The sequence below is a fragment of the Lontra canadensis genome, unplaced genomic scaffold (genome assembly GCF_010015895.1).
Source record: "Lontra canadensis isolate GAN:19392208 unplaced genomic scaffold, GSC_riverotter_1.0 scaffold10, whole genome shotgun sequence".
Lineage (NCBI taxonomy): Eukaryota > Metazoa > Chordata > Mammalia > Carnivora > Mustelidae > Lontra > Lontra canadensis.
The window spans coordinates 2,990,442-3,258,359 of record NW_022631004.1 but is presented as its reverse complement, the minus strand read 5'-3'; the positions used below and the strand labels follow the sequence as shown (position 1 = coordinate 3,258,359).

The window sequence follows — 267,918 nt, the reverse complement described above, 5'->3', positions numbered from 1 at the left end:
TCCACCCCCCCCCCCCCCCCCCCCCCCCCCCCCCCCCCCCCCCCCCCCCCCCGCCAGGCGAGTTGTGGGATGGACTTGGTGGAAGCAGACTTACAGGGGAGTCAGTTGAGTCTGGGAGGGAGGTTTCCTGGTTGTTTTAGATGCCCGTCTGGGAAGAATCAGAAAGAAGGAAATTCTCTGTGTGCATGAGGCGGTAAGGAGCAGTCCGGGGAAGGGAGGGCCAAGTAGGAGGGAAACGCGCGGTGGGGAGAGAGGTGAGGAAGGCCAGAGTCCCAGGCGATTTTGGAGGACCCTCTGGTCGCTCCAGTGTGGACTGGAAGGGATTCATTTACCTGGGGAGAGTAAAGAAGTGTTTTTTTGCATCGTTTTTTGAACTCTATACAGCTAATAGATTATTTTGGTTTTGGCAACAGCGTGTGCCTTGCAGACCCACCAGATGCCTTAGGCGATGGAAAGGTCTCCCCCGCTCACCTGTCTGCATTTCCCACTAGCCCATAAACAACCTGAGCGCAGGAGCGGAGTCTTATCCAAGTGTCTCTGTGATGGAGTGCTACTCCAGGAGCCCTGTGGCCCTCAATACTTCACTGAACGAATTAGTTTATATCTAGCTCTTAAGCTCTGATTCATTGTTTTACTTAATACACTCACTGAAAACTTTTAATTGCTGAACAAGAAGAGTAGTAAGTACTTAGAATATTGTGAACATCAATCTTGAGAGTGATTTTCATATATTGCACAAAGGTCAAGTAACAATTAAGGTAATACATTAATAATTCTGTTACTTTTTAAATTATTTTAAGTAATACTGTTAACATGACCTGAATGCCTTCTGCATCATAATATATAGGATATTTTTCTTTTCTTTTTTTAAAAGATTTTATTTATTTTATTTGACATTTTTATTTGACAGAGATCACATATTTTATTTGACAGGCAGAGATCACAAGTAGGCAGAGTCAGGCAGAGAGAGAGGAGGAAGCAGGCTCCCTGATGAGCGGAGAGCCCGATGCGGGGGCTGGATCCCAGGACCCTGAGATCATGACCTGAACTGAAGGCAGAGGCTTTAACCCACTGAGCCACCCAGGCGCCCCTAGGACATTTTTCTTATATCATGTTTATCACGTGTCGAAATTCCCTTTCCTTCTGAGAAATATATGGGGCATTTTACACCAATAACATATGGAAATGGCCAGTAATTCTCGAACTTCACTGAGCATTAGAATCCCAGGGATGTTGGTGTAAAATGTAAACCCTGGAGTCCCACTTTGAGAGAGTCTGATTAACATGTCTGTGGAAGGGGCCGGGAATGAGCGTTTTTAACAAACACCTACAGTGATTCTCATGTAGGGGTGACTTTGAGAAACATTGCAATAGAAACCCCAAACTGAAAATCAGGATCAAAGAGAAAAAAGCATATAAAAATGGTAGCTGAAAGGGTCAATGCAGTGTTTCTAATGCAGCTTAACTTTATTTGAGGTCTTCGGCAACTCTTGCAAAAAAAGAGAAAAATGATAATTTACGTGGTTCTCATTACTGGAAAGGTGAAAGTGTACTCCTCCTTAGGAGAAAAGTGTTTTTCAAATACTAGATGCTGAAAAATATTTTTTAGATGTGGTCTTGACAGAAGAGATGCCCAGGCTTAGTCGCAGGCTGCTTGCAGGGCTGGGGACAGAGGGGTTATCTGCTGCAGGGAGGCTGTTACCAGTAGCTCCACTCTCAGGAATGCTGCAGCAGGCGCAGCAATAAAGCCACACGCAGACAAGTTCTGTTCAGTAAATATTTATTTGCCATTTACCAGGTGCCAGATACTGTATGAAATGTTGGTGAAACAGAGTAAGATAGCCCTGCTCCTGAGAGGCTGATGGCCAAGTAGCGCCAGAGGCTGTGAGCTGAGCCCACAGCTCAGTGACAGGCGGGCAGAGTTCAAGTTGAGGGGTTGAGCTCGAGACTGTATGGGAGACTTGCCTGACTGTGAGCAGGAAGTGCCCAGTGGCTTGGACACTTGGACAGACGCAGGAAACTCTGCCTTTCAGGAGGGTGAGCTTTTCCAGTGGGTCCTAGCTCAGCTCACAGAGTCAGGGCCCTGGCTTGGCAGCAGTGCCACCAGGTCAGAGAGGGCACCCCAAGAGATGATGTCTCGTGTGACTGGTCCTCCACATGAATTAGTTTCCAGATTAGGGGTTAGGAAAAAATCACATTTAATCAAATTCTCTTCAAAATTCCTTATATTGTTCATTAAATAAAGCACACATATACACAACAGATACGGATGTATGCAGTATGTGGTAAATAGAACATGTGCAAAATACCATTTTTGCTTATTTTAAGTTACCATTTAAATAATTTCCCTTTTCCTACTCACTATTGAAGCCTATATGGTTGCTTCACATAAGTTAAAATCATGTGTGATGTGAAATGGATGATATCTTTAACAGGATTTTTCCCTTCTGGCAACAAATATAAAAAAAAACACAACATTGCATGTGAATGATACTTTCAGCTGACTTCGATAAAATCTGTGTGCTCAAACTGAAAGTAAGGTAACTGTAGCATTGAGTTCATGGGGTTTACAATACAGTGCTCTGTGGGCTAACTTACGGTGGAATTTAGAGCGCCTAGAATTGCTGAATTTTAGATTCTTCATCCCTATGACATTCTCCAAATACAGCCCTTGTATAGGGCTCTTCGTGAGAGTTTCTGGCAAACAGTTTAACCATTTGCTGCCTGATGTCTGCTGGGCTGGTCTTCTCCATTTCTGATCCAGGTCAGTTCCCTGAGGAAAACAAAGGAGGAGATGGTAGAGATGATGTTCAAGTATGAACGTCGTGGCGCCTAGTCTATATTTTTGCTGGAGGAGAAAGATATCCCATGTTCACAAAGAAGGTGGCCACACAAATATAGATTTTTGCAATAATTCCAGGCCCACCTTAGTACTTAAATACATTTTATCCTGAGATTCTGCGTTCTCCCCCCATAAACAGGCAGAAAGAGTTTTGGTCTAGAAAACATTTCAAAATTGATGCTACTGGTTTCCGCAATATAGAGAGAAGACCTTCAGGAGTGGCTTCTCTGATGGTGAGCAGCATGACCGACCTCATATAGCCATAAGAATAAAGCAGTCATAAAATGTATTGGGTTTCTGACCCTCTTTGGTCTCCTGTGTGTCTGCATTCCCTGGCTGGGTTCTGGCCTCATGGGCACACCCTCACTGCCACCTGAACCTCAGCGGTTCTTGCGTTCGGGCCCTCCCTCTCAGTGCTGAGGGCTCATAGTGACCTCAGTTTGCTCAACAGCAGATCCGGCCAGTACCTCTGAAGGAGATCAGCTATGAATGGAATTCCAAGAAAGCATTGCCCCAGCGAGCTTGAATGACAGAAAGTAAGTCTCAAAGATACTTTAGGCCATAATAAAACAATTCTGTTACTTCATACTTCTTAATACAAAATTTCCATGTGCAACGTTATCTTATTCTGACAATAAAGAGTAGCTTTTAACTGTGATTTGGCTTATAGAAGGAACTGATTTTATCATGTAATTTGAGGAGATTGTGGTATCAATTTGCTTTCACGCTTGCACATTTTTACTGGCTTAAAATATACATTCAGATTTGAAATTAGTCTGCTGGCCTGTGGTTTGTATTTCTATGGCACCTGCTTTGAGGTACTCCTGTGTCTTTACTGATAAGGCTCTTGAGGCAGTTATTTCTTTATTTACTTATTTAATATACTTCTTTATATAAAAATAATTATATATAATCATATATAGAATGATTATATATTATATTTAAGTAATTATAATATATAACCATATATTATATAATACATAATAAACATAATTATATATTATATATTATGCATATAATTATATATTATATATTATGTATAAATATATTTTTTATATTTATATTATATATTATCATATATTTAAAATATATAACATATATTGTATATATAATTTTATATTTGATTTTTAAAAAAATTTATATATATAAAATATAAAATATATATCATATAAATATTATATATTATATATACTTATTCATATATAAATACTTATTTATATATATAAATTTTATTTATTTATATATAAATATATAAATATATATATATATATATATATATATAGGTGCAGGGCTTGAACTTGCAACCCTGAGATCAAGACCCGAGCTGAGATCAAGAATTAGACACCCAAGTATCTGAGCTACCCAGGCCCCCCAAGTCTACTGAGGAGTTTTAAGGCAGAATCTTTCTTGGCATATAATCCAATACATATATGAGACTAGTCATCCTGACGGGTAGGTCTTGGCAGAAGTGATACTGGATGGGTCTAAAGCTATAAGCATTTTCCTAGGTTACCATCACTATCTCAAACACTTTTTTTTTTTAATACTTTATTTATTTGACAGAGGTCACAAGTAGGCAGAAAGGCAGGCAGAGAGAGAGGAGGAAGCAGGCTCCCTGCAGAGCCGAGAGCCCATTGTGGGACTCGATCCCAGGACCCTGGGATCATGACCTGAGCTGAAGGCAGAGGCTTTTACCCACTGAGCCACCCAGGCGCCCCTCAAACACTTTTTAAATAGGGCACAATTCTGGCCTTTTTACAAAATAGTGAGCCCACAATGTGTATGGATTGATTTTTGATAAGCTTGGAAATACCAAATTGTACTGCGTTCATTATGGAACAGACAGAGCTCCTGAAAGCTGCTGGAAGGTGGCACAGTGTCCTCACAGATGGGGATTGCCTGTAGACCTATCAGGTTTGCATCTCAAAGGGGAAATGTTGATGTGAATTAAAAATACTTGGGCACTTTTTTTTTTCCCCATATCTGCCACTAGGTCCTTTACATATCAGTTCATTGAACCTGATGATAAGATCAGATCATGGGTTAGATCAGTTGATAGAACCTCTGACTGATCAGGAAACTGAGGTCCAAGAAGGTTGGCAACTTTCCTGAGGCCGTATACCCATGACGTGGTAGAAATAGAATTCAGATCTGGGACTGTCTCCACATTACCACATCAGCCTGTCTTGCTGGGAGTAGTATGCAAAAATTATGATCACCTTAATAATTCCGATACAAAAATTGTGTTTTCATGTATGTGGATACACAGATGCTTAGTGCTCACTCAACAAATGTTTTCTGTAAGAGTTTACTCAAATGAGGTGTTAGGCATGTAAAGGGGTTCAGGCCTGAATTCTCTCCTTTGTTTCCCTCTCCCTCCAGGGCTATCACAAATAGAAAGGGTAGAAGTAAGAATCAGCAGTTGAATGTGGAGCATAATGTTTATATTAATTGATGGCTTTAATATAATAAATGGTTTTCTATGAATAAATGGCTGAGTAAGGTTTCCAGAAAACCATGTTGGAGAATGGGGCACTGAAGCCTGTTGGGGTATTCTGCTTCCTTCCTAAATCTAGACCTTTGGGACTCACTCTGTCCACTTACAGAGCAGCTGCTAAGAACCTCAAGCTGGCCTCATCCTCCCAATGGACAGAAAGGAATGGAAGGAGGGGAGGAGGAGCACTTCACCAGCTGGGAACTGGAAGTGAGAGGGAGCTTATAGGCCGCTTAATGGCCAGCAGGCCCAAGAGGGCCACAGGCTGGGCACCTGAGGCCTGGGACACATAATCCTATCTTCTAGTAAGGTAGGGCCCAGGAATGCCAGGCACTTGCTAACCATATGAGCCGTCCCCTCCCCAGCAGGGGAAGGACAGCAGGTGTCCTTGTTCCATGCTCCCCTCTCAGGAAGGGAACAGCAAATCACGTCCTCTTTGGAAACTTGAACAGGGATGATAAATGTTCTTGAGCATTTGAGCTATGTCCAGAGCATAACTGAAAACCAGAAATAAACAAGCAGCTTTGAGCCAAGATGAGGACACAGTGACAATCTTGTTATCCAAGCAAACTTTTCAGACTCAGAGTGTTTGGGGGCCTTGTTAGTATCTACCTAGAAGCAGGGGACATCACAGAATTCTCTCAGGATCAAGTTTTCGTTAGTATTTATTTGCTATAAATTTATACTCAACTTGGTCATAAATTTCCTTAGTTTGGGCAGTGAGACACAGTGCTATATTGGAAAGTAGTGTCCTATTTTGTATGAAATGACTCCAAATATGTTATTTTACTGCTTAGTTTTACTCATGTGGTGATATAATTTTCCTTCTTTTTTTTTTTTTAGGATGTGTTTATTTATTTTTAGAGACAAGAGAGAGGGTGTGAGCAGAGGGAGGGGCAGAGAGAGAGAGAGAGAATCCTCAAGCAGACACCATTCTGAGTGTAGAGCCCAGTGAAGAGCTCAATCCCAAGACCCTGAGATCATGACCTGAGCTGAAATCAAGAGTTGGTCATCTAATCTACTGAGCCACCCAGGTGCCCCATCATGTGGTGGTATAATTTCCTAGAGTAATTGCAAATTTACATCGTTCTTCTTGCCAATTTAATTCTTGAGCTCACTTTTCCAATAATACAAAACACCGTTGTCACTCATTAATTGTGTTAGCTGCCATGTACATGGTGCTCACCATGGACCAGGCACTGTTTTCAATGTGCTGAACTCATTCAGTCCTCCCCACAATCCTTTCAAGTACTTGATATTATTAGCTTCACTTTACAGATGAGGAAATCAAGGCAAGTAAAATTTAAAAAATCATTATGTGTTTATATCAAGAGGTGGGGTTATAGTCTATATTACACACACACACACACACACACACACAGTCTACTTTTCCTCACTAGCCAAAGTGTGTGTGTGTGTGTGTGTGTGTGTGTGTATGAGATTTTATTTCCCAGATATCCCCGACCCCATGCGTGCATAGACTCCCTCCCCATTATCAGCCTCCCCCTGCAGCACCAGAGTGGTACATTTGCTGTAATTGAGGGACCGACTTTAACACATTGTAACCCAAAGGTCATAATTTACATTAGGGCTCATCTTGGTGTTGTAATTTTTATGGGTCTGGACAGTGTATAATGCCATGTAGCCACTACTGTAGTATCATAAAAAAGAGTTTCACTGCCTTAAACCCCCTCCATGCTCTGCCTATTCACTGTTCCCCTCCAACCCCTGGCAACCACTGATCTGTTTTATTGTCTCCACAGTTTTGCCTTTTCTAGAATATCACATAGCTGGAATCATACAGTAGATAACCTTTTTGGATGAGCTGCTTTCACCTGGTGGTATTCACTTAAGGTTCTTCATGCCTTCCTAACTCATCTGTTTTTTAGTGCTGAAAAATATTATCTGGATGTACTTACCTGTCGAAGGACATTTTGGTTGCTTCCAAATTTTGGCAGTTATGAGCAAAGCTGCTATAAATCCCAGGTGCAGGTTTTTGCGTGGACAAGAGTTTTCAGTCCCTGTGGGTAAATACCAAGGAGTGTACTTGCTGGATCATGTGGAAAGGGCGTGTGTAGTGTTGTAAGAAACCACCAAACTGTCTTCTGAGGTGGCTGGACTGTTTTGGGTTCCCACAAGTAATGACTGACAGGCCCTGTTGTTCCACATCCACCACAGCATTTGGTATTTTCAGTGTTCTGGTTTTTGGCTATTCTAATAGGTGCATAGTGCTATCTCATTGTTGTTTTAATTTGCATTTCCCTGATGACACATGTTGTAAAGCATCTTTTCATATGCTTATTTGCCATCTGTATATCTTCTTCAGTGAAGTGTGTGCTAAAGTGTTTGGCTCATTTTTTAATTGAGTTGTTTGTTTTCTTATTGTTGAGCTAAAAAAGTTCCTTGTATAGTTTTCATAACAGTCCCTTATCAGATATGTCTTTTGCAAATATTTTCTCCCAGTCTGTAGCTTGTCTGTCATTCTCTCAACAACATCTTTCACAGAAAAGAACTGTTTATTTTAATGAGGTCCATCTTATCAAGACTCTCTCTCTCTCTCATGGATCATGCTTGGTGGTGTTGTAGCTAAAAATCCTCACCAAACCCAAGGACATTTGAATATTCTCCTGTGTTATCTTTTAGAACTTTTGTAGTTTTGCATTATACAGTTAAGTCTATGATTCATTTTCAGTTAATTTTTGTGACAAGTGTAAAGTCTGAGTCTAGAGAAAAGATTTAATTTTTTTGTTTCAACATCATTTATTGGAAAGACTACTGTGCTCTGCTGTAATGCCTTTGCTTCTTTGTCAAAGATCAGTTTACTAGGGGCAACTAGGTTGCTCAGTGAGTTAAGTATCTGCCTTCAGCTCAGGTCATGATCTCGGGGTCCTGGGATCGATCCCCACATTGGGCTCCCTGCTCAGTGGGGATTCTGTTTCTCTCCCTCCCTCTGTACCTCCCCCTGCTTGTGCTTTCTCTCTCTCAAATGAATAAATAAAAATATCTTTTTAAGAAAAGGTCAGTTAACTATATTTAGGGAGGTCCATTTCTGGGCTCTTTATTCTGTTCCATTGTTCTGTTGGAATCTATTCTCACACCAATACTTCACTGTCTTGATTACTATAGCTTTAACATTAAGTCTTGAGGTTGGATGGGGTCAGTACTCTGACTTTGTTCTTTTCCTTCATGTTGTATCAACTATTCTGGGTCTTTTGCTTCTCTGTACAAACTTCAGAATCAGTTTTTCAATAGTCACAAAATAATTTGCTGGGATTTTGATTGGCATGGTGATGTATCTATGGATCAAGTTGGGAAGAACGACACCTTGACAATATTGAGTCTTCCTATCCATGAACATGGAATCTCTCTCCATTTGTTTAGTTCTTTGATTTCTTTCATCTTCTTTGATTTCTTTGAAGTTTTCCTCATATAGATCTGGACATGTTTTGGTACTAAGGTAAAGCTAGCCTCATAGAATGAGTTAGAAAATATTCCCTCTGGTTCTGTGCTCAGAAGGATTTTGCAGAGAATTGATATTTCTTCCTTAAGTGGTTGTCTTTTGTAAGTCTTTTAATTTTTTTGATAGGTGGGCATGATATAATGGGAAAAAGAAGCTGCTGTAAATGGGCTTTTAGTAATGCAGTGGTGAGGTGTGGGAGTAGGGGAAGCATTCTATAGTACTATTATTAGGTTTCAGTCTTTCCTGAGCTTGTGCCTCTAGCTGTGAACTTCCTGTGCTTCTTGGTTGCCCCTCCCCCACCCCCACCTTAGGTGGGACAGGATGGCTAAGAGTGGGACGGAGTTGATCATTTCCCTTCCTGCAGGTCAGTAAGCCTCTGATAAAACTTAGCAGATTAGGCTGTGTTTAAATAGTTTTCCTTGAGGGCAGACCTTGTTAAGAAGAGCAGAATGCTCTAGCATATTTCAAAAGGCTTCCTCTTCCCCCTTTTTCTACCAGAAGCAGAGAGGATTTTCTCTATTTCATGAGAACTTATTAGAACTCCAGGAAGTGAGGCTGACAAAATTTTGACACCTCATCCCACCTTGTCCACACTGAGCCTTCAGCAATTTGTCAATTATAGGCATACCACAGAGATGTTGCAGGTTTGGTTCCAGCCCATCAAAATAAAGCAAATATTGTAATAAAGCAAGTCACATGAATTTTTTGGTTTCCCAGTACATATAAAAGTTATGCTCACCCTATACCATAGTCTATTAAGTGTGCAATAGCATTCTATTTAAAAAACAATGTAATGTCTTAATTTAAAAAAATACTTTATTGCTAAAGAAGTGCTAATCATCATCTGAGCTTTAAGCAAGTCATAAGCTCTTTGCTGGTGGAGGGTCTCGCCTCAGTGTTTATGGCTGCTGCTAATCAGGGTGGTGGTTGTTGAAGACTGGGATGACTGTGGCAATTTCTTAAAATAAGACACTAATGAAGTTTGCTGCATTGATTGACTCTTCCTTTCATGAATGATTTTGCTGTAGGAAGTGATGCTGTTTGACATTTTACCCACAGAAGAACTTTCAAAGTTGGAGTCAATCCTCTTGAACCCTACTGCTGCTTTATCAGCTAAGTTAATGTAATATTCTAAATTCTTTGTTGTCATTTCAACAATCTTCACAGCATCTTCACCAGGAGTAGTTACCATCTCAATGAAACACTTTCTTTGCTCATCCATAAGAAGCAACTCCTTGTGTGTTTTTCCAGAAGGCTTTCAATTGACTTTCCCAGATCCATCAGAGAAATCACTATCCATGGCAGCTGTAGCCTTACAAAACTTTCTTAAAATTTCTTAAATTTCTTAAAATAAAATAGCCTTACAAAAATTTCTTAAATAATGAGATTTAAAAGTCAATATAGCTCCTTGATCTACAAAACAGATGTTGTGTTAGTTGGTATGAAAGCAACATTAATCTTGTTGTCCATCTCCATCAGAGCTCTTGGGTGACCAGGTACATTGCCAATGAGGAGTCATATTTTTAAAGGAAACTTTTTTTTTTTTTTTTTTTGAGCAGTAGGTTTCAACAGTGGGCTTGTAATATTCAGTAAACCACGTTATAAACAGATGTGCTGTCATCCAGGTTTTGTTGGTCAATCTACAGAGCATAGAGTAGATTTCCCATAATTCTTAAGGACTCTAGGATTTTCAGAATGGTAAATGAGCATTGGCTTTAACTTAAAAGTCATCAGCTTTATTAGCCTCTAGAAAGAGAGTTAGCCTCTGCTTTGAAGCTTTGAAGGCAAGCATTGACCTCTCTCTAGTTTTAAAAGTTCTAGATAGCATCTTCTTCCAATAGAGGACTGTTTCATCTACATCAAAAATCTGGTTTAGTGCAGCCATCTTCATGAAGTATCTGAGTTGGATCTTCTGGAAAACTTGCCTCTGCCTCAGCACTTGCTGCTTCACATTGCATTTTGATGTTACGGAGCCGGCCTCTTTCCTTAAACCTCACCAACCAACATCTGCAGGCTTCCAAATTTTCTTCTGCAGCTTCCTCACCTCTCTCAGCCTTCCTAGAATTGAAGAGAGTAGGACTTTGCTCTGGATCAGGCTTTGGCTTAAGAGAATATTCTGGCTGGTTTCATCTTCTATCCAGATCCCTCAAACTTTCTCCATATCAGCAGTAAGAATGTGTTCACCAGAGTAGCACATTTAATTTCCTTCAAGAACTTTTCCTTTGCATTTATAATTTGGCTAACTATTTGGTCAGAAGCCCTACCTGTCAGCCTACCTGTCAGCTTTCCACGTGGCTTCCTCACTAAGCTTAATCATTTCTATCTTTTAATCTAAAGTGAGGGACCTATGACTCTTCTTTTCACTTGAACACTTGGAGGCCATTGTAGGGTTATTAACTGGCCTAATTTCAGTACTTTTGTGTCTTAGAGCATAGGGAAGCCTAAGAAGTGGGAGAATGATGGGGGAAAGGCTGGTCAGTGGAGCCATCAGAGCACGCACACATTTACTGATTAAGTATCTTATACTTAATTAGTGGTTCATGGAACCCCAAAAGAATTACAATAGTAATGTGAGAGATCCCTGATCACAGATCACTGTAACAAATATAGTAATAATGAAAAAGTTTGAAAGATTGTAGGAAATACCAAAATGTGACAAAGAGACATGAAGTGAACAAATGTGTTGGAAAAATGGTGCTGATAGACTTGCTCAATACCGGGTTGCTACAAACCTTCCATTTATTTAAAAAAAAAATTAAATACAGTTATCTGTGAAGCACAATAAAGTGAGGTCTGCCTGTACAGTTCAGGTTTTTCTACTTTGGTGCTTGTTTCTGTGGACATTTTCGTTGTGATTCTCTGTCAGTCTCTCCAGTTTCGGAGGCAGCAATGTGGCTGTTCCTTTCTCTTACAGAGCTAAGGAGAGTTGTTCACTTTTCAGTTTTTCAGCTTTTTACTTGTTGTTAGAACGAAGTGGAAACTTCCAAGTTCCTTCCATGCCAGACCAGAATCCAAAGTAGATTTTTTAGTTTGGTTTCTGTCAGCCGGAATGAGTAGAGACAGAATTAAAGTAGGAACTCAAGTTTTGAGATGAATTCTTTTGAAATCTCAGAGGTCTGAATCTGAGCAGAAGTTATTTCATTTTTTAGCCTCTAACATATAGTCTATCTTATCTCCAGGGATTGTTGTGATTACAGTCTGCCCCTAGGGGTATGAATCTGAATAAGACCAACTCTCAGTAAGATCCCTGATGCGAGCAGCTCTGAATGGTGATCCCATCTCAAATAAAATTAACTGGAAGAAAAAAAATGGACTGGAAAGACCTAGATTGTCTGTCTTTTATCAAGTCCTTACATTCTTAGATTATCTTCCACGCAATATTTAATGTGTGAGTATCTCCCTTCTGCATTCTGTCTTTCCACTCCAATTTGGCCTAATTCCTCTCCAGGCCAGCTGCCAACTAGTACTCTGGAACTTCCCTTCCTCACACTCCTCGGTTGGACCCACCCCTTTTCAGATCCCACATCTTCTTGTTCCTTATTTTATTCCCTTGTTTACTTGAGCACATCTTCCCATTACTTCTTTAGAAAAATACTTGAGAGGGGTGCCTGGGTGGCTCAGTTAATTAAACGTCTGCCTTTGGCTCAGGTCATGATCCTGGAGTGTCAGGATCCAGCCCTGCATCAGGCTCTCTGCCGCCCATCCACCTGCCCACCATGTTCTCTCGTTCACTCTCTCTTTCTCAAATAAATAAAATATTTTTAAAAAGTAGAAAGAAAAGAAAAGAAAAATCTTGAGAGATAGGCTTTCTGAGCACTTGTAGTTATGAAAATATTTTTGCCTGTATTCTATGTAATTGATAAATTGGTTGGCTGCAGAGCTCTAGGATAAAAATTATTTCCCTCATACATTCTATGAGAGCTACTTTGCTCTTGCAACTAAGTGTAACTGTGAACAACTTCTCGAGTGGAGCCCTTGAGGTGGGAAGGGACATGCAGGGCTGTAGGGATCCAATGTGGAGAGAGCCTGTACTGGACCTTGACATCCTCCAGGCCAGAGAGAGTCTGGGGCCTCAGAAGGTACCTGAAAGCAAGGGTCAGATTTCCAAAGTTATCGGAGAGAGCTTGCCTTATGAGATCCATAGATAAATGGAAAGATGGGAGGGAAAGCAACTTAGCTGACTGGGGTGGCCAGGTTGAGCCAAAAAGAGAGACAGAGAGAGAGAGTGAAGGAGAGAGGGAGATACAGGACACCAAGTTAAATTTAAATTTGATATAAACAATGAATAAATATTTTCGTGTAAGTATGTCCCATGTAATATATTTTATCTGGCAACACTACAGCTGACACAGCTGCCCTTGGAAGGACCTGCTAGTCTTTCTGGCCCTCAAGTGTGGCTGGTGACTTAATGGATGAGCTAAAGCCTTTGTGTCTTTGAGGTGGGATGAACACTGACCTTCGTAGCTGAGGAAACTAGGATGCAGGAAAGCCTGGATGAGAAACAGAGGATTTTCCAGCTGATACTTTGTCTGTCCACAGGGGCAGAGAGCACTGAGCCTTCAGTAACCCATGGGATTGCTTAAGACTTGGCCCAGGGCAAATAATCCTGCAAGTAGGCAAAGTCACAACCAAGCCAAAGAGGGAAAGAATGTGCCCAGCACCCTGGATGGGCAGCTGCCAGCAAAATCAAATGGCTGGAGGCGTACATGGCAACTTGAACCAAGAAAAGCAATTAATGCAATCAAGGGGCTCCAATTACAGCATTAAACTGCTATAACTGGAACTCAAGAACATGATTTTTGAGTTTAAAAATACAGCAGATGTATTGAAAAAGAGGATGGCAACTACTGAGAAGTGAACATGGGCCTGGAAGAACAAGTGGAAAAATCTCTCCAAACAGCAAAAATTTAAAGACAGAAACCTTCAGAGCAAATCTGAGAGCCAGAAGACAGACCCAGAAGTTGCAATGTATAAATAAATAGGGATTTCAGAGTGAGGAATAGTAATAGACAGAGAAGAGGTGATATTTAAACAAATAGGTGAAGAAAATCATGCAGAGCTAAGGAAACCGTTTGGATAGAAAGGAATCTTTGAGTTCCAAGGGAAAGAGCTATAAAAATGGGAACAAACACAACAGATTCCAGTAAAATGGGCTAGTTCCAAGGATAATGACAAAGCTCTACAGTCTTTCAGATGGGAAGGACAAGTCATTGACACGAGAAAGAACCAGACCGACTTCAGATTTCTATCTGCAACTCTGAAATCAGAAGACAGTAGGATAATATCCACTGACAACTGTCTGTGCGGATTAAAAAACAAAACCCAACCACATATTTCTAAAGAAACCCACTTTAAACAAAGTGGTAGAGGTTGAAATTCAGATGATGTACAGAGATATCATCAGATAAATATAAATCAAAAGAAGCCAAGTCTAGCAATAGTAATGTTGGAATAAGCAGGACGAATATTGATATTATGTAATGATAAAAGGCAAATTTATAGCTAGATATAACAACCATAAACCATGTTCACCAATCAGTATAGAAACTAAATATATAAAGCAAAAACTATTAAGAGTATCTAGTAAAAATACAATTTTAATAGGGATTTTATTATACCTTTTTCAGAATCAGTCAAATCTAGCAGACCAAAAAAAAAGGGCGGGGGAGGAGGAAATAGAATAAAACAACCAACAAATTTGACCTAAAAGATGTATGGAACATTACATCTCATAACTATGTTTCTTTTGTATATTAATGGAAATTCATAAACATTAATCTTGTCTTTGGTCCAGAATAATATCTAGGTTATCTAATAATCTGATTCACAAAAGTAGAGATTTTATAGGCCACATTCCCTGACCTGTAATCCCTAAAAAGGGGGAGGGAATAAATAATGAAAAGGGAATAATAGCCCCCCAAAAAAGCCCCTCTAATGACTTGGAAATTGAGAACCAACATCCCAAATAACACTTCAAAATACAAGTACTACTTAAAATACAAATAAATATAAATAAAATATACTAAAATGATATTAAGCATATAAATATACAGTTTTATATAAATATAAATAATATGTAAATAAAACCCAAGTTACCCAAACTATCTAGAAAGCAATCAAGGAGAAAACTTCATACCAAAACATATATGACACAGCTCAAACTATTCCTATTGGGAAGGAATTTATAGTCTTAAGTGCTTTATTATTAAAGAAAACAGGAAAAACAAATTTAGAACTCAGTCTAAGAAAATGGAACAAGAACTGCAAAATAAACCAAAGAAAAACTTGAAAGAGTGAATAAAGATAGAAAATAATAAATAAAAAACAAATAAGGTAGAGGGTGTGTGGGTGGCTCAATCGGTTAAGTGTGGGACTCTTGATTTCTGCTCAGGTCATGACCTCAGTGTCCTGGGATGGGCCCCCCAGTCCAGTAGGAAGGTGGCTTGAGGATTCTCTTCCTCTTCTACTGCCACTCCCCCTGCTCACATGGGCCCGCGCATGCACGCGCGCGCGCACACACACACACACACACTCTCTCTCTCAAATAAATAGATCTTAAAAAAAAAATGAAAACAAATAAAGTAGAAAAGATAAGTACACCTCAAAGTGAATTCTTTTTTTTTTCCATTTTTTTTTCAAAGTGGATTCTTATGACCGACTCCCTAAGTAGATCAAGTCCCAGGCTGCAGAAGGAAAAATGCAAAGAGAGCTAACGAGCGTCAGAGTGACAACAGGCTTATTGAATTGGCCTGGCTGATGAAGGTGCAGTCAGGAAACAGCTTTGTTTTCTCCCACCGCTGCCTCACACAACGTTTCCCCAGAAATATTCCCTTGCTCTTGGTCACATTTCTGGTGGACCCAATGCCTTCTTACGTACTTTGGAGTCTGAAAACAGTCCCACATGGGAAACCTGGGTGGCTCAGTGGGTTAAAGCTTCTGCCTTTGGCTCAGGTCACAATCTCAAGGTCCTGGGATCAAGCCCCGAAATGGGCTGTCTGCTCAGCGGGGAGCCTGCTTCCTCCTCTCTCTCTGCCTGCCTCCCTGCCTGCTTGTGATCTCTCTCTGTCAAATAAATATATAGTCTTTCAAAAAAATAGAAATAAAAACAGTCCCACATTCAGATATTTTGTAGTTGGATCCAGCCTAACTGAAAACCTCCATATCTCTTTCCATTCAGTGGTTTTCAGTCTTCCCAGTTCAGGTCTGATTCACTGCTTTGTAGAGGACGGAGAGGATGAGGTGTGAGTGCCCGTTTTATCTATGCCCGCTCCACAGGTGCCTCCTCCAGCGTTGGGACCAGGAGTGAGTGGAGTGGAACGATGAGCCCACACTATCTATAATATTTGTTTTGTTGGTCATAAGCCCTCCCTCATGACACATTTTCAAATTCTGCTTCTTCCATGTGCAGCACATGGCCTTGGGAGATTTCCCTTGGAGACCTCTGCACCTGCACTGGTTTTCCCTGGAGCCAGCTGATGCACTTGCTGGCTGACCTCTGCAGCACTCCAGGCGTCCCTAATCCCTGTCTTCTGCCCTCTGCCTTCTGTTTTCATGTTTTGTTTTTTTTTTTAATTTTTTTAATTCACCCTGGCAAGCAGCCCTTTTCCTAGGATTCAGTTCAAGATGACCCAAGCCCTGCTACCTAATGGTGCTATGAAAAGAACCTAAGCACGCTTTTGCTGTCAGATGGTGGAAATACCATTTCAGCCTGTCTCCCTGCCCTGTTGTGGGGACTCTTCTAGACTACCTGCCTCCTCCAGACCCTCCAAGGAGAAAGCTCTAGTGTTATATTCACAGGCAAGCCTCACACTTCAGGAGACATAAGTCAAGCTCTCCTGACACTCCTCCTGGGCTCTGCCCTCACCTCCACAGACAGAGAGAGAAATGCCAGCCTCCTTTCCATCAAACTTCCGTTCCTACAAATATATTTCTTTTTTTAAAAGACTTTATTTATTTATTTGACAGAGGGTAAGAGAGAGACAGCACAAGCAAGGGCAGAGGGAGAGGGAGAAGCTGACTCCCCACTGAGCAGGGAGTCCAACGTGGGGCTCGATCCCAGAACCCTGAGCCGAAGGCAGATGCTTAACCAACTGAGCCACCCAGGCACTCCCCACTACAAATATATTTCTTAAAGCCTGATTCACTTAGTTTGTGGTGGGAAATGAAGGAAACAAGCTTCCTTGGCATTCCCATCTAGGCTAGCATACTTCTGCCCAGCAGATTCTCTTCAATCCCACTTTTGAGTTTCTAGTTTTCTCTCTTATCATCTGGAGGAGTTTGTTGAAAATAATGACTTGGAAATTGTTGAAGTAAGCGGTACTGCACAACTGGCCACAGGGAATAAAATGGTTGATCTCATGCCATAACAGAACAGATCGAATGGGGTAAGGAGGACTGCTGTTCGGGAAAACAGTCCAGAAAGGAATATCAGAATCTGGGCAGGGTGAAGAAGGTGTCTCGGTGGAGGGGTGGCTGGGTGTGAATTGTCAGAGTCCAAGAAGGGTAAGGAGTGTCTGAATGGAAGGATTCAGAGGATATATCCCAGTGTAGGATGTCAAGGCATGAGCAAGGTGAGGGGGGCCTCTGCACAGATGGACATCATGGTGCAGGGTATCAGAACATTTGGGTGAGGAAGTGGCCCTCACAGGGGGATGGCCTGGCCCTACAGAACCTAGGCTAGGTAGGGGGGTATCCTGTGTGGGCAGCAGGATGGCAGAGCCCAGGTGGAGGAAGTGCAGCATAGGGTTATAGGAGATGGATTATATACAGGAGGCTTGACCAAAGAAGTAAACAAACAGAGGGAAATGGGGATCGGGAAAAGGGAGTTATAAATAAGGAAAGGGAGAAAATAGAATCAGCCCTGCAGTAGTGATGGAAATTGGAAGTATCTTGAGATCATGGATTTCAATATATATATAGCTATGGAAATAAAGATGGATGCAAATGTGTGTGTATATTCCTTTTCGGTCCACTGAGAAGGTCTAAGGCAGAGATACTCCACAAGTGATGAGCACAGCAGTGCTAGGATCTTAATTTCTGAGAACCATTCTCCACAGAAAGGAGCCAGAGTTCCTTGGAGAAATGAGATTCTAGGACCAAGCAGAGTAAGTTCAAAAGGAACCTGGAACATTTTATAGTGCCAAAATCAAGGAGATACTCAAAGAATTTGAGGATATAGCAAAAAGGTACAGAAGTCAGTTTGAAGAGATGTCCACAAATCTGGGGCAAAGTAAGCACCCAAAGAACTAATGATGGAAATGCAAGTAATTCTTTTTATGAAACTGCAAACCATATATAATATTCTCTTATTAAACATAATATATATATTATACATATGTATATATATACATAGAGTACATTGAAAGTTTAATAAGAGAATATTAACTTAATCTCAAAACACTCCCTACAAAAATACTACAGAGAGAATATGTAACTTTACAGTGCAGAAGACTGGAAGACACTATCTTTTTTTTATATATAAATTTTTTCTTTTTTTATTAACATATAATGTATTGTTAGCCCCAGGGGTACAGGTCTGTGAATCATCAGGCTTACACACTTCACAGCACTCACCATAGCACATACCTTCTTCTCCAATGTCCATAACCCCACCACCCTCTCCCTACCCGCCCCCCGCAACCCTCAGTTTGTTTTGTGAGATTAAGAGTCTCTTGTGGTTTGTCTCCCTCCCAATCCCATTCTTGTTTCATTTGTTCTTTTCCTACCCCCCAAACCCCCCACATTGCCTCTCAACCGGAAGACACTATCTTAAACAAGTTATCAAATTGGACAAGAGCAGAAGCAAATCATGTGCCACATGATAGGATGCCTTGAGAAGAACACAGCATCCCTTCTGTAGATTTTTTTCCCCAGAGGTGCATAACCTGAATCTAATAATAAGGAATAGTTTCAAACCCACATTATACAAAATAGCCTATAATCCTCAAAAGAATCCAGGAATGAGAAGTTATTTCCAAGTTGAAGGAGATTAAAGAGGTATGATAGTTAGATGCAATGCAGGATTCTGAACTAGATGGATTTTTGCTTCAAAGGAAACTATTGGGAATTGCTATTATTGTTGTTATTATTGACAGAACTTACCGGTGGTACTGTATGATTGTCAATGTTCCCATTTTGATGGTTGTGCTGTGGTTATGCAGGAAAATGTCGGTGAGGGGATGGGGGCATCATGTTGGTAACTTACTCTCAGATCATTCAGGAAAATGGAAGTTCTTGGTATGTTTACTTGCAAATTTTCTGTAAATTTGAGATAGTTTCAAAAAATTTTTAAAGATTTATTTATTTATTTGAGGGCAGAGGGGCAAAGGGGGAGGGAGAGAATTTTCAAGCAGACTCCCTGCTGAGCATGGAGCTGATGCGGATCTCAATTTCACGACCCATGAGATCATGACCTGAGCTGGAACCAAGAGCTGACGCTCAACTGACTAAGCCACCCAGGTGACCTAAGATTGTTTCCAAAAAAAATTTTTTTTAAGATTTTATTTATTTATTTGACAGGGAGAGAGAGAGCACACACACCAACAAGGGGAGCAGCAGGCAGAGGGAGAAGCAGGCTCCCTGCTGAGCAAGGAGCCTGATGCAGTACTCTATCCCAGTACCCTGCCAAAGGCAGACGCTTAACTAACTGAGCCACACAGGTGCCCCTCAAAAAAAAAAAAAAAAAAAAAAAAATTTTTTTTTTTAATTTAAAGTTATGGAGAAGTGAAAAGACTACCAATTGGGAAAAATACTAGCAATGCCAATGTCAGAGAAATAACTAATGTTTTTAACATACAAAGGGCTCTTACTAAACTGATAAAATAAAGACTAACAAACTCAATAAGAAAAAATCGAAATGTGAATGATAAATAAAAGGAGGTTTCCTCAGTTGTTGTCAGGGACATGCAACTTAAAGTATTTATCAAATAACATAAAGCATCTATCAAAATGGTTACAGTTCTAAAAAGTGGAAGTCAGAAAGGGTGATTTGAGGATGTGGAGTGAGTATTTTCATACCTTGATGGTAGAAATCTAAATTGTTAAATGTTCATGGAATGAATCTGGCAATATCTGTTAAAAACAGGCATTCTATTGCAACTAGTAGATAAATAAATTCTGCAGATTTAATGCACAGCATAGTGATTATAGTAAGAAATACTGTATTATAAACTTCAAAGTTACCAAGAGACTAGATCTTAACTGTTCTTTACACAAAAAGAAATGATAATTATGTGACATGATAAAGGTGTTAGCTAATGCTACTCTAGTAATCATATTGCAGTAGATAAATGTGTCAAGCCAACACCTCAAACTTACACAGTGTTATATGGTGAGTCTATCTCAATAAAAACATTTTTTATAGTACATTCCCTGTAACCCAGAAATTCCATCCTAGGGAATCCATTCTCTACATAAGACACAGAAACAAGAATGTTTATTGCAGCTCTGTTTCTAATTACGGAAGACAAAAGAGTGAATTAATAGGCAACTATTAATAGGAAAATGATTGGGACACAACCTTTTTCAAGGAAAACAATGCAATATAAAGAATGTTAATGTTAGTTCTATGCTTGTTGACTAAAAGGGAGTCCTACATTATATGTTTTAGAGACAAAAAGCAAGATGCAGAGAAATACATAAGCTATAACTCTATTTTTTAAACAGAGTTAACTTCCCAGTATAGGTATATATATTTTATATATGGTTATTTGAACTTGTAGAAAGATAAGAAGCATACCTACATATATACCATATATATTGGTTTGGGAGAAGGGGTGGATACAGATAAGGAGAAGATGAACTTTGATGGTATTGCTGCATTTTTACCAATTTGTCTTGCTCTACAGATAAGTCTTACCATTTGGGTTAATTGATTACTGAGATGTTAGCAGTTTGATAAATTAATTGAGAAAGATGGATACTGTGAAAATAGTAAGAAGTCATAGTCTGTAGATCTATTGCTGGGCCCAACTGAGAAGGCTGGAATCTGAAAAAATCAGCCGTTGGAGGTAGGCCAAGTGACTTACATGCTCAGAAGAAAATCTCTAAGAACTGAGGGCCAAGAGAAGTTTAAGCTAAAACCCACAGCTGATGATTACTTACCAAAAGTGGTAGGGAGGTGGTGAGGGGGAGAGGATGACTCCCAACATGAGAGTCAAACACCAGAGCATATCGCAAGCCAAGAATATGTAAAGACTTCAGATTCCTTCTAATGGTTAGAATCACAAGTGGAAGATGAAGATGGGTCGGGAGCTTAGCGATAGCTCAGAAAAGTGAAGTTGCTGACAGCCAGGGCATTTGGTTTGGCCCCCTGATCTGCTCTTCCTCCCACCTGGCACTTCCAAACCCTCACCAGTAAAAGATCTGGGCTGCTCCTAGGGATGCCTGGGTGGCTGATATGGTTGTGTCTGACTTCGGCTCAGGTCATGATCTTGGGGTCCTGGGATGGGGCCATATTGGGCTCTCCACTCAGTGGTGGGGGAGGTCTGCTTGTCCCTCTGCCCCTCCCCTCCTCCTGCTTCTCTCTCTCTCTCTCTACCTCCCCCTGCTCTTAAGATTCAAGAGTTCCAGAAGTATTTGTAGGCTTTATGTTCACTGAGAATTAGGATAGAGAAACCAAGGAGGGACAATCATTTAAAAATTGCTTTTGATTAGAACATGTTCTTTTTTTCTTTTTTTTAAAGATTTTATTTATTTGATAAAGAGAAAGAGAGAGAACAAGCATGTGGAGTGGCAGTCAAAGAGGGAGAAGCAGGCTCTCCACCAAGCAGGGAGCCTGATGTGGGGCTGAATCCCAGGACCCTGGGATCATGACCTGAGAGCCAAAGGCAGCCACTCAACCAACTGAGCCACCCAGGTGCCCCTAAATAAAATCTAAAAAAAAAAAAAAAATTTGGGCAGCTCCTGGTGCCAATAGAAAGAGAAGAAAGATGAAAACAAAACAACAACAAAAAAATGATAAACACAAGGATTTAAAAATATAGAATTTTGCTGTTAGAAAAATGCTTTTAAATACCTCAATGTAAAATAATCCTGTCAATACTAACACTAATATTAAAACCAAGACTAGTTAAACTTTACTGAGGTCTTACTAAGTGCCATGTAAATACACTAAGTATTTCAAATGTATTCTCTCTCTCTTTTTAAAAAAGATTTTATTTATTTGTCAGAGAGAGAACACATGCATAAGTAGGGAGAGCAACAGGCAGAGGGGGAAACAGGCTCCCCACTGAGCAAGGACCCCCCCCCCCAATGCGGGACTCGATCCCAGGACCCTAGGATCATGACCTGAGCCAAAGATGCTTAACCAACTGAGCCACCCAGGGGTCCTTTTATTTTCTCTTTTAATCAAGCTTCACAACAACCAAAGAGATAGGTACCGTTATCTCCCTTCTACAGATGATGAAACTAAGGCTGACGACATTAAATAACTTTCTTAAAGTCACGTAAGTAAAAATTTCCAGAGTCAGAACTTAAACCCAAGCCAATCAGACACCACAGTTAATTATTCTGTTTGTACAAATCCAATATTTATAATGATGGCCTGGAGTCATCCTGAAATGTTAATTTCCAGTGCCTTTTATTTCAAAACCCAGGGAAACTTAAACTATATTTCAAATATTTTTAGTCAAATAAAACTGAGTTTTTCGGAGTGACCCGTTCTTCAAGGATTCTGGATAGCTGAAGCTTTAACTGTACTTTGCAGCTTCTTACTAGATTTCAGTAATTATAGCTCTACAAATTGATTGAAATTGAGTTGCAAATAAAATTTTTATGAAATGCTATAAAATATACTGGTTGTAAATTTTGAGTACTACATACATTTTATCTATTGCATTTCCCTGCAAACTTCATTTTTTTTTAAAGCCTTCTAAATGTTTTTGGCAGGATTTTTTTTTTCTGAAAGATACTTCAATATGGACTTTTTCTTGGCAATCCATACGATTTCCTGAAGTTCCTGCTGAGTATAAACTTACTATGTAAACATAAAACTTGATTCCCCAGTAAAAGCATCAACCATTTGGAAATGCCAACAGGCTTTATATGCAATTTGCAGCTTGTGAGTAAGGTCATCTTCTTTTTTTCATATTTTCTCTAATGCTTGTAGCATCGACCACAGAACCCTTAGTAAGAGTATTTGTGAATTCTTCTTTGCTTCAAGGCTTCCTAACCTTTTGACTAAACATTCCTTTATTTTCATTCTAGTTTCCAAGAATCTCATTTTAAAAACTCCAGCCAGCTTACCTGATCACATTTCCTCCAATATGTCAATTTAGCCATAACTGCTTTGAACATCTAACCTTTCCTTAACCCCCATCACATTCATACAACTACACATAACAATATATACAGTTCCTTTTCATTTATCAAAAGAAAGAATCCTTGAAGAATAAAGATTTGACAGCTCCTGTTACAAGATAATTGTAATACTTAAAAAAAGAGAGAGGGAGAGATGAGACAGATGGTGTACACTGGAGACATGTGGAAGTTTGCTTGAAAAATAGCTTCAGAAATTCAATTGAGACTGAAGAAATTATGCAAATTATCATTTTTGCATAAAAGCATCATAGAAAACAAGGAAATTATCTTCATCTGTAGTCTTCACAATTTTGCAGAAGAGAATAATGTCAACTGGACTGATACCATCTTGGTTTCCTATTTTTTAAAAACCCTATCAGAGCTCATTTTAAATTACAGAGAAAAAAGATTGTTTTGAGTAAGACGATTAAAAACATTATCTTCTATATTGCTATACTTAGGTCTAATTCATTAACATCAACCATTAATTCATTTTTTGATGAGTTATTTGATACTTTTATTGTATCATGTGTAATCTACATGGGGAATGGTTTGTAATAAATTTATTGTATTTCATCAAATTAAATTCAGTGGCATAAACTGATCATGGAAATTTAACTTTAAAGATTTTGTTTATTACTTTAAGAAATTTTTCTTTTTCTTCTTTTTTTAAGAATTAGGATTTATTTATTTATTTTACAGAGGTGGGGGTGGGAGGGGAAAGGGAGGGTGTCTCCAGAAGACTGTGCCCTGAGCATGGAGCCTGACACTGGGCTTGATGCTGGGCTCAATCTCACAACCTTGAGATCAAGACCCTGAGATCACTACCTGAGGTGAAACTCACTACCTGAATTGGATTCTTAACTGATTTCCACCCAGGTGCCCCACTTTATCAAAGTTTCCAAATTGCTCCTTTAAACTTTATGTTTGCCTGATTCACATAAGACACAAAATTTTAAGGAAAGAAAACAGGTACAAAAAGCTATAAGAATAGAAATTCTAAGGATCAAGGTGAAGGTTGGAGTGAACATTTTGGAGGATTGGGGTTGGGGGAATAGGGGCAGAAAACCAGTAAGGAAATTGATGTCAACAAAAGGAGGAAAATCACTTATTGCATTCAGGCAAATTTTCGGAAAAATGAGTTGAAGCATAATATGATCAGTACCTAGTGTGATGATAATTATGCTTTTAAAAATATGAATAAACACATTTTATTTGGGAACAAGGAAGAGAGAAGGGGAGGCAGTAGCTACAAAAGAAAATGTTATGATGGGATCATTTCTACTCATTTTGAAATCACAGAATATAGGCTGGTGTTTGAGTACACATGTGAATTAGGGTGGATAAATTGAGAAAGACCCACATCTTCTGCTCAGCATTATGATGAAGAAAGAAACCTGGGTCATATGTTATGAGTCTCTAGTGAATTCAAGCACATGTCCCTGTGTGTGTGTGTGTGTGTGTGTGTGTGTGTGTGTGCGCGCGCGTGCGCATATTTAAACTGGCCTATTTAAATGCATTAGGAAAGTCAACCTTTATCTTTAAATTTGATCAGAAAAAAGTCTGAAAATTGATAAATAATCTTTAATATATAAAGATAGATTACCAGGAAAGATTATGGAATTTCATTTCCCAGAGACGGTTAGATAAAGTGATGGATATTTATCTCCTCTTTCTCTAATAGTTATGTTAGGTGAAGTTTGCTTAGAAGCAAAAAAGACCACTTGAAGGCTTAAACTTTGAGAGTGATAATGGAATTTGACAAGAGAAAGTATTTTTTAATAGAAAAGAAGAAAGAAATCCTATTATATTTTCCTCATGTAGGTTAAGTTTTTCTTTATCCTTGGGTCAGAAAATATCAGGGACACCTAGTTTTCAGGCATGTTTTCACTGGAGTTTAACAGCACTGAGCTGTTAAACTTCTGAGGCTTGATATGGGTGACTCTGGTCATGTTTGGGGTCTTAAGGCAGCTTGGAGCCAGCCACGTGTGTGTTACTTTGGGCAGACTAATATTTTAGCTGCACTTTAAACTCATATTCTTTAAAAATCTGTCTAGTATGGGGTACCTGGGTGGCTCAGTTGGTTAAGCATCTGCCTTAGGCTCAGGTCATGATCCCAGAGTCCTGGGATTGAGCCCCTTTTTGGGCTCCCTGCTTAGCAGGGAGTCTGCTTCTCTCTCTGCCCCTTTCCCTCGCTCTTTCTTTCTCTCTCTCCCAAAGAAATAAATAAAATCTTTAAAAAATAAAAGAAAACTAAAAAAAAAAAAATCTGTCCAGTGCTTTTTTTAGATGAGAGACAGCACTGCATGGTGAAGTGGGCAGTGAAGAGGGGGACAGACTGGAGTGAATGGAGATGGAAATACACAATGACTCTTCTGTTGTCCCCAGAAAACCAGGAACGGCTTCAAGCTCCCATATCCTTCTCAATAACACCAGAGTTCTAGAGCGCCCTTTAGAGATGAATTTCCTTGGTCAATGCCCAGGACACCTCTCTTTTAATGTGCCTCTGGGTGACTATATGTTAGCATTTCTCAAACTGTTGTCTCAGCATCACCTGCGTTAGAATCACCTGTTTCTTGAACCCCTGAAAGACCCACTAAGTGAGAGTCTGAGCAACAAGACTAGGATGACCATATTTTTAATGAGTGTTGTAGGTGATTCTGACTTCGCTAAACCTCAAGACACACTCCCTGAAGATGAGGTTTAGAATTAGAGTCGGCCTAGAGCACTGAAGGCCTCCCCAGGTATTCTGCTGTCAAACTGTTCCTCAAATATTCAGACCTGTTTCAAGAAGGCTGGAAGAAGATTCAGTTCAGTTACCTCCCACTCATCAGTCTTTCTCCCTAGCATCCATCCGATTGAACTGAAATCTTTGGGGAGTGTCTATAAATACTCCATCTGCTCAGATTTTCTGCCAGACAGTGGAGTTTGCACCACCTTCCCACTACTGTAGACCAAAATAACTTCTTTGGGTTTGCCTGACTCTAACTGATCAGAGCCCCTTTTCCTGACAACTAAGGTGCTTCAGGACCACTTGGCTCTTCACAAGAGGAATCCATTGCCCTGAGATGTCCTTTATGCAGTTAGGATGGAGATACACTTTTAATGCTGGAAAGAACCTTAGAGATAATCCAGTTATGTGGAAAAACGTGCAGATGTACATAGAAAAGGAGACTGGAAGCAAACATTTTATTGAGCCCCACTATGTGCCATAAAAACGCTGAGCTAGATTTTGCAATGAGTTTTGTCATTAAGTTTTTATGATAAGCTTTCAAAGCAGATAGCATTATATGCATTGGTATAGATGAGGAAGTTGAAACTCAGAAAATTAGGGAAATTTGCAAAGTCGTTTAGTTAACAAGTAGTGGATTCAGGATTGAATCTAGATGTTAATATATATATGTATATACATACATATATATATATATATATATATATACTATGTATTAATATATACTATATATTAAAATATTTTTTTTTTGGAGAGAGAGAGAGAGAGAGTGGGTATGCGCTGCATGAGTTGGGGGAGATAGAATCTTAAGAAGGTTCTATGTCCAGAACAGAGCCCTCTGTGGGGCTCAATCTCACGACCCCCAGATCATGACCTGAGCCGAAATCAAGGATACTTAATTGACTGAGCCACCCCAGTGCCCCTTTAATAAAAATAACCATAATTTATTAAGCACTTACCATGTGTTGGGCATAATTCCAAACATTCTGTTTTTATTGACTTATGTAAAATCTCCACAAGACCCCTGGGGCAGGTGGTAGTTTTAGGCCCATTTTACAGGAGGAACTTAGGCACAGAAGACTAGAAACTTGCCATCAGGTCACCCAGTTAGTAGATGGAGAAGACTTTGATTCTAAAGCTCTCTCCAGAATCAAGTACTCTGAAGAGACTGAAAGCAGAGAGAGTATTTACTGTTCAAGTAGAAGATCAACATTCCTGAAATAAGGATTGGGAGAAGAGGCAGATTTAAAAAGCACTTCTGATGATGTCTGGATCATTTATCTGTGGGGGAGGGGAAAGGGGGGACTGGAGATAACTCTGACTTTTCCTGCTTGCTTGGAGAACGAAGTAGATGGTGACTGAGGCTTAGAATGCAGACAAACTGGCATTGCGTTTATGTTCTGTATTACAAAGCTGGTATGTGTTATGTAGCTTTTTCTGCAGCTTAACTGAGAAGAGAATCATGTCCTCATCTTCTACATAAAAACTTATTGACTGATAGATTATAAGAAAGGCTGTCAATGGAATTCGGAACATTGACTGATTTCCTATCTGTGGGCCAGTGAAGCACTAAGTATGTATGTAGCTTTAAGATTGCAATACATGTAATTCTATACTTGATTAATTCTTTATTTGAGAATTAGTCACTGGTATCCACCATGGGTTGGCTGTCCAGGCTACAATGGTAAAGAAGACAGACCCGGTCCATGTTTTCAGGGAGCTTATATTCAGGTAAGGGAGATAGGCAATAAATTAGGAATCAAAATATGAGATGCTGGACAGTACTATGAAGAAGACAAACAAAATGCTGTGGTAGAACAGGATGATGTAGGGGCCAAGTGACACACGAGCTCATAAGATGGGAAAGGTGCCTAATTTTTATTCCCACTATGATAGAAAGAAATTGATGAGGTTTGAGAAAGGGTATAATTTGATCTCTTATGCATTTTTTGTATTTTGCTCTGGGTATCACTATATTCAGGGTAAGACTGTGGGGACAGGAGTGGAAGAAGAGAAGCTGGTTAGGAGTGCCGGAGGAAAAGAGTGATGGTGGCTTGAATAAAAGTGTAATAGAGATATTTTGGGGATAGCTGGCAGACTTCTTGATGGAGAGGATGGAGAGGATGGAGAGGAAAGGGAGAAATCGAAGACAACCCCTAGGTTTCTAGTTTAAACAACTGGGTAAATAGTGGTTGCATTTTCCAATGTCGCAGCAGCTGGGCGCCAGATAAGTTTTGAAGGAAAATGATGATCAGACACGTGTATGTATATGCATGTGTAAGCATGACCCCAAAGCTTACAAAAGAGTGCTCTGGTCTGGGAATTTAAAAGCCCGATTTGTGTCATAACATTATCACTAAAAGCAATAAATGCTTTACACCTCATTTTTTCCCATCTGCAAATGGGGACGATTATATCTATCTTTACTGCTTCAGAGGGATGCCTAGAAGATAAATGAGATAACTCATATGAAAGTACTTTGAAGTCTTGGGAGGATCAGAATTGTATTAAGCCAAGCTATCATTACTGTGTACAGGGTGTGTTTATATTTTTCTTGGATCTACTCAAAGTCATAGGGGCCATAAGTATACTTAAATTCTTTATGTTCAATTCCCACAAATGATAAGATGAACATGCTTCTCTTTCCCCAACTGTTCCTTCCCCTATAGTATTCTCTTGAGAGGATTTTGCAAGTATTAGTGTTTTCTCACACTTTTCAAAGACCATGGGAAGGATTTTGCCCAGTATAACTCTGCCAGGGTAATTTTTGGCAGATAACGATAATGAGATCTTTCTTTAATAGAGAGGTGCAGATTACAAAGAACCAGCACATTATTTCATTGACTCTTCCAAGAACACTCTAAGAAAGGTATTATTTTTTCACCATTTGACAGCAGAAAGATGGCTCAATTTAATTTTAATTTGCCTAAAACTTGTTTTTACAGCTAGAGTAATTAAGGCTAATAGAAGAGTTGTGTTCTACAAAACATAGTGAACTAGCACCAGGGATGTTCAAAGAACGGCAGCCATGTGCCAGTTACTATTCATGGGATGTGTTGGGGGGCTCCCTTGTTCGCTTCAGTCTTGGACACACTGTCTTCAGTTCTTTGATAATGGGTGTGACTTACTGATTTTCTTGCCTAGTTTCATGAGCTGCACCATTCCACCCATGACCTTATATACTGTTCTCCATAAAAACAAACCAAAAGAACCCAAAATAAGAACAAAACAAACAAAAATTGTCCCTTGCTCTCCAGAGTAATTACATGACTAACAGTGTCCTCTTTCCCCTGGGAGCAGATATAGCACCCTTAGTTTTGCCTGAGGTGTTTTGTAAGAAAGGGTACTTGGAATCCAGAGATCTGAGGTTGAGTCTTGGTTCAGCACAATAGACTGAGTGACCTGGGGAAGAAATGAACCTCTGAACTTTGGTTTTAAGAACTATACGCTGCATATACTCATATTTATCTGTTTACTTACTATAATCTTCCAGTCAGCCCCACTTTGATCTGCACAGGTCCAGATGCAGAAGTATACAGGCTAAGTAGTAACTTTCAGAGTGCCTTATTTTTAGATTATTGGATTAAAAATTCTCCATGCTGTTCATTCCTTCCCTTGCTTTCTCAGCCCGAATGCACATGTATTCGCTCACTTCTAATGGAGGGGGAAGTGGCTGTTATTTCTGGTATTCACACAGTATGACTCTCAGCATATTAATCTATTCAGAACAAAGCTAAGGAGGCATAAGGTCTGAGACTACAGTAAGGATTGAATTAGTGGTTGCAGAATGTTTAGCACATACAATGAATGATAATTATTAACTGTTAACTTTTCGTTTTTCTTTCTTAGGTGATCTCATTGGTCTCTAATAGTTCAGCAGCGGCCTGGGTGGCGACTAGAAAATAATCTGGCTCCTCTTCAGAATGTCACCCTGCTCGCTGGCTAGGCAGGGATTTCTTGCATAGTATCTTTAAGTCCTCTTATTTTCAGTTTCTGCACACCTTTGAGGAAGGGTATTTGGGATACCTTTTTTTGTAAGTTGATGGGAAATGCAAATAAAACTAGGACAACGTTGAGATAATGACAAAATTTTAATTTGTTTCCCCCTCTGAATCGAGTCTGAAAAACAAATCTCAAAACCTGTGGACATGTTTTTCAAAACTACATTTCAGAGTTTACAGGTGTGCGCCTGCGGCAACCGAAACAAAGATTACAGTGATGGTTATGGCTGCCTCCCAGGCTCAGATAAAAGAGGCGCCTCTCAGCTAGCTCCCCGGTGCCAGCTCACCTGGGGTCAGACTGAGTTTTCCCCATTTAGGGCGGGTACAACAGTAAATCCCCGCATCTGTTTTCCTCGTCTCTGTCCCCTCCCATTTTGAGTTTCTGGGTCAGCAACCCTCCCAGCGGGCTCGGGTTTGTGCCCCGGGGAGGCAGCGTGATTCCTGGACGCAGGAGGCCGGGGGAGCAATGTCGGGCAGCGGCGGCCAGAGCACGGACGGGTGGACAGCTGCCCTGGGACTGTTTCCACGCTGATCCACCGTGCCTCTCTCGGACCTCGGGGTAACAACACTTAACTCTCGCTCTACCAAGTGTCTCCGCAGGCCTGGGCATATAGATGCAAGGGAAAGTGGGATCCGTTCCCGCCAGGGCTGCTCCCGCCCTTTCCCCGGACCCCGCCCCTCCCGCGCCGCAGCCGGTCCCTCCCCGAGTCGTCCGTCCCGGGCCTCCGGGCACTACTGGGCCTGAGTAGGACGCGGCCGGTCCCCGCCCCATGGCGCCGTCCTTCTTCACTCTGCCGCCTCTCTCAACCCTCTCCCCCTCCGGTTGCTTCATTTTTCAGGCGCGTTTCCCTCAGGGGGAGGCGTGTGCCCCCAAACCATCTACCTCCGTCGCTCCTGGGGACCCCGCTTCCTGGACTCTCAGCTCTCCAGCGCCCCCTCAGGCCCCCGCCCCCACTCGCCCTCGGCGGGGGAGGGGGCGGGAACCGCGCGCAGGTACCTCAGCGCCAGGAGGAAGGCGCGCCGGGGCCGCAATTCCCGGAGGTGCCGCGCCCGCTCCGGGGGGAGGCGCTGTGGTGGGGGGCCGCCCCCTCGCGCCCCGGGCGCCCGCAGTGGCTCGGCGTCCTCCTCCTCCTCCTCCTCCTCCTCCTCCTCTTCCTCCGCCCTCCTCCGCTGGGAAAGTGGGAGGCGGCGGCGGCGGCGGCGGCGGCGGACTGTGTGTGTGCGCGCGCGAGGGGGGCAGCAGAGAGGAGTCTCCGGGTGCCGCCGCGGCGTCAGAGACGCTGCGAGAGGCGGGCGCGGCGGGGCCGCATCTGCAGCGGGCTCCGCCGCCGCTGCGGGCCGCGAACAAAGAGGAGGAGCCGAGGCGCGAGGTAGGGCGCGGGGCTGCGCGGGGAGCCGACGCGGGCAGACACCCGCGGCCATGGAGGAGGTGGTCGGGGCGCCCGCACCGCTCCGCGCTAGTCGGTCCCTCGAGTCCCTCCGCCCTCGGGTCTCCGTGGGCCCGGAGCCGGGACGGTGCGGGCTGCCGACTCCCGGCAGGAAGCTGCCTGGGCTCGGTGCCGCGGTCTCCCCGGGCACAGCCCGGCACTCCCTTCTCTCCGGTGGTTCGCTCTCTCTGGGGACTCCCGCCTCATCTCTGCGGCGTCACAGATGTTTCCCGAAAGGTGGCACTTTGTGTGGCTGACTTTCGCAACTTAAGGCTGCGGATTTATTTTTAAGTCCTTGAAAACTTCCAGCAGTCGTTTGGAGGGGATTTTTGTGCCCCGCCTGACCCCAAGGGTGGTGGAGAGGAGGCTGTTGAATGAGATCCCGGTTCCGGCACCGGCCAGGCTGCAGTGCCAGCCCGGCACCTTCCCTGTCCCTGGTCGCCAACACCTGCCTCCGGGGTGTGTCTGCGGCGAGTTGCCGCCGCGCCTCCCTGCGGGTCTGGGAGTACCTGTGCTTGGCAGCGTGGGAGAGGGGCGCAGCCCTGGGGCTCGCCGCTTCTCGGCTCTGTCCAGAACAGCTGTTATTGCTTCCATCACAGTCTTCTTACCCTTTTTCTCTTAGGTATTCCCCTTTACATTTATTTTGGTGGTAGGGGAGAGCGTCGCAGTCACGGCTTTAAATGCTTTTTCCTGAATGGTCCCATTTTCATATTATGCTCACAGTTTTCATTCCAGCATTCCATTGTCAAATTCTTTTGGTGATAATTTTGCCAGATTTTCTGAATGGGATTAGTACAGGCCGTTCAGAAATCAGTTTCAGAGTTTTGTCAACCACTGCCCTGAAGGGTGCTTTTATATTTCAGCTGCTTTCAAACAAATCTTTAGTTGTGTCCTTTAGAATTGTCAACCTTCCGCTCATTTTGGTTGGGCAAGATTAAACAGTTCTATTTTTAAGGGCAGCGAAGAAACATATGTATTTAATATTGGGATCATTTACCACAAGTGATCACATGAGGCATGGTTTCTTAAACACTAAAGTAGCTTAAAGATTGGGTAGTTTGTTGGGTTTAAAAGTAATTTCAGGTAGAGGAAACTTTCGGTTGCTTCTGTTCAGCTTCTCATATGAGTTGAGGACTTGATTAAGGCAGCCAATATCACTTTGAGGGCTGAAGAAATAATGTTCTTTATTGCATTTCATAAATCCCATTTTATTGCAGTAGTACTTGATAGGTATTTCTGCACAGTGAACTCCTAGATATCTCTAGGGAATGATTTTGAATTGTTTAAAAAGCCCATTTTGTTTTTAATTGTTGACTTTGGAGTTCAGGAACCACATTCCAAAGCAAAGCTGCACTATTCAGAGGAAGCACTTTTGTGTACTCTTTGGTTCTTGGCTCCTCTGTGAACCTTTCCCCCCAAATAACAGTACTAATTTTCTGTCTTCTCTCCTCCCCCATTACTCCAGAGCAAAGTCTGAAATGGATGTTACATGAATCACTTTAAGGGATGCACACAACTATGAACATTTCTGAAGCTTTTTTCTCAGTAAACTAGATAAAGATGGATGAATCTGCCTTGTTGGATCTTCTGGAGTGTCCTGTGTGTCTAGAGCGGCTTGACGCTTCGGCAAAGGTCTTGCCTTGCCAGCATACGTTTTGCAAACGATGTTTGCTGGGGATTGTAGGTTCCCGAAATGAACTCCGATGTCCCGAGTGCAGGACTCTTGTTGGCTCGGGTGTTGAGGAGCTTCCAAGTAACATCCTGCTGGTCAGACTTCTGGATGGCATCAAGCAGAGGCCTTGGAAACCTGGCCCTGGTGGGGGCAGTGGGACGAACTGCACAAATGCATTAAGGGCTCAGAGTAGCACTGTGGCTAATTGTAGCTCAAAAGATTTGCAGAGCTCCCAGGGTGGACAGCAGCCACGGGTGCAAGCCTGGAGCCCCCCGGTGAGGGTGAGTAGCCTGCAGAAGCAGTTTGGTGAATGAAGGTGGTGACAACTCCATTTTTTTCTCTGTGCTTTTGCTTGATACTTTGTAAATCAGTTCATTGCTGAAGAAGCTATACTTACTGGAACAGACAGGAAATTATGCCTCAGGATTTTTTTTTTTCTTTTGGAATGTGAGTGGATATAAATAACAAATTTGTGTTTTTAAAAATTCTCTCCAGATAGTCTCTATTACCGTTTAAGATAAATTTTGGGGAAGAGGTAGCCATTATTCACTGAAATCTAAAACAAAGCAGCTTTTTGGTGCCCATTTTAAAATGGAAATTTGGCATGATTTTTCCCTTTTTCATGGAGTTGGGAGAACCATAGTTATGTATATATGTGTACATATATGATACAAGTTACACATACGTATGTGGGTGAATCATAAGCTGGAAATTAAACCTTAATTTTTATGTTGCATTGAGGTATTCTAGCCATTCTCTTGGTTTTATGAATGCACGGCACAGAATTTACTGGTTGGAGGAATTCTTAACAAATCATGGCCACAGGTAGCTGAGTTTCGTTGCTGTAGCAACGAAATGTCTTTTAGGACTACGTGTAACAGAAAACCTAGCTTTATGTTGGGTTTTGTAGGGAGTGAAATGAAATGTTTCCATCAACATGATTTTTCTGGGGTTTTGGGTTTGGGCTGAAATAATTTTAAATGAACCTAAATATTTGGACAGTTACCATATTTTAAATTCCTAGAAGGTAAGTTATTTTGAGTAAATCTATATTATGTTGTGGGTGATGGTATTCTAGTAAGACACATTTTTCTCATTTTTGTAAAAATAAGAAGTAGTCATGAGTATCAGATAATTAAAACAATTTCATTTTTGTTGGAAGAAATAATTTTGATAATTGGCCAAACTGACAAAATATATTTTTGAAGAACAGTTAATTTGCATAAGAATTTTTTTTCAAATATTCATGGGGGAACACTCATAACTGACTTCTTTCATTTAGTGTTACAATAGCCATTGGGATAGGCATTATATAGTATAAATTCACAGATGTGAGTATCAGAAGCTATACCATTCTCTCACTTCCTTCTGAAGTTCATCCTTTAAAATGACAGAAAGTATTTATATCACTAGATGTAAAATAGGAAAGAGTTTTATTACTAGGAAACAATTCCTTAGTAGGATATCAGGTTTCTTTGATTTGTATTCTTTTTTTTTTTTTTTTTTTTTTTTAAAGATAGAACTTTGGGCTAGGGTAGTTTTCTTTGCGTATTTGAAGCCCATGTATTGTGAAGTTGGTCTGCTTATAGCACTTTCCTAGGATTTCCTTTATTTTATGGAGTTTACTGGTGCATTGACTATTTATAGAATCATTAATATTTTAACCTCACAACCATTGATCAATTTGGTCATTTCTGAGACATGTGACCCAGGTCTGCTTAGCTTAATGAGGGAGTAGATTTGCTTCTTTGGTGATTTTATTTCCTTGTTAATTAGACTAGAGACTTGTTGCTTCTGGCTATGAATGGAAGTGTCTTAGTTGTTGACACATTGCTTTACCTGTTGTGAGCAATGCATTGAATGTTTGATTACTGATAAAAAGGAATTTAAGAAAAGGGTTTCAAGCATTCAACTTAATGTCTTTTGAATTTTAAGTTTTCTTTCAAACATAAAAATTGACTGTATAATGCTGTAATGTTCATTTATTTCAATTGCTAAGCTCTCAAAATTGAGCTTCACTTTTCTTGGGTAAATTATTTTGAGATTTTGATGATGTTACTGTTATTTTTCTGGCTTATATGAGTTCCTGTTGCTGCATGTTTTTTCTTTAGCATGAGGAAAATTACTCACTGAGAAGCCCTGGTGAACTTGAACCTTGAGGAAAATTACTCACTGAGAAGCCCTGGTGAACTTGGATAAAATAGTTGAGGTTAATAAAACAGAAGATGGTGTCTGTTACTTTAAGGGGTGGGGAGGCACAGAGAGCAGAGGACAAAACAAGAAACAAAATTACTCAGTAATCTGAGTTCATGCAAATGCTGCAATACTTATAAAAAGACCAGTTTTGTTTTCTAAAATAATTTCTCATTAGTAGTTACTGGTACCTTCTGCTTTCAAGCATTTGAAAGAACCAGGGTTGCACAAATAGTCCAAGTACCTGAAGGATAAGTATTTCCCAGAAAATACTCCTTTTAAAAAAGAAATCTGTAACATACAGACATGTGGAGGTTGTAATGCACTCCTTTGGCCACTTTCCTGAGGTGAGTGACCATAATAAATCCCATACATGCATTCTCCTCTCTTAGATGTTCTGACACAACCAAGTGGTGCAGGAGCCTGTTTCCACATGTTGCGTAAAGCTGAAAGTGATAACATATGGAATGTTGCTTCAGTGTATTAGTTATGTTCTGTGTTCCGTTAGATTGTGACCATGTGGCTTCCTCATGCACTTAGCCGAGGTAGATTGTTATCAGCAGATATGAACATTTCCAATGTGTGACACAGATCTTGTTCCCAGAATTTGAGTGTTTCCTGCCTTATATGAAGGAGAGAATGAAAAAGTGTTGAATTGGAGTCACTATGGGGATCTGTCAGTTCTTTACCCCATGTAAAGAATTCTGTTGGTTTTAGGCCAAAGCTGAGCAGTGGAATGAGCCACAGGGAGAGGGGGACTGCAGATAACCTATTAAAAGGACTAAAAATACCTACAGAAGATAGATAATATATATAAAAAAAATACACATGCAAAATTCCATATAGAAAACATGTTTAAGTAATTTTGACAGAATTGTGACATAGAACAGTTAAAAATTTCTGCTTTCTGTGAATGGTTCCATTGGTTCAAGATCTCTTCATATCTGTGCATCTATGTGTCGTCTAGGAATCATTAATGATTTCACACTGCCTCTATCTCAAAGTGAGTTTATTCAGCAAAAATAAATCCACATAATCACTGATTTACACTAATTCACACTTCATTTATTCTTTCCTTTAGCTAACAAATATTTACTGAGCACTTACTGGGTGCCAGACACTGCTCTAGCGGCCCAGTAGGTAATGATGGATAAACCAGATACGGATTCCACTTATGTACTTATGAGTATATGCCAGTCTTGTGGGAGAGACACATGTTAATAGCATAATAACAATGCAAGTATGTAATTAAACTTGGTAGTGTTATGACAGAAAGCTAGGAGAGAGGATAGGAGAAGGCCTGTGTTTAGGGTAGATGTGTGTTTGTGTGTGGGGGGTATCTTCAAAAGCTTTCTTGAGAAAGAGGCATTTGAGCTGAGATCTTAAGGATAAGATGCTATTAATTAGTTGAGAGAGGGCTGGGCAGGCGAGGAGCAGGGGAAGAGTATTTCCAGTGGCCTTGATCTGTAGTGGGACAGGTATGAATCCTGTGAAGAACCAGTGTAAGGTGAATGTGGATTGAGCGTGGGGTGGGATAGTGACCTGAGAGGAAACCTCAAGTGAGTCATGTACAAGGTATCAAGAGCCACCACAGGCCACATGGGGTTAAGGGCCAGATGAGTGGTAGAGCTAGTAAGGGCTCTGCATTTGGGATTAGAAAGATGAATCATTAGGAATCAGCAGTCATCAGGGCTCAGAATGGAAATGGGAGTTTTGTGTCAAAGGACTGAGAAAGAAAGGGAATTCTAGATTTGGGGGAACAGGTGAAATTTCCTTCTCCAAATGTAGAGTATGCTTTCATCTCTCCATAGCTGCACTCGCAGCTCCTTTCTCTCCCTTTCCCTGTTGCTGACTGTTACGGGCTGAATTGTGCCCCTGCCCTCCCCACCCCCCCATCATAAGATGAGGTGGTTTCCCCTAGTACCTCAGAATGCAACTGTGTTTGGGGAATAGCAACTTTAAAGAGGTGATTAAGGTCAAATGAGGTCATATGGTAGGCCCTAATCCATGGTATGAGTGGTATTTGTTTTGTTTTGTGTTTTCGAGTGAGCAAGAACGGGGGGCGGGGGTGGGTACAGACGGAGAGAGAATCCTAAGCAAGCTTCATGCCCAGCCTGGAGTCCAACATGAGATTTGATCTCACAACCCTGAGATCATGACCTGAACCAAAACCAACAGTCGGACAGTGAACCCACTAAACCACTCAGGTGCCCCATGATTGGTGTTCTTATAAGAGGGTATTAGGACACAGAGAGACATAGAAGGAAGAGCATGTGAAGACACACAAAGATGGATATCTGCAAACTAAGGAGAGAGGCTTCCAGAAGAATACAACTCTGCTGACATCTTGATCTTAGACTTCTAGCCTCCAGAACTAATAAGATAAGTATCTGTTGTTAAAGCCAGTCGATCTGTATTACTTTGTTATGGCAGCCCTAGCAAACTAAACACTAACTGTGGATGTACTCCCGAATGTCATCCTCTTGAATGGCCTTGGTCCACCGCCAGTCCCTTCCATCCTGGTTCCCCCTAAGACCTGCAGTAGTCCAAAAGTTCTGTGTTCTTTACTCCCAATGTACAATAACTTCGAGCAGTTCTTTGGTCTCCTCTACCCCCTCAACTGCCCAAGTGACCTGGCATAGTTTCACAAAATAGACAAGGTTTATGATCAGAAACAGAAAATTTTAGGTTGAAAGAAGGAAGGGTCAGGAGGAGAGAACTGTTACCACTTGTTTATCTCTCAGGTTCTTCTGTAAGTGGAGTTTGGAGAGGGTGCTTTACTGGACATTGTGGGTCTGAGGCGTTGCCCAAAGGAGAGGTGGCAGAAAGAGAATTGAAGGAAGGGTAGGGGAGAAAGTCAGGTCTGCAGTTTGGCTCTGGGTAGGGTGTGGGAAACTACTGCTATGAATTGCCCCATTGGCCATCTTTAACCTCCAATCAGTGAACAGGTACCTGTGGAGAAATTTTTTCTGGTTCAGTTCTGTGCTATGATCTATCCTAGAACGGAGGTGGCTTTAATGCATGTTTCTGTTGAAAAATAGTTTACATTATGGGGAGGTAGAACAAAAGAAACAACAAAGAAGTTAGCATATAGTGAAGCATCAAGCTATGGGATAAGAAATGGAATAAGTCTCTATAGTGAAGTTCATGTATTGTGGCCCCTGGACTAAGTGTCTGGTCAAAGCGTGGAGAGAGTGTGGATTAGGAGGAATGGGACATGCTTCCCTTCAGTGGAAGACAGTCCAGCACCGACACAGGAATTGATGTCTTCATTTGGTGGTTTGGATGAGGGAGGCATCTGGCTGTTTCTGAATGGCTGAGTTAAAATAGAAAACTCTTTGTTTTTGCCAAAGGATGTCTGTTGCAGAAATTATTGACTTCTTTTATTTATCATTTCATTTCTGACCCTTGCTTTAGTCCCTGTGTTCATCCTATCCCTGACTTGACTTTATTCCTGAGTCACGATTCCTGGCTAGTGCTCAAGGCTCAGGTTTGGGACTGGGATAGAAGGCAGGGATGGAGAGGAGTCTGTGGTACGTACTGATTAGTAATGAAAAAAAGAAATGCCTCTTGACTCTTTTTTATATTATACAAAGTATGTGACCATTATCCTGTAAAGCTCACAACAACCCTTAGGTTAAGTACTATTATTTAAAAAGTTAAAAAGAATGTGAATTTCAAAATGAGTTCCTAAAAATGTTCTGGTGGTAAAAAAATTCAACAATATCGATGTATAATATTATGAAGTGTGTATGTCATTCTACCATACTTCATCTCTTCATATACATTTGTATACCTTGTTTTTTTTTAATGTAAGTGGAATTTCATGCTCTGTGTGTCTGATGATGTGACAATTCATTTAAAATATCTGGGAAACCTTTTTGTGTCTGAGCACATGTATCTGTCTCATTAAAAACATCACACCTGTTTATTGAGGTATAATACACATGGGGAGATATGCACCTAGTTTAAGTGAACAATTCATTGAATTATCATGCTTCATTTTAAATGACTAGGATTTTTCTCCCTGTTTTAGAAATTAAGGTAATATATGCTCATAGTAAGAAACTGAATGGTGGAAAAGGATGTAAAGGAGAAAATCAAGACTTCTAATCTCTCCATTCTTGATCTCCAGGAGTGACTACTATGAAGAGGTTTTTGAGTGTGTGTGTGTGTTTTTTCCCAGAAAAAAAATTAATAGAAATAGGGTGACATTATATGTGCTCTTCTGCAATTTGAGGTTTTCTGTTTAATGATATATCTTCGTAGCTTTCACTATCTGCTCTCACCGGTGTATAAGAGGGCATTCTGTTGTATCATTCTCATTTTAGGGTTGTGGAAAGGATGACCAAAAGAGGTTGAATAACTTGTTCTAGGTCTCCTAGCTAGAAAGTAATGGAGATAGGGTTTCACTCCAGCCTGTCCAATTCCAGGAGCTTCCTCCCCTTACCCACGCTCTGCTTAAGTGACAGACATTCTTCCTGGGTTCTCATGCTACTTAAAAATAGGACAGGTTTTAAGTGGAGGTTCTGGTGTCTTTACTGCCCTTACTGTGTTCACTGTTGTTGTTTTAAAGGGACAAATGAAGCTGTAGTGATAGTAGACCAGGAAACCAGACCTTCTTTAGCTTGGTACATGGCCAGAGTGTGGTTTGGAGGTGAGAGGTTATGGCCTTGGGTTCCATTGCTGTCATCAACTGGCTGTTTGGCTTTTCCAGACTTTATTTCGTCAGCACGAAACTGTAGAACCTTAGGTCCCCCAGCTCCATGCGGGGAGTAGAGGGTACAAGGATTGCTGAGTTTGGTTCATCTTGCACTTTTAAGAACCCTTTGTGGTATCTGGCACATATTACACACTCAAAAAGAGATTTGTTGAATGAATGTTTTATTAGTTTCCTGGAGCTGCTATAGCAAAGTACCACAAACTGGGTGGCTTAGAACAACAGAAGTTTATTTTCTCACAATTCTGGAGTCTGAAATCAGGGTATTGGCAGAGCCATGCTCTTTCTGAAACTCTCTGGGGAGAATCCTTCCTTGCTTCTTCCTAGCTTCTGGTGGTTCTGGCAGTCCTTGAGGTTCGCTGGCTTGTAGACACATCACTCCAGTCTCTGCCTCCATCTTCACATTCCTTCCCAGTGTGTCTGTGTCCAAATTTTCCTTATCTTATGAGATACCAGGCTTTGGATTAGGGCCTACGCTAAAGTAATATGACCTCATCTTAACTTGATTACATCACTTTGACTCTATTTCCAAATAAAGTTGCATTCACAGGTATTGAGGGTTAGAACTTGAACATATTTTTTTAGGGACACAATTCAACCCCTAACAGATTTAATGAGTGCAGGAATGAATGATTGAGCGATGTGATTTCTAATCACCTTCTAAGGATCCTTAGCTGTATATTCTCTGAACAGTTTATCTGTCCTTAACCCCTTTGTTCTATTTCCTAGGATTTAGAGGTAGGGCAAGGGGTTGTGGGGGAAGGGAGGGAGAAATGAAACAAGATGGGACCTGGGAGGGAGACAAACCATAAGAGACTCTTAATCTCAGGAAACAAACTGAGGGTTGCTGGAGGGGCAGTGGTGGGAGGGATGGGGTGGCTGGGTGATGGACATTGGGGAGGATGTGTGCTATGGTGAGTGCTGTGAATTGTGTAAGACTGAAGAATCATAGACCTGTACCCCTGAAACAAATAATACATTAAATGTTAATAAAAAAAAGTTGGTTAACATTTTCTGTACTGATTAATAGGTTACCTTATGGATAAATGCAAGAATTGATGTGCAAACATTCTGAAAATTATAAAGTCCCTGTAAATGGATATATTATTATGAGTGTCATTACTATAAAAATGATCAGTCTTCCTCACAAGGAATATAATATCATTTCTAATTGGGTGACAAGAACCAAATACTAGAGAAGAAATTCAAAAGATCACTAAAGGAAAGTAAAGCTATGCAAGATGAGGACATCAGCTCAGTTGTTTTGGTCCCTTTCCTGTGAGAAACAACCTGATGAATGTTCATTCTCTCTGGCTACCCTTGCGGGGTTCTTTCCCCATTTCCCCTATTTTGATTACCATTCCCTCGGCCCTTATTTTTCCTGTGGCTGACTGAAAGAGAGGAAAGGAAGGGGAGATCATTCTGTTATTGCTGGCTGGACAGAGGAATACTTTTGCTTTTATCATCAGCCCTTGCTGCTGTTCTTCCTGCTCTCTGAAAAGCCCCACCTCTGCCACGGGTTCTTCAGCCCCTCACCCTGAGCTCCAGCCTCTGCTAGTGTGGAACCTCTGTAGTCTGTCACTTTTCTGCCTTCTAGCCACCTTGCATTGTTCTGTCTGCAGCCATGGTCTGCGTTTTCCAAGTGGCTAAGATGGGGGAAATGGAAGAAATGTTGGAACAGAAAGGGGGAGAAGGAGAGCAGGACTCCCATGCCATTCCATTTCCTTCCTTCAGTTGTTTTTCCAGGTTGCATTCACAGATGGCTCATTTTGCCCCATAGTCTCTGGCTTGGGGAAAAGAAAGATTAAAAATAGATACAAAAAAGATAGGGCAGTCTGTTAATACCTACCTCCACTTCACCATTCCAAGAGTCCCTGGCTCCTCTTTGTGTACCTCCATTCCTTAACTCTCCTCCTCTGCTGAGAAGAATGCCTGCTTTCCCCCACCACAGTCAGGTACTTGCTCTTTTTATTAATCCATACCCTCTCCAGTCTGTTGGCGTTAATATGGTTTAAGTAAACCTGAGACAATACATGAAGAGCCTTTTTCATTTTAAGGCCAAAAGACAAATAACTTTGTAATTCATTTTCTAGCAAGATTCTTGATGAGGATCCACGATAGTAGAGCAACATAGTATATGTAGTACAGTATAGTAAGAATACTTGTGATAGAAATTATGTATGGCAACATAGCGTAGTGAGGAACTCAGGTATCAAATCAGATGTCAAGTCAGGCAAGCCTCTTTTACATAGCAACATAGCATAGTGAGGTGTACTTGTGACCGAAATATTACACTTGGAAACAGCTTTGCAGTAAGGCTCCCTCACTGTGGAACTTAAGACTCCTCACCCTCCCAAAGCTTTTATCAGAAAGAATGTGTCTGTCTCTCTACTTTTTTTTTTTTTAATTTCAAAGACCTTGAAAGTAATAACCTTAACAAGAAAAATTCTGAGCCCCAATCACCCTTCCTGTGGTCCTGCAGTCCTTCACAGTATGTGTTCCTGCCAGTGCTTAGTCAGGATGGTAGCAGTTGCTTCATGAATGGTGACATATGGGTATCTGTAAACACAGCCATGTTACAGATAAATGTGTAAGTGGGCTCTTCCGGGGTAGCAGAGAAGGGAGTGGAGGTGCCATTTCAAATGGTTGACGGTAGCAGTTAAGTAGTAGACTATTTGAGTTGTGAAATGTGGATAAAAGGGAGCAGTATGAGGATGTTCCAATGAATTTTTAAGTTATATTAAATATAGTGCAGAAAGGCAAGGACTGTCAAGATTTTTTCTATTAGCCTAAGGAAATAAAAAATTCCTTGTTTTTTGCAAGAAAAAAATCCTTTTGAAACAGTGTATGTTTATTGTTTATAATGTTGCAGTGAATAAACAGGAGTGGATTTTCATTATTTTAAGATGTAGTGAGTGGTCCTAAGCCATGAGGAATTATACAGAAATAAAATCGAAGGTTATTATAGGGTGCTCCATATCTAGTTTTAATATATGTAAGGGATGTCCCTCCCCCCACCCCCATAAAACAATAGCAAGTAGAGTAAGAATGTCTTGTGGGCTACCCTGGCATCTGTATAAAATTCTTGGAAGTGTGTTTGAGCACTAATGTTTAAAAATTGAACATTCATTTTTTATAAGGAGATAGAGTTCCTCTAGAGCTAAAGACATATGTACACTCCAAATTACATAACTGTTCAGTTTTTAAAGAATTTTAAATGTTCTTTAACATATAGATTAAATATTACGTGTAAAAAATTAAATTTCAAACAAATTTTTATTTACTTAGCTTATTCAAAGTGACATGTAGTTAGCAAATCTCAGTTTTTCCTGTTAAGAGTGTGTTTTAAGCACACTTTTGATGAATTGTTTCTAGTATTTCATATGTTTTTACTTTTTTCCTCCACAGTTGAACACAGCTGAAGAGCTTCAGTCTATAGGCTAAATATTTTTGCTGTTTTCGGTGGGCCTAATTATTTTCATTCAGCATTATGTATTTCACATGATACTATGTGCTGGAATTAACACTTCCATTTTTCTCTCTTCTGTTCATTTTTATAAAACAAGTCCAGAACATTAGATGATATTAAAAACCTGAATTCTGTTATACAAAGACAGTGACGCAGCTGTAACTAGTGTGTTAATTGAAAGGTATCATTATGTGACCCCTCGAAATGTGTGTGTGTGTGTGTGTATATATACACACACATATATAATATATATTCCAAGAAAGTCCTACTCCAATGTCAAAAAAGTATTGGGTGTCAGTGTAGGAGTATGAAAATGTATGCTGTGTAAAAGTTGGGGATCACCTATTTGGTGGCAAGAATGATGGAGACCTGGTTTCTACACCTGGCTGTATAACTTTATGTGGGTGATTTCTCTTTTATAGGCTCTGGTTTTGTTTTGTAAAATAAGGGCTTGTCTGATATTCAAGTTCTTTTGCTTCTCTGACTTTTTCGAAGTAATTATGCTAGCAAGGCCACTTTGACATTGAACATGAAGAATAAACTGAGGTTGATGTCTTGATATGGTCTTGGTCTGATGAAGTGAAAGGTGCCTCTCAGAGTCACCCATGGACACCAGACTCTAATATCCCAGAAGAAGCCCATGCTTCTGACTGCCACAGGAACCTTCAGAGGAATGTTGGATAGTCTGGAAGTTGAGATTTGAGGCAGAACAGAGAGGCACAGACAGTGTGGGGAGCCTGATCTGCTCCAGGGAGGGCTCGTTTGTCTGATGGGCCTCTTCTCCCTGGAATGATCTACCTCTGTTATGCCTGAATTTTCCTTCATGTAGTCATCACACCACCTAAAATTCTGACAGTTGGAGGTTGTCCATGTATTAAAATGTCCTGCTCTTTGGAAGGGTATGCAATCATAGAAATACGTTGCCTTTTCCATCCTCACCAACTTGAGAACGCCTGCTCTGATGGACACGATTCTTTATGCTGAAAGGGAGAGATGGAAGTAACTGAGCTTCTCTGAGGTCAGACAAGCCTGGATATAGGGAATGCAGTGAGGAGCTTAAGTGGGGTGACCATGTGATTTATCCTCTATACTTCTGAGCATGAAAGGATGCTTTTGATAATTTTGCAGAGTCAACGGGGTAAACTGGGTCTGTCTGGGGCAAACAAGGCCATATGGTCATCCTAGCTGAGGGCAGTGTGAGCGAGCCCAGGAATAGAAGAAAGTTTCATCAAGTATGGGGAAGATGCCAAAGAATACAGAAGCTCTTTCAAACATTTTCAGGCGAAATGCAAGAGAATTGATCTCTTCCTCTGAATGGATCTTTCTGTGGGCTGTGTGGTTTTTGCTGGAGAGAAAATGTGATGTAGTAGGAAAGGCAGGGGATTTAGCATTAGGCAGACCTTCCTCTGTTCTTTGTTATCTGTGTGGCTCTTGGGCATATTACTTCATTAGCTTAATTTCTTCATCGGTAAAATGATGAAGATCTGCTTTCCAGGGTTGTGAGGATTGTATGAGGTAAAGAATGTTAAGTGCCTAGGCTCTAGTTAGACATTCAATAAATGTTAGTATTTTCTGTTTTTTCTCTTTTCAGAAATTAGAACTTTTAGTACTGTGTATCAGTTATATTGTAAAATAGCCTGGATGCGCGCGCATGCGCGCGTGTGTGTATATGTGTGTGCACGTGCATGTGGGCGTGTGTAGTCTGGTCACTTAATTAATCCACATTTACAATGTTAAAGCCATGGGAGATTTTGTTCTTTTTTCAACAGACAGACTTTAGGTACACAAGATGTTCATCAGTTAGTGCCTGCACATGATGCTAAATATCTGATTTAAGTCCTGCTTCTGCCACTAACTGTGGTGTGACACTGGGTGTTCTCAGGGCCTCAACTGTGAAAGGAGATGGTGAGCAACATTATCTCTCATACTTCTTCTGTTCTCTCATCCTATAAGAGACACAGCCAGCAGAATTCATTGTATGTCAGACCATCTGTGACTGTTTTCATTGCCTGCCTGCCTGCCTTCCTTCCTGCCTTCATTCTTGCTGTGGGGAAAATAATAGTTCAAATAATTTAAAATACCGGTCCTTGATTTTGTTCTTTGCTGTGGTATTAAAAAACATAGATCTCTAAAACTTCTGTGAGGGAAACTAGATGTGCTTTGTAATGCAGCTTTTGTGCAGTGCACTAATTTTTAAAAATTATTTTAGGAAGGATTAGGAGGGATTTTTATGCCTCACATGGGACTTTTAATGCCACTATTGGATATAGAATGTGTGTGTGTTTTATTCCTTTGTGCTGATTTTTGTTTACTAATCCTACCATTTCCTGCCCCTTTTTCCATAAAACATCAAGATTATGTTCCTTAAATATATAGTACTGGTCAGTTTAACCATGTTTTCATTATTTTTATATCTCCTATCTAGAGCAACTTATTGCTATTTTTATGTGATTAGAGCCATCTCTGACTAAATAAATGCATTTACGTAACTGATAATTTTCTGATGAATTTTTAAAATGCTACAACAGTGAAGAGCCTTGCTATGCTTCAACTTTAAGCAAGTTTGTATGTGTTGTTTTTTTTTTAATGGAGCTTCTATTTATAGTTAAAATATTCACTTCCTGCGTTCGAAGGGTAAAAAAGGGCACTGAGTGAACATATTAAGAAGATGGTCATCTACTGCATTTAAAAAGCCTCTTGGAAAGGGCATTTCAAAAGCTGGTTGGTAACTTATTCCTGTGACTTACATTGGCAGGAAGTTCCTTCTTTTATCAAATACAAATCCCTGTCCCTGCAATTTAATCACATTCCTCTAGTCTTGTCCTTAATGGAAGAGAAGTGCTCCCTTGTATACTCCCCTTCATAACCTTGCAGGCAGTTGTGCAGCCAGACCTCCTCCCTTAGCCATCTTTTATCTGGCCTAAATAACTGCTTTTCCTTTCCATGTCCTCTTAGGACTCATTTCCTAACATTTTAATCATTTTAGTCATTCTCCTTTGGATGCTTTCCAACTTCTGCTCGTCCTGCTTGGGTTCAGGTCCAGAATAGCTCTTAGAGTGGTAATAAAGTTCTGAATAGATCATCGAGCTATGTGAGGCTATCACATGGTCCTCCTGAGCACGCTGCTTGTTTTTACTTCCCGATGCAGTGTATCTTTAAAAAAATAACTCACTGTATTGCTGATTTATACTTGGCCTAGACCCTCAGAGTGTCTTTTATGTGAATTTGCTTCCCCCCATCTCTTACATGAGCGGTTAGTTTTTACTACCTTTCTAATTAAACTGCCTCCTGTTGTTTCTGTAATCCTTATGGTAGCATCAGCAATTTGTAGCTATCAGATGGGAACAGAAAATGTCAATCCAAAATGCTCTCTCTTTAATAGATACTTTTAATTATATGGATGCTTGATCTTAAACACATATATAACCTGTTTATCATATTTATTTTTAGTATCCTCTGTCCCCATTTGGTATTGGATTGTTCTCTAATTAATTGTGTTTTAGTTTTGTCTCCTGAACCAAGTTGTAAGTAACTTGAGAGCAGGAACTCTTGTGTTTTAGATCTCTTTTCTTTTCTTTACTGTTGAAAAGTAGGTGTTCAGTTCAGTAAGTACATCTTGATGGGATTGATAGATTCTTTGCATTCCAGAATCCCAAAGTCCATTTGAACACATTCACATCTTCATAAGGGAGAGTGTCTAACCACATGTATATTTTTGGTGCACTTAATCATATTCAGTTTCCATTATTTAAGTCAGCAATGAAAGTATTACCCAAAGGCTGGGTAAACCCTCATGAAACTTGGCTGTAATTAGATCCTGAATAACCTTTCACTTGAGGGTGGCCCTCGAAACATTTGTGTTACACCCACCATGGTGGTCTGGAAATCATGTTTTCCTAGTTTATTAGAAAGAATGTTCTGCTGAATTGAATCAGAGGCCTTACAAAAGTTAAAATATGTGATCTGTTATCTCCTTTCCCCCAGGCACCTCATCGTTCTGACATAGAGGAAAATGAAATCGATCTAATAGGAATTAGCTATCCAACAGTCATGTTGATCTTTACCAAACACCTTGTCATTTCTCTGCTTGCATATCTACTTTTGGAATGCAAACCTCACATGCCATAAAGGCCTCTGTTTTGATGTGGATTATCTATATACTAAGTAATTCCTGTGGTGGGTAATCCTATGCATGGTAGGAAGCACAGGTAATGATGTGGTTTGTAATAGTTCTAATTCCCATAAGAGGCAACATGCACATTCAAAATAAAAGTAGAATTCTTGAGAACAAAGTGGAAAGGGCTAGGGGGAGGCATGGGGAAAGGCAGTTGGAAGAATAAATTAGCCCCAGGTGACTCTTTCCTATTCTCAAATTATAAGCCAGCCAGCTATGATGTGAAACATGACAAGGACCCCAGGCTCTCTAGGTCAGATACCTGCAAGGCTGATACTCTGTGATTGCTAATGTATCAAATATTTAACTATCATGCATGGAAATGCCTCAGGTTATTATTACTTCTCTCAGGAGACTGTGTGATACCTACAAATAACTAACACTAGATGCACCTAACATTCCATTACAGAAGAAAGAATGGCATGTCTTGAGGAAGGGGATGTTAGGAAGGCTTGGTAACTTAAGAAATGTGTCCCGCTGTGGTTTTTAGGTATGCAGTGAATGAAGAGCTTTGTGTGGAAGGGGTAAAAATGCTCTCTGAATACTTACTATGTAAATTTGTGTGTGTTGCTAGGTTTATGTACATTTCTTCTCTGTGATCCCAGCTTTCTTTATTTCCTGGACTGAAAGGCAAGTTTATTTTTCACATTAACCTGATATGTAAAGTTTATTTTTCACACTAACCTGATATGTAAAATATGTAAATCAGCCCCTGCTGGTGGGTTTTTTCTCCTTCCAGTTTAGGTCAGTATCTGGGCAGGGCATACCCATCCTTAGCAATTAGCCCGTGTCTTGTCTGTAAATGCAGGCATGCTCTAAGTCACCCAGCCCTTATGTAACTGGGGACCAGCTTGGAATTTATTTAAAGTGGCTTAATTTAGTGATTTATGTTGTAATTGAGAATGTATAAAAACATTGTGTTTAATGCATACATGATATCAGTCATTTGGTGCACATTTCTTCTCTGTGTCTGGAGTGAAAGGTCACCATTTCTTGGCATTCTTATCAGACATCCTGGGATATTCAGCCAAAGAATAGAATAGGTGGGTTAAAGGTAGATTGAGGCCAAAGTTGATTTATAGTTTGATACATAATATCAATTTCCCTAGTCAGTTGAGTGTCATCTGATAGGTATGTGGAATTGCTAATTATTGGCAGCCACGTACTGGGTAATATGGTCTGCATAGGTGGGGAGTAATTAGATTGCAATGATGTATCTGTAGCTTTAGGATGAAGATAGTGGCAATTTTAGTTTGACCCCAAAGTCACTTTTACATGGTCGTGAAATCATTTTAAGAGCTGATCTGGGACACCTGGATGGCTCATTATGTTAAGCATCTGCCTGCCTTCAGCTCAGGTTATGATCCTAGTGTCCTGGGATAGAGTCCTGCTTCTGGCTTCTTGCTCTGCAGGGAGCCTGCTTCTCCTTTGCCGGCTGCTCTCCCTGTTTGTGCTTGCTCTCTCTCTCTCTCTTCTCTGACAAATAAATAAATCTTAAAAAAAAAAAAAAAAGAAGGAACTGAACTTATGGCACAATGTGTATCTGGATTCAAGAAAACAAATTCTTGACTACCTGACCTTAAGGGAAAATATGTAACAAGATGTTTTGTGATCTTGAGTGAACTAATCAGTTGAGCAAACTAATGAACTTGAACAAACTAATATTTTTTAGTAACTCTTTTCTGTTTGTTACATCTAGGTTAGCAGTGAATGAATTCATTCTGTACTCAAATAACTTGTTTTGCATTGATACCAGTGTTTGAAAAAGTAAGCTGTAATAAATTTCATAAGCTGGAAAGTTCAGCATGGCTTAAAATGTGAAAATGCCAGGCTTCCTTTTATATAATGAAAAATGGGAGTTAATTGCCTTTATTTTCCACATCTTACAAGGTCTCTGGACAGCATATCAGAGTCCTTATTTCTATAGATATACAACCTATCATTTATAGTCTCCAATTGATAAATACCCTTATTTGGCACAAACACATGATCAAAGGTGACCTGAATAGTATACAGGCTTGATTAATGAATACATTAGGCTTTTCCTTAAGGCTTGAACAAAGAATGGTATCACAAACAGTTTTGTTAATAAAATAAATAGAGGTTGAAGATTGGAACTGTTTCTAGTAGACTGTGCAGCCCTAAATCATTCAAAAGTAATGAAGCAATTTTCTGAAACAGATTGTGTTTCCTTACGAAGGAAGCAACCTTTGTTCCATGTCACTGATGCATTCTTTATAGGTGAGGTCACTCTGCATTGCTGATATCTTTTTCCTTTCATAAAAGGGAGATGTGGACTGCTCCCAGTGCATTCCATTTCTCACAGTCCATAAAATAAGGCTTAAATGTACCTGTCCATTAAAAGCTTTTGAAGGACGAAAGCCAACCTCAGAGGCTTCGTGAACCATGAATTAACAATAAAAGACAGTATGCTTCTGTTTTTCAAATAGCCTGTTTAAGGACAAAAGAACTATTCACTCCTACATGACTTTCATGTAGTTATAATAAAAGGAGGATGGTCATCTTGTTTTGTGCATGAGTTTAAAGCTGCTTGACTCAGATTATTTGAAAAAATAGTTTTCAATTATTCAAAGTAATAAAGTCACTGGGGGATGTGTGGTATAAAGTATATAAACATCTTTATGTCTGTTTCTTTAGACAGAATTGAGTTTAAGAAGTTAGCTCAACACCCACAAAATCTAAAGGGTTAAAGCATTTACAGAGTATCAGGTTAAGCTTTAACTCTTGAAATAGTCTAACTGATCTTTCTCTTCCACCTGTGTCTCCTAGATTTCCCTTCCATCTCAGTGGGAGGGGACACCCTCTTGTTCAAAACTGTAATGGCCCATTAGACTGAAACAGTGTAATGGAGCCATGCCTTTTTCTCCACCTTACCTTATAAGCTTATATATTTTGCTTCAGCCATACAAGTTTTCTGGCTATTCATCAAATCACCAAGACCTGGGGCCATTTGTAGCTGTTCTCCATGGAACCTGGAAGGAAGATGTGCTTTTATTCAGATTTTAGGATGGCTTACTTCTTTACTTCAGTTTGATTTCTTCTCAGATGCCACTTCTTTGGAAGGTTCTTCTCTGATCACCATATCCAATCTTCTAGTCTGAGAGATTTATGTTTCCTTACAGCACTTATGTCCGCTTAAAATTATATATTTATTTGTTTACTTTGTCCTCCGCCACCCTCTGCTACCCCTGATAGACAGTAAGCTCTATGAGGGCCAGAACTTTGCTTCAGTTTACCACTGTCAGTATGCCCAGCACCTAGAACACTGCCTGGTACAGAGTAGGCTCCCGGTAGGAATTTATTTAATTAACAAATCAGTGAATGAGTTTTCCTTGATGTATGTTGGCCTTAATAACTCTGCAAACTTCATGTCGAAAAAATAATGGCAGATGGGAATATGATTGTTGGTCATTTAGATGTTTAAGTTAGAACTGAAAATTTTTATGGATGAGTGTCATATTGGCTTATTTGGTAATTCATTTTGTATTGTTTTATGAAGGTAAATGTGGAATGATTTAAAAAATAATCTTGCTATGAGCCTCCCCCCCCCATCCAAGAGATAAGCCACATGATTTCAAACTATAGCACTATCTCTGTTTTTAGCTTGTGGGAATGAATACACACCCTTTATAACTGAAGTGTCAGTGTACTTTAGTACTTGTACTTTTAAAGCTACACAGAACATCAGATAATGAGAGCATGGAAAGGAGCACTGGCTTTTTCATATATTTCTGCAAACTCCTATGCTTAACATATTCTTTAGAAGAGAAGTGACATTGTTTTCTGTACCTAAAACTGTTTAAGGAGTGGGTGGAAACACCTATTAATCTTGGCTGTGTCGTGACTTGAGAATATTTCCTCATAGGATGTTGTGTAGATTCAAATTCGCCTACAGGTATCTGCTTTTTTCCTTTGCAAGATAATACTATGGAATTGTGGGTTGATTCTGTTCAGTGTTCTGAGCCTGTTGATTAGTATCAGAAATGGAGTTCTTTTTTCTAATCTAATCATGGCTTTGTGCATTATATGTAAAATTCACATAAGTGTCTCTGGCAGACACTTACAAACATGATCGCAGTCACCTGTTTCACCAGTTACTGTCCTTAAATCTGCATGTGTTTCTTTCTAGCTTATTGACACAGAGTCAGAGTTTGTTGAAAATTTATTTTTCCCATTGTTGCCCTATGTGCATCCGATAGAGGAATGGATCTTTGTATTTTTTTTCACTAATAGGTAATTCTGTGTTTTACCATCTATTGATAATCGGTCTGCTTTCCATGTAGAATTAGAGGTTGTCCCCTCTCCCCGCTAATGATTCTGGGGTGGTTCTGCAAGTTCACTGTCCATGGGCCCATTCTCCAGGCTCTAGCTTGCACCTGCAGTCTTGCCTCACATGCCCAGGCTGTATCCTGTGTTAATTGCTATCCCCTGAACCAGGCCCACACGCCTAATGTTGCTGTGGATTGTCCACCATTCACTCACTCAGTAAATATTTACTTGGGAGAAGATCCTTGAGCTAGTTTGACCACCTTTCCTTCACCCACTGCAGTCTCTGTCTAAACTATTAAGCTTGCTTTTTTTCTCTTCGCTTTTTTTGTTTGCTTCTTTTTGTCTCCAATTTGAGTATCTGAGTCTTTGTTTTAAAAAAGTCATCCCTGTTTTCCCAGTGAGCACATCATGTCTTAATATCCTTTTTAAAATTCCTTAACTACATTTGAGTTATGGTAGGAAAACCAGTGAAGAATAAAAGCACATGGGAAAAAAGAGGCATTAATAGTATATGTCTCAATTTTTCTGCAAACTGTAACTTTATCTTCTTCTACCTTTCCTTATTAGAGGAAGAGCTGTGAAATTATTCAAGTTTTTCTACAGCAGTCTTATAGGATTGTTGTATTTACCAGGGATTATTTTATAGATGAAAAAATTTGAATTGGATTTTAGTTTCAGAGTGAAATAATTGCTAGTTTAAATGACTTACATTAGTCGATCAGACCTAGTTAACATAAATTTGTGTCTCTCTTAAAATGAACGTTGAAAAATTAAATTTGTTCTTTGGTAATTTGATTTGTAGGAAGTGGGGAACAAAGGATTCCAAACAGGGCTTTTAAAATCAGTTCTAATTAATCGTGTGTGCAGATGCATCGGCTAAGATTGGGAGGCAATTAGTCTAATTATGTTTAAAATACAGTTGCATGCTTAAATAGATAATCACACCCTCAGGCCTGCCTATCTTTTTCTACTTTCTCCTGTAGGCACGTAGCGAATTTTTTGGCCATTAAGCATGACCTCAGCAGTGTCTTTGGAGCAGAACAGAGTGACAGAATGCAGATGAGCGTGATTGCACATTCTTCTGGCTCAGAGTTTGATACTTCAGTGATAATACCTGCACAACACACTTAGATAGAAAGATTAAACCATCGGAGGGAAAATTTATGTTCTCTAGCTAACTGCTCCCCTTCACCACCACCAAATCTTACTTTTGGAAAGCTCTCTTTATGAAATCTCTTTTTCTTATTCCAATTTGGAGTAAACTATAGCTGATGCCTCTTCAGAGTGTTATGAAGTAATTTGAGTTTCAGTGTAAAACTTGAATAAGTAACATCTTGCCTAACTGCATACTACTTGCATGATTCATTTATTGGCAAGTCAGAGGGGCAGGTAGGGTTTCTGAAGTCCCTCTCAGGTCTTCAATTGCTGCCGCTTACAATGGATGTGACACCCTGACAAATCTGTTTTTCTTTTCAACTTGAGCAGTTGGTATCTGTACAGGTTGAACAGAGATGTTTTTTTTCCTGCCTTTCATTACAAACTGATGTGACCATTTTTCTCTTCAGTAGATTCAGTTTTATTGGAAGAATCTTTTGAAGGTGGTCTTGTATAAGTACTCCCCTATTGCCCTCCCTTTGGTTTCTGGTAGCATTAAACATGATTTATAAATTGCATTTTCATTTTATAGGCTGTCCTGCAGTTACAAGACTACAGTCTTTATTATGAACCTACCACAGCGATTTTGCTATTTCTTTCAGCTGCATTTGCTGTATTTCTGACCATATTATCTGTAGCAGAAACTGAGTTCTGCTATCATTGCTATATTTATAACTAGATTGTGTGGTTTTTCTCTACATAGGCAAAAACAGGATCTTGAGGATAGATAGCTAGTGTTGTTAGGCCGGTTGGAACTTTGCCTCCTGGACTGTTTTTGCTAAGCCTGTTAATGAGAACACAATTTACTTCATCTATGGCAATCAAAGTATAATGCAGTTAGGTGAATGATAGACAAACTTAGATGGAAATTTGAAGCATGGACATTTGAATATGTAGATTATTATTATTATTTTTAATCTGTTAGGATAGCTTTTATTTATTTTTATTTATTTATTATTATGTTCAGTTAGCCAGCATATAGTATATCATAAGTTTTTGTTGTAGTGTTTAGTGATTCATTAGTTGTGTATAACATCCAGTGCTCATCCCAACACGTGCCCTTCTTAATACCCACTACCCTGTTACCCAATCCCCCCATCCTCTCCCCTGCCCAACCCTCAGTTTGTTTCCCAGAGTCCAGAGGCTCTCATGGTTTGTCTCCTTCTCTGATTTAGATTATTGGTTAATATGGCTTGTGATCTGACTCGAGTATGAGCCATCATTAGGGCCTTCTCTTGACATTTCATGCATAGACACAGGGTTAAACCTAAGTCGATTTGTTCAGAGAGGACTGTGCCATTTTACTTCTTCCCTTGAGGTTACCCTGTGAGATTTGGTAGTTAAAATTGTGTTTGAGAAGTTTATTCTTCCTTTAATCTTTGAAACAAACTACTCTTCTTCTTATGGTAAACATTAACAAGTTGTTTTAAAATTTAGATCAATTTAGGAAATTTGGTTTAAAATAGATAAATGTATTATTTTAGTGGATATTTGATGCTAAACATGCTATCATTATGATGGAACAGCTGCTTATAGACTATGGGTATGTTTTCTGTAGTCTATTTACCTCTGTGCCTTAAGTGATTTATGTAAGTATGTAACCTGTGTTTTTGCATAACTTTTACTAAACACTGGGTGACTCACATTTTTGGTTTGTTACAGTTTCAGTATTTCTTTTCATGCTGAGTCTTATGTACCACCCTCTTTGTTTCTTACTAACAAGATGTTAAATAATAGTATATTTTAAGGATATTACAGGGATTAGGAGGTTATAACAACAGAACTGAAAACCACTGACTAAGTTTAGAAAAGCTTAGTGCTGCAGGTTGTCCTTGTCTCTTGGTTAAATTTATGCAACTCAAAAAACATTCTTCCTTTATATTATTTTATTCAGTATCCTTCACGTATATATCAGTTTATCTTAAATATTTCCAGATGCATTTGGGTAGTTAGAACACTGGATTCATGTGTCTTTCGCCTTCAAGTAATGCTGGTTATAGTTAGATGAATTTAAAGTTATTAACTTATGGTCTCAGAAAATTAAGATTGATTGACATTCTGGCATTAGCAGTATAATGTATTCTTGAGCTCACAAAAAAGATGTATTGTGAAACTCTAGAATTGGGCAGAAAGAGATCATCTGTGTAGTGGCTTCAAAAAAAACTGGGAAGAGCTTTTACAAAAGCAGCAGGAAGTACTTACTGAATCAGCACTGGTCCATTGTATGAAGGGGGTTTGCAGATTTCCAATTAAGCCACTGAATACTTACAGTCCTCAATTCACATGGAAGAATTTTAAAATGGTGGTGAGGCGCATGTATGTTCATGTGTATGTATAGGGCAGCTGCTTGCCATGATTTGATAGTGAAAATTAGAAAAAAATAATGTTAAACGTGGAAACAGCAAGCAAAATTGAAATAGAGTGTCTTAAAAAAAAAAAAAAAAGGTAGAAACAACAACCGAAAAGTCCCTCCATGTAATTTCAAGATCAGACAAAGGGATGGCCAGAGCATAATAGGAGCATGTAGAAGCCTGTTGCTAAATCAGAAATGAACAGGAATGCAGTTCAAAACCTCATTTACTACTCTTTAGTCTGTTGCCCTAGAGACAGACTTAACATATTGACTTTGGCAACTCCAGGGTAGCCTGCCATGTCTGTAGTTATTTAAGTGAAAATCTGAAATTGTGACTTAAAAATATAAGTTTACTGTAGTCAGTGCAACCAATTACATTTGTGGTTGGGTGGGAATTTCCCAGAGGTTCTAAGTCATCTTATGGGAAATAATGAAATAGATCAAATAAAGAATTCTGATTCTAAAAAGTTCAAATAGGAAAACACAGCAAATGAAAGCAAGACTTACTGAAAATCCAGTGCAAGAGCTGTTGAGACTGATTTAAATTTCAGGCACCATCTCACTTTGTAGCATGAATGAGGTAACTGGAGAACATAGATAACAAAATTAATAGTCAGGGGAGTGCTTAAAATATTGTTTAAAGATTAAAATGAGAATGTTAGCCTAGAATGATCAAGATCCCATCCAGTTCTAATTTTAAACGATTCCTTAGAGCAAGTGAGCTTTTCAGCTTTCTCTTACACCAACTCTGCTATTACTTGCCTTCTGGCATTATTACTATTCTGTAGTTGCAGTGAAAAATGACATTTCAGAGATTTTCCTTGAAAAACACTAATCCAACTAGGGATTGTTTAAAAAGTGTCAAATGAAAAAAAAGTCATGGAGTTGGGAGAAAGGACTTGGAGAATGGACAGCTGTAATGGAAATGAATTCTCTTCCCTGCAGTGCTATTTTTCAAGACCACCTGCATCAGAAACACCAGGGTGCTTATTTAAAATGCAGGTTCCTAGTCCCAACCCAGAACCACTGGTTTTTATTTCCTGGGCCTGGGACATAGGAATCTGTATTTTGAACAAGTTCTTGTGCACACTTAAGTTTGAGGGAAACCACTTCCAAAATGTAAATGCAAATCTTAGCTATTAAGCTACATAGATTTAATGTTTCAAATCTCTCTTTCCTCTGAGTATGATTTTAGAGGTGATATTTCATCCTAAAAATGTTGCCTAATAGGAGAAGATTACACAGATGCTAGAATTTGGGCCACTGCATAAGTGAGTTGCTTATGTGGGGAGAAAAATTTTCATGAAAAGCAGTTTTATGTTTATGATTAAATTACACATCAGATTAATGATTGAAATGGTTTTAGGCAGAATATTTTCCCTTTGGGGAGAGTGACAGAAATTATAGAAAACTCTAATTTTTACTCTTCTGTTTAAAAAAAGGTTCTCTAATTGAAATAGAAAAATATTTGATGAAGGATCAAATCCCTCCTTTTCTACCAAAGGGTCCTGTTTTTATATATATAGATATATATATATATATAGGCATTTAAGCATTATTGCTCATATATATATAATCTCAGATTTTATTGTTTTTTTTTTTTTAAGATTTTATTCATTTATTTGAGAGAGAGAGTGAGCACGAGCTGGAGGGGAAGAGGGAGAGAGAGAAATAGACTCCCACCTGAGCAGGAAGCCGGATGAGGGACTTGATCCCAGGACCCTGGGGTCATGACTTGAGCTGAAGGCAGACTCTTAACCGATTGAGCCACCCAGGCACCCCTTCAGATTTTATTCAAATTATGAATGACTGAAACTCAAATGACACATAATACTTTATCTCGTTTTTTTTTTTTTTTAAGATTTTATTTATTTATTTGACAGAGAGAGAGATCACAAGCAGGCAGAGAGGCAGGCAGAGAGAGGGGGAAGCAGGCTCCCTGATGAGCAGAGAGCCCGATGCGGGCCTCAATCCCAGAACCCTGAGATCATGACCTGAGCTGAAGGCAGAGGCTTTAACCCACTGAGCCACCCAGGTGCCCTATCTAGTATTTTTTAAAAACAGTTTTTGATGCTATGCTCTCTGCTGTTTAACAACGTGGTTAGCAGACTTACGGACTTCAGCCATAATGGCAGAGAAGCCCACATTGACTTTACCGGTTAGTCAGAGGGCCTTGTAGGAGGAAATGAGCTCCTATATCCGTGGAAGTGCAATAAACCATTCAGTAACTACACTACCTGGTCACGTTCCCCAAATGACATTTCAACAGGATCTCCCCCTGTGCCTTTGGTTTTTAATTTTGGAAAGATAGCCACCTTCTCCTTTTGGAGAATTGAACTTGGACCCTACTCCAGGACGTGCTGGTTTTCTTAGGATCTGCCCAGGTGGAGCTCAGGTATGCCCCTATTGGCAATGAGTCTGTGCCAAAACACAGCTCATTTGCTTAGATGCATTCCAACCCTTCTCTATACCCAAGGCTTTTACTGTAGTGGGTAATTTAAAACACAAAGAGAACCCCCCCAAATCAGGTCAACATTTCTATATAGATTGGGGGTAGGGTTCACTACCTCCTTGCTGAAGGGCGAATTTGTTGTAGAAAATTTATTCAACCCTTTTCTGAACAGGATTTAGCATGTATCTCCTGTGTTAATTTGAATATTTAAACTTGGTCCATCTCACAGACTTGAGCAGTGGCACTAATTTAAATTTTTTAGCCCCTAGGAAACCTTTAAAGAGAAGGCTTCACTTCTTTCAAGAAGGCCTCCCTGCAATGAGAAGGATCCTTAGATGAAGTTCAGTTAGGTCTTGTTTAAGCACATGGATCATTGTACTGAATGAGAGGCTGGTGTACAGAGAGTTGGGTAGTGAATAAAGCAGGTTAATATCCTAAGTTGAACAGTTTCTTAAACTGCTTTTTTAAGTGGGTTATTTTAAAACACCTTGAGAATTTTTTTTAATAAAGATTTCATTTATTCATTTGAGAGAGACAAACAGAAAGAGAGAGAGAACAGTCAGGGGGTGAGGGGCAGAGGGAGAAGCAGACCCCCCCCGCCCCCCCGCCAACGAACAGGGAGCCCGATGTGGCGCTCCATCCCAGGACCCCGAGATCATGACCTTAGCCAAAGGCATCTGCTTCACTGACTGAGCCACTCAGGCACCCACCTTGAGAAATTATAATTGACTTTGAAAAGTTGCTTGTCTTAGGATGCCACTCTTGGATATTCCAATGTCTACTTTGGGTGTGTGCTTTGTAAATTTTACTGTAGCTCTCAGTGGTTTTTAAAGAAAAGGTTTTCATTGATAGGTTTTGTGTTATAATTTGCAGTTAAATAATGGCAGTTATTCTGAGTACTTCTCTCAAGTGATGTGCTCATTTCATTCATATAGGAATGTTTGATAATGAGGTGGACATTGCTTAAAACTTGAATGGTTAAAAGTTTTAAAACATAGACTGCCTTTTAGTTTATTTAGAAGTCTCTGAACAGTTACTTAATAAAAACACATATATACACGTTGATTGAGGAGCAGTGACTAGTTCCAAGGTTGATCCTTACAGATGTCTGTTTTGTTTTCTGAACAACACTTGTGACTCAGAGTTTACTTCATTAACCTCTCATTATTTCCCTCTATGCTTGACTTCTTGAACATCAGCTTTTTTTCTGCCTGCTGCTTGTATGCTTGGCCTGCATTATGTCCTTCATGGTTTAACAGAGATATGTGATGGTAACAAAAACACTCCCTTTATACAAAGTGGGTAGTTATAAAAACTTTCTTATTGGTGCAATCTTGGCTGAAACAGTGACCCCACATATGGTTGTGAAAAGACCAAAATTCCACATGGAAGAAGGAGGTAAATAAGAATAAAGATCAATGAAGTATCACTTAAGTTAGCAAATGTATCTGGTATAGTCTGGTATAAGAATTCACCAAGGTTAGTGCTGAGCAATTAAGCTGTCTTTTGTGAGAGTGCATGCAAGACCCATATGGTATCTTGAAACTGGAAAAGGGCAAGGGAGGAAAAGAAAGAAAGATTAAGATTGGAAATTATTGACCTGTCAATATTTATGCCTGAAATAGTTAAATAGCTTAAAAAACTTAAAAGCAATAGGGAGCTGTAAATGCTGGGGGGCAGAACTAAATGTGAGGCAAGGGGGAATAGAAGGAAGATGGTATCGAAAAAAGAAGCTCTTTACAGCACTCTATTACCACAGCCAAAATGTTTTTCGGAATGGAAGTGAATATTCCCTAAACTAACAAACCTATAGGAATTTTTATTTAGCAGTCAGATATTTAGGCAGCATTGTTGGCTGACTTGTGCCAGAATAAAGTACGCAATGACTTGTTTCTTGCAAAAGGAGCACAGAGCTGATTCTCAAACTGTTGTCAGATCTGATCTTGAGAATGTCATTTCACCCTGATAGACAACAGTCCATCTCATTCTCAACTTCTTCTACCTCACAGGTAGCTAAAGGACAGAGGTATGTTAGGAACCCAGTGTCCCAGAGATTCTTGGTGTTGGTAAAATGGGGAGGCAACAGAGAATCTATGGCAGCTTAATAATCTTTTTCTCAGTGGTGAGGGTGAATTATGGGCTGCACCATTTGGCCTGGGCCAGAGTTCCCCACGGCCTTCCGCACCAGGAGCGTCCTCGGGCTCCCTTCCCCCTGCTGTGATGAGTTTACTTGTGCAGGCTGGATTTGGGCTGCTGTCCCAATTCTGGACAAGCTTGGAGATAATCCTCCAGCCTCAACTTTTTTTTTTTTTTAAACTTTTCATTTCTTACCATTCACATTGTTGAAAAAATTGCAGTGTCTAAGCATTTTCCTAGAGGCACCCTGGAATGACCACCAAAAGCTTACAGAGGTTGTGTTGTCCTGTTGGCTTATCTTCATGCCCTTATCTTCAGTCTCTTGTCACACTGCTATTTTAGCTTCCCATCTTCTAGTTACCAGAAGAGGAAGTTTCTACTACTTCTGCATTTCTTCTCCTTGACCTTTGACATAAGTGTAGAGTATCCAGAAGCCTCTGGCACTTTTCTGTTTTCTTTCTTCTGACTTTGTGAGAAGAATAATTCTGTGTGTACATGAATTTTCTTTTCTTTCTTTTTTTTTTTTTCTGGAAAGAGGCTACATACACTTTCCTCAGACTTTCCTAGGGCTCCATAACCCCAAATGTTAAGAACCACAGATCTCAAATAAGCTTATTTCTTATTTTCTGACTAATGCCATAGGGTTTTCTCTCTCTGCAGTCTTATTACTAATTCCTTATCAGTAATATACATCCATCTGACTATTTTGTATCCTCTTGCTGGCCTTTCTGGTCTCAGGGCATTCTTCCTTAATTTTTAAAATTTTATTATTTTTTAAAATAATTATTATTTTTTTCTTAGAGAAGGAGAGAGAGGGGTGGGGCAAAGGGAGAAGGAGAGGGAGAGAGGGAATCTTAAGCAGACCACTTGCCCAGCCTGGAGTCCAATGCAGGGATTGATCTCACCACCCTGAGATCATGACCTGAGCCAAAATCAGGAGTCAGACACTTAACTGACTGAACTACCCAGGTGCCCCACTCTTCCTTAATTTTTTAAAAGCTCTGTAATTTGCCACAGCCAAACTTCCTGGATTTCATCACTCTACCTGTACTTAGCTAGATGTATCATTCCCTTCCATTAGCCACATTCAGGGCTTTCTAATTCATATTTGCATTAAAAAATATGTAAAACTCCACATACACATTTTATTATAACAGCCCCCTGACTAGATTTTTTTTTTTTTTTGGTAGAGTGGGATATTTTTTCAGTATGTAAATATGGTTCTTCTCTACCTTTAAGAAAGTCTTCCTCTCAGTAAACAAGTGTTGGAGAGGATGTGGAGAAAGGGGAACCCTCTTACACTGTTGGTGGGAATACAAGTTGGTGCAGCCACTTTGGAAAACAGTGTGGAGATTCCTTAAGTTAAAAATAGAGCTACCTTATGACCCTGCCATTGCACTACTGGGTATTTACCCCAAAGATACAGATGTAGTGAAAAGAAGGGCCATATGTACCCCAGTGTTCGTAGCAGCAATGGTCACAGTTGCCAAACTGTGGAAGGAGCCAAGATGCCCTTCAACAGACAAATGGAAAAGGAAGGTATGGTCCATTTATACAATGGAATATTATGCCTCCATCAGAAATGATGAATACCCAACTTTTATATCAACATGGATGGGACTGGAGGAGATCATGCTGAGTGAAATAAATCTAGCAGAGAAGAGTCAAGTATCATATGGTTTCATTTACTTGTGGAGCACAAGGAATAACACGGAGGACATTAGGAGAAGGAAAGGAAAAGTGAATTGGGGGAAATTGGAGGGGGAGATGAACCATGAGAGACTTGAGGACTCTGAGAAACAAACTGAGGGTTTTGGAGCGGAGAGGTTGGGGGGTTAGGTGAGCCTGGTGGTGGGTATTAAGGAGGGCACGTATTGCATGGACCACTGGCTGTGGTGCATAAACAATGAATCTTGGAACACTGAAAAAATAAAATTAAATTTAAAAAATAAAAAAGAAAATCTTCCTCTGTTTCCTTAACCAAAATCATGTCTAATAAATATGTCAGTATCTTGTAGTTTTAGCATGCGAGTTGTTGATATGGGCAACCATCTTATGGGCAGGTACAACCATTTCCCCTCTTGAAATCAGTTTTAATTATCTCCTGAGTAAATAAAAAAGTACCTGGTGAAAATTATCTTTGAATGATTATGCTCTTTAAAATATTTCATAATTCTAATTGTGACCCTCTTCCTAATCAGATCACCTTTACTGTGTGTCTAGGAACATTCCAAGTTGCTTTTCCACATCAGTTCTTTTCTATCTACTTTTTCTATCCTAGCTACTTGACATCAGGTGCTGGTTCATTAGTAGACATTACTGTGCATGTCACACAGCCAGTTGGCACTGCATTTTTGGCTTCTTCTAATGAATCTCTTTCTAGTTGGCTGGCAAATTAAATCTGTTCATTGAGACGGGTCTCTCTCTTTCTCTCTTTTTCTGTGTGTGTGTGTGTGTGTGTGTGTGTGTGTGTGTGTGTTTGTTTATATGTGTATTCTGGCAGAAGATGGGGCAGAAGCAAAAGTTGGGCCGGTTAATACAATCATCTCTCCTCTATTTTCCTAATTTTTCTTTTTTCGTCATTTTGGAGGAAGCAGTTCATGGGCTTTATTACTCAGTTTTTATGCCTGTCAGTCAGATATTTGTTAGCTTTTGGGTCTGTATGTTTAGCATTTTATTATTGGAATAATAAGAAACAGTATTTATATTTGCATATACATTCCTCATATTGTCAAGACCTGTGACCATAGTGACAATATAAGTAAGCTTGCATGAGAGTATCTAGGGTAAATAGTGGGTACTTCTATATGCCAGGCAATGTTCTGAGCTTTTTTTTTTTTTTTTTAATTCCTACAACAACACTATAAGGTATTTGCTATTATTATCTCTGTCTTACCGATGAGGTGATAGACACAGCGAGGTTAAGTTGTTTAAGATCACATATCTGAAAGTAACTATTATTAACTTTAGACAAGGTTAAGCTTTGGGGCACTTGGGTGGCTCAGTCAGTTAAACATCTGACTCTTGGTTTTGGCTCGGGTCATGATCTGGGGGTTGTGTGATGGAGCCCTGCATCAGGCCTTGTGCTCAGCAGGGAGTCTCTCTCTGCCCCTCCCCACTTTGCTCCCTGCATTCCCTCACTCTGTTTCTCAAATAATCCCCAAAAAACACAATAGATTAAGCTTCGGTACAATAATAGACACCCCTCAAATTTGAGAGGCTCAACACAGCAAAGACTTATTATTCACTCATGATGCATGGCCAGTGTGGGGTCCCAGGGGCTTCTCCTCATTGTAGTTACTGGGAGACCCAAGCTGACAAAGGCTCTGTCTAAAATCATACCTTTAGGAAAGAAATGGGGAGTCAAGCTCTGGCTCTTAAAGTTACCTGAACTGACACATTTTTCTTCTGCTCACATTTCATTGTCCGAACCAAGTCACTCGGCCATGACTCCATTTAAAGGAGGTAGGGAAGTGCAGTCCTGCCATGTGCCCAGAGGGAGAAAAGAATTGGAGTGTTTGTGAACAGCCCTAACACACAGTGGTGGAACAAGGACTGGAAACCACGCAGTCAGGCTATAGAGGCTGTTACATTATTATAGCACAGTAGCTATAACTATAAGGCAATACATGACAGTTATCCTGAGGCATATATTGTCTACAGTAGTTTTGTCACTTAGGATGCAGAGGAAATGTCATTTAAGATATTAAGTAAAATTTCCCTATAATATGCTCATTATTATATTATTTATAATTATTAATATGACATGTTAGTATATGAGAAGCAGGATAGCATAATACATGAGAATGTGAATTTTGAGTTAGGCTGCTTGGATTACAGTGACAGCTCTGTCAGATTACACAGACAGCTCTGCAACGTTGGGCAAGTTACTTAACCTTTCTGTTTAACTGCTTCATATTTATTTATTTATTAAAAGCTTTTTTTTTTTTTTTTAAAGATTTTATTTATTTATTTGACTCAGAGAGAGATCACAAGTAGGCAGAGCAGCAGGCAGAAAGAGAGGGGGAAGCAGGCTCCCTGCTGAGCAGAGAGCCTGATGCGGGGCTCCATCCCAGGATCCTGGGATCATGACCTGAGCTGAAGGCAAAGGCTTTAACCCACTGAGCCACCCAGGTGCCCCAAAAGATTTTATTTCTTTATTTGACAGAGAGAGACAGCGAGAGAGGATACAAGCAGAGAGAGGGGGAGAGGAGAAACAGGCTCTCTGCTGAGCAGGGAGCCAGATGCGGAGCTCTATCCTAGGACTCTGAGATCATGACCTGAGCCAAAGGTAGATGCTTAATAACTGAGCCACCCAGGTGCCCCTAATTGCTTCATATTTAAATGGAAAAAGTAGTAGCACCTATCATACATAGTTATTGTATCATTGAAAGGGATTTTTAAAATTTTGTGTGTGTGGTGCTATTAGAATAATAAGTACGAAATACATAATAAATGTTGAATAGATGCTACCTACAGTTTTTTATTATGATTTTTGTCATGCTACAGAATAAGTGGCATCTCTAAAAACTTAACTATAAGCAAAATAGTTTAATGACTAGGTTCGTCTCTAAGGATATCACAGTGTTATGTAAGCCAGATTATCATAGTGCTTGGGTACCGTTTAATGTTTATATATTTTCATTTGTATTCATTAAGAATTAGAGCAGTGTTGTACTGAGTCTTATTTCCACAGTAGGATTATAGATATGGAGTCCTGTTTTAAGAATATCAACATAAGGAACCTGTTGATTTGATTATTAAGAATATCCTTGCTCAGCAAACCTAATCTATTTGGCAATATCTGGAGACATTCGTCATATTGGACTGGGGGAGATGTCAATCTAGTGCCTCAAGACCAGAGATCCTGATAAATATCCTGCAGTGCACAGGATGGCCATCCTCTCCAGCCAAGAATTACCAGGCCCAGATGTCGAAAGTGGCGAGGTTGAAAAACCCTGACCTGAAAACAGAAATCGATATACCATAGATTGCTCTAAGTAGGAAGAATCCTGAGAGTGCAGGTAGAGTCCTGTTGTGGTGCATACCATTGTAATGGCCTGCTGGAAATATTATAAGGCTATTTCCAAACATTGCCAAGTAGCTCATTCTAGCAAAGGTGTGGTGATGTATAGCAATGTCTATTAAATGAGAAGTCTAGCTTCAGAAATGTGTTAATTTATCCCCATGACACAAGCTATCAGGATATCTCTGTATAGGTGTAAAAAGTGTTCTTCACCAGAAGTGATATTCTTTAACCACCATGGCAGTAGTTTTGAAGAGTTTTTTTTTTTTTTTTTTTTTTTGTTAATTTGCTTCCTGGGAGAACGGGAAGATGGTAGTATTGATCTGAGATCATGAGCATCTCCACTGTGAACCATGGACATTTTGGGATCCAGAGTCCTTTTTCGTGAGGGTTTGTTTGCAGGATATTTAGCAGCATCCCTGAAATCTACCCACTAGATGCCAGGATCAAAGTCCTCCCTGTATCCTCCATCTAGCCAGTGGGGACAGTAAAAAATTTGGCATTACCAAATAGTCCCTGGTGGCGTGGACTTAATGAGGAACCTCTGTTCTAGAGTAATTGGGATGAGGACACTGCCTTCTCAGAAGTGTTCAGGGCGACTAGAGGGACAGGTTTAGCAGAGTCAGGTAGGAATGGGGGAAAAAAAACCCCAAAAAACAAAACCCCAGCAAACCAGGAATACTTTTCAGCTTTAGGAATCTGTAGAGAATCAGAATGAAAGTTGGAGAAGATTTCAGAGTACAGGGTGGGGAAGTAGATGGTAACTAGCAGGGACAGAGGATATTTTATAGTGGCTCTGAGGCAGGGGTCAAAATAGAGAAATCAAAGGGGAAGGAAGACCCTCAGACTTACCTGAAAGCTAGATTTTCAATTATGTCCCTTAATGAAATGTCTGCTTGTAAGGGCAGAGCTGACAAGTAAGAAAGAATGATGGTTCTGTGAAATAATGGGATAGAGGGAGGTTGTTTGCTGATTAAGTTGCTCATTATCTGGAGGCTGTGAAGAAGATCAGTCTGTGAATTATGGTGGTGAAATACAACTTTTGTTTCTCCAGAAGACAAAGTATTCACCCCCACAAAAGAACCTGAAGTAACCAGGTATGTTTTTCATGACTTACAGTGACTGTTCTTGTTTATCAACAAGTTGATGAGGTAAAATATAATGCAGTGAGTTAATAGATATAAAGCACTGGGAAGATGCCCTGTCCCATGGTAACTTTTCTGTACCGTTAGTTATCATCAGCTGTTCAGATGAAGACCATGAATCATTGTATTCAATATGGTTTTAATTTTAAATTATTTTATTATAATAATGCTTTGAAGATGGGTAATTCTTCTGTGATATATAGCCTGTGTGTTACCTTCCAGAAAATCAGAATAGTAAATTAACCAGAACATCCCATTTATCAGCTATTCTGAGGAAACTATTCTGAGGAAACCAGTACATAATGAAGTTTTAAATCTGCTGCCTTTTAAGACTTCATATGTACAACCAGGCAGTTTCTGCCTTTGATCAGAGTTATAGATTATATTTCAGAGTTCAGGACTTTAGTCCTGCCTAATTGTTTGATGGGCGTGAACCTTATTTGGGGGTTTGTGCACATGACTGAAAAAGGTTAAAAAAGTATCTAGTAGCAGCCAATTTTCAGGATGAAAGTGCAGCTTATAAAAATTTACTGAATCAACTTCATTTTGTACTGCTCTGGTGTGTCTACTATGCTGTTTCATTCAAAAAGTATCAGATTAGTTAAGTCCACTTCATTTGCCCAGCTAACCAGGTTGACCACAACTGTGATTTGACCAAAGTTTGCCTTTTATTTTAATTTCACGGGGTTGAGGAGAGAGGTTCAATGGAATGAGAAGATCTGGATTCAAGGAGCCTCTTACCATTATTTTATCATCATGTGACCTTGGGCAAGCCTTTTGATCTTCATGAAGCTGTTTCCAACATTAAATACGGGAGTAATAAAGCTCACTCCACACAAAGTTTTTGTAAGAGTGTTCTAATTTGGAAGGCACTGGAAAATCAGGAAGCCTGTTGACTTGGTCTACCTATTTTTTTTTTTCTAGTTTTTACTTCTCTTGTTTTATTTTCCACATTGCTACAGTGATCTTTCCCAAATGTGGATCTGAACCCCTGTTTAGCTGTTTAAATTGCTTCAGAGCCCTCCGTTGAACAGAGAATACAGTCCAGAACCGCTAGCACAGTCTAGATGAGCCTGTTGAGTTTCCTATCCACTTACTCTCACCTCATAAGCCCTCAGTAGTGCCTTCACTGATTCTCTGGGATATAGACCACTCTAAGCTGTTCTTGCATGTCTGCCCTTGTGCAAGCCATCTCTCTACCTGCAATACCTTTCCTCCCTTTCTTCCCCCGACTAGCTCCCTGGCTTGGCACTCTCTCCCCTCAGCAAGGATATGAGGCTTTTCTTTTTGCCAGTACTATGCTGTAGATATATTTCCATTCTGGAATTTTTTAAGCTGTTGAAAACTTTTTGTTGATTTTTCTTCTAGACTAACAAGTTTTTAAAGATAGGACCTGATACTAATATACTTTTATATTTCTGATGCTCAACATGTAGTAGATATTTGAATATACTTGAAAGAATCGGGGCGTCTGGGTGGCTCAGTGGGTTAAGCCTCTGCCTTCAGCTTAGGTCATGATCTCAGGGTCCTGGGATTGAGTCCCATGTGGGGCTCTCTGCTTGACGGGGAGCCTGCTTCTCTCTCTCTGCCTGTCTCTCTGCCTACTTGTGATCTCTCTCTCTGTGTCAAATAAATAAATAAAATCCTAAAAAAAAAAAAGTTAATAATTGAAGAGAGGTGGTTCAGGCAGAAGTATAAAACGGCACTGGTTGTTCAGGACTCTGATTGGAATAGTAATGGGTAGTTAGTTGGTGGTTACATATAGTTGGCAGAGGTGTAAGTATCTTGCACAGCTTTGGGCAAAAACTAATGTTGGCAATTTGGATAGAATCTTGAGAAATTTATTTTCCTTTTTATTTATGAATAACAAATTCGGGGCAACAAACATGGTCAGGTAGAGTATAGGAAAAACAACGATAGAGTGATAGAGTAATAAGACACATGTGTTGAATGCTATGTGCCAGTACTGTTCTCACTGCTTGGCATGTTTTAACTCAGTTAATTCTCACAACAACCCCACGAAGTAGTTGTTGTTACCCTCTCCCTTATATAAATGAAGCAGGGTGGGCACCGAGAAAGTAAGAAAGCCTAGGGATTAGCTGCTACAAGGCAGAGCCAGAGCCCACCCCCAAGCCCCAGAGCCTGTGGTCTTTATGCTGTATCTTATCATCTCACAGGTGCAGAACACTCAATAATCAAAGACATTGTTTTTTAACCTACTGAGCCTCGTGTATTGTAGATCCCGTTTTTATAGGATTTTTTAAAAAGGAGATCCCGTTTTTATAGGATTTTTTTAAAAAGTAGTATATGAACAGTTAACACAACATTTTAAGATCATAGTTGAAATTTTATTTTAGATTGAAATAATTCTAAAATTTTATTGAAAAACGTGAAAACCGTTTGAAGGAAATTTCCTATCCCTTTAAGATTAACCTCAATTTATTTTAATTAAATATTAGTTTTTATTAACTCCATGAATAAAGGGGAAAAAAAAACCTTTGAAATGCCTTTTTTGAATCTGTTGTGTATATGTAGTGGGTGGGACATCCATGGCTCTGTTTGAGGGCTGGCATTTTGAAGGAGATATATTTTGACTATTTATAAACATGGAATGGTCTGTTTAGACTTGGGTCATTTAAAGTCATGTTGAGTTAAACATGATTTCTTTTAAATGGCCCATCCACATAAATACAACTAGAGGCTGCAGTACATTCTCATATTTGTGTTGTTCCAAGTAGATCTTGATCATAGTTGCAATTTGGCACTGACTCTACATTTGACATTTGTACATATATTTCATCAACTCTCCTGAGGTAAACTGGGGTTGGTTTTGTTCCCAGTTGTGTTGAGAATGCTCGGAGTGCTCAATAAGTAATATTCTGTGGAGATATTCTCTATGTCAGTATTCTCTTCTCACTTTCCTGCCTCAGTCCAGGATATTTATAGCAGTGTTAGGAAAACTTTCTGAAAGCAGGTTGAACAAAATTAGAGGTTTCAGTGTTTTGGGACTTAAGAGTTTTAAAAAGTTAATGTGAATTGTGTGACCCTCCCTGAGGGGGCCATGGCATACATCATTTTCTAAATGTATATGACCACAGAAAAGGGTTTTTGGCCAACAGAAGTATTAGAGAGTTGATTGAATATGACAAAAGAACCATTCTTAATTAAATTCAAACACTTTAACCATTCTATTTAAGTCTCTTCACTTAATTAAAAAAGGAGAATTGTAAAGATGAGTTCATTTTCCCACAACTAAAGTTGGAATTAAAATGTCATGATTTATTTTTATTGGGAAGGACTGACGGTTGAGACAGAGTTAGGTATCTTTGGTTAACTGAATGGAGACCTTGAGAATTTCTGGAAAAACTCACTATTTTGAGATAAAGTAAAATTAACCTAAGTGTAGCTATAGATCAACCTGCCTATATCACAATGAATTACAACTATGGACCTAAGGAACTTTTCTAGAGTAAGCCTAAAATGAGATCATAGATCTTAAACTTCGTGAACCTGAAAGAGTTTTTTGTTGGGGCTATTGTGCTTTTGCTATCCTATTTTTTAATCAAAATAAGATATTTTCTGGTTTACACTCTTTAAACCATCTGTTATTTCTTTCAAGAACAGACTTTTTTTTTTTAAATAAAATTTTAACACTACAAAGCTATAGATGGTTATGGAAATGTTTGGCAGATTAGTCTAGAATTCCTAAAGTAGAACAGAGAGATCTAAAGAATTTTGTGTGTGTTTGGATATAGTGTATGTCTGTGTGTCTGTATAAGAAGATAAAATGGTATGTGTACTGATAGATGATTATAAATTGCGGCAGGCAGGATAATACCTTTCTCCCCCAAAGATGTCCATTGTCCAAATCCTTGGAACCTGTGAATATGTTGTTACACAGCAAAGGGGAATTGAGATTGTTAATCAGCTGACTTTGAGATGAGAAAATCCTCGATTATCCAGATGGGTCCAGTGTAATCTCGAGGGCCTTTAGAAGTGGGGAAGGGAAGTAGAGTTAATGCTCGGTGAGAAAGACTCAGTGCTTTGCTACTCGCTTTAGAAGATGGAAGACCTACGGGCTGAAGAATGTGGGCAACCTCTATAAGCTGGGAAAGGCAAGAACATTGATTCTTCCCTGAGGCCTCTGGAAAGGAATGGAGTCCTGCCAACACCTTGATTTTAGCCTAATGAGACCCATTTTACACTTTGGACCTCCAGAACTGTAACTTAATACATTTGTGTTATTTTAGTCTATGAAGTTTGCAATAATTTGTTACAGCAAACATAGGAAACTAATGCATATGTATACTGTAATCTGTTTTGGTGGCTCCCTGTGTTTAAAGACCACTTGATTTTATAGCCTGTATTTTCTAGGGCAGATTTTTAGAAGATGCACATTTAGAGTGTATGTATATTCCACAATGATGTGCTTACTGACCAGGGAAACAGTTTGAAAAGTAGAACAGTGAAACAACTTATTGAATATTAAAATTGGAAGTATTATGTTACTTTTATAGGAAATAAAATCCTTAGTAAAGTTCAGATCAGGCATTTGGGATTTAGAATCACTTTATGACTGTAGAATTTATGGAGGTCCCTTCATTCACTCTTGTGGCATTATTTTTTCAAAGTTTTCCTTAAGAATTTTCTGAGATGTAGGTATTTGGGGATGCAATTAGATTCTGCTCAAGTATCCAGCAATGGTACGTTTCTGGTGGGAGTTGGTATTGTGGCTATCCCATTGCCCTTTGACATACTTCTTAAAAGTGGCTGGGTTTATCTCGGTGGCACTGTTCCGCATCCTGGGGATATGGTCTCTCTGCTCTCAGGTTGTTTCCGGGACACTGGTGGAGAAAGGCACACAGAGAGAGCAATTATAGATTAATACATGGGAGTATAGTAAAATAAATAATGCATGGATGTTAATGGAACACCCAAGGATCCCAGCTACCCTTGCCAAATGTTGTTTTGGAATATAAAATGCTAATTCAGATTTAGAAAGAAACATTATGCTGCTCTGGGCTCCATTACAAGTTGTAGAGCCTGAATTCCAACTTGACACCTGACACCTGTTAAGAAAACCACATACTTTTGTAGCCATGGATGGTCTCCATGAATCATTTTGCCATGTACCTATCAGTGAAAGATGAAATATTTGGTGACAGATACATTTTTTTCAGCAGTAACATTTTAAAAATATGTGAAATAGAGAGTAGTTTGTTTATCATATGCCATGTCAGGTCTTCTTAGTGTTTAATAAATTAAGAATTCTTTGAAAATAGGTTATTGATTGATGATACAGTCTAGTGAATCTTTAATTTTTTCCTATTGTTTTCGGTAATTGGAATTAACTATTCTTTTTCATGTGTTTTTAAAACTAGTTTGGTAAATGAGATAGGACAACTTAGGTTTAGAACTAATGCTGTTTTAACTCATTCAGGATGTCATCCATTTATAGTTATTATAAGACTTAAGCTTCACTGGTAATTTTGGCAAAAAGCATAAAATATATTTACAAAGATACGTTTTCATTATCTCCAGAAGTTCCCTATAAAATTGATGGTACATCATGGCCAGTTACTTAAAAAGCTCCTGATGTAAAGATGATTGCTTCTGGCTTGTGCTTCTTTTGTACTTTCCTGGCTGGGAAGAGGGGTAGTTAAATGAGGTTAGTATGCACTATGATTGATTATCTCATTTAATTACTTAGTTTATCTTTGTATCCTGTTCTTTCCTGATCTTTTTTAAATCAAGCTCCACCAGATTTTTTCTCATTGTAGCACTCTGTATATTTTGCTTTTCAATGCTATGGAATGGTGATATTATGGTGACTAGGAGAAAACTTGATGTATAGACCAACTACAATAAAAAGCAGAATTTTCTTGATTTATGAATCTGAAACTGAATTGTAAATGTCAAGTGATTGAGAAAGATAAACCAAGTAGGAGTTTAAATGAATTTCAGAAACAAAGTATCCTGTTTTATATATAGCGCACTAAGTGTTGTCTGGAAGGTTATTCTTCATTCATTTACCAAAGATACTTAACCACCCACTGCTTTCATTCACGTCAAGTACACTAAACAGAAGAGACAAACTGTGAGTCACAACATCTGGTTGTTCTGATGTCACGATATTAACTAGAATAATGGCATTGGTCAGAATATTGATTCCTCTAGAGTGAGTATTGGAAGTGTGTTGCTATCTGTAGCTTTATTGTCTCATCAGTCACCTCAGAGTTTCACATACTGTTGACTCCAGTCTGTTACGTGCAGAGGGGCTGTCAGCAACATGGCAGCCACCATGGGTCATAGGCCTGACTGTTGTCCCTTGTTTGTCAAGGAAGAACTGTTCCTTCTCCTCTCCAAGGTTGCCTCTCTGCCTACATCTTTTGTTCTCTTGTTTCTTAGTAGATGGTGTCATCCTGCAATTTTAGTCTCCCTTTGCACTGGAATTCTTCCCTTTAAGCTCCTTAACTTACTTCTCCTAAGACATGTATACACACTTGCACTCACACAGTCTCCTTTCAACTCTGCTCAAGCTTCACCCCTCTTATGTCCTTCATTTTATAACCACACCTTGACAAATAGTGTACTCTCATGTATGTTTTCCAGACTGATTCACTTCCGTTAGCACTTTGCAGTCACTTTCTCTCTCGACGAAACTGCCCTCTTGGCATTCCCTGACTCTTCTTAGTCACAAAACCCTTTGGCTTTTTCTCAGTCTTTATCTGCCCTTTACCCACGCATTTGACTTTGTTGCACACAGCTGCGTTCTTGAAACTGCATCTTCCTTTTCTTTCATTGCTACATTCTGTATCCACAGTTTTCTCAGCCGACCTTTCTGGTGGTGGTGCTGTTTCACACTTGTGACTTTAGTGGTCACCATCATGCTGATGACTCCCAAATAGTGATCTCCAGTCCTAAGTGGTGCTTGAGCTCTGGTCCCACATATTCACCTGACTTTCCTACTTGTGAGGTTGGCCAGCACTCAAACCCAAAATATCTGAAGCTGATCCTGGACATACTCTTTCTTCTGAAACCCGCTCCTCTCTCTCCATGATGCCCAGCTTTGTTCAAGGTCCTGTCATCCATCCCTCTGTCACCCAGAGTGGAATCTCAGGGTCAGCCAGTCATTAACTGTCACTGCCTTTGTCTCTGTGATGTCTTTTGGATTCACCAGTGCAGAGCCTGCTCCCTTTACCCCTAAGGATGCTGAAACTGGCCTTACTCTTTGATTGGTCTCCCTCTTTTCAGCTTTTCCTTTTCCCATTTTAGTCTTACACTGCTATTGGATTACTCTGTGGAAAGCATGGAGCACTTCTTTGGCACCCTGTTGCCTACAGAATGAGACTATGTATCTTGGGCTAGTTCTCTAGGTCCTCAGCGATCTCATCTCAGTTTTCCACTCCAACCTCATCTTTGACTTTTGCTCTTCAGTATTCTGCTTCAACTGGATGTAGCCACATCAGGCAGATTCTGATGGCTCTGTCAACAAAATGCCCTTGATCTTGCTACTTCAGCATCTCCATTATAATGATCCCAGTCCAAGCTGTCATAATCTCCTGCATAACTGCAGTAGCCTTGTACCTGGTTACCGTGGGGCTACTTTGGTCTCCTAGACTTGCTTTTTTCATACAGTAGAGAAAGACATCTTTTTAAGTTGAAATTCAGATCATAGCTCTTAGGAAGATAAAACATGCAATTTCTTATGTTCCCAGCTCTCTAGTGGCTTCTCACTTAACATTTAACAAAATCATATCAACTATTTATGACAACAAAGCCACACAGAATCTGGCTCAGTGGTTCTCAGTGGGAGATACTGTTCCCTTTTTGTCACCTATAGGAGTGTTTAGAAGTAAGTGATGGTTTCGTCTATCATTATAAAGATGGTGCTATTGGCATTCGGTGCCTCAAGGACCATGATCCTGAATGGAAACAAGACTGTATAATCCTTTCCCAAATGACAATAGTGCTCTTATTGAGGAATAGTCATTCTTACCTCACTTAGCTTTCCAGAAGTATTTCCAACCTTTTTTCTGCTTCACTTACTCTACTTTAGACACACAGGTCTTCTTGCTAGTCTTAGGTAACGTCAAAGTGTTTTGCCTCGGGGCCTTTGCACATGCTTTCCCATCATCTTTCCTCTCTTTGAATTGTTTATTTTCTCACTTGATTCAGGTCTTTGCTCACATACCACCTCATTGATCACCCTTACAGAAATCCCTGTAAGTCACTGTGCCCTTACCCTGATTTATTTTTCTTCTTTGTACTTATCACTATCTGACATTAACTTTTATATTATTTGTGGATCTGTTTGTTCATCTTCTCCACTGGAAAGTAAGGTCCATGAGAGCAGTCTTATTTACAGTGCATCTGCAACACCTGGAACAGTGCCTGTTACTGTGTAGTGTTCAGTAAGCATTTATGGACAAAGTGATTTTTAGATATTTAGATAGAATATAGAAATAGATTTTTAGATAGAATCCCTTTAGGAGATGATGTAGAGTAAGTTTGAGATACAGACTGACAGAATGAACAGATATTACACAGTTGCCAGCTTCATGCTGTGGTGTCTTTTTAGAGTGTATAGTATTTGTATCTCTGATTCCTACCCCTCCTTGGAGGATCTTTTTCAGTTGTCACCTCTTTCAAAATCCCTTCTCTGCTCTTGCCAGTTCCTCAGAACTCTTTTAGAACCTTATAGCTCTTATTATGTGTGCTGACTTCTGTTATTTATGTTTCTGTGTCCCTTGCTTGTCCACACTCAGTGCCATTTCAACCTACACTCCCTGTGTGCTGAGCACAGCATCTTGCAGTGGGTGTCTTTTACCCATCAGTTGAATAGGTATCCTTTTGTGTCTGCCTGGGAGAAAGGGCCCCTCTTAATATTTTATGCCTGCATAGCCCTGGAGCAGTGCCATAAGGGAGTCTGCCTGTTGGAGGACTGACACCACTTGGGAAGAAAAGTGGAGGCGGTACTGTGTGTGCTTCATCTTTGTGAAGAGCTGCAGCTGGGCAAACCGCGTCAGGCATGACACGGCACCTCTCAGAAACTCAACAGGAGTACAGGGATGCTGTCCACACAGGCTTCATAGTCCGCTCAGAGCTTTCCATTTGAGGCAGAATTTCCTCTGCTGAACTCCTGTAGTAGAGGTCTGGTAGGGAGCAGGACAGAGTGTTGGGAATAAATATGTCCTATAAAAGTTAAGTGTCACAAAGTAGAGAGTTGTTAATGTGAGTTCTTTTTCACTTTTAGTTGTAAAATACATTTTAGAAGGTGAAAGATTAACAAGGGAAGCCCTAAACTGACTGAAATGTGACCTTACATTACTATTCCACTTTTATTGAGGCAGAGTTTGTTATTATTTTGTTATGGCATTTATTTAGCAATGTGGTTAATTTGGAATTAAAGTCTATTACCTTAAATCCCTGTTAGGAAGGAGTCAAAATGTATGGGACAGCCGATGATTTATAATTTATTATTTGCAACATTGCTGATTTTGCAGTGTATTATGTTTTGCTGTGGGAAGAAGGTAAGTCAACCTTGAAAAAAACAAGCAAATGGATTGAATAGATATTATTATCACATAGTGGACCTCTACACTTGATAATACTATAAGGAAAAATCAGTAGTATTTTTTCAGTGGGTGAGGGGAGAAGGCTTACTTTATTTTATTTATTTATTTTTTTTAAAGATTTACTTGAGAGTGAGAATGGGGGTGGGGTGGAGGGAGAAGGAGAGAAGCAGACTTCCCACTGAGTGTGGAGCCCGACAAGGCCCTTGTTCCCACCCTGATCATGACCTGAGCCAAAAATCAAGAGTTGGATGCTCAACTGACTGTGCCACCCAGGCACTCCCGAAGGCTTACTTTTAGAAGGATGAGTTACGTAGCTCCATTGCTGAACTCCATTCACCCACTAGCACTAGGGCTATGCTTTCACTTAGTAGTTTACTGTCTGAGACAGAGGATCCCTCTCAAAAGGTTATCGGAATTGTAGAACGCAGATATTATGTGAAAGAAGAATTTTAAAATTCATGGGGAATTTTAGGGAATAATAGATGAAGTAGGGGCGCCTGAGTGGCTCAGTGGGTTAAAGCCTTTGCCTTCGGCTCAGGTCATGATCCCAGGGTCTTGGGATCAATCCCCTCATCAGGCTCTCTGCTCGGCAGGGAGCCTGCTTCCTCGTCTCTGCCTGCCTCTCTGCCTACTTGTGATCTCTGTCTGTCGGATAAATAAATAAAATCTTTAGGAAAAAAAAAAAGATGAAGTGTTGTGTCATCTTGAATCTAACAGCTTCATTCTTTTATTATAAACCGTAAAAGATACTGCCTTGAATTGTAGATTATAAGGTATGTGACCCGGAGTAAAGTGTTTATGTGTTAAAATGACATGCTATGGGGCGCCTGGGTGGCTCAGTAGGTTAAAGCCTCTGCCTTTGGCTCGGGTCATGATCTCAGGGTCCTGGGATCGAGCCCCGCATCGGACTCTCTGCTCCGCAGGGAGCCTGCTTCCTCCCCTCTCTCTCTCTGCCTGCCTCTCTGCCTACTTGTGATCTCTCTCTCTCTGTCAAATAAATAAAATTAAAAAAAAAAATGACATGCTACCATGGCAAAGGTTGTAGCCTAATGCGTGTATCCAATTGAACCCTGTTTTCAGTGTTCATGTTTTCTCAGTTTTCCCAGAATGGAGTTGTTAGTATAGCTGATTACAGTAAATCTTAAGTTATACATTGTTTTTCTTTGATGGAGATCAAAGTAGTAATTTGGGCAGTTTTTGAGTTTTGTTTTTGTGGACACTAGTTCTTAAAATTGCTTCCAAATCTGTGTCTGCAGGATGGAGACTCAGCTGGCTGACTGTCTGTCACACTTTGTAGGAAAGACCTTTTTTTTGTGTGTTCAGATGCTTCTCAGAGTTCTGTTGATAAACATTGTCAGAAGCAGAGAGTGTTAGGAATCTTCCACTTGAAAGAAGAATGACAAAGAGAGTAAAATCATTACTTGCCTTGCCTGTGGTTTCATGCTCAGCTTCTCATCTTAATGCCATTGAGGATTACTCTTGCTCACTAGAGAGCACGGAATCATGTTGTGTCAGCAAACTGAAAACGGTATAAAATGTAGTGTGTGCGCCTCTCATTTCTGATTAACCACTTGAGACCTTCTGGTATTAAAGTTGTGTTCCAACTATTCTGACACATGATGTTCAAAGTACTTTTAACAGAACCAGAATTATTTGCCAAACTTCTGCCTTTAAGGCCAGTTTTACCTGTGACCCACCTTTAGGATTGTTAATTTTAACAGTGATCAGAACCTCTGCAATGGCTTTGTTCTTGAATATTGTATATACTAACCTCATAATATGTATGGATTGGTGGATTCTTACTCCAGATTGCATTTTCATGTAATTTTAAGTTTCTCTGTGCATTACTTACCAATAAATAATAGGAGGTTGTTAGTGTATTCAAGCTTTGTGTTTAAAGATGGTGAGCTCTAGGACGTTGTGGGTCAGTTCTTTGAGGAGTCCAGTGTAGTGAAGGCTAATCCCACTGGAGCTGGGTTCCCAATGCCCAGGCTTCCGGAAGGTGGGCAGGACTGCAGATTGCTAAAATTGTCAAAGGCCAGAAGATGGCTGCTCTTGGAACAAAGCAAGTGTTCTCCATCCCCAACACCTGCCCCACTCCTCAACCCACCCTTGCCAAAATATGCACTCTAAAAGTGCTAGAAAAAGGGAACTTTATCCTGTGGAAGAGAGGATCAAACAGAAGTTCATTCGTTTCATTTATTTTTGACTGAGGAAAGCTAATCTAAATATTTAATCATAGAACTTGTGAAATGACATATGTTTAAAATGAAATATTTTCTTCATCCATCTTCATGTGAAGAGTCAGCTAGCTGTGGACACCACTTGATTTTTTCTTCCAGTTATAATTATAAAAGTTTCATAGAAAAGCAAATTATGTCAATTCTTATTTTAATTATTAAAACAGTAAAATTATGTAGTTTATAACACAAAACTACTTCCTGCATTAGTTACTTTTCTCTTAGTTATAAATAGGCCGTGTAATATGAGGCATGCTGGTTGACAGATGATTCACTTTGGCTGATTTGAAGTAATTTTAGTACTTCTTTGAAGCATAAACCAAAGTTTCTCCTCTCTCTTTTCTTTTTTCTTCAGTCTTTCCCCTAAGTTAGGTTACACAGGCTAACTTGAATTGATTGCATGGATGTTGATTGTTAATAACAAACTTTCTATTCAAGGATCATTTTAGACAGACAAAATACAAATCAGGGAATAAGAAGCATAACATATACATGAATAAAATGATTTTATACAGGATGACAAGTAAATAATTGATTCTGTTGATTGCTTGATAAGGAAAAATGGTAGAGGGGTGCAAATGAAGAAATAGTCTCACCTTTAAAGTTTGTAGACCCCTGGATCCACCAGCAGGAATGCCTGAGCAGTGTTCTTGAGTTTGGGCTCTTTTGAGTAATCAGAGCAGCTGTCTCCCGGCCCTTTGCCTGCAAATAGGCCTAAAGGAAACAGAAAACAGTAGACAAAGAAGAACAAACACAAGCTGCCGCTTATACACATCTTTCAAATATTTGGTAAGGGATTTCAGAGGAGAGTGCATTAGTTTTTTAGCAGACAATCTTTAGTAACATTGAAGTAGTTTCTTTTAGGAAGAAAAACTTGAAAATAAAGCAGTGGCTCCTTTATTTGACATTGGTTAGGAAATACAGTGTTCTCAGGGACGAATATTTAATCTGACTGGAGTTTATTATGTGAGATGCCAGAACCCTTTTTCTATTCTTATAATTTTTATTAAATCTTTCCTTTCATACATCAAGGGCTCCCTACATCAGCTGAACAAAGGCTGCATAGTTTAGATTAACCCTTTCCTTAGGGTTTAGGGTTACCCTTACACTTACTGTTGAACTGTGACTCAACGCAGTCCGGTGTATGTCTATCTTTCGGGGAGGTCAGGCTGTCAGTTACCACCTCTTCCATGTTGTTATGCTTCCCATCCGTCAGCTACTCCTTCTAATTTTTTCTGAGCTGAGAAATCAGATAACTGAATTTACTGTGAAGTCTCTGTTGCATAAGGAAGGGGGTTATTAAGGAGTTTGAGTAAAGAGGCTTTGTGTGTGATAAGTTGTATTTGGTTGGGGTAACCATGCTTCTGTGTTCAGTGACTATATTTTAGAGGGTAGATCTGGCAAAAGTCTGACTTCCAAATAGTATAAATTACAATGTTTTTAAAGTACCTTGAAAGAACTCCTAATTATCTGAAGCAATATTTTACTTCTAGATGACCTTTACCTAACATGTTTTTTTCATAGAAGCTTCCTTCCATAAATTAATTAATTCATTCAGTTTTTAGGCACCAACACTACCTACTTAGCAGACCTACAAATGCCTTTCAGTGTTACCTCCAGCCAGCTATAGCTAGGTGGTGAACGTGGCTCTGATTCTTAAATTCACAACAAATGACTGACTTTATCAGCATTTTGTGTCATGGGTGGTAGTGTTCCCTTTTGGTGCTTGCTCTGCAGCCTTTTCTCCCTGCTAATCCTCCATACCCAGGCACCTGAGCTCAGCTCCAAGGAAATGGGTCAAAGGAGTTTCAGTTCAGGCCAGAGATTTTTATGGGGGAGGGTCAAATATATTACTTAAATATTTTAAGTAATAAAATATTTGCCCCCCCAAATGTGTGTGTGTATGTAGATATGTATATTTATGTATTTACACAGTTAAACATGGCTTTATCGAACTTGATTCTGATGCAAAGCCTGGCTCCTGCTTATTTCTCTGTGGATGAATGCATTCATGTTTGAATTACAGTTGATCTTTAAACAGTGTGTGTTTGAACTGTGCAGGTCCACTTACATGTGAATTAAAAAAAAAATACAGTACAGCACTGTAAATGTATTTTGTCTTCCTTATGATTTTCTTAATAGCATTTTTTTCTCTAACTTACTTGATTGTAAAAATGCAGTATTTAATATGTATAACATACAAAATATGTGTCAGTTGACCATTTACATTATTGGTAAGGAATCTGGTTAAGAGTAGGCTATTAATAGTTAAGTTTTCAGGGAGTCAAAAGGTATATGCAGATTTTCAACTGTATGGGCTCACTTCCTCATTTCCCATGTTGTTCAAGGATCAGTTGTAATTTCTTATTAGAAGTTCAATCTACAGACTACTCTTTGTATAGTGGTGATTTAGAGGATCATAGGAAGTTTTTTAGGAAAGTGAAGAGACCCAATATTTTTGATCAGTGTTGCTAGAAAACATTTTTCCCCGCATTTTTTAAAAAAGATTTTATTTATTTATTTGACAGAGAGAGAGAGATCACAAGTAGACAGAGAGGCTGGTAGAGCGGGGCCGGGGTGGGGTGGGAAGCAGGCTCCCTGCTAAGCAGAGGGCCCGACGCAGGGCTCGATCCCAAGACCTTGAGATCATGACCTGAGCCAAAGGCAGAAGCTTAACCCCCTGAGCCACTCAGGCACCCTTTTCCCTGCATTTCTGAAAATTTTCTTTTTATTGTAGTAAAATATGTATAATGTAAGATTTACTATTTTAAAGTATATAGTTTTATGGCATTAAATACATTTACACTGTTGTGTATCTGTCTTTATAACTTTTATCTTCCCCAACTGAAACTCTGTACATATGAAATAGTAACTCCCTATACCCTGTTCCCATGACCAGGCTGGTGTTTTATTCCTCACCATCAAGTTGTACCTAATGTTCATCTCATTGAGACCTTGTGGCTTTATACTTTGTCTGGAACCCCTGGTTTAGTAAGCCCTCCAGGTTTGGGCTTTGCCTTTCTGTCTTCTAGTACTTATTTCCCTTCCGACTACCACTGAGCTCCAGACTAGTATCTTGGGCCTTTTTGCTGACTGACTTTGTTTGATTCTGTTAGCCATTACCTATGCTGATTTTCTGTTTCTCTGATTCACCGCTGGGTAATAAACATTCTTAATGGAGTGCCTGGGTGGCTCATTTGGTTAAGCGACTGGCTCTTGATTTCAGCTGAGGTCATGATCTGAGAGTCCTGGGGTTGAGCCCTGCATCTGGCTCTAAGCTCAGCAGGGAGTCTGCTTGAGGATTCTCTCCCTCTCACCCTCCCTGGCTCACATGTTGTGTGCACTCTCTCTCTCAAACAAATGAATCTTATAAAAAAATTCCTAATAGCAGTAGTTTTGTTGGATCATTTCTCTGTTGCCCAGCTGTTGGCTTTGGTGTTTTGCCTGCTAGCTTCTAGCTAGACTTCCTCCCAGGTTGTTCTGTTCTTCCTACAACTACCTTTACTAGCTTTGGTCCTGTCCAGCCTGCCCAACTCATAGTGGTGAACCAAGCCTTGCCTGACCTTGTGAGAAAGAATACAGGCAGATTTTAAATTCTAAAGTAGCCTTTTTTTTTTTTTTAAATTAAGGACCATTGGAAGTCTACAATACAGAGTACTAAATGGTATTTTACTTTATCATACTGTAACATTGAAAAATGAAACACCAAATGAATTTTGTTTACTGAAAATGTAAATAGCAGGAAAATCCTGAAGACTGTTAGCTATCATTCTAGAAATAACTTATGAGTTAGCAATTAATGGATAATACAAAAAGGATGGAAGAAGAATTCTCATTAATAAATTTGACTACATGTTTAGGAAATCTGTATTAAATCAAATTATGAAGATATTTTCCTATGTTTTGTGTCACTTTTTATTGCTGTATAACAAACTGTCACTAAATCTGATGTCTTAAAACAACAATTTATTATTTCTTATAATTCTTAGATTGCTTAGGCTTAACCATGCATTTGTTCTGTTCTATGTGCTATCTGCTAGGGTTACCTCGCTGGACCTCGAACATCCAAGATGGCTTCACCCTCAGCTGTTGCTGCTTTGGCCTTTCTCTATGTAGTCTCTCAGGCTAGTCTAGCTTCCTTTCATAGTGACAGTATCCCAGCATGTTTTTTTTTTTTTTTTTTTACTTTTTATTCTAATGTTTTTAAAACTTTATTCCTAACTTGACTTAATTAGTTTACTGTTAACTCCTTTAAATAAATAGTTAAATACACCTAAGTAATTAATTGTTATATAGTTTGTGTGTGTGTGTATCTAGAAAACTAGGGAATAGAATTTTTGCTTGGAATAAGTAAGCAGGTATACTGTTTTGCACATGTAGATATAATTTTCAAATGAATTTCCCTCATGAGTTATTTTTAAATACTAGAGTGTACCATGGGCCTGTTTGTTTTAAAGAGTTATCCATTTATTTTAGGGAGAGAGAGAGTGTGTGAGCTGGGGAGGGGTAGAAGGAGAGGAAGATAAGCAGACTCCCCACTCAACGCAGAACCCAGTCTGGGACTGGATCTCACAACTTCAAGACCATGACCAGAGCCTAAACCAAGAGTTGGACACCCAACTGACTGAGCCACCCAGGTGCCCCTAACATGAGTTTTTGATAAAAACATGAGGAGAAAGCATTTCTTGTTTCTGAACAGACATTTTTATACTTCATAGTAGTCATTGCATAGATCTTATTTATACTCACAATAGCAGCAGACTATCTAAGGACAGTTGTAGGAAATTTTACCCCCAAAATAAAATATTTCAAATATTGGTAGGAAACAATGAGAAATACTTGCATATTTTAAAATCAGAAATCATGAAGATAAATGCTAAATTAATTTTTAAATGATTAAATGTCAATTTTAAACATATAATTTCAAATTGTCCTAAACCTTTTGTGGAATATGGACTTTTAAAGATTCTTTATTATTTGTCTGCCTTAGAAATAATGAGTTAGACATATAGTTAATATATACCACATATACTACATTACTTGACTGCTAGAAAACAAGTAAGTATGCCACATATTGATAGATATTAAATCTGTGAATTCCATGTTTCTGAGAGAAAATGCAACTTTCATAATAGACAAATGATGTAATCAAATAGGAAATCTAAAAGGCTAAATCTATTAAACAAATTGAGTCAATAATTAATAACCTTTTAAAACAGAAAGCATCAGGCTCAAGTGGGTTCACTGATAAATTCTGCCAACCATTTAGGAAAAATTATATCAATTCTCCACATTCTCTTTAAGAAGAGAAATAGAGGAGATCCTTTCTAAACTCATTCTAGGAGTTGAGGATTACCCTAATACCAAGATCAAATAAAGATATTATAAGAAAATAAAACTACAGACTAATATCTCTCATGAACATAGATGCACACATCCTCAACAGAGTATTAGCAAGCTGAATCCAACAGTGTATAAAAAGAATTGTGTGCCATTACCAAGGTGGGATTTTTTTTCCCTAGGTATTCAAGTCTGTCTGGTTCAGCATTCAAAAATGAATGTAATCCATCACATCAACAAGCTTAAGGAGAAAAGTAACAGGACTATTAATATAGGCAGAAAAAAACCTTTGACAAAATCCAGTTACCATTCATTATAAAACTCTCATTAAACTAGGAATAGAGGGAACTTCGTCAACTTGTTAAGTAACATCTACGAAAAACTTATGGCTAACATTATACTTAATGGTGAGAAACTGGAGGCCTTCCCAGTAAGATCAAGTACAAGGCAAGGATATTTCCTCTCCCAACTCCTTTTCAACATCATACTGGAAGTCCTAGCTAATGCAGTAAGACAAGAAAAGGAAGTAGAATATATACAGATTAGGAAGGAAGGAATGAAAGCATCTTTGTTCACTAGATGACATGATTGTCTATTTAGAAAATCCTAAAGAATTGACCAAGAACTCCTAGAACTAGTAAGAGGGTATAGCAAGGTTGCAGGCTATAAGCTTAATATACAAAAGTCAGTTGCTTTTCTATATACCAGCAATGCACAAGTGGAATTCAAAATTAAAAACACAATACTATTTACATTAGGGCCTCCGAAAATTAAATACTTACATATAAATCTAATGAAATATGCACAGGTTGTACATGGTGTTAGGATATAAAACAGATCACGAGTTAGTATCACTTTGAGAAGTCTTCTCTATGAGAGTGGACTCAGGAGTGGTGGCCATCTAGATGGCGACTTGGGATGGCAGCCATATGATTTTGTGCCAGTTTCATGGACATCTGACAATTCCCTGATACACATGGACATAAAACCCATGAATTCTTTCATTCACCAACACACATACATTTGTTATCTAGGCCTTAATTGTTTGTGGAGCTTTCCTCCTTTAATTATGAAAAATACTGTACTAAGTGCACAAGACCTTCATTCAAATTGAAAGAACGCACTAAGAACAGTTTGACCTAGTTCCTCACTTACAATAGGCAGTGCTGATGAGATAATCGGCTTTTTCTGAGTTCTCCAGTGAATGGTTACAGAATGGTGATCTTGGATTTAGTTCCTTAGAGAGAGGGTCAAAATACCAAAACCTGTTCACTAACGGACGATACATTACAGACTTTTTATAGGACTTTTGATTTTAGAGTATAAGCATTTTGTCTTTTGTTCTTTTTTACATTGTCCCGTGAAAATAAATAATTCTGTTTTAATGAAAGTAGGGTTTTTTTGAGCACATAATTTTGAAGCAGTATCACCAAAAAAATAATTATGCAAAGTTGTACATGCTATTATGAAAAGAGATAGTTTTTATAAACTAGGTAAATGCAATTTCATTTCAGTGGCATTTTAAAAATTACTATTTTGTACACCCCATTAGGCTTAGGCCTCTTTTGGAAGTAACAAACTAAAGCATATTGTTTCATTATTTGTGAAATTAACATTTGCTTCAATTTTTGCATCATGCTATAAATAATCATAGGTTAAAACATATCTAGAGCATGAGTCGAATAGTCACATAAAATGTTTAGTCTTGGTGTGAATTAGAAGGTAGAGTTTACAATTTTCTTTTTTTTTTTTTTTAAGATTTTATTTATTTATTTGACAGAGAGATCACAAGTGGGCAGAGAGGTAGGCCAGGTGGGGGTTGGGGGGGTTGATGGGGAAGCAGGCTCCCTGCTGAGGAGGGAGCCCAATGCAGGGCTCCAACCCAGGACCCTGAGACCATGACCTGAGCTGAAGGCAGAGGGTTAACTCAGTGAGCCACCCAGGCACCCAGAGTTTACAATTTTCAAGTACAAATGATTCTTTGTGGTTTGGAGATGGAAATATACAGCAAGGCAAATACGGAAAGAGGAGGAAGAGGGGAAAGCAAGAGGGAAGTAAAGGATGCAATGGCAGAAAGACTCCTACAAGATGACGATGCGAGGGATAGGTATTAGTGAGGGAGGAAGGCAGGACGGGACTGATCAGAATGTAGAGATCTGAGGACTAATGAAAAGGCATGAAAAAAGGTAAACATTTAATGTCTGTTGAGCGCATTGAATTATGCTAGCATTTACTGCTATAGTACAGTATTATCTATCTTTTATGTCCATTTTGCAGGTAAGAAAACTTGAGTATCTTATGTTACAGTGTGAGTTAATGGTAGAACCAGCATTTGAACTCATATTATGTAATTTTTCTAGTAATATTTACTGACCCTCAGTATAGACCAAGCTTGATATTAAGAATACTGCAGTTATGAGGTAAATATGATCCCTGTCCTCAGTTTAAATTCCAGTGGGACAGGCAGACAAGTAACTCTACAGGTTCAATGAAGGTGATAAATGCTGTAGGTAGGGGAATGAATACAGTAGGAGAATTCAGGGTGAGAACACCTCACACTGACTTGGCCTCAGGGAAGGCTTCCTGGATGAAGTGGATTCTTATTTGAGAACTGAAGGATGAATTGACAATGACCACTCTCTCCCATAACAAACTGCCACTTTTTATTTTGTTTGGTATGTTTTTCATCCTTTTACTTATTTCTGTTTTTTCCCCCCAACCCCTTGCTTATTTTTTCAGCCATAGAAACTCAAGTTTTAAGAAAAAATTTCGTATCTTTATTTACATCTGGGGATTTATGCATGGTTGAGGCTCCCAGCCTACTTCTTGGCTTTGTCCCTTGGGTTACAAAGGACTTGGAGTGAATGTTGGGCAACTTTCTAGGAGTGGAACCTGAATGAGGGAGGTAGAGAAGCTTGATACAGCTTCAGGGTAGATGTATGATGCTTGATTCAGAACTCTGTATCATCTCCTTTTGTCCTTGGGGTGCGAGGACAGTGTGAAATTGATATAACTAAAATGGCCATAATCATTCACTGGTCTTCTAGGTTATGTGTATTTCATTTAATAGGGATGAAAATAGTCATTTACTAAATCATTAGGAAACAAACATTTGACTTGAGAGCAATTGTTCAAGTTTAAAAAAAAAAAAACTAATGTAAAAGAGATTGTGTGTGTACCCGTGCGGGCGCGTGCATGTGTGTGTGTGTGTGTGTGTGTTTGTTTGTTTGTTTTTAGAGACTTTGGTGTCTTACTAAAAAGAAGTATGGCTAGGCGTGCCTGGGTGGCTCAGTGGGTTAAAGCCTCCACCTTCTGCTTAGGTCATGATCTCGGGGTCCTGGGATGGAGCCCCGCATCGGGCTCTCTGCTCAGCAGTGAGCCTGCTTCCCCCTCTCTCTGCCTGCCTCTCTGCCTACTTGTGATCTCTCTCTCTCTCAAATAAATAAATAAAATCTTTAAAAAAATGAAAATAAAAAATAAAAAGAAGTATGGCTATATGGTATTAAAATTTATTTTTCATCTTTTTCTTTTGCCTGCCTAGTTATAACTATTTCCTTTATTAAGAGTTTCTGTAGGAATATAAGTAAAAGCGAGAGGGAAAATGAGAGCACAATGGATTTCAGTGGGTAACAAAAGGATGAATGGAATTCCTATAGAAGATAAAGTGGGTAGAAGGGCAAAGGTCATTTAAACTCTGGGCAGAAACTGCTAATACTTGGGGTCAGGCAGCAGGGATGTGGATGGAGGGTTAGTGAAGGAATGTAGTTTCCTTTTAGGAAAAACAAAACAAAACTGGAGGCCTTAAGTAAGTCTGAGCTAAATCTTTACATTTTTAAATAAAATTTAGTATGTTTCGTTTTATCTGTTACATACCAGCAGACAGGAAAACTTGGCAAAGCAGACTAGAGGCTCTACTTACTTACCCAGTTTTGTTTGGGTTTCTGCCCAGACCCTGCTCCTCTCTTTGTGCAGAATCTACTCACCCCCACTGACACCCCCATGGTGTTGTCATTAGGCCTGTGATCAGACTCTAGCCCTGTAGGGAGGGCTGCTCCTGTGAGTGCCCTTTGGAAAGTGGCACCTGTATAAACAACCCCACCTCCTGTTGTCCTCTGTTGCATCTTGTGGTTTTTGACCCAGTATACAAGCAGTTAAAGAAAAGGGAGATTTCTAAACAAGTGTCCTCCATAGAGGTAGATCTGTTGGAACTGGAACTGGCCGAGCCACCACAGTCTCCCTGTTGGGTTTATCTTCCCAGCCGAGCTCACAGCAGCCAGAAGCTGGAGTGCTGAGCTTCAAGAGTGCAAAACACCACTGTGGAGCTGACCACATATATGGACAGAGCTCTGAGCTTTTGAAAATTTCTTTCTGGGGTAGTATTGATTCAGAGGCTAGAATCTAATCCTAGAAGACTTGAGTATGCTGTGGTGAGTTATTTTATTTTAATTAATTTTTAAAAAAGATTTTATTTATTTATTTGACAGAGATCACAAGTAGGCAGAGAGGCAGGTAGGTGGCAGGGGTGGGGGGGAAGCAGGTTCCCCGCTGAGCAGAGAGCCTGATGTGGGGCTCCTTCCCAGGATCCGGAGATCATGATCTGAGCCCAAGGCAGAGACTTAACCCACTGAACCACCCAGGAGCCCTGGTGAGTTATTTATTTATTTATTTATTTAAAAAAGATTTTATTTATTTATTTGACAGAGAGAGAGATCACAAGTAGGCAGAGAGAGAGGGAGAGAGGAAAGCAGGCTCCCTGCTGAGCAGAGAGCTTGATGCTGGACTCCATCCCAGGAAACTGGGATCATGACCTGAGCCGAAGGCAGACGCTTTAACCCACTGAGCCACCCAGGCACCCCCCTGGTGAGTTATTTTTAAAATGTAAGAATTTTGTTTTAGCAGATGGCCTAGTATCCAGAAGTTAGCAGATCTCATTTCTTTTTAGATTGCTGCCCCATTTACTTTGTCCCTAACTTGTTTATTCATTTCCCATTGGTAAAATGACAACAGTACTAAATGTAATTTTCTTTTATCTTCTGTGGCACTTGAGCCAGAGATTCTCAGTACAAGTTTCCTTCACTATCCAAAAGTAGAGTGTTCCTGTGAAACTGTTTGTAGGCCGGAATGGTGCAACGTGAAGATGCAAATATTGTTAATTTATGTGGGAAGGTTTTTGAGCATTCCCAGGTCCCAGAAATAACCTCTCTCAGACTTTTCTGATACCTTAGGACACATCTTGCTAATGGATGTACAGAATAAATGGAGATAAAGCACAGTTGCTCACAGACACGTTCAAAGCTGTGGAGTGTGGTGCTGAGATGCTGAGCGTAGTTCCAGGGGAAGGAGCCTGGGGATGACCCTCTGGCTTCACGAGGTGCATGCTGCCTTTGTAACTACTGGTTGCAAAACAAATGATGAAGAATGCTGTTTTTGCTTTTTGCCTTTTCTCGTAAGAGCAAAATTCCTTTTAGGATTTCTTTCACGTTCCCTGGGACAGGTGCAGGTTTCCCCTGCTGTCCAAAGGTAGAAAGTTCTTATGAAACCTTTCATAAGTCAAAGTGGCTTATTGTGAAGAAGCAATTACCATTTTGTAAAAGTGAATCTTCCTCGGATTTTTTTCGGTTAGCAAAAACAGGTGGTAATGTAGGTCCTTTGTAAAAGCGAAGGTGGTGTAAGATGAACTTTCAGAATGTAGGGGATACCTGTATAACCTGGCTTTATAAGGACTTTGTGGAGTTTGCATGTGGCATGTTCTCTTGAAGTGTTCTGATATTTTCAAGAATGTTCTTTAGAACCAGTATTCTTAGTTCCTTGAAATCACTCATCTGATAGACTACTGTAGGTGCTGTGTATGCTTCTTAGGTTGCTGTGTGTGCTGCATTCCAGAATTCCATTACTGTTTATTCCACTTAAAGACATTAATTAAGGGGCACCAGGCTGGCTGAGCTGGAGGAGCATAAGGCTCTTGATCATGGGGTCAGGAGTTCTAGCCCCACGTTGGGTGTAGAGATTACTTAAATAAATTAAAAAAAAATAAAGACATTAATTAAAAAATGTATATATTCCTCTTGTGTTGGTTGATAGGGGAAGAACCAATTATAAAAGGCTCCAGATTCTAAGCCTAGTTAAAATGTAAATGTCCCTAGTGAGCTGGAATGAGGCAGTTTTGCCAAAGGGGATCTGAGAACATCTTTGGACATGGTTTGCTTGTTTTCTTAAGTCAGGATATGAGTTTCTCCTCTGAGTGTGCCTGTGTGTGTGTGTTGTTAAGAAATATTTTAAATATCCTTGGTGTTCTATTTCCTTTCCTTGAGTCAGAAAAATTTCACTCAGTGTCAGTATGGTATTTTGGCAAATTTAAAGAAAGGGAAAGATAGAAATTTATTAGTCTAGTTAAGGAGATCATTATGTCTGGTTAAGTGCTCCTCTTAGAGTTACTACCTGTATTACTAAGTAAAAAAATATGCTGGAAGAGTTTTCTGACAGGCGAGTATTTGTCAACACTTGAATGAGATCAAATGGCTTAAAAATACCCCAAAAAGGTTATGCTCAGGGCTGCACTATGCCCCTCAGTTTAGAGCATTATATTTGTCATGCCTGGAAGTTGGCCTGCATTTTTAGGTGATTTGATCTTATTTTTACAAAATCATGATTATTAATATAAAGATAATGCATGGGAAACTTTGCCATGCTTATTCTTGCCTTATCAATGGTATTACAAAAATAAAACTTAGTTTTCATCAAGAAATCTGACAAGTCATGTCTGTTTCTCCAAAGCCCTACATGTGGTGTTAATTTTGACCTGATTCATAGGTCCTCTGATAACCTAACACACAAAAAGTGTGTGTGAAATAGCTAGACTTATTGGCATTAACTTTCTTGTAGCTCTTTGCCAACAAAGAAATACTATGTACTAAATTTGAATCTGGTTTCAAAAGAAATGTCAGATTCTAAAACACTGGATTTACTGGAACATAAATAGCATATTTAATGAAGCTGTTTCTCTTGACTTCCTTGTTACTCTGTCAGCGTATGTGGCAACTCCATGTGGCTAGTAAATTTCCATTTTAATATATGATTCCTATCTTTCCTTCATTCACTAATGACTGATTGAGACAGAGAATGGAAATTCAGCCTTCTTATAAAATCTTTACATTAGCAGAACAACTTTTTAACATTATAAGTTGCCTCAAATTCCAGAAACAAGATAAACATGAACCCGAACTCTTCAAGGGGAGAAGTTGCTATCTGTGATAACTAGGCAAGATTCAGTATTATTTGTGTCAATTAGGTGTATATTAAATACCCAACTTCATACTCTTGTTTTTAGCATTGTAGAATCTTTTTTTTTTTTAAAGATTTTATTTATTTATTTGACAGACAGAGATTGCAAGTAGGCAGAGAGGCAGACAGAGAGCGGGGAGGAAGCAGGCTCCCTGCTGAGCAGAGAGCCCGATGTGGGGCTCGATCCCAGAACCCTGGGATCATGACCTGAGCCGAAGGCAGAGGCTTTAACCCACTGAGCCACCCAGGCGCCCCAGCATTGTAGAATCTTAAACTTCGTATACTCTGGGAAATTTTTATCTTTGAGGGTTGTTGGAGGATAGAGAAAATGTATGAACCTAAGAATATGCTGTTCTGATTTTGAGGATGTTAAAGCCTTTGACAGGGAATGAGGTAATTTAATGAAATTATGGGTGGGAAGTTTTGTTGAATTAGTTTGATTAAAAGAAGCTGTATGGGGCAGGGGGCGCGTGGGTAGCTCAGTGGGTTAAAGCCTCTGCCTTCGGCTCAGGTCATGGCTCAGGTCATGATCCCAGAGTCCTGGGATCAGCACTGCATCAGGCTCTCTGCTCAGCAGGGGGCCTGCTTCCCTTCCCCCCCCCCCCTGCCTGCTGCTCTGCCTACCTGTGATCTCTGTCAAATAAATAAATAAAATCTTAAAAAAAAAAGCTTGTACACCTCAAAATTGAAAGAAACTACAGTATTCAGCACCTTTAGTAAAACAGATGGAGAATAGTATTACAATCGTAAGAAACTAATTCTCTATTTTATCATATTCAGTGTGGGGTTTGGTTTGCCTTACTTCATCTTATTTAATAGTCTACCATGAAGTTTCACTTACCCTTGAGTTTCTTTTTTTCTCAGGGTTTCAATAGGGAAGAGAAGTTAGAATGAGGGAGAGAGAGATTACTGGTAACTTTTGAATCCGAGTGCCAAGATTATGCCAGGCACTTTCTTCACAGTAGTCTTTTGGGATAAAAACAGTTTTAATTCCTGTTTTGCAGAAAGTAGCTGTTCAAGATCACATAGCTAGTTAGTGGTGCAACTAGACTTTAAACCCTGTCAGTTTATTACCAAGCTCTGTGTTCTTTCTTCTGTAATGTGCTTCTAAACAAATGAATCACAGGTTGCTGGTACCTCTCACGGAGTCTTAAGAACAGATCAGAAGAGTTATCTCTTGACTAGAATTTGGGGGGCAGGAGGATGCAGATTATTCAGTCATTCACTTAACAAATACTTTTATTTGCCAGATACTGTTCTAGGTGTATCCTCAACCAAACAGGCAAAATAGCTTACATTTTTTAAATGTCATTTAGCTATAATTTATACATCAATAGCTATAATTTATACATCAGTTATACATTAAAATATACATCTTATTTCTGGTAAGACTTGTTGAATAATTAAAACAACTCCAGGATATTTTCATATTGAAGGGACTGCAAACTAAATGTTTTGAGTTATGAGTTAATAATCTCTGGTGCACTTTATATATATAGCACCTATGTTAATATGTGACATAATTGGAAAGTACTAAATACATTTCTTTAGATGTGTTCTGTGGGGTATTTGGTTAAATCATTTTAACTTGGTTAAATATAATGCTTGGTTAAATATAATGAGATTTCTTACTGCAAAACTTCTTAGAGTCCTTAATATGCTAATGTGCATTGTCAGTCTTAAATAGTATTTCCCCAAACTTACAGACGTTTTTTTCTAAGAGCTGTCTAGCCCAAACAGTGTTCAGGAGAATTTATCATACTGTCGAGATATAGAATGCTATGTCTTCCTCCTTTACTCTTTTTTCCTTCCTGCTCAAAAAGCATCTAATTGTGTCTTTCAAGGTTCCTTTTATTGGAGACCACCTCAACATTTTTAATGGTAAATATATTAATCTTTAGGTGCAAAGATTAAATATCTGATGACAACAATGTATGTAAGGAACTCATTTGTCATAAACTGCTTCTCTGCTTGTCATGAAGTTGCTAGGTAAAATTATTATGTTATTTCTTTAGAAATAGGCACACAGGCCTGAAATTAACTGATACTTTGGTTTTTGAAGGTAGGTATTTACTACCATTGTGTTTTCAGAGGTTCAGACAATTGTCACTATACTTCTAACTGAAATAATAATTATAAGCTGGCTGTAAGATGAAGACTTTTATTCATTTTTAAATTACCCTTTAAAAAGAACCACCTCCCTCCTTCAGATGAGTTGGTAAATTGAAATAGTGCTTCCCACTCTGGACTCCCCCATTTTTCATCTACACAGAGACTCACTGTTTGAGGTTGTTAAATGTGTACTCTATTTGCCTAGATGTGTGGGCATGAGAGAAAATAGAGGGCTGAGCTTCAAGGTTGATCTCATACCAGGAACCAGCCTCCTGGAGAGGGAGGTAAGCATTAAACTGAAGAAGCAGGGTAAAGAAACAGTTTTTGTTAGGGACATAGTACAAACACTGTTCTTTATGGTCCAGCACTCAAGCACTGTGTGGCACAAAGTAGGCACTTAGTAAATATTTGCCAAATGACTAAAGCAGTAACTTCCTCTTTAATTCTGTATCCTGAGGTTATGGTTCTGGGAAACTCAAGATCTTTTCTTTTTTAGGTTGACATTTACTTGATTTTATGCTCAAGTGTTTTGTATACATTGTCTCATTTAATTCTTAACAACAACTGAATTGAGGTACTTTCCCATGTTACAGATGTATAAACTGAAGTTAGAGAACTAATAATACTGTGCCCAAAGACCTTTATTTCATAACTAGAAGAGGCTAGATGAATCCAAGTAGGTGGAAGCTGATTCTTGTAGTTTTAACCAGTATCCTGTGCTACTAGGTTTCTCTGCTTGCCTCTGTGATGATGATAGATGGGATTTCAGTTCTTATTCCCAGAACTTTTAATTGTCAAGTCTTTTATTTACATTGGAATGAAGAAAAATCAGTTTATGATTCTGACTGGGAAAGAAGAACTGCAGGGGAAGCCAGTAGTGTTTTCTCTGTGACATCACAGGAAGTTACCATGGAAATGATTATGGTATTATGAATACAGAATTATAACCTTGAGTGGGAAATAAGCTGCCTAAGGAGATGAACGCTGAGAAATAGCAAAGTTGTTGTCATGACAGTGCCTTTCAGGTTTTAGATGAACAAATTTAGCAACATGAGATCTAAATGCCTGGTCCTTCTCAGCATTCCCAAAACATCAGTGTTAAATTATTCTTTTAACTCTCCCTGGTTTTGTTACTACTCTTGGAACTTGTTAAAAGTAAAATAATTCCCATGTGTACATATGTGTTTTTAGTTTAGCAAATATTGTTGGTTTTTTTTTTTTTTTTTTCCTGACTCCTCCCTGCCTAGCTTCCTCTAATTCCTTCTTCAAGATATTCCCAGTGGAGATAAACTGTTTCCTGCTTTTTGCATCAACACATTCCCTGTAGAATATGTTAGCGCTGGTATTTGTTAATTGTTAAAGCCAACTCTGGCAGTTTGATGGAGGGGGTGTAGTAAAAAACTGTTATTTTTCCAATAGCAAGTTTAATTTCAAATTTCATTGTTTCTATATCTGTTCAAGAAATGTAATCCTTTCCAAAAAATGCTTGTTTAAAAAATATTGGTCCTGTCCTTTAAACTTGGTCAAAGAAAATTGGAAGTGGTGACAGTGCTTTATAATATTGCTCATCATCTTAATTTCTTTATATTTCGAATCCTTTAGTGGTTTTATTTATTTAACTAATATTGTGTCTGACTAGCTGCTCAGGGCACCCTGAAGACTATTGTTCTCTTATTGCCATCATTTTGCTTTGAAAGAATTTCATAGTTGCTCTGTCCCCTTAAGCTCTAGAAATTTGCCAATTTACTTACTTCAGTTAGTACCACAGATTATTTTGGGGTCCAAAACCTCTTTCTTTCCAGTCTATTCTAGGATTTGAAGTATTTTCCTAATCTATGATTAGGAAGAGAGTACTGAATAGCAGTGGAGCTTTCTTTATAATGAAAGAGAATTTAAAAATGGTGAAAGGGGGGCGCCTGAGTGACTCAGCGGGTTAAGCCTCTGCCTTCGGCTCAGGTCATGATCCCAGGTTTCTGGGATCGAGCCCTGCATGGGGCTCTCTGCTCAGCGGGAGGCCAGCTTCCTCCTCTCTCTCTGCCTGCCTCTCTGCCTACTTGTGATCTCTGTCAAATAAATAAATAAAATCTTAAAAAAAAATGGTGAAAGGAACACAGAGTTGACTTGGTTACAGGTTACTTGCTAGTGTATCAGGTGACAATCAAGCTTGACACATGTGAAAAACTGTGTAAGGTATGTGTGTTTTAAAGCTTACATGTGAAGTGGTGAACCTACAACCCAATTGACAAGTTAGAGCATTACCAATACCAGTGAGGTTATTTGTGTGTTCATTCACTGTCCCATTCCTCTTCCAATTTGTGTTTAACAGTCACTTTTCTTGTAAAAAGAGAGTTTTGTAGTTTATCACATAAGGACAAGTAGTTTTGAAGAAGTAGTAACGTACAAGCTGTAGCAATTTGGTTTTTTCATTCAATATTGTGCTTCTTATTCATCCATGTTGTGAGCTGTGGTTCATTCTTACTGACAGTCAAGCTTGACACATGAATTTCTTTTCCAGTCTTTACTTTGACTTATGGCTTTTAAAGAAATGTTTAAAAGTTTTCCCAACATATGGAGATTTTAAATTGAATTTTATATTATTGATTCTGACTTAATTGCTTTGTGATTTTGGAACATGGTCTATATAACACTATTCTTAAAAATCCACTGACACTTCTGTTGTGGCTTAGCAAATACAAAATTTTTGAAAGTGGGTATGTGAAAATAGTACATACTCTAATTCTTTGGTGCACTGCATGTGTTCACTACATTGAACATTTTTGGGTCTCTTACTACATGAAATGCTTATTAATTTCTCCTGTGTTTATTTAATTTTGCTTCATACATATGTAAGGCTAGTTTAATAGTTGTAGAGGTAGAATTGTTATACCTTCCTCTTAAGTTAAATTTTTATCATTATGTAGATGCTCTCTTTAATTTTTTTGTTTTGTTTTAAAGCTCAATTAAAAAATGATATTAATATATGTTAAGATCATTTTTGTAGGTTAATATTTGCCTGGTATATTTTTCAGTCTTTCATGTCTTTATGTTTTAGGTATGTCTCTGGTATTGCTGGATTTTATTACTGTATTAAAATGCATTACAACAGGGGCATTCGACTTTAGATTTTGGGTTGTGTCATGATCTCAGGGTCTTGGGATTGAGCCTTGTGTGGGGCTTTGCACTTAGCATGGAGTCTGCTTGGGATTCTCTCTCCTCCTCTGCTCTGACCCCCAAGTCAATCAATCAATCAATCTTTAAAAAAATAAAATGCATTGTAGCAATCTCTAATGTTTAACGGGCAGATTAATTTATATTTATGATTGAGATACATTTGATGTTACCACCATCTTACCTTATACTTTCTGTTTGTCTTACTTTTTAGTCTTTCTCTTCTCTGTTTTATTGTCCTTCTTTAATTGGTTGAATTTTGTTTTCTTATTCCACTATGCTATATCTCTGGTTTGGAAGCTATAACAAGACTTCCAGCTGAGATCTTAAACTTATATCCTTTTCTTGTTCTTTAGCATACAACTTAACTACATTTCTCATCTTTCCTTGCTATTAAATATTACCTTGTGATTGAGGACTAGCCAATGGAATTTGAACAGAAGTGATGTGTGCCATTTTGGGGCCAAGGCTTTTAAGAACCTCATTCCTATACTTTTTCACCTCTGGTTTCTGGGTACAGAAGATGATGATACTCCAAGGATTGCTGGAGTCCATAAGATGGAAAGAGCTGAGACTTTGAATCTCTGTGTGGAGGAAAACCACTTGCCAACCAAACATTAGACTGTTTTGAGAAATACTGTGTTAAGCCAGTGAGATCTGGGTGGTTTATTATGGTAGCTGGTATGTTCTTAAGTAATGTAGAAGTTGTACACTGTTTTTATTCTTTTAGTGATTCCCTTGTCCATATGTAACTAGAAGAGTTTAAAGTTAAGCCTGATTTTAAACCCCTCCCCCATAACACAAGGATCTTAGGACACAACTCCAGTTGCCTCCCTCCTCCTATCATACACGTTCTTCTTCTTCTTCTTTTTTTTTGGAAGTAAAATAAATCCATTTTGTTTATTTTTTTTCCTCTAAAATTACATATTTTTTAACATCTTAATTTAATTTAATTTTTTTCATGTTCCAAGATTCATTGTTTATGCACCACACCCAGTGCTCCATGCAATACATGCCCTCCTTAATACCCACCACCAGGCTCACCTAACCCCCCAAACTCTCCGCTCCAAAACCCTCAGTTTGTTTCTCAGAGTCCTCAAGTCTCTCATGGTTCGTCTCCCCCTCCAATTTCCCACAATTCACTTTTCCTTTCCTTCTCCTAATGTCCTCCATATTATTCCTTATGTTCCACAAGTAAGTGAAACCATATGATAATTGACTTTCTCTCCTTGACTTATTTCACTCAGCATGATCTCCTCCAGTCCCGTCCATGTTGATACAAAAGTTGGGTATTCATTCTTTCTGATGGTTGCGTGATACTCCATTGTATATATGGACCATATCTTCTTTATCCATTCATCTGTTGAAGGGCATATCGGCTCTTAACATGGTTTAACAATTGTGGACATTGCTGCTATAACATGTTCTTCTTTTTTAACCCTAGACATTATTATTGTTTTGCTTTGCCTTCATTTTGCCATTTTATTTCCTTGCTTTCTTGTCACTCAGAGTCATTTTCTTTCTAGAGTCATTTTCTAGAGTCATTTTCCTTCTTAAACTATGTTCTTTAGAAGTTCTAGTGGATAAAACTCTACTGGTAATAAATCCTCTTAGTTTTTACCAGTTAGAATATGTCTTTATTTTTCTTTTGTTCTTTTAAGTGTAGATTGATGGCTATTTTATGTAAACACTTCAAAGATACTTTTGTAAACTTGGGCCTTTACTGCTTTTGAAATCTGTTTACAGCCTAATTGTCATCCTCTGTTAGATGTTCTACCTTTTTTCTCTTTTATTTTATTTATTACTTTTTTTTAAAAAGATTTTTAAATTTTATTTATTTGACAGAGAGATCACAAGTAGGCAGAGAGGCAGGCAGAGAGAAAGGAGGAAGCAGGCTCCCCGCTGAGGAGAGAGCCCGATTCGGGGCTCGATCCCAGGACACTGGGATCATGACCTGAGCCGAAGGCAGAGGTTTTAACCTACTGAGCCACCCAGGTGCCCCTAATTTCTGATTTTAATACAGAATGTCAGTAATCTTATATTGAAAGGATTATTCCCATTCCCACCATTCCAGATGTAGTTTGCTTTATAAAATGTAATACAGCAAGCATAGCTATTCCAGGGTGGGAGCCTTTGTATAGTTAAAAATAGAAGTGATAGGGGTGCCTGGGTGGCTCAGTGGGTTAGGCCTCTGCCTTCGGCTCAGGTCATGGTCCCAGGGTCCTGGGATCGAGCCCCACATTGGGCTCTCTGCTCAGCAGGGAGCCTGCTTTCCCCTCCCTCTCTGCTTGCCTCTCTGCCTACTTGTGCTCTCTGTCAAATGAATAAATAAAAAAATCTAAAAAAAAAAAATAGAAATGATAGAATTATAGATCGATTTTATTTTACTTTTTTTCCCCTTAACAATGGAAACTGAGTTCCACACAGTGTGGAAACTAGATGTACAAGACCAAGTCTTAATAGGGTTGGTCTCTTATGAGGATCTCTCTCCTTGGCTTATATCTGGCTGTCTTTGGGCATCTTCACTTGGTCTTCCCTCTGTGTCATCTTTTACTTGAGTGTTGTTTTGTTGTACTTTGAGTGTTTCTTTCTCAGTATTTTTAAAGTAAAACAGTCAAAACTATTTAGAGGACTTAAAAAGTAGAGAATAACATATCTTGTTGGATAAAACTAAAGCAATAGTAGACAAATTCATGGGTTAGTATATGGTTAGGCTTTGAGGAGATACAGTAAAGGAACAGCTTGTTAAAATAAAACACATGGCCAGGGTAGTGGACTAGGTAATTTAGGTTAACCCTCCTGCTGAGGAAGATTGGAAAAGCAAGTTAAAATATAAAAAAAAATTCTTCTTGGAACAACTAAGATGTCTTTCAGTAGGTAAATGGATAAATGGTAATGGATAAAAGGTAAATGGATAAAAATAAACACTGGTACATCCAAGCATTATTCAGTGCTAAAAACAAACAGGCTCTCAACCCATGAAAAGACATGGAGGAATCTTAAATGTATATTGCTGAGTGAAAGACTCCAGTCTTAAAAGGCTACTTGCTACATGATTACAACTATATGACATTCTAGAGAAGGCAAAACTATGGAGACAGTAAGATGTTATTGGTTGTCAGAGTGAAGGGTGGGGGAGGATGAATGGGCAGAGCATTAAGGATATTTAAGGCCATAAAAATACTCTGTATCATACTGTAATGGTAGATGCATGTCATTGTATATTTATCCAAACCTGTGGAATGCACAACACCAAGAGTGAACCATAATATAAGCTGTGGACTCTGGGTGATTTTGATATGCAAATGTAGGTTCTCAGTTGTAATAAATACACCACTCTGGTGGGGGATGTTCATAATGGGGGAAGCAGTGCATGTGTTGGGGGTAGGAGGGCTTATGGGAAATTGCTGTACCTTCCTCTCAGTTATGTTGTGAACTTAAAACTGCTCTAATTAAGTCTTTAAATTTCAAAAAAAAATCTGCTTGGAGGCATTGGGGAGGTTATTAGATAGTGAAGATTATGGGGCCAGATCAGGGAGAATCAAGGTCCAGCTTTTAATCATCTCATTTCCTAAAATTAGATTAAGCTGATTCCAGAGTACTAGTTCCACAAGTATCTGGTGGAAACAAGTTTTAAATCCCCTCTACAAGAATATAACATCCTAGTCCTCAAGTTATTTTTATTAACAATTTTCCAAAAGCAGTGTCTGATAATCAAAAATGAACACTTGAGAAAGAAGGACAAACATTAGAAAACCTAGAAAAACAAGAGCATTAGAAAAATGCATGGAAGTTTTATATATTGGTGTTACTAGAATCATATTTTAAAATTATCATGTCTATTATTTTCAAGAAAAGAATTCAAGAGAACTGGAAAGTATAAATAAGAACCAAATGGAAATTCTAGAACTGGAATTTACAGTAACTAAAATGAATAACTCAGTGGATAGATTTAATAATAAGTTAGATATAACCAAAGACAGAATTAGCTGAATAGGTTAAAGAAAATGTGCAAAATAAAAACACAGAGCAAAGGGATGAAAATAGAGAAGAGAGGTTAAGAGACATAAAGGATGTGGTGAGCAGTTTTGACACACTTGGAATCTTAGAAGATTGGAGAGAACTAAAACAGTGATTATTTGAATAGATAATGGTTCAGAACTTTCTAACTGATAAATAACCCCTATCTGCAAATTAAGGAAATCCTATGAACTTCAAGGATAAATGAAAACTCATACCTAGACATATGGTTGTAAAATTGATAATAAAGAAAAGATGTTAAAAGCAACCAGAGAAAAAAAGACATATTACTTCCCAAGGAGCTACACTTACACCAATAGCTGATTTCTTAGCAGAGACAGTGGGAGTCAGAAGGCAGTGGGATGGTATCTTTATTATTATTATTTAAATTCTAGTTAATTAAATACAATGCAGCATTGGTTTCATCATAACAAGTGTCCCACCCATTACCTATCAGCCATCCAGCTCGCCTTCCACCCACTTCCCTCTATCAACCCTCAGTTTGTTCTCTGTCAGTAAGAGTCTTATGTGGTTTGTTTCCTTCTCTTTTTTTCTTTCCCTTCCCTATGTTCATCTGTTTTGTTTCTTAAATTCTACATATGAGTGAAATCATAAGGTATTTGTCTTTCTCTGACTGACATATTTCATTTAGCATAATACACTCTAGATCCAACCATGTCGTTGCAAATAGCAAGATTTCAGTCTTTTTGATGGATGAATAATATACCGTTGTGTATATATATATCTCTACACATCTATTTCTATATCTATATCTATATCTATATCTATATCTATATCTATATCTACTACATCTTCTTTATCCATTCATCACTTGATGGACGCTTGGTCTCTTGCCATAATTTGGCTATTGTTGATAATGCTGCTGTCAACATTTGGGTACATGTATCCTTTTGAATCAGTATTTTTGTATCCTTTGGGTAAGTACTAGTAGTGAAATTGCTAGGTCATAGAGTAGCTCTATTTTTAACTTTCTGAGGAACCTCCATACTGTTTTCCAGAGTGGCTGCACTGGTTTGCATTGGGATGATATCTTCAAGCTGTGGGAAGAAATTAACTGCCATCTTAGAGTTCTCAGCACAACAAAACTATTCCTTGAGTATGAGGGTGAAATAAAGACATTTTCAGACAAAACTTGACTTTGTTACCAACAGATTTTAGCCCAAGAGAATAATAAAGGGTGTTATTTAGGAAGGAGAAAAATTCTCCCAGATGATCAGAAATTCAACTTTAAACCTCTATGATTAGATTAGAAAGGGTAGAGAAATCTAATAACTTGTACTGCATAAAATAGTAATAATGTCTTTTTGGGTTTAAAATGTACAGAGTTAAAACACAATAAGTAGGTTTTTGACAAAAAACAAAATTTGCTACAGGGAAGTGGGAGATAGAACTACATTGAGATACCACTACACTCTGCAAGTGTGGCAAGGATATGGGCTAACTGACGCTTTCGGAAACTACTGGTGGAGAACATGCATTGGTCCACCCACTTTAGGAAAGTGGGATAATGTGCAGACATTTATGACACACATGGCCTATGATCCAACTTAACAGAAATGCATATAAAAGATATATTAAATAATGTTCGTAACAGAGCCATTCGTAATAACTAAAACCTGGGAAGAACTCCAGTGTTCACCAAGATTAGATGGACAAATTGTATATTTGTACAGTAGAATATACATCAGTGAAAAGGAATGAACTGACAACCATGTGTAACCACCTGGGTAAGTTTCACAAACTATGGAGCAAAAGAAGCTAGGCATAAAATAATATAAGACCGCACAGTTCACTTAAATGTCATCTAAAAAAGACAAAATGGAACCATGGTGTCAAGGGATGCATACTTAGGGAAAAGGATGGTGGTTGCCTTTTGGGAAAGGGAGGGGCTGGTTATTAGTAGGATCATGAGGGAGGCTTCTAGGTTCTGGCAAGTTCTGTATCTTCACTCTGGTAATGGTTGCGTGAGTGTTTTTCCTTTGTGATAAATCTTTGAACTGCATATCTTGTTTTGTGCATGTTTCTGTGACTATTTCACAACAAAAGCTGTTAAAATGTGTACTCAGGCTATTTTCAAGCCATATAGAAGAAATTTTAGATGAAGAACTGTTTTAACTTCCTATTACCTTGGCGTGTGTCTGTCACTGTTTGTCTCTCTTTAAAAAAATAGTTTGGAGGTCCTCTGGGTACAATTTTTTAGCAGCTCTCGTGCTAGCCATCAGGAGCATGCTAGTCCCCTTTTACAACTCTGGCCCGAATATGAACAAAATCCTTCTTGGTGTTAGCACCGCTGAAAAAAAGATTTTACCAAATAGCCAAAGACAAAAAGGCAGAGAAAATATGAGTAACAACAAAGGAATATAAACCTGAAAATCAGTCTCTCTTGTTCAGATTTTGAATCTAACAACAGCTAATTTATTCCCGAAGCTCATAGACTCAGCGCTTTTCCATCCTTGGGAGAGAGTCTGTTAACTTCTAAATAGAGACCTCATACTCCATTCCAGTTCCTAGGTCAAGGGACCAGTTCTTCAGGTGACTGGCAGGGCTACGTGGGGAGACCTTCCATCCTTATTGTATCGATGGAGTGATGCATTTCCTGACAGGGTTTACACTGAAATAATTACTCAACCATGCTATGAGCCAAGCATCCTTAGTAATAGGGCAGAGTCTTTTTATTTGTCCCAGAAAGAACAATTTTGGAATGACAGTTTTTACTTGCAGACTTAATATCTGTATATATTGAAGTAGAACATAACAGCCCTGGAATAGTACAGGCATTTATTTATGTTTAAAAGAAAAAAAATATACCCCAAATAACTCTCTGGGGGTGGAGTCCTTGCGCTTTGTCTGTTGGAGGCTGGTAACGTCTGCCCCGTTCTGCTGAAACTTAAAACTTAAACCTAGACTTAGTTGGGGGAAGGGGAGGAAGGGAGAAGGGGGTGACATTCACTGCGTGTAGCCAACTTACATAACCTTGGTGCTTTGCGTGCTCCCACCACCCCTGTCAGCCCTACAGCAATCAGATGAAGAATGTGAACATCAGGGAAGTCAAGCAGCTTGCCCAAGAGCAAACAGCTACTGAGCGTGGTGGAGCAGGCCTCACAGCTTGTTCTCTTCCTGTGCACCCTGCTTTCTTTAACAGTGTAGGGAAATACTGATTTTCTTTTTAACCTAGGGTATTGCACTAATGACCCTGGATACAGAAAATTTGAAAATCTGTAAAAGAAGCTTTGGAAGGCGATAGCGGTAATGCACTTTGCTTTCACACCCAGTTCTTTCCCTGCCCTAATGCCAAACTTTCTTGGATTTTCATGTCCAGAGCTGTGATGAGGAGTAAGAAAAAAATTTATGCTAACTCACCATGCCTTCTGCTCCATGTGACCCCACATGGCACCCATTGAGATGTATTACTAGATCTTTAAAAGAGAGTGTTTTAATGGTACTAAAATAGCACCAAAATATTAACACTAGGGGCTGATGACTTTACTGCTTTATGTCTGACTTATTTGACTAATTGCAGAGAGTCCTTTTTGAATTGATATAAATAGTTTGGGAAGGGTACTGGTACATGTTTGCTTTGTTCTGAGGGCACTTGAAGGTAGCATCAATGAAAATAGAATGGTAAAAACCACAACATGTTCATCTTAGAGGGTTAGAAAAGCTTCTACTTGAACTGGTAAGAGTCTCTTCACAGCAACTGTATAAGCCAAAGCTGTCTTTACTAGAATGAGACCGTTATTTGTATCCCAAGAAATTTTCATATTCTGTGTGTGTGTGTGTGTGTGTGTGTGTGTGTGTGTATTTTTTCTTTTCTACTGTAGCTAACTCCTTGAAAATATCAAGGTGATTACATAATTTCATTGAAAAAGTTAGTTACAACTGGTACATTGATAAACTATTTCCTTAGTGATATAGCCACCAAAATATTGGAGAAGAAAAGAGCATGTGTTTAACACCCCCTGCTGAAAGCTTGAAGCACATACACAAAATTGAGATAGGGAGTATGGAAGAAATTATTTTGCCAATTTTGTCCACTTCTGCACAAAGCTTTTCATTTAAAATTTATTGAACGGTGGCAGGCAGGTTGAAATTATTAAATAAGCCAGAAAAGCTTTAAAGATTTTGAATATGTTGATGTTTTTAGATGTGGGCTTTCTTTCTGTCAGATTTTCAGTGAATTATAATGATTACAACTACATTTTCATTATTTTTTGTACCGTAAATAAGGGAAGGGTTTTCAGAAATGATTAGAGTAAAACAGTGTATCATTCTTCAGTGGTCATACTGTTAGAATAACAAGTTTCTACACTGCCTTTCATTTTTGTAGTTGGGTTTTGCTCTTACCTTTGCAGTCATCTAAGGGCAAAGAACTGCCTAAAGGTATGAACACTGGCGTTTACAATGAGAGTGATGAAGAAAGTGTAGATTGTGTTGTCAATACTAACTAGGAATTTGCCCCAGTGTTATATATCTTTGCTGCGTTAATATTTCACTTGAAGAATGAATGGTTGTGGAAAAGCAACTTTCTCTAAGAATGCCTTTCAGCCAAAGATATTATATCTTTTCCTTAGGCTACTGGAACAAGTTACCACAAACTGGGTAGCTTAAAACAATAGAAATTTATTTTCTCACAGTTCTATAGGTAAGAAGTCTGAAATCAAGGTTTTGGCAGGGCCATGCTCCCTCAGAAGGTTCTTGGGGAGAATCTTTTTTTCTGTCTTCCTAGCTTCTGATGATTGGCAGCAATCTGTGGTGTTTTTTAGCCTGCATGTTCAGCACTCCCAAGTCAGCCCATATCACACAGCCTCCTTCTGTCTGTCCATGTCTCACTGTGTCTTCGCACGGCTTTCATAGAAGTAGCAATTGGAGCCCACAAGAATCCAGGATGACCTCATTTTAACAAATTACATCTGCAAAGACCCTATTTCCAAATAAGGTCATTTCTGAGGTTCCAGGTGGGCCTTAAATTTTGGACTGTTTAACCCAATTATAGGCATACCTCATTTTGCATTTCATCTTATTGCACTTCATGGATACTGTATTTTTTATAAATGGAAAATATGTGACAACCCTGTGTTGAGCAAGCCTGTTGGCATCATTTTTCCAACAGCATTTGCTCACTTTGCACCTGTGTATCACATTTTAGTAATTCTCACAATATTTCAGACTTTTTTCATTATTATATTTGAATTGCTTCAAGTTCATGGTAAAACTTTAAATGATAAGGAGTTGCTTCATATGGATGAGCAAACAAAAGTGTTTTCTTGAGATGGAAACTTCTCCTGGTGAAGATGCTGTGAAGATTGTTGCTGTGACAGTGAAGGATTTAGACTCTTACATAAATTTACTTGATAAAGCAGTTGCAGGGTTTGAGAGGATTGACTCCAATTTGGAAAGTTCTCTGGGTTAAATGCCATCAAATAGTGTTGCATGAAACAGAGAAATCATTCATGAAAGGAGGAGTCAGTTGTTGCAGCAAAACTTGAGTGTCGTCTTATTTTACAAAATTGCCACAGCCATCCAGCCTTCAGCAACCACCAGTCTGATCAATCTGCAGCCAAAGGCAAAACCCTCTAGCAGCAGAAGGATTAGACTTGCTGAAAACTCAGATGACAGTTAGCAATAAAGTATTTTTTAAAGACTTTATTTATTTAGAAATGAAAAAAAAATAAAGACTTTATTTATTTAGAGAGTGAGACAGAGAAAGCACTAGAAGGGGTGGGGAGGGAGGAGCAGAGGGAGAGGGAGAAGCAGACTCCCTGATGAACCAAAGGCAGATGCTTAACACACTGAACCACCCAGGCGCCCCACAATAAAGTATTTCTTAATTAACATATGTTCATTGTTTTTTAGATACAATGATATTACTTGATTAATAGACTACAGTATATTGTAACATAACTTTAATATGCACTAAAACCAGGAAGTTCATTTGACTGGCTTTATTGCAGTACTCACTTTGTTGTGGTGAGCTGGACCCAAACCTGTAGTGCCTGTAGGTATCCTTCCTTATTTGTTCCAAAACATATTTACTTCATTATACCTTATTTACCTTATTTATATCTAGTATTAACTTGCTTAAAAATTTAAAGTATAAGCTACAGATGCCTGATTAGATAACTAGTACCTTTTTTTTTTAATGTGTTTTTTTTTTAAGATTTTATTTATTTTATTTGACAGACAGAGATCACAAGTAGGCAGAGAGGCAGGCAGAGAGAGAGAGAAGAGGAAGCAGGCTCCCCGCCGAGCAGAGAGCCCGATGGGGGGCTCGATCCCAGGACCCTAGGATCATGACCGGAGCCGAAGGCAGAGGCTTTAACCCACTGAGTCACCCAGGCGTCCCATAACTAGTACCTTTTTTTAAAGATTTATTTATTTGAGAGAGAGAGCATGAGTGGGAGGGGTGGAGAGACAGGGAGAAAGAGAATCCCAAGCAGACTTGGGCTCTGTGGGGAGCCGCATGCAGAGTTCCATATCACAACCCTGAGTTCATGACCTGAGCTGAAACCAAGAATTGGATACTCAACTGACTGTACCACCCAGTTGCCCCTAGATAATTACTGTTTTTAATAAGCTTTGACTACTGTGTTATATCTAAACACTGCTCTTGTGAAAAAGGGAAAAAACTTAAGCTGCTTATCAAGTAGGAGAGAGATTGAGAGATTTGTTGTAGTAGAACTATATGAAATCAACTCATTTAAAGCTCTTAACCATAGACTAGAGAAATAGTTGCTAGTAGCCCTAATAGTTTAAAAAATATCAAAAAGAATCCTTTTCTGTAAGACAGAGATTTTGAGGTTTTATGGAAAACCTTAATTTATCCTGGAATGGAGATGGTACTGGAAACTGAATTTAAAGGACAGATTCTCTTTTTTTTTCTTAAAACATTTTTTTAAATTCCGGATAGTTAACATATAGTGATAGGTTAGTTTCTGGTATACAATATAGTGATTCAGCAGTTGTGTACATTACTCAGTGCTCATTGTGATAAGTGTACTCTTAATCCCCTTCACCTGTTTCACCCATCACTCCATGAACCTCCCCTCTAGTAGCCATCAGTTTGTTCTCTGTAGATAAGAGTCTGGTTTTTGGTTTGTGTGTTTTTTTCTTTTTTATCTGTTTCTTAAATTCCATGTGAATCATACAGTTTTTCTGACTGATTGACTTTATTAGTATTAGACCCTCTGGACCTATCCACATTGTTGAAAATGGCAAGATGGCTTCTTTTTTATGGCTGAATAATATTCCTTTGTGTGTCTGTGTTTATCACATGTTCTTTATCCATTTGTCCATCAGTGGACATTTGGGCAGCCTCACATAATTTGCTATTATAAATAATGCTGCAGTAAACATAGGGGTGCATAAATTTTTTTGAGTTAGTGTTTTCGTATTCTGTGGGCAAATAAAAATAACCCAGTAGCAGGATTACTGGATCATATGGTAGTTCTGTTTTTAATTTATTGAGGAACCTCCATACTGTTTTTCACTGTGGCTATACCAGTTTGCATTTGTACCAACAGTGCATGATGGTTCCTTTTTCTCCATAACCTCACCAACATTTGTTGTTTCTTGTGCTTTTATTTTAGCCATTGTGAGGGGTGTGAGGTGATAGCTCATTGTGGTTTTGATTTGCATTTCCCTGATATGGGGAACATCTTTTCATGTGTCTGTTGACGATCTGGATGTCTTTGGAGAAATGTGTAATCATGTCTTCTGCCAATTTTTTTTCTTTATTTGGGTGTTGAATTGTATAAGTTCTTTATACTTTTTGGATATTAAACCTTTATTGGCTTTGTCATTTGCAAATACCTTCTCCCATTCAGTAGGTTTTAGTTTTGTTGGTCTTTTAGTTTTGTTGCTTGTTTTCTTTCCTGTGCAGAAGCTTTTTATTTTGATGTAGTCCCGATAGTTTGTTTCTGCTTTTGTTTTTCTGGCCTGTGGAGATATATCTAGAAAAATACTGCTACAGCCGATGTCAAGGAAATTATTACCTGTGCTCTCTTCTAGGGTTTGAAAGTGTTCCTGTTTTCTTCTTCTTTTTAAAGATGTATTTATTTATTTGAGAGAGAGAGCGAGAGCGTGCTCACACACACACACACAGTGGGCAAAGGGAGAGCTAGAATCCTCAAGCAGACTCCCTACACCGTATGATCATGAGCTGAGCTGAAATCAAGAACCAGTCACCCTCCCCCTTTCATTCTTTTGCAAATTATCTCAACACCATTTGTTGAAGAGACTGTCTTTCTTTGAAGGACAGATTCTTACTGATAGGATATTTTAATAATCAAGAAAATGTTTCTATAGACATATTTTTGTTATTAACATTGACATTTTCTAAAGAATATTTTGGAATATGTTAAGTTAAAGGGATCCTTTGAAAACGGTAAGTGTAATTTTCATTATTTATAATGCAATCAGAAAAAAAGAAAAAGATTTGAGGGGCACCTGGGTGACTCAGTCAGTTAAATGTCTGCCATCAGCTCAGGTCATGGTCCCAGGGTCCTGTGATCGAGCCCTGCATTGGGCTCTCTGCTCTGAGGGGAGGCTATTTCTCCCTCTCCCCCTGCCTCTCCCTGCTGCTCCCCCTGCTTGTGCTCTCTCTTTTTTTTCTGTCAAGTGAATAAATAAAATCTGAAAAAAAGATTTGATATGAACAATCATTTTATGATCAGTCTTTGAGAAGAAATAACTTCAGTTTTATAAACTGAGATACCTAAACTGCCTAAACAAGTTACTAACAATAAGTTTGGGCACCTTTCAGCCACCACTCTAAAGTTAAACACTCAGAAAATAGGACAATCTTACTCTTGTTGGAAGATGGAACCATTTCTTTACTTGCAGTAAATTTTCTATATAACTTGCAGTCCTCTAAGTCTTTTAGCTCTGTTATATTACTCTTACTTTAATAGTTAAATAAAATTACTTGAGCCCGCATCTCATACATTTTGTAAAGTCCAATGTCTGCCCTAGTGTTTTGGAGGATCTTGAGGAGGTGGGATGTGGAGAGTAACGTTGGTGGAGGTGTATGTGTAGGAAGCTTGTGACATGCATTGTTCTGGTCCCTGTAACCTTGGAATCCTGCTCCCATTGGGTTCTGATTACTCAGTATGCATACTTCTTACCTGTGATTTATTGCCCTTTCTCAGAACTTGTTGCTTTAACCAGGGGGAAAAAATCCCCCTCCCTCATTCTCAATGCACAATTTATCAGAACCTGTTGTGTATAACACTCTACAGAACGCTTGTGTGGATAGAGGAAGCTGAATGAGAACGTGGTTTAAAATGGACAATTTAGGGGCACCTGGGTGGCTCATGGGTTAGTTAAAGCCTCTTTGGCTAAGGTTGTGATCTCAGGGTCCTGGGATCGAGCCCCGCATCGGGCTCTCTGCTCAGCGGGGAGCCTGCTTCCCTCTCTCTCTCTGCCTGCCTCTCTGCCTACTTGTGATCTGTCAAATAAATTTAAAAAAAAAATAAAATGGACAATTTAGGGATGCCTGGGTGGCTCAGTGGGTTAAGCCTCTGCCTTCGGTTCAGGTCATGATCCCAGGGTCCTGGGTCGAGCCCTGATCATGCTCTCTGCTTGGCGGGGGGCCTGTTTCTCCCTCCCCCTCTGCCTTCTCTGCCTACTTGTGATCTCTCACTCTGTCAAATAAATAAATGGAATCTTAAAAAAAAAAAAAAGAAATACTTTAAAAAAATAAAAAAGAAATACTTTAAAAAAATAAAAAAGAAAGTAAAATGGACAACTTAACACCTTCAATTTCCTGTTACTCCTAAAACCTGCCGCTTGAGGCTGTGGCTGTGACATTGGCTCATCCCCACCCTCCCCAGCCCCTGACCCATCTTTCCCCTACTTTGGGGCTTTATCCTGTCCTTCTTCCCACTCCTCCAGGTCCCTCCTGGGTAAGCAGACCCTGGACAGCTGTCCAGTTTTTCTTACCCAATTATGCAGAATAAGTCAACTCTTCTTTATCTCTCTTCTTTCCTGTCCACACCAGCTTTGAGGCTGGGTATTAACAGTTGGTAATCACTTAACTAAAATATTTGCTTAAAAGTATTTAACATTTCTTAATAGTAATTTTTTTCTGTGCAGCTGAAGAGATCAGCTGAGACTGCAGTTCACTCTTAAAAATTTGAGAGTTATTTTCTTTCTCTCTATTATATTTAGAATATTTCAACAGTTTGAGAAAGAGTCAAAAGTTACCATTTCATCCTGCCACTCTTTCTCTCCTGGTAGTTGTCTTTGAATTCAGTTATGGGCCCCCAGCCTGCAGAGACTGTCTTCCTCGTTTATCATTTTATTCTGTTTCTAGTCCAGTGCTTGGCATGTGATAGGTACCTAATAAATATTTGTGGGATAAAAGAACAATCTCTCTATATATACAGAAGGAAATCTTGAAATTCCCATTAAGACTTACCCCTTTCAATTAAAACTTCATCCTAGGAAGCAGATAACACAAGTAACATACTTGTAAGACATTTGGAATAAGGAGGCTTTTTTCCTGGTGGTCTTGTGACTTCACTAGAAACCTAAGGTGAGGCACAAAGAATTTGAGTGAGGAAAGTAAACTGTCTTGGAGATAATCCTTCACATGTATCATCTTGTCCACTGCTGTCCATTTTTTTACTGCTGAGTCCAGTTTAGTTTTAGGTAATGCTATTCAAGTATAATTTAGATTGTACACCCTAGGGCACAGACTTTGTCTTGACATATTCCACTCACAGCCAGTGTAAAAGAAACAACAAAACTCTCTTACCTCAGATGATTGAGAAGTTAGGAATCTTTTCTCCATCAGCCTTCTTCTTACAGAGACAGGCATCTTTTCAGTGTCTCATAGGTAATTAGTGGTAGCTGCAGATTGCATTTAAAGGTCATGAGGCTTAGCTCTCTTCAGAATATTACTACATTGTCAAACTTGAATGGCTCAAACTGGAAAGAATAGCTCTCCTCATGGGAGGCTCAGGAAGGTGAAGTAAGTTGTGATGAAGTGAGGTAGCCTGGATTCAAGCCCAGGTCTGACTGACTTCACAGCCCACGTTGGTTACATGCTGCTCCATGGCCTCCCCATCTGGTTTTCTAGAATCTTCCAGCATGAAAGGTCAAATCAGTTTTTTGATATGTGCCTGTGTGATTGCACCCTGGTATTGCAGATAGAGTTAGAAACACCTTAGAGTTGAACAAAGTGTGTTGCTATAAAATGTTCAGTAGATAATTTGCCTTGAAAATATAGACAATCCTGCAGGAGATCTTCCTGCTGTATCAAGTGGATTTCAGAGGTAGGGGATGGAGGTTCACAGCTTGCTGATGGGGTGCCCTTGAAGTCTGGAACTTTGTGTGAATGAATTTCTGTTAGTTACCAAGGATTGTTAATGCTCCCCTAGCCTCCCAACTACTACATCGCTGGTGACAGATTTAAGCAAAAAGAGTGACATAAGCTGTTACTGCTTTTAAAAACAAACAAACCTTCCTGTTAGCCTTGCTAATGGAGATAGTCTGTCAGCTTTATCTTTGTAGTCTCATAAACTTCATGATTTTATGGAAATAACTAGTCTCTTCCCTTTCCTATTATTTTAGCAAAGGCTTACAACATGCTGGCATGTCCTAACTCATTTGTTTCTTGTTGACATTTTTTGTACATTTCAGCAGTTATTAAAAAGTCTTGGAAAAAAATCACTAACAGCCACCTTTCTTCTTTCATGATACAAAAAGCAATTATCTACATACGATTTCATAGTGTACTCTCTTTAAGAAAACAGAGTAAGCATCCTAATAGCTGGACAGTGTATTTTTATTCTTTACCCTCGACTGCTTTGCCTCCTCGAAGTCCTATTCAAAAACAAAGTAACTTTGAGTAACTTTAAGGATCAAATTGGCTTTTTTGGGGATCGAATTGGCTTTATTTAATGATTCATGAATGGGGCAGCATCTCATCTAGTGAACAGACACGCCACCAAGGTATAGAAAATAAGTTTTTAAAGGCAGAAGGAGGGTGGAAAAAGGAAATTATTAGCAAAGAATGCTAATAATTGTTTCAGGCAAGGTCACCCACCCACCTAAGGGGAATTGATAAGGTCTTTTGGGCAGATGACCTCACTGATGCTGACCAGGTAATCCCAGGTTAGCTAATTAAAGGTTACATTCCTGGGAGAAGTTGAAGCTGCAATTAGGTTAGGTATTAAATCTTGGTTTGCTGACATGGGGCTTAGCACAGATGACTCCATTTTGGGCCTGTTGTCTCTTTATAAAAAAAATTGACCCTTTTGGTCAGATTCAGTTTAACTGAGAGACGCGATCAAAGTTTAAGGCATCATTACCACTCTGGCTACTGTTCTGTAGTTCTTAAAACTTTCGTTGATCTTTGTGTGGTCTTCACAGGCCATGACATTTTTTTTGCTTAACTTAACTCTGTGATAGGCCATGCCTTTAGGTTCACAATTTTTAAGTTGGTGATTTTCCTCATTCGTTTTCTGTCATTCCAGTTTTAGGGAGATGATTTGCTTGATGGTTAGCAGCTGTGAACATACATTGACAGATTTTGAGAGAATATAATGCACTGGGGAGATTACTGTGATTATTATAACCAGGGTAATTCCTAGTGTTTGGAGTATACTTTGGATCCATGGTCCCTAAGACCCAAACCAATCAAAATCAAGTAAGTCATAGAAAAACTCCTTTGAAGGAGTCCTCTTTTTAGGCCAAGTGGCTTGCTCAGTGATCTTATGTGGCTGAGTTTCAACTTCTCCAGCAGTTTTAATCCAGGTGTAGTAGGTGGTGTTGACTACAACATCGACACCTCTTTGCTTAGCTAAAGGGTAGTTAGGGACTATTATCATCAAGAAAAACTTTGGCCAGAGAGTCTAATAATTTTGACCAGGCAGCTGTTGTCTTAGCAGTGGCTTCTGCAATATTTTCAGGAGTTAAGGAGAGGTTTCTAATCATAGCCTCATTTATATTTACTCCTAACCAAGGATATAGGGCTTTACCAAAGGAACTGAATCCTGAATCATAAAAAGCCTTCTAGTAGATTCTTTCTACCTTGACAATGTAAATTCAGGGTAATTGACTAGTGACCCATAATAGTTAGGGGCTCAGTTAGATAGCTTACGAGGCACTGCCCAGTTATATGCCAGCCATCTAGGTATTCACAGGCCCAAGGAGAATGACAACCACCACAGACAGATATATCCTGTCAGGGCACAAACCACTTCCATTAAGAGGGCACTTTTAACGGACATATTGGAGTTTTTTATGACAAATCCAGCAGTCTGAAATGCAAAGATTCCCTGTTTCAGCAGTGGCCTAAGAAATATGGATGTTGATATTATCTTTCCAGGTAATGTCAGAGTAAAGGAAAGAAAGAGAAGAAGAAGGGGTTTTATGTTTTTAAAGTATGAAGTTTTGGGACACCTGGGTGGCTCAGTCTGTTAAGTGTCTGCCTTTGGCTCAGGCCATGATCCCAGCGTCCTGGGATTGAGCCTCACGGGCTCCCTGCTTAGTGGGGAGTTGGCTTCTCCCTCTCTCTCTGCTGCTCCCCCTGCTTATGGGCTCTCTCTCTCTGTGTCAAATAAATAAAATCTTTAAAAAAAAAAAAAGTTTTGATTTGATGTCCTGGGAGGAGGCAGTCTACATCATTGTCAGCTACTTCTCTTCCTAGTCGATTTGATTTGGAGGTCTCCAGCTCTTATATTTTACCACAAGATAAATGGAGTCTTCTTTATATGTGAAATGTATACCCAAGGTTCAAGTCCCTGAAGTTTGGCTGCCATCTGAGTAGTAAGGAGGCTCTGGTCTACTCCCAAGGAGATTGAAGGGCAGTCTTAGTTCTTACTGATTCCAAATCAGAAGGCTGAGAGAGAATTGGTGAGTTGTAACCAGGTGTCTGAGGAAACTAGAATTTAGGATCTAGTCTGTTTTATAGGTATACAGTAAAACCTCAAAGACAACAGGATTAGAATCTAATATAGACAGAGATACATACATACTTTCTTTATAGTAATCCCCATTTTTTTCCCTGAAGGATAATCACAGTAAAACTAATTTGTTTGCATTAGACTTGGCCTGGTTATTTACACAAGTGCAGCAAGAGTAGTAATTGACCATGTAAGATCATTTTATGATTGCTTTGTAGGCAAGAACCTTATAAACAAGGTATCATGCCAATTTTATTTAAAGGACTTTATTACTTCTGTAAAGTTAGTCTTATTTCCTTAAAACTGTCTGGTCATATCTGAGTCTATTCGTATCTCTGTCAAATACGATATTATAGTCAAAGCCTTGGTGATGTAAGCGATATTTCCAATTGGGTCTTGTTACAAGGAGAACAGATTCTTATTGCACTTATACAAATAACTATATTTCTATGGAAGCAATAGTCAAGAGTTTCTGAATTCTAGAGAGATCAGGTAGGTAGAAAAAGTAAATGTTTCATCTTTGTTCACAAAGGTGTTTTTTACCAAATTGTGGATAGTTAGGGGAAAAAAGGAAAAGATTTCCTAAGATCTGGAAAAAAAAATATTAAAGAATCAGAAATGTTTCAAAAATAAGTCCTAAAAATGATTATCCTCCTCCTCAATTTATTTAGTACCATGGAATTAATCTTTGGCTTGGATCCAGTTTTTCATTAGCTCTGGAAATTCTTATCCATTTCAGTTTTATGATCTTAAAGTTATCAAAAACCATGTTCTTCTAGGCTTTCTATGAGTGTCCTTGAAGATGAAACACTTTTGCAAAAGCATTAGAGTGAAACAGTAACTGTCAGTAAATGATAAAAGACTTAAAAATGGGTATGATTAAAGATCTCATGGAAAGTTCATTACAGTGCAGCTGATAAAGTTTAGTTATTTCAGTGATAACACTGAATGGTAACATTTTAAGATATAAACTAGAATTACAAGTGATAACATACCAGCACATACCAGTTTCATACAATTTCTGAAACACATGTTAATAACATATCTACACAAATATAATCCAAGAAAGTTTAGTATGACTTATTTGACAATGCTTCCCATGTAATTTAATAAACCAAATAAACATAATTTGTGTAATACCTCTCTTTTTATAAGAGGGAACAAATCTTTTGAGACATAAAAGGGACCCTCTAGAAAATCCTGAAGTTAATCTGAGGTCAAAAAGATGAGTTTGACTTTTGGGAAGTTTGTGAAAAATATCAAAACGTTTTAAAACACTTGGTCAAATAGTAGGTCACTGTGAAACAATACTTAGTTATCCATTTAACCATAGTCACAATAGAGACTTTGAAAGCAAATATAGAAAGTAATTAGTTTTTAAAAAACTTAGTTCTTTTTTTAATAAAGATGACTCAGCATTTTTTTTTTTAAGATTTTTATTTATTTGACAGAGAGAGAGATTACAAGTAGGCAGAGAGGCAGGCAGAGAGAGAGGGGGAAGCAGGCTCCCTGCTGAGCAGAGAGCCCAATGTGGGGCTTGATTTCAGTACCGTGAGATCACTACCCAAGTGGAAGGCAGAGGTCTAACCCACTGAGCCACCCAGGCGCCCAAGACTCAGCCTTCTTAAGTAATCAAAGACCTGATAAAGACAGAAAATTATTTTGACAAGACACAAAATCTTTGTTTTTCTGGGCAGATGACTTAAAAGGTAAAGAAAAACCTTTTACATTCTCTTATCAAGAGTAGAGAAAACCAAATTCTAATTTTGCAGTGGCTTTTGATATTAAAATTCATTTAACTTAATTAATTTTATTCTAATCTTAGCTTAACCACACATTAAAATTTCTTTTCCATGAACCTACAACTTTTTACATTTCAATTTTGTCCTGTTTTCCTCTTTACCATTTTGAATAATTAACCTCTATTGAGAACAAGATTGCTTTCTTTTCCTTCCAGCAAAAATACATTTTCATTCCTTTTATCTTCTTTTACTGAAAACACACATTCTACTTCCCTTGCATTTGGAGATATTTTCCTTATTTCTAGTGGCTCTAATTACATATATTAAAATTTTAACCCTAAAAACCTTAACTCTTAGTGAAAATAAAGAAGTAAACAATTATGAACTGTCTTTTAGATTCGCTTTCTTTGGATTGGCAAATGTATAAATATCTTTTATAATTTCTAGAAATACATGTTTTCTAATAGTAAATTTCTCAGCATGGCAACAAAACTTTATTAATAGACCCAAATATCTTTAGTTCCCCTGTGAAAGGAAACAAAAAGTAGTAAGCCTGTGTTCAGTAATTGACATTTGAATATTTCATTTTATTTGGAAATGATATGGGTATTTAATGAATTTAACTTAATTCATCATTTAACTTAATTTAGCAAAACTTTAAGGTCTTAGATTACCAAAAAAACTGGGATAAAGTATTTGAACATTTGCTAAAAACTACTTTTATTCCACTTAATGTGTCTTTAATTTACTTTTTCTTAACAATTATATTTAGACTCCCCATAAAAACTTAATAAGACATTAGACAAAATCAGCCACGTGTCAAGCTGTTTTTCTTGCTGACAAATGCTGTAAGAGATAGAATGAACTTACTTGATTAGTAAACCCGGGTAGACTAGTTGTATATCTGTATTATATTTTATGTGGTAACTCAGAAGACATGCCTATTTTAATTAAACCAAACTCAAACTAGTTTTTATTTGTCAAAGATTAACCCGAATCAGTGAAACTGAAAAGTAGTTGAGTTCGTTTCTGTTGTATTTTTGAGAATTTTTATGAATGCTTAATTTATATAAGCATTTAATTTTTTTAAGACACTTAATAGAGGTCTTTTACAAATTAATTTTGGCAGTACCATCTGGTGGTAAAGAATATTACACATCAATAACACATATATCTAAACAGACATAAATATACAGACAGATGCAAACAGAGATCTTACAGTTTTAGAATTCAGGACACTTAAGATTTCCCATTAGTCCAAGTTCCAAATGACTTTTCCCTCTTTTGTTTTTCTTTTGATAAGAATTACTTCTATGAAGTGTGTACTTTTAACATTTACATCTCAAAGGCACAGGGAAGAATGCAGGTTACAAGAATTTTAAGATAAATGGGGAAGGTTTAGGGATTTGTAAAAAGGAATAGGTGGAATTTGAGTTGCTTCTAGAGTTGCATTTGTAGTTTTGCAAAGATTTGTAAGATAAAGACAGTTGCTCTTAATTCTTCAAGGGGTTGCAACTTAAATGACCTGATAGGTTGATCCACCCATAAATCATCTTACAATTGCTCTGGGAGGTTTTTCTTCCTCTTTGGGTACAAAGTTTTATTTTAGCTTAGGGATGAAAGCTTAAATTTTTTTTTCTATCAGGTTCTGCAGCTGGCCAGTTTTTCACCCCAGAACTACTTTAGTTTTTAGCTGGGACAAATAATAAATATTTTTGGCAGTATTAAATAACCCCTTGGACCCAAGACATATCCCCAAAGAGGGTGCGAGAGAGATTTTATTTTCATCTTTCTACTGGGTACTACAGCAGAGATCCAGGAAAGCTGAGGCTGGTAAGAATTCTCACCTTTAGCCAGCTTCTGCCAGTTTCCCCAGAATTCCACCTACAGGCTCTGAGTGATGTTTAAAGGGGGTGTAGCTTCAGTATCCAGAATTTGGCAAGGTTTTTCATTAATTTTTAGTTTCCCTTGGCTGGTTAAGAGAATAACATAGCAGTTTCCCAGAAAATCCCTCAGAGTCTCATCAAGTCTGGGAGGGGTCCATATGGGCTCCTTTGAGGATAGATATGAGGACATTTGAGTTGGTGTTGAAAAATTTGCATAGGCCCTTTGAGGACAATTTCTTTTCCAGTATCCCAGCTGATTACACCTGAGACAGCAATCCCTGGGTTATTGTTTTTATGATGGACTCCTAGGAGAATGCCACACAGGTGTTTTGGGTGGCTGGCCTTGGAACTGTTTGTGGCTATAAAGCTAATGGTTTGGAAAGCTTTTATCTACAGTCTTGTGTCTTTGGATTTTCATTAGCTTTGTGCAGTGAATTTTTTAATGAAGCTATTTCAGAATCTTGAAGCTTTTTGGAAGTTTTAATACCAATGAAAATAGGTATCCCATTCTGTTTGTTTGATATGGGAACCTTTATTTCAGATACACTTCTTAAGTCAATCTTGTCTATTTGGAATGTTTCCTATAATGGCCATTGTAATTCTAGGTTGACTTTAGTTAAGATTTCATCATTTTTGTAGATGTATACAGCTTCTGGGACTGCAGTTCTTAGACATAAAATAAGTAGGTGTGCCAGAAGGTGTCATGCTTAACTGGATTTTGAGGATCTAATTTTCCTTACTGTTACTACTACTACTGCTGCTGCTGCTGCTGCTGCTGCTGCTACTATTTTAGCTAGGTCTTTGGGTCTTTCTGAGCCAAATTAATACCTAAAAGAGTATGTTATGGGGTTTGGAATGGTGATGTTTTACAGTATACCTTGTGGCATGGAAATTTTCTTGAGCCTGGTGGGTGACTTAGTGTCATTCTAACTTGTTCCATAACCAACTTATCCTAAAATGGGAGTTTTTGAATTTGGTGGCAGGGACTCTATCATCTGTTAAGTGCTTGACCTGTGCTGACCAACTTTATGGCTTTTCGACTTCCAAGATTCTCATTAGCAGTTAGCCTTTGTCTACACAAAACAAGACAAACAAACACGTGCATTTTAACACACTAGCAATAACTAAGAGATATTACTGCATATTGACCAAGAGAAGGCTGTGCACACCACAAGCTGTTCTCACTGGATTAAATCAGCAACTCCAGTAAGTGGGGACTGTGAACTGGAACTGGGGAAAGGTTACAAACAACTGGTAAATTGCTGACTGAACTGTTACAGTTGGAAAGTCTGCATTGTGTGAATGGGGGTCTTGGTCCTTGGATTCTGCATGAGAAGATTTACGTGGGGATCCACTCTAATAAAGACAGCCAGAAGGAAAGTAGCAAGCACAGAACAATTTATTAAAGTGAAAGTATACTCTCTAGGTGAGAGAGTGGGCAGGTTCCTTGAGGTGGAACCAGCACTATGGTTGTTTTGGGATTGGATATTTGTTGTGTCTCTGGGCTGGGAGGAGTTCTGCCATTCGATGGGGGTGGTCTCTAATGGAAGCTGTTTCTAATCATTTGGGGGACTCCTGCAACAGGTTGGGAGGGGGAATTTTTGAGGCTACAAGGCATGGCAGCCTCTCTCCATCAAGGGGGCTGTACCCACAATGCAAGTCTATTATAATGAGTCTAAGGATTACACTAGAGCAGGGATGGAAGGGGCAGGCAGCTCTTGATTTATTAGCCCCAAGGTCTTGGAAGCCACAGGGTCAGGCTGTTGTGTTCCCAAGCTTTTAATTGTTAGCTTATTATCACTCTTCTTGCCTCTAGCTCATGTCTAGGTCATTCCCCTTTAAGGACTTGGGACTCTGCCTCAGGGCATTCCTTCTAGTGCTCAGGTCTAGCTACTCCCTGACAGAACCCAAAGCAAGGACTTGGGTTCTGGATGGCATTGTCTGCCAGCACAGACTGGCCTAGTAAGCCCTGGATTGGAAAGCTAATTAGATTGGGAGCTCAAAGCAAAGAGAGCAGAGCTCAGAACTAAGAACTCAGCAGTGGCCCTCAGAAATGGCAAGAAAGTGAATTCAGAAGGGTTTGTGGGGTATCATGCTTATGTTTCTCTTTGTCTCTGAAATCTGTCAGAAGTTCACTTTAGATCCCACCACTGCCACCAAGTCTATTTTTTAAATAATTCAGCTGAGTAAATTTTTAAATTTTTTAAAAAAAGATTTTATTTATTTATTTGACAAAGAGAGATATAGTGAGAGAGGGAACACAAGCAGGGGGAGTGGGGGAAGGAGAAGCAGGCTCCCCACAGAGCAGGGAACCCAATGTGGGGCTTGATTCCAGGATGCCAGGATCATGACCGGAGCTGAAGGTAGACGCATGACTGACTGAACCACCCAGGTGCCCCAAGCTGAGTAAATTTAAAGATCAAATTGGCTTTATTAAATTCATTATTCAGGCAGCATTCCACCCAGCAAATAGAAGGGAACTCTGCTGAGCCACAGAAAAGGAAAGATTTTTAAGGGTTTTAAAGGGGACAGAAAAGGAAAATAATAGGAAGAGTGAATTGTTTCAGGCAAGGTCACCCTCCTAACTAGGGGAATAGGAGGGGTCTATTAGATTACTTCTTGGTGCTAATCAGGTAATTCCAGGTTGGCTGGTTAAAAGGTCCATTCTTGGAAGAGGTTGAAGGTTCAATTTGGTTAGATATTAAGTCTTGGTTTGCTCTCATGGGGCTTAACACAAATGACTCCATTTGGGCCTGTTGTCTCTTTTTTTGCAGTAGAACCAACTATGAAGAGAGGCAGGAAGGGAATGATGGTCATTAATAGGGTGCTGAACTAATCTTAGTTCATGGTCAGAAAAAACATTTTCCGTAACCCTTTTGTAAGTCACATTAGAGCAAGGTTGGATTTAAAAATCCCAAATTACTCTATGATAGAGACTAATAAATCATCTCTTTTATTTTAAACTGTACAGGTTAATTTTTATGTTATGTTAGTTTCCATACTCTCAAAGCCTCCATAATAATATTTTTCAGGAGTTTTGAATTTTCTAGGTAATGTTAGGATACTAAGAATACTTCGAAGAGAGAAAATATTTTGGCATTCTTGATTATATGTGTGTTGAAACATATATACATTCTATATTATATCCTTGTGTATAAGCCATTGCTCAGTAAATGATTTTTTTGGTCATGTTCTTTTGGAAATGGTGGTGTTATATACAATCATTGGTGATTTGATTATAAAAATCAGATATTTCTAACAAATTGGTTGTAATATTCTTTTCATTTATAGAGTTAAAGTAAGATACAACTAACTTGAAAGTTATAAAATCACATATTTGAATTTTCCAGCATAATCTCTATTTCAGATAGTCTCTTCTATTCTCCCACATAAGCAACAAAAACTTCATTTATTCATCCAGCAAAAATTATGTAAGTACTTACCTCATGCCAGGTACATTTTCAGGCACTGAGGATACAATAGTAAATAAAATAAGTATCATCCTTTTTCTGACTTTAATAGAAGAGACACAGCATACAGCAAAAAGAATAGATACATATATATATATATGTATATATATATGTATAGATATGTATATATATATGTATATATATGTATATATATATATATATGTATAGATATGATTTGGACTGTAAACACCATAAAGAAAAATGTAGCAGAGTAAGGGGATTTAGAGAGTGGTAGGAACAGAAATATCAGACCATTTTTTGGTCAGACCATGTGTCTTAATTTTTGGTTTAAAAATTTTCATCAGTAGTGGCTTTTTGCAGTAGGGTTGGTGAAACCCTGAAAGGAGAGGTGAACTCACTCAGGCCCCTGAGACCACTTGCAGGAATGGCCTGCTTGGAGACAACCTCATTTTTATTAGATCCAAAGGTTGAAGAAGTTGGAAGTCTCAACTGTTGTGGCCTCATGCTGGTCTCCATACTGCTCTTCTCTGGCACCACAGTCTTAGAAAAATGAGAATGAAAGGGTAAGAGTAGCAGCTTCAAAAGGACAGAGTGGGCAAGACACACTGCATTTTGAGGGTAGAAAGTTTCAGTTACACAAGATGAATAAAAGATCTGTATAAGATTGTGCCTACAGATAACAATACTGTAATGTACCCTCTAAAATGTGTTAAGAGGGTAGATCACATATCAAGAGTTCTTACCACAATAAAATATAATGGAAAATAAAATAGAAATTGGACAAGATAAGGATTTAGATTTATCTGAATGTAGTAGATAGTTACCCACATGATATAGATAAAAGAGTATGGGGGGACTTTTACACACTCAGAAATTATCAGAATGGCTCAGATTTCACCATTATTTTCATTTCTTTGATACCTAAATGATCTTATTAATCTTCAGGAGACTTCTGTTAAACGGGTTTTCCAAAGTGAGTGTTTGCTAAAAGAATTTTGGATAGGAGACGTACGAAAAAGAGGGATGACATGAAGATTAGGTACCAACCAAATAAAGGAAGAAAGAACATGATAAATTACACAGAAAGGCCATTATTTTCAATATGGCTCTCTGGATGAAACACAAGCCCCAGCCCTCTCTTTTTGCCTTTACCCTGGAGCAGTGGTAGGAGGAACAGACCCACTGGTAGAATGCTCAGCCAGCAAGGTTTTGTGATTTCATTACAACAGGGGAGAAAAGAAACTGCAATTCTGTTTTTCTGTAAAACAAAATGAGTAGAATAGATCATTTCTAAACTTCCTTCCAGATTTAATAATTTGTAGGACTGTGGTCTTAAATAATTGTGAGGAAATACTTGGTGTTTCCATGGAAAGATTGAGCATTTCTGTACAGTATGTATAAGAATGCTCAGAATACTGTATATGATTTTCCTGAGTACCTGGGTTGGGCTACATTTCAGATTTAATTTGCTTTACTAGGAAAGAATACAGCACCCTTTGTTCCCTAGTGAGAACGGGTGATTAAAGAGAAAAGAAGGGGTCACTGGCAGGTGAAACTCTTCCTCTGGCTAGTGAGGGGAATGCTAATAGGTGCCTGAGTCATCTGAGACTTTTTAAAAGTATTTGTTTGTTTAGGTTAGAGTTTAAAAAGTTGAAGAATAAAACTTAGTATTGGGTTTAAATTGTGGGGTTTTTTGGGGGAACAGTTTTGTTAAAGTTTATAAAATTGAACAGTAAAAGTGTCTTGAGTTTGATTTATGTGTACACTAATATGATGTAAATTAATATTTGTTTCCTATATCACAGAGTATATGTCGTGCCTTTACTGAATCTTACTCAAGTAGGTGACAACTAAAGGCTGAACCAATTAAATAAAAACAAAAACAAATGGGGTGGCAGGGACCAGATCCTGGATGGACTAGATTCCTCTTGTTTACTCTGTGTTAGTCTGCGTACTAAACGCTCATCTCTTTTCTTTTACCGTTTTTTGCTTTGAAGCTTAGCACAAATGTAGCTGGTGACGGGCAATTCACTAGACTAGTTAAAATTCCTCTGGTTGTGGCAGTGTGTTAAGCTGTAGTGTTATTGTTGTAACTGGCTAATTATGTAATGTCAACAATTCAATGAGGTGGAGGATCAGTATTTACACAAGCCGGGCTTGGAACACGAGCCTTTAGCCTCTCTGGTTTGGGCACATTTTTCTCATCTGCAGGTTTTCAGTTTAACTCCTTTTTTTTCTTTCCCACATTGCTTTATTCTTCATGGGTAATCCCTTCCCAAATCGAGCCACATTAAGCTAGAATTGGAAAGGAAAGAATCAGTTAAGGCTTGGGTCTCATTTTGGTGCATTTGCTTCTTTTGCCTTTGCTGTTATGCAGATAGTCTGGCATTGGGTGTGAATTCAGCACTAGAACTACAAGTTTTCCTTTTCATTCTGTTGGCCCCTCCCTGCAGTAGATATGGTCAAGATTTATGCAGGTTTCCTTTGCATTAAATTTAAGGTGTTTTATATATTCACACCTTCCTGTAAGAAGCTTACTGCAGAATGGAAATCTAAGGGATTTGCATTCACACTGTAATCTACTATGATTACCAAGGCTGCTGGTATGACTTAGTGGGTGGAATATGTCTTAGGAAAAAAATACATAATTCTGACAAGATGCTTTTTGAAAAGTCCCAACCAGCTGTTTCAAGTAGAACACTGTAAAATTTATTCAAAGTCAATTTTATTTCACTTGGAAGCAAATGTAGTTCAAAAAATGAGCTAAAGTAAACAGTTAGTTTGTGCAGTGTTGTCTTTGTATACGGCTTTCAGCAGTTTTCTTTTCTGTTGTCAAGCAGTATACACCATTCTCCTCGACTTACCCTTGTATATATAACCTGAAGAATGTGGGAAGTTCCTGAAAGAGAGATACAAGATCTGCCAGAGGGATGAGAATGCTGACCATAGAGTCACTTGGTGAATTAGTTTATCTTGGCTGTAACAAATTTCCATAAGTTTAGGAACTTAAAGCAACAAAACTTTATTATCTTACAGTTTTGTATGTTCAAAGTCTCATACAGGTCTCACTGGGCTGAAATCAAGGCAAAGGCAAGGCTGTTTTGCTTTCTAGATGCTCTAGGTTAGGATCTGTTTCCTTGCCTTTTCCACTCTCTGGAGGCTACACTGTGACCCGTGGCCTGTGGGCTTTCTGCGTCTTCCTAGCCAGCCATGATGCATCTCTGCACCAGCGTTCATAGCCAGCAGTGTTCCTCCGTAGTCACGTCTCCCTCTGACTCTGAACTCAGCTGCGATGTTTTCTGATTTTAAAGACCTTATGATTACTTTAGCCAACTAGATAATTGAGGATAACCTGCCCATCTCAAGGTTCTTAACCTCATCATATTTGCAGAGTGTCTTTTGCAACATTAAAGTAACATCTTCTCAGGTTTTAGGGTCTTGGCTTTGCTACTTAATAGCTGTGTGACTTTTGGGTATTCAGTTCATCTTCCTGTCCTAATGTGTGGGGTTTGAACTGAATAATCTTTAAGGTCCCTTCTAGCCCTGATGTCCTTTGAGTTGATGCCTCAAAATAGGGTTAGGTTCATAATTCCTAATTTTTTTTAACTCTCAAGGATGTTGTCTGTGAAAATCAAGGCCTTAGCTCCTTTATATATTAGCCTTGTAAGTGAATATCTATTCACTTACAATGTGTGTTCACATTGTACATATATATTTATATGTGATGTTTTCCATTCAAATATATAGGGAACTTACAGGGAACTGCATATATGAACTATATATAGGATCTTTTCTCTTTTAACCCCTTAATTCCATGAAAACCTGTTTACATATATATAAGCAACTTTAAAATATAGAGATATTTTAGGGGTACCTATGTGGCTTAGTTGGTTAAGCATAGACTCTTGATCTCAGGGTCGTCAGTTCGAGTCCCAATTTGGGCTCCATGCTGGACATGGAGCCTGCATTTAAAAAAAATTATATATATATAAATTATTTAAAAATTATATATACATATAAAATACATATATAGAGAGAGAAGGAGGGAAAGATTTTTAAAAATTTGAGTATTTTTAAAATGGTAGATAATGCCATTAACACATTAAAATGTTAATAATTAAAATGTGTCTCATTGTAAAATTATTAACATGAAAGATAGCTTTTGCTAAACTAATACTTTTAGTGATATAGACATATACAAAGGATTATGAATGTTCTTTCTTACTTATTTAATAAACTTTCATTGTATATACAGATTATGTGTTCATTAAGTCATCGTGGGGATCTTTCTGTGCTTAATTTTATAACTTCTTGGTGTTTCTGTTCTTGCAAATGTTGTCCTTTGCTTAGTTGAATGTCTTATTAGAGGATGAAGAGTGTTTCCTTTGGCACAAGTGGGTATTTATAAAGACCTTTAGAGTACAAGCTGAGGAAATTTTTAGGAAAAGATCTGTGTTTTCTGAAAGAATTTAAAATTGGAGGACAAAGAGATAAGCAAATCCCTACTTGTGAGTATACTTACATCTACCTTATGTTCAGGGTTGACTAAGGTAGACAGAACATCCCTTACTTGTTTTATAATAATTGAATTAAATGCAAGTGCCGTACTTAAAGATGGCTTATCATTCTCTCAAATGTAACTACCTAATACTGCTTTGAAGAGTTGTAAACATTACCATTCAGTGTTCTTTGCTGTATTTAGATAGAAAAGGAAACACATGGTGTTGAAGATCAGTGCTGAGAAGAAAAAGGGGCCTCTGAGCCCCCACCCAAATTGGCTGTTCTCTGGGCTGAGCATGCTGACTGCGGGTTAGCCAGCTTCTACAAGAATACTAGCTATTGATCAGAAAGGAGCTCATTATGAGGAAACTACTTCTTTACATTGAAAATTAGCTTGGCCCATTGTAACTTTCCTCTGTTCTAGTTTTCCGCTCTAGAACTATAAAGAGTAAGTATAATATTGCTCCATATGTCAACCCTTTGAGTGTTTAAAGACTACGTCCTGATGATGACTATGTGCTCTAGAGTAAAACCCCTCCACCTACTAAAACTCGCTGGGCCTTGGTTTCCACAGCTGTTAAATGGGAATAATAATGAAAGCCTATCCCACAGACGTATTGTGTGTGTGAACATATGAAGGCACATTGTGGATGCTCAGCCACTACCAACTATTACTGTCTTCACTTTCTAGGGTTTTTTTCAAGTCTTCTAAGTCCTTTAGACAAGTGTCTCTAACCTAATTTTTAGACCATTCACCTTTCTAAAGATCATTTTACTAATATTCCTCTTAAATTGGGTTACACAGAACTGAACAAGATTCTGTAGATGTTGTTGATCAGTCAAGACATAGAAGGTCTGTTCCTTTCTCTGCATTTCATTTATGCAGCTAACGTTCTAGTGATTTTTGATAGTATTCATGTAGCCATGTTACTTGTGGCTTGTATTGAACTTGTAGATAGCACAAGTCATTGAGTCTTTTTCATTCAGTCTGTCATTAGGGCAGGTCTTTTGTAGTTTCCTGTATCTGTGCTAGTGGGTTTAAACAATGAAATACACTAGTGAATGTTTATCCTAGGAAATACTTGCTTTGTTTGTTCCATATTTCTCATTGATGAAAATCTTTCAAAAATTATATTTCTGTCATCCGTCATATTAGCTGGTTAGCTCTCCCTTCTAGTTTTGTGTCACTGGCAAATTAATCGTGCCCTAAATACCTTTATTCAAATTATTACTAAAAATACTGGACATGCCAAAGGATGGACAGTTACAAAGCTTTGGGGCACATCATAGAGCCCTCCAACCAGGTTACTTTCTGTTGACTCATTTATTCATTATACCAGTGTCAGGTGACTTTAACAAAATACTAGACTGTGGGGCTTAAGCAGCAGACATTTATTTCTCTTAATTTTAGAGGTTGGGAAGTCCAAGGTCAAGGTTCTGACATACTTGTTTCTTGGTATGGGCCTGCTTCCTGGCTTGTACATGGTCACCTTGCTGTGTGCTCACAGGCTTTTCCTTGGTGCACATACGTGAAGAGAGCAAGAGAAAGGAAACTCTGGTGTCTCCTCTTTTGAGAGCACTAATCCTACCAGGAGAGCTCTAACCTCATGATCTCATCTAAACCTAGTTGCCTCCCAAGGGCCCCTCCTCCAAATTCTATCACATTGGAGATTACGGCTTCCACATATGAATTTTGGAGAGGACATAAAGTTTCTGTTCATAACAATCAACAGGCATTAGAGTGCCTACAAATTGCTAGGGATGGACACAGGCCTGTGATCCTACTTTGAATAAAATAAGCTGTTTTTTAGAGCTTATGTTCTAATGTTTTTGGGTGGGGAGGAGGAGACAGTAAAGAAGCCAACAAAGGAAAGACTAGTGTAACTTCAGAAATGTCATGACAAAGATGAGCATGGTAGAAAGAGTAGGGTGAGGACGTTATGGGTGCTGGTTGTGTGAGGCTATTTGGGGATAGTCAGAGAAGGCTTTTCTGAGGTGCCATGGAAGTAGAGACCTGAGCAATGTGCAGAAATAAGCCTGTAAAGAATATTGTAGGCATAAGGAAAGAACAAGAGGAAGATCCTGAGGCAGAAAAGAGCCTGTGGTGGTCATGAGCAGCATGAGGTTAGGAATTGGGGGTTAGCAGGAGTTGGAGGTTAGAGGGAAAGAAGTTGGTTAAAGATAGGGAGGAGCTAGATGATGCAGAGCTCTGGAGGCCATGGGAGGGAGTTTGTATTTTTTTTTAAAGATTTTATTTATTTATTTGACAGAGAGAGAGAGAGAGATCACAAGTAGGCAGCATCAGGCAGAGAGAGAAGGGAAGTCAGGCTCCCCGCCGAGCAAAGAGCCCGACACGGGGCTCGATCCCAGGACCGTGAGATCACGACCCCAGATAAAGGTAGAGGCTCAACCCACTGAGCCACCCAGGCACCCCTGGAGTTTGTATTTTATTGTAAGTAGATGAGAAAACCCTTGGGAACTTAACAGACAAGAGGGTATAGATGGCAAACTCTAGGGGTTCAAGAGTGGCAAGATGGAGGTAGTGTTATTTTTATTTTGGCTTAGGTTGGTTGTAGAAATAGAAGTTGTAAGAAATGTACCAGTTGAGGCTATATTTTGAAGGTAGAGCCAGCAGGATTACTGAAGAATTGGATGTAGAATATGAAAGAATGGAAACAGAGACATCATGGTGAGGTTCAGTTGTTGGGCCAGAGCAGCTACATGAATGGTGGGGCCATTTACCAAGATAGGAAAAAGTAGCAGAGGATCAGGTTTTGGTGGGTGCAGGTGGAAATCAAGAGGTCTATTTTAGACAAGTTAGCTTGGAAACATCTATTAGACATTCAACAGGAGATGTGGAGTAGGCACTTGGGACTCAGGGGAGAGGTTGTAGCTGACATCAGGTCTGGGAGACATAGATAACAGGTGTAGATAACAGTGTAGATAACAGGTCTTAGCCCTTTATATGAGAACCATGGAGGTGCTTTTTAAGAAACCTGTATTTCTGACCCAACCCTGGAAATTTTTGTTTTTTGGTTTGGGGTGGGGCTTTACATAACTTTAAAAGAAGAAGAAAACTCCCTAGTTGACCCTAATATGCAGCCAGTGTTGGTCATGGCTGGCATAAATGGTCTTAAAAGAAGGGAATAGATGTGATCAGCTTGGGAGTGAACTTAAAAGGGAGACACTATCAGACGATTGAATTATTGGGCACCTGAGGAAGAAGAATCAGCAAAAAGGTGGGGAAGGTGACTGATCCCTGATTCCCGTGCTGCTCAAAGAATGGTTGCTGGACCAGCACAGCATCACCATTGCTATCTCCTGGGAGCTGTTAGAAGTGCAGACTCTAGCCCTACCCGTATCTACTGAATCACAATTGCATGTAACAGAAACACCAAATGATTTATAAGCTTGAAAATAAATAAAGTTAGAAAAGCACCTGTTTTGATTTGTAATTTGCACCAAGTGTGAATCCATTCACTAGTTCATCATTTCTCTTTCTCAGTCAGGGGATATTAAAATGAAGTATAATGCTATATCCTTAAAGTCAGATTGGTTGGTCCTGGTAGGAGCTGCCTTTATATTTCTAAAACACTTTGTGAAAAAAAGAGAAATGGCTTTATTTTAAACATTCTAAAATCTTGTCTCTGATTAATCAAGTTTTTTTGACTGTGTTTCTAAGAATTCATATATTATCAACTCACACCGCCCCCCCAACATACACATAAAAGCACTTGTGAATGATAACTAGTAGTTAGGATAATATGCTGACTTCTTAAGTTTGTATGACAAATAGGTATTTTTGAAGGTGACATGTCAAGTGACTTCTGTGTATTTCACAAGTTTAGTAAACTAACCCCTTTGGAGCTGAGGGAATGTATTATTTTATTTTCTCCAAAACTAACATGCTTAACTGTCCAAGCCCCGTGATCTACAGCATGTTGGGCATAGCTCCTAGACATAAACTCTGAAGGTGAAATCACATTGATTAGTTGAATCACAAGGTCTTACAGAAGTGGAAACTGTGATTGTGGAGCAATTTGTCTTTATTTTTTTTTTAAACAGTTGTCATATTTTACACATTTACTCCTTTTTTATAACCATAAAGCAAATTAGCACAGCAAACCAAAAGTCTGAGTTTTTATAAGAGATGGAATTTGAATAACAAAAGAGATAGTGGGGATTTTACTGATGTTATATAGATATTGCTTTAAAGTGACAGAGTCCGTTATTTAGTGCAACTGGGTATCATAATCAGTAATAGGAATAACTGAGAGTGGGAGTAAGGGATGTATATTTAGGGCCTACCTAGCTTTTTTTCTTTTCATTTTCATTTAAAGGTGACTGTGTGGTTGCTTACAAATATATAGGAGGCTTTGATTGCATTTAAAATGCTTTGTTTCTCAAGTTAGGTGTGGGTACAGGGCTATTTTTAATAGTATCCATCTTATTTGTATGTCTGAATTATTTAATAAACAAGATAATTAAACTTTATAATTGACTACATTAGAATTTAGACACTACATTCCTTTTTTTATGTACTTATTTTTAGTTATACCTGTTCATGTTAGAAAATATATAACCACACAGAAGAGTCTAAAATAAAAAATTAAAGCATCACTTCTCTCGTGCCTTCATCTTGCTTTCCGGAGGTAAGCGCTTATACTGTTTTCTGGTGTTTAGTTCTCCTACTGGTTTCATGTACAGCCTCAAAGAATAAATTTTCCTTTTCCTGATTTCTTAGCCTTCAACAATATCAGTTTCAGATACCAAGTGATAAAATTGAGATTACTTCTACTTCCCATCTCTCCTTCCCTAACTCTTGATTTTTGTTTTTTTTAATATTATCAGAGTTTATAACATTCTATTATGTGACTGTACTTCTTCTTTTCTATGTTTGGAGATTGATTCTATGAATTGAAATGCAATAAAAACAATTTGTGGTATTGTGATTATCTAAAAATTATTCACTGCACTGCAGTTGGGTCCATTAAAAAGGAGATATAACCTGTACCACCAGATCCTTCCTCAATGTAGGTAGGATGAATCCAGCTTCTAAGTCGAACAGATTCTCTTTAAATTTCTTTTCCATTTTCTTCATGTCCTCTAGATCATATTTAGCCATCCATGTTTCTTATATCACATACCCTCTCTCTACAAGTCTTTTGTGGTTTTTCTGGGGGTAGGATGGGAGATCTCTCCTTCGACATTTTTTTTTTTTTAATAAATTTTATTTTTTATAAACATATATTTTTTTTCCCCAGGGGTACAGGTCTGTGAATCGCCAGGTTTACACACTTCACCGCACTCATCATAGCACATACCCTCCCCAATGTCCATAATAACCCCACCCCCCCAACCCCCCTCCCCCAGCAACCCTCAGTTTGTTTTGTGAGATTAAGAGTCACTTATGGTTTATCTCCCTCCCAATCCCATCTTGCTTCATTTACTCTTCTCCTACCCCCTTAACCCCCCATGTTGCATCTCCTCTCCCTCATATCAGGGAGATCATATGATAGTTGTCTTTCTCTGATTGACTTATTTCGCTAAGCATGATACCCTCTAGTTCCATCCACGTTGTCGCAAATGGCAAGATTTCATTTCTTTTGATGGCTGCGTAGTATTCCATTGTGTATATATACCACTTCTTCTTTATCCATTCATCTGTTGATGGACATCTAGGTTCTTTCCGTAGTTTGGCTATTGTAGACATTGCTGCTATAAACATTCGGGTGCACGTGCCCCTTCGGATCACTACGTTTGTATCTTTAGGGTAAATACCCAGCAGTGCAATTGCTGGGTCATAGGGTAGTTCTATTTTCAACATTTTGAGGAACCTCCATGCTGTTTTCCAGAGTGGTTGCACGAGCTTGCATTCCCACCAACAGTGTAGGAGGGTTCCCCTTTCTCCGCATCCTCGCCAGCATCTGTCATTTCCTGACTTGTTAATTTTAGCCATTCTGACTGGTGTGAGGTGGTATCTCATTGTGGTTTTGATTTGTATTTCCCTGATGCCGAGTGATATGGAACACTTTTTCATGTGTCTGTTGGCCATCTGGATGTCTTCTTTGCAGAAATGTCTGTTCATGTCTTCTGCCCATTTCTTGATTGGATTATTTGTTCTTTGGGTGTTGAGTTTGCGAAGTTCTTTATAGATTCTGGACACTAGCCCTTTATCTGATATGTCTTTTGCAAATACCTTCTCCCATTCTGTCAGTTGTCTTTTGGTTTTGTTAACTGTTTCCTTTGCTGTGCAAAAGCTTTTGATCTTGCTAAAATCCCAATAGTTCATTTTTGCCCTTGCTTCCCTTGCCTTTGGCGATGTTCCTAGGAAGATGTTGCTGCGGCTGAGGTCGAAGAGGTTGCTGCTTGTGTTCTCCTCAAGGATTTTGATGGATTCCTTTCTCACATTGAGGTCCTTCATCCATTTTGAGTCTATTTCCATGTGTGGTGTAAGGAGATGATCCAATTTCATTTTTCTGCATGTGGCTGTCCAATTTTCCCAACGCCATTTATTGAAGAGGCTGACTTTTTTTCATTGGACGTTCTTTCCTGCTTTGTCGAAGATTAGTTGACCATAGAGTGGAGGGTCTATTTCTGGGCTCTCTATTCTGTTCCATTGATCTAGGTGTCTGTTTTTGTGCCAGTACCATTCTGTCTTGATGATGACAGCTTTGTAATAGAGCTTGAAGTCCGGAATTGTGATGCCACCAACTTTGGCTTTCTTTTTCAATATTCCTTTGGCTATTCGAGGTCTTTTCTGGTTCCATATAAATTTTAGGATTATTTGTTCCATTTCTTTGAAAAAAATGGATGGTACTTTGATAGGAATTGCATTAAGTGTGTAGATTGCTTTAGGTAGCACAGACATTTTCACAATATTTATTCTTCCAATCCAGGAGCATGGAACATTTTTCCATTTCTTTGTGTCTTCCTCAATTTCTTTCATGAGTACTTTATAGTTTTCTGTGTATAGATTCTTAGTCTCTTTGGTTAGGTTTATTCCTAGGTATCTTATAGTTTTAGGTGCAATTGTAAATGGGATTGACTCCTTAATTTCTCTTTCTTCTGTCTTGTTGTTGGTGTAGAGAAATGCAACTGATTTCTGTGCATTGATTTTATATCCTGACACTTTACTGAATTCCTGTACCAGTTCTAGCAGTTTTGGAGTGGAGTCTTTTGGGTTTTCCACATATAGTATCATATCATCTGCGAAGAGTGATAGTTTGACTTCTTCTTTACCGATTTGGATGCCTTTAATTTCTTTTTGTTGTCTGATTGCTGAGGCTAAGACTTCCAGTACTATGTTGAATAGCAGTGGTGATAACAGACATCCCTGCCGTGTTCCTGACCTTAGCGGAAATGCTTTCAGTTTTTCTCCTTTGAGAATGATATTTGCGATGGGTTTTTCATAGATGGCTTTGATAATATTGAGGTATGTGCCCTCTATCCCTACACTTTGAAGAGTTTTGATCAGGAAGGGATGCTGTACTTTGTCAAATGCTTTTTCAGCATCTCTGGAGAGTCCTCCTTTGACTTCTTAAAAAAAAGATTTATTTATTTATTTAGAGAGTAAGGGAGGGTAGGGAAAGGAAGGAGAGGGGGAGAGAGTTGCAAGCAGACTTCATGCTAAACGTAGAGCCTGATGGGAGGTTTGATCCCACGTCCCTGAGATCATGACCTCAGCTGAAACCAGGAGGTAGAGGCCTAACCAACTGTGCCATGCAGGTGCCTCTGAACTTTTTTTTTTTTTTTTTTTAATACACAGGGGATAAACTTTCTGAGATTTTGTATGTTCAAGAGTATCTTTCCTTTGTCCACACACATATTTAATAGTTTAGCTGGCTAAAGTTTTCTAAATCATGTTCCTTTAGAAATCCAAAGGCATTGCTCCTTCATTGTCTTTTATCCTGTATTGCTGCCAAGAATTCAGATTCTAGTTCCACACTAGTAAACTATTTTGCCCTAAATCTTTTAGAATTTTTCCCTTGTCTTTGGACTTTTGCAGTGTAATGAGATGTGTCGAAATAAGAATTTTTCCCCTTATTAACCCTGTTTGGTATTTGATGAGACTGCTATAACTCAGCTCTTCGGTGTCTTTAGCTCATGAAACTTTTCTTCCGTTCCTGTTATTTCTTTCATTATTCTACTCCCCCTTGCTGTGTTTTTTCTTACTGTGTTTTAAAGTGATTCTTACTTTAGATTGGTATTAGACATTTTTAGAGCTATCTTCCATATCTCTTAAAATTTTTTTTCATCTCTATCTTTTTTCTGTATGTTTTGGGATATGTACTTGACTTTATGAGGATGGTTGCTATCTTGGTATTTAGCCCTGCCCTGTATAATTTTTAATCCAGACATAGAAATTTTTCTGATTCTACTTGCTTTCATTCTTCTAGAAATTCCTAAAATTTTCTGGTATGCTAATGGTTGTTTTCCCTCTTTCTAGAACTGCTGTGGTTTTATTTAAAAAAAAAATACTTTTTGTTATTTCAGTATAACCTTAGGAAAGGTGATTCAAGCAATTAAAAGCATGGGTTTAGCCCACCATTGCAAAATACTGTCCTGATGTAAGTCTCTTTCTTTGACTTCTTTACTTAGGTCGGATAAAATAACAAAAGTACAAGTAGACATGCATGTCAGTGGCCTGACCTTCTGCTTGGCTGGTACATACAGGCAGTTACCACATTGGCCACTCCACTAATTTTCTAAGCAGAATTCCTTAGAGTAAAACACCAGACACAGACTGCCAGCTTGACTAGAGGGTGCAGGGTAGAAGTGGAGAGCTTCTTCCTCTTTCTTAGAATTATGTAATTGATGAGAAGAATTGCCTAGAGGGAGGGAATGATCTAATTTATTTCAGTAAATGTGTTTACTACCTATAAGATACATCAGTAGGCTCTGAAGTGATCTGTGAAGGGATGAGAGACCATTCCTGCCCTCAAATTGTTTTGAGTCTGGTAGCATTATTAGTAAAGTACTCAAATATATGTAATAAAAGGTATAATAAAGCCAACAGGGAACAAACAAAGATTTTTGTAAACAAAATCTTTTGAGGCTGAAAAGGAAAACATACATGTATATTGGACAATAAGGAAGGGACTTGGGAAATACAATGTTTAAATTGTGTCTTGAAAGCTGAAAGGACTTCTCACAAGTGGATATGCAGTCTGGGGAAGAGGGCTCTTTGCGTGGAGGGAATGGCAGAGAAAAGTCCCAGAGGCTGGGGAAAAAAGGACCATATTCAGGGAACTAGAGAGCATTTAATTTGGTTAGAATGTTGGATACTTGTTCAGAGGAGTGTGAGGTATTTGAGAAGATAGTTTGGGGTCAGACTGTGGGCACTGTAAGTGCCAGAGAAAAGGGTTTGAACTAAAATTCCTAGAAACAGAATTAGGAAAAGGTTAATCAGATAGATGATTTGGTAAAAGCTGTATTTTAAGAAGATGAATCTGGCAGATTTCTGTAGGATGGAATGAAGTAAGAGGCATCCAGAAAGCAGTCAACCAGTGAGCTGATTCTGGGCCATGTGTTGGGCTGTTAGGATACAAAGATGAATGACATCCAGACCCTGCTCGCAAGTCACTCACATCCTGGTGCACATGAAAAGCTAGTTGCTTTACCCAAAGAAACATTTAGTTAAACAATTTTTTAAAAACATACAGATGTAGTATTTTATATTAGTAGATATGTACTTTTTAAAAAAATTTTATTTATATATTTGACAGAGAGAGAGCACGCAAGCACAGCAAGGGGAGTGGCAGGCAGAGGGTTCCCCAAGGCAGGTTCCCCAAGCAGGGAGCCCACTGTGGGGTTCGATCCCAGGAGCCTGGGACTATGACCTAAACTGAAGGCAGACGCTTAATGGACTGAGCCACCCAGATGCCCCATTGTAGTAGATATTTTACTGTAATTTAATTTGTTGCCAGTGCCTATCTCAGATGATCAATTCCTCATTATCTCAAGTTTTCTGTTAAAAATATAGCTAGAATGATCTCTTATCTTATTTGTGTAGTGTGTATGACAGGCTTATTGAAAGTAGTCTTGGATGCACACATGGGACTCTGCACTTCGTTTTTACATTCTTTGCTGTATATTTAATCTCCTAGAAATGTAAAAAACAATATATTATTTTTATATAATGGTTCATTTTGGTTGAAAATACCTGTAATTCATACCCTACTGTTTAATTATTTAGGGGAATGTAGAAGAGTTGGATTTGGGCTTTTCAGTGTTGGATTAGTTAGTAAATCTCTTCCCCTTAAGTTCCTCTTATTTCCTATATTTAGTGGTCAGTATACTTAAATTGGAATACTTTTTTTTAGAGGTGAGCTTCAATATACTACTTGTCTAAAAATAATTATCTGTTGATAAAATTGTCCATTGCAAATATTTTTTCCTTACAGTAACATTTCTTGTGCACTCCTATAATAGAGAAATTAAATAGCAAAAGCAATTTGCATTTTTAGTAGCACTCATTTAAGTATGGCAGAATATTTACAGGTATTTTTAAAGTATCATTTTACAACAGACTTAAAGGTAAAAGAGCTTTGTTGACAGAACTATAAAATTGTCTCTACATTCAGTTAATACTTTAAAATTTTGGATAGCCAAAATTCCAAAGTATATGCATAGAGATAGGAGTTTTTTTTTCTTTTAATGAAGACTTAATTATGTTTCAAAGATCTTGATTCTACCCTATGGGTTTCACAGGATTGGTTTTATATCCTTGTAACAGATTTATTTCAAAGTAAGTGGATATTATCCTGCAATAATTATTCAGTCTTTGCTATGTAAACTTCATGTTAATTAATTGATAGAACACTCCTATGGAGGGTAGTAACAGTAATACACCATAATATAATGTCTTACTTTTTGACATAAACAAGAATAACGAGATAAAAGATGACCTGGTGTGCCTGACCACAGCTGAGCTTATCTCTACTTTTGTTAATAATATTGCAACAGGTTGTGATAGATTTTGGAGTATTGAGGCTGGCTTGATTGGATTTCTACAAGCTAATTCACGTTCTCATTTTGTTTTTCCCAATGTCCCTCCCAGCTCCCTCTCTCATACCTTAGTACTTTCTTTATTCTTGAGATTCCATTCCTAAAAAAGAAACAAATGACAAAATCATCAAGAATAAAATTATTCTTGGGGCGCCTGGGTGGCTCAGTGGTTTAAGCCTCTGCCTTCGGCTCAGGTTATGCTCTCAGGGTCCTGGGATCAAGGCCCATATGGGGCTCTCTGCTTAGTGGGGAGCCTGCTTCCCCCTCTCTCTCTGCCTGCCTCTGCCTACTTGTGTTCTCTCTCTCTCTCTCTTTCTCTCTCTCTGTCAAATAAATAAATAAAATCTTTAAAAAGAAAAAGAATAAAATTATTCTTTCAAATGGTATGATTGCCAAAGAAATCATAGCATTACTAGAGAACACACATCATAATCTTTGTTCCTTTGCCTTTGGGCAGAGCCAAACTTGTGAGCCTATCCTATTTTTTAAGTCTCCAGTGAAAGATATATCAAAATCCACTGCAATATTTAACAACCCTCACTGTCAGGAAATTCTTTTATCCAACTTAAATAATGCATGCATCAATTTAAGCCTTTATTTTTTCTTCAATGAATATGAAGCTGGCTTACTTTCCTTGTGTAACACCATTTCATTGTATTTGAGCACTTACTTTAATACTGACCCACTGATACATCTCACTTTCTGCAGCTTTTCTGTCATATTTTCCAACACTTTTATCATCTGTACCACTCCCCATCGAACACGATGCAGCTCTCTGTTCACTTTGTTTATGGGATTCAGAATGTAACTTGGATATCTAGTGAGTGGCTGGCTGGTGCTAAGTGTTGGGTGAGATTGTAGCAGAGACTCTACATTACATACACATACTCTGTACATTGGTGATAGATTTCCTTTTCAAAAAGTAGCCATCTTTCTAGGCACTGATCTGCATACCTCTGGACTTCAGATCTCTTATTTTGCCAGTCTTGCCATTTTCTTGATTGCTGTAAGTGGTTATTCACTGTGATACTTTTGTATCTTTTCCTCCATGTGCATACATAGTCACTTATTTGGTGTATGTGGTTATTTCTCATTTTTTTTCTAAGTGCTGCTACTGGTTTATTTTTTTATATATTTTAATATTGAGCTGAAATTAACCTATGTGAATTGCAATTCTTAAGCCTACAGTTTAATATGTTTTGACACATTTGTATACCTAGATAATCAACATCCCATTCAAAATATAGAATCTATCTCTAATCTCAGAAATTTTCATCACACACCCTTCCATTCATTCCCCGACGCCTATAGACCACAACTGTTCTGATTTCTGTTATAATAGATTGGTTTTACCTATTCTGAAAGTCATATGAAGTAATTATATAATATTAATTATATAGTATTAATTTTGATTTTTTTTCACTAATGTGTATCAGTAATTTTTTAAAATTTTTATTTATTTATTTATTTGACAGACAGAGATCACAAGTAGGCACAGAGGCAGGCAGAGAGAGAGGGGGAAGCAGGCTCCCTGCCAAGCAGAGAGCCTGACACAGGGCTTGATACCAGGACCTTGAGCCACCCAAGTGCCCCAGTAATTTTTTTCTTTTTTTTTTGATAACTAAAGATTTCATTGTTCTCTTGTTGATGGACTTTGGTTTTCAGTTTTTGGTATTATGAATATTGCTGCTGTGAGAGTTTCTGTTCCTTGTCTTTATGTGGATATATGTCTTCATTTATTGGTTAATATCTAGGATTAGAATTATTAGGTCATAGAGTAGGTGTAGGAGTAACTTGATAAATTGTCAAACAGTTTTCCAAAGTGGTTGTACCATTTTAGACTCCCACTATCAATGTATTTGAGTTCTATTTGCTCTGTATCTTTGACAACATTTTCTGTTGTCAGTCGTCTTTTTTTTTTTTTTAAGATTTATTTATTTATTTGAGAGAGGGAGAGAGAGTGGGAGGAGGGGCAACGGGAGAGGTGATGGAGAATCCCAAGCAGACTTGGTGCTGAGGTCAGAGCCTGTCACAGGGCTCCATCCCACAACCCATGAGATCATGACCTGACCCAAAACCAAGAGTCTGATGCTCAACAAACTGAGCCACCTGGGGGTCCTATTGTCTGTCTTTTTAATTTTAATCATTTTAATGGTTGTGAAAGAATATCTCATTGTGGTTTTATTTTGCATTTTCCTGATGACTAATGACACGGAATACCTTTACGTGACTATGTAATAAATTCCTTTTTGAATTTTATCTTCATTTTGTCTGTTTTTTTAAATTGCATTATTTGTTGTTGATTTACAGAAGTTCTTTATATTTCCTGATTAAAATCCTTTGTCAGTTATATGTATTGCAAATAATTTTCCTTTTGTGTGACTTTTTAAAAAATTCTTTTGATGGACAGAATTTTTTGATTTTGATGAAGTCCAATTTATAAATTTTTATGTTTGTGGGTTTTGTTTTTTTTTTTAACCTACCTAATAACTAAGATAATCTGTGCTTTCTTCTGGCAAACTTAGTTTTAACTTTACATTTGGTTTTGGGATTCATCTCAAATTAATTTTTGTGTATGATAAGAGGTAGGAGTCAAGACTCATTTTTCACCATATGGGCTTTTAATTATCCAAGAACCATCTGTTGAAAAGATTTTCTTTTCTTACATTGAAGAAGTGCCTTGGCACTTTTGTCTAATTGCCCATATATGTGTGGGTTTATTCTGATGTTATTTTAACTCTGAAACTATGAGCTATCATATATAATGTCATGTCTAAATTATATGAGCATCTCTTTCTGAGATATTAATGAAAACACTGGCCAAAAAAAAAAAAACTAAAAACAGGCTGTTGAATTACATTGAGGCCTTACATGACCTTTCTATTTAATATTAAAAACCTGCTCCCACACTCCCCTCTGCCTCTGTATTTTTTACTCTCCCTACCTTTCTGGGTTTCTGTAAGGATTAGACAAGGGCCACACAGAATTTTGATACATGGTCATTCTTCTCCATCTAGTCCCATGCCCCCACAGGCAGGTGGTAAGTTTAGGAAAGGGCAGGGGCAGATTCTTGGCAGGAATCAAACTGCTTTTCAAATAGAAACTTGACCTTTTACCAGGAAACATCCCTTATCCTGCCATGAGTCCCCAAGATGATATAGCTCAAGTTACTGAAGAGAATTTTCCCAATAACTTTTCCTCCTCTTTGCAAAAATACTATCATAATTATTAAACATGTGATGAGACAGAAAATTTATATTCAGGGCAACGAGTGACATAAATTTCCTGCATTTTATTTCCGTGACTGCATTCTCAATAGCTGTCTTCCCTTAGAGAAATTCAGTTAGATTTGTTTTCTTTAATGATTTGTCTGTCAGTTGGATACTCCCTTTTTAAGGCCAGCCAAAAAAAAAAAAAAAAGCTATTTATCAACTACGTGACTATTTCCTCATAACCACCAGATAAGTTTGAAAGGAAAATATTTGTTTGCTGTGGTTTGCTGTGTAATTTGTTTCACATTTTTCAAATGCCAGCATACAGACTCAACTGCCCATTCCCAGAATGGATCATGTTTTTAATCATGTTTCCAGAGCACATTGAAGTGGACACTAGTTAGCAGACGAGCTCCCATTTCCTCAGGTTTTTCTGTGGCACCTTCGTGTGCTCCACATTTCCCAGCAGCCTTTGGGAACAGGGAATGAAATTCTTTCCTCCGTATTCCTGCTCCTCCCATATCTTAGTGTCAAGTGCCCACCATATACTGTGTTCCATAGGAGGCGCTGAAGACAGTTTCACAAGGATGGGTTCACGGTCTGCTATTCATGAGGAGTACCAGAGGCACAGAGATATGGGAGTTGCATACATTGTGCAATACATTTAAGCTGGTGAGCTTGACCCAATTGTCTTTTAAGTTATTTTTCCTTTAGATATGGTATTTTTTTTAAAGATTTTATTTGTTTATTTCAGAGAGAGTGAGAAAGCGAGAGAGAGCACGAGGTTGGGGGGAGGGTCAGAGGGAGAAGCTGACTCCGCCCTGAGCAGGGAGCCCAATGTGGGGCTCAATCCCAGGACCTTGGGATCATGACCTGAGCAGAAGGCAGACGCTTACCTGACTGAGCCACCAAGGCACCTCTACAAAGATCATTTTAAAAAATCCTTTCCTGGGGCACCTGGGTGGCTCAGTGGGTTAAGCCTCTGCCTTCAGCTCAGGTCATGATCTCAGGGTGCTGAGATCGAGCCCCCCATCTTGCTCTCTGCTCAGCAGGGAGCCTGCTTCCGCCCCTCTCTCTGCCTGCCTCTCTGCCTATTTGTGATCTGTCTCTGTCAAATAAATAAATAAAATCTAAAAAAAAAAACCTTTTCTGAGCCCATTTTGCTACTTAATATGTGTGTAGTAATTCTCTTATTGTAATTTCTTTGTGCTTCAATTCTTCTGGAAAGTTTTTGAAAGTCAAGTAGAAATCAGCCATAGTTTGTGCCCACTTACATCTAACTAAATTATTAAATTATACACATTGTGATGCTGTTCCTACGGCAAGAGTATCTTCCAGATATTCTTTTTAGTAGGTCATTGAATCTTTTTTACTTTATGGAGCAGTAAGAAATGCATGAAGGGATTTGAATTTAAAGAGGCTGTCTTGCATGTATATCTGGGCATTGGCATTTAGAGTCTATAAAATAAATTGGCAGTGAATGTTTTATTTACCCATCAGAATCTCAGCTACATCATCAAGTAGTACTTTGCCAGATATATTGGAATATACTTGATGATACAAAAATGGAGTGTGGAGTGTTTAATCAAAAATATTTGTGTGCAGGTCTCATAAGGATTTTAATGTTATATTAAATATCTGTATACATAATGTAGAAGCAAAATTGCTTGGAGTAAAACTGGTCCACTTTTATATGAGCAGAGTAGTCACTATTTATTGAAATGTATTTCAGATTAAGAACTATTATAATAGCTCACCTGTCTAAAATTGCCAAGGTTTTTGATAAAGGGGGCAGCATGAATGACAGCTGCAAGCCCAAGGTTAGACTGCAGAGTCAGTTTCTCTCTGGCTTTCTCTCCTTTTAAGCCTCCCTTTCATGTGTAGCCAAGTGAAATGTAAGCTCCACAGATCCTCGGGGGCCTTGGGCTGATGAGAGGATACAGAAGAAAGGCAGCAGTTTGGAAAGCCTGCCGAAGGCACAGAGGGCAAAGGGCCTGGGCGATGACATGACTCCCAGACCTTTCTAAGGAGATGAATGAGAAGGCAGTGCCTCCATGGGCCCCGGACGTATTTTACCCAGAAGAGTAGTCCGAGGCTATCAAACCAATTGTTTTGGCTTTATTCTTCAGATGTTGTAAAAGGAAAATGCATTCTTTTATTTCTCTTCCAAGTCGTTTGACCATTTATCCTTAATCATTTGCAGTCTGTGTGGGAATAAGTCTTTTAAAGATCACTGAACTCGCTTGATTTGAAATCAGAGTAGAATTCATTTTATTTAATGTAGGAAACCTTCTTTTGAGAAACTTGACACAAACTGGCTTTTTAGCCTTAGAATTTAATTGAAAAAGAACACCATAGAAAAACACAGCCAGATGCACAAATGTCTGCTCATGGATTAGATTGCCATAAGCTTTATGGTTCTTTCTCTTTGGTTATTGATCACTGAAATAGCCTTAGCAGTCAAGATTTAGCAAATCAGTGTGAATTAACAATTTTAGGTTGCAGTCTCAAGGATGTAACTAGGCTAACCATAATGTATATCACTGTTATCATAAGTTTTATCCTTGCCATTCATTGTACTAAGAATCTGTGATGATTTTTGGAATACTTAATAGATTTGCTTCAGTGGAAAAGTTAATAAGTCCATTGGGCCACTGGTGTGTGGAAATGATCTGTGAAGAAATAAATTCCTTCAATTCCCACATGAGCATGTCACAAAAGAACCATACTGTGTTTTTGGGGGAATTTTACAGGTCTCTTTAAGGAGCAGTTCAGAGCGGTTTCTAAGAGTGCTAAATCTGTATCTTGGTGCATGGATTTGGCTGGCATGGATTTGGACAGAGTGGACCAAACAGAGCTAATTGAGGTGGGGAAAAAATTGAGAGAACAGGCCATAATGGTGGAGAGAGTTATTTGTCACTGAGTTTGTAATAGGATTTTCGATTAATTCATGCAGGGTTCCAGTGCCTTACATTAGCTCTGTCAAGATGAACTACAGCCACATCTAAAATGCCATCCCCTATTAAACCGTGCATGTCAGTGAATTTGTAATTTCTTCTGTTCAACCAGAAGATGAATGGATTCCACTTAGAAAACAAATGTGTGCTTCAGAAATGCACATTTTGAAATCCCAGTACTTCCTAGGAGGAACATTCTTTGCATTGCTATATAGTGAATATGTATTAAAAATGTAATTGCTATGTGAATTCATCCAGAAGGAAAAGCATCCAGCTGCATAGAGACAAATACATTTTCAGGTGCTGTGTTTTACTGGTGAACAAGTCTTTTCCTACTGGGCAATGGTGATGATGATCATAGTTCATGTATGAGGCACTTCCTAACTGCTGGGCTTTTTGTAGTGGTTTATATACGTTAACTCACTAAATCCTCACAACAACCCAGATGAGGAAATTGAGGCACAGAGAGGTTAACCTTCTCAAGGTCACACAGCTAGTAAGTGGCTGAATGCGGATTCAGATTCAGACATTCAGGCTTCTGGAGTCTGTGTTTCCAACCCTTACCTGAAACTGCCTGATCATGGTCCCATCAGCTATGTTCCAAGAGTTAGCTTATTACAGTACTTGGTCAATTCTCTGTCTCTGGCTCAATCACTCTTACCCTCTTTCATAGTGATATTCATTTCTGTGTTTACTGTTATTTCCTCAAAACTATCTTGGGAAATACTGTTATATTATGATAACCAGACTTTAAGAAATATGTAATAGAGCATGCAGTGAGGCATCTCCATGAGAGCAGACAAAAATTAGAATCCTTTCACAGAGTTAGACACTGAAGGGAATATGACCAAAGTTCACAGGATTGTGAGGCACCAGAGTTCCTGAGGGTATTTCCCTTCTGCAGGGCACAAAGGGCACAGCAGAATTGTTTACAAGATTAGGTCATGGCTGGATAACAGGAGTTATGCCTTCCTAGGCAAGATCTTAAGGCAGGGTCCAAAAGTCAGAGGGCACATGAGGGTTTCAGAACTTCTGGAAGGCTCAGCTCCTGCCTTCTCAGGATATTGGCCTCTAGAACAGCTCTCATTAAGCAGACGCAACATCACATGGATCAAGCCAACACAAGATGACTGCCAATAGCATTTTGAGAGCCAAGAACTGGCTATTCCTCTTAAGCCAAACAAAAATATTTAGCAAAAAAGGTTTGGCTTAGGAATAGTCCAGACTCTAAATCTCTGACTAGAAACCAAAGTAATTTTAAAAACTATATTATGAAGTTCTGTTGCCTCAAGAGTATAAAACTTCGATCCATTTTTGGGGGGGAGGGGGGAGATGGAGGAGCCCAGGGAGACAGCAGTACAATGAGTAATGTTTTCTATTACTCTGCTTAATTAGAAAGATTAGGCTGGAAAAAAAAATTTTTCAAGTAGTTTGTGCCTGTGCTTTGCACAGAGCTGTCTGCCTCTCCCCTTCGTCCGTTTCCCACTCTAATGCCTGACACATGCTTCTTACCATGGCCATCTGTATTTCAAACCTGTGAATGCTTGTCATTGCTGAACAGACACAGCAGTTGAGCCTCTTTAACACATTATTCAAGACCCTCCATGAGTTACCTTCTGCCTACTTCTCCTACACTTTATATTCCATAATTCCTCTCCAGGAACATCGTGTTCTCTATAAAACTCCAGTCCCTCTGCACAGCATGCTCCATGTCTTTGCTGGTGCTGTCCCCTCTACTTCGAATGCCTCACTCTTCTCTCAGCTTTGCCTGGCTATCTCTTCTGTATCCTTGAAAACTTGGATCATGTGTGACTTCCTCGTGTTTCATTTTCCCACCCACTAAACTCCAGACCTGCATGCTATGTTGAGTTGACTTTGTCTAAAAATAATAATACAGTTAAATTTCCAGATGTTTTTGATCATCCTTTAATTAAAACTCATCTCTTTCCTTAAGGGTATACCTCAGTTACCTTGTGCCAAAGCGTTATACAACTACGAAGGGAAAGAGCCTGGAGACCTTAAATTCAGCAAAGGTGACATCATCATTTTGCGGCGACAAGTGGATGAAAATTGGTACCATGGGGAAGTCAACGGGATCCATGGCTTTTTCCCCACAAATTTTGTGCAGATTATCAAACCGTTACCTCAGCCCCCACCTCAGTGCAAAGCACTTTATGACTTTGAAGTGAAAGACAAGGAAGCAGACAAAGATTGCCTTCCATTTGCAAAGGTAAATTTAGAATGAGATTTTCTGTTCACCAGCTCTTCCTCTGGACCTGAATATGCAGGAATATGACTTGTATTTCCTTTTGTAAAATGATAAAATAGCTTTAGTATTTCACTGTGCTTTTAAAAATACCTGGAAGCAATTTTCTTAAAGTCACAAAAAGTAATTTTGTGCATAGGCTGTTCTTATATGAAAGATAATTTTGGTTGATGTTCTGTGTGGTATCATTTTCATATTTAGAGCCTAAATTTGATTCTAAGCCACTTTACAGGGTGTGTGTTTGCCACTTAGGGATTTTAATTTACTGAATTATGAATAACACAATGAAACATCATTATTTCCTTATTTTATACATAAATTTCTCTACTGAAAGCACACAGTAGTGTATCTACTGAATTGATAAAAATGCTTTAGAATTTTAAGTATAGATAAACACAGTAGTGTTTTTTATAAAGAAAAGCAGTAGGATATGCATTTAAATGGCCATTTGGTATATTATCAGAGAGAACATGAGAAGAGCCTGAGAATTGATCTAAAACAGAAGTTCAGGAGCCTGGGATGGGTGGCATTTGAAGCTGTAATAAACAGCCAACCCCTGTATAGAAAGAGTTCATAGTCTTCCAATGCTCTTGATTGATAGTGACAACGCTGGATTTGTGTACTAAAGATATGTTATAGCATTTTAATTCATGTACTCTTAAAACTTGAGCCCCTTTATTGAAAAGGAAAATTAAATGACGAGCTTAATGCGGGATCAAATAGACTAATTTTGCTGTTTCTTCAGGATGATGTTCTGACTGTGATCCGTAGAGTGGATGAAAACTGGGCCGAAGGAATGCTGGCAGACAAAATAGGAATATTTCCTATTTCATATGTTGAGGTAAGTTAATCTGCAGAAAATTCAATCCTGTTAGTACTCAGCTTAGTAAACGAATCTTATTTGTGCATTTCGGGTATTAAGAAGTCCTCCCAGGGGCACCTGGCTGGCTCAGTCAGTAGAGCATGTGACTTTTAATCTCAGTGTCATTGGACATGGAGCCTATTTAAAAAAAAAAATTTTTTTTAATTAAAAAAATTTTTAAAAATTAAGAAAAAAGAAGGCCTCACAATCATTTTGCAATGTATACACACAGCAAATCATTAGGTTGTACACCTTAAATGAATCCAATGTTATATGTCAATTATATCGCAATAAAACTGGAGTAAAAAAAAAGAAAGACAGGGACGCCTGGGTGGCTCAGTTGGTTAAGCGGCTGCCTTCGGCTCAGGTCATGATCCCAGCGTCCTGGGATCGAGTCCCACATCGGGCTCCTTGCTTGGCCGGGAGCCTGCTTCTCCCTCTGCCTCTGCCTGCCTCTCTGTCTGCCTGTGCTTGCTCACTCTCTCTCCCTCTGTCTCTGGCAAATAAATAAATAAAATCTTTAAAAAAAAAAAAGAAAAAAGAAAAAAAGACAAAAACCTAGCCTACAGAAGAAGGAGGAGGAGGAAGAGAAGGTGGAGAAGAAGAAACTGTCTTCACAACCCAAAGCACTGGGAGTACCCTGTTCCAGATCACTGGATGGATTAGGAAGAATTGCTCCATCCTGCCTGCAGTTACTGAAGACTCTGAAATGTTTGAAAGTTTCCACTGTGTCCCCCCTGCTCAAAGCATTCCTATGTCTTGTTAAATATTACTGTATGCTTCCTATCAGTACCTATATTGTTTCCAGGTGTTCTATTCCATTTGCCAGCTTTGGGATCAGAGGGTTGATAAACTTCTGAGTAGGGTAGGAGGTGAGGGTATGACTGTTTACTTACTTCTTTCCTTATCTGCCACATCATCAGAACTAGAACGGTGATTTGCAGAGTAGGCTTCTAATAAACATGACGTAAGGGAATGACTATTCCCCCATGTTATCCCAGCAGCACCTTAGGTGCCCCCCCAACTTAATCAGCTTTACTTAGAAAGGTTATGGCCAGCCTGACTCAGTAAAGTCTTTATAGAGAGTAGGTATAACATGGTTCTATTATTTTAAAGAATAACACAAATTAAAAATTAAATAGTATGTTACAATTTATAATAGGCCTGCATTACATCATATGTCATAAACATTCATGTCCTTCAGTCATAAGAATCTCTTGCTGAAAATAAGTTGAAGGAATTTTTAAAGAATGAGACACAGTAGGACCTTCTCGAAGGGAGTCAAGATGGCGGAGAAGTAGCAGGCTGAGACTACTTCAGGTAGCGGGAGATCAGCTAGATAGCTTATCTAAAGATTGCAAACACCTACAAATCCAACGGAAGATCGAAGAGAAGAAGAACAGCAATTCTAGAAACAGAAAACCACTTTCTGAAAGGTAGGACTGGCGGAGAAGTGAATCCAAAGCGACAGGAAGATAGACTGCGGGGGGAGGGGCCGGCTCCCGGCAAGCGGCTGAGCAATGGAGCACAAAATCACACAAAATCAGGACTTTTAAAAGTCTGTTCCGCTGAGGGACATCGCTCCAGAGGCTTAACTGGGGTGAAGCCCACGCGGGGTCAGCGTGGCCTCAGGTCCCACAGGGTCACAGAAGGATCGGGGGTGTCTGAGTGTCGCAGAACTTACAGGTATTAGAACAGGGAAGCTGGCTACAGAGGCAGAGCCAAGGAGTGAGCTCTAAGCTCAGGGTTACCTTGAACCAGTCGCAGGCTCAGTCAGCTCGGAGCGCGGCCGGAGGCCAGGGTGACGGGAGTAATTGGGCGCTGTTCTCTGAGGGCGCACTGAGGAGTGGGGCCCCAGGCTCTCAGCTCCTCCGGGCCGGAGACTGGGAGGCCGCCATCTTCCTTCCCGTCCTCCGGACTCTACGGAAAGCGCTCAGGGAACAAAAGCTCCCGAAAGCAAACCCGAGCGGATTACTCAGCCCGGCCGCTGGTAAGGGCGGTGCAATTCCGCCTGGGGCAAAGACACTTGAGAATCACTACAAAAGGCCCCTCCCCCAGAAGATCAACAAGAAACCCAGCCAGGACGAAGTTCACCTACCAAGGAGTGCAGTTTCAAAACCAAGGAGAGCAACGGAATTCCAGAGGAGGAGAAAGCAAAGCAGGGAACTCATGGCTTTCTCCCCATGATTCTTTAGCCTTGCAGTTAATTTAATTTTTTTTTCTTTTTCAATTTTTTTTTCTCTTCTAATTTTTTTTAACTTTTACCTTTTTCTTTTTTAACATTTTTTAACTAGTTTATCTTATATATATATATATATTTTCCTTTTTATATTTTTTCTTTATTGGTTTTCTTTCTTTCTTTTCGTTTCTTTTTTTTTTCTGAACCTTTTTATCCCCTTTCTCCCCCCCCACGATTTGGGATCTCTTCTGATTTGGCTAAATCATATTTTCCTGGGGTTGTTGTCACCCTTTTAGTATTTTACTTGCTCCTTCATATACTCTTATCTGGACAAAATGACAAGGCGGAAAAATTCACCACAAAAAAAGAACAAGAGGCAGTACCAAAGGCTAGGGACCTAATCAATACAGACATTGGTAATATGTCAGATCTAGAGTTCAGAATGACAATTCTCAAGGTTCTAGCCGGGCTCGAAAAAGGCATGGAAGATATTACAGAAACCCTCTCGGGAGATATAAAAGCCCTTTCTGGAGAAATAAAAGAACTAAAATCTAACCAAGTTGAAATCAAAAAAAGCTATTAATGAGGTGCAGTCAAAAAATGGAGGCTCTCACTGCTAGGATAAATGAGGCAGAAGAAAGAATTAGCGATATAGAAGACCAAATGACAGAGAATAAAGAAGCTGAGCAAAAGAGGGACAAACAGCTACTGGACCACGAGGGCAGAATTCGAGAGATAAGTGACACCATAAGACGAAACAACATTAGAATAATTGGGATTCCAGAAGAAGAAGAAAGAGAGAGGGGAGCAGAAGGTATATTGGAGAGAATTATTGGAGAGAATTTCCCCAATATGGCAAAGGGAACAAGCATCAAAATCCAGGAGGTTCAGAGAACCCCCCTCAAAATCCATAAGAATAGGTCCACACCCCGTCACCTAATAGTAAAATTTACAAGTCTTAGTGACAAAGAGAAAATCCTGAAAGCAGCCCGGGAGAAGAAGTCTGTAACATACAATGGTAAAAATATTAGATTGGCAGCAGACTTATCCACAGAGACCTGGCAGGCCAGAAAGAGCTGGCATGATTATTCAGAGCACTAAACGAGAAAAACACGCAGCCAAGAATACTATATCCAGCTAGGCTATCATTGAAAATAGAAGGAGAGATTAAAAGCTTCCAGGACAAACAAAAACTGAAAGAATTTGCAAACACCAAGCCAGCTCTACAGGAAATATTGAAAGGGGTCCTCTAAGCAAAGAGAGAGCCTAAAAGTAGTAGATCAGAAAGGAACAGAAACAATATACAATAACAGTCACTTTACAGGCAATACAGTGGCACTAAATTCATATCTCTCAATAGTTACCCTGAATGTTAATGGGCTAAATGCCCCAATCAAAAGACACAGGGTATCAGAATGGATACAAAAACAAAACCCATCTATATGTTGCCTACAAGAAACTCATTTTAAACCCGAAGACACCTCCAGATTTAAAGTGAGGGGGTGGAAAAGAATTTACCATGCTAATGGACATCAGAAGAAAGGAGGAGTGGCAATCCTTATATCAGATCAATTAGATTTTAAGCCAAAGACTATAATAAGAGATGAGGAAGGACACTATATCATACTCAAAGGATCTGTCCAACAAGAAGATCTAACAATTTTAAATATCTATGCCCCTTTTGTGGAGCAGCCAACTATATAAACCAATTGATAACAAAATCAAAGAAACACATCAACGATAATACAGTAATAGTAGGGGACTTTAACACTCCCCTCACTGAAATGGACAGATCATCCAAGCAAAAGATCAACAAGGAAATAAAGGCCTTAAATGACACACTGGACCAGATGGACATCACAGATATATTTAGAACATTTCATCCCAAAGCAACAGAATACACATTCTTCTCTAGTGCACATGGAACATTCTCCAGAATAGATCACATCCTGGGTCCTAAATCAGGTCTCAACGGGTATCAAAAGATTGGGATCATTCCCTGCATATTTTCAGACCACAGTGCTCTGAAGCTAGAACTCAATCACAAGAGGAAATTTGGAAAGAACCCAAATACATGGAGACTAAACAGCATCCTTCTAAAGAATGAATGCGTCAACCAGGAAATTAAAGAAGAATTGAAAAAATTCATGGAAACAAACGATAATGAAAACACAAGGGTCCAAAATCTGTGGGACACAACAAAGGCAGTCCTGAGAGGAAAATATATAGCGGTACAAGCCTTTCTCAAGAAACAAGAAAGGTCTCAGGTACACAACCTAACCCTACACCTAAAGGAGCTGGAGAAAGAACAAGAAAGAAACCCTAAACCCAGCAGGAGAAGAGAAATCATAAAGATCAGAGCAGAAATCAATGAAATAGAAACCAAAAAAAAATAATAGAACAAATCAACGAAACTAGGAGCTGGTTCTTTGAAAGAATTAATAAGATTGATAAACCCCTGGCCAGACTTATCAAAAAGAAAAGAGAAAGGACTCAAATAAATAAAATCATGAATGAAAGAGGAGAGATCACAACTAACACCAAAGAAATACAGACAATTATAAGAACATACTAGGAGCAACTCTATGCCAACAAATTTGACAATCTGGAAGAAATGGATGCATTCCTAGAGACATATAAACTACCACAACTGAACCAGGAAGAAATAGAAAGCCCGAACCGACCCATAACCAGTAAGGAGATTGAAACAGTCATCAAAAATCTCCAAACAAACAAAAGCCCAGGGCCAGACGGCTTCCCGGGGCAATTCTACCAGACATTTAAGGAAGAACTAATTCCTATTCTCCTGAAATTGTTCCAAAAAATAGAAATGGAAGGAAAACTTCCAAACTCATTTTATGAGGCCAGCATCACCTTGATCCCAAAACCAGACAAGGATCCCGTCAAAAAAGAGAACTACAGACCAATATCCTTGATGAACACAGATGTGAAAATTCTCACCAAAATACTAGCCAATAGGATTCAACAGTACATTAAAAGGATTATTCACCACGACCAAGTGGGATTTATTCCAGGGCTGCAAGGTTGGTTTAACATCCGCAAATCAATCAATGTGATACAACACATTAATAAAAGAAAGAACAGGAACCATATGATACTCTCCATAGATGCTGAAAAAGCATTTGACAAAGGACAGCATCCCTTCCTGATCAAAACTCTTCAAAGTGTAGGGATAGAGGGCACATACCTCAATATTATCAAAGCCATCTATGAAAAACCCACTGCAAATATCATTCTCAATGGGGAAAAATTGAAAGCTTTTCCACTAAGGTCAGGAACACGGCAGGGATGTCCGTTATCACCACTGCTATTCAACATAGTACTAGAAGTCCTGGCCTCAGCAATCAGACAACAAAAGGAAATTAAAGGCATCCAAATCGGCAAAGAAGAAGTCAAACTATCCCTCTTCACAGATGATCTGATACTATATGTGGAAAACCCAAAAGACTCCACTCCAAAACTGCTAGAACTGGTACAGGAATTCAGTAAAGTGTCAGGATATAAAATCAATGCACAGAAATCAGTTGCATTTCTCTACACCAACAACAAGACAGAAGAAGGAGAAATTAAGGAGTCAATCCCATTTACAATTGCACCCAAAACTATAAGATACCTAGGAATAAACCTAACCAAAGAGACTAAGAATCTATACACAGAAAACTATAAAGTACTCATGAAAGAAATTGAGGAAGACACAAAGAAATGGAAAAATGTTCCATGCTCCTGGATTGGAAGAATAAATATTGTGAAAATGTCTATGCTACCTAAAGCAATCTACACACTTAATGCAATTCCTATCAAAGTACCATCCATTTTTTTCAAAGAAATGGAACAAATAATCCTAAAATTTATATGGAACCAGAAAAGACCTCGAATAGCCAAAGGAATATTGAAAAAGAAAGCCAAAGTTGGTGGCATCACAATTCCGGACTTCAAGCTCTATTACAAAGCTGTCATCATCAAGACAGAATGGTACTGGCACAAAAACAGACACCTAGATCAATGGAACAGAATAGAGAGCCCAGAAATAGACCCTCCACTCTATGGTCAACTAATCTTCGACAAAGCAGGAAAGAACGTCCAATGAAAAAAAGTCAGCCTCTTCAATAAATGGCGTTGGGAAAATTGGACAGCCACATGCAGAAAAATGAAATTGGATCATCTCCTTACACCACACATGGAAATAGACTCAAAATGGATGAAGGACCTCAATGTGAGAAAGGAATCCATCAAAATCCTTGAGGAGAACACAGGCAGCAACCTCTTCGACCTCAGCCGCAGCAACATCTTCCTAGGAACATCGCCAAAGGCAAGGGAAGCAAGGGCATAAATGAACTATTGGGATTTTATCAAGATCAGAAGCTTTTGTACCCCAAAGGAAACAGTTAACAAAACCAAAAGACAACTGACAGAATGGGAGAAGGTATTTGCAAAAGACATATCAGATAAAGGGCTAGTGTCCAGAATCTATAAAGAACTTAGCAAACTCAACACCCAAAGAACAAATAATCCAATCAAGAAATGGGCAGAAGACATGAACAGACATTTCTGCAAAGAAGACACCCAGATGGCCAACAGACCCATGAAAAAGTGCTCCATATCACTCGGCATCAGGGAAATACAAATCAATACCACAATGAGATATCACCTCACACCAGTCAGAATGGCTAAAATTAACAAGTCAGGAAGTGACAGATGCTGGCGAGGATGCGGAGAAAGGGGAACCCTCCTACACTGTTGGTGGGAATGCAAGCTGGTGCAACCACTCTGGAAAACAGCATGGAGGTTCCTCAAAATGTTGAAAATAGAACTACCCTGTGACCCAGCAATTGCACTACTGGGTATTTACCGTAAAGATACAAACGTAGTGATCCGAAGGGGCACGTGCACCCGAATGTTTATAGCGGCAATGTCTACAATAGCCAAACTATGGGAAGAACCTAGATGTCCATCAACAGATGAATGGATAAAGAAGATGTGGTATATATACACAATGGAATACTATGCAGCCATCAAAAGAAATGAAATCTTGCCATTTGCGACAACGTGGGTGGAACTAGAGGGTATCATGCTTAGCAAAATAAGTCAATCGGAGAAAGACAGCTATCATATGATCTCCCTGATATGAGGGAGAGGAGATGCAACATGGGGGGTTAAGGGGGTAGGAGAAGAGTAAATGAAACAAGATGGGATTGGGAGGGAGACAAACCATAAGTGACTCTTAATCTCACAAAACAAACTGAGGGTTGATGGGGGGAGGGGGATTGGGAGAGGGGGGTAGGGTTATGGACATTGGGGAGGGTATGTGCTATGATGAGTGCTGTGAAGTGTGTAAACCTGGCGATTCACAGACCTGTACCCCTGGGGATAAAAATATATGTTTATAAAAAATAAAATTAAAAAAAAAAAAAAAAGAATGAGACACAGTGCAAACAACCATACAAAGTTAGCTAAGGTCACAGACGTCTGGAAGAAGTGAGTTCTTAATGTATATCTATGTGATGGGTAAATAAGCGTTAACCAAGAGAAATGGAAGAGGTACATTTTTATGGCAAAGAAACTATCCATGCAGGAAGACTGGCATGTGCAAAAGCCAAAAAGTAAGAGAGAACAGGTTATTTGGGGGAATTAAAAGTAATTCTGTCATTTTTCAGATATCAAAGCATGTATTTTAAGCATGTATAAAAGAGAAACCATCATTACTTATTTTTCCATCTTTTTATCTGAGCCAGTTGTTCTGGTATGATTTTGAAAACTTAAACAACAAATCGTGCCATTGTAGTTAGCACTCAGTTTTTCCCGTAGACGGTAAGATTGCCAAAGTTTTTGTTAAAAATCAGTTTGACTACCGTATACCCATGGAAAACTAATTCAAACCATGTCTGAGCCTTGAATTTTACCCATATGTTCCTGTTTATTGAAACATTTTTTTCTCCTTTGAAAGTAAACAACAGAAAAAAAATTCTTAACTCTTGGGCAATCCTTTCTGTATATTATTTATATATTCTAGCTGTGGGTCATGGAAAATTACAAGCATTTCCAAGTGTATGAATAGTTATACTGAAAAGCATGGGTAAGCACAAGATTAGTAATGAAAGCTTGTCTTTACTTGTTAGGTATTATCAATATTACATGCCAATACTTGGTTTGTGAAGCATGAATAAGGATTGCTATACTTTTGTTGTTGAGCAGGTGTAGAATTGTGCAGATAGGCATAAAAGATCCACCCCTGGCAAATGCAGAGTCATTTTGAGTCACTCAGGTCATTAGGATTATTTATTCTAATTTAAGTTGGGAAGAAAAACTTCTGCCCAAGTGGAAGTTATTTTCATTCTTCTGCTTCCTTTCTTTCAAATGAGTATTTTTCTCATTGGAACCAGAATTTCACCAGTTGAGATGAGATAAACAAATCATCTATCTCTAAGAGATCATGAACATTTCTTTGATGTCAGGCCATCAGATTGAAGTTTCTGCTAGGAGCAGAGCATCTGGGGATTAGTAACACCTGGTTAAGCCCTCAGGGGAACGTGGGGGGCAGATTTCAATAGCAACCTATCAAAATGCAACTATTTAAATAAAACATAGACTGTTTTATAAGTCAATTTTAGATGGGGTAAAGCCAACTATAAGGAATCAAAAACTGAGCCTTTTTCCTGAAACGGTCTTTCTCTTGCTCTGTAAAATACTTAGGGTTCAGACTCTTCCCAGTATATAAACAGGCTATGTTATAAAAATCCAATTGTAAAACTTTTTCTTTTTCTTATAAATAGGCATTTAAGTCTCCATGATTGTTAGGTGCTTTTGCTTTTTTCACAATGCTCCAAAAACCGTTACCTTCCCCCCGCCCTCAGATGTTCTGAAAGGATCAAATGTATAATATATTTTGAAGGGTCTGGCACTGCTATGTTTTATGCATAGTGGTTTGGAGCTCAGATTAGACTGTAATCCAGAATATGGCAGAGTATAGTAATGATCAAATAAAAGAATCTCACGAGTATGTATAATGAAAGAAATGAGTTCAGAATTGAATTCTGAGTCTCGGACTGACATCTTTGATCTCCACGGGCCTGTCAGCAGAAGCTGGAACTCCCCCTCAAATCCTGCTGGTTGGTTCTGCTAATGGAAATGCTCAAGGAACTTGGTTGTGGCAGAAACTCTGCACAGGGTGTGCTTAGGGATAGGATTGTAGACCTGGAGTAGAATCGTGGGGTCAGAGGTTCAGCTGTGGAATTAGGGGGTGGGGTAAATTGAAAGGAGCTGAGCAATAGGGATGGGTAAAGAGAATTGAATGGGAGGATTGAGATACTGAGAAATAGAACTGCTGCTAGAATAGTTTGCCCTCCCTTCTTATCTTCTTTCTCTTTCTCTTCTCCCTCAACACCCCATAAGTGTGTAGTACAATCTGTACCTGTATTAGAATAAGGGGGTAGAACTGTGGTGTGGTATAGCCACAAATAAATGACCCTTTATTAAAGTAAAAAATTCTTCATGGTTTGAATAGAGTGGGAGCCTGTGGCTGAGGAGAGTAAGTAGGGCAAAGAATAGCTATATAAATGGCTTTGAATTCTTCCCTTGGAGCCTTTGTTTAAGCTCCTAAGATGGGGGTTGAGCCATAGAGATTGTGGATTCTATTCTGCTTAGACAGGATCTACCTAGAGTTGAGCAAGCTGGAAAGCTGAAAGGGGTAGGGGTCTCTTAGGGAAATCTGGAGAATTCTTGAAGACACCATGCCAGGATATGTATAAAAGCGTGTATTTGTCAAGGACTGAATGCAGTATAAAAAAGAAATCAGTAGCTTTCTTCCTTATTTGTTCAAAAATACCACTCTTCTGCAAAATAGGGTAGAAGACTTTAACAATGTCATTAATTCAGAGCTGACTCATTCAAGTTTAGAGGTTGTGTGAACAAGTATGACAAGATTCTTAGCAAGCAAAAAAGTTTGAATGAAGTAAATGCTAAATATGGGATTTGAGATGTTTCTCAACCATTGTGCATTGTAGATTCTGGTGAACTATAAATTTTTATTAAGTTTATCATTTTATTTTGGTTCTTAATCATTCATTTGAAATATCACTTGCCCAGTTTTTTTAAACAGCAACAAAAAAATTATTTAGCAACCTGCTCCTCTGCTATAGATGTAGTATAAAAATAAGCATTCCTGAGCGCCTGGGTGGCTCAGTGGGTTAAGCCGCTGCCTTCGGCTCAGGTCGTGATCTCAGGGTCCTGGGATTGAGTCCCGCATCGGGCTCTCTGCTCAGCAAGGAGCCTGCTTCTCTCTCTCTCTCTGCCTGCCTCTCTGTCTACTTGTGATCTCTCTCTGTCAAATAAATAAATAAAATCTTTAAAAAAAAAAAAAAAAACCATAAGCATTCCTTAGGTGCAGATGGCATGAAGTAGGTATGGCCCAATAAACAACTATGCCTACTCTTTAGTTACTGCCGGAAAGAAGGGCTGTGTTTCTCATTTTTTAGATCTGTCAATTCTTCTAACAGACTTTTCCTTACCCCTTTATCTAAAGTAGTTCCTCCTCTTGCAGTTGCTTTATCTTACACACCTGTAGTGTGATGTGAGGAAAAACTTGGACTCTGGAATCCCAGATGGGTGGGATTCAAGTCTTTGCTCTACCACTAAGTGTCTAAGTGCCTTTGGTCCTTGTGTCTTCATTCATACAATAGAACCACTTCATAGGGTGGGTTAATTCCAACAATACTTATAAGCAGTGCTCTAGTGCCTAGTCAGAGCTGGGTAAGTGATAGCTGTGATTATTATTCCCATTGTTATTATTCCCTTCCAGCATTTTATATTTCTTCAACTGTTTTGAGATACTTGTTGATGTGGTTACTATCTCCCGGTCCCCATTAGGAAGTGAGCTACTAAGGGTAGCACTTTATCTTCTTTATGGTTTACCTTGGTCCCTTGAGATCCTTGTATAGCTCCTGCCTGTTGTATGCTCTCACTAAATATTGGTTCTATGAATGAATGAATAACCTAACAACCTTCAGAGTGAAAGGTTCTAAGCCAAAACCAAATTGGTTTTTAGATTTTGACAACTTTTACATTTTTCAGCTAATACTCCCATCATTCACTACCTAGGCATCTAGTTCATCACCTATTTATCTTAGTGTTATTTCAGGAAGCTCTGTTTCTCAAAGACTAAAAGGTCTGTTGTGTGACCTTAGTGAGATTTTTTTTTTTCTTTTTTAATTGTTGAGGTTGGGTGAGTATTTGGTTGTACCTACTTTAGAATTTTTCTAGACCAAGTAATGGTAACAATATTCTATGGATTAGATCTTGAAACCCTTATTGATTATTTATCTCTAATGTACAGATGACTCCCTCATACTTTCTGAGATGAATTTTCACCACTAAGGGCTATTCCTTTGGCTTCTTTGAGCAGAGATGGGTGACCTTATTGTCAGGGATCCTCATTCTTTAAAATAAAATTATTGAGTTATAAGTGATATACATTAAACTGCACATATTTAAAGTATACAATTTGATGAGGTGTTGTTTGCTGTTTTCAACTTTTAGGAGCAACCCACAGGCAAATCTTGGGAGATGCTTCTGTGGCTAGGGAAGAGAATTGTTATCAGCCCTAACAGGGAAAAATCGTATGTGCAGGTCTCAGAGAGCACAAGTGGCCTTAAGGGTAGGAGTGCTAGCTTTCTCCTCTACAGAGTCAAGGAACTGGGAGCTATCATCTGTGCTCCAGGAAATAAGAAGTAGAGGTTTAGGTACGTAGTTGAAAGTTGCCAAGGTGACTGACCCTTGAAGGAGTTCAGAATAGCAATAACTTTCTTTCTTAACGTAAAGCCTTTGCTCTAGAGAATAATAAGAGAAGACCAAAATAATAGTTGTTTTTCTTAGAAAGAGATAGAAAGAGAAGGGAGAGAGATTGGGTGGGGAAAGGGGCAAAGTGAGAGGGAAAGAGAGAATCTTCAGTCTCCACAACCAGTGCATGAGCCCAGCCTGGGGCTTGATCTCACAACCCCAAGATCATGACCTGAACCAAAATCAAGAGTCAGACGCTTAACAGACTGAGCCGCTTAGGTGCCCCTGAAATAGTGGTTCATGATTATTAACCTTGATTGAATAATCAGAGTTGATTGAACAGTATAAGAAGATATTTTATCATCTTTTTCCTGTGTATTCTTTTCTTTAAAATTGCAAAGTAAAATGTTCTATTATTGAAATCTTGTTTTAAAAAAGATTTTATTTATTTATTTGACAGAGAGAGAGAGAGGGTGAGAACAAGCAGGGGGAGTGGCACGCAGAGGGGAAGGGAGAAGCAGGAAGGGCTCAGCAGGGAGTCCAATGCAGTGCTCAGTCCCAGGACCTTGAGATCATGACCTGAGCTGAAGGCAGATGCTTAACTGACTGAGCCACTCAGGCACCCCTGAAATCATTTTTAATAAAAGAAATGTAGGAAAATTCGGGGAAGTTAGAATAACAATATTGCTTCACATCCAAATTTCCCCCTTAATTCTGAAGTAAATTAATTTCTATAAAAGAAACTTAGAGAAGTTGTTGGAAAGTTAGAGAGGAAGAGTAGCTATGTTGCTTACCACACTTCTTCCTTCAATTCTGAAGTAAATTAATTTTTACAAATGAAATTTAGAGATATTATTCAATAAGGGAGAATTATTCTGTTGCTTAGCAGCATACTTTTGTTAATTGAGAAATGCAGCAAGACTGAAGGGCAAACCAGAGGCTTTTATTTGGGGTCTGAGAACTGCAATTCAAGAGACTCAGATTTGGGCAGGAATTGAAAATGTTTTCCACAGTGGGGAGAAAAGAGGAGGGCTTTTAAACACAAGAGGGGATTTCCAGTAAAGCCACGTAAATTGTTTGTCAGGAGTTATGATTGGTACTGACAGGTAGAAGCTATTCTTATCTGTACATGATTGGTTGCTAAGGGCTATCACTAAGCAAAAAGTCCATTTGTAAGTAAAAGAAAAAAGTTCATTTCTCTTGAAATGGCAGAGTTGCAGCTGGTGCCCCAGGATGCTTGTGGTTTGGCAGTGACCTATATTTTAAAGCTTACTTTTTCTTTCAGGTGGGGACATGCAATAAGCCTTGCTTCCTTAACGTCCTCCTGGCTCCATTTTAAATAGCTCTCCTAGCAAGCCTGACTCCATTTTGATGCTTCTTTCACATTTCTCCCCTTTGATTGAGATCTTTCCTTGGAACGATGTGATGACCAGCTAGTACGTCATCCAACATTAGTGTAGGCATCCTCAGCTCTAGGAAGGCTCATTCTTAGAAAGTCATGTCCCACAGAGGAAGGAAAGTAGAGGTAGGGTGATTGGTATGTTTGGGGAGAGCTTATGACCCCATTCGCACAACAGGGAGGTTTTCAGGAGACAAGGTTTAAGCATTGTCCTCACTTAAGCAGCTTATCAGATTTATGACAGGAGTATCAAGAAGTCCAAGTGATTAGGCTTGGCCTTCCATTAGAAGCTGTTGAGCAATAATTTCGGTTTCCTGAATCATGGTACAACATTGAGAAAGGCAGAGAGTTAATAGTTGCACTAAAACTAAGAATGAACAGATTAATAAAACAATGAGTAATATTATTTGTAGTCCCTTTCTTAGGATGGTCCCCATCCCAGTTGGGAGCCAGCTGGATAAATATGGAAATCTAAGGTTAACCCAGCTTGTTATTCCAGGGGAATGAGTTCCTTTTAGGGATTTGGGGAGTTTGAAAAGCTTAGTTGTCTCTAATTCTGCCTGGTGGGATGTATAAATCCAGGTGCAACAGGAAGTGTTTGTAATAGCACAGACTCCTTCTTGGGCATCCAATAAGTAGTCTAAAGCTACATGGTTGTCAAGGACCACCCAGAAAGGAAAATCTAAAGATTTCTTTTGAGTCCTAATGGCTCTAGCATTTGATCTGGCCATTCTTTTTGTAGTTTGGGATAGGTGTCATATCATAGGTTTGTTCCATGCAGTTCCTATCCCAGCCAGGAGCTAAAAAGTCCCATCAAACTGGGTTGTTTTGAAGGGTTCACCCTTCCAGGGAGGTCACAGCCTTGGCAGTAGCCACACCTGTTGTCCTCATTTTCAGAGGGATCTTCATCAGGGTAATCCTCAATTATATTAAGGACTCTCTTTTGTCTTCCTCGTTTCTGGGAACCTTGACCTATTAATTCAAGAATTGTGAGTGGAGTTGTTAAGTTACCCAGGAGACATTGTCCAGGGAGTCTCCAACTATCTAAACAATCGAATGTCTATGGTTTATTTTTATATGCACAGACAAATACGTGTCCTGAGGGTACACAAAGTACACCTGCAAGTGTCTGGTTATTTATGGATTCGTTTACCAGTATGGAAGAGAGCATATGATCAAACTAGGGATCTGTATGTAGGTTAATGTAATTATTTCTTCAGGCATTGAGTGGTTTGTTTGCCCAGCCTGTAGATCTCATTTCTAGTTGGGAGAAGGTATTAAATAGAGGACCAGGACAAGTTATACTAGGAGTATATGTATTTTTGAGTGAAACCATTGATAAAGCAGAGCTCATGGATATTGTAACTACTTCTTCAGATAGGAGGAACCTCAAGCATGGGGGATTTGTTTTGCCTGGCAGCAAAACTAGTCTGACACAGTAAGTAGAGCTTGAAGGGGTTGTTTGATTTATGGTGTAATTCAGAAGGGATGGAAAATTACTGACAGGTGTAACAAAGGGATCAGCTATTCTACCATGGTTGGTAAGGGGCTGATGATGACATATCCAGAAATCAGATAAGTTTCCGGCTTTGTCCATAGTGTGAGATAACCAAATAAGGGTACTTTTATGCCTAGTTTCCCTGTGGGCTGAGGACAAAATGAGTAGGATGAGGGGATCATCTTTGGGTATAGTAAAATCAGAACTCTTTAAACAGAGTTAAACAATTGAAACCAGGAGTAATAAGAAGAAATTAAGCAAAGTGCAATTACTGCTGTAAAAGGGAGTAGGATACCCAATATTTCATTAATAATCATTGGCTAAACAGTTTATTATTTTTATTTTATTATTATTTTTTTTACTTTTTAAAAAAATATTTATTTATTTGACAGAAAGAATGAGAGAACACAAACGGTGGAGCAGCAGAGGGAGAGGGAAAAGCAGGTTTCGCACTGAGCAGGGAGCCGGATGTTGGGCTCGATTCCAGGACTCTGTGATCATGACCTGACCTGAAGGCAGATGCTTAACTAACTGAGCCACCCATGTGCCCCTGAAGAGTTTAATATATAGTCCTGGTCCAGATTCTTGGAAAGCAGTCTACATCAGGTGTCATTTGCTTCTAATCTGCCTGAGTGGACTTCAAGGCGGTCTTACACTCTCTGGAGACTTTTAATTTGAGGTCCCCAAAGGCTCGGGATGACCATTCAGGATTGACGCCCTTTTAAAATGAATCCATACTCTTGAGTTTAGCAGCACAAGGATTGGTTAATAATTCAGTATGATCCTAACTGTTGGAGCTGTAAGGTATCTTGTGGAGATGATGTTTCCAATGAACATAATCACCAAGTCGGAGGTCATAGTAATGTATGTCTTTGTCTCCCAGGAGCATGCTGTGATAAGATTGTTCAATGAGCTATACTTTAATTTTGAGGGCTTTTATGAGTTCCTTGCAGTAGATTAAAAGGTGTTCTTTTAACAAAAGTGGTTCATACATTCCATAATCTAGCCTCATAAGTCTGCCAGTGATCATTTCATAGGATGACAACCTGCTTTTTCCTGTAGGTATCGACCTAACATTGAGTGGTACTAAGGGCAGAACTCTGGGCCTAGGCATTTTAAAGGATTCTGTGGACTTTGTCCATTGATTTTTTAATAATCCTATTGGTACATTCCACCAGTCCTGAGGACCAGGGATGGTAAGTTCACAATAAAAGTGTAGGTTGGGCCAGATTTTCTAAATTGAATTACCTGATCAGTGAAATGGAAACCTCTGTCATGAAGCTCTGAGAGAATTCCACAAGCAAAAATACTTTATTTTCTGATAGTATTTTGCCTACTAATGAGGCTGTGGCTCTGTGGCATGGAAATACTTCTACCCAATGAGAAAGCATACAGGTGATTACCAGTACAAATTTGTGTCCCTGAGAAGGCAGCAACTGGATGAGGTCTATTTGCCATAAAACAAAGGGACCTGAGGATAAGAGAAAATGTCCAATAGAGGAATGAATGGGTTTTCTAGGTTTATGTTTTGGACGAATTTTACATTTCTGGTATACTTGGGAAGCAGCTTTGAGATATGACTTCTAGTAGTACTGTTTTCCCCGTAAGATCATTTTGTCAGTGTTCCAATCAGTTAAGTCATGGGTATATTTATTGTTAATACAGGGGGGACTGGCCATCCATTTGGATCTAACCATACATTGTTTTTTTTTTTGTTTGTTTCTTTGTTTATTTCATTTCTTTAAAAGATTTTATTTATTTATTTGAGAGAGAGAAAGCAAGAGAGAGCACATGCAGCGGGGAGAGGGAAAAACAGGCTCCCTGCTTCCCAGGACCCTGGGATCATGACCTGAGCCAAAGATAGATATTTAACTGACTGAACCACCCAGGTACCCTGCTTTTTGTTTAAATTTGCATCCTGATAAACACACTTTTTTCTCATTTTGTTGGACAGCCAAGTGTGCTGTTAGAAAGAAGATGGCCCATCACATTGATTAAGGCCTCAGCCAAGGTTAAGGATGTCCTGATTATATTAGGGGTGAATTGAGGGCTGCTTTCTGGGCAGCTGCATCAGCCAAATGCTTTCTCTTACTTTCTTCTTTATTTGCCGTAGAGTGTGTAGGAGTTTTTATAGGCTAGAGATTTAAGTAATTGAATGGCTACTAAAAAGGTTTCAAACATAAGTGCTTTTTTTTTTTTTTAATTTGGCCAGAGGAGGTCAGAAAACCTCTTTGTTTCCAAAGTATTGCAGAGTCATTGGTGAAACCAAAGGCATATTGACTGTCAGTATAAATATTGGCAGGTTTTTTTTTTTTTTAGATTTTATTTATTTATTTGACAGAGATCACAAGTAGGCAGAGAGGCAGGCAGAGAGAGAGGAGGAAGCAGGCTTCCCGCTGAGCAGAGAGCCCGATGCGGGCTCAATCCCAGGACCCTGGGATCATGACCTGAGCTGAAGGCAGAGGCTTTAACCCACTGAGCCACCCAGGTGGCCCGGCAGTTTTATTTTTGACTAAGACACAAGCTCAAGTTAATGCTGGAAGTTCTGCCTGTTGGGTGGAAGTTGCTTGGGACGTTGAGTCAGCTTCAGTTGTTCCATTTAAGGAAACAATTATATAACCAGCATGATGTTGTTGTGTTTCATCTTTTAGGTGGGATCAATCAACAAACCAAAATAATTCAGTATTTTCAAGAGGGGTTTCCTGTAAATCAGTTCAAGGAGTCGGCAGTTGGTCTGCCAACATCAATCATGAGGAAGTTCATGTGTATGCAAAGGAAGAAGAATAGCAGTGTTTTGTGTATTGTAGTGAGCAATAGTAACATTTGAAGGGGATAGGAAAAGAATTTCATAGGAGGTTAATCGGCTTGTAGATAGATGTTAAGTGTGATGGGACTTAAAGCAGGACTTCTACCCAGGGAGGTATATGTAGTCAGTGGTGAACTACTGTTTCTTCTGTGTGTGGCAAAAGGTTGGTGGTGGCAGTAATTGCTTGCATGCATGGAAGGAAACCTTTGGCTGCTGGGTCTAATCATTGGCTGTAGTACCCAGTGAGTCAGTACTGGCTTCCATGTCATTGGATTAAAGTGCCCACTGCATTTCTCTCTCTTTTTTGAACCAAAAGGAAGAAGTGTAATAATAGTTAGGATGCCCCAGGGCAGGAAGGTTGTGTAGGCTGCTCTTTATCATATTAAAGGCTTTCTGTGATCCTGCTACCTTTACATAGGTCTCTGCTTGGTCAGCTTATGAAGGGAATATCGAGACTGAGTCATAGCAGAGAAATTTAGGATATAATCTCTACAGTATCCTGCCAACCCTAAGAATCCACTGAGTTGTCTGTGGAAAGGTCAAGATAGCTTGAATTCTGTTGGGATACAGAGAAGGCTGTGGTTAGTGATCAGATGTCCCATATACTTAATTTGGGATTTACAGACTTGAAGTTTTTCTTTAGATAATTTGTGTCTCCTTTTTGCTACTTCTTGAAGGAGGTGGAGACTGTTTTTGAGAGATGCCTCTTCAGAAGTTGAACACAGGAGGAGTCATGTACATATTGTAGAAGGGAGGACTGATATGGGAACTCTTTTTTGGTGATATCTGCCTTTAAGATTTGAGAAAAGTAGGTGGGACCCCCAGTGTAACCCTGAGACATTACTGTCCAAGTGTACTGTTGTCCTCCCAAATGGAAGCAAATAGGAACTGGCTTCTAGAATTGATAGGAATACTGAAAAGGGCACTACAGAAATATATGACTGTAAAGAATTTACTTTCTGGTGGTATGGCTTAGAGCAAGGTGGGAGGATTAGGCACAATGGGTGTGGAGGTATAACTGTGTTGCTTAGTGCTCTCAGATCTTGTATAAACCTCAATCCCTTTCCGTGGACAGGATAGGAATGTTTCAAGGACTTGTATAACAAACAATGAGACTTTGCTTAATATATTCTTCAGTAATGGGCTTAAATTTCTTGAATAGCCTCTGCATTTAATTGGTTAACATTAGGTAGGGGCTTTTTTCATAAATTTATTTTTTATTGGTAGTACACAATGCATGCAGTCAATATCAGTTGCATTTTTAGACTATAATTCAGGTAGAAGGAATCTAAGAAGGGATTTGGGTCAGTTACAGTGCCTAAGGAAACTAGGATAGCTCTGGACAAGTCTGCTTGAGGATTGTCAGTTGGGGGTTGAAAAAGTAAAAACCCTCTTGAGAAAAAGAAATGTGAGCTTTGTATGCCTCAGGAAATCTTGTCCTAGTAGGTGAATAGGGGCAGAGGGAACTAAAAGGAATTGATGAGTTCCTTGAATGGGCCCATGTTGCAAGGAGATGGGAGGAATTTGGAAACAGTCATGGATTGACTAGAAGCACCCAGCATTTATATAGTTTCAGTACTCTGAGAAAGGGGAAAGATGAAGCTGGTAGGGTTGAGGACTGATTGTAGCTCCAGTGTCTGTTAGAGCTTTAGTTACCTCATTCATCGTGGTCAAGTCTCAAGTCTGTTTTCCCCAGGAGTTAGTAAAAAACATGTGGAAAATCTCCTTTTGATCCTTGGAGCATCCCTGTTGTTGGGAGTATTTAGGTTGAAATCCCTGGGAGGAATTATGGTTTCAGAGGCTATTGGTCTTATAGGAGCCTCTTACATGGTAAACAAAACTTTTCCAAGTGTCTGGGCTCAGTAGTGGCAAACCCCTTTAAGGGATGGTTTGCCTGGTAGATTTTGGAAGGCAAGTATGGTTGTGTTTGTAAGCTCATTATTTGGGTGGCTTGAATCTGGGTACTTAAAACTTAGATGGCTTTTTTCTTTTCTTTCTTTCTTTCTTTCTTTTTTCTTTTTTTTTTTTTTTTTTTTTTTTTTTTTTTTTTTTTTTTTTTTTTTTACTGATAGGCTAATTGTTCAGGCAGGTTGACTAGCCTGTGAGGATCCATAGTGGCTCAGTTAAGCTGCTTAGGTTAAACAAGTGTGCTTACTTATTTATTGAACCTGTTCAGGAAGGTTGAATTAAAAATGGTGGATATTTCATATTTAGTTGAATCTAGATAAGAATGTAGTTTTTAGATTCTTTCAGGGAGATTAGTCATAAATATCTTCATCAGGTTTTGAGTACACTGTTAGATCTTTTTCCAATCAATAGTTTTAGGAAAATGTTTAGGAATCTTACTATAAACTTTCGTGGGGTTTTTTGCTAGTTTGAGAACATTTGATTGGTCAGTTGCTCTCCACTTACTGAAATTCTCAAAAGGATTTTGCTAATTTACTATGTCCATCCATTCTTTAGTTCTGCCTTCACCAGTGAGCATGGGAATCAGTTGGTAAAGATTGAAGTAACCTTGTTGATAAGTTTGGATCACTAGGTTAAATTCCTTCACAAAACTTACAGGATTCTATTTAGGATCCAGGAACTCTTTAGTAATAGCTCAGAGTTCTAGTTTTGTCTAAGGAGTAGAGGTCACAGAGCGGGGTCCCTGAACCACCTTCATTAGATTTAACCTTAAAGGGAGTGGCAAAGGCTGGTGGCTCAGGATCTAAGTCATTATTGCAAGGAAGTTCAGCTAATAAAGGATAAAGAGGTGGTGAGCAAGCAGGAGGAGGAGCAGGGAGAATACAAGCAAAGACAACAGACGAGCCTTTGAAGGACTTCTCCAGTTTAGTATGTCTCTGAGACAGCTCAGATTAACCTTGATTAATTTCAAGTTAGCATTCTACAGGGAAGCAATTTTGGAAGTACTTGTGCATTTAGAGGCCTTGAAATATCAATGAAAATAAGCTTCCCACTTAAGCTGTTTTGTCTTACAACCTCTTTCAGTTGGCTGCACAGATAACCCAATTTAGGAATTTCAGAAGAGCTCCAGTGGGCCACTTCAATTGTAAGTTATTCTGAGTAATAACTAGTCAGCAGGACAAAAGCCCATAGTTTTATATGTAAAGTCCGCAAGACTTCCAGAAGGAGACTGATTAGTAGCCTTCTCTTTAGAGAATGAACTACCCATTTTCCCATTTTAACAAAGAGTGTACTCACCAAAGACAAAACAGGAAATCTTACAAAAACTGGCAACACAGGACACCCAAACAGAGCCTGAACCTCAACTGAGTTGGGAGGTTCTGGACCAAGAGGACTACTACTGCAACCAAAAAACACTGAGGAGATAACAAAACACAGTGGACTCTTGTAGGACCCTTACATGAATCCACAATTGCCTAGTGACAGCAGTCACTTTGAATCCCACTTCTGACACCATGCTATGTCAAATGAGAAATGTTGCAAGAGTGAAGGGCAAACCAGAGGCTTTTATTTGGTGTTTGAGAATTGTAATTTGAGAGACACAGATTTGAGCAGGAATTAAAAATGTGTTTTGAAATGGGGAAAAAAGAAGAGGGCTTTTAAAGGCAAAGCGAGGATTTCCAGGAGAGCCACAAAAATTGTCAAAAAATTATGGTCAATGGTAAAAAGCTGAAGCTATTCTTATCTCCACGTGATTAGTTGCTAAAGGCTATCACTAAGCAAAAAGTCCATTTGTAAGTATGAGAAAAAAGTTCATTTCTCTTGAAACAGCAGAGTTGCAGCCTGTGTTCCAGGATGCTTATAGTTTGGCAGTGACCTGTATTTTAAAGTTCATCTTTTCTTTCAGGTGGGGACATGCGTAAGCATTGCTTCCTTAATGGCCTCCTGGATCCATTTTAAATTGCTCTCCTAGCAATACCTGCTTCATTTTGATGTTTCCTTCACACTTTTAATTTTTAATTCTGATAACGGAACACACTGGAGTGTGTGTGTGTGTGTTTATTTATTTTTTTTTTAGCACTGTGGGTTCTGTTTCATAGTGCATGTGTTCTTATCTTCTGAATGTTACCCACTTGATACAAATAATTGTTGCCTTTTGTTCTGCCACAGTGATAGAGGAAAAAATGAGCACTGGTTTCTGAATTTCTAAGGGCATAAGAGGGACTCCCCTGGACTCCAGGAAGAACTACTTAATATAGATGGCTAGAAGCGACTAGACTCAGTCTGACAAGGAGGCCTTTAAATTAGGTAAAGAACTTTATTTAAGACAGATTGTGCTCCATCTGTTATCCAGTAGCCACTTTCTTTCTTTCTTTTTTTTTTTTTTTTAATTGTATTTATTTGACACAGAGAGATCACAAGTAGGCAGAGAGGCAGGCAGAGAGAGAGAGAGGGAAGCAGGCTCCCTGATGAGCAGAGAGCCCGATTCGGGGCTCAATTCCAGGACCCTGGGATCATGATCTGAGCTGAAGGCAGAGGCTTAACCTGCTGAGCCACCCAGGTGCCCCTGGTAGCTGCTTTCTAATTTGAGTTTCCCGTTTGCTTTCTATCAGAAAAACACTCAGGGAGCTGAGATTCTAAAGATCAGTTAATGTTTATTGAACTCTCACTGCATAAATGGATGGTTTCCAGTGAGTACCTCAAGAGTAGAACATAAAAATGCATGTCACCTGTAGTGCCTTCATCAGAGACAGAGGATAATGACCAAGTGGTGTCTAACATACACAGTGATTCCTTATGGAACTCTCAAATTCCTTAACCTGGCCATATCCCCCTAGACATACCAGAGCCCTAGCTAAGCTGATCTACTAATCATTCCTGGAAAACATACCTACGAACTGCTGCCATTACAGCTCATCTGGGATATTTCTTTGTCCAACTATCTGTAGAAAGTTCACTCTTTCCTTCAAGGTCCAGATGAATACTGTCATTTCTCTTGAAGTCCTTCTTTTCTAATTCTCCTACACAGAAATAAAACGGAACAGAACAGCTTCCTCCTTGTTTCGAACTTCTGTGATACTCAGTTTACACTGTTACAGATCTGGCGCATGCTAAGACTATATTTATGTATGTAGATGATTTAATGTTTTCCTGTGTTCCTTGGGAGCCACATCTTACATAAAGAATATTTTTAATGATTTTATTTCAGTAATATAATCACATTGTGGAAAAGTTTGAAAGGAAATAAATAACCCTTAGTCCCATCACATATAATTTGGGTAAATATCTTTTCATTCTTTCCCCTTATACTTTAATGATACTACATACATACTTTTGCCATTCTCTACATTATTATAGTACTACTAATCATCGGGTTTTTTGACTACATAATAAACATTCTCATAGCTAAAATCATAATTTAATTTCTCTCCCTCTTTTAAACTAGGTAAATGTCTTGTTGAGGGACACACAGCCAGTAATTGAGAAGTGAATTGTGGTCTCTATTCTGCTGTCCATTGCTGCCCCACCCTTCTGCCCTGCAGTAGCCTTACAGCACCTGTAATACTAGTTTTCCTAATACTGGTACAGGATCACTGTTAATACAAGCTTTGCTTAAAAAGTATTTAGGACATTTTGATTTCTCATCAAGAATAATGACAGCTTTTCAAATTCCAACACCTAAAAGGTTAATTTTCAGAAATGACTCATTATTCAACAATTTCAAATATCTGAGGTTGCCTTTTTTTTTTTCTTCAAGATTTTATTTATTTATTTGACAGAGAAAGACACAGTGAGAGAGGGAACATAAGCAGTGGGAGTGGGAAAGGAAGCAGGCTTCCTATTAAGCAGGGAGCCCAATGCGGGGGCTCTATCCCAAGACCTTGGAATCATGACCTGAGCCGAAGGTAGATGCTTAACAACTGAGCCACCCAGGCACCCCTGAGATAGCCCTTTTTTAAAGAAAAACCACAAGTTAATTAAAACCTTAGTACTTTAAGGCCCTTTAAATTTCATTATTATTTATTAAAGTTTTATTGTATTACTGTATACATCCTAAATTTGGCAGTAACTAAGGCTTTAAGAAGCAAAATAGATTAATTTTAATTAACCAGGCATTAAGTCCTTTCTTATATCCTGAAGAAGATTGAATGAATCTTCTATATTATTCTGCACATTTGTGTGCATATGTGGCATATAAGTGGCATGAATAGGAGCATCCTGATTATTTAACCACCAGGGAATGAGCCTCTCTAAAATGAAATTGAATGTATTCCTGGAAAATTTGTTATAAGTGTTGTAAAGCAGTATTCCTTTAAAAATAGTATTTAGTGGCAATGTACCTATTAGGCTTCACATGTGAGTGGAGCAAAAATTTCTCTGTATGCTGAGGAGAAGGAAGATCTTAAGAGTGCAAAGTCATGATGGTCAATACTCTCAGTATTTTTCTGTGTAAGGTTCCGTCTTGGTGATTAGCCTTCCTCCCTACCCCTTAAAACCTCCCAATGCTTCACATGTTTGTGTGTGTATAAACACACACACACACACACACACACACACACACACACACACTTTAGGTACAAAGGCAGGAGAAATATTTGTTCACTAGTTAATTAACTGATTACATATCACTGTGGAATTTCTGTCACTGTGTCATTTGACACTGACATATTTTTATTTAGAATTTAATGACAATTGCATATTCTTAACCTCCTGATACATATTCCAGATGTAGTATTACTACATCTGGTAATAAGGTCCTTGAAAATGTGTCATTGGAATATATCCTTTTGGTTTATAGACATTTCTTATTTGTGGTGTGCTTTTGGTGAACAAATACCAGATAGAGATACCCACAAACCTAGTATATTGTCAGAGTCATAAGCACAGAGAATGGAACTGAACCCAACTTTTAAAATATCCATTGGTCTGTCTCCTCTGCCTCATGATAAGATCATAGATCTGTTGCTTCAGAAATAATAAGTGTGACTGCCCCTTTGGCATTAACCTTCAGGGTAGAACTTTCCTCTTTTCTAAATCCTTCTGCATATGTGCTGCTCACAATCTTCCCTTCATCTTGGTGGATGAAGTGTTTCTTTTCCTTTGTAGTCTCTGCCTCCTCTTCCCAGGCCTTTCATTCTCCAGGAACTTGGTTACATCATGCACATTTTTTGTTTTGCATTTTAGTTATTTGCTTCCCCCATCTTCCCCTTAATGTAGGAAAATGAGCAGCTTTTTGCTCACCTCAAAACTATTTTCCTTGACCGCATTCCCTTCAAGTTATGGTTCTACATTTTTTTCCTTCCTTTCCCTGCCAAAATTCTCACAAGAATCACTTACACCTGCTCACTGCCTGTTTTCTGATCGCGTGCACTTAGCCTTTGGCTACTTCAGTCCCTGAAACTGCCCTCCCAGCTGCCAACTAACTGCCTTTTCTTAGCTCTAATTTGTTTTTTATCCTTCCAGTGACATCTACCAGTATTTCTTCTCCCCCCACCCATGGTATTAACCATCACAACCACCTTTCTTAATCTTCCTGAAACTACTTGACTTTTTCATTTCTGGGGTATTGGTTGGTTGGTTGATTTGTTGGGTGTTTGGTCTGGGGAACTGCAAGATCCTGTAGCCTGAAATGCTGAGTGCCTTTTGCCTTTCCTCCTTCCTCTGCTATCTTCCATACTTTTTCTTCCCTAGGTCAGGGAATGCCAACTAGTGTGACCCCACAGGACTTTCATCCTTGGCTTGCAAAGTGGGTTTGTTTTAATTCATTCTTAAGATAGAAAAATCAGGAGATTTTACATAGGCCTTAATTTCTAGCTTTCCTTAAAAAAAAAAAAATCAGCTGACACTAGCAAGCGGCTGCCTCTTGAGAGAGGACTCACTCCCCAGTGAACCACAGAATCCACTATTCCCTATTGGCCTCTGTCTGGCCTTTACTCATTGACCTCACCTGCCCTAGCTCTACTGACATAGGAATTTTGCACCTCCTATCCTTAATATTAGAAATCCATCATGCTATTTCCAAGGTCTCTTTTCTCACAAGTCAGAGGGGGTGTGTGTCTGTGTCCCCCTTTCCCCTAAACAGTACTATGCCATGCTTATAATAGTCAATTAAAAAAAAATGAGTGAAAGCCTCCATTAGGTTTGATTATGGCTACCGTGGATCTGAGGGCTCTAGCTTGACGAAGAGATCTCTGCCTCTGAGTATTTTGAATGGGATTTTTTTTTTGGGGGGGGGGGTTGAGGAAAGGTATCAGTACTTTATATAGGAATAAAACTTTACAGATTGTTAAGTCCAACTTCATGTTATGTATAGCGCATAAGAGACACACATAAGATGGAGTGACTTGCCCAGGGCAACAGAGCAAGTGAAGGATCAGCTGGAATCCCTCTGTGAATTGTGAGAGTAACTCACATTCATATAGAGCTTTATAGGTTACAGAGCACTTTAGCCTGTACTCATTTTTACCTGGGGTATGCAGGGTGATTTCACCTTCCCCATTTTATACAGCCAATGAAACTGAAGCCATAGAATTTAAGTGGTCAACCGTAGATTACTTGGCCAGTGAGGAGAGACCTGACTCCAACCCAGACCTTTCAGTTTTACGTTCTCAGCTTTTCCTGTGGTTTTCTTTCTTTATTCAGCTCACTAAGCTAAAATTCTTTTTAGGCTTTCAGTGAAGTGAACACTCCCTTTGTCCTTTATATTTCAGAATCAGAAACCTGAAAAAGAAAATTCTGGTTTATTTATTTTTTAACAGGTGGGGCCAGCACAGGTGAAGATAATGAAAATAAGCCAGGAGCTAAAGTAACTGATGTCTCACCTTCCTAATCTAGTGTAGTGGGCAGTTCCTTTAAAATCATTTTCCCTTGGTAGGACAATATGAAGGTTGTATTGAGTGTGTGTTCCTCACTGCCCTGTTGCGTAAAGGAGTAACACGTGTTACTAGAGGACTGCTTCAGGGCTCAGAAGATTTCAGGAATATGGGCCAAGGGAGGTCAGGGGAGAGGTTTCAGTCATCCTTTCTCAGGTCAGCAAATTCGTTGTGCTTAATGAGCCTCAAGAGACAGCCACCTTGGGTGCAGTTCCTCTCCCCTCAGAAACCCTGAGAGTCTAGGGCTGCGCTATTATGTACATGTATCTGCTGAGCACTTGAAATGTGCCCATCCACATTGGGATATGATCTAAGTATACAATACACACTAGATTTTTTTTTAATGTAACTATTTCAATAATTTATTTTTAAAATTTTTATTTTATTTATTGAGAGAGCACACACATGTGCAAGTGAGTGAGGAAGAGCAGAGGGAAAGGGACAAGCAGACTGAGCTAAGTGCAGAGGTGGGCATGGGGCTCTGTCCCATGACCCTGAGATCATGACCTGAGCCAAAATCAATAGTCAGAGGCTCAACTGACCGAGCTACCCAGGCATCCCTATTTCAGTAATTTTGTTATGTTGATTACTTGTTGAGTGATAATAACTTGGATAAATTGGATTAAATAAGATATTAAAATTAACTTTACCTGTTTCTTATCTTTTTAAATGTGGCTATGAAAATTTTGAAATTACATATCAGCTTATATTATACTTCAGTTGAACAGTTGGTTTAGAGAAAGTCCCTTCTTCCCTTGATATGTCAGTTCTAAGAGACTGACATTGTTATTCTTTCAACAAATATTTACAGAGCCCTAAAAGGAGCTGTTGGCTAAGGGAGGATTTCAGATCAATTTAAAAATACTGAATAATGCCTTCAGTCTAATTATTCCTTTTCCGTGGGGAAGTCTTCTATTATAAATGAGGACTGAGCTTGCTTTTGTTATTTGGATCATCTAGAAACAAAAATCTTGTTACCTAAATGCAGGGAAGAATAGAAAACTAATGGAAATACAAATTCCTCATTGCCATTATGTAAAAACATTTTGCAAGGGACTATAACATGAGGCACAAAATATTTTTGTTTCTAAGAGGAGCTAAATGGCATGAATTTAGATCCTGTAGCATTGGTTCACTGGTATTATTTGAAGTGTCTAACTCTATGGGGAAGGAACACTGGACCTAACAATGCAGCAGAACACTAAAGTATCTTTCAAAACATAGCTTTATGAATGTGCATTTCAAACCAATGAGGAATAAAGTGCACTGTTAGATAACAGGGATGGGCCAGCTCCTGAACCGTGTGGAAAAAACATAGTGCTATCCTCACCTTATTCTTTACAAAAATGTGCACATGGTTTGAAGATGGAGATGTAAAAAGAAAGCGAAAAAAAGGAAGGAAGGAAAGAAGGAACCATAAAAACACTAGGAAAGCGTGATTTTCTTTCTTAAAATAATGGAATACAATTTTTAAAGCATAGTAAATTGAGGGGCGCCTGCCTGGCTTAGTCAGTGGAGCATCCGACTCTTAATCTCACAACTGTGAATCTGAGCCCCACATTGGGTTCAGAGATTACTTAAAATGAAATCTTCAGGGGCACCTGGGTGGCTCAGTCAGTTCAACATCTGACTCTTGATTTCCGCTTAGGTCATGATCTCAGGGTTGTAACATCAAACCCCGCATTGGGCTCCATGCTAGTTGTGGAGCCTGCTGGAGATTCTTTCTCTCCTTCTGCCCCCTCACCCCTCACTCACATGTGCACCCCCACTCTTTCTAAAAAAAAATCAATAAATAAAATGTTTAAAAAAATAAAATCTTTAAAAAAGTAAATAAAGCACAGTAAATTGAGATAACATAATGGAAAAGATTGATAAATTTGGCACAGAAATAAAAAGGTATATGTAACAAACATATCAAGTTAGCAAATTGGAACAATATTTCTAATTTGATGGATATATATACATATATATTATATATACATATATACATATGTGTACATATATATATATACATACATTACATTATTTTTATTTTTATTCTTTTTTTTAATTTTTAAATTTTTTAATAAACTTCTAATGTATTTTTATCCTCAGGGGTACAGGTCTGTCAGTCGCCAGTTTTACACATTTCACAGCACTCATGATAGCACATACCCTCCCCAATGTTCATATCCCCACCACCCTCTACTGTGCCCCCCTCCCCCCAGCCACCCTCCATCTGTTTTTTGAGATTGAGTCTTTTATGGTTTGTCTCCCTCCCGATCCCATCTTCTTTCATTTTTTTCTTTTCCTACCCGCCAAACCCCCCACGTTTCATCCCTACTTCTCATATCAGGGATAGTTGTCTTTCTAGTCGATTGACTTATTTCGCTAAGCATAATACCCTCTAGTTCCATCCACGTCATCGCAAATGGCAAGATTTCATTTCTTTTGATGGCTGCATAGTATTCCATTGTATATATACACCACATCTTCTTTATCTGTTCATCTGTTGGTGGACATCTAGGTTCTTTCCATAGTTTGGCTACTGTGGACATTGCTGCTATAAACATTCGGGTGCACGTGCCCCTTCGGAACACCATGTTTGTACCTTTAGGATATATACCCAGTAGTGCAATCGCTGGGTCATAGGGTAGCTCTATTTTCAGTTTTTTCAGGAACCTCCACACTGTTTTCCAGAGTGGTTGCACCAGCTTGCATTCCCACCAACAGTGTAGGAGGGTTCATTCCCCTCTCTCTACATTCTCGCCAGCATCTATCATTTCTTGACTTGTGTGAGGTGGTATCTCATTGTGGTTTTGATTTGTATTTCCCTGATGCCGAGTGATGTGGAGCATTTTTTCATGTGTCTATTGGCCATCTGGATGTCATCTTTGCAGAAATGTCTGTTCATGGCCTCTGCCCATTTCTTGATTGGATTATTTGTTCTTTGGGTGTTGAGTTTGCTAAGCTCTTTATAGATTTTGGGCACTAGCCCTTTATCTAATATGTCGTTTGCAAATATCTTCTCCCATTCTGTCAGTTGTCTTTTGGTTTTGTTAACTGTTTCCTTTGCTGTGCAAAAGCTTTTGATCTTGATGAAATCACAATAGTTCATTTTTGCCCTTGATTCTGTTGACTTTGGCGGTGTTCCTAGGGAGACGTTGCGGTTGAGGTCAAAGAGGTTGCTGCCTGTGTTCTCCTCAAGGATTTTGATGGATTCCTTTCTCACATTGAGGTCCTTCATCCATTTTGAGTCTATTTTTATGTGTGGTGTAAGGAAATGGTCCAATTTCATTTTTCTGCATGTGGCTGTCCAATTTTCCCAACACCATTTGTTGAAGAGGCTGTCTTTTTTCCATTGGACATTCCTTCCTGTTTTGTTGAAGATTAATTGACCATAGAGTTGAGGGTCTATTTCTGGGCTCTCTATTCTGTTCCATTGATCTATGTGTCTGTTTTTGTGCCAGTACCATGCTGTCTTGATGATGACAGCTTTGTAATAGAGCTTGAAGTCCGGAATCGTGATGCCACCAACTTTGGCTTTCTTTTTCAATATTCCTTTGACTATTTGAGGTCTTTTCTGGTTCCATATAAATTTTAGGATTATTTGTTCTATTTCTTTGAAAAACATGGATGGGATTTTGATAGGGATTGCATTAAATGTGTAGATTGCTTTAGGTAGAATAGACATTTTCACAATATTTACTCTTCCAATCCAGGAGCATGGAACATTTTTCCATTTCTTTGTGTATTCCTCAATTTCTTTCATGAGTACTTTATAGTTTTCTGTGTATAGATTCTTAGCCTCTTTGGTTAGGTTTATTCCTAGGTATCTTATGGTTTTGGGTGCAATTGTAAATGGGATGGACTCCTTAATTTCTCTTTCTTCTCTCTTGTTGTTGGTGTAAAGAAATGCAATTGATTTCTGTGCATTGACTTTATATCCTGACACTTTGCTGAATTCCTGTACAAGTTCTAGCAGTTTTGGAGTGGAGTCTTTTGGGTTTTCCACATATAGTATCAGATCATCTGTGAAGAGGGATAGTTTGACTTCTTCTTTGCCGATTTGGATGCCTTTAATTTCTTTTTGTTGTCTGATTGCTGAGGCTAGGACTTCTAGTATAATGTTGAATAGGAAAATTGACACCTTTTTGGAGCACAGTTTGGCAATATACTTCAAAAGTGTTTAAGCCTATACTTTCATCTAACAAGTTCACTTTTAGGAGTTCACCCTGTGGATATGCCTGCACAAGCATGCCAAGATATTTTAAATGAAGACATCTCTATATAATGAAATACCATGCTATCAATCTGTCTCTATTGATACAGAAAGATGTTCATGAGATATGGTTACAGAAGAGAGTAGTATATGGTACTTGGTTTCATTTGTGTTAAAAATTAATAAAATAGATGCACACTTAACAATGTCTACATAGAAAATATATGAAAGACTGTTCTAAACTGTTAAGCTTAGATACATCTGGGAAATGAGTTGAAGGGAGACAGATGTGGGAAACTAGTTGAGGCTTTTCTCTTTTTACTTCATATTATTCTACACTATTTCCTTTGTAAAAGTAACAAACATACATTACTTTTATAATATGTTTTTAAAAGTTTATTTGCCTTTCTTCAAAAACCTGTTATGTTCAAGGGACACTTTAGTGGGTTGTGAATCAGAATAGGCTCCTTCCTATTCTAGTAACAAGCCTACTCTTCATAGGTTTCCCTTGGCCCTAAGAATAAAACCTGAACTGAGGCCTTCCCATGACAAGTTTCTCTACGATCCAGCCCTATCTGCTTATCCTTCCCTACACTCCTCTTTTCACTGCTGTGCTCCAGTCAAGGTGACCCCTACCTTCCCTTCCTCCATCCCTTTGTGTGTCGCAGATGGTGGAGTGCAGCCTAAAACTCAGCAGAAAGGTCTTCCTGACCAGTTTGTATAAAGGCAGTTACACACCATTATTTTCTATTTCAGAAGCCTGATCTGACCACTATGTGTAATTATTTCATTTGATCACTTGTCTCTCATGTCTAAGACCTACTGCTTATGTTCTCTGGAGGTCAAAAACTAGACTGATTCATCTGTAAAGCTTTGTATCAAGTAGTGACTATTCAACTTAGTTTTCATTAACATTTTTTCTCTTTTTAAAAAATGTAAGTTCCATCTTTTAAAAAGATTATATTCTCTTTAGCAAAAACACAGGTATGTGCATACAGATTATTTTGATATTTCTTCAGCTGCCTTGTTGTTATTATCAGCATTTTGTCAGTATTTCCTTTCTCATACTTATTTATACTTCTGATAATACTCCATCTATATTTTAGAATTTACCAAAAATGGACATTACAGTTTTAAGAGATTAACAAATCTCATTTGCCCTGCTTTAGCTCTAGTGTACTGAATTTTACCTTGGAAGCAACTTGAGTCTCATCAGATATTCCTTACCAAATGCTTGGAGGAAGGTATATTAGGATACAAAATTATTTTGCAGGTGATGAGTGCACTCCTAAACTTAAAGGTCATGGTTAGATAAATGTCACAGAAAGCCTACACTCAAACAAACATTTATAAATGAATGTTATCAAAGTTCCATTAAAAGCCATCAGATCCTTGCTTTCCTCTTGTTACCGAAGGTTAAGGTACACTTACGATAAAAGTCTCTTTAGGTTTCTGCCCAATTTATTTAATCCCTCTAACAAATAGTCTTGACTTTGTTATTTTCTTTGGGACTTATAAAGGCAGCAAGATAGCATTTTTTAGTACTAATCTCTACTGCTTCAGAAGTCCAAAGTAATTTTAAATTATGGCAGCTTTCCGCTAACACATATGACTGCCTGTGTGTAAAAATGAAATGCGGGGGAAATATAATAGGTGATTTAGAGGAATAGAAATGAAAGATGTGAAATAGAAAAGTGAATTATATCTGTTTAAAGTGAGATAATGCATTACGCATGTGGAGAACTAAAAGAGACAAAAAAGATCATGGAGTCCAACTTCCTCATTTTATGGATAAGGACCAGAACTGTTGTCTTTGGTCTACTATTCACTGGTTCCTACCATACCACGATGTGTCTACTTGTATGCACTTACTTCTGCATGTAAATTTATTTTTATAAACATGCCAACTGTGTTGCCCAGCAGTTCAACTCCTAAGCATATATCCAGTATCCAGATAACTGCTTATGTCCACCAAAAAATACAAATTATTCATGCCAGCATTATTACTTTTTAAATTATTATTATTATTAATTTGACAGAGAGAGAGAGAACGCAAGCAAGGGGAGGGGCAGAGGGAGAGGGAGAAGCAAACTCACTGCTGAGTTGAGAGCCTGACGTGGGGCTCGATTCCAGGACCCCAAGATCATGACCTTAACTGAAGGCAGACGCTTAATAGACTGAGCCACCCAGGCACCCCAGTAGCATTGCTCTTAAGAGCCAAAATCTATAGGAAGGAAGGAAGGAGAAAGAGTGGGAAAGGAGAGAGAAGGGGAAGGAAGGGGACCCCAAATATAAATCAACAATAGAATGAATAAATAAATTGTAGTGTATCTGCACAATGGAATATTACATAGCACTTAAAAAAAAAGACTGAATCATAGAACCATATGGATAAATCTCAGAAAGCGTATGGCTGAATAAAAGAAGGAAGACAGGAAAATACTGAGAGTGCATGTGTTAATTATATATCTGTTTATAAGCTCCTTGAGGACCAGGAGCCATTTGTCTGCATGTGTAGATCTCTAGCACCTAACACATTATGTAGCACCTAATATGTGGTCAATGTGTATTTATTTTAATGGAGAATATATGATACAGAAAAAGATATGGGGGAAGCACCCAATATTTTTATAATGAGAAATACAACTGGAAATATAGGGAACAATACTTTATTTCTTATGTTTATTCCAGAGCACAGCATACAGAAGCCTAAAATTTTAATACAATATTAATTATAACCAACACTTGGCTACATATGAACAGGACTAGACTATGGTAATATTTCATACTATTTCAAATAGTCTGAATATTTCAGACTATGTTAAATAAGAATAAACCATTATTTGTTTCAGACTATTTCAAAGCAGACATCACTAATGGAATCAATGATTTGATCCCAGGATTAAGTTTTTTCAATTCCTATATTTGGCCTTCATGAGGAGGAAGTCTTCTCAGTTCCTTCCTTTACTTCTTAACTCAGTGCAACATGAGGGTCCAGTTAATTGGTCAGATTCCAGCGTAGAGATTCAGTCACGCTTTGAGGATTTGTACCTTGGGATCTAGAGGGGTTTATATTAGAAGGCATTTTCTGACTCGTTTTCTTCTGGCATTGCTGAAGTCTGGACCACTCTTACCATAATAGTAAAACAGTAACATTTCTTCCTTTGGACATCTGATTTTCTCAGGGACCACCAGATGTTGAGATGGCTCAACCAAGGTAGTCTCTTAGTCAGAGGCCATTATAATGTTATAATAAGGCCACCCTTTAATAGTACCTCATTTCTTCATTCCTAAACACATAACACACAGTTACGATCCTCTTTCTCCATTGATAGGTAGTTCAGGCATTGGTAGGTGTTAATGGTCGCATTACTGCCTATTATTCTTGAAAGTTTATCATGTGGAAAAAAATTCTAGAAGTTTGAAGGAGATGCGTGCTCATGTTTGAAAAAGATGTTCCCTGGTAATTGTAGATCAAACAGGCCAGATGAATTCAAGTCCCTGTGGAGCGACAGGAACAAATTGTTAATCAATTTGCAATCATCTGTAGAAGTCCTGGCTACGGAGCTGCAATTAGTACAGCTTTGTGAGCGCCCGGTTGTGCCTGAGCAAGTTCACTTTGTTAAATATTGACTGACAGGATTTCCATTCTTTGAGTAGGACGTTCTCATCAACAGGGTAAGGAGACATGGTCCTAACCATTTAGGTGGGTGGAAAATAGCATTTGATGATCGGCATTTGTGAAGTGCTGACAGTGCAAAGCTGAAATGAGAAAATCCCTATTATCCTTAATATTTACCTATATTACCTTTTTAAGAAGTCTATAATTTTACATCTTAATTTTTTTTTTTATGAGAGGTTAAACTAAGTGCTCAGTGATTTCCTACTTTACTGTAGTATCTAGGTAAGTTCTGTATAGTTTGTTATTATTGCAGCTTTCTGGAAATGTTTTATTATACCTCAGGGAAAGCAAATCTTGTGTTCCTTCCTTTCTTGCTGGTATTACCGGCCTGGTGCACAGCTTTTGACACCTTGGACCCTTTATAGTCCGAAAACTTTTCAAATAGTTAACTTGCCAACAGGACTTGGATTTTGTGTTTTACCCCGTTATGATTTTAAACTGTAAGCACAAATGATGCAGTGACATGACAAACATATCAAGAATGTCTACCAGCTTTTTTGTGAACTTCTTTCAAAATTCATAGAAGCAGCAGGTTAATTTATGTGGCAGTACATGAGTTAACCTATAATGGTTTCATCTTTGTTGTCTTGCCCATTTGTACAAGACCCTAAAGTTGCCCCTTCGATGTTCACTTGTGCTCTGAGCAAATATCCGGCCGTTATCAGGCAATAGAGGATTCAGTCAGACAAATGTACCCTTTTTTAACTGTTCTTCTTTAGATTTCACCAGTGAGCTGAAACAAATCTTCATTTGTTACGGGCAAATTTTAAAATTAGGCATTCTGAAAATTCTTGGGGAAATTTCTTTACCTTTTTGGTCTTGAATTAGAATGGTTTATTCTTATTTTAACATCTATTGGTGACAAATATAATGAAATCCCAGTATTGAGAGAAAAGACATCTCATCTGGAAATAAAGGTATACTTGCACATGCAAACTCTAAAGTGGTGATGTTCCAATTTTAGATAAAAGCTGATTGAAAATAAATCTCAGTGAGTCCTTGAAAATTGTGTAACTGTCCTATGTCGATTTCTTGGTTTGCAGTTTAACTCAGCTGCTAAGCAGCTGATAGAATGGGATAAGCCTCCTGTGCCAGGAGTGGATGCTGGAGAATGTACCTCGGCAGCAGCCCAGAGCAGCAATGCCCCAAAGCACTCTGACACCAAGAAGAACACCAAAAAGCGCCACTCCTTTACGTCTCTCACCATGGCCAGCAAGTCCTCCCAGGCATCCCAGAACCGCCACTCCATGGAGATCAGCCCTCCAGTTCTCATCAGCTCCAGTAACCCCACAGCTGCTGCACGCATCAGTGAGCTGTCTGGGCTTTCCTGCAGTGCCCCTTCTCAGGTAAATCTTATAAAAGTGTGAGAAGAGCTTGGACACAAAGTGATCTACCCACAAGCATGTTTGTTTGCTAGCTGAAAAATACTCTTTATTTTTGCCTTCCGAGGAGAATAGTTTTCCTTTAAAAAAAAAAGGCGGGGGGGATAGTAGCTTTCCTGGGAAGTAAAGCGTTTCTTCATTCTGTAGGTAGAAAAATGGAGAAGAGAAAACTAACCCAAAACTACTCAAGTCATTTTCAAAGGAAGGATCAGAAATGACAAAATGTTTTAAATAATACTAAGTTTCAGGCAACTGCTCAGTGTTGCAGAACCTTGTCACAAGGCTGCTTTGGGAGAGCTTGACAACTAAAATTTTATCTTCATCCAAACTGCAGATGCTACAGTTGAAACTCAAAGTTGACAGTTGCCTGCATGTGTGTGACTTACCCTGGTTTTTAGGCTTCCCAGTAAGAGTTATAGGAAAAAAAAAAGAGAGAGAGACGACATGAAGAAACATTTAATTTAAATTAGAAATAAGCCTAGTTTTTTAAAAAAATCTCATTAGTTCATCAAGGCTTTGGACTGTCTTAAGAAATAGCCCCACATTGTTCTTGTGTTAATGAGAACACATAAGATGATTGGAAACATGCATTCAGTCAGCAGGCATTTATTTGGTGCCCGATTACTAGACCCTTCTAGGCACCATGTATATTGTGATAATGGACTATAGGACTTCCCTGTGTTAGGCCTTAATTCTGGACTGCAGAGTAAGCCCACTAAAGTAGCTCTGCCTAAGTTACAGGATGGCTGTAATTATCCAGTTAGATGATGGCTATATTTTTCCTCAACCCAAAGGTCAAAGAGCCCTGTCCAAAGCTCCTGTCACAGTGGGAGAAGTTTCTTTCAAGTCTTGTATTTAGTTTTTAAAATTCATGCAGATTTTACACCCTATATTATAGCTGTGGTTTTTTTAAAAACAAAACAAAACACAAAAATCAATTATTTTCCTTTACAGAAACAAAGAAACACATATAGTCCTGGTCCTCAGAAAGTTTACAGTTATTTAAAGTGCCTGTTTTGGACCATAGAATAAACATTTACAACATGGTGTTTGGTATTCCTCGCCATTTTAGTTAATTATTTTCTCTCAGCCTCATTTATTTGACCCTGCTCCCTTAGATTCATCCTGCATGTTGTGAGTTAAATGCATTCATTTTCTGAATGGGATTGTGGTTTGTTGGTGTTTTTTCAGTGGTGGGGAAACGAAGCTTTTGATCTTATGAGAGAACTAGGAGACACAGACATAGCCCACTGGAACATAAGTGTGGTGAGAGGAAAGTTCTTTTTTTGTTCACCAATATATCCCAAGTGTCAGATATATGATAAACACTCAGTAAATATTTATGGAATGAATGAGTCTCTTAAAAAATGGGTAGAGAGAACTATGTTACTTTTTACATGCAACTGATTAAACCTATGTACAAAATAGACATGGATTATAGGTTGGAGTAAGAAATACCAAGTGAGGTTACTCTGGAAAGGTTCAAAGGATTTTTGAATAAGGTTCTGACAGAGGTGGCTAGTAACCATGGCCATTCACTACAAGAAAACGGAATCATTTGACTGAGGTTTTTATTTTGTGACCTAGCAACATTTGCACAAGGATGTTTTGTTAAAAGGTAAGTTTCTGGTAAGAACAGTGGCAACTCAGAATAGGAATAGCTTTAAAAGAATAGATGGTAGTCTTTGGGCATTAGAGAAAATTAAAAGAGAAAGGAGGATAAACCTAGCATTTGTAGAGAACTCAGTCGTCAGGTGTGAGCATGTCTGACGCTGCCACACCAGAGCTGGGAATGAAGACTATAAAAATAGAGCTATTTTTGTTTTGGTTGGAGTAGCTTAGGAAACAAGGCTCTTTCTGTGTTCCATTAAAACAGTTTCCCCTTCAACTATTCCACCCCTCCTCCCATATTCGAATACATTCTGTTTTAGGTGGTAATGTGTTGCCTCAGGGATAAATTATTTCAAGAAGCTGATGGGAGATGTTTCAAGTGCTGCTGGCTTCTCCAGCCCAGGTTTACAGAAAACACTACTTGTCTAGTGTACTGTGTACATTGGAGGGAACCACAATCCATAGTAAAGCAATGAGTGAATGTAACATAGGTGACAGGTAAACATTCTCCTAACCATGGAGATTGGTGTATATGTGAGATGGCTCATGTGAGACTGTTTAAAATAGGACTGTCCTGGGCTCCTGGGTGGCTCAGTGGGTTAAGCTGCTGCCTTCGGCTCAGGTCCTGATCTCAGGGTCCTGGGATCGAGTCTTGCATCGGGCTCTCTGCTCAGCAGGGAGCCTGCTTCCCTCTCTCTCTCTCTCTGCCTGCCTCTCTGCCTACTTGTGATCTCTGTCTGTCAAATAAATAAATAAAATCTTTTAAAAAAATAAAATAAAATAGGACTGTCCTTTTCCTTTGCCCCACAAAGGACCAAGCAAGAGATTTGACTTCTCCTGCTCCGGCCCATTTTTCTTTCCTTCCTTTCCTTCCTTCCTTTGCTTCCTCCATGCTGAGAAAAAGGATATTTTATTATCTTGACTTGGCCCATTTTCTCTCTTGCTTTTCCTTAATTAGGTTTGGTTGTGCTTAGAAAGTCTGCAGTAAGGAGCCCAAAGAAGTGAGTGTTCATTTTTCTCTCACCTGACTGGAATCTACATTAGGCAGTCAGTGCTGGTGTGATGGCACTTTTTAGCTCGCCTTTCCATCATATGGGTAGAACCTTATCCTTATGTTTCTTAGAATATCCTTAGAATTTAGAGATCTCGCCATGACATCCAAATTCTAGGCAGTAGGATGAGGAAATGGACAGAAGAGAGGAACAAAGGGCTTGCTTGCGATTATATTTGATGACTCTTGAGTAAAGGCTGAACTTGCAAATGCATAAATTAGAAGATTATTTATAGACTGTACTGTCCAGGTGAGTCACCAAAATAAATACGCACAGATGTCTGTAACTGACATCTGTAAAAGCATATGATGCTATAAGTAACTAAGACATTTTGTCTCTGGCCACAGTCATATTTTTTGGCCTCGCCAGCTGGAGGAATACTTCATAATATTAAGTGTTTTTGTGGCATTTTTTTTATTGCCAGTGGCTTCAGGAGAGCCAGAGGTGCACACACTCATTTCCATCTGCTTTCCCCACCTCTTTCCCTCTCCACAGAGCCCTTTTTTGTGGGGGAACTCAAGCTAAATTGCTGTTCCATGAAGAAAAGAGAACAGTAGAAAATCAATTTTTCCCAATTCAGGGCATTTATTCTGGGCGTGCTCACCCTCAGCCAGTTTACTTCTGCTGCTTCTGCTTTTAGTTACTCTTTGGTGACTTTTTATCTCTTCCTTTTCTCCAGGGTTAGGAGTGGCCCTGTGCTGGCTGGTGCCTGCAGGAATCTCAGTGTTCACTGCTTCACTCCTGTTGTCTAGGACGGCACACACCTTAGAGAGCCTCTAGTCAAGCTCCAAGACAATAAACTCATTAGCAGTTAACTATCTTGACTCCCAGCCTGTGGCTTTTAGAAAAACATCAGTAAATTAAGAGATCTTTAATCTTAGATATATGTAAGGTCAGGTCTAGGAAGCTGTATTTTGGTATTTTTTTTCCTACCCCAAAGTTTCCATGATAATGGCGTGCATTTTGAAGTGAGCTTCATAGCATCTTCTCAGAAAAACTCCATCTTTTATGTGCTGCCAACTTAAAAATGTCCTTGGGGTATGTATATAAACAGATTTATTATTTGAAACAGCTGAAGGCCACTAGATTTTTATCCTAGGATGAAAAATCAGTGTGCTTCCCATTAGAAACTGATTGGAAATACACTTTGGTTCACAGGAGGGTTTGGGGAGAAACTGTTGTTAGGTTATCCCTTAGATCTGCTTAGTTTAAGCCTTTGGTTCAATCAGTGTATGAGCTAACAGGTACAGATGTGATTTTAAAAGTATGTGGATTCCATGTATAACATAGATTTATTTGTGGAAATAAACTGTATGCTGTGATGCTGATTATCCCTGGCCTTGGCAAGGTCTAACCCAGCAGGGAAACTCAGAGTTTCCTTCAGGTTTCTGGGAACTAATCTCAGAGTTTTTCTTTGTCCTGATAATCTTTTTCTTAATATATGGGAATTGAGGGAACTACGTTTGGGATTAAGTTTTATTACAAAAGGTCTGGCGTTGGTGTATCATTGTTTCTTTGGAGAAACAAGGTACCAGCCAATCATATTCCTTTAATAGTGGAGGAAAAACATCCCATTTGTGTAGAAACCCACACACCTACTTCTGCAGCATCAAGTAATGGTGGCATTCTGTAGTTGGACCTGATATGCAGTGCGAGTGAAATTGATCGAGTAACTGAACACAGGCAATGAAATGACCTGAATAACTCAATTTTTTTCTAGTAAATTAATCTTGGATGGTATCAGGGATAAGATACCTTTGAAAACAGCTAATTTGGCTTGACTTTGTTCCTTTAAAGGTTTTATAAATAATTACCTGCTCTAGGCATGTCTAGGCAGCTGCAATTTAATTATGTATCCCCACTGAAAAGTGGGAGTCATGAAAAATGATCCCGAGAATAACAAAATATCTTAAGCACTTCACATAGATTTACATATTGATAGACAAAATATCTTAAGCACTTCACATAGATTTACATATTGATTCAGCCATGACCTACCTTAACAGGATCTTCAGGGAAATTGCTAGTGGGCTAGTCAAGCGCCAGACTAACCACGTGAAAGGTGAGTTTGGTTCACAGTGGCTTCCCAGGTGAGGCAGTATGTTACTGTGAAAGCCAACAGCAGTTGAATTCTGTATGTAAAACATCACAGTGGCCAGTATTTATCACATGACCACCCAGTGTTGAATACAGATTAGGTAATCAGTAAATGTGGATTGAATAAACTGAAAGAGCTTCTGCCTTCCCCACATAATAGAAACTACAGATATATATTTTTTAAAAATTGTGACTTGCCTCCCCAAGGTTTAGCCAGTACAGTCTGTTGTATTAAATGTAGTTGTGTTTTAATTTTCTTTTTTCTCTCGGCAGGTTCATATAAGTACCACCGGGTTAATTGTGACCCCGCCCCCCAGCAGCCCAGTGACAACTGGCCCCTCATTCACTTTCCCATCGGATGTTCCCTACCCAGCTGCCCTTGGAGTGAGTATAGCTTCTCCATCTCTGTTTCTCTCCTAGCTGTTCAGTCCCATTAATCTGGCACAGCCCACCCCCTAACACCTGCAGTTTACACTGACACTTGTTAGGTAGGGGTGGGTCTCTTTCATCTGTTATCTCTGGTCATCTCACAGAAGAAATGAGAAAGCCTCTTGCCTACAGCCTGCATAATTTTTCCTGCATAATTTCTAACAGTGAGGATCAGTGGCCTGAAGCCATTAGAAGACTTCTACAAAATACTTCTAATTTTCATTAACGTTCAGCCTGATTTCCCAAAGGCTTAACCGAACCTTTTTTTTTTTTCATTTCTTTTGCGTTTTTAGACTTCACTTGTTTCTTACAAAGACACCTTTATAGATATACTGAGGAAACCGGGATCCGAAAAGCTAAACGGTTTGCTTTGAGTCACACAATGAGTTGATTTCAAATCTCTCCACTTATGATTCACCTTTTGGTTTCTCGTCTTCCATGATGGTAGCTGCGGCTGTGCTGCCTTGGAAGCCTCCCCCAAGATTGTGTTGATTTTCCTCCTGAACACATAGCATCCTATAGAGTCTAAAAACACTAATTGCTTTACAACATACCTCATAGGAGAAATCAGTAGGAGAAATGAGGGCAGCCAAGGGAGATAGATACAGAGAAGAACACTGTGGAGAGAAAATTAAAAGGGAAGAAGAAACAAGCAAATTCAACCATAGCAGAAACACAATAGTTTAAATCCCCGCTTCCTGCAATTGCAGGCATATGAACTACAAGGAACCAGCAATTGTGAGGCACCTCTCATCCAGGCTGATGCCTTGGCTTGTGCTTTCAGACTGTTTCTTTCAGTGCTAAGTTGAATGAGAATAGAAAAGATAGATCTGTGTATCCGATCTCCCCAGTGGGCCCCAACCCTGTAAATTGGTTTACAGAGTCTCACCTGGCTGTGATGCTGTCAGAGAAACAGCACGGCCCAGGAATGGGAACACAGACCGGGGCTGAAAACCCAGCTCAGCCACTTATTTGTTTACATGACCATGAAAATCTTCAACCTCTTTAAGTTTTAGTCTCCCTGCCTATAAAATGAAACTAATACTACCTACTTTGGAGAGTTCTCACCATGCCTAGAATGTAGTAGGGTTGACTATTCCTGATCTCATTATCGGTCTCAGTTGAAGACTTACAAGGTGAGCCTGTGACACGTTCCACTGGTTGGCTCTCAGAATGCCTTGGTTCATTGGGCCTGGTTCATTGTGTTATGGTTTCTCTGCTCTCTGTACCAGGAATAGTGAGGCTTCTAGGCAGCTGGTTTGTTTTTAAGTTGTGGATTTTATATATGTTGTAAAGATTATGTTTCCTTTTATTAGAATGCTTAGAGTGAAATCTGTACCCCCACCCCAACTAGGACCTCACAGTGTATTAGCACATTAGTAGAGATGTTGGCTCCATCTAGTTTTATTGTCCTCATTTTCCTTTTCCCTCATTTTACTTTGAAACAAGGTGGGATATAAATAAATGTGGAGTTATTACTTAGCTTGACTTAGACTTTAGAAAACTTTTTATAGAGTTAAGCATGTTCTTGCATTTAAATGGAAGTTAATAATGTTCTGGTTAGAGGTTAAAGTTGTATTTTTTTTTTTTTTAATGTTCCCAGAACGATTACAGCTTCCTTGATAGTACAACTGTTTGGTACAGGAAAAGTTGTGCTGATTTTTTTAGGGAGAAGGTGAAATTCAGTTAACTTTTATTGGTTTCCATGAGATTCTGTTAGTCCCGGGTGTTTTGACCAGAGCCAAGTTCCATAATCATCCTGCCCTCTCATCTCCAGAGAAGACTCTCTCCTTTCCTTCCTTCCCTTCCCTCCCCAATACATACACAACCAGTTGATATTTCCATTTCCAGATGACTACTTCGTGTGGAAAAATTCTAGCATAATTTCTTAAGGGAAAAAGGCTGCATTTTCTGATCTTAGAAAAATTAATTAGTGGAAAAGACAGAGCTGGCTGAATTTCAGCCCTTGTGGGCTGAAAATTTTACAGTGTAGTAAATGGCCAGTTGCTCTTAGCTAGAGGCACACTCTAGGGCAAATCAGTGATACAGGTCACAAGAGAGCATGAATATACAAAAGTTAATTTATATTCAACCATTTCATGCTAGGATTATATAAGAAAGCCTGCATGTTAAGCAAGAGGAAGGTTTATTAAACAGTATGTCTACTGTGCCAATTCCATTTAATGAAAAACTAATTATAAACAGACCTGTCTGTCATCCCAGGAGATGTCTAGATCTCCAAGTCCCTGGTAGGTTGGCAGCAGGGTTTTGAATTTAATATGTTAAGTTGAAGTGGGGGGGAATGTCAGCAGCATCTACCCTCTGTATCTCACATTAATCATGGCAAGTATCCTATTTAAAATTTGAAATATTTTCAAAGAATTTGAGCACTGTCACAGCAATAGTATGCAGCTTGGTCAAGAGGAAACCATGCTTTTCATGGTGTGTATTTATTATGGCAACAGTAGAATAGGAAATGAAAATTATTTCTAGCATTTTATCATGAATTGAGACTTTCTAATCTTTTATGCAGAATGAAGTTAGGAGCATATTGTCCTACACATTTCACATGTAACAGTTAAAATATTAGATCTCTAATATTAGGAGCAAAACTGGCATTATAGCTATCTAATTCAGACATCAGACTATTAATAGTAGTGAGGGTTTTTTCCCAACTAATTTTGTGAAGGGAGGAGGGTGAGGATCTATATTAGTCTTGTATTTTCTGCACAAGGACAGAAGAACTCTTAAATAAGTGATTAATAATCCCTGATCCCCTGTACCCGCTGAGAGGTGTTTAGCTGTAAGATGTCACGAGTTAGGCAGGTCAGTAAAAGCCAAATACAGGCTGTGGCCAACTTATAAACAGATTGCATTCCAAAAATGTGTAACCCTAATTTAAAAAATTTTACATGTACACACATAGTATATGTCTTATGTATTTATTTAGAGAAGCAAATTAAATGATGTAGGTTCTCAGAATAGCCAATATGGAATTAGCCATTGGAGCCCATGGTAGAAGGCTCAGGAGGACTCACTGCTATCACCAGGATCAGGGAAGAGCTCTGGAAGTAGGGCAGTGGAACTGCCAGTGTCGAATAGTTTGTGAGGTACAAGTTGAGCCTTTGGAATTGGTGAGAATTCTGAAAATCAGGAATAGGGGTAGGATATGGCCAGAACGTTCCAGCAACAACAGTAAAGGACTCCAGCACATAGGAACCGAGGCCTCTTGATCCATATCGTTTTGTCCTAAGAGAGACAGAAGCACAGAACATTTTCTCATTTGTGAAAAGCTCACTGAGGATCTGTTAACTTCTATCTGCGAAGCTGGGTGACCACAATACAAAGATGAGTAAGACAGTTTTCTGACTTCATAGTCTCATGAATCATAACAACAGCTTCTCTTTAATGGGCTTCTGCTATGCTTCAGGGTACTGGGAAAGGCAGCTTTACCTAAACTATTTCTAATTATAACTCCATCTTACAGGTTGACATATTAAGGCATAGAGACCTTATGTAATTTATACAAAACCAATTAATATCATAGATATCTCTTCTTATAAATCAAATGTAGAATAATAAATCTATAAATTGTGAGGTAAATTCCATTCTTGGAGAGATATTTAAGAAGTGCCAAATTCTTGGGGCACCTGGGTGGCTCAGTGGGTTAAAGCCTGTGCCTTCGGCTCAGGTCATGATCCCAGAGTCCTGGGATCGAGCCCCATATCTGGCTCTCTGCTCAGCGGGGAGCCTGCTTCCTCCTCTCTCTCTCTGCCTGCCTCTCTGCCTACTTGTGCTCTCTGTCAAATAAATAAATAAAATCTTTAAAGAAAAAAGAAAAAAAAAAGAAGTGTCAAATTCTTAATTACATCTTGCCTTTTAGACAACATCATCTAAGCATCTATTTCTAGTATTTTTAATAATACTCTTTAATTTTATTTCTTTTTCTTCATAGTTGTACCCAGCACTGACTGGCTTAATTCCAGTCAGCATCCAGTTAAGACTTAAGACTTGGAACCTTCCATCTTTATTTTAATTTTATTGAATTCTGACACCTAAGTTTTTGTTGTGTTTTGTTTTGTTTTGTTTTGTTTTTTTAAATCACTAGTGTCAGTATTTCTACTTTTCTACTTCTTATTCGCTGCATAAAATAAAGCAGACTACTCACATAATTGCACGAACGCTGCTCTACACCGCTGAAGTGGCTAACGTGCTGACTTGAGGGAGCATGAACAGCTGGAACCGTGTCTCCATCAGCCTGTATACATGCATCTGAGTTCAGTACCCAGAGGGGCTGTTTAGAGATGTTGAAGTGTAGGGCTGAAAGTGGGTTGACTGGAATTCAGATGTCCAAAGCGGGGGGTGGGAAGGATGCTGGTATTGGGGGATATTACATGGTATTTGCCCAAGGAACCCAGAAATGTCAAAGTCTATCCTGCCAGTCACTTTTTTACCCTGGGTGGTAGAAATGAATGTGAGTGAAATGCATACCTAAAGGAATATTGGAAAGAAAACAAATCCTTTATCGTTGGTTGAACTTGTGCCCCAAACTCCATAGCACTTTACCAGCAAAGCACTTTACTAGTAAGGTGGACGCAGCCCGTGGCCGTGCCTAAAACCTAATGGATCTTGTCACTTATCTTTAGCCAGATCCAGACCTAACCACTCTTTGGTCCCATGAAAGAGCAAAAAGAGGAGAGGACACCGGAGAGGAGTGCTATTACACCCACACACTTCAACTTTTCACTCACAATGTGCACTAGCAAATGTGGCGTATCTGGCTTAGAATCCAACCCTTCCGGAAAGGACAATTGTTGGCTGGTGTTCATTCTAACATAAGGAAATCGAGGACTGCCCTAAGATGCTGAGCCAAGATTAGAATCTATGTTTTTCTGACCCCAAAGCCCACCTCCTTCTACAATGTAAAGCTGTGCTGCTTTCAAGGTCAGTGGGTCAGGGCAACAGGACCTGAGTGTGGTGAAGTGTCATCATTTCACATTAGTGGACCACTGTCTTGTTTTTAAGCTGTTTATTCAGAAGTAGTAATTCTTGTCTCAGACCATTACCACAGACCGTGAACAGAAGATGTGAATCTGTGGAAACACAAGGAGGAAGCTCATTTTTAATGAATATCAGAATAACATCCAGTTTTCTATATTAGTATTTCTATGGCCTGGCCCATAGTTCTAGACAACTTTGATAATAATAGACCTGCTGCATTTCCATAAAATAAAACTGCAAGGGATGAGCTCTTTTTAAGCTCCTATTAATTTAGTATGTAACGTTTAGTGAAAATGGCATTTAAGTGTGGTATTTGGTTCTGAGCAATATTAACAAAATATTATGAGCAAAATGTGATCTATACTTCTTGCAGGCCCATAGATGTTTTTTCTGCTGGTGGAGAGTGAGTCTTGGCCTCTGGGGCCTGCTCTGGCCTGGACTGTGAAATAATAAGCAGGTCTCCAGGTCAGCTCTGGGTGAATGAAAGGCTATGGTTTGCTCTGTAGAAATTTCAGGTCTTGCAGGATAGCAAACTGCCTGAAGCACAGCACATAGTGGATTACCTTTTGAACTTCCACATCACCAGATTATTTCAGTTTAAATTGTTTATAAAGCAACCCACAGTACTTCCTAGTCTGTCACAGCCCTGGACTCACCAGAGCCCTATCATTTTACCAACCCCACAGGGCTGAATAACATCTAGGAATCTGATTTTAATCAGACTTTCTCTCTCGGTCTTTGTGTGCTTATATACCGAATACACGTGCATACACATACACACATTTCCCCCAAAGATATGTACCCAACATTGGGGGAAAAAATTCTGCCCAGTTTTTTTTTTAAGACTCTTTCAGCAACAAAGAGGAGAGAGAGAACTGCATTTTCTCTCAAGCACAACCTGTGGGATCTTTCAGAATATCCTCCTCTAAGCCATATCTCCAGTGACTTCTGACTTACTCTTTGTGAAAGGGATGTACATGAAACATTTGCTCACTGTGTTTTTTAACTGTAAAAGCTGACCTTTTTTTTACATTTCGTTGACAGAATGTGATGTGTTATCAGGTCCGTAGATATTTTTTTGCCTTTTTCTTCATAGGGCTAATTTAGTACAGCCTCTGCTTTAATAAAGTTAAGATATAACAGACAATTTTAATTTCCTTTTCTCTTGAAAATAGAATTCTACTCAGAGTGTGAAATAGAGCATTTTGATTCTGTGCCCTAGGCACTATTTTAAGTAATTTCCAGGAGCAGTTCTCATTGGGCTCCTTGTTGAGTGTGTCTTCCTCCTTTCCAAGGCACGCTCTTCGGAGACTGGGCTTTGGAAGATTTCAGTGAAAATCATTTGAGTAGTAATTTTACAGTCTCCATGTATTACCTGGGGTACAGTCTAGACGTGTTGTGTTATCTTGCCCGACAAGCTACTGATGTGTCTTTATTACCAGTGAAGTGCCCAGGTCACGTGTGCTGAGTGTTTGACCAGGATTATCTTTGTTTCTCTTCCTTGTCACTGGGAGCCTGAATGGAGTGAATGCTTGACCTTTTCCTGGTCAAAGGTTTTGAAGATTATAAGCCCCAGTGCATGCAGTTCCAGAGTAGTAGCAAGTCTTAAGGCTGCCATGTTTTATATGGAGAGTGTGAGTAACGTTCATGCAGTTCTAACTCTTGGAACTCACCTCTGCCTTGTCCAGGTTCGGGCTCTATAAGGAGCTCTGCAACTCATTTATTTCTGCACTGAATGTTCCACAACACCTTCAGCTTTGGCACGGGAAAAATCCTTCTCCAAAGTCACTTCAGCAAAAAATTAAATATAATGTGTGAAACAGTTGCAACATATGTCTAGAACTCTGAAATTTTTTTCTGCTGAGTTTATTGTGTTTCTGGAACTATGTACATTAACGGGCAGATGAAGCAAATGTTGATGAGATACTAATTTTTATTTCACGAAATAGAAACAGAGTGACTGTTAGGAACTATGTTTACAGATCATTGGGTTTTTCGTATTTATACACTGATATGTAGAAACCATTTATGCTTTCCTAGGTGCATTCTTTAGTCTCCTTATTTCTCTTTTGATTCAGTTTTTACATCTACTGGTTCAAAGATTTGGGGAGGGCGAGGTGGGGTTTCAGGCAAGACTTTGTGTGCCTGTTTTCCCAGGAGTTTCGGTATACAGACCCTAAAGAATCATCTTGGGTTTATAGATCAGAAAGTAACAATTGCTCCATTGATTTTCAAAAGGCATGGAATCCTGTAGGCAGAACCCCATTAGGCTGTGCCTGTAAAGGAACCAGCAGCTTTTCACTAGTGTACTTGTTAAAGATTACCAGCCTTGATAGTACTAAATTTCAAAAGCTGACAAAGTTAAGAAAAGAATAAGCAAAAGTAGCAACAATAGCCCAGTGATTGTGGCTTGCTATTGTTTGGGCTTTTTGGAAACCAGGCATCAAAGGAAATTTTCTTCTGAAGGAATGGTTTGAGATATAGTACAGCTAAATTTTTTTGTGTTGTGTTTAAGTTTCAAGTTATAGAAACAATCACAGATTAATTCCTAGCAAGCAGTGTGACATTGTAGCTGCCCCCTTGAAAAGCATCGGGGTTCGCATCCAAGTCTATACTGAAAAATACTATTAATCTTAAAATTACATGCCGTTGTTCCATTTTTTCCCTTACCCTCTTCCCCAGTGTCATTACTTACCTGTTTGCTGAAAAAGTTGCTGTGACTCTAAGATCTTAAAGGAGAACAAGGGATAAGATTTTTTTAAGAGGAGGCTTTTATACAAGGTAGCCTGCTGGTTCTGCTCCTTATGGATTCCATGAAAGTCTTTTCCTATGATTCCTGATTCCTCTTCCTTCCCACCTTCCATAAAAGATGTAAATAAATAAATCATTCATTATTATTCTCTGTCCCCCTCTCTCTCTTTCTCTGTCTTTCCTCATACCAGACAATGAATCCTCCTCTTCCACCGCCCCCCTTACTGGCCTCCACACCTCCCAGCGCTGCTACCGCTGTTGCTGCTGCTGCTGCTGCTGCTGCGGGAATGGGACCGAGGCCCACATCGGGACCCGCTGACCAGATTGCACATTTACGGCCTCAGACTCGCCCCAGTGTGTAAGTGAGGGTGTCATTTATTACTGCTTTAAAGTTCATTTCAGACTAAGCCCAATCAGCAAAGGTAGACAAACACCTTTCTGACAGGAGCTGGTGACAGGCTTATGGCTCACCAAAGTGGTTTGCATTCTGCAAACTTACACCCAGTCATGCATATAATTAGGAAACTGCTGAAACAAAATGGGTCCAACACATGAGCTCGCTAGGCAGCCATCCGGCTGAGTGAGGGCCTTTTACAGTTTAGGGAAACACAGTGTTTGCTTCTTCATAATACTATATGTACATGGAGCCATCTTTTTGTATGATTTCTTTTTGAGGTTTTTGTCTCCAATTTCATTCCTTGCAGTAAGATACTAAGGAACAGGAAGATACTCCACACAGATCAGATCTAGAGGGAGTGTGCATGTGAAAAGCTGGAAGTCCCTAGAAATAAGTATCCAGAAAAGTCTCATTGTCTTGTTCAGTGTTTACCAATGGCAGAATACAGCTAAGATTTTTGTGGCTCCTACATTGTGTGATTTTATATGTGAAACATGTTAGAGCCCTGGTTTAAAAAAAAAAAAAAAAAAAAAAAAGAAAAGAAAAAAAGAACAAAAACTGTTGGTTAGTGTTGCCTGCCTGGTTTCCATATGTTGGTGGCATAGTCACCTTGCATTGTGGGGTGGTTTTGTACTCTCTATGATCTGGGCTTTTTTTCCTTTTGACTTTTTCAGATTCAGCATTTTTTCTGGCTGAGCTTACAAAAGCAGGTGCAACCCGAGCCTCTAGGTTCAGCCTGTGTGTGGAAGGCAGCATGTTGTGCCTCCCAGTGGGATTTCGTGCCATATGTCCTCATTTGGGGCTACTTCCCACGTCTAACAAGTGCCATTTGAAAAGCTCAAGTTTCCCATTGGGTCCCTAATCCCCAGCAGCAGGTTAGGCACTTTGGGAAGCTGCATAATTCTTTCACACCCCACGAATACCATTTGGTGGGATATTCACCTTCACACTGGGGGGACCAGGTTGGCAGTTCTTAATCAGGAAGGCCCCTGTCTTTTAAATGTAGGCTGCAAAACCTTTTTCAGTGGAAGATTACCAATGCTACTTACAGGTTTAAAGGATTATATTTTCTGTTTACACATGTATAGAATATTCAAGACTTTGTACCAAGGAAGAGTTTTTGTGCATCCTGGGGTTTATCTGTTACTCAGCCTGGAAACACATATTCTTTTCTATTCTAGGTATGTTGCTATATATCCATACACTCCCCGGAAAGAGGATGAGCTGGAGCTGAGGAAAGGGGAAATGTTTTTAGTGTTTGAGCGTTGCCAGGACGGCTGGTTCAAAGGGACATCGATGCATACCAGCAAGATAGGGGTTTTCCCTGGCAATTATGTGGCACCAGTCACAAGGTATGGTTTTGAATAAATGGTTTATTAAGTTCTAAACAGAGAAGCTTTGTTCACACTATAATTGCCTGTTATGTAGCCAACATTTTAAAAATTCATATCTATACTTGCGAAATCCCTTCTAACTCTAAAATTCTTAGCTTACTTTTCACATGGATATATGTGAAATTGTAGGTTTCCACCAATATATGTACTGGGTTTTAAGTTATTTGCTTGAAGTTACATGTGAGAAGATCCAACTATACCATTTTCAACATTTTTCTGCTTAAAAAATATCATGTTTAGTATAAACAAAAGCTACATTATTAACATATTTACATAACATTTACTATATGCCAGGCAGGCAGATTTCAAAATGCATATGACACATAGTAACTCTTGAGTCCTTAAGCAATTTGTTGGCATAGTTGCTATTATTATCCCCACTTAACAGGTGAGAAAACGGAGGCAATGAGATATTAAATGACTTGTCTGAGATCGCACAGTGAAGTGCTTAAACCTAGGTGTTTGGCTCTGTATTTATTCCAATAGCTTGGTGATTTCCTTGCAATTTTGGCAATTAATTTCTATGAAACAGTCAGAAATAAAATTCCCTAAATATGACTTGATCCTTCAGTTAAAAGTGATTTTGCTCCTCAAGGGAATCTGACAATGTCTAAACACAATTTTGATTGTGTTTTTGTTGGCATATGGTGTATAGAAGCCAAGGATGCTGCTAAATGTCCTACAGTACACAGCACGGCCTCCTACCAAAAGGAATTGTCTGACCCAAAATGTCCCCGAGGTTGAAAAACCATGTTATAGGATAATAGGAGCTTTAAGTATACAAGATTTTCTTTCCTTCCTCCCTACCCAAAATTTATTTAAAGATAGTTCACCTTCTTGTCACTGAGGAAAGTGGCCTTGGAAAGTGAATGGAAAGACCTATAATGGCATTGCAGGAGCCCCAGTTTTTAGCTACTGGGCTTTTAATAAATGGTCCAGGTTTAGCTGTGTTAAATCTTTCCTCAAAACCCTGATTTTAAATAAATGGCTTAATGAACTGACATGTTTGTCAGCTGTTGGCCTTGATTTATAGGTTGGCCAGCAGCCTAATCAAATGAAAATCACTATTGTTGCAGATGGTGACAGAATGTTAGCTTCAATTTGACTTGCAGATTTTTAGTCAATATAAACCTTCTTTTCTGTATATGTTAAAATCTACATTCGGGATCCAGAAAATGGCAGATAGACCTTCCCTAGTGAGAAAAAACAAACAAACAAACAAACAAACAAAAAACCAGCACGACAACTGAGGGAAATAAAACAAACCAAACCACAACAAAGACTAAGTTAATGAAGGAAAGCATTTTCATAACCTTAAAAACAAATTATGAAAAGTCTCTGGAGAGATGCTTACTTACAATAAATTCTCTGTTATTTATCATAGTAAATAATAAGGATGTTTGAGTTAATGAAGTATTCTATGTAGTAGAAAGTTACTATATATAGAATTAAGTGAATTTAGAGTATTAAAAAAAATACATGACATAAAACTACATTGAACCTAATTTAATTAATTCAACCTGTAAATGTTTTAGAGCTGTCTGTATCCCTGTAACTGGAGGAATGTAAAAGAATCATTTCATGGGGGTCCTGCTTTCAAGGAACTTTTACTGAATCAGGAGTATTTAATAAAGAATTTACATGGTAAAAATAACACATTTTGTCATCAAGGACCATAGAAGGAAGAAATTCACATGAAACAATAGACTCATAAGGTCTTAAGCTCTAAGCCTTAGGCAAGGCTTCTTGAAAACAACAGTTTTTTGCTGGACCTTATACCATACATGAGAATTAGATAGGTTAAGAAAAGCCAGAGAGAATATTCCAAGAGTGTGTGCATATGTGTATTTGCACATGCATGCATGCGCACAGGCCCTTGTGTGATGCCGAACTGGAGGCAAGCAGGGAGAAGGGCAAAAAAAAATATGAGCAGAGCTATGAGAAAGGAGTGAAACTGCTAACATTACTAGCAGCAGTAACAAACAGATCAACTTCTTTAATGGCTGAGGCAGAAGAATCCAAGGCCTTAAAGGGAGTGGAGGTGTTGAGCCTTGATATGGAAGCTGAACCCAGTAAACGCATATTCTTGAGCAGAATATGACATGTAATTTTCTGTGACTCACAGTGTATTTCCAGACCTTCCTCTCCTTCAGGGCCATCTTTGCTTTGCATTTATGATACTTATACTTGGTAAAAATAATTCCATTCATTCTTTAAAATGTTCTATCTTAAAACCCAGAGTCGTTTTTCTTGCCTTTAATTGTTCTCTCCTCCATTTTGCTGATGGATTGGGCTTTCTGTCTGTTTCTGTCTTGACAGGACCGTGACAAATGTTTCCCAAGCTAAAGTCCCTATGTCTACTGCTGGTCAGACAAGTCGAGGGGTGACTATAGTCAGTCCTTCCACTGCAGGTGGGCCTACCCAGAAGCTCCAGGGAAATGGTATGGCCGGGAGTCCCAGTGTTGTCCCCACAGCCGTGGTGTCAGCAGCTCACATCCAGACAAGTCCTCAGGCTAAGGTCTTTTTGCACATGACTGGGCAGATGACAGTCAACCAGGCCCGCAGTGCTGTGAGGACAGGTAAGGAGGAGACCAGAAAGTACCAGGAAAGGGGTTGCTTGCCTAATACCAGCTCTTCCATAACAGATGTTGAGAAAAGCAGATGTCGTGTTACAGTAATGAAGAACATTAGGAAATAAGGCAGGCACAGTCTAGTCAGTGGTACTCCACATCTGCTTATTTTGGCTAAGCCTTTCCCACACATTAATTCAAGCCTGATCTACAGATTGAAAGTCTGAAAGAAATTAGGCTGATCCTAAGAATGTCAGTAGGACTTGAAAATAAAACTTCTGCAGTCAAGACCATAGGAGCTCAGGTCTCAGTGCCATTAGCCACGTGACAATATCGTATTTAGCTAACCAGTGTGCTGATTATTTCTGATGAACTTAATCTCAAGTCTGTTTTAGACCCAGTGGGATCTTAAATAACTTTCTTCTTTCTATAGCATTGAAAACCTACCCAAGAGTCTTGGGTAACAGTGGTGAGGTAAACTTGTAAATTCTATCATAAAAACCAAAAGAAGGAAAAATGGTTAATAAGAAAAGGGAGAATAATTTTATTGATTGATTGATTGAAAAGAGAATCATTTTGAAAAGGCCTGGGGGCCAACCTAATCTGACACTCTAGAGTACCACAAAGACAGACTGTGTCCATAAATCTGCAGAAAGACCTCTCTAACTGAACAGCCTGGGGTCATAGCTGAGTTTCCAAGCTCTCTACAGACTAAAGAGCTGATCTGGAAGGAAATACAGTGTCTAGGGACCCAGCTAAAATTAAGTGCTTTTAAACCAGCATACATCCATTATTTATTGTAAAAATGCAGTAGTAGCCTTTCATTATGGTCTGATGTAGTGAAATGACTCATGTTTTGGTGAGTAGCATTTGTTAGAAAGTCCAATTTTGCTGTTTTCTCTCCTGTCATCTACTAGTTGCAGCACATAACCAAGAACGCCCTACAGCAGCGGTGACACCCATCCAAGTACAGAACACCGCCTGCCTGGGTGCTGCATCTGTGGGCCTGCCCCATCATCCTTTGGCCTCCCCACAACTTCCATCTCAAATGGCAGGCCCTGCCACCCACGTGGCTGCTGTTAACATGGGTCGAGTTAGTGCCCCCCTGGCATGTGCTGCGGCTGCTTCACTGACCTCTGCGAACATCACTACCGCCTCTCTGGAGAGTGAGCCTGGTGGCCGGGCGGTGACCATTCTTCCTGGACTCCCCACCTCTCCTGACAGTGCTTCATTGGCCTGTGGGAGCAGTTCAGCAACAAAGCCAGACAAGGATAATAAAGTAAGATCAACGTCCTATTCCTCTGCTTATGTTGTGTCCCATCCTTTCTAACTAATGAAAGGACTCATTGTTCAGCAGTCCTTCAATGCTTACCATGTGTGAGTCACCATGCCAGGTGCTCGATTCATAATTCTCTGCACTGAAACACCCACTAGTTGCCAGGCCTTGTATTGTATGTTTAGGAGACCACAGTGAATAAGGCTTAGTCACTTCTCGTGCAGCTTACATCTCATGGAAGAATTTTCTTTACTCTTTAGTTACTCATTCTTTCATCATTGTGCTGTCCTTAATTCTTCCTATTCAGCCAGTTCTACAAAAAAAATTTAATATACAAAAGGGTTGAAATTGTTGATCAAAAGTGTTGATGGTGGGTTTGTTTTTTCTACAGTGTATTGATTATAATCAGCATGGATACTTTTCCTCTTGACTTGAAATATGGGTGAAAAATTATTTTCTAAATTCATAGATCTTTTAAAAAAATCTCTCATTTGGGGCTGAATTTCCAAGAAAAAATAAATGGAAAGCTGTGTTTGAAAGACTAACCTATGGTTGGGTTTGGAGATAGGTGGTTGGAGGCAAGGGAAATTGATGGTGAGTAATTGTGAACAGAAATTGAAGAGTGACAATAAAGTCTGGGTAATTGTATTAAAGTCAAATGAAGTAGCAACCTGAGGAAAATCCTGTATTTTCCTCAGTATTTTGTGCATTCTCTCCTAACGTTCTAGTCCAATTCTGGGAAGCTCTAGGGTAGTCATAAACTCTCAGGCACCTGGTTCAGTGGTAATGTATGTCACTCTATTTAAATGGTTACATAAGCCTGTAAATAGGGGTTTATAAGGAAATAAACTTTACAGCCTACTAAAAAGTTAATATTTAATTGTTGGGTTAACCTTAGCATTTTTGAAAAAGATTGGTATCTGTTCAGTGTTTATAATTAACTATATTAAACTTGTACTCAAGCTGACATGTTCATCTTTGTCCGTATCTTTAAAAGAATTGTTTTGTAGTTCAGAATTTAAGGTTTCAGGACAGTGAGTCATTGAGAACAGGGACTCTGCAGTTCCTGCCCTCCCAGGAAAGAATTCATTGAATCACAGGCTTGAAAGGGACCTGTGCCAGGAGGATAATGGCTCTCCAAAGATGTCTACATTCCTGAGCCCTGAAAGGAGAATAGGTTTCCTTCCATGGCAAAAGGTATTTTATAAAGGTCTTGAGATGAGGGGATAGTTTTACATTATCTGGGTGGGCCTCATACAATCACATGGGTCTTCCTGAAAGGGAGGTAGGAGGATGGGTCCAGAGGAGATCAAAGTGATTCAAGGAAGGAGCCACAAGCCAGGAAATGCAAGCAGCTGCTTCTAGAATCTGGAAAAGACAAAGAAACAAATTCTTCCCTAGGGCTTCTGTAAGGGATGTAGCCCAGCTGACACCTTAATTTTAGGACATGTTTTTACCACAAAATTTGTGGTAATTTGTTACAACAGCAACTAATACAGGACCTAACAGGTTATCCTGTTGAGTCCCCATCCTTGGCAGATAGCCACTGGCCTCTGTTTGGACACCCTCATTGACCATGAATGCCCTAGCTCCAGAGTGTCCCATGCCGTTTTCTTTATTTTGAGGGGCTACATAAATATTGTTGATCTTCTTCCTATATGATACCTTGACTTATTTCAGAGTTATCTTCTTTTTTAAGACTATATTCCTGAAGTTTTTGTCACTACTACTTTTGTCACAGATTACAAATTTTCCTTCCTAAATCTCCTATGCCTCATTGAGTGTTCTGGATCTACCAGGGAGACTTCATTTAATACACTGTTCCAGAATTTTCCAGACAGTCCGCAAAGTGCAATATTGTCTTCTTTTTGAAAGTTAGGATTTCACATGCCCTTCTTGCCCTGCTGAGTTGACCTGATTTCAGGTTCACCAGGATTAGTCAAAGATTATTTTGTTGCATTTTAGCCCTTAATTTTCTCTCTGTGCTGGGGTGAATTTATCCTGGCAAGGAATTATTGGATCTCTAAATCCCAATCTCTTCACCCATTTCCCTCTTATCAAGGTTTGTTCTTTCTTTCTAGTCTGAAAATTATCCTTCCCTTTCTTTATATGTTCTGAGAACCACCATCCATCTCAAACAGCAGGTCTGTATCCTTCCTGTTCTTGTTTCAAACATTACTTTAAGGCTCTCCCCCAACCCCTTTATTTCAAGTTTAAGCTGTTATGGGCCACGATATGTTCTTTCTTATGGACCCTTCTCTTGATCTTTTTGTACCAAGTCCTTTAAAAATTTGAGCCCATTAGGCCGCTCTCTGGGGGATCACATTAGTGCCTTTAGATGCCTCCACATTTTTGTCTGCTCAGATAATTTGCAGCTGTATGGTTAGAATTTCATTCTGGAGAGCCCTCCCATTCCTCTTGAAGTCTCTTTCCTTTTGAGTTTCAGGTCATGCATATATTTTCTTTGACTTTTAAAATCAGTTTTTTTAAACTTCAGAGTTCAAATCTGACTATAGCCAACTTCTCTTTGGGTGCTTACTTCGAAGTTTTCAATATTTCTGCTTCACTGACCGAACCTCTCCACCCCCTGCTGGTCCCCATCATTCCCCCAATTGATCAGATTTAGATCCAAAGTGAGATTAAATGATTAACAATTCAAGGAAAAAGTACATCAGAGATTCTAATTGTATAGAGATCTAGTTTTAGTTGAGACTTCCAGCAGGTATCTAGGTATTTGACAGTCCCCTTGTTATTTCTATCTGCTTTCATCATTTTGTGATCAGCATCATCCATTTACTTAAATTCTTTAGATAGTGTGTGGTGTGTCTCTCAAATGATAGCTTGTCAATTGCCCTGTCCTTTTCTCTCTACATAAATTGTCTGTAGTGAGCTACCACTGTATTCCATGGAGATCTATAACTTTTTGATGTGCATACAGGACTACTGTGGCTCCTTGCCTAACTAAGCTATTCCTTTTGAACAATATTTTATTTGGAAGTCTTACCTCAAATGTGGTTTTGTTCTTGATTTAAAAAAAAAAAAAAATGTTTTTGTCCCTGTAGCTAACTTGTCTGGTAACTGCGTTCTGTGGTTTGGTTCTCTGGTTTGATAAACAAGCATCTGAAACTCTACAATATATTTCCAAACATTATCTGTTATTTCTTATTTGAAATCCTGGACCTTTCTGCCATTGTTATTCTTCTTTCTATGGGATCCCTCATGTCTTCTACAGCTATCAGTTTAACAGCTCTATCTGGACATTTTTCTAACTGCATATTCAGTTTGAAGGGTTCATTATTTAATCAGCTAGTCTCCAGATGAATTTCCCAGTCCTTATGAGATACTCCTGTGCGTGTGCATGTGTGTGTGTGCCTGTGTTTTATTGTGTTTTCTTATTATAAAAAAATTTTAAATATACATATTTATTTAGAAGTGAGAGAAAAATCTAAATATCCAAACTGAAAACCTAAATATGATCCAAGATTTCAAAGACAGCCATTAATACTATAGTGTATATATACTTTTTTCCCCTCATATACCAAAATACAGTAAATATTTTTGGTATGTTAGGCTTTCATCCAGAAAATAAAATCTTTTTTCCCACACCAATTATGTAGTTGACTGTTCTTATGTTTTCTAAGTTTCATTAGAAGACAAATTGATACATATTAAAAATTCTAAGAGTTTGTTTGGGTAAAACATATTCAAATCAGGCAGTGCCAAACTGAAGTGCTTAGGAGCACTCTACCAACAGGAGCCAGGGGCAAGAATTATGTAGAGGACACATCAAGCAGAGCAGAGACATTATTTGATTGGCTAGAGTTTAAGTGGCTGCCTTATTTGGGAAAGCCCAGGTGGCTGTTTGTGGTTGGTTATCCTTAGGTTTTGATTTCTTAACCTGGAGGTGTTTACAAGTTTAGGTTTTGGTTTTGCTAATGGAAGCTGCTAGGACATTAAAATCACCTCAGTCTTAATAGCCTCTAATCAAATCTCTAATAGTATAATTAATTTAACAGTTTTAACCCTCACATAGAGAAAGAAGAGAAACCCTCTCTGAGGCCCCACTTTACTTCACCTGCTTCCATTTCCTTCCCCTACCTTCATAGTGTAATTCTTCTCTGACATTGTCATTTATTCCCATAACGGTCAGCAGTAGGTGTTGATTCTCATGCCCTCTGCCATATCCTAGATTTGTTTCTAAAAGATAACATTTCTACAAGTGGCCCACCATTTAGTGCCTCAAAGTCCCACCCCAAAGTCCTAGTGACTCCCTCCCTGTAGGAGCCATAGATCTTCTTCAAACAATCTGCTCTTTGAGGACCTTTGCTCTGAATTCTTGGTTTTCTTAAGCAGAGGGTTCATCTAGTTTTTAAATACCCATTTTCAGGGTGCCCGGTTGGTTCATTCAGTAGAGCATTGACTCTTGATCTCAGGGTTGTAAGTTGGTATAAGAGATTACTTAAAAATAAAGTTTTTAAAAATAGCCATTTTCTTCTGTTCTGAACACTTATCCCAGAGTTCCTCCTGATCACTGTCTTTGCTTATGTGATTTCACTTCCAGTTCTTATTTTGTTGTCAAAAACAAGTTGGCCTATGAGCTTCGCCACTTCATTTTCTCAAGGAGAAGCCACTGTCCATGTTAAGTGATCAGAATCCCATTCCTGCCCCGGCCAACAGCTGAGATCCGGGTATGGATAGTGTGGATGTGCACACAGTTCCATACAGAGTGACCTTTATGACGTGCAGCCCTCAGGCAAACATACCTGCTCTTATCACTCCATCGAGTAGATGTGCTTCTAGAGATGTAGCCTGTGCTGAACTCTCAGAAGAGCAAAGGCTAGGTTCAAGTTCCACTTCCACCCCTTACTAGCAGTGATTTTAGGGAACCTTAGAGAGGTGTAGGCAATGAGAATAATACTGGTTCCTGTCGCATCAGCTGGGTGTTAGGAAAAAATATGGAAATCTTTATAAAAGCATTTAACAAGATTCTTGAACCTATTGGTGCTTCATATGGCCTTTCCCTCATTCCCTGCACTTCTTTAAAAAAGCCTTTTCTGAGCCTCCCATCTCAGACCGCACTCCCTGGTCAATCACTCTCCCCTTACCCTGCTTTATTTTTCTGCAGAGCTCCTGTTTTACAGCAGTGTTTATGTGTGCTAGAGGATGTGAACTCCTTGTTGTCTTGTTCACTGTTGTAGTCTCAGAGCCTAACACATTGTTGGCTCATATTCAGCACTTAGTAAATATTTGTTCAAGAATGAGTGATTATTATTAGACAATCATATGAATTAAGCTTTTGAGATCTCTTATAATTACTGATTTTGGGAAATATGACTGTGTAGATTTTTGATGACAGTGGCCTGGAAGACTGTCTCTTGCTCCTTTCTTTGTACATCTGAGGGCAAGGAGAGGAATAAAGAAGACTCAGTGGGTTGAATGTGGTTAACTTTATGAGTTGCTCAAATGAAATTTATTTTTGCTTGGGAAGGAGAATTTAAGGTTTCCCATATTGTACTCATCTTCTGTGATATGACTATTGAAAATTATTTAGGTGATGTTCAGAAATTATTTTTATATATAAAAATTACACTCTCTTATCATCTGGTAATTATTTTCTGACCCAGATAGTTCTTTTTATGTATGAGGTGTGGTTTTAAATCATCAGATCTTCTGAAGAGAAAATTATGAGTATAAAAACATTATTCCATCTAGGAATAATTTCTTAGAAAACCAACAGGAGAACTGTTAAGGTTCCTGTTGAAAGATAATGTCCCAGGAGCCTGGGTGGCTCAGTGGGTTAAGCCTCTGCCTTTGGCTCAGGTCATGATCTCAGGGTCCTGAGATGGAGTCCTGCATCTGGCTCTCTGCTCAGCAGGGAGCCTGCTTCCCCCTCTCTCTCTGCCTGCCTCTCTGCCTACTTGTGATCTCTGTCAAATAAATAAAATCTTAAAAAAAAAAATAAAAGATAATGTCCCTTCTTCATTCATGCTAAAACTACATTTAAGAAATTGCTTTGCTTGAGTGTAGTCTCTGTTAATTCATCTGTAGTTTTCATTTCTGCTGTTGGATTTTGAAAAAACAAAGATGATAAATGTCTGTGTTTGCAAAATCCTCTCTCCAGTGGCACAGTGTTCTGTTAGTGTAGAAAACATCAGAATATGATATCAAATGCACAGTTCAGTGGAACTAGGACAGCATCTTTTCCATGTTAGCACCCCCATCTCATACCCCCACACCCTGCCACAACATCTGATCCTCTGCCTTCTGCTTCGTGGGTAGTCGGCATCAGCTGATGATGATAACACATCCCTTAGAAGTCATTAAAGCAAGCTGTATTTAATGTGCTTAATCATTTTAGATGAACCAGGTTATCTTTCTTCTTAATCATTTTAGAGACTGTTCCTTGAGCTCCGTTCAGTTAACTGAATTTTTCTGAGTGCCCAGAACTGAGCTTTTAAGAAACATCTGTAGCCGTGGCTTGCTGAGATTGTAATTTATCACCGGACTTGATGTTCTCAGTGGATCTGTCGGGGTCCAGGGATTAGAGTGTTCTTTCTTACATCATGGCAGGAAGAGCTGGAAGTTGTGGCTGACTGCCCCCCTTAGAAGTGTAGACGTTGTTCTTTCTCAGCTCATTGGTTGGCCCTCCAGACCTCACGCTTCCTTAAGGAAGTGGCAGCAGCTTTGGCTGTCAGACGTTTGGTCAGCCCACTTCATTGGCCACTGTATAAAAGGAAATCTTTATCTCCACGGGATTTAGGAATTGCAAAATGTCCTCTCTTACTCCCTTAGCCCTGGGACTAGCTCGGTCTTTTCCCTTCCTCCCAGCCGTCTCCTCTTTCAGTCTTGGCCTCTCAGCCTCAGTAGGTGTGGCTCTGCACTAGGCACCGGGTGGATGAGAGACAGGCACTCAGGCAGGTAGTCCAAGTGTGTAGTGTCACTTAGTGGAATGTATTAATAGCCCCTTGGAAAATGAGAAGTTAAAGGAATGAAGCAAAAGCCAGAATGGTGAGTTAAGGCCAGGCCCTGAAGAAAAATGTGGAAAAATCTTCCTCAGGCTGGGATGGGGAGAAGGGGAATTGGGATCAGATGGTTGGTTCTGCTCATCTGCAGCCCGAGTTGAGCTGTACAGAAATGAATTCAATGCTCCTCACCATGCTTCCCTGTCTTCTGTTTCTAACCCAAGGGTTAGTTTGTACTGTGAATAGTATTTGGTAAATGGAGCCTGCAGTTTCTTGGGATGCATTTTCCCTGGAATGCTTTTTCATCATCTGGTTAAATCATCACTTTAGTTTGTTCTTTTTTTCTGCCATTCTGTCTCTAATGGAACTTGTTATTATGGATTCAGACCCTTTTCCCCAAGGGATTTTTACTGAGTATGAACTAATAATCTCAAGAAAAATTCCTCAGTGTTCTGTCTTTGGGTAGGCGCCTCAGAATTCTACTTCCCTTTTAGTGGACCTTAATGGTTCCAGTTTGAGTTTGCCTATAGAGTTTTCTAACGAATTCTTTATGAAATGTTTTATTTTCAAGCAATGTTTCCATTTGGAGGACTTTATGGTGTCATTGACACCTTAGTAAAATGATGTAAAATGATTATTTTCTATGCTTCGTTATCAGAAGGAACATTGACGCAGGTTTTGGAAATGAAGAAAAGTTAGCTCTAGATCTGGTTTTCCTAGCAGAGCAAAGAACCAAAGTGTCAAAGAGATAAAGATTCAAGAGATGGTTTTTGTAGCATAAGATTGCTGGGGGAAAAAATTCTTTTCTACATTTGCTTGCAAAAAGACATAAAAATGTTTTTGATTATATGTACTGAAGCTTTATATACAATCTTGTGGCGTTTTGGCTTTCTAATCCAAGAGATTCTTGCATAATCGAAATGGTTTGACTTCTGTCATTATTGGCTTACTAAATTTCCTCAAGGTGGTGACACGTGAGAACTGCTTTAGTCCTTAACCCTGATCAAGACCTCACTACCTGTAATGATAAGAATCTGGTCTGTGGGGACATCTGGGTGGCTCAGTTGGTTAAGTGTCTGCCTTTGGCTCAGCCCCACATTGGGCTCCCTACTTAGCAGGGAGCCTGCTTCTCCCTCTGCCTGCCACTCCCCTTGCTTGTGCATGCTTTCTCTCTCTCTATGACAAATGAATAAATAAAATCTTTAAAAAAAAAAAGCTGAGAAAAATAGAATCAAGTATTTGGATGGAGAGTAAAATGCTGTAATGTTTAATTCAGCATGTAAGAATTAGACATAAGATAGTCATTTAAGAAATTAAATTGATAATCACAAATTTCCATTTTGTCCTAAAATGTCCAGTTCTGCCTTCACTAAACCTGAGATGTATCTTGGTGAGTTTTTGTTTTACTTCTTTTTTGTCTGCTTAGTCTACCTCAGTAGAAGATAGTGATGAACATTGGAGGATCCAAAACAAGCAAAAACAGGCAGGCAGAGGGGAAAAGAAAGAGAGGCAAAAAATTGGGTTAACATCATACAGAATTTGGGAGCTAGAGCACAAATAACCAGATATCTGCGGAAATAAATTTTAATTCAAAAGATCAAACCAGGGGCACCTGACTGCTTCAGTAGGTAGAGCATGCGACTGTTGATCTTGGCGTTGTGAATGTTGGGTGTAGAGATACTTAAAAATCTTAAAAAAAAAAAAAAAAAAAATCATCAGACCCAGAAGTCAAAACTGTAACACCCTATCACAATTACAATAACAACAGTACCGTCCGTCGCTAATTAATGTACTTTTTTTTTTTTTTTTTTTTTTTTTTTTTTGTCCTAGAAAGAAAAAAAGGGTTTGTTGAAGTTGCTTTCCGGTGCTTCCACCAAACGGAAGCCGCGGGCATCTCCTCCAGCCTCCCCCACCCTGGAAGTGGAGCTTGGTGGCTGCGAATTGCCTCTGCAGGGAGCAGTGGGTCCTGAGCTGCCGCTAGGGGGTGCCCACGGCAGGGCCGGCTCCTGCCCCACAGACGGGGAAGGCCCAGCCGCCCTTGTGGCCCAGGATGCTCTTCATCGGAAGACAAGCTCTCTGGACTCCGCTGTTCCCATCGCTCCACCGCCTCGTCAGCCATGTTCGTCCTTGGGCCCTGTCACGAATGAGTCGAGGCCTGTGGTTTGTGAGAGGTGAGTTCACTGTTGTTTCCGGAGTAAATGGAGAAATGCCTAGCAAACGTTATGCTGGAGTACTTATTCTGACGTTAGGATACTTTTCCACAACCCCCGAATTTTTTTTTTTTTAAGATTTTATTTATTTATTTGGCAGAGAGATCACAAGTAGACAGAGAGGCAGGCGGAGAGAGAGGAGGAAGCAGGCTCCCTGCTGAGCAGAGAGCCCGACGCGGGACTCGATCCCAGGATCCTGAGATCATGACCCAAGCTGAAGGCAGCGGCTTAACCCACTGAGCCACCCAGGCGCCCATCCCCGAATTTTTTTTAACTAAATTTGTAGTAACAGTCAGGCTCTGGCTGTCTTTTACTATTTGCTGTGTTTCTTCTATGGGTTAGCCCTCCAACCCTCTTTGTGTTTATTTTCTCCAGACAACCACTTCAGAATTGTATCCAGATGAAACTTGTTAACCCCTGGAACTTGGTTCGCATCTTCCTTCTTGCCACTCTTCCATCACCAGCAGCTGCTCCCTCCGTTTATCCTTTGCCTTTTTTATTAAACGTTGATGTCATTATCTGCTAATTGTCTAGGAGATTCTGCCAACTAAGAGAATTCTCTTTTTATTCTTCCTGAGCTAGGAGAGTGTGGCTCGGTTCTCATTGACATGAATCCCCTCCTGACACAGTGACTTGGTTTGGTTCTGCTTGGAACTAGGAGCCCTGTCTTAGTGATCTCGCCTTCAGTAATGATTACAGATGGGAGCAGATCTTTTTGGTACAACCAGTGGAGTTCTAGGAGTTACACTGGGAAAAACTATGTATGTATAAAGACAAATATCTGCTAGGGTTACATGAATTTAAAAAGCTCTGTTGGTGGGCCAGGAAAGCATGAAGTACACTAAAAATAGTGGATAGTTTATACATAATGCATCAATAGATAAACATTTATTTTTAAAAGTGCCATCTGTTTTATTATTTCTGTAAGCTTTATTCCCTTTGTACCTGCATTTTATAGATAACATAAATTTCTAATTTGTGAAGGTTTTGCATTTTGGGTAGCATTTTCAGTTACTGATTTGAAGTCTGACTATAAAATGTTAAACTTTAAAAAGACTTAACTTCACCTCAGGTCTGTATTTCAGATGGACATTTGTGCCCAACAAAATTTGAGGCCTTCATTTGTAAAAATAAACTCAAACAAAAAAACATCAAACATGTACTAAGTACAAAGTACACAGTGTATTTATTTTCATAGTGAGGTGAAATAATTTTCTGTAGTTCTAATACTTATAAAACCAGTTGTGATATGAGACATTACCTTAAAAAGGGTTCGTCCTCCACAAATAAAATCATTCTGTCTTTCCCCTCATCTGTCGTACTCCTAGTAAAGCTTTGAAATTTGGTCCTGGATTCACTTAATCCTTTATTCTGAGAGTCAGCCTTTTTTTCCTGCAGTATTACTCTGCTTTCCAGGGATAAAGCCTTCTGTCCCTAGAGTTAGTCCAGGGACTTGTTTACTTTCTTTTGGTCACAAAGGCTCCTTCTTTCCTTCCCACCCCCAGACATTGATCTGCAGTTTTTCCCTCATGCCCTGAGTCTCTCTCCTCTTTTCCCTGTCATTTGTGGTGTTTGTGTGACTGTTCTGAGTGATAGTTCCATTTTGCCCAGCCTCTCCCTAGGCACTGGGTCTGGCACTGCTGCTGCCCTCCCCCATTATGCATTCCTTTTCAGATGCCAGATGTCCTCAGTCTCTGTGGCTTCTGCATTCCAGCCCTTTCCTCTTAGAGGAGCTCATTTCTTACAGCAGGCTCTTGCTGTTCAGTGCATCTGAAAAGGAGAAATTGCTAATATAGGCAGGTGTTGGTGGTTGGAAGCAAGGGGATGCACATCAGATAGGGAACAATGGAGAATTTAAGGATGGAACAGATGGGCATGGGCACTCTGGAATTCTCTGACAGGTTTTTCATATAACCATTTCAATTTTTACAAGTGGAAAAGGGGTCTTTGGAGAAGATTTCTGCTCGAGTTCATATTTTTACAATCCATATGTTCAGTGGAATATTAATAGCTAGCCTAACTTTCTCAGCCCCTTTGCCTTCATACAATGATGGTGATAGTATTTATTTAACTTGTATTCTTAGGTCTGCCTGACTATAAAAACAATAGGGGAAATGTGTGGAAACAAGTAGTGTAGGAAAACAACTTATGATCCACTGGGAATGAAATTTTTTGGTTAGTAGAAAGCTACCAAGTATATCATTTAGGGATTATCTGTTTTGATATTTCAACATTTTCAACACAATCTAATTGGGTATTAGATTGCTGTAGCAACTGGCAGAAAGCAGTGCAGGTTATTTACCCAGACCAGGGTGATGTACAGAGTGCCTCCCAAAGCCACAAGGGGTCCAATTTGGGCTGTACCAGGAGAGATGAGAAACAAAAAGTACTTCTTGATAAAAATGAAGGGAAGAATAACTTTCACATCAGTATGATTCAGAGTATTTCAGGATCTTAGATTCCTTGATTCACAATGTAAATAGCAGCAGCTCCTGCTCTGGCAAAGTACAGAAGCCTGGGGTTCTTCTGGTGGAGTTTTTACTGATTAAAATTTTGTAGAAGTAGTTCTGATTGCGTAGTATTGGTACAGTATGAGATAGGATTCCCGCACAGATTATAATGAGAGCAAGCATAAAATTTCCCCTCAAACCATGACTCTGTCCCATAAATCTAAAGTAAAAGAATGTGAGTAGGGCAGCCAGTGCCTTCAATGGAAAGAAGTATTCACGTGACATAAAGACTTAAGCAATTTCACAGTAAGAAAGGATGAACCTTGAGGTGTATTGACGGGTCTTGGTGTTAGCTGAGACAGTTCTCTGAGGAACAAAAGAATCCTTTTGTGTTTGTTAGAGAGGCTGAGGAAAACAAGCAAGCAATGCTCCATCCTGGAGGCAGAAAATGTATAACTGATTATAGCAGAAATAATAGAATAAATATCTTGGGCTCTATTTTAGGTAATGGAGAAAAAATAATTAGGAAATTGCAAAGAGAAAATAGAAATAAAATATTTCAGAAAGGACAACAGTAAAAGAAAGTATATGTGACAGGCTTTTCTTTTTTTTTCCCCCTCTACTGAAAAAGAATAGATAAGGGCTTAAGGAGACACAGCATATCATCTCTGTGTGTATTTTGAAGATTAAGAATTAAACTGATAACCACATACCTATAAACTCATCTCCTAAACTGGAAAAGAACCTATGATCTTTGATCAAGGATTAAACTAGAACACTGGGAAATACAAATTGGATAGAGACAGATTTACAGAAAGTCAGTTGGGTTTAACCAGCATGATTAATTTGAGGTAGTGACAATGAACCCACTGGGTGAAGCAATGGATATAATTTACTTGGACTTCAGGCAGAGCTACAAAGTGAGCTAGTATCGTTTTGCCAGTGAAATACTTAATTGGGTATTAGATTGCTGTAGCAACTGGCAGAAAGCAGTGCAGGTTATTTACCCAGACCAGGGTGATGTACAGAGTGCCTCCCAAAGCCACAAGGGGTCCAATTTGGGCTGTACCAGGAGAGATGAGAAACAACAACAACAAAAAATGTATGAATTGGAGAGAGTGCAAGAGAGGCCAGAAAAATAAAGAACATCGATAATTTATACAAATAAAAGATTGTAGGTGCTCATTTAGGTGGAAGACTGAACATCATAGCCCAAGTCAGGAAGATTGGCAGTGGGGTATCAGTGAAGCTTCTTTGTATAGCAAGCCTCTGTTTCTTGAATTCCACCCTAGTAACTGTCACAAAAACTGAGGGTCACAAAGACACCAAGAGGCAGAGGCCCATTCAGCGCCAACCTCCCACTGCTCCCCAGGTGCTCTGTTCGAAGACGTACTTTACAACAACCAAGGGACCACTCAGCTTTTGACATTTTTTCATTTTTCTTTTTTTCCTCTAATCTTTACATTATTTTTTTATTCACTCACTTACTCATTTATCCTATTTTTAAATTATAGTAAAATATACATAAAGTTTACCATTTTTAAGGTAAAAATCAGTGACGTTAAGTACATTCATATTGTTGAATAAGCATCAACACTATACATTTGTAAAACTTTGTTATTCCAAACTGAAACTCTGCACCCATTAAACAGTAAGTCCCCATTCCCTCCTCGGCAACCCTTGATAACCACCGCTCTACTTTGCTGTCTCTATGAGTTTGACTATTTTGGGTACCTCATACATGGAACTGTATGATATTTGTCCTGTTGTGTATGGCTTATTTCTTTTTTTTTTTTTCACCTTTTTTGTATATGGCTTATTTCACTTAGCATAATGTTCTCAAGGTCCTTCCATGTTTTAGTGTTTGTCAAATTACATTCCTTTCTAGGGAGCTTTGCACCTCTTTAAAAACAGTTTTACTATATGTTGTGCCTTTTGTTTTGTCACTCAACATGCTTATTAAGAATTATCACAAGGGACACCTAGACAGCTCAGTAGTTTAAGTGTCTGACTCTTGGTTTTGGCTCAGCTCATGAGATCAAGCCCTGCATTGGGCTGCGTGCTGAGCATGGAGTGCTTAAGATTCTCTTTCTCCCTCTCCTTTTGCACCTCTCCCCCACTTACATTCTCTCTCTCTTAGAAAAAAGGGGGGAGGAATTACCATGAACTATGCTAAGTGATATGAGGCATTTAAAGTGAATTTACCATCCTGTCACCCCTCAAGCAGCTTGTGGTCTGGGAAAATAAACGAGACAAGGATACAGATGGTAACACTGCAATGTACATTGTGCTAAGTGCCATAAGAAAGATACATGAGGCCTCTGGGATCTGAGTGAGCATGAATTTACTTCCAGCCATGGGGCTAGAGAAGATTTTGCAGGGGCAAATTGGAACCAGGCTGTGGGAGGCTCATCAGGTGTGGATGGGCAGAGGCGTCATCACAGGGAACTCCCAACAGAAGGAACCACACGGGCCAAGGATTGGAGAGGTAAAAGCCATGTACTCCAGTTTAGAGGCATGTTTGATACCCTCATGGAGATCACTGTAGATAAACATAGAAAGAAAGTTGAAGGTCAGATCACTGAGGGCTTCACATACCAGGCTGAGGATTAACCTTATTCATAGGCATTGGAAGCCTGTAATGATTTTTGAGCAATAGATAACTACAAGTAGAGCTGTGGGGTACCTGAGTGGCTCATTTGGTTAGGCCTCTGCCTTCAGCTCAGGTCCTGACCCCAGAGTGCTGGGATCAAGCCCCACATCAGGCTCCCTGCTCAGTAGGGAGTCTGCTTCTCCCTCTATTTCTGCTCCTACCCCTGCTCCTTCTCTCTCTCGCTCGCTATCTCTCTCTCTTAAGTAAATAAGTAAAATCTAAAACAAAAACAAAAACCCTACAAGTAGAGTTCCCAGTTAAGAAAGAGTCTGGGGGCACCTGGGTGGCTCAGTGGGTTAAGCCTCTGCCTTCAGCTCAGGTCATGGTCTCAGGGTTCTGGGATCGAGCCCCACATCGGGCTCTCTGCTCAACAGGGAGTCTGCTTCCCCCTCTCTCTCTGTCTGCCCCTCTCCCTGCTTGTGATCTCTCTGTCAAATAAATAAAATCTTTAAAAAAAAAAAAAAAGAAAGTAAGAAAGAGTCTGTCAGTTCTGTGTAGAACGGAATGGGGGCAGAATAGATGGAGGCAGGGAGGATAGGTCGATTACTTAACCAGGTGGAAGGTCGTGAGTTTGCCCACCAGGATTGGTGGCAGCAACAATGAAGAGTAGATGATGGGGTGCAGGTTTTGAAAGTGGGATTAGCAGGTCCCATGGAGGTTCTGAGCTTCAGAACTTCCCCAAAGCCCCACTCAAATAAAGGCAAGCATAATCCAAGTGAGGCAGTGGAGGAACAGATGTGAAGGGCCTCTGCAGCTGCGCCTTACATCTGTTTTTTGGTCTGTAAACATTCCACCTTCCATGCCTGAGATAGTTGGCCAGTTGTGCCCAGAATTTGGCCTTAAGAGTCTATGTTAGAAATGTGTGCAAACTACCTCACAGGGCTTAAGGCCAAGATCGGAGCTGGAAGACTGCTAAGTGGAGTCTGTTACCACTGCACCTGGTAGTCTTCATACAATCAGGACTGTGTCACAGTTTCCATTATGCACATGGTTTCTTGTTCCACCCCCCCAAGAGGTTTATAACTTAGCAATGAAAATTTGCTCCCAATGGGAACTTGGCAGGAAGATTATGTTCTTAGCCCAGCAGCAGTTCTAGTTCAAAAAATTTTTGACGAAATTGGTTTAGTGCATTTTATAAATGCAAATATTAATCTAATTCAAGTTTTTCAAGAACTATTTTTATTCCACTTCACCTTTAAGGCAGCTCACAGAGAGCTGATGGGGAATACATTTCATGAGAGTTCTATGCTGAACGCGATCTGAGTCACTTGTATGCTTCTTTCCAGACTTAAAAAGCTTTGCTCAAATTTTAACTTGCCTCAAATGACAACTTGTTACATTGCTTTTTACATGAATTTTTAGCAGGTTGGCATCAGACTTGAGAAATCTTCTCATCTGGATCCCTTCCTTTAGATAAGTCTATGATGAAATTATTTATCCTGCTTTTAAAGATAGCAGAGAAGGAATTCCAAAACCTAACTTTACCATTCTTAAGTGTTAAGTCTCATTATCAGACAGTTCTTCTTTAGGCTGTGGCCTAAGTCTGCTTCCTGCGTAGAGGTAGCCAGTGACTTCCTGGCCCATCCTTCACCCCCTTCAAGCACCAGACCCTTGCCTGCTTTTGCCTAAGTCATATGATCGCAGTGGGAGCTAGAATTTGGGAGTATAAACTCTGTAACAGACACCATGCTAAGCATCACACTTATAATCTTACTCCATTACATGACAGCCTGTTTAAGTTACAGCAATCTCTTTCTACAGATAAGGAAACTGAGATGGAGAGAGCAGAGATAATTAGCCCAAAGTTAAGCTACTCCAAATGACCTTTAAGGCTATGGCAACCCCTAGCCCAGAGCTTCACACACAGTGCCTTTGCACCCAGTGCCATGCCTTCCTCCTCAGTTCATGCATTATTTGTGGGTTCAGTGGGTTCAACATGTTAATTCTTTCTTAAAAATAATAAGTCAACCTCCATGTTTTACTACTTTTGCTTCAGACCATGGAGGATCATTTGGTTCGTGTGCCCAGAATAGCTCAGGAACTGTTTGGGCACTCACTCTACTTTTTCAGAGATGCCTTTTTTTTTTTTTTTTTTTTTTAATAGAGTAATAGTCTGGTGTTCTTGCTATGGTCCTTCTCAGTAAGAGTTAGTTCTAGTTTTTATGAGAGGGAGGTTAGTGAAGCTAATGATATTCTTAAAGGATTGGGCCCTAATGGGTTTCATAGCTTAGGGGCAGTTCTATAGAATTTGTTGTGACTATCAATATGTAAGCCATACCATTCTTTACTTACAGTCAAGAGTGGGTCCTATTCGGCTAGAAGCTTGTTTTCTGACTTTAAGAACCAAAAGAAAATAGAAACTGAAAATCACCTTTATGACTGAATACCACATAACAGCAAATGGAGAAAGATATATGTTCACATTTTTTTTAATCATAGATAAAAAAAGATAACATTTTAGTTATCTTTTACCATGTGACAAATTGCTCCTAAAATTGAGTGGCTTAAAGCAACAATAAACATTTGTTACCCCACAGCTTCTGTGGGTTGGGAACTTGGGAGTGGCTTATCTGGATGGTTCCAGCTTGGGATATTTCCTGAGGTTGCAGTCAGATATCAGCCTGAGCTGTAGTCACCTAAAGGCTTGGCCAGGGCTGGGGGACTCTCTTCTAAGTGACTCCTTCACATCACTATTGGCTACTTAGTTGGCTTTTAGAAAGAGACCTTGGTTAGGGGCTCCTGGGTGGCTCAGTAGGTTGTGCATCCAGCTCTTGGTTTTGATTTAGGTTATGATTTTGCAGTTGGATCCATGCTCAGCAGGGAGTTTGCTTCAGATTCTCTCTCCCTCTACCCCTCCCAACTCTCTCTCTCTCTCAAATAAATAAAATTAAAAAAAAAAAAAAAAGAGGAGGAAAGAAAGAAAGAGACCTCAGTTACCCACCATGTGATCCTTTCCATAGGGATGTAAAGTTTTTTCACAACATGGCAGCCAATTTTCCCCTAGCATAATCTAGCCTCAGAAATCACACAGTTACTTTTACAGTATTTTTTTGGTCACACAGACCATCCCTGTGATTGTGCGAGGAGATCACACAAGAGTATGAATACCAGGAGATAACAGTCACTGGGGCCATCTTGGAGGCTGGCTACCTCTACCACCTTTCCCCCACACCCTTTGACTGGGAAAAGCAAGAAAGGAGTAAAAGAGAGCAATAATGCTGGAAAAATAGAAAGATAAAAGAACATGGGGCATAAAAACCTTAATCTGTCTTCCGTGGCTGTTAATCATAATTTCACAGAAGGAGACTAAGGAGAAAGGAAGAAGGGAGATACAGATAGTATTAAACCAACAAGGTTCCTGGGATTCTTGAATGGTAATTATACCTTTTCTCACAAATATCAGAATTGAAAACCAATGGAGAAAGAGACACCGTTATCAGCTTAATGGAGATCAGGATGTCAACCTCATTACTGGTGGTGATGGACTGAATTTGTGGCTATGGTCCTCCCCTCCCTGTTTAGACCTTAGGACAGCCTGCCCAAGGGAGAATTTGGGTATATAAGGCAGATGAACTTCCTTGGAATTGCTGCCTCTCGTCTATGTCAAACCGGAGTGTAAGGGACACAGAGAGACAGACTTCCAGATCCACTTCAAGGCGGCAGACCTGACCCCTGACCGTTCCATGCTTCCAGTGTGAAAACAGAGCAGAGCCCACTCAGCTTGGAGGCAGGTAGTTCAGAGAGGCCTGAACCCACCTACTCAACTGCTTCTTCTAGTCTCACCAATCAAATAAATTCACTCTTTTCTTCTTGGAGAAGATGGAAAGATAGGGCATTTCCTTCTAGGAAATGGAATATAATTTTCTCTGTGGGAGGAGACAAGAATACTGTGAAGGTCACTCAAACCAGTCTGTGTCACGGACAGTGAGCTGTTAAACACATCCAAACTATTAAAATCAATCTCTACAACACAGAGAATAGTTGTATTTTGAGTTGTTTTACAAATGTTACTTTTCCTATTCTGTTTGTTTAAAGCTGTGTTAGACCAGGAGTACACCATTTTAAAATTTTATTTTTACTACTTTGAGTGGCTTTAACTAAAATATATCTCCTGTTTTCTAGGCACAGAGTGGTGGTTTCCTATCCTCCTCAGAGTGAGGCAGAGCTTGAACTTAAAGAAGGAGATATTGTGTTTGTTCATAAAAAGCGAGAAGATGGCTGGTTCAAAGGCACGTTACAACGTAATGGGAAAACTGGCCTTTTCCCAGGAAGCTTTGTGGAAAACATATAAGGAGACTAACCTTGTGAAGGCTGGAAGTCACATCACACAACAAAATAGCACAAAGCAGTTTAATGGAAAGAGCACATTTGTGGACTTCCAGATGGTCAGGAGATGAGCAAAGGATTGGTGTGTGACCCCAGTGACCCCAGCACGGTTAGGCCAGCCAACAGCGTGAAGAAGGCATGTGTGTATATGTGGGTCCTGTCATTCCGGATTCTGGTGTGTAAGGTGTGCCTTGTACTGTCTGATTTACTATACAGAAAAACCTTTTTTAACAAGATATATAGCTAAAATGGACAATTGTTTACAAGGCTTAACTAATTTATTTGCTTTTTTAAACTTGAATTTTTCTTGTAATAGATAAATTCTTTGGATTTTGATTTTAAGAAATTATTAATTTATGAAATGATAGCTAAGGAGAAGCTGGATTATCTCCTATTGAGAGCAAGAGATTCTTTTTGACATAGAATGAACCTCCTCCCCTTACCTGTGTTAGTTTTTGCATCTTTAAGCCAGAAATGCCAGTTCTCTAATTTGGTTTTCCACTTCAGGAAATCAAAACATGTAACTCAATCAGTATCAATAAAGGCCTAGGATAGGGAGACAGAAACTTCAGAGAAAAGAAGTTAGTGATTTCCTGTCTTTCTGGTTTGGTCAGGAATCACTGTAAGACCTAGTCCTCAATATAATTTTGTAGGTTTTTAATTTCCCTAGAATGAAGTCAGTGAAGTGATAAGGAAAAATAAAGCACAACCCTTGAACAAAAATGCATTCAGAAATATAGTTTTATAACAGAAGGAGCTCAATTCATTGGTTGGACATTGGAAAAATTGAAGTTGTACTCCTGTCTGAGAATGGCTATGAAATGTAATCGCCCATTTTTAACCCAAGTGATATGCATGCCCAGGACACAATAAAACATTTGTGAGATTGTGGTGGTAAGTGATGCCCTTGTGCTGAAGTCAAAGGTTGTAAGAAACACTGTGAAAAGTTTACATTTATCCATTGTGATTCTTTTCCCACCATCTGCATGTGTTACTGGATTCCCACAGTAATATAGACTGTGCATGGTATGTATATTTCATTGCAATTTCCTGTTGAGGTTAGTTTGTGCTCAAAAGTGACCAGTGCAGGAGGTATAAAATAAACAGTGTTCTTTTCACTCCTGACCAAGGTCTCTGGGTGTACTCCCTCCCCTCCTGTCTAATGCATCCATCAGCCATTATACAAGTCATTAGTGAAAATGTTCCTTTCGGTCCTCCCAGCTGACTGATATAAAGGATGAGCCAGGAAACTGCTCCTGTGACAGTTCCCTTGCGGCTCTGGTAGGCCTTGCTCCAGTGAAAGTGCCCACACCTTACAATTGTGGCAGGATCCAGCTGTGCCCGTCTTTTTATATCCATTCTTTGATGTCATTGGCCTCTTCTCCCCATTACATTCCGGTGCCACGCAGTTGTGGGTCTGGGTAGTCCTAAAAACAAAAGGAGGGAAGACAGCCTGGTAGTGAATGAAATTGTTGCTACAGTTTTCTTGTGGAAAACAAAAACAAACATACAAAAAACCTTTTTCATTTTTAACTCTTGAGAATACAAATGGGAAATAGAAACATGAACTGAAAAGTCTTCTTGCAATAGCAAGAGGTTTCATGGTCTTAAAAAGATATTATGTGGTTGAAAATGAAATCATTCCTAAATTAACTTTTTTTTTTTTATATAAAACACTGTACATTATGTTCCTGTGTGTTGAATTTTTTAAAAAATACTTTACTTGGATATTCATGTAATATATAAAGGTTTGGTGAAATGAGCTTTAGTTAGGAAAAAAGCTGACATCAGCTTTCATCTGTGTAAGTTGACACCAATGTGTCATAATATTCTTTATTTTGGGAAATTAGTGTATTTTATAAAAATTTTAAAAAGTAAAAAGACTACTACAGCTTAAGATAATTTTTTACCTGTCTTTTCTCCATATTTTAAGCTATGTGATTGAAGTACCTCTGTTAATAGTTTCCTGCTATGAAGTTGGTTAAAATTTCATCTGTTAATAGATCACTTAGATAATATAATGTATGGGTTTTCTATTCGTTTTTTGGAGACAGTAGATGGAGATTTTGTAACAAGGGTTTGTTACACAGCGATATGGCAATGATAAAATTGCAATTTATCATTCCTTTTCGTGTTAATAATTTGAAGACTGGAGAAAAGGTTCAAGATTAAAATTTGATGTTCAATCATTATGTGTCCCTTGCATTAATCCTTAAAATTTTTCTTCTTTTTTAACCTGAGACATATTTGACGTAATTTCTACTTCATAAAAATTCTTTGCATATACCTCAAACAGAGGATGTCTACAATAATCGATTTAGTGTTTATGATACATTTTTACCTCTCCAACTAACAAACCTTCTTTGGTTAATTCCTCAGGAAGTTTAAAGCCTTATTAAAAGAGCTTGTGGAAGATGGGACGGGGTAGGGAGACAAACCATAAGAGACTCTTAATCTCGGGGAAACAAACTGAGGGTTGTTGGGCGGTGGGGGAAGGGAAGCAATAGTGTGTCTGGGTGATGGACATTGGGGAAGGTATGTGCTATGGTGAGTGCTGTGAATTGTGTAAGACTGATGATTCACAGACCTGTACCACTGAAGCAAATAATACATTATATGTTATTAAAAAAAAAAAAAAAAAGAGCCTGTGGAGTTTTACCACGTCTGTTCCCCTCTCCCCCTTCATGGCCACTAAAATATCTGGTGGCCACTAGAGGTTGTTTCTTTTTTTTTTTTTAAGATTTATTTAGTTAGTTAGTTAACAGACAGAGATGACAAGTAGGCAGAGAGGCAGGCAGAGAGAGAGAGAGGTGGAAGCAGGCTCCCTGCTGATGCAGAGCTCCATCCTAGTACCCTGGGATCATGACCTGAGCTGAAGGCAGAGGCTTTAACCCACTGAGCCACCCAGGAGCCCCTAGAGGTTGTTTCTTAGCCATAGAAAGAAGTACTAGACCTTTAACCCAACTGCATGATAACCAGGTCTCAGCAAAGTGTGGGAACATCATCTTTAAACGCAATGATTTTATTCTTCCATGGAATGCCAACAAGTTATAACATTAGAATTCAAGTTTGGAAAATGCTTTTTTTTTTTTTTAAGATTATTTATTTATTTATTTATTTATTTGACAGACAGAGATCACAAGTAGGCAGAGAGGCAGGCAGAGAGAGAGGAGGAAGCAGGCTCCCTGCTGAGCAGAGAACCCGATGTAGGGCTCGATCCCAGGACCCTGGGATCATGACCTGAACTGAAGGCAGAAGCTTTAACCCACTGAGCCATCCAGGTGCCCTGGAAAATGCTTTTAATAGATGTTAGGCTAGGGTGCCTGGGTGGCTCAGTGGGTTAAAGCCTCTGCCTTCTGCTCGGGTCATGATCCCAGGGTCCTGGGATCGAGCCCCGCATCGGGCTCTCTGCTCAGCAGGGAGCCTGCTTCCCTTCCTTTCTCTCTGCCTGCCTCTCTGCCTATTTGTGATCTCTGTCTGTCAAATAAATAAATAAAATCTTTAAAAAAAAAATAGATGTTAGGCTAAGCTGTTGCTGTGTATCCGTATGAAATTTTTAAAAATTTGTTTGAACCAATTAACCTATGTCCTTAATGAGGCAGCATCCTATTGAAATTATTCCTTTCCAAGAGAAAGAATGTGCCAAGCTACCACAGTAATGGAAAATATAACTTACAAAAGAAATTAGCCAATGTCCAGGCTTAGCAAGGCCTTGCCCTTCACTTACTCGTGAACTGCAGACTATAATGGGATATGCTCTGGCGTATATGGTTATATATCTAATGTGACTTTGCTCTGTTCTAGGAGTAATTATCATCAGAGACAATAAGAAGCTACTGGAATGGTAATTAGCCAATGTGAACAGTGACAGTTTTAAAATACTCTCTCTGACAAACGAATGTTCCTTTTATTCCTTTTGTGTTTCTTACCAATAACTTTCTGGCTTGGCTTGTTTCAATTTCCATTTTGAAAACACCACCTTGGTCTCAGGGCAAATTCTTAATTGCATTATAATGATCCAGATATCCAATAATCATGTTGAATGCACCTGCAATTCATATTAATCTTTGAGCCACCCATTCAATACTGTTATATGGTAAGACTAATTTAGTGTTACTGTTAAGTTTCCAAAGACAACACAATTATCCCTACTAGTAGTCAGTGAGCCAGATGTCACTGCTATTGCTTCAGATGTAAATAAGAAATTTGATTCCAGAAGGCTTTGACCTTGAGTTGAATATTTCAAAGTCTGAATCCTTGTTATAGTAATAGAAAAAACCTGGCAGGTTTCAGAATAAGAAGACCTTCCTAAATATGACTCAAAAACCAGAAGCCATAAAAAAGAAAACATTGAAACATTCAACTACAGAAAAAGTATCCACATGACAAAATACCACAATAAAGTCAAAAGAAAATAATAGGGAAAAAGGTATTTAACTCCTGTAGCAGAGAATTTCCTTTACTTATAAAGAGCACCCACAAATCAGTAAGAACAAAAGCCCAAAAGTAAAATTGACCAAGGGTTTGTGACAGAAACTGCTAATTGCCTCCCAATATTCATTTTCTAATTACCCCCTTTTTAAATTAACATATAATATATTATTTGTTTTAGGGATATAAGTCTGTGATTAATCAGTTTTACACAATTCACAGTGCTCACCATAGAACATACCCTCCCAAGGCCCAGCACCCAGCCACCCCATCCCTCCCACCCTCCTCCATTCCAGCAACCCTTAGTTTGTTTCCTATGATTGAGTCTCTTATGGTTTGTCTCCCTCTCTGGTTTTGTCTTGTTTCATTTTTCCCTCCCTTTCCCTATGATCCTCTGTCTTGTTTCTCAAATTCCTCACACCAGTGAGGTCATATGATAACTGTCTCTCTGATTGACTTAATTACCTTAGCATAATACCCTCTAGTTCCATGTACATTGTTGCAAATGGAAGAGTTCGATTTTTGATGGCTACATAATATTCCGTTATATACACACAAACACGTGATATATCTTCTTTATCCATCCGTCTGTTGTTGGACATCTAGGCTCTTTCCATAGTTTGACTATTGTGGACATTGCTGCTATAAACATTGGGGAACATGTGCCCCTCCAGATCACTACATTTGTATCTTTGGGGTAAATACCCAGTAGTGGAATTGCTGGGTCTTAGGACAGCTGTATTTTTAACTTTTTGAGGAACCTCCATACTGTTTTCCAATGTGGCTGCACCAGCTGGCATTCCCACCAGCAGTGGAGGAGGGTTCCCCTTTATCTGCATCCTCGCCAACAACTGTTATTTCCTGACTTGTTAATTTCAGCCATTATGACTGGTGTGAGGTGGTATCTCCCTGTGGTTTTTATTTGTATTTCCCTGATGCTGAGTGATGTTGAGCACTTTTTCATGTGTCTGATGGCCATTTGGATGTCATCTTGGCAGAAATCTATGTTCATGTCTTCTGCCCATTTCTTGATTGGATTATTTGTTCTTTGGGTGTTGAATTTGATCAGTTCTTTGTAGATTTTGGATACTAGCTCTTTATCTGATAATGTCATTTGCAAATTCCTTCTTCCATTTTGCCCCTTGTCTTTTGGTTTTGTTGACTTTTTCCTTTGCTGTACAAAAGCTTTTGATCTTGATGAAATCCCAATAGTTTATTTTTGCCCTTGTTTCCCTTGCCTCTGGTAATGTTTCTAGGAAGAAGTTGCTGTGGCTGAGGTCGAAGAGATTGCTGCTTGTGTTCTCCCAATTCTCCCTTACTGATATCTGGGCAATGTGCTCAGTTAACTGCATCCAGTTTTTCTTGGATGCAGCTGTGTTACTAAGTTGCTTTTGAAATACAAGCTAGAGAGTTAAAGGAGACTTCTGGTAAGTTTTCTTAAAATGGCATTTGGCCATCTTGCTTTTCCTTCTTCCAACCTGCTATGCAGACTTGATGACTGGTACTCTAGCAACTGTTGAGCCATAAGATGACTTCAGCCACATTTTAATGTGGTAGAGGAGGAAAAAAGGAGCCTTAGACCTTGATACACCTGTGGTCTTCACGTCAGCCTGAACTACTCATCTTTGGAGCTGATTTATGTGGGACTAAGTCCTTCAGTGTAAGCCACTGCTGTCTGATCTCTTAGCCATAACTGACCTGATACCCATATAAACTGACAGTTCAGCGGTGCCTGGCTCAGTCAATGGAGTATGCGGCTCTTGATCTCAGGTCCCATGTTGAGCATAGAGCTTACTTTAAAAATAAATAAATAAGGGGTGCCTGGGTGCCTTAGTCAGTTAAGTGTCCAACTTGATTTCAGCTCAAGTCCTGATCTCGGGGCTGTGAAATTGAGCCCCGTGTCACACTCCACACTCAGTAGGGAGTCTGCTGGAAGTTCTCTTTCTCCCTCCCCCGCTGCCCCTCCCCCTGCTCTTTCTCTGTCTCTCTCAAAATAAATTAATCGTTCATCAAAAGAAATTCAAATATATTAAATGATGTTCTACTTCATTCCTAATGTAAATGTACATTATCAACTGAAATATTTTTCATCTGTAAAATTGGAAAATAAAATATTAGATATCACTGTGTTGGCAAGGTGAGGAACACTTAGTATTTTGCTAATGAGAATATAATTTGATAAAATATCTAGGGAGAGCAATCTATAAAATACCAAAACTGCAAATGCATTTACCCATTCTACTTCTAAGAATTTATCTTCCAGGTATACTTATTTACCAAGCGTAAAATGACAGTACCATATTCACTGAAGTATTGTTTATAATAGCAAAATATTGGAAACAACCTAAATGTCCATCAGTAGGAAACTGGGTTGAATTATAGTAAGTCTATAATATCAATACTACATAACCATGAAAAGAATGGGTAAGTCTTTTATTCTTGCATATGGTATCATCTCTGAAATATATAGTTAAACAAAAAAGGTAGAGTATGCTGCCATGTAAGAAAAAGAAGGGAAAAAAAACTATATATAGTATATCTATTAGTTTAAATATATAGCATCTGTAGAAGGATGTACAAGAAATCAGAATGGTGGTTGCCTTCGCCTTTAAAGATGGGACCTATACTAATTTACAGTAAGTCTCTCATCAGAATGAGATAGAAAAAACTAAAACGCCAAGCTTCAATGGAAGCCATATACAGCTGACCCTGAACAACACAAGTTTGAACTGTGCAGGTCCATTTATACATGGATTTTTCTCAGTAAATACAGTATACTACCATAAATATATTTTTTCCCATAAATATATTTTTTCTTCCTCATGATTTTATTTTCTCTAGTTTACTTTATTGTAAGAATACAGTATATAACACATGATGTACAAAATATGTGTTATTTACATTATCAATAAGGCTTCTGGTCAACAGTAGGCTATTAGTATTTACGTTTTGGGGGAGTCAAATTATACATTGATTTTTTTACTGTGTCGGGCACCAGTGCCCCAAACCCACTGTTGTTCAAGGGTCAGGTGTATTGGAAGGGAGAATGAGGAAGGGGGGAGACAAACATTAAAAAAAAATTTTAAGAAACTGAGATTTTTCAAATAAGTTGGAAAGCAAGGAATACCCATTTTAGTTAGAATGATTCATCATTTACTGAGTTCAAGAGCAGACGGAAAAAAATGGTATCATTTAGAGAGAGCCATCCCACATTTCCACTCCTTTGTTCAGAGCACCTTATCTTCAAGAGCCAAGGAGAGCCCAGAGGTTGATTTTCCACAAAGGATTGACTTTTATTCCTCTGTCATTATTTTGAGAAATTGAAAACCAATGGACTTGTTTTAGAGTACAATGGATCCTATGAAAAAGACCTTACAAATAAATTAGATACACAAGTTCAATGATTAGATTCGACCAGGTCCTTTGCACATACTTCTAACATGCAGAACTCCTAGGACACTTGCCATGGTACAAAACAAAAGAAAAGTATCAGCAAAAGATGAATGCTATGGTCCAGCCTTCCAGACTCTGAACTTCTCTAAGGACAAATCTGACATAAAGCAAGATTTCTGCTGGTGGTTGTCTCTCCTGTGTATCCTGGTATGAAAATCAGTATAGGGATCCTTAGGTTCTAGGCAGGTGTACTATCTAAACATTCACGGAAAGAGATTCCGGTATTCAACATCTGGCTCAACATCCAGGTGGTCGAAGATGAAATAGCAAGAGCAATGGTGATCTACTTGGCAAATTTGAACTCAACAGGCCTCATACAGATTCATGAGGTGTTTAGCCTTAATCTTCTCAGAGGAGCTGTGTAAGCAAGAGGATGAGTGACCAAAAAAAAAAAAAAAAAAAAACAAAAAAAAAAAACCAACAACCAAAAACAAAACAAAAAACCATCATGGCCTCCCTCCCAGAGCAGAAAGTGTTTGATCAAGTAAGATGTAAAATTCAGAGTCCTTTCTGGCACAATCACTATCTTGGCTTTCTCTAGCTCTTTCTGCAGCTTTTCAAGTAGACCTTCCAAGGAATTCAATTCTTTTTGAAGGTGGAGCCTCTGAAAGACCCATTATTGAAAGAGATCCATCTGCCACACTCAGCTGGCCATTAAATCAGAGGACCTACGTGGTAGCTGAAGTGGTCTAATGGCAGCTTATAAAAAGGACCTTCAAGCCGCTATTTAAGGGTTTGGCCATTCTGAATATACATATGTGAACATAGGTGAGAAAACAATTCATCAAAATTTATTTTCTAGTTCAGCACTGTCTCATAGAGCTTGTACTCCAAAAAGTGATGGAGAGTTTTAGGGTTTTTTTTTTTTTAATTTTTTTTTCATTTTATTTTTAAACTATAGATGTTATTTACTTATTTATTTTTTAATACCCATCAACCAGATAAGAGTTTTGGGTTTTTTTTATCTGCACTGTCCAATATGGTAGCCACTAGCCATTTGGGACTACTGAAGCCTTCAAATATGGCTACTGTGAAGTATATCTCTAATTTGAGTTAATTTAAATTTCAAGATTTAAAGTAGCCACATGTGGCTACCATATTAGGAAGTGCAGTTTTGGAAAAGAGCTATTTTTAAATGATTAGACCAAAAAAATGTAAAAACAAAAATGTGACCTTGCTATATGGTACCCAGTTTCTCATTTGAAGGCACCAATTTATAAGTTAAGGATCACAGAACTGGATTGTAACAAAGAAAACCTCCCCAAGACATGTGAAAACATCTTAACTTTGAGAAATAGAGATTCTTCAGTTTTTGAGTAGTTTTTTCCTCCCTCTGCCCTCCAAAAATAGACAAAGAAGTTAAAGAAGAGAATTTGAGATCTACTGATGGCTTTTGGTGTGACACTCCAGATCTCTGCTTGCAGAGATCTGGAGTGTCATCCTTCAACAGGCAGACCTACTCTAAGTGTTTCTTGGTTTTAACATTCACCCTGATCTTGAGCCCATTAAGGATCACCAGACTGAACACATGACTCTCAAAGCCCTTAAGTTGATGATCAGATGATCTGCCTACTGGGAACTAAACATTTTCTCAGCAGACTGAGGTTGGGGTTTATAGAGGGGAAAAAAATGAAACTGTAGCCCTCTAATTAAACATGAAATGACACCTGTGGAACAAAAGCCAGCTTCTTATTCCCCGAGCCCCCCTAGCAAGGTCAGTTCAAGTGAAGGCCAGCGCCTTATCTTTCCAATCACATCTAGTTCATTTCTTTTGCCAGACAAAATTGAAAGCTTAATGGAATTACATTTTCCCTTTTTTTAAACGCTCAAGGGTGCTACAAGGCATAAAGCAAAAACGTCCTTTTTAGTAGAACCAATTTCCTTATAAATTATATCACAAAAGCACATTCAACAAATTCCCGCAAGGCAGAGACAAAGTGAAGAGGAAGGCCTCCCTGGCAGCTCAGGCTTTCACACAAGCTAATTCAGCCACTGCTTGCCCTCTTCATTGGTAGCCCTCTCCCTTTTCCCCCTTCTTACAAAGGTTTAGGAAGCGGCTCTGTTAATGCGGATTCTGGTCAGGAATCTTAGCTTTGCGGGGGAGGGAGGATTTTGTAGGTAAAAGCCATGCTGTGTTTCAGAGGACACCAGATGACAGCACCACTGCACCTCACGGGTCCTGGGTGTCAAAGAACCTTTGGCTTTAAACTCTTCCATATTGAAAGAGACCACAGCGAGGCCTCTCCCTCAACCAGAAACCCCAACAGTTAAAACCAGAGGCAGACAAGACCAATTACCTCATGCTCCCCTGAAACCCGAGGTGCTCATTTCTTCCCACACTTTCCTCGAGGTTTTATCAAGACTAGAACATTCTAATTGCAGGTCGGAAACGGCCTCCAACCACAGCGGAAGGCCTGTGAGAGCGCAGCGCACACATCCGCTCCCAGGCCCACGATCACGTGTGGGACACACGCTGACCCACCCCCACGCCCGCGCATGCTCACACTCCCTCCTTCCGCTCTCCGGACGGAGCCCTCACCCACAGTGTCTCCTCAGAAAACAGTAAGAGCCCACCTTGCAGGCACAGGGAGGCCCTGTTGCGGCTGGAGCCCGCCACCGCGCCCAGCTGCCGGCACGCGAACTAAACCTCTGCCTTTCTCTTTTCTGAGGGCTCCTCTCTTGATTTATTGGCTTTTCTTGAGATGAATTTATCCATTTGCTTGGCACAGTGTTCGCGAACCCAGCCAGGAGCTGTGCCCTCCATTCGCCCAAGAGCCTTGGGGCTTTCCAGGAGGGAGCCGTTGGCCCCAGCGGCGCACCACGGCTCCCCTTCCTTTCCTGAATTAAGGCTGTGCTCCAGCACCGTTAGTGAGAATGGACCTGGAGAGTGATTTAAGAGACGCGGTGCTTGAAGGAGGCTCCTAGCTTATATTGGCCCCACGGTGCTCAAGCAGCCAAGCCTGCACGAATGGCCCCCTGCAAGGGCGCAAGTCTAAGGTAAGGAGTAAGGGCCCCTTCCTCCATTCCTTCTGTAATGGAAGAGCAGAGCTCCTGAAGAGATGAGGAAACATGACGGGCTGCATGCTCCCTCTCTTGCTCTGGCCATCACGCATTAGGGCAGTCTCCATATAGAGCCGGCACTGCCTTTTCTTGTTCCACTGGGTAGCAATTGTGGCATTGCTCTGATGTGGTGACGGTTGGAGAAATCAAAGCTGGACTTGAATTTCTACCCTTGACGCTAAACTGTTCTTTCCTGTGATTTCTTTACCCACTGAGATAGATGTGTGGGATTGGCATGTTATCAGTCAGCCCCTGTAATAAAACTCAAGTGGGGGAAGCTTCCAAGAGGGTATCTCAAAAGAAATGCTTCACATAAGCAAAGCTGTAATAATCTCGCCCACCATCTAAATTCACCCAGTGGCTTAGGCCTGCAGAAAGCGGACTCAAAACTTTTAAAATCAGAATCTTACTCTTTGATACTGAACTGTCTTATGCCAGGGAATGCATTTTTTTTTCTTTTCTTAAAAAACAAAAACAAAAAAAAACAACCAAAACCCTATGGTTTGGATTATTCATCTCTTATCTCACTGTCTCTCCATCTCTGCCCCCCTGTCCCTCTCCCTCCAGCTCCCACTCCTGCCCTCTCTTTAGTGTAGGTGTTGGGTGATGGAGCTTGGTGTCTGGTGGAATGTTCCATAAACGAGTGTCCTCATCCAGAAATGCTTATATCCTAAATGACTCCTCTTAAATTCCCATCTGAAAATCCATTGAGGGGTTTTGTTGTTTTGTTCTGTTTTGTTTTGCCTTTTCTCTCTCCTTCGTTTTAGTTGTATTAAGTCATTTTCAAGGTACTGGAATATAATGAAAGTCAACACAGCTGAATCAGAGGGTGAAGAAGACTTAAATGATTCCATTTAGCTTCAGATTCTTAAAGAGATGAAATGTATTTTTTATTTGCCTGAAATTCATACACCTATGCCCTACTGTATTTCAAAACCAATTATATTATTTTTTTGAGTGGGTTCTCATGCCCCACTGTGTGTTTAGCTAGCACAATCATAGGTATTGTGACAGAAACAGAAGAAATACTCTTTTTCGACTGCAAATGTTTGGAGGTAGCTTACAAAAACATACACAATAAAAATGACAAAGATAAAAATAGGTAAAATGTATGATCAGGGAAACCAGATAGGATATCTAGAGGTGGGTATAGTTAGAAGAAATAAAAGATACTGTCCTTGCCCTCAAGGAGACTACAGTCTGGAGAGAAAACATGACCTGAAAATTGTATGAAGTATGAGAAGACAGTATGTCATAATAACTCTGAAATAAGATTACAAATACAATATGAGCTCAGAGGAGGGGGAAGCCATAGAAGGCAGGAGTAAGGTTTAGATAAAAGGGTGAGAGGACCTGGACAATGAAGAATGGAGAGATTTTTGAATAGATATCAGGAAAAGCAAAGGATGTATAGGGAACCAGACCTTAAGCAAAATGGCACAGGAGCAGCCACCAAGCAGGCATGTTTGTGGGGAGTTGGAAAAACCCATGACTAGTACAGATAATGTGTAGTCTATAGTTCGCTCATGGCCAAATACTGGCAAGTTGTGAAAGGAAAGCAGAAGTATTTACCTTGATGCTGCTGGAGATTTCCTAATACAAAAGTGATGTGGGAAAAAGATGTGGCTGGCAACTATCTGTAAGATTAGGGTTATGGAGATAAGCAGGGGTTTCAGGGGTCAGGGAGAAAGAACGTGAGGAGATAGGGAGCTATACCGTGAGCGGGGAGAACAGAAGGAATGAAGAGGAAAGTAAAGCCAGGAGAGGCAGGTTGGGAAAAAAAGAGCCAACAGGAATTAATGGCTGAATGAATATAAGAAATGGAGGAGATAAAACAAAAAATACCAAAGATTTAGATCACAGTGACTCTGGCAGGGGCCTTTGGACGGGACGTGGAGGGTGGATAGGAAAAGAAGTTCTAGGTAGAAATGGTAAGTTTTATTTTGGGAATGTTGAGTTGAAATAATGTCAGGAGTTTCAACTGTAAATGTCATGTAGGCAGCTGAAAACATGAAATTTAGGTTCTCATGGGGTGACAGTGAGAAAAATTATCAATGGGATGACTTTGAGCTCCTTCAGGGACAAGCAGTGTAGGTGGTAGACAAGGTCACGACCAAAGGCGGCTATTTCAGAAGGCACACAGGGAGGTAGCTGCATGAAGAGGAACATTGCACAATATTTCCCTCTGGTAACAAGGTCAAGGTAAGTCACCCATCACAGAAGGTAGGAGAGCAGTTTCCAGAAGTAGAGGTCAACAGTATCTCCTGTAGCAGAGAGTGGAGTGAGAAAGAACTTTGTATTTCCCAGTTGCTGACAATCCAACTGAATCCCTGAATGGGATGTTATATTTAACATTCTAAGAAATTCTGCTCAGAGTGCTTTGGAATCAACACAAGAAGCTCTTGGCAGCTGTCCTGACCCTTTTCCGTCCTCTGTTAAAAAAAAAAAAAAAAAAAAAAATTTCTTAAAAAGCTATTGCTCTTCAGGAAAAGAATGCAAAGATCTTATTGACCCAGAGTTGAGGTAAAATTTTGGTGTCCTCACTATAATGTAATTGTGCAATGATGTATAAATCCTGTTGGCAGATCCTATGGGGATTGACATATAAAAAGGATGTCTTTAAAATTGTATAAAAATCTCATTGTACACAGCATGATATTTGATGTATAAATATGACCATGTTTTCCTTACATTGATTTTTGTTGTATAAAATGAGAACAGATCATTTATGAGAAGTCACATATCCCCCTTGCCTACTGTGCTGTTCATGTAATTGTGTGCAGAGAACCCACATGCCTGGTATGAGTAACAACTTTGGCAAGTGCTTGCTGCTGTGAACACTTACAAGCATTCCCATTTGCTATTTGGATTCACTTCTTGACTGGTCATTGCCTTTATGTGATTTTTTTCCATCTCTAATCATTTTCTCTGCTTCTTATATTACACTGCTCACTCTGGGCATATGGCCACAGAGAAGGAAGAAACACGCATTGTTTTTGATTCTGCAGGCTTGTGATGTCTGTTAACTCAGCTGGTGATTTCCCAAGATCAAGAACATGGGGTGACTTTAAAAAATGTTTCCTTCGTGATAGGACAAAATGAAGGAGAAATATCCAGAATTGTTTGTTTCCTCCCGGCAGAAAGGAAACATCCTGGGAACCAGACAAGTCTTTGCTGATCCTCAAAGGCTATGGATTCCAGTTTCTCAAACTGCAAAGTGCATTCCTTTCGCTAATGCTGTGGGACTGAAGCTACCCTCCCAGGGCTGGCTTCTGCTTGGCTGGGAGACCTGGAGGAGGTGTCATCTGATATGCCCTAGATTCTCCCCAGTGACCTGTGCTTGTACATACTTGCCTTGATCCTTCTGTCTGGGTTGATGAGTTATCAGGCACAAGCGTAAAAGATGAAGGGACTGGCAGGTGTCACAGGATACCAGTGTCTGCAGTTCTGGGCAGCTTGGAGAGCAAGGTTGTAAAGCACAGTCTTGTTACAGACTTGAGCCTTTCCAGGCTCACCTCTGTTCTCTGCTTATAGGTAACTACCTGCCAGTTGTCTGTGTGCAAAGCTACCAAAGGAGGCTGTGATATTGTGATTTATAGTAAGAAGTATATATTTGGTGTTCTCTGTTTCTGGCACAGAGCTCTTAAAACATTTGGAATTTCCTAATTCATTATTTCCTAATTCATAATTCCTTGTTATGTTAATGAAGTAACTTTGAAAGCACCTGAGGATGGGGGCCTGTTCTTAGAGGAGTTAACCTGGTGCTTAGAGGTTGGAAATTTTACCCCACTCTCCCCACCCAACCTCCAGAGAGAGGAGAGGGGCTAGAGGTTGAATTAGTCACTAATGGCCAATGAGTTAATCGTGTAATGAAGCCTCCATAAAAACCCAAAAGGACAGATTAGGAGAGCTTCTGGATTGGTGAACATGTGACTATCTTGGGGAAGAGTGGCATGTCTGCATGGGGGATGGAAGTTCCATAGGACCTGCCCCATACCTTGCCCCATGTATCTCTTTCATCTGGTTGTTCCCAGGTTATATCCTCTTATAATAACCTGGAAATCTGTTAAGTAAAATGTTTCTTGGAGTTCTGTGAGGCCCTCTAGCAAGTTAATCAAACACGAGAGGGAGGTTGTTGGAACCCTCAATCTGTAGCCAGCCAGAAGCATGGGTCACAGCCTGAGTGTGAAGTCATGGAGTAGAGATGGGGGGTACCTGGGGAGGACAGTCTAGTGGGACTGAGCCCTTAACCCGTGGGATCTGATACTCCAGGATCTGATACTCTGTGGAATCATCTCCAAGTAGATAGTGTCAGAATTGAGTTGAATTCTTGGATGTCCTACTGGTGTCTGAGAATTGTTTGGTGTTATCTACCTTGGAATTGGGGGCAGAACCTAGTTTAGAGGCCCACCTGGAAACTCTCTCACTTTGGTGATTACTCATTAAGAATAAGTTAAACGTCATGCCTGGATGGCTCTGTCAGTAGGCCATGTGACTCTTGATCTGAAGGTTGGGTCATGAGTTTGAGCCCCATGTTGGGTGTAGAGATTACTTAAAAAAATGCAAGTTAAATATTCTTTAAGCATTTCTCCTGTTTCTTGCAATATTCTTTGAGAGGAGCTAGTTGCTCTGGTATCAGGTTGGTCCCCTTCACAAAGTGCAGTATTTCCATATGTCTGGTGATTTTTTTTTTCTGTTGTGATTTTGTTCATCCTTAAAGAGGGGAGTCTCCGTATATCTGATAATGGAAATTCTTTTGGAATGATATGATTTCAATTGCAGACCTCTGGGAGAAGGGGAATGTTCATATTTATTGTAGTTTTTTGTTTGTTTGTTTGTTTGTTTTTACATCTTACAGGTAAGGATGAGAGTGGGTGAAGTTTGTTGGTGCCAAAGGCAATATTTTCGGGGCCTAAAGGGTCCTTGGAGAAATGACATGACCTATTCTATCCCCAGAAAGCAAGTGTTCAAGAGCTTCCTGTAATGACAAAGAATCCAGATGTCAGTCTTTCTGAAATGCTTCAACCCCTTCCTTCATATCCATCCATGAGTTTTCTAGTAGTAGCTTTATGTGGAGGTGGGTCCAGAAGGGTTTGATCCCATGTCAGTAAGTGATTAGGATGGAAAGGAACTGATGGTTGAACAGAGCCTGGTGTTGGCAAGTCATGTCCAGAGCCCAGAGTGGGACAAAGCCCTGAACTCACCTAGTGGCCAAAGGTCTTTAGTATCCCTTGTAGAAATTGATTCGAGTTTGCACCCCATCTCTTCCAGTCTTACTGGCCAAGGATCTTCAGTTTAAAGATACTCTACATTACCTTCATCTCAGTGTAGGAGGATCTGAGTCAAACTGGCAGGGACTTTGAGTCAAACCCTTTCAATTCCTTGTCAGCCTATGGATATAGGGTGTTAGAGGGTAGTGGTGGACAGAACAGCTAAGGAGTTGGAAACGGTTGGACTTACTCAGTAGAAGAGGATGGAGTAGGGATTGAATCTGTTCCTGAATTTTGTGTCCTGTGCCTCTGCTGTTCCATCTAGGCTACAGAAAATCCCTTTTGTAGCAGTTCTGGAAACTGACTCAAAACGGGGCTTGGTTGTAAGGAACTCGTGCCAAAGCCCAGAGTGTTACAGCCCTTAATGACCAGATCTTTCCTCATATGCACGTTCAGCCCAGGAACATAAACCCATCTCAGAAAATGGGCCCCAGCTTTGTACAACTGCAGAGAGCACCATCATTACGGCCTGCATGAATGATGCCTTCTGGAGGTGGACAATTCAGGAACCCTACTAGAAGCCCTGGGTTGGGTGATTTCTAGCTCAGCACTCTGTGGACCAAGATGTTCTTAAGGCATCTGCTCTCCAAGGGATGGAACAGATTTCAGCTGAAAACCTCAAAGCACAAAGTGTCTTGTGAGTTTGTCCCTTTCCTCCAGGTAATATGGGTCTTTGAAGCATTCTTACTGTTCTGAGGGAGGGTCTCCTCTTTCTTTCTCACTAAATAGGGGAAATAACACAAACTTAATTTCTGGCAGGACACCACTTTAAAGGGGTACCAACCACACATGTGTCTCATGGCCATCTGAAATTACCTAGGGTGGTGACCTTCTTGAGTGACACAGCTGCCCTCTCAGGAGTCACGGTGGAGAGGGACTTGACTTGCTCATCATCCCATCTGTGCTAAACGTATGGGCCAAGCACTATAGGGAGATGTTCCTGGCATGGGATCCAGCACCTGGTAACTTCTAAAAGGTATCCGTGGAACAAGTTGGCCCTGTTCCAGCTGCCCAGTGGCTTCACCTCAGGCCTTCCTCTATCCTCCCCCAAACCAGAGAAGTTGGTGAGTTCCCATTGGGAATGCCTTTCCTTCACTCAGGCAGGACTTTTCCCTTGAATGCATTCCCTTGAATGGTTGATCCTCCTTTTTCTCTTCTCTTGGCCACAATCCATATTAAAGAAATATCTCTAAGTTTTAATATGTGGATGGCACTATCCTTACCTATCAGGAGTATGTATAGCTGTATTTCTATCCTGTTTTCTTGAAGAACAGGGAGCATCCTGGGCATAATGTATTAAGAATTTTTCTGGAGTGCTTTATGGAACCCAGCTTCTACCAGAGAAGAAACATGTCAGTCTAACCCAGAGCCCTGGTTGCTGTGTGGTATTTTGAATTCCTTAAAATAGTCTGATTGCCCATATTTGAATCATTTACCATTTCCAGGACACGAGACAACTCTGACAACTGAATTCTCAGAAAGCCTTTATGTGAGGGTGCCGCTCCTGTGAGAGGGAAGCGGATTTAGAGAAAGAGCATCCCCTCTGGGAAGTAGCCACCTCAGAGAAATGGGTTTGAGTAAATAGAAAAACAAAGCACTGAGTTAAAGCAACAAAAGGAGTGTTGAATGTATCCTAAAAGCTTATTTTAGAGAGGGAGAGAGAGCAGGCAGAGGGGCAGAGGGAGAGAATCTCCAGCAGACTCCCTGCTGAGTGCAGAGCATGACTTGGGGCTTGATCTCACAACCCTAAGACCATGACCTGAGCCAAAACCAGGAGTCTGACACTCAGACCACTGAGCCACCCAGGTGTCCCCTGAATGTTTATGTTTTAAAACTAAAAATAAAAAAGAACTATCTTCTTAGGGTGTCAGTAGGTCAGAAGCTGGGTAGGGTGTTATGCCTTTCTGTCTTCTCTCTGCTCTCCTACATCTTCTCTCCCTCCCTTCCCCCCCCCCCCACTTTCTATCCTTCTCTCCTCTCTCCTCTCCTGCTCTCCCCCTTCCCTCTTCTCTCCAATCCCTCCCGTACCTTTCTCCCCCCTTTCCTCTCCCCCTCCTCTGCTTGCTCCTTCCCCTTCTTTTCCCTCCCTCCCTCTCAGCCACCCCTGTGCTAATACTCAACTTCCTTTCCTCAATCCCTCTGGGCACTTTATTCTTTAGGAATTAAGTAGAAGCCTGGAATTTTAGTGTTCTGATCGGTAGTTTGCCACTTAAACATGTTTTGCAGGAATTATGGAGAATGTAAAAAAAAGAGAAATTTGGAGTATATAATCATATATATAATCATATTACCCTGGATATAATCATTCTCCTTGAAAACCACCTCTCTCCCAACTCTATTATCTCACCTTCCTCATTCTCCTCTTTTTCTTTTTTTTTTAATTAACATATAATGTATTATTAACCCCAGTTTCCTCTTTCTTTTCTGGAACTTTTCCTTTTTTACCTCCAACCCCATTTGTAATGGTCTGAATATCTAATTAACAGAATAGTGGATATTTGCACACAAATTCATTGTATTTAATATGATTTTAAGACCCATAATTCTAAGAAACAATTTGAAATAACCTTGCATTGCTTTTGTTGGCCAAAGATAAATAAGCTAATTAGGTGAAACTAAAAGGTGATGTTTAATGAAGTTAATTAAGGCCCAAATAATACCAACCACCTTTTACATGATCATTTGTATTTCCCTATGGTCTCTAAGTATACAATGATAGCAGTGAAGTTCAAAGGACGAGAAGGTATGCCTGAGACAGGTTGTAGGTCATTTTATTAGCTTCGTTCCTCTGCTATTCGTAAGGCACTTAACAGTGTATAAAGATAACATACATAGGCTTGAGAGCAGGGGGTTTTGGTTCAGATACTTAACATTGCAGATAGATGCCTACACCTCATCTTGGTCTTCAAGGATGTGGAAAGGCTTCGAGGAAATTCTGTAGTGTAAACTGGATGGTGTGGTATTCAGAAATAACAGAGAATTTTCCTGCTAAGGAAAATTGGATCCCCAGATGTTGAGATAATTTGGAGATGTGACTGAGAAATCTTGTGGATAATCTCTGAGGAATCATGAAAGAGAACAGAGACATAAGAGATGGGAAAAATGGAATTATAATTCTCAAAAAGAGAAAGAAAGCAAATTCTATAAACTAAATTTAGTGAGCTGGTATTGATTCTTGATGAGAATCTTAAAGAATACTAGGAGATGGTATCTGAGATCTTGGGGAATCGCGGCAGGGGGAGGGGGTGGTGGGAAGAAAGGAAATCAGTGAGCATGAAGAACCAGCACAGGGTCACTAAAAACACATTGTGTCAGAATGTTTTCATCTTTTCTGAGAGGCTTATTCAACTGGCAAGCTTATAAATGAGCTTGATACAAGGTGTCTACATTCTAGGAAGGAAACTGACATATTCACTCTAGTATTCTTGCCATAAAGAGAAGCAGGGTATCGTTTTCTGTTTTTAGGTCATAAACCACAGAAACAAATTCTAAGTAGTTTAAGAAAATAGGGATTTTATCCAAGGAGGAGCTCTCCTGAAGGGGTAGACAATAAGGTTTGCATGTCACAAATCAGAACCATATCCAAAAATCACAGAGCTGGTCTTGTGAGCTCATGACAGCTTGTCAACACTGCCATGAAACCACCATTCTCACTCTGACACCACTGACCATGATCATGTTTGGGTGTCCCAAAAAGGGTATAAAGCTGTCCCCACCTTCTGCCAGAATAGAATCCTTAAAGTCCCAGATTCTTTGCATCTCTAGCTCCTAAAACTGCTGAACTGCAGTTGAGCATGATGCCTCTGATTGGTGGAGCATGTGTCACATGCCTGAACTCCAGTTGCAAAGGAAGCTGAGAAAGCCAAGAGCTAACATTTTTCACCCTTCATCCCAGAAAGGTGGTCTCTGGCTTCTAAAAGACTCATGAGGTAGGTAATTGTGCCAACGAAGGGCTGAAGGATCTAGGGTAATTGGATATGTTTGAAGGTTGAAATGGTTGAAGGACCATAGCTAAAGCTTGTTAATTAATCAGTCCTTTTTCATCTAAAAGAAGGTTTTTATTGGCATACCACAGGACTTTGCATTTTTGTGCTACACAAATTTTTTTTAATGAGTGGCTTGGCTGAAGCCAGAAAAGAAGCTTTATTTGCAGGTGACACGGAGCCTGAGTGAAATGCTAATGCATGCAAGGGCAAAATCAGAATTGCAAAAGATCTTTACAAGTCTGAACCAATCAGCCCAAAGTCTATCAGTAGTTAATGGCAGGCTCTGTTTTTAAGGTTTTAAAAATCTACCTACTCAAATATGTAGCTGCTGCTAAGAAACAGGCCATAGTTTTTGGCCTGTGGTTGCCAAGAAAGCTAATTAAACCCTAGGCTGCGTGAATAGATGCATAGTATTTAGAACAAAGCCTTCCTCACTGCGCTAAATGGACCACAGCTGAGCACTGTGCCAAGCTATGAGCACAATCTTTTACCAGAAACCAACAAGTTGGAGGATGGTCGGGGTGAGCACCAGGATGGTGAGCAATCTCAGATCCCTGGGTGTAGGAAGAATGGCAACAGAAACTCAAGGAGCTTGGTCTGTAAAGAGAGGCCTTGAAGGGGGTGGCCACCAATTACTCAAAAGAACTTACACATGGAAGAGGGCTAAGATTTATCTCAAAGGGTGGGAAGAGGTGAAACTAAGGGCAAAGTGCAAATTATAGGCAGTCTTTTATAAAAGCAAGACGACTTTCTACCTGAGTAATCCAAAGGTGGAAAAGCCTGTGTTGGGAGGCAGGAAGTTACCTGTCACTGGTGATGCTCAGGTAAGAGATTGGTGGCCAGCATTTAAAGGTGCCATTGAGGACCTCAAGCTTTGCTTAGATCAAATTATCTTTCAACTTTTATTTTTAGTTTTAATATTAAAGAATCTACTAAAATAGAATAGACATAACATTTATGTTTTAGGACATCCTAGTGATTCGATATTTATATATATTGTGAGATGATCAGCATAAGAGGTATAGTTAATATCCCTGACCATACATGATTATGAAATTTTTTTTCTTATGATGAGAAATTTTAAGATTACTCTTTTAGCAGTCAGTCTGTTCTATCTATGAGCTCATTTGCCTGTGTGTTGTTTGTGTGTGTGTGTGCATCTGTGTGTGTGTTTAAGATTCTACATATAAGTGAGATCATCAGTATTTGTCTTTCTCTGGCTTATTTCACTTAACATAATGCCCTCGAGTTTCATTTATGTTGTCACAAATGGCAGGACTTCCTTCTTTTTTACAGTTCAATAATATTCCACTATATATACAACAATTTCCTTATTGATTCATCCAACAATGGATACTTAGATTGTTTCCATATCTTGGCTACTGTAAATAATGCTGCAGTGAACATGGAGTTCAGATAGCTTTTCATGTTAGCATTTCAGGTTTTTAAAATAAATACCCAGAAGTGTAACTTCTAGATCATATGGTAGTTGTATTTTAAATTGAGGAAACTCCATACTGTTTTCCATAGTGGCAATAGCAATTTACAATTCCACCAGCAGAAAAGGATTCCCTTTTCTCTACATCGATGCCAGCATTTGTTATGTCTTTTTGATAATTGCCATTCTAACAGGTATGGCATGATAAATCATTGTTTTGGTTGATTTGTATTTCCCTGATGATCAGTGATATTGAGTGTATTTTCACATATCTGTTGGCCATCTGTATATGTTCTTTGGAAAAAATGTCTATTCTGATCCTCTTTCCTTTTTGTTTTCAATCAAAGGATAGTTGACACACAATGTTAAATTAGTTTCAGGTGTACAGCACAGTAATTCCACAGGTCTGTACATTATGCTGCGCTCACCACAAGTATAGCTACCATCTGTCACCATACAACCCTATTACAGTACCACTGACTATATTCATCCCCTTGACTGATTTCAAAACTGAAAGCTCGTACCTCCCATGCCCCTCATCCTTTTTTCCCAAACCCCCACCTCCTCCCCTCTGGCAACCAACCATTTGTTCTCTGTATTTGTGGGTCTATTTCTGCTTTTTTTGTTTGTTCATTTGTTTTGTTTTGTTTTTTTAGATTCCACATACAAGTGAAATCATATGGTAGTTGTCTTTGTCTGACTTATTTTAGTTAGCATAATACCCTCTAGGTCCATCCATGTTGTCACCGCTGACAAGACTGCATTTTTATGGCTTAGTAATATTCCACTGTATATAAAATATCATATCGTCTTTCTCCATTCATCTATCTTTTAAGAGGGGAAAAGGTAGGGAAAGAATCCTAAGCGGGTCCCATGCCAAGCATGGAGCCCAGTCCTGAGTTTGATCTCACCACCCTGAGCTCATGACCTGAGTCAAAATCAAGAGTCAGACACTTAACTGACTGAGCCACCCAGACACACCTATTCATTCATCTATTGAAGCATGCTTGGGTTGTTTTTAAATCTTGGCTATTATAAATAATGCTGCAATAAACAAAGGGGTATATATTATCTTTCTGAATTAGTGTTTTTGTTTTCTTTGGATAAATACCCAGTAGTGGAATTCCTAGATTATGTGGTAATTCTATTTTTAACTTCTTGAGGAAACTCCATGCTATTTCCTGCAGTGGCTGTACTAATTTGCATTCCCACCAACAGTGCAAGAGCTCCTTTTTCCCCACATCCTCACCCACACTTGTTATTTCTTGTGTTTTTTTTTATTTTAGCCATTCTGACAGGTGTAAGGTTATCACCTTACACCTGTCAGAATTATTATTGTGCTTTTGATTTGTATTTCCTTGATGATGAGTGATGTTGAGCATCTTTTCATGTGTCTGTTGGTCATCTGTATGTCTTTTTTGGGAAAATGTCTATTCAGGTCCTCTGTCCATTTTTTTTTTCTAAGTTTATTTATTTATTTGGTAATCTCTACACCCAATGTGGGGCTCAAACTCATGAACCTGAGATCTAGAGTCGCATGCTTTTCTGACTGAGCCATCCTGGCGCTCCTCCTCTGCCCAATTTTTAACTGGATTATTTATTGTTCTGGTGTTGAGTTGTAGACATTACTTATATATTTTGGATATTAACCCTTTATCAGATCTATCATTTGCAAATATCTTCTCCTATTCAATGGGTTGCTTTTTTGTTTAGTGGATAGTTTCTTCACTGTGAAAAAGTTTTTTATTTTGGTATAGTCCCAATAGTTTATTTTTGCTTTTGTTTCCTTTGTCTGAGGAGACTTATCTAGCAAAATTTGGCCAAGGCCAATGTCAAAGAGATTACAGCCTATGTTTTTTCCTAGTTTCAGGTCTCACATTTAGGTCTTTAATCCCTTTTGAGTTTATTTTTGTGTATGGTGCAAGAAAGTGGTCCACGTTTACTCTTTGCATGTAGCTGTCCAGTTTTCCGAGCACCATTTATTGAAGAGAATGCCTTTTCCTTATGTATATTCTTGTCTCCTTTGGCATGGATTTATTGGCCATAGATGCATGCATTCATTTCTCGGATCTCTATTCTGTTCCATTGGTCTATATGTGTTTTTGTGTCAGTACCATATTTGATTATGGCTTTGTAGTATATCTTGAAATCTGGGATTGTGGTACCTCTAGCTTTGTTCTTCTTTCTGAAAATTGCTTTGCCTATTTGGGGTCTTCTGTAGCTCCATAAAAATTTTAGGATTATTTGTTCTAGTTCTGTGAAAAATACTATTGGTATTTTGGTAGGGATTGCTTGATTCTATCAACTGCTTTGTGTAGTGTGGATATTTTAAAAATATTAATTCTTCCAATCCATGAGCATGGAATATTTTTCCATTTTATTTGTATCATCTTCAGTTTCTTTCATTAATGTCTTATATTTATTAGAGTATAGCTCTTTTACCTCCTTGGTTAGGTTTATTCATAGGTAGTTTATTCTTTTTGGAGCAGTTGTAAATGAAATTGTTTGCTTAATTTCTCTTTCTTAATTTTTCTCCTCTGCTCATTTTATTTATTTATTTATTTATTAAAATATAATGTATTAGGCCGGCCGCCGCCACTGTCGCGCCGCAGCTCGGCCATCGTCGCCGTCGCTCCTCGTCTCGCGCAGGGCAGCCCGGGTTCTGGTGTCTGGCGGCGAATTAAACAGCCACCATGTCGAGCAAAAAGGCAAAGACCAAGACCACCAAGAAGCGCCCCCAGCGCGCAACATCCAACGTATTCGCCATGTTTGACCAGTCACAGATTCAGGAGTTCAAAGAGGCCTTCAACATGATTGATCAGAACAGAGATGGTTTCATTGACAAGGAGGATTTGCATGATATGCTTGCTTCTCTAGGGAAGAATCCAACCGATGCATACCTTGAGGCCATGATGAATGAGGCTCCAGGGCCCATAAATTTTACCATGTTCCTCACGATGTTTGGTGAGAAGTTAAATGGCACAGATCCAGAAGATGTCATCAGAAACGCTTTTGCTTGCTTTGATGAAGAAGCAACTGGCACCATCCAGGAAGATTACCTGAGAGAGCTGCTGATACGCGTGAACTCAATATAATTGAAATTTCCCTTTTTGTCGATAGGCGCTTCTCTGTACAGCTCATCCACCTCCTCGTCTGGGAGATCGGTTTACAGACGAGGAGGTGGATGAGCTGTACAGAGAAGCGCCTATCGACAAAAAGGGAAATTTCAATTATATTGAGTTCACGCGTATCCTTAAACATGGAGCAAAAGACAAAGATGATTGAAAGAACTTTAGCTAATACCTTCCAATTGCTTTGTCTTACTCCATTTTATTTCCCAGACACTTTCCCCCACCCTCATAGACCTGTTGCATGCAACTTAGTTTCATAGCTTGGCCTCTTTTTTTTGATGTATTTATTCTAGACCTTTCTGCCACTTAGCACTTGTATAATCAAACTGCAAATGGGGTTGAGGTTGTAAATTGTGCTGAAAAAAAGATTGCGAATAAAAATCAACAAATGTGAAAGCCCAGGAAAATATATCCGGTATTTCTGGTTTTGCTGGATTTTTACATTTTTATATAATAAAAACACTATTTTGAAATAAAGATTATGCTGACTCAAATGAAATATAATAGAAAGTTAAAAAAAAAATATAATGTATTATTTGCTGCAGGGGTACAGGTCTGTGAATCATCAGTCTTACACATTTCTCAGCACTCACCATAGCATATACCCTCCCCAATGTCCATCACCCAGCCCCCCATCCCTACCCCCACCCCCCAGCAATCCTTAGTTTGTTTTGTGAGATTAAGACTCTCTTATAGTTTGTCTTCCTCCCAATCCCATCTTGTTTCATTCTCACACCTCTGCTCATTTTTTAATTGGATTTTTGGTTTTTTGCTCTTGAGTTATGTGAATTATATATTTTATAAATATATAAATATATAATATAAAATATATATATAATATAATATAATATAAAATATATATAATAAAACATATATATAATATATATAAATATTATATATTTTAGATATTAACCTTTTATCCAAGATATGTTCTGCAAATATCTTCTCCCTTTCAGTAGGTTGTCTTTTCATTTTGTTGAAGGTTTCCTTTGCTGTGCAGAAGCTTTTTAGTTTGATATAGTCCCACTTGTTTCATTTTGCCTAGACTTGAAGATTCTATTGTTTGTAAAAATATAAGGCATTACAAAAGTAATATAACAAATTCTGATGTATGTGTGAGCATTTTATAAGATTTTTCAGTGTAAAAAGTGCATAAAGATGCTTTGTGGATGACCTGACAGAGAGTGCTTCAGAATGACATAGGAAGCTTCAAAGGCAGAGAGGAGAAATGGGGCATGATAGGGCTCATTAATGGCCAATGGCAAATCTCTTCCTGTGCTCGTTTGGTTTGGGCTTTGTACACATGGGCCACAATAACAGAAATCGCCAGGAATTCATTTCCTCTTTTAAGGAAGGTTTCAGAACAGTGCCAAGACTGCAGTCACAGAGAGCTACCTGTTTTCCCACATAAGCCAAAAAGCTATTCCTGGAGGACAACAAAAGCAGACAACCAGTAATCTCTGATTTTGTTGCCATTGAATACCTGGGCTGCACCCCATTCATAATGGAGCTCAACAAACATCCTTATTTTATTTATAGGGCTTGTAATGCTTTTATTTCAGTTACTCATGAATCATTACATGCGCATAGGCCTGTGGGCCATAGCTTCCTTTTACATAGGGGGTGGGGTTGAATGAAATTACTTCACACAAAGCAAACATGCACATTTATTTAGCTCCAGGGCACTTGAGAGAACAACAGCCTGAGACTCTCATCCCCATATCAGGAGAGAAACAATTCAGAGGCCTAACAAAGGAAAATATAGTAGTTATACTGGTCGAACACCTGGTAGATTGCACCCGGCTAGACAGGAGTGGTGTCTGTGAGATATTCCTAATCACTGTGGATATCACTTAAAGAGAAAAGTTGTAGCATGTGTTTACATTATAATTTTCTGTTTCCAAGATAATAGGTTAAAGGAGGGAGAAAAAGTAGACACTGTATTACTTACGTTATCTTAGATTAGGACATCATGGTAGTAATTATGATTGTTCAGATGACACTGGAGCTACTCTTGTTCATGTCTTTGTGACCTACATAAGTGACCAGTTGTTTCTGTCTCTCAAATACTTTCCCAAATTAGATTCTGGAAGCTCATAGGAGTGCTTTGATAGTAGTAGATTTCTGGAAGTTCAGAGTATTCCTGTATGTGTGGTTCAGGTCCTGTTAATCACACCCCAAAATGTAGGCAAATTCTCAGCTTACAAGGCTGTCTTTGTGATTGGAACATTTGTGGGGCATAGAGAGGGAGCGCAGGGATTTCAAATGTGTATAGTGGATTTCAAATTTATAGTGGTATCTCAGATGTGCAAAAATGAAACTTTATTTCTCTGTAACTGCACTCAATTTGCTTTTGAGGTAGTGGAAAACTCAGTCTTGGCACTTTAGGATAATTGACCCCATTCTGGCTTAAAAGCTTCTTTTGGGTAATTCCTCAGTCAATTCAGGATTTTAACTCCAGCAAGGCAAAATGTTTTCTCTCATCCTCTTCTCCTGGATAAGTCCTGGAGTTCCTCACTTTCTGTTCTCTGGCCCCAGTTGCCCTCCTTGGACACATCTTGCTACCGTGGTCATCAGTGTCCGCCTTGGTCCCTGTTGACTGTACCACTGACCCTCCTCATCATGTTTGTCAGGCAGCATGTGGTGGCTGCTCCCTACTCTAAGTGGCTGGTGCTGCTCTCACCAACTCTCCATTTTCTGCTGCCTTCCTCACTCCTCCCAAATAACTATGCGCTCCTTTCTTGCTTTCCCCACACAGAAAAGAAATAGGGAGACTCAAGGTAAGGTAGTTGTTTGAGGCCTGCCATTAGTGTATGCCCTGCTGACCTTTACCTCCCCACCCCTGCCACAGTATGCACTGTTGCATAACTCTCTCTCTCCTCTCCCCATCTGTCTAGGCTCTGCCTCTACCCCTCTGTCTTGAGTCAGGAAATATTTTTATTGCTTTTGTGTGTGTGTGTGTGTGTGTGTGTGTGCGCGCGCGCGCACGCACGCGTATGTGTATGTGATGGAGAAGATGGAGAAACAACCTTATACCATGACCTGCACCCTTTAGAAGGTAACACCTGTAAACTCTATGCACTGGTCCCCCAAGCTTTTACTGTTATCTTCAAGCTGGGACCTTTTGGAATTCAAAGTAAGACCACCTCTCCTTCACACAGAACTAGCTCTTTCAAGTTTCTTCAATTTCAGATGCTGTGAATTATAAATCCACTCAGCATCTCCACTGACTACTTCATTCTGGCTGTTTCTACTTTTTCCTTAAGTCATGAATGCCATTGAATCAATGGGTGGAAGACCAATAATTTGGGGAAGGAAAAGAAACTCAATTTAAAATTTTAAAATATTATCTTAATCTTTGGTAACCCATATACCTCCATTTCAAATCAGTGAAGATCAAAATGTGTGAATAAAAGTCAAGATGACATCTAATTTTTTTCCATTCCTGATGCAGCTTGAGGAAGGGAAGGATGGTGTTCCCTAGTATTAGCTCAAAGTAACTCACCAAATTTGTCAGGATTTCTCTGTTCAAACCATCCCACCAAAAAAAAAAAAAAGAAAGAAAAAGAAAAAGTCACCTGTAGGTCACATTACCTTCACTAGTGGAGGCTTATACCATCTGGATTCCTGTTTTCATCTATAAAGAACTAGTTGATTTTTAAATGAGCACAGTGGTCATGATTTGTTCTGTAGCTTATTGTAGACTTTGTTTTAGAGGAAGACTAAATTTTTGTTCTTTAGGTCTGCCTTGGACCAATTTTATGTTGCTTTAATGTATGTTTTGTAAATTTCTCTTGTAGAAAAGATGGTACTTGCAGGGTCATGACTAGTGATTACTGGAGTAGCTGTTCCACTTCCCTGGACCTTCCATGGAGCTGTTGCTGCCAATCCAGGCATCACCAGCCCTCCCTTCACTTCCAAAGATCATCTTCTCCTCCTCCTCTACACCTAGTCCATCCCCAGTTTTCTGGATCTTGTGTTGGTGGGCATCTCAGCAGAGTTGTTGAGCTTTTGATGAATGATCTTAATGGTAGGTGGAGAAAGTGGTCAACAGGCAGCTCTATGGGACCCAGAGAAATGTGTGAGTTTGTTATAGCTGAGCTGAGCTTGCTGGCCATGCAGGCAGAGAATTAAAGAAAAGCTGAGGAGGAAATGATTTAACATTAGCATTTAACACAGTGAACATTTAGAGTATACCACTTCCAGCAGTTTTCTACATGCTGTGGGGGATAGAGGAGAATCCTGGTTATGTGAAAATTCTGTATACAAAATTAGTTGTGACATAATGAATAAAGAAATCACAAGAAATCACATATTTTAAAAAGTTAACAAGTAGTACAAAATCACAGAACCCAGAAAAATAATACAATATATTTTTTTAATTTTATACTTTTGTGTATTTTCCTCTCTATATTCTTTGGCTGTATATTTTCTGGTTACCTTTTTTAAAAAATGATTTTATAATTTCATTTTCTCTAGAGAGAACAGAATCATTCAATCTTTCTTCTGCCATCGATTGAAATTTGTTTATTGATAGTTTAAAGATATAGATATTGACAAAGTCATTTAAAATTCTAGAGTTATGTTAAATTTGGGATAACCTCTGTCAAGTTCCCTTTGTATATAGGCTGTGAAATCTGGAAGAGTTTTCCCAGACTGGCTTCTGGCTCCATGTGTTTCAAACTATGTTTTAGGTTCACTATCCACACACTTGTGGGTGCCAGAAGCCACAGAATACATATATACTATAATGCAAGTTCTGGCCCTCCATGTTCTTGTCATGATGCTGGGTGAGTTGGCACAATGGGTGGCAGTTTTCCTGGAAGCCATGCCTACAATAGGATGATGACTAGCTGTAATTTTAACTATACACAGATATGTCTGTGAACCAGATGACAGTATCCCACCAAATCCAACTAACTCTCCAACTAAGAGTATTTCACTAACTCAACTTTTCCTTGGCTGGATTCCCAAAATGTCCATGGCCACTTTTATGCTGTCTAAAACAAGGGGGCCAAGGGTGGGATGGGAACAGTCTTAACCATCTGAGGTTAAAATATCTCACATCAGTACATTTATTAAAAAGCAGACAAACTGGCGCCTGGGTGGCTTAGTCGGTTAAGCGTCTGCCTTCAGCTCAGGTCATGAGTCCAGGGTCTTGGGATCGAGCCCCACATTGGACTCCCTGCTCAGTGGGGAGTCTGCTTTTCTCTCACCCTCTGCCTCTCCCCCAACTTGTTCTCTCTCTCTTTCAAATAAATAAATAAAATCTCAAAACAAACAAACACATTGCGGGGGGGCCCTCCTAAGACATTGGAAGGAGTCTGTGTAGGTGAGGGATTTGGGGGCTTCAGTTTCACTTGTTTCACAACATAGCCATGTCTGATGGGGTGGAGGATACTGAACAAAGACAGAAATCAGCTCCTTGCTGAGAAGACTAGCACAAATGACCACAAAACCACAATACCCAGTTCAGTAACTTGCTGACCATGTCATTTTGAAGGAGAGCTGAAGGGTAGGGGATAAATAAAGCACCAAGTGGCCCCTCAGTAAAAGGGTGGATCTCCTGCAGGCTCTTGAGTGTTCGCTTGCCCCAGGGTCCACCAGCGAAGTCCAAACACCCCCTCCCCAGTGTTTCCAGAGAGATTCAAGCCATGCCTTGGCTACATAAACTTTTTGGACAGTCAAGTGTTGTGACTTTTGCTATCACTCCATTTTTCTTCTGTGCTGTTGGTGCTGCAAATGGCTGGTCAGACTTGGTGTTTGGAGACAGAGCTGTGGACAAAGGACATGCTTCTATCCATCCAAAAAGTAGTGACTCTTCCATCATGGTGTGCTGGCATTTGGTGAGGGAGCACATTGACTTAGAGACCACAAAGGCAACATTTAACTGAGGAATTACAGTTGTTACCCATTAGAGTATATTTGATTCTGCTTGGAAAAGTTAATGTGTTTCATGGTTGCTACCAGAAAAGGATGCAAACTCTGGGAGATCTTGGTTCAACAATGACTGTCTTAATGTAACAGAGTCATTTACTTTATGACCACCTTGGGAACTACTAAGGAACATAATAAGAAATACATAGAACTGGTTGTGGGTCTGCCCTTTCTCCCTTTGATTCAAAAAGGAAAAGAGAAGGCCACACGGCTGGGGGGACCTCTTACTTAAGAAGTGTCTTTGTTTAATCACCAAGGCCAAGATGATGCCAATAGAGTCAGGATGGAACAGTGAACACATGTGATTCTTCAGCACTGCCTCTCCTGTCAGTGTCGTGTCTGTCTGGTGTGATCTGGATTGTTTTCTAAACACACTTCCTGTTCAGTGCTGCCAGAATTTTGCGGGTGATGCTTAAGTAATTATCTTTTTTCCTCCCCTCTGTCTGTTTTCTCTTTTCTCTGAATCGCTGCCAAAGCAACCAGAGTCACAGTATTTTAGAGCTGGAAGCTCAGGGAGAGAGGTTTGGATCCTGATGAGCCAAGCATGGGAAAGAGACTTTTAAAAATTTGAACAACCCTCAGTTGTTGATCCTACACATTTACTTAATATTAGCTGGTGTTGGCAGAGGTTTATATTGGAAAGACTGCAACTTTTTGTGCCCCATATAAGCAAGATAAAACTCGAGGAAAGGAATGTTGGTTTAATTTAGAAAGGCTCTGGTTTTTATTTGATACTAAACAAATCACGCAGTTTACAAGTCCTGTGACACCCCAAGATTTAACCAGCATTTTTTAATATGCTATAAGAGGGTCTATGAAAGACAGATGTCAAGATGGTGCTTTGAAAATATGAAACATCTGTAAATAATAATCTTTGAGTATTTCACCTGTGGTTGCTTCTTCGTATTGTTTTGTTCTAATATTAATTTTGATCTGGCTTCCCTTTTTTTGTCCTTCAAATGCTGTTTGCCAAAACATATATTTTGGGGACGAGAGGCAATTTGGATGGTCAAGCTGAATTGGGTTATTCCCCAATCTGTCACCTTCGGTTTTTCACTCTAGCATTTGTACATATGGCCTAATAAACCTCATCCAGTATCAGTAATGATGAGACTAAGTATTTTTCAACCTGAAAGCCCAAGATTTTAAATGCTTTGATTTAGCTAGTAGAACACATCTCTCAAATTTTCCTCTGGGCTCAGTGAGCTGGGTACTGCCAGAGGTACATTCACCCTCCCTCAACTCAGGAAGACTCTGGAACTTCTCAAAGGGCACTCATTTCCTTTTCTGCCAAACATATATCCAGGTCTGACCTGGGCTCTCTTCCTATATCCTGTCTTTCAAACCAAGAAGCAGCAACACCTCTGAGATTATTTCTGTTGTCTTGACAATCAGTAGAGGTGTATAGAGTTGATTTTGTGTTCTAATGACCCCAGCCACAGCAGTGATGAGATTCCCAATCATTCTGCCTGCTATGGTGGTCACAAACTTGGCCATAGGGAGAAAAGAGAACCTATGTGTTCTTATAAATTGTGCAGGGAGAAAAATACAGGGAGAGAGTAGTAAATATGAGCCACTGGAAGAATGGAGATGTATTGGTGATTTTCTAGGTTTCCTCAATTGGAAAGAGAACTTAGTGGTGATGACCTTCAAAGCCCAAGACCCCAGGAGGCATTGTTACTCCAAAGGTCCCAGGAAGCTAAAAATGAGGAATATAGGTAGTATGACTTTTAGAATTTTTGATCAACTCATCTCCCACAGTAAAATTTGAGACTCAAATGCTCTGATGGAAATGAAGCAGACTTTAGGAAGTCTGGTTTCAGGGGTGCTCCAAGAGCTGAATGTTAAATTTTATTTGTTCCAGAAAGTCCTGGCAACTCGGTACAGCAAATTTGATCAGCACCATACGCCCGACCTGTCTCAGTAATGGTGTTGTGCATGTGACAAGGACTGCAAAGCAGCATGTGTTCGTGGGGGAAATGACAGGCACAGGAAGGAAAAGCTGAGAACACTGAAACTGTTCCCAATTGTGCAGTGAGAAAGGAGGCTACTGCCTGGCAGAGTGGCGTGTTGGCTGGAAGAGGGGAGTGATCAGCAGGGCTGGCAGGAAGAGTGTAGACTTGTGTGAGCGAGAGAAGAGGCAGCAATCTGGAGGCACGTCAGATCACAGAGCCCTGAGAGAGAAGAAGTACATCTCCCCCTTTTCCTCCAGGGGGCTGGGTGGGAGACCCCGAAGAACTTTCACAAGAACTATGGGAAGGGCTTCTTTCTTCCTGTGAACTAGATGCTAATTGTTTTCAAAGGCTTGAAAGTCAGAGATAGGTTTGCTTCAGTTTGTTGAAAGACACTTTATTGAGAGGATTTTCATTTAGGTTCTGACTTGAAAGAAATATCACTCCTTCTCCTTTATCAAGATTCCCTCTCCTTGCAGAAGTCTAAAGCTCACAGCTTATCACCTGGAACACATGTCTTTCAAGTGGGATTACCAGCATATTCGGTCTGAAAGCTGATTCACTGGAACATGCGGTCACCACATTGGGCCTACTATGTGGTTGGTGTGGCTGATGTTATCAGACAACGGTGTTTCTCATATAAGCCTGACTGAAAGAAGCAGCTGAGGTCAGAGGAGATGTTTGTCAGCTTTGGGAAATGCTAAATTTTCCGAAGCATAAGCCTTAGACAGACTGTCTTGATTTGGCAGTTGGAGGCTCTCGTTGACTTCAGAGGAAGGGAGCCGAAAGCTGGAAATCTTTGAGGACTTGAAGGAATTGTCACTGGGAGTTCTTTCCCCACCCTCTTCAGGTCACACAGTCTCACACACAGCCCTGGGAGAAGAGTGATAGCCACTAGAACTCATAGCATGCTTTGATATGTTTACTCAGAAAGGCATCATGGCATCAAGCGACATAGTGACCCTGCCCAAGCCTGAGCTTAGGGGCACAACGAGGGGGTACATATAAAGGAAGTTTCTCTGTTGCTATGCTTGGGTTACAAGTAATTGTCAACATGGGAGCATGTTCACTTCTGTCTTGTCGGTGGTGGATCTTTGACTCCCCAAGCTGGTTGCTGACCTTAAGAGAATTATTAATAGACATTGTGGGACCAACAGCCTGAGAATAGAAATACTACCTCCCTCTCTCTCCCATGACCTCTAACAGCCTGGTCACCACCATGGCCTTTTGTTCCTGGGAGGGATAGAAACTTTGGAAAGTGGGGGTCATGCTATTGCTTCTGTAGGTCATCTTCCCAGGCTGGCCTTAGCCTCAGATTTTCAGGCTTCTGCTCTGTTTTGCATATCTGTTTTTTGAAGTATTTTTTTAAATTATGAACTACAGTGTTTCAAGCATATAGAAGAGTGCAGAAAGTAATATAATAGACACCTGAGTATCCACTGTCCAGATTTAACAAATACTAACATTTTGCCCCATTTGTATCAGACTTTTAAAAAAATTGCAGTAGAATTAAAACCCCAAATATCTATTTTTAGTAGATAGAAAAGCATAAACAAGTTTAATTCTAGTAAGTTGCTGGCTTTACACAGCTATACACAGCAGCTGCCTTTGAGTCTTCAGATAATGGAAACTGCATTTGTGCACAGCAGTGATCTGCCCCAACCAGAAAGATTGCCAGTAAAGTGTCTCAGTACTCAAGCACATTTTCTCAGACCTACATTGCATAACTTTCCTCACCCCAGCCAAATGCCAAGAACCCCCTGGCTCCAAAGGTTATAGGTATAAAAACAAGGTATCCTAACCTACTCAGAGTTTTGCCCCATTTAAAAAGAAACAATTACTAAATAGTTTCAGAAAATAAATGAACCCCTTGAGCAATGTTCAAAACTCTTGTATGTTCACATTAGCTAAGCTCCTAGAAGCCTAAACTTTAATTAACCTACTATTATAGAGGCTAGAGTAAGGCTTTATAGAAAAACTCTCCTGAGTTCTAGTCCTGAATCTTCAGTCCAATTCATTTCTACCAGAATGTCCCAAGAATGTTTCAAACATGAAATGTCTGAAGCCAAACTCATTCTCTTTCCACCTCATAATGTCCTCTTTCCAATATCCCCATTTCTTTTCCCCAAGAAAGGAGCCACTGTTATTCTAGTCACACTTGATCCCAGGACCCTGAGATCATGACCTGAGCTGAAGGCAGAGGCTTTAATCCACTGAGCCACCCGCACACCCCTCCTTTGTCTTTAACATCTGGCATCCTTCCTAAATATATCTCTCGCATGTGCTTATTCCACACCAAAGCCACTGCTGCCATTCCTTTTGGGATATTGTTCACCTTTATGGTTTGACTATTGCTGCTGATTCTGCCTTTCCCCTTTCTCTTTTTAATGTATTATCAGTATCAGATGAATCTTCTGAAGAACCATTTTGTGTCATTCTGCTCAAATTAATTCAGCGATTCCCATAGCTTAGCAAAGATCAGGTTTTTTAAATCCATCACCTTCAGTGTTTTTCATAATCTTTTCTATTCCACCTTTCTATATGTATCCCATATCATACCTCACTTAAACCTCTGCCTCAGGCACCCAGTACTACTTGGACTCGCTGACTCACTGGGTTTTGTTTAATTATTTTCTATACCTGAATTCCCCCCCCCCCCCCACCTTCATTAAACAAACCAATCTACATCCGTCTCCTACTATGAACAAGATCATGTGGTAAGTTGAAGTACAACAATGAACAAGTTAGAAACAAACCTTGCATGTGAATACCCTATAACCTACTGGAGAAAACAAAAGGATAAATAGGCAACTGGTATTCCAGGCTATGTAGGAGATACTGTGAAAAAGGAAGACAAGGACCCCAGTTCCAGGCATGGGGATTCATAGCAGGTTCCAGAGAAAGGGACACACAAATTATGATTCATTCTTGATGATAGTTGGCTAGGTGAAGAAGAAGGAGAAGATGAGGGAAGGAACACTTCAGGAGAGGGAATCACTCTGCTAAACTCCTACTCAGCTTAAATGCCTTCTTGACTAGATAAGTGATACACTGAGAGAGCACTGATTCAAAGCTACACACACTCAAATTCTAACCCTGACTCTGCTACATACTAGTTGTATAAGTGACTTTGCTTAACTTAACTCAAGAGTAATTTAATTTTAGTAAGCGTCAATCTTTTAATCTGCAAAAATACTAACTCTTACATCAAGTGTTCAGTCATTCTATAAATATTTCTTAAGCATAAGAGGAATTTTTTTGGTGATATGGTACTTACATTCTAGTAGGAAAAGTAGACAGTAAATTAAATATGTAAATTATACAGTATATTAGAAGGTGATAAATTCTATGGAGAAAATAGGAGAGACAGATTATGGGGGGATTCTAATTTTATTTACTCATTCATTTATTTTTTAACACATTAGTTTATTTACACAAATAGTATTAAAAGCCCACCACATGGCAGGCACTAGGAATATAGCAGAGAGCAACAGACAAAAATCCCTGTCTTTATGGAATTTATGTTCTGGCAGGAGAGGGAGTCAAGAAACAAGATAAAAATAGGAAAATATGGAGATGTTGGTGGAAAGCAGGCAGAATGGATGGGGAAAAAATGAGTAGAGCATTCAAATATTAGGGAAGCCAGCTAAGCCTACTGAGAAAGCACGAGTTGATTAAAGATGTGGAGGAAGTGAGGAAGTAAGCTGTGTGAATAAATAGAGGAAGGGAATTCTAAAAACAGCAAGTACAAAGGTGCCGAAGTTGGACCATCTTTTTTTTTTTTTAAGGTTGTATAATTGTGAAGCATGGGACTTCATTCTTATGCTTTATTTTTGTTTTATTATTTATTATTTATTATTATTTTTATTAACATATAATGTATTATTTTCCCCAGGGGTACAGGTTTGTGAATCGTCAGGCTTTTACTTCACAGCACTCACCATAGCACATATCCTCCCCAGTGTCCATAACCCAACCACCCTCACTACACACCCCCTCTTCCCAGCAACCCTCAGTTTGTTTTGTGAGATAAGAGTCTTTTATGGTTTTTCTCCCTCCCGATCCCATCTTGTTTCATTTTTTCCAGCTCTACCTCCCCAAACCCCCATTCTGCCTCTCAAATTTCTTATATCAGGGAGATCATATGATAATTGTCTTTCTCTGATTGACTTATTTTGCTCAGCATAATACCCTCTAGTTCTATCCACGTCATTGCAAATGGCAAGACTTCATTTCTTTTGATGGCTGCATAGTATTCCATTGTGTAGATATACCACCTCTTCTTTATCCATTCATCTGTTGTTGGACATCTAGGTTCTTCCCATAGTTTGGCTATTGTGGACATGGCTGCTATAAACATTCGGGTGCACATGCCCCTTTGGATCACTACATTTGTATTTTTACGGTAAATACCCAGTAGTGCAATTGCTGGGTCGTAGGGTAGCTCTGTTTTCAACTTTTGAGGAACCTGCGTGCTGTTTTCCATAGTAGCTGCACCAGCTTGCATTCCCACCAACAATGTAGGAGGGTTCCCCTTTCTCCACATCCTCACCAGCATCTGTCACTTCCTGACTTGTTAATTTTAGCCATTCTGACTGGTGTGAGGTGGTATCTCATTGTGGTTTTGATTTGTATTTCCCTGATGCCGAGTGATGTTGGGCACTTTTTCATGTGTCTGTTGGCCATCATGATATCTTCTTTGCAGAAATGTCTGTTCATGTCCTCTGCCCATTTCTTGATTGGATTATTTGCTCTTTGGGTGTTGCATTTGATAAGTTCTTTATAGATTTTGGATACTTGCCCTTTATCTCATATGTCATTTGCAATTATCTTCTCCCATTCTGTCAGTTGTCTTTTGGTTTTGTTAACTGTTTCCTTTGCTGTGCAAAAGCTTTTGAACTTGATGAAGTCCCAATAGTTCATTTTTGCCCTTGCTTCCCTTGCCTTTGGCAATGTTTCTAGGAAAATGTTGCTGCGTCTGAGGTTGAAGAGGCTGCTGCCTGTGTTCTCCTCAAGGATTTTGATGGATTCCTGTCTCACATTGAGGTCCTTCATCCATTTGAGTCCATTTTTGTGTGTGGTGTAAGGAAATGGTCCAGTTTCATTTTTCTGCATGTGGCTTTCCAATTTTCCCAACACCATTTGTTGAAGAGACTTTTTTCCATTGGATATGCTTTCCTGCTTTGTCAAAGATTAGTTGACCATAGAGTTGAGGGTCTATTTCTGGGCTCTCTATTCTGTTCCATTGATCTATGTGTCTGTTTTTGTGCCAGTACCATACTGTCTTGATGATGACAGCTTTGTAATAGAGCTTGAAGTCTGGAATTGTGATTCTACCAACTTTGACTTTCTTTTTCAATATTCCTCTGGCTATTCAGGGTCTTTTCTCGTTCCATATAAATTTTAGGATTACTTGTTCCATTTCTTTGAAAAAAAGGGATGGGATTTTGATAGGGATTGCATTCAATGTGTAGATTGTTTCAGGTAGCATAGACATTTTCACAATATTTGTTCTTCCAATCTGTGAGCATGGAACATTTTTCCATTTCTTTGTGTCTTCCTCAATTTCTTTCATGTGTACTTTATAGTTTTCTGATTACATATTCTTTATCTCTTTGGTTAGGTATATTCCCAGGTATCTTATGGTTTTGAGTGCAATTGTAAATGGGATTGACTCCTTAATTTCTCTTTCTTCTGTCTTGCTGTTGGGGTATAGAAATGTAACTGATTTCTGTGCATTGATTTTATATCCCGACACTTTACTGAATTCCTGTATGAGTTGTAGCAGTTTTGGAGTGGAGTCTTTGGGGTTTTACACATAAAGTATCATATCATCTGCAAAGAGTGAGAGTTTGACTTCTTCTTTGCTGGTGCATATGCCTTTTATTTCTTTTTGTTGTCTGATTGCTGAGGCTAGGACTTCTAGTACTATGTTGAATAGCAGTGGTGATAGTGGACAGCCCTGCCCCGTTCCTGACCTTGGGGGAAAAGCTTTTAGTTTTTCCCCATTGAGAATGATATTTGTTGTGGGTTTTTCATAGATGGCTTTGATGATATTGAGGTATGTATCCTCTGTGCCTACACTGTGAAGAGTTTTGATCAAGAAAGGATGCTGTACTTTAGCAAATGCTTTTTCATCATCTATTGAGAGTATCATATGGTTTTTGTTCTTTCTTTTTTAATGTTTTGTATCACACTGATTGATTTGTGGATGGTCGTGGTGAATAATCCTTTTAATATACTGTTGGATCCTGTTGGCTAGTATTTTGGTGAGAATTTTCACATCTGTGTTCATCAAGGATATTAGTCTTTAATTTTCCTTTTTGGTGGGGTCTTTGTCTGGTTTTGGGATCAAGGTAATGCTGGTTAGTTTATGTGTCTCTAGGAATGCATCCATTTCTTCCAGATTGTCAAATTTGCTGGTGTATAGTTGCTCATGATATGTTCTTATAATTGTTTATATTTCTTTGGTGTTGCTTATGATCTCTCCTCTTTCATTCATGATCTTATTTATTTTCTTTTTGATAAGTCTGGCCAGGGGTTTATCAATCTTTCTTTCAAAGAATCAGCTCCTAGTTTCATTGATTGACTATTCTTTTGGTTTCTATTTCATTGATTTCTGCTCTGCTCTTTATTATTTCTCTTCTCCTGCTGGGTTTAGGCTTTCTTTGCTGTTCTTTCTCCATCTTCTTTAGATGTAAGATTAGGTTGTGTACTTAAGACCTTTCTTGTTTCTTGAGAAAGGCTTGTGTCGCTATATACTTTCCTCTCAGGACTACCTTTGCTGTGTCCCACAGATTTTGGACAGTTGTGTTTTCATTTTCATTTGTTTCCATGAATTTTTTCAATTCTTCTTTAATTTCCTGGTTGACCCATTCATTCTTTAGTAGGATGCTCTTTAGCCTCCATGTATTTGAGTTCTTTCCAACTTGCCTCTTGTGACTGATTTCTAGCTTCAGAGTATTGTGGTCTGAAAATATGCAGGGAATGATCCCAATTTTTTGGTACTGGTTGAGACCTGAATTGTAACCCAGGATGTAATCTATTCTGGAGAATATTCCATGTGCACTAGAGAAGAATGTGTATTCTGTCGCTTTGGGATGGAATGTTCTGAATATATCTGTGATGTCCATCTGGTCCAGTGTGTCATTTAAGGCCTTTATTTCCTTGTTGATCTTTTGCTTGGATGATCTGTCCATTTCAGTGAGGGGAGTGTTAAAGTCCCCTACTATTATTGTATTATTGTCGATGTGTTTCTTTGATTTTGTTATTAATTGGTTTATATAGTTGGCTGCTCCCATGTTAGGGGCATAGCTATTTAAAAATTGTTAGATCTTCTTGCTGGACAGACCCTTTGAGTATAATATAGTGTCCTTCCTCATCTCTTATTATAGTCTTTGGCTTAAAATCTAATTGATCTGATATAAGGATCGCCACCCCAGCTTTCTTTTGATGTCCATTAGCATAGTAAATTGTTTTCCACCCCCTCACTTTAAACCTGGAGGTGTCTTTGGGTCTAAAATGAGTTTCTTATAGACAGTATATTGATGGGTTTTGGTTTTTTATCCATTCTGATACTCTGTGTCTTTTGATTGGGCCATTTTAATTATCCTATTTACATTCAGGGTAACTATTGAAAATATGAATTTAGTGCCATTGTATTGCCTTAAGGGGACTGTTACTGTATACTGTCTCTGTTCCTTTCTGGTCTATTACTTCTGGGCTCTCTCTTTACTTAGAGGACCCCTTTCAATACTTCCTATAGGGCTAGTTAGGTGTTTGCAAGTTCTTTTAATTTTTGTTTGTCCTGGAAACTTTTTATCTCTCCTTCTATTTTCAATTATAGCCTAGCTAGATATAGTATTCTTGGCTGCATATTTTTCTCATTTAGTTTTCTGAATATATCATGCCAGTTCTTTCTGGCCTGCCAGGTCTCTGTGGATAAGTCTGCTGCTAATCTAATATTTCTACCATTGTATGTTACAGACTCCTTGTCCCAAGCTGCTTTCAGGATTTTCTCTTTGTCACTAAGACTTATAAGTTTTACTATTAGATGATGGGGTGTGGACCTATTTTTATTGATTTTGAGGGGGGGTTTTCTGTGCCTCCTGGATTTTGTTACTTGTTCCCTTTGCCATATTAGGGAAATTCTCTATTATAATTTGCTCCAGTAAACCCTCTGCCCCTACTCTAATTTGCTCCCATATACCTTCTGCCCCTCTCTCTTTTTCTTCTTCTTTTTCTGGAATCCCAATTATTCTATTACTGTTTCATCTTATGGTATCACTTAACTCTCAAATTCTCCCTTCGTGGTCCAGTAGTTGTTTGTTTCTCTTTTGCTCAGCTTCTTTATTCTCTGTCATTTGCTCTTCTGTATCACTAATTCTCTGTTCTGCCTCATTTATCCTAGCAGTAAGAGCCTCCATTTTTTTATTGCACCTCATTAATATCTTTTTTATTCAACTTGGTTAGATTTTAGTTCTTTTATTTCTCTGGACAGGGTTTCTCTAATAACTTCCATGCCTTTCTCGAGCCCAGCTAGCACCTTGAGAATCATTGTTCTGAATTCTAGTTCTGACATATTTAATTTTTTTGTGGTGAATTTTTCCTCCTTGTCATTTTATCCAGAGAAGAATATATGAAAGAGAGAATAAAATACTAAAAGTATGGCAAAGACCCAAGAAAAATATATGCTAACCAAATCAGAAGAGAGCCAAAACCAGGGGGAGAAGAAAGGGGGGAAAAAGAAATAAAAATTTAAAAAAAAATAACATATATGTACGTGTGTGTGTGTGTGTGTGTGTGTGTGTGTGTTTATTTATTTATTTATTTATTCACCAGTCTAATATATATTAGACTGGTGAATAAAACAGAGCCACCCACTTGATTTTGGATATATTTTGGTCTCTTAGAAGAAACTACCTCCCCAAATTTTAAAGACAGAAAAGTTATATACATACAAAAATAAGGGTAAACATGACGAAGGGATGGAATATGACCATAAAGATGAAAATTTAAAAAAAAATTCTAAAAAAGGAATTGATAATTGGTTGGAAAGAGAAGGAAAAAAAAAAAAAAACAGAAGGGAATGTGCTCAGGCTGGAGACTAAAATAAAGCCATGTGCTAGATTAGGATATATTTTGATCTATTAGAGGAAATTGTATCCCAAAATTTTTTTAGAAAAAAAGAACTTATATGTATATAAAAAATAAGGTTAAATACAATGAGGGCATAAAATATGAGTATAACAATGAAGGTTTATAAGGATTTTTTTTTTTAGAAAGGTATTGTTAAGATAGACTAGTTAAAAAATGTTAAAAGAGGAAAGAGGAAAAGTTAAAAAAATAGAATAAGAAAAAACATAAAATTTTAAAAATTTAACTTTGCGAGACTAAAGGATCATGGGGAAAAAGCCATGAATTTTATGTGTTGCTTTCCTCTAGCTCTGGAGTTCTGCTGTTCTCCTTGATCAGTGAGCTTGGTCTTGGCCGGATGTTCTTGCTGATATTCTGCAGGAGGGGCCTGTTGCAGTGATTCTCAAATGTCTTTGCCTGAGGTGGAATTGCACCACCCTTGCCAGGGGCCGGACTAAGGAATCTGTTCGGGTTTGCTCTCGGAGCTTTTATTCCCTGAATGCTTTCCATACTGCTTTGAAGGACGGTAATGAAAATGGCTGCCTCCCAATCTGCAGCCCGAAGGAGCTGAAATCTTGGGGCCTCACTCCTCAGTGTGCCCTCAGAGATAAGCAGTCAATCACTCCTGTCTCCTTGGTCTCCCGTTGCACTCCGAGCTCACTCAGCCTGTGACCAAGTGTTTCTATCTCTGGTGCAGGGCCCTGTTTGGAGTCTCCAAACCCAGCAGATTCCTGCCATGCTGCTTCTCCCAGAGGAGGAATGTGAGTCTCCCCAGATCTGCCACTTGTGCCATCCCTGCTCAAAGAGCAGTGGCCTGACTGTGCCTTGGATCACAGTTTAATGTAACCCTGATCTGAAAGCCCACCCTTCAACTCTGTCTCTATAGTCAGCTTCCCTGCTCTGATACCTGGCAGCTTTGCCATACTCAGACACCCCTGATCTTTCTGTGACCCTGCGGGACCTGAGACCACACTGTCCCTGCAAGGGCTTCAGCCCCACTTAGTCCCTGGAGCGATGTACCTCAGTGGAGCAGACTTCTAAAAGTTCTGATTTTGTGCTCCACCACTTGCTGGGAGCCGGCCCCTCTCCCCGTAGTCTATCTTCCCATCACTTCGGATTCACTTCTCCGCACATCCTACCTTTCAGAAAGTGGTCGATTTTCTGTTCCTAGAATTGCTGCTCTTCTTCTCTTCTATCTCCTGTTGAGTTTGCAGGTGTTTGAAATGGTTTGATACTTACCTAGCTGAACTCTTGGGGTCTATGTCATTTCAGTCTGCTATTCCTCCACCATCTTGCTTCTCAGAGTAGGACCATCTTAATAAGAGTGAAAGGAGTGAGTGAGGAGGAGAGCAGGAAAACAGGTAGATAGGTAAGGGTGGTAAGGCAGATCAAGACCTTATGGTTTATTTTTTTTTAAGATTTTATTTATTTATTTGACAGATCACAAGCAGGCAGAGAGGCAGGCAGAGAGAGAGAGGGGGAAGCAGGCTCCCCGCTGAGCAGAGAGCCCAATGCAGGGCTCGATCCCAGGACCCTGAGGTCATGAGCTGAGCCGAAGGCAGAGGCTTAACCCACTGAGCCACCCAGGTGCCCCGAACTTGTGGTTATTATGAGGACTTTGACTTTCATTAGTGTGACATGGAAAGCCAGATTGGAACAGAGAAGTGACTTTGTCAGACTTATATATATTTTTTTAATTTATACTTTTTAATTTTTTTATTAACGTATAATGCCCCAGGGGTACAGGTCTGTGAATCACCAGGTTTACACACTTCACAGCACTCACCATAGCACATACCTTCTTCAATGTCCTTAACCCCACCACCAGCTCCCTACCTGCCTCCCCCCGGCAACCCTCGGTTTGTTTTGTGAGATTAAGAGTCTCTTATGGTTTGTCTCCCTCCTGATCCCATCTTGTTTCATTTATTCTTTTCCTACCCACCCCCCATGTTGCCTCTTAACTTCCTCATGTCAGGGAGATCATATGATAATTGTCTTTCTCTCATTGACTTATTTCACTAAGCATAATACCGTCTAGTTCCATCCACATCATCACAAATGGAAAGATTTCATTTCTTTTGACTGCTGCATAGTATTGTCAGACTTATATTTTAACATGATCACTCTGACTACTGTGCTAAGAATAGCATGAGGGAGGCTAGGAGAGAAGCTAGGAGAGCAGTTGGGAAGCTACTATAAGAATTCAGGCAAAAGGTAACAGTGGTTTGGGTAAGAGTGATGTGGGGAGAAGCAGTAAGGTTCTGGATATATTTTAAAGGCAGAACCAATAGCACTCGTGATGGGTTAGATATGCAGTATGGTAGAAGTAAACTGATTCCATTTTGGGGTGAGCTGCTGAAAGAATGGAATTGCTCTTTATTGAGGAGGAGAAGAGCCTGGGTGGACCGGGTTGGGAGGAATATTAGGACTTAAGCTTTCGATGGGTTGAGCTTGATTTAGAATGATCTAAGAAGGAAGGTTCACTGAAAAGGAGTTAGTTCAGTAAGGACTTAGAGGAGCTGAGGAAAAGAAAACTTGGGAAGACTTAATAAGAGGATGTTTGCGAGAGTACCTGACACAGTGCGGTGTAAAGCAAGCTCAGGCCCCATCAGTTCCATTCTGTCTAAAGATATACAGTTCCATCAGTATAAAGATATTCTTATGCTGCAGGGAGCATAACTGATGTTATTCATCATTACATCTTCTCTCTAGTGGGTAGACTGTATGTACCTTGTCCATTGTAGTTGTTAAACAATATTCACTGAATGCATGAGAAAAAGGAATAAGCTATAATCAGTAAAGGGACTGTTCCAACTGTCTTCCCTTCCTCCTCCCCTTCCAAGGAAAAGATCCTGGCCAAGCTGTTTTGCGTTTGGGGGAGGGGAACTGGAGGTCCCTATTCTCTATGTTATGGTTAACACAGTGTGGTGGTTCTCCAAGTGTGGCGCCACCTGCAGCAGAATCAGCAGGGACGGTGGTAAAATATGAATTCCTGGACCTTTTCCCAGACTTTCTCAATCTGAATTTCTAAGGGAGAAGCTGGGATCCCTCTGTTACAGACTCATCGAGTGTTTCTTCAGAAACTAAAATTTAAGAACTACTGACACTAAAGAAGATGACCGCTCATTGACATTTTTCCTTGGAGGCAGATAATTTCTAGGCATGATGTGGTGAATTACAACCACTCCGCAATTTTATGATAATGTGTGCTCATCACCTAATCAGACTGCTCTAGTTGAGTTAGAACCTGGCTGGCTCAGTTCCCCACTCGCATTGTCAGGTGATTGCTTCAGCAAGAGGCCTTTTGCCAAATAGTTCACAGTCGAACTTTGCAACTTAAGGAGAGAAGTATGAGGGAACACATAAATGTCAAGTTTCTTATTATTCCAGGAGTTTTCAAACAATGAATATGATTCCATCCCACTTTCTCAAGAAATAGGGCAGCACATCTATTTCACTCTTAACTATAATGAAGTAGTTTCTTCATATAGCTCAGTGCGTCTCTGCCACATACTGACTTTTGGCATCATGTTTAGCAAGCTTTACGGGCCATCTTCTGCTGCTGTTGAAATGAGGGCAAAGTCAGTATTGCTCATTGCGCTCCCTCTTCAGTATTTCAAATAATGCCTGGCGCACAGTACTCACTCAATAAATATCTGTGGATGGATGAATAGATCTGTTCCACTTCCTGAAGTGAAGAGGTAAATTTACATACATTTCTGTCTGTGGAGTATCCTTGTTTCCTGTAGTTTACATCCACAGACCTCCTCCCCCCAGTAAGTACCCCCTATACAAATCTGTGCAGTTTGCACTTAAGATATAACTTTCTGGAGACCCCATAAAAAATTGGCAGAAATTCTCGGGAAGGATGATATTATAATTGGTCTTGTGAGGGATCCATGGAGGGATAAATTTCACATTATTCATGTTTCCAGATGGGCTTTAGTCCTCAGGGCAGTCATTACAGAACCTTCTCTCAGACTTAAGTTTACTCCAAGAAACATAAATAGTGATTTACAGCTTGATTGCTCCCACAAAAGGCTCCCCTGTTTTTGGTACAGAGTGGGAAGTAGGCCAGAGGAGAAGGCAGCTGGGAAGCAGGATGAGGGACTGGTGCCCATAGAGAGGGCATTGTGTGTGAGTGAGATGTTGGTCTACAGTGTCTCTCTGGAGGACTAAGACTTGGGGGACAGGGAATGAGAAAGATATGGAATTGTCTGAAGTGCAAAGCAGTTGAGGAAGCTTTGAACAGCAATAAGCCTTGTCTGCTGGCATGCCAAGCTTAGTGTAGATGTGAATTCATTCTACCCTCCCACAAAAACAGTCTTCACTAGTTGGGGTGCTGCACTACTAAGGTTTAATATGAGTGTTTCTTGGGGTTTTACTAAACTAATATATTAACTCTTTCAACAAATATTTGTATGTCAACCTCTGTGCTGGGTGCTAGGAATACAGCCATGAAAAAGAAGAGGAACTAGGGACCATTTTCATCAGTGAATTCCTGTTTCTTGGCCTTAGATTCAAGCTCTGGACAGATAGTTCTTAGATGTTTGTTATTTTCAACGGGATACATTCAGAGTATAGGTAGATCAGAGTACATTCTTCAGGAGTTCTTAACTATGGGTTAGGGATCCCTAAATTATAAGGATATGACCGTACAATGTACGATTGACACTGAGCATTTGATTCATGTAAGGCTCAACCAAAATTTCGTATGAATGAGCCTGATAGGACAGATTGCCCATTTGTGAAGGATGATATCATAGCTTGCCTGGACTGCTGCAAAACCTCCTCTAACTGGAGTCCTTGCTTTCCCCTCTTGCTCTGTAGAGTATATTTCTCACACAGCAGCCAAAGTATTTTATCATTACCTGGCTGAAAAACCTCAGTGGCTTCCTGTTGCAACTGGAATAAAATCCAGTCTCCTTATATGGATCTCCTATCAAGGATCTGGCTCCTGCTTCAAGTCCTGCTCTATTCTGGCCTCAGACTTGACCTGAAACTCCTTCTCATCTTACCTCTGCTTACCTGGTTCCTCATTATTCAGGTCTCTGTTCAAATATCTTCTAAGAGAGCTCCTTCCTGATCACACTATCTTAAGTAGTTCTATCCCTCTTCTGCACATCACCCCTTTATTCCATTAGCATATTTCCTATTCGTGGCAGGGACTTCAAGTGGTTAATCTTACTAACTTTTGGTTACGTATTATTACCCACTTCCTCCTACTAGAATGTAAGTTCCTTGAGAGTAGGAGTGTGGGTGGCACTCAATAAATGTTTAATGAATTAGTAGATATCCTATTTCCTAAACACTTGCAGGTTTTCTGGGGCTGTTTCTGACTGTGACCAGACTGTGAGTGGTTTGACAGCATCTTTGAAATCATATTGGAAACTTGATACATAACTCAGAGCCCCAGCACCTAGTATTAACCTAATGCTTAATGTTTTGTGTTAAATTGACTTGAACTAAATTAACAACAGACCAGTGACTGGAAAAATGTATGTAACCAAAAAATCCCATTGATGGTACCAGACAGTGGCCCAAGAAGATGAGTTCATAATGGCTGATTGTTAAAAGATGTCAGGTCACATTTTCTTTACTGAGAATGGGGGACTATGGCAGAGCCCAGGGAGCATGGCGCTACCCCAAAACAAATAGCCCATAACAGGGACAGGGCTGGCTGAAATCTGATGGAAGGATAATGGCACAGAGGTGTTGTACCTGATGCCAAATTGAGACTGGATGTTGGTAGGATGGAGCCCTGCTGTAATAATATTTAGTAGTTGCACGTGCTGAATTGACGGCCTCTCTGTTTAAAACTGACAAGGAGAAAATTAAGGTTTCCCTTGTATTTTGTGTCACACATGAATAACCAACTGCTTGACAGCTAGTTAAAATTCATATTTCCCCTTGTCACGTTTTTAGCAACTGTGAAGATTGGGTTAATGTAAGTCTCCCTACCTTTGCCCTCTTGGCTAACTAGCTAGCTATATTTGCATTTCTTTTTATATAAGTCTTTTTTTTTTCCCTGTCCTTGCACAGTATCAGAAATTAATATTATCTTCACAGATGTTCCATGTTGGGAAGCATTTGCTCCTTATATAAATATAGAGACATGAAATGACATGTTGCATGTATCAAATCCTTTTAATGACTTAAGGTCAAAGACTGCTTTTTTCTCAGTGGGATGACCATCAACAAAAAAATACTTGTCAACTACTGGGAATTTGGTGGGAGTTTTCTAATCCTTCTGGAATGGGAAATTCTAAACATTGTGAAATAGGCTTTTCCATCCAACAAGTTTCACTCGCAGATCCTACACCACACAGTTCTGTCACTGATTCGTGGAAAAGAAGCCTCACTTCAGCTTTCACAGGTTTTTCACACCTGTGAAACACCTGGTCATGCTGTCCTTCTACTCCTTTCTCATCTCAGCTCAGTAGAATGATCAAATCTCAGAGCTATGGAAAATAGACAACCTTTGCTCTCACCCTCTCTTTGTTTCCCTTCTTGATCCACAACTTACCCAGAATTGTGGCTGAGAATTGCTTGCTGGCAGCTGTGGCCACAGATCTTCTCTGCACATCTCAGATAAATAACTGAATAGGGAATTGAGTTGCCTCTAGGTTTTATAATGTCTCAGGAACACAGCTGGTCATCACCCTGCACGAGGGATGAGAAGTGGAGAGAAGGGTATGAATTTTTCTCCCCCAAAGAAACCCAGGAGAGATACTCTCCTAAGGTTTGTAGGAAATTTGTTTTTGACCCAAGGGTCACAACACAGCTTACTATGAATTTTAATTGGCTGCCAAATCATTGCTAATTCATCTCTGACTTTGGCAGAAAAAAATTAAGTGTTAAAGAAATGAATTTAGAAGGAAGTTATGCCTTGTGTTTGTTTTGTGTTTGGTTTTTTTGTGTGTTTGTTTTTTTGTTTGTTTTTACACAAGCATGATACCACAGCTGCTGAAAGTCTTGCAGAGGGGATGGTAAATATTTGGAGCTAGGGTGTGTTCGTTTTTGGAACTTCTGCCTGATGAAGGGTCTGGAAAACTGCAAGATTCATTTTGAATTATAAATCTTTTTTGCTGACAAGGGAGTTATCCTGCTATTGCCAAATCAGGCCAAACCAATTTTGTAATGCTGTGAGACAAGGCTGAAAGAACAAGACATAAAAGGGCCCATCATAAGGTACACGTCAAATGACAGTAACACCAACCTGCCTTTGGTTTGAGAAGCTGAACTCCCAGGTCTCTGACCTAACTTCCTGTCCCTGTGGGTTTCAGAGGCTCTATCGTTTTTTGTCCCTGCTCCTTTCTCTCATTTTTCTCCTTCCCCAGTTTTTTCCCCCTGACTTTATTCTCCTCAAACTCATACTTTTTCTCTACTACCTGATATCTATCACATACATACATTAAACTGTGTTTAAAAATTCACAGTTGAATCCTCAAACATCCAAATATCTGTAATGAAATTGACCATCCTTCTGGCCATTTGTGCTCCTGGACAGATAATGTTGATCTGTTTATTCAACATGCATTTCCAGCCAGCCTTGCCCTTGTCTTTCCTTATTGTAGAGGCTAGAAAGAACAATTTTCAACTTTCCAGCTTCTCTTGCAGCTAGGTGGAACCAGAGATAGTACAGATGCTAGT

General features: G+C 39.2%; 2 protein-coding genes across 2 annotated transcripts; both read left to right on the top strand.

Annotated features, from left to right (window-relative positions):
- Positions 1-31,050: 31,050 nt before the first annotated feature.
- SH3RF1 (SH3 domain containing ring finger 1) lies at positions 31,051-220,661 on the top strand. The gene is made up of 12 exons (XM_032855465.1): positions 31,051-31,196; positions 32,719-33,206; positions 144,401-144,676; positions 145,458-145,553; positions 180,955-181,257; positions 186,327-186,437; positions 194,426-194,592; positions 195,813-195,983; positions 198,345-198,604; positions 199,513-199,874; positions 208,664-209,004; positions 218,269-220,661. Exons 2-12 carry the CDS (start codon positions 32,814-32,816, stop codon positions 218,435-218,437), a joined length of 2,649 nt encoding a protein of 882 aa, XP_032711356.1. The 5' UTR covers positions 31,051-31,196; positions 32,719-32,813; the 3' UTR covers positions 218,438-220,661.
- Positions 220,662-242,700: 22,039 nt separating this feature from the next.
- Positions 242,701-243,718, top strand: LOC116866532 (myosin regulatory light chain 12B-like). The gene is made up of 2 exons (XM_032855463.1): positions 242,701-243,185; positions 243,259-243,718. Exons 1-2 carry the CDS (start codon positions 242,804-242,806, stop codon positions 243,393-243,395), a joined length of 519 nt encoding a protein of 172 aa, XP_032711354.1. The 5' UTR covers positions 242,701-242,803; the 3' UTR covers positions 243,396-243,718.
- The last annotated feature ends 24,200 nt before the right edge of the window (positions 243,719-267,918 follow it).

Bases quoted from the DNA above. Each gene is read 5' to 3' on its own strand.
- LOC116866532 (XM_032855463.1), top strand. From the start codon at position 242,804: ATGTCGAGCAAAAAGGCAAAGACCAAGACCACCAAGAAGCGCCCCCAG. The intron at 243,186-243,258 runs TACGCGTGAACT...CTCATCCACCTC, and splicing joins TTACCTGAGAGAGCTGCTGA to CTCGTCTGGGAGATCGGTTT.
- SH3RF1 (XM_032855465.1), top strand. From the start codon at position 32,814: ATGGATGAATCTGCCTTGTTGGATCTTCTGGAGTGTCCTGTGTGTCTA. The intron at 199,875-208,663 runs GTAAGATCAACG...TTTTTGTCCTAG, and splicing joins AGCCAGACAAGGATAATAAA to AAAGAAAAAAAGGGTTTGTT. The intron at 209,005-218,268 runs GTGAGTTCACTG...CCTGTTTTCTAG, and splicing joins AGGCCTGTGGTTTGTGAGAG to GCACAGAGTGGTGGTTTCCT.